Source organism: Armigeres subalbatus, chromosome 1 (genome assembly GCF_024139115.2).
Source record: "Armigeres subalbatus isolate Guangzhou_Male chromosome 1, GZ_Asu_2, whole genome shotgun sequence".
Classification (NCBI taxonomy): domain Eukaryota; kingdom Metazoa; phylum Arthropoda; class Insecta; order Diptera; family Culicidae; genus Armigeres; species Armigeres subalbatus.
Genome location: NC_085139.1, coordinates 122,856,549 through 123,144,906, shown reverse-complemented (window position 1 = coordinate 123,144,906; position 288,358 = coordinate 122,856,549). Strand labels below are relative to the sequence as shown.

General features: G+C 40.6%; 4 protein-coding genes, 4 long non-coding RNA genes and 1 pseudogene across 12 annotated transcripts; 8 read left to right on the top strand and 1 right to left on the bottom strand.

Moving 5' to 3' along the window:
* The first annotated feature begins 118 nt into the window (after nt 1-118).
* LOC134206025 (putative odorant receptor 71a) lies at nt 119-1,472 on the top strand. Its single transcript, XM_062681712.1, has 2 exons — nt 119-1,296; nt 1,363-1,472. Exons 1-2 carry the CDS (start codon nt 211-213, stop codon nt 1,420-1,422), a joined length of 1,146 nt encoding a protein of 381 aa, XP_062537696.1. The 5' UTR covers nt 119-210; the 3' UTR covers nt 1,423-1,472.
* A 29,808-nt stretch (nt 1,473-31,280) lies between these two features.
* On the top strand, nt 31,281-34,168 carry LOC134206496 (ornithine aminotransferase, mitochondrial-like; annotated as a pseudogene).
* An 18,038-nt stretch (nt 34,169-52,206) lies between these two features.
* On the top strand, nt 52,207-53,470 carry LOC134206019 (uncharacterized). The gene is made up of 3 exons (XR_009978237.1): nt 52,207-52,320; nt 52,653-53,119; nt 53,195-53,470. It is a non-coding gene; the product is annotated as an uncharacterized LOC134206019 (long non-coding RNA).
* An 8,245-nt stretch (nt 53,471-61,715) lies between these two features.
* On the top strand, nt 61,716-72,453 carry LOC134205084 (small glutamine-rich tetratricopeptide repeat-containing protein beta). The gene is made up of 4 exons (XM_062679993.1): nt 61,716-61,866; nt 61,948-62,317; nt 71,402-71,836; nt 71,906-72,453. The coding sequence occupies exons 2-4, from the start codon at nt 61,989-61,991 to the stop codon at nt 72,123-72,125; spliced, it is 984 nt and encodes a 327-aa protein (XP_062535977.1). The 5' UTR covers nt 61,716-61,866; nt 61,948-61,988; the 3' UTR covers nt 72,126-72,453.
* Nucleotides 72,454-86,449: 13,996 nt separating this feature from the next.
* Nucleotides 86,450-179,503, top strand: LOC134205083 (acyl-CoA Delta-9 desaturase). 4 transcript variants are annotated; one of them, XM_062679992.1, is made up of 8 exons: nt 86,450-86,966; nt 167,195-167,276; nt 167,328-167,576; nt 167,635-167,765; nt 167,827-168,032; nt 178,713-178,898; nt 178,967-179,142; nt 179,210-179,503. In XM_062679992.1, the coding sequence occupies exons 2-8, from the start codon at nt 167,252-167,254 to the stop codon at nt 179,371-179,373; spliced, it is 1,137 nt and encodes a 378-aa protein (XP_062535976.1). In that variant the 5' UTR covers nt 86,450-86,966; nt 167,195-167,251; the 3' UTR covers nt 179,374-179,503. The 4 variants fall into 4 exon arrangements, with proteins under 4 accessions (XP_062535976.1, XP_062535975.1, XP_062535974.1 ...); XM_062679990.1 differs by lacking the exon at nt 86,450-86,966 and adding an exon at nt 166,241-166,364; XM_062679991.1 differs by having other exon boundaries at nt 167,195-167,576.
* Nucleotides 104,888-105,724, bottom strand: LOC134206009 (uncharacterized). 2 transcript variants are annotated; one of them, XR_009978236.1, is made up of 3 exons: nt 105,643-105,724; nt 105,253-105,373; nt 104,888-105,194 (listed from the first exon to the last, which is right to left on the bottom strand). It is a non-coding gene; the product is annotated as an uncharacterized LOC134206009 (long non-coding RNA). The 2 variants fall into 2 exon arrangements; XR_009978235.1 differs by lacking the exon at nt 105,643-105,724 and having other exon boundaries at nt 105,253-105,636.
* On the top strand, nt 107,667-108,450 carry LOC134206001 (uncharacterized). Its single transcript, XR_009978234.1, has 3 exons — nt 107,667-107,770; nt 108,040-108,160; nt 108,219-108,450. It is a non-coding gene; the product is annotated as an uncharacterized LOC134206001 (long non-coding RNA).
* On the top strand, nt 148,024-148,976 carry LOC134205993 (uncharacterized). Its single transcript, XR_009978233.1, has 3 exons — nt 148,024-148,084; nt 148,142-148,238; nt 148,307-148,976. It is a non-coding gene; the product is annotated as an uncharacterized LOC134205993 (long non-coding RNA).
* Nucleotides 179,504-219,541: 40,038 nt separating the features above from the next.
* Nucleotides 219,542-282,992, top strand: LOC134205082 (acyl-CoA Delta-9 desaturase). The gene is made up of 5 exons (XM_062679987.1): nt 219,542-219,945; nt 264,665-264,944; nt 265,005-265,135; nt 282,088-282,583; nt 282,643-282,992. The coding sequence occupies exons 2-5, from the start codon at nt 264,689-264,691 to the stop codon at nt 282,852-282,854; spliced, it is 1,095 nt and encodes a 364-aa protein (XP_062535971.1). The 5' UTR covers nt 219,542-219,945; nt 264,665-264,688; the 3' UTR covers nt 282,855-282,992.
* Nucleotides 282,993-288,358: the final 5,366 nt, after the last annotated feature.

Here is a 288,358-nt window from a genome sequence, read left to right as displayed (position 1 = left end):
TAGAAGAATACATAATCAATTAGCAATAACGCAATGCCTTTGAATCGTAGAATAAAGTTCTTAAGAAATCAATCAACATACGTTACAGTTCCAAGACCGAACATTTGCCCATCACAAAACGTAACAAAAGTAAAATGCACGATTATCAACCCTTACTATCGTTGTGGTTCTTCATTCCGACATCAACCGTACCGAACATTCACCCGAACCATGGAGGATGCAAAATTCTATCTGATATACAATTTTATCCGCCGTGCGCTCAAGATTTCGGGTTGTGACATATTCAATGAAAATTGGCAACCAAATTTGTGGACCGTTTTTACCATCTTGTTGCCTAGTTTGTATCCTTGTTTTGCGATAATTTTCCTGGCTAATCATCATGAGCGTATGTCCTATGACCAAATTGCTGACAGCATGGCCATTCTTATCACCTGCATAGACGCTGTTTTCGGAATAATGGAAATCGTTGTCAATCGGAACGGGTGGAACCGTGTGATGAGAGAGATTCATAATCGTCGTTTCCTGTATAGATCGAAAACGATTTCGGACCTGTTTGATCGGTACTACGACAGAAACTACCAGTTCTGTAAGGCCCTGTACTCGGTGTACATATCAGCTGCAGTATCCCGCTCAATTGCGCCGTTTGTGTTTCCTGATCCAGTTCAGTACAACCTTCCGACAGCATGTACCCTACCGTTCATTGATCCTTCGGAGCCGTACTTTTACCCGGTGAACTTTACTTATCAGGTCGTGGTCATCTTCATCGCGCAACACGGTCTGATTGCGCAATGCATGTCACTTGTGACTGGAATCATGTCGGCTTGCTGTCAACTTCGAGCTCTCAAAATCAAACTTGAAGAACTTAATGAAAAAGTCGGTAACAAAAATGTCGAATCAAGTGCAATTCACGAATCACTCGGCGAGATAATACACTTGCACAACCATACTAAGGAGTTCATCCTTCTGATTCAACGCAAGTACGGAGTGGTGTATCTCTCCATGTACATGGTTTGCGGTGGAATTGTTTGCATGAGTTTGAATGTGATCGCCGGAAATATATTCACATCCGCAACCTTACTGACCCTGGCAGGGGTATTTTCGGTATTTGTCCATTGCTTTTTCGGCAATCTCCTGCTGATAGAGAACGACACTCTACCGGACAAGATCTACGCCATCGATTGGCACAATTTGGCCATACCAGAACAAAAGTCCCTGAAAATGTTGCTGCAAAATGCTCAACCGGATGCCTTGTTGCATGGCATTCTGATGCCATTGAATATGAGTACATTTATTGCGGTGAGCTGGTTTTCCTAAGGCCGATATATTGAATATGGTTGATCTTCAATTTTCTTCCTATTTTAGATTATGAAAATGGCATTTTCGTACTACTCCATACTGAGCAGCGAACAGGATCTTGAGTAAACGAAGTACAGTGCTTCAATTATCAAACTATAAACTCAATAGTGAAAATAGATTGTAGTAAATTGAAGTGAATAATTATTTGAGTTTCGCGACAGTAATCATTTTAGCATAATAGGGAGGCTAAGCAAGCTGTCGTTGCGAGCAGACGTAAAAAATCACCTTGCTGTTCTGTCATCTTTCTAAAAAAAATTGGAGTAAAAGTAAAAGTGTGGCTTTGTAGTCTGTTTAAATCACTTAAAAAAAGCGTCGAATAAAGGAAAGGCGAAGAAAAAGGAAGCGTGAAAATTTTCTTTTAAGTGTCCCGAGCATATATATGTACCAGCTATACCCCTGAAATCCCTTGAAAGGCCGGCATTACGGTACGGAAGTAAAGTCCATGCAGTGTTTGAAAACGTATCAGAACACTGGAGCTATGAGTTGGGAGGACAACGATGGTAAAAGAGCCGTAAGGAAAAGGTGGTAGTTTGTATGTATATATATAACTACTTCGGTAAGTTTGCCCCTTTTTCCATCCAAGCACTTAATACATTACGAATACTTAATCGTATCTAGAGACAATATTAACATCATATGTAATTATATGTAATTTATGAGCTGATACATTTAGTACTTCTAGTTAAGAACGGAAGTTCATGGAGTACGTGAGTAAAATGCAAGAATTAATACACCGGATAATCACCGCAACAATGACGTTTTCGATTCATCATCAAACAATCTTAGTGCCGTGACCCTAATGCAAACACCTTCATCGGTTTATAAGTAGTTCGACACCAAAAGTAGTAATCAGAAAGATTTTGTTCACACCTACCAATGCTCGTAAACCCTCTAAACTCTTAAAACGCCTTCCATCGTTCGCTTCTATTATCTTGCTTAAAAACGCTATTCGACTCATCTTAGCTTAGATTTTAAAGTCTCGCTCAATATCAAACGCATTCAAACTTGTGCAGTGAGGCCACGTTGAACTTTCTTTCGCAGCTAACATCGCATGATAATCGTTCAATCAGATCGTTTGTTTAGAATATTCACGTGAAAATTAATGAGCATAACGCTCCTTTTGGGGGCAGCAGGGACTTTGTCCAAGGGCTTGACGATCCCTCCCCAGGCCATCTGCGAGTTGTGGCGCCTGCCTAGGATGTGGTGGGGTTTGACAGTGGGCCCTGTTAAACCTCTATAAAAAGCTGCATGTATCCGCAAGTAGGCTCCGCCAAAGCGACCGTGTGCCGCTCAAAGCGCAAGCCCAAGTCCTGGTGTTAGGTGGGACGCTAAACAGCCCTGACACGACGGCCCTCCGGCGAGACAGGAGGTTTGCGCAGGCCCAATAAGCCGCCTGGAAAACCAAGAATTACGAACAATATAAGAGATAATGCGACTCGATATAATCGGCAAAGACCTAGGCGACGAATAAAGGATCACGATTGGAAGCTTGGAACATGGAACTGCAAGTCGCTAGGTTTCGCAGGTTGCGACAGGATGATCTACGATGAATTACATCCCCGCAACTTCGACGTCGTGGCGCTGCAGGAGATTTGCTGGACAGGACAGAAGGTGTGGAAAAGCGGGCATCGGGCGGCTACCTTCTACCAAAGCTGTGGCACCACCAACGAGCTGGGAACCGGCTTCATAGTGCTGGGAAAGATGCGCCAACGCGTGATTGGGTGGCAGCCAATCAACGCAAGGATGTGCAAGCTGAGGATTAAAGGCCGTTTCTTCAACTATAGCATCATCAACGTGCACTGCCCACACGAAGGGAGACCCGACGACGAGAAAGAAGCGTTCTACGCACAGCTGGAGCAGACATACGATGGATGCCCACTGCGGGACGTCAAAATCGTCATCGGTGACATGAACGCGCAGGTAGGAAGGGAGGAAATGTATAGACCGGTCATCGGACCGGATAGTCTGCACACCGTATCGAATGACAACGGCCAACGATGCATAAACTTCGCAGCCTCCCGCGGAATGGTAGTCCGAAGCACCTTCTTTCCCCGCAAAAATATCCACAAGGCCACATGGAGATCACCTAACCAAGAAACGGAAAACCAAATCGACCACGTTCTAATCGACGGTAAATTCTTCTCCGACATCACGAACGTCCGCACTTACCGCAGTGCGAATATTGAATCCGACCACTACCTCGTTGCAGTTTGCCTGCGCTCAAAACTTTCGACGGTGTACAACACGCGTCGAAGTCGGACGCCGCGGCTTAATATTGGGCGGCTACAAGACGGTAGACTAGCCCAAGAATACGCGCAGCAGCTGGAAGTGGCACTCCCCACGGAAGAGCAGCTAGGCGCAGCGTCTCTTGAAGATGGCTGGAGAGATATTCGATCCGCCATTGGTAGCACCGCAACCGCTGCACTTGGCACGGTGCCCCCGGATCGGAGAAACGACTGGTATGACGGCGAATGTGAGCAGTTAGTAGAAGAGAAGAATGCAGCATGGGCGAGATTGCTGCAACACCGCACGAGAGCGAATGAGGCACGATATAAACAGGCGCGGAACAGACATAACTCGATTTTCCGGAGGAAAAAGCGCCAGCAGGAAGATCGAGACCGTGAAGAGACGGAGCAACTGTACCGCACTAATAACACACGAAAGTTCTATGAGAAGTTGAACCGTTCACGTAAGGGCCACGTGCCACAGCCCGATATGTGTAAGGACATAAACGGGAACCTTCTTACGAACGAGCGTGAGGTGATCCAAAGGTGGCGGCAGCACTACGAAGAGCACCTGAATGGCGATGTGGCAGACGAAGATGGCGGTATGGTGATGGGCCTAGGGGAACGCGCGCAGGACATAATTCTACCGGCCCCGGATCTCCAGGAAATCCAGGAGGAGATTGGTCGGCTGAAGAACAACAAAGCCCCTGGGGTTGACCAACTACCAGGAGAGCTATTTAAACACGGTGGTGAGGCACTGGCTAGAGCGCTGCACTGGGTCATTACCAAGATTTGGGAGGAGGAAGTTTTGCCGCAGGAGTGGATGCAAGGTGTCGTGTGTCCCATCTACAAAAGGGCGATAAGCTGGATTGTAGCAACAACCGCGCAATCACATTGCTGAACGCCGCCTACAAGGTACTCTCCCAAATTTTATGCCGTCGACTAGCACCAATTGCAAGGGAGTTCGTGGGCCAGTACCAGGCGGGTTTTATAGGCGAACGCTCCACCACGGACCAGGTGTTTGCCATTCGCCAAGTACTGCAGAAATGCCGCGAATACAACGTGCCCACACATCATCTATTCATCGACTTCAAAGCCGCATATGATACAATCGATCGGGACCAGCTATGGCAGCTAATGCACGAAAACGGATTTCCGGATAAACTGACACGGTTGATCAAAGCGACGATGGATCGGGTGATGTGCGTAGTTCGAGTTTCAGGGCATTCTCGAGTCCCTTCGAAACCCGCAGAGGGTTACGGCAAGGTGATGGTCTTTCGTGTCTGCTATTCAACATCGCTTTGGAAGGGGTAATACGAAGAGCAGGGATTAACACGAGTGGCACAATTTTCAATAAGTCCGTCCAGCTATTTGGCTTCGCCGACGACATAGATATTATGGCACGTAACTTTGAGAAGATGGAGGAAGCCTACATCAGACTGAAGAGGGAAGCCAAGCGGATTGGACTAGTCATCAACACGTCGAAGACGAAGTACATGATAGGAAGAGGTTCAAGAGAAGACAATGTGAGCCACCCACCGCGAGTTGGCATCGGTGGTGATGAAATCGAGGTGGTAGAAGAATTTGTGTACTTGGGCTCACTGGTGACTGCCGAAAATGATACCAGCAGAGAACTCCGCAAGACGCTTCGATCGAATAGAGTTCGCCGCCGTACCAAACTGACCATCTACAAAACGCTCATTAGACCGGTAGTCCTCTACGGACACGAGACCTGGACGATGCTCGTGGAGGACCAACGCGCACTCGGAGTTTTCGAAAGGAAAGTGCTGCGTACCATCTATGGTGGGGTGCAGATGGCGGACGGTACATGGAGGAGGCAAATGAACCACGAGTTGCATCAGCTGTTGGGAGAACCATCCATCGTTCACACCGCGAAAATCGGACGACTGCGGTGGGCCAGGCACGTAGCCAGAATGTCGGACAATAACCTGGTGAAAATGGTTCTCGACAACGATCCGACGGGCACAAGAAGGCGAGGTGCGCAGCGGGCAAGGTGGATCGATCAGGTGGAAGATGACTTGCGGACCCTCCGTAGACTGCGTGGCTGGCGACGTGCTGCCATGGACCGAGCCGAATGGAGAAGACTCTTACATACCGCACAGGCCACTTCGGCCTTAGTCTGAATAAATAAATGATAACGCTCCTGAACCAATAATGTCATTTTTTTAGTACGACTTTAAAAGTTTCACGCATAAAAAAAAGCAGCGCGAAAAATAAACCGCGTTATGAAGGGTGATGTTCATGGTGAGAGCTATTAGTTCTATTTCAACCATTCTTGTTTGGTTTGGTGTTTTCAGTTTTATAAGTGTTTTTTTTAAGTTTAGTAATAATACGAGATCAAGGTTTGTAAATTTTGTTATATAAATTTCTTTTATTTTATTTTATTTTTGACCCTTCCTTCGGAAGTGTCTATAATTTCACTTTGTATGCGTTACGCAGGCGTGTTATGCATTAATCTATCAATAAACCTCTTGAATTATGAAATAAAATGTATGCCAGTTGAAACAAATTCACTTTAATATTGAAAATATGCTTATTTTTCGGATTTGTTTCAAAGAAACAATTGATTTTAATTGAGGAACAGATAGAAGCATGTACCACAAAACCTTCTCAGAAAAGCAAAAACGTAAAAATTTGAAGGGATTTCAAAAATTTATTTAGTGGAAGCTAGATAACAAATGTGAGCATGTTTTGAGATACTAATAGACCACTTATATGCATGTATGTGTGCAAATTCTAAAATTTACTACCATATAAATCTCACTCATTTTAAGTTATTAAACATCATTAGTTTTACAAAATTAGGCACCCATAAGGCAAAATATATGTTATTATTGAACGCTATTGAGTTTCGTTCAGATCAATGACTGATTAAGTTAGTTCTGGATTAATTAATATCAAGGTCTCTGGAAATTACGAGTATACATGCTGCCAGCGTTACGATAGTTTCTAACCAACCATGTTACCACATGTTACAATATTCAATCCGACGAGCGCCTGATAGATAGGCAACCTGACGTACAGTGCGGAATCATTCGTTTTGTTGGCACTCAACCCATGGAATCCGCCTTTTGGTAGGCAATTAATTTGTCATTTACACTTTCAATCGCCGTGGGAGGTTGAGTAGTTTTATCTCGTTTTAAATACTGGAGTCTGAAAATCTTTCCTTTTAATTAAGGAAGGGTCAAAATCTCACTGTAGGTGGATTAATCTGGGTTTTTCTGTTTTATCTCGTTTCAGAGAGCAAGTATTGGCGCTTTAGCCATGGCATTAAAAGCCAAGACATGTGGAAGAAATACCTGTGTCCCATCCCTGAATGTTGTTTCACCAAGGAGTGACACTAATCTTCTTAGCAATGTCACTTCCAACGACACTTTTTCATATATCCCCTGAATGTGAAACGGTTGGTACGGCTGTCCCCGTTTCTTCCTTTCGCGAATTCAGAACACTTCGTTGATCATGTTATTCATCTCTGAATAATCTGATTGCCGGTGAGTAATGAATTATCTCCCAATTCAAGCCTGCACGGTGGGCCTGGCCGTTTTAATATTTGTGTCTTATTTATGATATGCTACAAATATTGATACTGACAAGAAAATGCTCGGAAATACAACCGACATTTCCAGGATGCTTTTCAATACTGGCTGTGCATGTGCTAAGACAAGACAAGACAAGTAATCATTTTAGCATAATAGAGAAAAAGCAGATGAGCAGTAAAATTATTTGTATGTGTAACGTAACGTGCTAAGCATTTTGTCCTCAAAATAATGTGATAATGATAATTTGCTATATAAGGCCAAAAACGACGAACAATTAGCCTGCAGAAACCTCTCATTTTAATTATAACAATTCTGTATTTTCCTTCAAATAATATTTTTTTTGGTTATTCTTTTTTTTTAATTTTTGAGTTGTAGGAACTTTCTTCAAATAAGCTTAATTGTATCTAATCTTGAAATTTTAAACGGCTGATACAGTTATTTAAACGGCTCTATTAAGCATTGGAATCCATTCTTTCTGCAAGACACATTAGTTGTCAAAAATAGTTTGAATATAGCGTACAATCGCTGTTCTAAAATCCAAGTTCAAAATCAATTAGGCCATTTGAAAAAAATCCAAAAAATTTAAAAACCTAAAAACTAAAAATCCAAATCTTAAAATCTGAAAATGATATTTAGATTTTTAGATTTTAAAATTTTTGAATTATTAGATTTTTGAATTTTTAGATTTTTTGATTTTTTGATTTTTTGATTTTTAGATTAATTAATATCAAGGTCTCTGGAAATTACGAGTATACATGCTGCCAGCGTTACGATAGTTTCTAACCAACCATGTTACCACATGTTACAATATTCAATCCGACGAGCGCCTGATAGATAGGCAACCTGACGTACAGTGCGGAATCATTCGTTTTGTTGGCACTCAACCCATGGAATCCGCCTTTTGGTAGGCAATTAATTTGTCATTTACACTTTCAATCGCCGTGGGAGGTTGAGTAGTTTTATCTCGTTTTAAATACTGGAGTCTGAAAATCTTTCCTTTTAATTAAGGAAGGGTCAAAATCTCACTGTAGGTGGATTAATCTGGGTTTTTCTGTTTTATCTCGTTTCAGAGAGCAAGTATTGGCGCTTTAGCCATGGCATTAAAAGCCAAGACATGTGGAAGAAATACCTGTGTCCCATCCCTGAATGTTGTTTCACCAAGGAGTGACACTAATCTTCTTAGCAATGTCACTTCAACGATACTTTTTCATATACCCCCTGAATGTGAAACGGTTGGTACGGCTGTCCCCGTTTCTTCCTTTCGCGAATTCAGAACACTTCGTTGATCATGTTATTCATCTCTGAATAATCTGATTGCCGGTGAGTAATGAATTATCTCCCAATTCAAGCCTGCACGGTGGGCCTGGCCGTTTTAATATTTGTGTCTTATTTATGATATGCTACAAATATTGATACTGACAAGAAAATGCTCGGAAATACAACCGACATTTCCAGGATGCTTTTCAATACTGGCTGTGCATGTGCTAAGACAAGACAAGACAAGTAATCATTTTAGCATAATAGAGAAAAAGCAGATGAGCAGTAAAATTATTTGTATGTGTAACGTAACGTGCTAAGCATTTTGTCCTCAAAATAATGTGATAATGATAATTTGCTATATAAGGCCAAAACGACGAACAATTAGCCTGCAGAAACCTCTCATTTTAATTATAACAATTCTGTATTTTCCTTCAAATAATATTTTTTTTGGTTATTCTTTTTTTTTTAATTTTTGAGTTGTAGGAACTTTCTTCAAATAAGCTTAATTGTATCTAATCTTGAAATTTTAAACGGCTGATACAGTTATTTAAACGGCTCTATTAAGCATTGGAATCCTTTCTTTCTGCAGGACACATTAGTTAACAAAAATTGTTTGAATGAAGCGTACAATCGCTGTTCCGAAATCCAAGGTCAAAATCCATTAGGCCATTTGAAAAAAAATCCAAAAAATTTAAAAACCTAAAAACTAAAAATCCAAATCTTAAAATCTGAAAATGATATTTAGATTTTTAGATTTTAAAATTTTTGAATTATTAGATTTTTGAATTTTTAGATTTTTTGATTTTTTGATTTTTTGATTTTTAGATTTTTAAATTTTTAAATTTTTAGATTTTTAGATCTTTAGATTTTTAAATTTTTAGATTTTTAGATTTTTAGATGTTTAGATGTTTAGATTTTTAGATTTTTGGATTTTTAGATTTTTAGATTTTTAGATTTTTAGATTTTTAGATTTTTAGATTTTTAGATTTTTAGATTTTTAGATTTTTAGATTTTTAGATTTTTAGATTTTTAGATTTTAAGATTTTTAAATTTTTAGATTTTTAGATTTTTTAATTTTAGATTTTTAGATTTTTAGATTTTTAGATTTTAGATTTTTAGATTTTAGATTTTTAGATTTTTAGATTTTTAGATTTTTAGATTTTTAGATTTTTAGATTTTAGATTTTAGATTTTAGATTTTTTTGAATTTTTGATTTTAGATTTTTAGATTTTGAATTTTTAGATCTTTAGATCTTTAGACTTTTAGACTTTAGACTCCTTTAGACTTAGACTTTAGACTTTTGAATTTTAGACTTTTAGACTTTTGATCTTTCAGATCTCAGACCTCTTTTAGATCTTTAGACTCTTTAGACTTTTGACTTTAGATTTTTGACTTTTAGATTTTTAGATTTCCTAGATCTTTTAGATTTTTAGACTCCTTTTAGACTTTTAGATTTTAGATCTTTGATTTAGACTCCATATTTTTAGATTTTAGACTTTTTTAGATTTTTAGACTTTTAGACTCCTTTAGATTTTTCAGGATCTTTTTTAGATTTTTAGATTTTAGATTTTTAGATTTTTAGATTTTTAGATTTTTAGATTTTCAGATTTTTGAATTTTCAGGTTTTTGAATTTTCAGATTTTTAAATTCCAGATTTTTGAATTTTCAGATTTTTGAATTTTCAGATTTTTGAATTTTTAGATTTTTAGATTTTTTAGATTTTAGATTTTTAGATTTTTGAATTTTTGAATTTTAGATTTTAGATTTTTTGAATTTTAGATTTTTAGATTTTGATTTTTAGATTTTAGATTTTGAATTTTAGATTTTAGATTTTTTAGATTTTTTAGATTTTTTAGATTTTTAGATTTTTAGATTTTAGATTTTAGATTTTAGATTTTTAGATTTTTAGATTTTAGATTTTAGATTTTTAGATTTTAGATTTTAGATTTTTAGATTTTTAGATTTTAGATTTTTAGATTTTTAGATTTTTAGATTTTTAGATTTTTAGATTTTTAGATTTTCAGATTTTAGATTTTAAGATTTTAGATTTTTAAATTTTTAAATTTTTGGATTTTAGATTTTTAGATTTTTAGATGTTTAGATTTTTAGATTTTTAGACTTTTAGATTTTGGATTTTTAGATTCTTTTAGATTTTTAGATTTTTAGATTTTTAGATTTTTAGATTTTTAGATTTTTAGATTTTTAGATTTTTAGATTTTTAAGTTTTTACATTCTTAGATTTTTAGATTTTTAGATTTTTAGATTTTTAGATTTTTAGATTTTTAGATTTTTAGATTTTTTGGTTTTTAGATTCTTAGATTTTTAGATTTTTAGATTTTTAGATTTTTAGATTTTTAGATTTTTAGATTTTTAGATTTTAGATTTTTAGATTTTTAGATTTACAGATTTGTTTTTATGAGGTTGAATCCGTCTTGTTGTATTATGTGTTCGACTTATTTTGATGCAAATGATGAGTTTAGATTAAATTGAATATTGCGTTCATATGCATGTTCTAAATAAAAACAATTAGGGGAACAGGTGGTAAAATGAACACGTTCAGGACTTGCGTTGAATTCAATCATAAAACGAGGATAATATACTAGTTTTACCACTTGGTTCAGCAATTTGACTCATATTCTTTTTGCACTGAACAGTTAATAAACATTGTTTTACATAGTGTTTCATCGAAATAAAAAACATCGAAATTTCCTTTGTACAGAAATAGTGCGGGTAAAATGAACACTACCTGGTGGTAAAATGAACATCGCTTCTAAACCCCTTTTGAAACATTTAATTTTCTTTATTTTAACTATAGCACTGTATATATAACTAGTTAAGATTATAAGAGCCTTTTGAAAAATCTGATATAACTTTTGAAAAGCTCTTAATTATTTATAGATTTTTTTTCTAATATCAGAATTTTTGTTAATTAAATTTACATATTCAAAGTTTTATCTTGGTTATTTGATATGGTTTGTTTCTTTTATCATTTTCTTTTTATCATAAATTTGTGAAAGTTTGATACAAGTGTTCATTTTATAACGTGCATTGTGATAAAGAACTCTTCCTCTAACTATGCAAACCAATAATTTTACTATTTACCCCTGCAACATCTTTGTGAAGGTTGTCCCATTTGCCGCTGTGGTTAGAACAGGTTTAAACCAATGTTATTATGGATTTATTAAGAATTAAAACTTGCGGAAAAATGGTTATAAATTACATCAGACCCTATTTTTACGTTTGATATTGACGTAGGACTTACGTCTCTCTTCACTACACCGGGTGTCATTTCAAAATATTCAAATCGACCGCGTTACGCTGTGTTGAAAGATTTTAAACGTTAATAGCGTTCATCTCAGTGGACGAATTTCTGCGGTAAACCCCTCAATCGACAGATTTCAAGTATGCCTTCCATGTCCATGCTTGATAAGACCCGAAAAACTTGTTTCAATAGGCATGAAACTGTTTTCAATGAAAGACATTGAGATCAAGGGAACCTATAAATATGGATACCGCATAATTCTTGCATCATTCCATTACCACGTTCTGATTGGTGCAGACACCAGCGAATGAGCAGCCGCTGGGTCTGCCGAGAAGCCATAAAATAGCGCAATGCGATTTTTTCCTTTCATTCTGACTGGGACAAGCGAAGCAACCACAACATCGATTGAACAGCACTCACACTTTTTAGCAGGGAATGAAGTCTGCACCGAACGCTTTTTCGGCTCGACACCATCAAAGTGACCATCATCAGCCGAAACCTAGCCAGTACATCAGCAGTCCACCCTACAGACCCGACAAAGCAGCAATGCTGAGCAGATACCGGCAGCAGCAGCAGAGTCGAGCCGAGACCGGCCGGCATCGGTGCTGAGCCGAGACAGGCTGAAGAAAAGCCACATGATGCATCATGTATGTCCAAAAAACAAACGGTTCTTCAGAGAGCCAATAATAGAGATCAGTATCAATGCTTTCAATTCCCCTCGGTATAGAAATTGTACTTGGGTGCCAAATCCAATATTCTAGAGATAAAATTGTATTCGTGATTTTCATAAATAGCGTCAAAACTAACAGTGGATAATTTTTCTGATTTAACCGCGAAGTGGACGAAGGACTTCGCTTGACCATGCCTAAAAAAAACATAAGATGTCCAAATCTCTCACATAATATTTGGATATTTGGATTAAAAAAACACCGATAACAGCTCAAACATTAATAAACTATCAATCGATTTTTCATAAAATGTTGGATGTTTTGGCATTGATTAAAAAATATGTAGATAAACATTGTTTGATACTGACCGCACACAAAGCGAACGTGACTGAATGATCGTCCCATGTTACCAATTCTAAATCTTATCACCCGAGATCCCATGTCAGAAAAGAACACGTACTTCCCACCTGAACTGCAATTCTAAGCTCGCTTGCCCGGCTTATTGGCCTGTATCTAGCGAAATGTCCCGTTAGGAAATAGACGCCAGCAGCGAGCAACAAGCGTAAAAAAGAAGAAGCCCGTCTCGAACGCGTTGATGATGATGACGCTTTGGCTGACAAAGAAGCGGGATACAAGACACTAGCTGATTGGCCCACCAATTGGGAAGCAGAGAAGATTTAAAATAAGGTATCAAAGAAAAGTGCATTCGCTCGCAGAGCATTCAGTCTTTTTTATACCATCACTAGAAATTCGCGGTTATTTGAAAAGATCGTTTTCTTACTTTTTGCACTTAGCCGAAGCAAACAGCCTTTTTCAAGGCTCTAAGAGTTAACAATAATGTTCTCCTTCAGTCGCTATCGCACGGATTAGAAGGGTCTTCAGTGGAAGGGCTGAGATACAGTCTACATCCCCTGCTGGGCCAACTTGTGGTTTATTTCAGGCAGTCCTTCAGTGGGAAGGTATAATATTTCGTAATATTTCGTGACCGGACAGATACTTCCTGAATTTTTTTTTATGATTCTTGATCGAGGTAGATTTGATTTCTGTGTCGGTTTGATGAGAAGATTTTGCCAAGGAATGGTATGCAACGCCGATTATTTATCAAAAATAGTTGATGTGAGAAATTTGGACATATTATGTATCTTAAAGGCATGGTCAAGTCAAGTCCTACGTCCACTTAGCGGTTATGTCACAGACATTACCCACTGTTCGTTTTTTGAAAAGTAATAGCTATTCGTTAGGTCTCAAAAACAAAATATTAGCCCAGGTATCTTATTTTATTTCGAGGAAAACGTGTGCATGATTAACATACGCCTAAATAGTTGGGCTGAAAGTCTCCTTAATAAAGATATAAAAAAAAATATGTAGCAATATTTTATTACCAACGGGGGATGGACGCATGACATATCCATCTAGTCACATCATTCCTCCACATTACTCGTGAAGAATGTCCTGAACGACCATCTCAATTTTTACAACATGAAAGGAATTTTTAATTACGTATCGTCGCGCGGAGACGGATAAACCACGTATTTTTCCACTGAACCGCTGAAATGTTTTGACATTAATCAAATTAAATTGATCCTTTTTAGAACGACTAAACATAAACGAATGGAAAAAGAAGCACTCCACCCAGACTCTCATTAACCACGGACGATAAAATTCGAATATACTTTTTTTTTATTTTGCACCACTGTCGGCTGCTCATCGCTACCCTGTGGCTCGGTCGTCCTGCCATACCAGCAAGTACCCAGTAATTAAATCAATCTCATTTGAATTCCTCGTGGGTGAAGGCGCTTTCAATCTGCTGAATTTTTTGTCTTGCTCTCGGTCCTCCACCATCACTGGGTATTTGTCCGTCGTAAAATCTTATTTATGTCTAGGAGCTCCAATTTCAAAAGCGCCGGAAAAGCGTAATTCACAATCTTGTTAATCGGAATTATCCTGATCACTCTCGCAGGCACAGTTTTATTTTTTTGTTTAATTTTGTGTCCCTAACATTAAACGGTGTAAGAACAGAAGCATTTCTATGCCATCTAGAAAATAAATCGCATTATTATGTGCGTTTAATTACAGGCCAAGAATTGACGGCATACGCGCGGTTTGCCTGGCGTCCATTTGAATGCTAGAAAATTAAGATTTCTTTAAGATTTGCAGCGTGTGCATGCATGAACGGAATCTCATTTCTGTTACATCCATAATGTAAAAAATGGGCACAGAGTTGTTGTACTGTGGGTTAACTGTAGCTGCTTTGTTTATGAGAAATTATTTAATGTGGGATCTTCGAGTCTTTGTATATAGTGTCTTTACCTACGATGGATGAATGAAGGAGACCATTCGAGGTGAGATTCCTGTAGAGATCAAGGCTCCATCCCTCCGTCATTAGATCCAGCATTATTCCAAAAACATTTCTATTGTTACATGATTTCATCCTTTAAAAAATGTAATTACGACGCTCTATAAAATCAGCTCCAACATTTCACTTGTAAACAATTGTTTCTCACTGGAAGCAGTGAATTCTCTTCTTTCATTAAATGGCGCTGGATTGTGTTAGCCCACCAGCGACAAGAGAAGCTTTTGTTCATAAAAGCAGTTTGGCCCTTTTGAAATGTAGGTGCTGATGTTGCCGTGATAATAGAGGCGTGATCAACACAATTATTTGCTACATTTGACAAACAGACAAACAGTTTTTAAAAATAATTTTAATACTAAAAAATAGAAGTTAAAAATTGTTGTTTTTAGCCACCCTATCTAAATTTAGTAATTTTGTTATAAATTATTACACTGCCAAAAAATATCTATATAAGATATATGTGTCGCCGTTAAAAACTTTTGCAACAGCTGCACCCTAATATAATCGATATAGAACCACACATAAATTAAATAATTGCTAATTCGAGACCACACATAAAGTTGATTTGGATATATATTTTATTAGTAGTTCGCGTGGAGAATGGTTATGTGTGCGCTGATATACATCATAATTTAAATCTATGGATTTTTGCCAATAAATATGTGTGTATTTTTAGTAGTGTAATAATATTTTTAAAGCAAAAATGCTAAATTCTCTTCAACTTTGAAGAATAGTACGATCCTCTAACTTGAAAGATTAATAAAATACATTTTACAAAATTTGTCACAAAATCTCTCTAATGACAACTTACATCAACAACAGATCTTTTCTCGTAGATCATTTCTTCTGAAAACGTCAAAGCTCTAGCGTTGATGGTTTTTTAATCATCGAATTATGTCGTGAAATTCGACGAATCCGACCATTGTGCGATGCCGTGTTGATTCAAGATCTAAGGGACTTCATACATTAAAAATAAATTTTATTCTTTCGAAATGTTCTCTTAAGGACAAGCCTGCCGGAAACCAAAACTAAATTCACTCGTGTTATCAATGGCATACCACTCAGTGCGGAAGCAACGCACGGCAACGTCATTTTTATTATTTCAGCTTTGCTGTGTCGCAGCATGCGTAAAACAAATAAAATGACAGTTTCGTGATGCTTTCGTTATGAATGGTGTGCCCTTGAAAACGCGAATGCACTTAGTTTTGGATTCCGGGTGGCTTGTCCTCAAGTGATTTTGATGTAAATTTTCTGAACGTGTTTTAGAGCGTATTTTAGTGTTACTCATTACATCTTTACTTTTACAAGATCAGGACGCGAAGTTGTTTATTCTCATATTCCGAATTCAACTCAAATCATTTCAGAATTTTTAACTGCTTACCATGATGTTTACAGCCCTTTATTCGAATTGGCACCACATTTATGGGACACTTGCTTTCACTGGCACCGGAAAATTTCTCGGAAACGTGACGCGTCTTTGTCCTACAATCTCAGTTTTATATTGTGAATCATCAACATCAAGCGACGAACTAGCAAGATTCAAGGTAGCAACATAAACACACCATAATAAAGCAACATCGAGTTGAATCGACATCGTTGTATACCTCATGATATCGTTCTGATGGGAAAACCATTGATACATAAGATTGATCCACCCTTCTTTCTCGTGCTTAACCAACGCCCGAACTGTGACTCAAAACACGATAGCAAGTTGTCCAATGAGTTTGTCAAAATTGATACGGACACGAGAAAAACTGCACAAGTATGAATTAAATTGAACAAACGCCTTCCTTCAAATAGCAAATAGCAAGACTTCCTTTTCCCCTTTTCAAATATTTTAAATAAAATTCCACATTTTTATGGCCCATCTACATTAATTCCGCCAGTTTCCAACAAGCGCGGGGTGTGATAACTTTTAATTGCAATTCCATCCACCCGTGTGAATGCCCGCTTGCTGCAGCAAGTTCTTAATGCTGTAAAAGTGGTTAAATTTACCGCCGACTGCCACCGGATGGCCCATTCCGAAGGCGCAAAGAACTCGTAAACCAAGATCAGATTACCCCGCGAAAGGCGTTCTGACCGACGACGACACCGCGATAGAGATGGAAGCGTTTGGTTGATTCTGACAGCCCTTGTTCTCCGTGTGCGATCCACGCTTCACGATACCGTGGAGATGGGGTCGGTTGACATTTCCGCCTACAAGGCGTTGGCATTGCGGAAACGGCTCTTAATTAAAAATGTCTCTTTTTGAAGCGTCCTATGCCTTAGGTGGAGGGCTCGAACTGTAGGAACACTTAGCGGATGACGTTTCATCAAATCTGAGCGCTCGAATTTATAATGAGCAGACCAATATTTGGTTAACCAATTTGTGTCACTTTCGTGAAGTCACATTGTAACCCTTTTTCTTCCGAACAAGGGTGGTGGCGCACAAATGTGCTTGCCGTAAAATTTGAGAGGGGTAGAAGAGCTATTGAAGTGAAAGTGCAAACAAAACCATTCAGCTGAGTTGAAATATGACGCCACTTTTTGCCTTTCTCGTATACTAAGTATACGGAAAGGCTATAGAACTGCTCCAAAACCGAACTTTTTATAGAAGGCTCGGAGACCCATAGTGTTATATACCAATCGACTCAGCTCGACGAATTGAGGTGATGTCTGTATGTGTGTATGTATGTGTGTGTGTGTGTGTGTGTGTATGTGTACAAAAATGTGAGACACGTTTTTGGGCATTTATCATCATCCGATTTGCTCGCAACAAGTTGCATTCGACGCGGAATGCAGTCCCATTGGTTCCTATTTAAAATTAGATCGATTGAACTTTGCGTTTCGGAGTTATGGCCAAAAAACTGTTTTTACGTGCAAAAAAAAAGCAAAATGCTCTAATCTGGATTCGAACTCGTGACCTCTCGATCGGGAAGCGGCTACTACACCACAGCACCATCAATACACATAGCGTGTGACAAGATACATACAAATATAAATCATCGAATTGGGCATATATTCATTACTTCTATAAGCATCAGAGTTTATCCTGATAGGGTACCATTTTCTATACTGGAAGTATTAATGGATAAGAAAATATTAGCTTTTACCGTTGGTTATTAAAATATACAGTTTCAATACATTAACTTAGAGCAAGATTGCCGGTGGTGAGTATAAGCCGTTTAGCAGCGCAGTATCATTACTTGACACTTTACCGGTCGCTACTAAATACGCTGCTAAAACAGTAGCGCAGCGGACAGGTGATAAAATTTGGTACCGCGATAACAGCGCTGCTATTTGATAACTATTAAACGTCACCTGTACGGAATGCAGCCACCAAAATGATAACCGAAAATAGTGACCAGTGCGAAAAAGAGTGACTAAACTAAAATGACAGCGCTGCGAGGATGATCAAAACACTCGCGCCCAGTAATGATGCTCTAATAGATAAACTATTGAAATCGCTTGGATACGCTGTTACTTTAATTGTGATAAAAGTAGATTCACTATTGATTCGAGGATGTTAATGCAAAATTATATTGGTATAATTGCCTAATTACATCCAAACTAGTAGACACATATGTGTGTAATAATGGGAAGTATCAATAAGAACCTCCTCAGTCCTATGCAAATTACTAAATAGTAATTTGGGGTGACTTTTTTACAATAGGATATCCTTTCAATAATTAAAAATCCTCTTCTCTGCTAAACGTTAGACATAACTTTTCTCATGTCTTATTACTATCAAGCGCTAAGAAAAGCACAAATACCCTATATAACAGCCTGTAAATACTCCTCAGTCCTCATATAGCAATTTCAAAAAGCATCGTGCTTTGTTTAACACGTTCAACGCTCTCCCGTTCGAATAAAAGATATTTTAGTTACTAGATAAAGATTGTCGCTTCGGTTCCCTTTGTTCTGCTGTCCGAAACATGTGTGGTACATACCTGTCAAATCGTATGGATTTTCCTTCTTTGACATTTAGCTCCCCTATCCTCGCCAGCAAAAGATGTTCCGGACAGCGACGACAGCGACAATCTTTATCTAGTAACTAAAATATCTTTTGTTCGAATGCGCCTGAAAGAATGAATGGCAATGTGCCGTCGCGCAGTGGTGGTCCCCATACAAATGCTCGACTAAACCTACGATTGCGCTTAAAATTTAGCAGTAATTTTGTAACGCTGAATTCATTTTGAAATTTAAATAGTTATCCGACATATGCTATGCTATCCAAATACTTCCGGAAGCCCATGACTTAGGATCACAGCAAAAATTAAATTTACCAACTACAATTAACAAATTGAGGAATTATCATTGACTAAATGTGCAAAATTAAAATAATATCAGCTTCACGAAAGAACGATTTGTTTTGGGTTTTGTCTGGGTCTCCGCCACTGTGGATCGGTCGGCTTAACCATCGTAGCATCAGCATCTGTTCTATTTTTACGCATATGCATGCATCATTCTTTGTGGCGTTCAATCAGCATATGGGAGCGCAGCTGGTGTGCGGGGAGACGCGGGACGCATGCGCATTCGCTTCAGTCTCTTGCCGTCGGATGAATATTGCCGAAGGAAGCATCACCAACACACATCGCATTGCGTGCGGCAATGTTCTATTTTTAGCTCAACTGGGTTGAATGTTGATCCGAGCAAATGAGATTTGGGGAAACTGGTTCATGAGTATGTATTACGGAAAGAAAGAAAATTTTGGATAGCTCCGCGGAAATAACGCGCAGAGGGAAATCCGGTCTCAATTCCTTGGATATAGCGTCTGCTGCACCATAAACTCGCAAGCTTCTAATTTTATTGAATAATTATGTCTTTTCTATTCAGTAAAGCATATTTTCTTTTGTGCATTGAAGCAATAGAATATAATTTCCTACTTATGTTTACTGTCTATTGAAACTCGGTGGGCAAGTTTGATTACTACCAAGATAAATCAAAAGCTATTTTGTTTCTGCTAACAATCATTAAAGAAAACTGTTGAGTACATATCGATTCTCAACTTATATATTTATGTTTCATTTCCTACCTCCATCATCCAAAGTTCAGACCTGAATTCTTTCAAATATTCCAAATAATCAGATGGATTTAATTATAGAAATGTCATGAATATATAAACAATACACAGCAATAGGTTCCATTGATTATTAGCATGGAAAATATTAAATACAATTTTTTTTTAAAGGTGCTTGAATTTTCTAGTATTCAAAATTTTTCTTGCAATGCGTATTATACTACACAACTAGAAAATATGAATTTTGAAAAAAAAAGATGGCTTACACGAGGATCGAACATAAATCCTCTGAATGAGAGCCTATCACGTTACCACTGAGCTAACTTTGCTTTTTGAGATATTGGTATTCGAAGAACAAGAGGCTACGCGATTTGCAATAAATAACTATTTCACTAAATCCAAGACATAGGTTGCTTGTGCATACGTGTGGTCACGCACCGGGGGCTGTGCTTTGGTACGGTGGCATATAATCTGAACCGATAAAAAGTTTAGTTATATCGGAATATAAGTCATGTTCGGGATTTGAGTCAAAACGGTACGATTGAGTTTACGTCAGGTGCTTTTGTGTCATATCATTCAAATAAGTCACATGTAATATTCTTATTGTTTTGGTGCGCAGGGAAGCAACTTCATAATCAATTTCAACATTTTATTTTGAATCCTCTGTAAATGCATTCTTCCTGGCATTGCAGCAAATAACCCATATTGGCACAGTATATGTAAAATATGCAACACCGCACGAGGGCGAACGAGGCACGATATAAACAGGCGCGGAACAGACAAAACTCGATTTTCCGGAGGAAAAAGCGCCAGCAGGAAGATCGAGACCGTGAAGAAACGGAGCAACTGTACCGCGCTAATAACACACGAAAGTTCAATGAGAAGTTAAACCGTTCACGTAAGGGCCACGTGCCACAGCCTGATATGTGTAAGGACATAAACGGGAACCTTCTTACGAACGAGCGTGAGGTGATCCAAAGGTGGCGGCAGCACTACGAAGAACACCTGAATGGCGATGTGGCAGACGAAGATGGCGGTATGGTGATGGACCTAGGAGAACGCGCGCAGGACATAATTCTACCGGCTCCGGATCTCCAGGAAATCCAGGAGGAGATTGGCCGGCTGAAGAACAACAAAGCCCCTGGGGTTGACCAACTACCAGGAGAGCTATTTAAACACGGTGGTGAGGCACTGGCTAGAGTGCTGCACTGGGTCATTACCAAGATTTGGGAGGAAGAAGTTTTGCCGCAGGAGTGGATGGAAGGTGTCGTGTGCCATCTACAAAAGGGCGATAAGCTGGATTGTAGCAACTACCGCGCAATCACATTGCTGAACGCCGCCTACAAGGTACTCTCCCAAATTTTATGCCGTCGACTAGCACCAACTGCAAGGGAGTTCGTGGGGCAGTACCAGGCGGGTTTTATGGGCGAACGCTCCACCACGGACCAGGTGTTCGCCATTCGCCAAGTACTGCAGAAGTGCCGCGAATACAACGTGCCCACACATCATCTATTCATCGACTTCAAAGCCGCATATGATACAATCGATCGGGACCAGCTATGGCAGCTAATGCACGAACACGGTTTTCCGGATAAACTGACACGGTTGATCAAAGCGACGATGGATCGGGTGATGTGCGTAGTTCGAGTTTCAGGGCATTCTCGAGTCCCTTCGAAACCCGCAGAGGGTTACGGCAAGGTGATGGTCTTTCGTGTTTGCTATTCAACATCGCTTTGGAAGGGTAATACGAAGAGCAGGGATTAACACGAGTGGTACAATTTTCAATAAGTCCGTCCAGCTATTTGGTTTCGCCGACGACATAGATATTATGGCACGAAACTTTGAGAAGATGGAGGAAGCCTACATCAGACTGAAGAGGGAAGCTAAGCGGATCGGACTAGTCATCAACACGTCGAAGACGAAGTACATGATAGGAAGAGGTTCAAGAGAAGACAATGTGAGCCACCCACCGCGAGTTTGCATCGGTGGTGACGAAATCGAGGTGGTAGAAGAATTTGTGTACTTGGGCTCACTGGTGACTGCCGAAAATGACACCAGCAGAGAAATTCGGAGACGCATAGTGGCTGGAAATCGTACGTACTTTGGACTCCGCAAGACGCTCCGATCGAATAGAGTTCGCCGCCGTACCAAACTGACAATCTACAAAACGCTCATTAGACCGGTAGTCCTCTACGGACACGAGACCTGGACGATGCTCGTGGAGGACCAACGCGCACTTGGAGTTTTCGAAAGGAAAGTGCTGCGTACCATCTATGGTGGGGTGCAGATGGCGGACGGCAGGTACGTGGAGGAGGCGAATGAACCACGAATTGCATCAGCTGTTGGGAGAACCATCCATCGTTCACACCGCGAAAATCGGACGACTGCGATGGGCCGGGCACGTAGCCAGAATGTCGGACAGTAACCCGGTGAAAATGGTTCTCGACAACGATCCGACGGGCACAAGAAGGCGAGGTGCGCAGCGGGCAAGGTGGATCGATCAGGTGGAAGATGACTTGCGGACCCTCCGTAGACTGCGTGGTTGGCGACGTGTAGCCATGGACCGAGCCGAATGGAGAAGACTCTTATATACCGCACAGGCCACTTCGGCCTTAGTCTGATTAAATAAATAATAAATGTAAAATATGGCTGGCCTAACAATTAGTTTGTAAATCAAAAAATATTTTAAGATTTTAATTTTCTATCACTTACTTACTATATTTGTACCTTTTTGCTTGCATAATTCTGTGTGGTTTTTGATAGTTAATTCATTCATGCTACACATAAGTCCTAAATCTTGGACTTCGCTAGACCAAATAATTGGAACCCCGTTCATAGCGACAGCATGTCTGTTAGAAGAATTCAAATAAAAAGCACTCGGATTATGTAGGAGAAAATGAGTTTTGGTAGGCTTCGGAGAAAATTTTCTATTTTTGGAAGTCAGTAGAAAAAGTATTCAAACTTTTCTATAATCCAAGTATGTTTAAGATAATTTAATAGTCTTAGTTCGATCATTGACAAACTACAATGACTCATTCCAGAGGTTAAATGTCAAAACGTGTTACAGCAGAGTTCTAGTGCGATTATTTTTCTACAGCTCTGCCTAATAGTTTGTTGTTTCAATTCAACTAATAACAGAGTTAAAGGACTAGTTACTAATACTAAATGATAACAAAATTTCGATCAGCCTGTATAATAAGTTACTGCAACTAGCGCAATAACTCTGTTATTAGTGCAATAGAAACAACAATTAGGCAGAGTTGTAAAAACCTTCGCTCTAGAAGTCCTCCACATATCACTTTTGAAATTTAACCTCTGGAATGAGTTATTGGCAAACTACTAAACTATCGAAACTATATTACTAAATGATCAAAAACAGTCTTGCTATAATCCATAACAAATTACACGAAGGTAAGCAACGATTTTCGATTTTCCGATATATGTTATCAATACGATATAAAGTATTGCACAATAAGAGCTCAAAAATGCTGTCACGCTCTGTCACGCGTTATCTATCAGATTTTGTGCTTGAATCGTTTACCTGTAAAGAGTGATCTGATAAATAATTTTGGATCAGTTTAGAAATTAAAATATTCCATTTTAACCATACATTCATACCAATTACTGCGAAATGCTTTCTATATAAATAAAAGCAACCTCAGTAGAATTCTCTTCAGATTTTTTTAAGTCCGATCAAATTTATAAATCTTGCTGAAAAGTGTTTGAATGAATTGAATGCTTGCAACAAATTGCATCCGGCAGCAATTATAAAAAATATGAATTTTCAATTCATTATATCTTTATTTACGAGATCTTCGACCCTAGGCCGGTTCATCTGGTATAAATAAATGTGAAAAATAACTCTTATTCACCAATTGTTATTTTAGACTTTTCATATATGTTTATCATCTATTTTGAACGAGCGAGAAAGGCATCATCACCGCTAGGTGGATTAATCAGGGTTTTTCCTTTTGCTTTAATTGTAAATTAGAAAAGGTGGTAAAAGGGCTTGTGCTGTCAAAGTCAGAGATATCCATCTGAAGGCTAAATATTTACAACAAATGTATGTTTAAAAGAGCTTATGATTACTTTGGTTCAATGGCTGCATCTGTAATAAATCAGGCAATTAAAAATCGCATGGGAAGATCAAACCTTCTTTTACGAATAAAACCTATTTGCATTTAAAAAATGATGTTCTTGAACTTTTCTGCATATTAAATTAGCGGTGATGATGCCTATCTCGTTCGTTCAAAAGGGTTGAGAAGCATATAAGAAAAGCCTAAAATAACACTGATATGTGGATATATCTCATTTTGCTAGTCTCAACTTGTTGCAAGCGAAACGAAACATAAGTGCCAAAGAAGTTATTTTTCCTATACAGGTTTTGAAATGCCATAGTTTGATTTGGCCGATTTTCAATGGGAAATAATGGGACAGTGTTCTCGGTCGAATGCAAACTTAATTCGGTTTAGGTCAAGTGCCCAAAAAAATGAGTGAGTTTATTGCACGGATTGGCGAGAAAAATAAATTAACCGTAGCTTTTGAGCCCATAGTGCGATCGGCCAGATTTTTAATAGGAAACAATGTTTGCCTGTCGAATGCAACTTGTCGCAAGATTAAGCGCCCTTCCAAGTTTTTTTTCTTGTATCTGTCTTATTGTTCCGTGTACCATGAAGCTCTGGCCATCCGGAAGATGCTCCCTGACGAACCACAACTCGAGCACGACGATACGCTACAACGTTTTTGACGTCAAATACCCGGATGAGCAGCTGAAATACCTCAAACCAAAATCCCAACCCTGTCCATCCTGAAATTACGCAATCTAACCTTGAGTCGCCACGAGTATCTTGGTCAATGTCCCTTTCCCCTTACTAACTGTTAATAATAATGATATAGTTTGTAAATATCATAAAGAGTCTCGGCTCCGTTAAGTGTTATACACGCCTGAGCCTGTCAAATAAATGAAACAAATGCAATAGATTAAAAAAAAAGATTAAGTGCCCGATAAATGGGTGAGCTATTTCCATTGGTTTAGCACGTTGAATGCAACCTGTTGGAAGCAGATCAATTAGTGCTTAGTGTAAAAATTTATTGATAAAATTTAAAGCGCTTTTTAGTTAAGAAAAAACAATATTTTGATCATAACTTCCTATAACCGAGCAGCACATGTCAGAAAAAATGATTGCAGCAACTTTATAGTGACTAGATCTGGTCACATATGAGTTGTCATAACCCATGTATAGTCTCCTCGTTTGTCGGGTGAAGATCACTGCGTCCAGATTTTAGGACTATTGTGATATACCCTTTTACTGTGAAATACGCAAGTTATCTCAGTAACATGTTTGTCACTGAGATACCTTGGTATCGACTGAACTCAAGACCATCTATTATTGATGAATAGAGATCCTGAGTTACAGTATGTGACCCCCCCATTCTGGCGAGACTAGCTGTATGAAGCCAACCACGGCCTGGGAGGATAAGATCCATATGTCAGCAGGCCCTAAAAGGGCTTGCTGAGAACTTTGAACCTACGTTGGGTGAGTGCACTGCAATAGCAGAGGATGTGTTCTGATGTTTCTCTCTCCTCGTCACAGAAGCGGCAATTTGAGGTTTGGATTGCTCCGATCTTTGTAGATGGTATCTGCAGGGCAGTATCCAGTTATTAGACCGGTGTAGATGTTGAGATCCCTTTTGTTGAGACCTAATAGTTGTTGGGTTTTCTTGGGGTTAATCGTTACGAGCCTTTTGGATTGGCTCGTATGGGGAAGTGCATTCCAGTTTAATGTGATTTGACTGACCATATATTTGTTCAGTTCCATTTTTACAGAGCAGTCTGAGATCCCGCAGAAGGGCTCAGGGCCAATGAACCTTTCATTAGATCCATTCCTGGCTAGCTCATCAGCAATCTCGTTTCCCTCTAGACCCGTATGTCCTGGGATCCAATATAGGTAGACTCGATTGCGTATGGATAAGTTTTTCAAAGCCAGAATGCATTCCCACACTAGCTTTGAGTTACAAGTGTAGTTATTAAGCGATTTAAGTGCCGCTTGGCTGTCAGAGAAAATACATATTTTTGCAAATCTATACTTTCTCCTCAGGCATAATAACACGCATTCTAATATTGCATATATTTCCGCCTGAAATACTGTGGGCCACTGTCCTAAGTGGACAGAAATTTTTGTTGTAGGGCCATAGATTCCGGATCCTGTCAGATTATTCATTTCGAACCATCTGTGAAGAAATTTATAGAGCCTGTTGGAACGCTGGGTCCACCTCCTTCCCACTCCTGGCGGGAAGGAATGAACACATCGTAAGGTAAGTCATAATTGACTACCGTTTCCATCCAGTCACTACAAATTCCTATTGCGGGATTTATGGCAAATTCATTTAATATGCTGAGGTGACCCGTAAGGTCTCCCGACAGCAGTGTTTTGTTCTCTTTAACCTTAGAGCACTTTTTCCGCTTCCAGCTTTATGAATTGATCTAACTGGGGCAGGTGAAGCATTGCGTCTAGGGCCAAAGTGGGTGTACTACGAACTGACCAGTGATGGCTATGCAAGCGGTGCGTTGGATTTTGTTGAGCTTAGCCCTTGCAGCAGCCTCATTAGTTTTAGGCCACCAGACAAGGGAAGCGTAAGTTGTCCTGGGACGGACAATGGTTTTATATATCCACATGATCATACTTGGTTTTAGGCCCCATCTTTTACCAAGGGTTTTGAACAAACCCAAAGTGTATTGAGACCTTTCTGCACAACTGATTGGAGATGAGAATTCCAATTAAGCTTTGCGTCGAGTATGACACCTAGATATTTTACTTCACTTGAATAAACTAATAGTGTTTGATTCAAGAAAAGGGTTTCAGTTGTACCTTTCTCCGTTTGGTGAAAGGGATAATGGAAGTTTTTGTAGGATTTATGCCTAGTTGATACTTTTGACACCAGGAAAAGTGTGATTTAGGGCAGATTGCATTCTTTCCACGATAACACTTTCGAATTTGCCTCGTACAATAATGACAACGTCATCAGCATATCCAACCACTTCGAAGCCTCTTCTCTCTAAGCTGTCTAGAAGCTCATCCACCACCAGTGACCACAACAAAGGAGAAAGCACTCCGCCTTGCGGACACCCCCTTGTTGCTTTAACAGTGATATATGAACCGCTAAGCTCAGAGGAGATTTTCCGATTAGCTAGCATAGCATGTACCCAGGTAACAATGCATGGGTCGAATTTTCTCCTCAACATTGCTGACCCTATAGACGAGTAAGAAGCGTTATCGAATGCGCCCTCAATATCAAGAAATGCTACAAGAGCAATTTCTTTTGCATTAAGTGTTTTTTCGATTTTTTGAACTACCGTATGTAGTGCCGAGATCGTAGATTTTTCACTTTGATAAGCGAATTGGTTTTTTGACAAAGGCATTGCTTTCATAAATTTGTGATTTATGTACTCGCATAGTACCTTTTCCATAATTTTGAGCATTACAGAGGATAAACTTATCGGCCTGAATGCTTTGGGGTTGGTTTTATCTCTCTTGCCTGCCTTCGGAATGAAGACAGCCCGGATTTGACGCCAATCGTTAGGTATGTGCCCCAAAATCAGACTCGCCTTAAAAATCTCAACCAAGGGTGGAACCAGTGTTTTCTCCTCTTTTTGGATCAACGCTGGAAATATTCCATCCATGCCAGGAGACTTAAATGGCTCGAAAGATCTCACAGCCCTCTCAACCCTGGCCCGAGTGAAAGCTTCCTTTGCAACTTTTATTGCGTCTTTTTTAGACCCAGAAACCCATGATTGGATCTCTTGTGGATCTGAGACAGCAATTCCAGTGCCTTGGTCGCCGATGCTCGACTCAGGGATTGAATCAGGGAAGTGGATCTTTAACAATTCGCTCAGTGTATCGCTAGGCTCTACAGTGAGCGAACCATCCATCTTTCGGAGGCTACCCACACCATTGGAGTGGTCTTTTGAAAGAGATATTTGGAGTCTGGCCACTACGGGTGTATTCTCTATGCTTTCACACATTAGAATCCACGATTTCCGTTTGGCTGACCTTATTTCTTTGTTGTAGTTCGTCAGGGCCTTTCTGTATAGGCTCCAATCGCCGGTTCGCTTAGCACGATTGAACTCCCTACGCGCAGTTTTCCTAAGCTTCTCAAGAGTTTTATTCCACCATGGAACGTCTCTACTCGAACTAGTTGATTTAGTTGGACAGCTCTCTTGGTAGGCGTTAAGGATTTTGTTTTTAATGGATTTGGACGCATCTTCCAATTGTGTTATGGACTTGATATGACTTTCTATGATGTACTCTTCGGATCGTAGGATAGCTGAGTAGGATTCCCAATCAGTTTTCTTAGGATCTTTAAACGTTTTTTCCATCGTTAGACCCCCTTCCCATTCGAAGATGATGTGTTTATGGTCTGACATTGATATTTCTTCAGAAACATGCCAGTTTTTTATTTTATCAGAGATAGACCGACTACATAGAGTCAAGTCCAAAACTTCCTGACGAATGACCCATGTATAGTACGCGTGCAACTAGGGTAGTGCGATCCGGATAATTTTCAGAAAAAAAAACTATGGAATAGGATTCTGCGTCTGCAACTCGGTTGAAGACAAGTGCCAAAAAATGAGTGAGACGTTTTAATGCAAACCCCTTTTTGTATACAAAAAATATATATATGTATATAAATAATAATAATAATAATATGTATATAATATGTATATAAGACAATATTTTGACCATAACTTCCGAGACCAAAATCCAATTTTCAATAGGAAACACTGGAACAGGATTCCGCGTCGAATGCAAGCAAATCGGTTAAAGATATGTGCCTAAAAAATTAGTGAAATTTACAGAAATACACAGAAAATACACAGACGCACAGACACCACCTCAAATCGTCGAACTGAGTCGATCTCGATGGGTATATAACACCACTGGTGGAGCTAAGCTAGGGAACGATGGGGCACGTGACCCACCAAATCGAATATTTTCCCTGAAATTTAAATGTTCCTAGAATTTGTTTGTTTTTGGATAAATTTTGGAATTTCGTTGGAAATTCTGATAGGTATTTCTTCGTTAATTCCTATAAGAGTTCCTTCAAAAGTAATTTTAGCAATTCCTTAAGATATTTGAAGGCTAAATATTGCTTTTGCTTAAGAAATTTGTTTGAGAATTCATTTTAAAATTTCTCCTGACATTTTTTCAATAATTTCTCTGGAAAATCCTTCAGAAATTCTTTCCACTCCAGGAATTCCATCCAGAAATAATTTAGAAAATTGCGCCACTAACTCCTTTTGTCTTCCTCCAGGGATTCCTTCGAAAAATCCTCTAAAGAGGCCTTTGTAAGTTCTTCTGGATATTACTTCGGATTCTCTTGTTTTTGTTAAGCCATACAAACTTCCTTATCTTCCTTATTCAAATTTTTTTTTTTTTTAATTTTGGATTCCAAGAATTTCTTACTAGAGCTTAGGAAGGGATTTTATAAGGAATTAAAAAGAACAATTTCCGTACGTACATATTCTTATAGGAATTTCTGAAAAGGTTCCATAGAAATTCCAAACAAATTTCCAATGGAATTTACAAATTTCTAAAAGAATTACCGAAGGAATTTCTAAAAGAATTTTGGAAAAAATTGCGAGAAAGCAGGGTCGCTACATGAGGTATTCTAGTACCTCAAAAGCTTCCACACTTCATGGCTGTCTGTCTCGCTCGATCCTTTCGTTACTGTCGCATTCTAATTTGCGATGGTTTGGTAGTGTGCATACGTTGTTTTCCAGAGATGAAAAAGTGGAAAAATATGAGCGGTAAACATGTAAACGGTAAACAAGTCACTCAGGGATAGCAATTAACAACTTGTTGAACAACAAGCGTCAACGATCTCTAGGGTTAAACTGCCGGAGATCCAGCTTCCATCAGTCAGCGGAAACATTCGAGAGTGGGTTACCTTTCGCGACACTTTCCGGAGCATGATTCACAACAGTTCACAGCTCTCGGATATAGATAAGTTCACGTACTTAAGGTCTTCACTTTCCGCAGATGCCCTGCAGGAAGTTATCTCCGTTGATCCAACCACTGCGAACTACTAAGTTGCCTGGCAAGTACTTGAGAAGAGATATGAGAACAAGAAACTCATCGTCTAGGCCCATTTGAACGCAATTTTTGCTGTCAACCCATTGAAACGAGAGTCGTATGAAGGTCTGAATTTTCTGTTTGGCGAATTCGATAAAAACTTGCAAATGTTGGAAAATATCGGATAAGAAACCGTTAAATGGAGTACTATTCTGGCATACATGTTATGTGCCAGACTAGATTCAACAACCCGTGTGGTTCCACACCACACGCTCAGACCCAACCTTCGACGCCAACCTCATCACCGATTCTCTCATTGTGACAGTCACAATTTCAGCCAAACCATCCAAACCAACAAACACTTGCACAGACAGCTAACACACCTAACTCGCATTGCACAACAGTACAATCTGAAGTGGGCCACACTTCGACTAGCGACAACTACGTAACACTTTTCACAAAACCAATACACAGTATACTATTATCGACTGCACTCGTTCGAGTAACGGACCGTCTCGAAAAATCGATGCTAGCAAGAGCTCTGCGAGACTCTTGTTCACAACACTGTCTGATGAGCAGAGAGTTTTCAACTAAACTTGATTTCCATGAATTCCCAGCCTATCTGACTATCAAGGGCATCGGATCATCACGAAGCGTGTCAACAAGACGGATAACTGCCGGTGTTAAACTTCCTTTGATTTCACCATTTGAAGAAGAAATTACCTGTTCCATTGCCGACCGCAAGCTTTAGCCCAACTGAGTGGACTCTTCTCGAAGTTAAGTTGCTGGCAGATCCACGGTTCTTTGAAACCAATCTACGTGATCATTGGAGCGGAGTACTACATCGATCTACTAACTGATGGTCGGATGAAAGCAAAGGAGGATGTACCAACTCTTCAGAACACCGTGTTTGGTTGGATTGTATCCGAACGGGTTTTTTCTAATACTACTAGTGTGGACAGCACTGTTTTCCACGTATCTCGTACATCAGACATTCAGGAGCAGCTCACCAGGTTTTGGGAGCTCGAGACTTGTCGGACAACATGCACGTTCTCCATCGAAGAATCAGCTTGTGAAGAAATCTGCAACCATCCGCGATGAGACAGGCAGATTTGTGGCCACCCTACCTAAAATGGAACATATCATTAACCAACTTGGTGAATCTCGAGCTACAACGATGCAGCGCTTTGCTGGCATAGAAAACCGTTTGGCTGCTCATTCAAAGCTGAAATCCATGTACGTGGAGTTAATTAACGAAAATCGAGCTCTGGGACACATGAAAGAGGCTGCAGCGGATTTTTAGGAGAACAGTGCCAGTGGTGAACTCAAACTTGAACAAATTCGATTGCCCCGGCTAGGAAGTTATTTTTGGATTTTTTAAAAATTGGACGGATTGCTGAGGCAGATCAGCCGGCTGCTGTTGGCGTGCGACGTCCCTGGAGCAGCTCAGCCGGCGGTGCATGTGCCAGCAAGCTGCAGGGTAGAAACGACTTTCTTCGTCGCTCGTGAATGGCGACGTGAATGATGTTGGCTCTAACCTACAGAGCCTTCGTCCTCGGTGAATACGAATAATACATAACCGCCCTGTTCGGCTTCGACAAAATGCTTCCAATGAACACCGGTGTTGAGGGCGGGTAGGTGGCATGCAAATTGGCACGCAAGTGGGCGTACAAAGTGAAGAAAGTTCCACAAAACAAGGCTAAAGGTAACTTCTGGGGTCGCACGTTGGCTGCCGTATCCTCTTCGAACGATCCGTACAGGTATGAAGGCCTCAGACCATTCATGCCTGGACTTGAACTTGTCCCGTATAATGATACCGGTGCGCTTGAAAGAGCCTTGCAGGATCCCAACGTGTGTGCTTTCATGGTGGAACCAATACAGGGAGAAGCTGGCGTAATTGTTCCAGACTCAATCCAGACGAGGGTTATCTTAGGAAGGTTCGTGAATTATGCTCAAAGTACAACGTCCTCTTCATTGCCAATGAAGTACAAACGGGTCTTGCCCGAACGGGACGCATGCTAACGGTCGATCACGAGGATGTCAAGCCTGATATACTGATCTTGGGAAAAGCTCTCTCCGGTGTATTGTGCCCAGTGTCAACCCCGGCGAGCACGAATCCGACGTTGACTTCGAGAATCTCGAGCAGAACTCACGACGGACTTGGTTTCGATTGTATGAGGAAAGGTCTGCTGAATGCTATCGTGATTTACTACAAGCATGATGTGTTGGAAGTTTGTCTGCGATTAAAGGAAAATGGATTGATTGCGAAGCCAGCCCATGGGAATATTATCCGGCTCGAAGGACCAAAATGTTCACGCGTGCGATTACTAACTGGACACTTTTTTTATTTCTTGGATAAAACGGTTTATCTGCAGCTTTGCGACCATACAACAAAAAACGTTTATTACAATTTTAAAAAAATGCGACCATCGGCTACGAATCCAAGTTTATTGTTAACTGAAAACCTTCCTTACTTACATAATGCATACAATCCAGCTGACCGGCAAACAACAAGACATGGAAAACAACGTATGCACACTACTAAACCATCGCAAGATTAGAATGCGACAGTAACGAAAGGATCGAGCAAGACAGACAACCATGAAGTGCGGAACCTGTTGAGGTACTAGATTACGTCATGCAGCGACCCTCAGACAAACTCTTAAAAGAATTTGCACAGGAATTCTCGAAGGAATCTCTAGAAGCAATTTCGCAAGGTATTTCCGAAAATAATGTGTACTTTCCAAGAATTTTCTGATGAAATTTCTGGAGAATTTCACCTAAAACAATTTCCAAAGATATTCCTACAAGAAATTTCCGTGTGTATGGCTGATAGAATTTCCGAAGGATTTTCCAAAAGATTTCTTAAGGGAATTTCCAAAGGGATTTCTAAAACTTATTTCAAAAGGAATTTCTAAACGGAATTTCCAAATTAAGTTCTGTAGAAGTTTTCGACATTCTTAAATTTCTGCAATAATTTCTTTGAACATTCTTTTTTTTGAAAATCGGAGATAAATGCGGTTTTTTTTCCTTCGTAATTTCCTTTGCGTATTATTTCGGGAGTCTCTTCAGAAATCCAATCCTTTTGGAACTACGTAAACGAGCAGCGTAAGAAAGTAGGTCTTCCATCGTCCATAGTCTACAATGGAGTCATGGCGTTAACTCAAAAAGAGATTTAGAACTTATCCTCGGCCATATTTGCTAGCGTGTTTGTCGATGAGCGCCTCTCCAATGACTCCATAACCAGCGCAGCGGGTAATGTACCCTTAACGAATCAAACGCTTATCGCTGTCGATGTAAGTACAGATGCCATAGCGAGTGCAACCACGCGGCTAAAAACGTCGTACAAATCGGGACCTGACGGTGTTCCGTCGGTTTTCCTAAAAACGAACATTTCCTGGCTTCTGGATCCACTTCATCGAATCTTCCAGCTCTCCCTTTCTAATGGTGTATTTCCGTCCTGCTGGAAGACAGCTGAAATGTTTCCTGTGAACAAAACGGGAAGCAAGCGTGATATAAGTAATTATCGAGGAATCACGTCGCTATGCGCTGTATCGAAGTTGTTCGAGCTGCTCGTCATGGATTCTCTAAATGGTCACTGTAAACATTATATCAGTACCGATCAACATGCCTTTATGAAAAAACACTCCTCAGATATGAACCTACTGTGTCTTACATCATACGTTACAGACAATATGCTTGCTTGTGATCAAACAGATGTAATTTATACGAATCTAACTGCAGCATTTGATAAGTTGAACCACAGCATTGCGATCGCCAAGCTTGATAGATTGGGAATTGGGGGCATCCTGCTTGCTTGGTTTGGTTCGTACCTTACTGAGTGCCAGCTGACTGTTGGTCTAGGCGATTGTCGTTCGAAAAGCTTCTCTGCGATGTTTGGCATACCGCAGGGTTGCCATCTATGGGACCGTTGATATTCCTTCTCTACTTCAACGACGTACATCTAGTTCTAAAAGGACATTTGCAGATGATTTTAAAATGTTTTTGCGCATCTGCTCAATAGCCGATTGTCACTTACTAAAAGACCAGATCGATGCTTTCGCTCATTGGTGAATCGACTTGTAGTTAACCCGAAAAAATGACATATTCGGATCATATTTCATATGTTGTTGATAAAGCGTCCAGGTCTCTTGGATTTTTGATCAAAGTGACAAAGACTTTCACAGACATCTACTGCTTGAAAACACTGTATTGCTCTCTCGTGCGATCTAGAATACTGCTCTGCGGTCTGGAGTCCGTACTATAATAATGATGTCGAACGCATCGAATCCGTTCAACGTCGGTTTATACGGTACGCACTCCGCAACCTTCCCTGGAGAGATCCGCTACGACTTCCTCGCTACGAGAGCCGTTGCCAGCTGATCAGCCTAGAATCTCTGTGTATCCTGTAGATATTGGATGAGATACATGAATAAAATAAACAAAACTGAACAATTCAAAATTTAATCTAATGAAAACCCCGTTAAAAGAGAAAACCATTCGCACTTTTGGTTGGCTTTTCCACACACGGTAGCGGCAATAGGTCGGACGGACCTTCCTCTTCTGCTTCCCCTTACAGAGGAAACGGTATAAAAGCGGAGGTGCTTCGCAGCCGCCAGCTGTGCGCCATCGAAGAGGCAATCTCGGTGGCCCGGGAGCAGCATGTCCCGAAGGCTCGGCAGGTAAGCAACTCCTTAAACATCGATACACACACCAAAGATTTGATTCGATTGCGGAATGTCACTCGCAGGCAGTTCCAGCGTACAGGACTGCCTGAGCTTAAGGCACGCTGCAATCGAATCACAAAAATTATCAAGGCCAGAATGGTGGACCTCAAAAATAACGACTTCTCGAATAAGATCCGCACTCTCCCAGATTATGCTAAGCCGTTCTGGAAAATGACCAAAATACTAAAATCCAAGCCTTGGCCCATTCCACCTTTGATCCCACTAGACAATAATGGCTCTAAGGATCGCTTGATAACTCCTGCAGAGAAGGTCGCTGAAATAGGTCGTCACTTCGTCAGCTCACACAATCTTGGGCAGAACATCGTCAGTCCACACGAAGCAGCCGTCAACGAGCATGCTAACAACATCCATTTGATTCCCAACGACTTCTCGGAGGAGTTGGAGATCTCAGCTGGCGAATTGACGGCCTATATCAAATCATCGAAGAATATGAAGGCCCCAGGCTTCGACAGCATCCTGAATCTCGAGCTCAAACACATGAGTGCTCCGTTCTTTGAGCACCTCTCGCTTATCTTTAATCAGTGTCTCCGGCTCAGCTACTTCCCATCGTCCTGGAAGTCAGCGAAAGTCATCCCCATCCGGAAGCCTGGGAAGGATCCTTCCTCCCCCAAAAGTTATCGACCCATCAGCCTTCTCTCAGGGTTATCTAAGCTATTCGAAAAAGCTATTCATCATCGGTTACTTGAGTCTGCCGAAAATCTCAACATCTTGCTCGAGGAACAGTTTGGTTTCCGACGTGGTCGGTCAACTGTACACCAACTGACCCGAGCTACCAACATCCTCAGACGGAACAAGTTTGTCTCGAAAACATCCGCCATGGCCTTACTCGATGTCGAGAAGGCATTTGACAATGTATGGCATGATGGCCTGGTGTACAAACTACAACGCTACAATCTTCCCAGCTACCTGGTGAAAATCATCAACAATTACCTGTCGGCAAGGACATTCCGGGTCTCAATCAGCGGAGCGAGTTCCAATGCGCACAACATCGTCGCAGGCGTCCCCCAGGGCAGTATCCTCGGGCCCCAGCTTTTCAATCTGTTCACCTCCGACATGCCAGAACCTCCAGAAGGCGGCATTCTGTCTCTGTTCGCAGATGACACATCCATCGTCTACAACGGTAGAGTGATCAGAGCGCTAGTGGCAACACTCCAACGAGGCCTGGATGCCCTGACAGAGTACCTCACCAGCTGGAAAATCTGTATTAACGCGGCGAAGACCCAGGTCATCATTTTCCCCCACTCCAAATCCCCTAAACTTGTTCCGCCTGGGGACTGTAAAATCATCCTCAATGGCACGACTGTGGAATGGGCCGCTGAGGCCGGCTACCTTGGCTTGACCCTCGACAGCAAGCTTATTTTCAGGCAACAGGTTGACAAAACGGTGACAAAGTGTAACGTTTTGTTGAAACTACTGTACCCTTTGATCAACCGCCGGTCGTCATTGTCCCTGAAAAATAAGCTTGCTGTCTACAAGCAAATCATCCTCCCTGTGATCGAATATGGCATGCCGGTCTGGGAGAGCTGCGCTAAAACCCACCACCTCAAACTTCAACGGGTCCAAAACAAATTCCTGAGGATGATCCTCAACACTCCTCAAAGGACAAGAACAGCCGAGGTCCACCGTCTAGCCGGGATAAAAACCTTACATGAACGCTTTGGTGAGTGTAAAGAAAAGTTTAGGGTCCGTTGCTTGCATTCGGATCAGGCTCCAATTAGGGCGCTAGTTCCAATCTAGGTTATCAAATTTTTATTGTAAATATTAGTGTACATAGTAGTTAGGTTATCAAATTTTTCAAAATGAACTAATGCCTGCAATAGGCTTCCATGACATACTAGAGAATTTTCAAATTACTTCCTTTTCAAAATAATAATAATAATAAAAAACTGATAACAAAGATGTAGGGCCGTGTGGCCAAACACTTACAATGTACACTAGATGTAAAATCAAAGCAAATAAATAAACATACTTTTATTGAAAAAAAAAAACACCGCAGATCATTCACTGATCGGAAGCCGTGACGGACGGTCGCACTTTTGGTTGGCTTTTCCACACACGGTAGCGGCAATAGGTCGGACGGACCTTCCTCTTCTGCTTCCCCTTACAGAGGAAACGGTATGAAAGCGGAGGTGCTTCGCACCGCAGATCATTCACTGATTGGAAGCCGTGACGGACGGTCGCTCGTTTGGTTGGCTTTCCCACACACGGTAGCGGCAATAGGTCGGACGGACCTTCCTCTCCTGCTTCCCCTTACAGAGGAAACGGTATAAAAGCGAAGGTGCTTCGCACCGCAGATCATTCACTGATCGGAAGCCGTGACGGACGGTCACACTTTTGGTTGGCTTTCCAACACACGGTAGCGGCAATAGGTCGGACGGAACCCTTTCGGAGGAAAAGGTATTAAAGCCAGGTGCTTCGCACTACGGCTCATTCTGTGATCGGACGTCGTGACGGACGGTCACACTCTTGGGTTGGCTTCCCCGCAGACGATAGTGGCAGAAGGTCGGACGGACCTTTCCCCTTTCGGAGGAAGAGGAATAAAAGCAGTGGTGCTTCGCACCACGGCTCTGTTTGGAGGAAGAAGGTACGGGTGAATCTTTAATTGGAGCACGGTTCCCTTTCAGAGGAAAAGAGGAAAAGGTAATTGCACCACGGCTCCCCGTTTGGAGGAATAGTTCGGCTGGTTCTTACGCTGAACATCGTGACGGACGGTCATACTTTTGGTTGACAGTAGGTCGGACGGGCCTACCCTCTCACCAGTAGGTCGGACGGGCCTTGTTTCTTCCTAGTGGGTCGGGCGGGCCTTCTATTCCTAATAGGTCGGACGGGCCTACTCTCTTCCCAATAGGTCGGACGGGCCTACTCCCTTCCCAATAGGTCGGACGGGCCTACTCTCTTCCCAATAGGTCGGACGGGCCTACCCTCTCCACAGTAGGTCGGACGGGCCTACTCTTTATATTATCATGGAAGACAGGTCACAGCGGAATGCTTTACCGCCGCGACCACCAATGGCAACAGAAGATTTCGACATATCCGAAGGGATGTATGCAGAGCATTGACCGTCGCCGATATTTTGCAAGGAAGAATAGACTGTGACACTCTTCTGCGACAAATAAACATCAATGCACAACCCCGACAACTGCGGAGTAACCTAATGCTAAGACTACCTTTCCGTCGCACAAACTATGGACTGCGTAGTGCTCTCCATGGTTTGCAGCGTGTTTTCAATAGAGTGGCGTCGGTGTTTGATTTCCACTTGACGCGAGATGTCCTCCGCCAGTTCTTCACATCATTTTTCACCTTTTTCACCGACCAGAACAATCGACGCACATAGACTATAGTTAATGTATTTGGGATTGTATTGTATTGATTGATATTGTATTTATAGATTTTTTTAACCATCATTGGGGCTGTATCAAGTCTGTTGATGTAATAAATAAATAATAAATAATAAATAATTCAAAATTATGTACTATCAGTTCAAAATTTAGTTCATGTATACAAATCATTTTTCTTTGGAATCAGTCTACTTGACCTTCGTGGAGTTCTAGATTCCGTTCTAATCAGCTGTTACACCGGCCGTTGAAAAGGTTGTAATGAGATTGGGTGTAGTTCGCGACTGGCGGGCATGGGTTGTTCTGGTTCGAAACCGAGGAATTCATCTGCGCTATCGTCGGCCTCCGAGAACGTTTGTTTGGTTCCTCGTGCATGGATTCCGCTCTCTCTGGTATAGTACGTGTTCCACCATTTCCGCGTTCGCTGTCAGAGAAGCGAAGCGTACAATGACGCTTTTGTCCACTCTGACTATTCTGAATCTTCACCTGCCCCTTGTGGGCCGAGACGAGGGTTGACCCGATGGCGATCTGGATTCTTCCACCACCGTGATGCCGAGATGGTCTAATTTGCTTCCGCTTCTCAAAGCTTTTTTCCGGTTTACGTTCAATTGCAATTGGTTCCGCTCTGCTACCGCTTGATGGATCCCGGTAGCTTGCTGGACCACCGTCCACCGATTCGTTTTATTGTACGTTCTTTTGCCGCACAACAATGGTTGTTTCCAATATCAGCGTCACTATTCGACCGGCTGATGGCGAAGAAATACACAAAAGAACAAAGCAATATAACACTCCTTACTGCACCATTTCGTTGACCATAAGTACTAATCGCCCACCAAGATCTCATCTTGTGCGACTTCCAAATTTTTTCACTTCACCTTATACCATAATACCGTCACTGCTAGCTATTGACTTCACCGCACCTAATCACGAAAGTAGTTTTTGTTTTTTTATCTCGTCGCCACTGAAATAAACTAACACTTGTTGTTATCTGTCATAAAACTCAACACAACACTCGGTTCATTTCACTTGCTCTGCATTTACCGAAAACATTATATCCAACAGCATTATTGTTGAATTATTGATTAATTTGCATGATGAGCCAACGTTGCATCCAGGCCTAACATTACATCCTGCTACCTTAGATGCCGCAAAAAAATCCGGGTGATATGCCACACCTTCCTTCTATCAGCACTTTAACCCGTTTCGGTCTGACCTAGAAATCAAAATTGAAATAACCCGTGTAGGCTCATTTTTCGTCCGATTGCCATGAAATTTTCAGGGAAGAAGCGTCATCATGTCTATTTTTTTATTTGACCATGGTGCCAATCCGGCCGGATTTATTAAGGGGGGGTCCTGGGTCAGATGCAGTCAAAAACGGGTCATTTTTTTAAAACCATTGATAAATGAACGAAAGTGACCAGAATGCTGATGCAAACGTGGTCAATCATCATTGACCAGCATCAGAAGTTAGTTTTGATACATTTGAATCACCAGGACATGGTTCCAGATGTTCCAAGAACCTGGTTCCCTGGGGTATCCCTGGGGCGGTGGACACTTTTCAAGGGGACACAACCCAGTCTTGCGACATATCAAACTTCATGGTTTTGGAAGAGAATCCTAATAGATGAGTTTTTGTGAGGTTTTGGACACATTGGCCACATCCAGAAGTGTTCCCGGGATCCTGGTTCCCTCAAGGAAGTGGACAAATTTCGATTAGCACCGAAACCATCTTACGACATATCAAACTCCATGATTTTGAAAGACAAGCTCAATAGATGAGTTTATGAGAGGTTTTGGACACATTGGTCACGTTCGGAAGTATTCCCGAGAACCAGGTTCCCTCAAGAAAGTGAACGCATCTCGATTAGCACCGAAACCCATCTTGCGACATATCAAACTCCATGCTTTTGAAATACAGGTTTTGGACACATTGGCCTCGTCCGTAAGTGTTATTTTTAAGTGAGGATTGTGAGGATTGTACATGCTATGAAATAAAAGAGCAGATACGCAGCGAAAGCAAACCAGGAATGGAAGAACATTGCTTCAAAAAATATAAGGCCATCTTTTAATGTTAGACAAGTTGTAAAACGTTTTGTATATAGAAAAAGGCAATATGAGCAATTTTTGACGATTTATGGTATTAATTGTGGGAAAAAACAATAAAATAAAAGCCTAATTATGACTAATATCCTCGACTATGTATTGTTACACAGTAAAAAAATTGTTGGTATTGTTTAAGGGATGAATTTGTTTGTTTTTTGGTTGAAATACAAATATAAATGATTATGTTTTTCTGAAAAATATCATTTATCGCAAAAGAAAATCATTATCCCATTTCTCCAACATTTCCCAAGTGCGCCCAACAAACAACGACAAGCTACAAATAAGCATCTAAGTCGAATTATTGTTTATTTGTAATCTTCATAGCTGAATAAAATGGATTCTGAATAATTCGCTTGACAGATTTCATCTCAGCATTTGATCCAACTAATATTTGACTTGGCCTATTTATTTGTTTACCACCTTTATTTGAGGTCGAACTAACGTTTTAGTTTTATCATATTTCAGCACATTGGGGAAGTTCATCAATGTGCTGAACTAATGATTTTCAAAATTCTCTGTTCGACTATGATGTGATGCTCTAAAAGGGTGGTCGAATTGAGTTTGAATAGTAGATTAATAAGCAAGCATTAGACATCCTTCTTAACCGTTGTCCTTCTTAACCATTGGATTTAACCTTTACCGGATCTATCGCACAGTGGGAGAAAACATGATAATAGTTTATGCTTTTTCCGTTTGAAAGAAAATCGTGATGGCTTGAATTGATGACATGATAATTTATTTTCAAGACATTGTTGGATTCATTGTCAAGAACACTCAGGCTTTTTATATTCGTGGGGCAATGCATAATTGTTTCGTGATACATAATTAATTAATACATAATAAAGCTGTTGGAGATTATAACGAACAAAATTGTTGGTGCAATGAAGAAAATTCATGCAGTTGTTGTAAAGTTGAAAAGGAAACAAACTCATAAAAAACATCGACCATATTGCATGTCTGTTACAGATTTTCTATATACTAGTTGTTTTTTTATATGTAAATAAATGTCGATATGTGTAGTTATTTACTCGCTGCATGTGTTGTATTGATGGCAGAATAATATCGCAACCGGTTATTCAGAGTATCCGAGAAAGGTCGAACATAAATTCATCAAATTTTCATAAACCCCATCATTGGACACGAATTTTATTTTATCGTTTTGACATTATTTTCTTATATTTTTTACCAGTGTTGAATGGTTATGACTGGCTGAACAATGGTTGAAATAAAAATCTTGTACAGTTATTAACAAACCGTAGTTCGACAGATTGACTTGTTGATCCAGAGTCCAATTATGATTCACATTCAGCCATACGATTATATATGTTTTGCATTGAGTAAGCCATAACTTACAAAACAAAGATGGCGCGGATGGCAACGTTACCGGCGGATGATCAAATGTCAGCAGTTGGAGACCCGATTTAGGAAAATTTTAAAATGATTATATGAAAATAGCAATTTGAATACTGTTAATGGAGATCTTGATCATGTTACTCTCAATGCGTTATTATTTTCGAAGAATTTACATGTAGCTGAATTTGGCTAAGTAAAATGCTTATTAAAGGTTAAACGAATCATGTAATAAAGTTGTTTTTCAAAATGAGATGTTGTAGCTGTATAACTTCTCCAAAATTGTGTGAACAAAGCCTGAACAGAAGTTGCGATAAGAAATAGTACAGACATAATTCAACACAGTGCTGAACTGAATCATCACATTGATGTTAGTTAAACTAGTGAATGTTTGTTGAGGTGTGGCATCCCGGATTTGACATTTAGTTTGTTATGTAAATAGTACAATCCATTTTTTTTTTAATTTGAAAATAACTTCTACACTATGTAGTTGGATCCATGCACTATCAAAAAGAATGATTAGAGTTTCAATTTAACGTTTTTTTTTTGCAGAAATGTCGATTTTTAAAAAGGTGTGGAATCTGGAGGAGTTCCCGAAAGAATTTTTGGAGGATTTCCTGGGGAAATTTTAGAAGAAACTCCTGGAGGCATTTCCAAATGTATTTCAGAAGAACAACCAGAATTTCTAAACAACGTGAATTTCTTCTCTCACCTGGAAGAATTTCTTCAAAAATCCTTCACAAATAAATTTAGAATACCTTCGAAAATTCCTGAGGGATTCTTTCGCAAATTCTTTTGAAAATTTGTCTAAGAATAATATTAGAAACGGAAAAGGAAAAGGAATTTCCTTCAGGATTTCTTTTAGCAATACTTTCAGAGATTCTTCCATGTATTCCATCAGTTATTCAATATCATCGGCTCAATTCCGCTGAAATTGCTTTCAGGAATTTTCGAACGAATTCCTAAACGAATTTCTGAAGGAGGTCCTGAAATAATTTTTGAAAGTCTGAATAAGAAAAAAATCACATTGGTCGGCTTTATCATAAGCCAAATGGACAATGAGACAGAATTATAACCACTTTCTTTTCTATCTGTACAATCATTACAGCTTCAATTTTATGCAAAAGACATTATATTATGCTGAAACTAAATGGATCATAAAAAGGATTCAAATCATTATCCGTAACTCATTTTTCATGATTTATAAATTTCGAATTGATAAAGCATCCACATGAAAAATGCTGGAAAGCATTTCCATAATGATAAAGCCCAATAAACAAGTTGTAGACGTAATCTGCCATTTATTTCACCACCAACACCCACTTTATTTTGGAAAGTCTATAAAATTATCATAAAACTGTAGTTAAAAATCCTATCATCGATGGGCGCTCTGCTCATCTTAGTGTACTTACCTTAGCTGTAAATAACCTGGGTGAAAGATCCAAAACCAACAAAAGGGGATTGTGCTTAATACGCACTACATATCAAAAATACTTGGACGATTATATTGATTATAATCAAATACGAATCAGTTTGACATATAAAATCATGTACTAATATCAAAAACAATCTTACTTTTGTGATTTTTAGCAAAAAATCCTTCCTTATATGAATGCATGTTCGAATGATAAAACAAATACCCTATTATTAGTTTTTGCAAAGAAAAATACTGCTGAGCTGAATTGGAAGGAAAAGGGTGGAAAAGAAAAGTCTTTTTAAGTGACGAACTAGTTACATAGAATTGAGATGTTTTTTTTAAATAACTTGGAAAAAATATTAGTGATACCTAATTTACTAATAAAATTATGATTGACGATGATCTTCGCTACAGGAGCTGGAGACATATTATACCTTCTTTCCCGAATATTCCAAATCGGATTGTATCGGGAAGGGAAAACGAGAGGTACCTAATTTAATGCCATCTGCTTAACAGGAGCAATAAGCGTTGAATACGAAGGAGCAACTTTTCCTCCTCTTGTTGTCCAGTCGAAATCATCACAATCCCCTTCGACTTTAATATTTCAAATGTTGCGCTGCAGATTGACATTTGGTAGCTTGCCGCACTGTGTTGAGAACGTGCGGTTTTAAAATTTCGTTTTGGCAAAATGTAGCAGGGGTACTTTGAGATTTTTATCTTGACATGGAGAAAACAATTTGGGATTCAACGGAACGAAACGGATAGCATCTCCGTAAAATCTGTAATTGATATGTATTAAGTTTTGATATCGAGTTTTTTGTCTGTAATAAATATGTGCTTTTGTATTTGTTAGAATGATTGATTAAACTATGAAAATTATAGGATTTTATTTTAGAAATTTCATGTCCGCTGTCACACTGCGCTGCTGCGGCTAATTCTAGAGTGCTTTGAGAATAGGTCGTATGTGCAAAAGAGAGTCTCTCTTTGTCTCCATTCTCTTTAGATTATTACAGATCTATAATAAAGTTTACTTCAGATTTCTTGGCAGATATCAGAAGATTTTAGCTTTCTCTAGCGTTCTGAAGTGGAAATGTGGCAAAATATGCAAAACTAGCTTATGTACAAGCGAAAGAGAGCGTGAACAAAGAGAGCCTCTCTTTTGCACATACGACCTATTCTCAAAGCAATCTAGAATTGTATGTGAGAGAGATATTAATGCTGTCCAATGAGCAGCTCGAAGTAGCTAGAAGTTGTTCCCGTCCTGCTCGTTCTTTTTTGTCAACAAACGGGCATGAGCGTGACAGGAACAACTTCGAGCTACTTCGAGCTGCTCATTGGACAGCACTATTATATTCTATGCATTATCAAACAATAAATCATGATCGGTTTAACACGGGGTGTTAAAACGCTTAATATGTCGAAGACAAGCTCATTTTTGAAGATGTTTATACATTTAAGGCGATATTGAAAAACGAACTCTTCCGGCTATGAATTCATTAGGATATCGCGAATAAAAATCTAGATTGCTTTGAGAATAGGTCGTATGTGCAAAAGAGAGATTCTCTTTGTTCACGCTCTCTTTCGCTAATAGTTCGGCAAGTTTAGCATTTTCTGCTACATTTTCACTTTAGCACGCTAGACAAAGTTATTGTCTTTAGATATCTGCCAAAAAATCCAACATAAATTTGTGTATAGCTTTGTAATAATCGAAAGAGAATGTAACCGAAGAGAGGCTCTCTTTTGCACATACGACCTATTCTCAAAGCACTATAGAAATATGTTCTGTCGTACACCGAAATTAGAATTCCTCGAAGGCATCTGGGCAAAATAAGACATATTGCTGTCACCCCTCTTATTGGATAATGGTCGCGTTGATTGTTCGCTTTAGCGAAGAATATAAGAAACGGGCATAAATCAAACCGATTGGAGTGAGTCTTCTATGATTCAAGAAGAACCGAAGAAAATTTATTTGCGCTTGATTCGGTGGAATAGTAGTTTTCTCGGTTCACGAAATGAACAAATAATCGAATAAATAAAAGTCAAAGCAGCGGAAGATTTGTGCTCCACATTGAGATGCCAAATCCTTTGTTCGTTACTTCGAAGCAAAATTCCAATAATTCCAGTCGCTAACTATAAGAGCAAGCACTGCCAAAATCTTAACGGCACGCTTTCGCGGTAACGAAGATTTATATCTATTCAGTAGGCGTTGGATGGTAGGTACCGGAAATTCAATCAAGTGGCCCTTGACTTGCATCACTTGCATCCGCTTGCCATGAAGTAAGTTTCGTTTTAGTAACGGAGGAGAGATTTACTTTGTTTGGTGAGGCAAACCAACTTTTTTTTGCCTTACCCACAGTTCTGGACCAACATTTGAAAATGCTGGCCTTAAATTGATCTTCATAAGCACAGGGATCTCCAGAAAAATTCGTTGGTGTTTGAGGAAATGTATTGAAGATTCTCTGTACTTCTGAGGATTCCTGGATCACAAAATTACACAGAATTTGTTCGTTTTTTAGTAATTTGAATTCCTGAATTTGAAACTTTTTGAAAATTCTAGTTACCACTGAAGATTTTTATGAAATTTTTCAGAGTTTCCTGGAATATCTGGATATTTTAGATAATTTCTTGATACCCCCGAGTTTTTTTTAGCAATTTCTACGAAGCTCTGCAGATTTTTTTAAAAATCTATATATATAAAACTCAATGTTAGTATGTTTGTATGTATGTTTGTATGTATGTTCCAGCATAACTTCTGAACGCATTGACCGATCTCAACCAAATTTGGAACACACATTCTTTATCTTAAGGAAACGACGATAGGGGGGTTATGGATGCTGTTTGGAAAAGGGGGAGGGTGTGGGGGGAGGTGTATTGCTTAGTCATCGATCAACTCAGTGTACCTTTTGAACCCCTTGGCCGATCTCAACCAAATTTGTAACACACATTCTTTATCTTAAGGAGGAGGCGATAGGGAGGTTAAACATGCTCTTTGAAAAAGGGGGAGGGTGTGGGGGGAGGGGTTTTGCTTAGTTATCGATGAACTCAGTGTAACTTCTGAACCCTTTGGCCGATTTCAACCAAATTTGGAACACAAATTCTTTATCTTACAGAGGGGACGATAGGGGGTTAAGGATGCTCTTTGGAAAAGGGAGAGGGTGTGGGGGGAGAGGCATTGCTTATTTATTGATCAACTCAGTGTAACTTCTGAACCATTTGGCCGATTTCAACCAAATTTGGAACACAAATTCTTTATCTTAAGGAGGGCGATAGGGGGGTAGATCATGCTCTTTGGAAAAGGGGAGGGTGTGGGGGGAGGGGTACTGCTTAGTTATCGATCAACTCAGTGTAACTTCTGAATCCCTAGGCCGATTTCAACCAAATTTGGAACGCAAATTCTTTATCTTAAGGAGGGGACGATATGGGGTTAAGCATGCTCTTTGGAAAAGAGAGAGGGTGTTGGTAGGAGGAGTATTGCTTACTTATTGAGCAACTCAGTGTAACTTCTGAACCCCTTGGCCGATTTCAAACAAATTCGGAACACAAATTCATTATCATAAGGAGACGAAGATAGGAGGTTAGGGATGATCTTTACAAAAGAAAGAGGGTATGAGGGGAGAGGTATTGTTTAGCAATCGATCAACTCAATGTAAATCTTGAGCCTCATGACCGATTTGAACCAAATTTGTATCAAATATTTTCTGTCCTAAGGAAGCGATTTTAGTGGATATGAGTAAGTCATTTTAAAAAGGGGAGGGTGTGGGAGAGGGGTATTGCTTAGTTATCGATGAATTCAGCATGACTTCTGAACCCATTTATCGATGTCCACCAAATTTGGAACCCATATTATCTGTCTAAGGAAGACTATATTAGACTGGGTAGAAGCACAGAGAACAGACGTTCATCTTCATTCGCGTGCTTGTGTAAAAGTTTGTACTGGTCATTTTAAAGTATGTCGTTATGCCCCCGTTGCGCGGTGCTAGTGTGCTGATAAATATGGTTAAAATTTGCCGTGTTTGACTTTTTAGCGCTAGTGTTCATTCCGAATTGCTCCTATGCTCGCTCCTAGGTGGCAGTACTACATTGTTTATGACGTGTATGCCAACGCCATCACTTAGTGGAATTGAGTTTTTATGTCGGGCAGCCTGCGTTGGCGGCGCTAAGGTGCGATTTAAATCTTTACACACGTTTTTAACGAAATTTTGTTCCAGCATCCATGTCTGTTCTCTGTGGTAGAAGTGTCATAGCTGACTGAGAGGGATTGTATATTTATTGAACGAACAGTTAAGTATACCTTTTTATCGCATGGGTCAATTCAAACCAAACACGTAAACACGTTATCTCTACCCAAAAGAAACTATTATATAGAGGCTGGAAGGAACTTTTGGAATGGGAGAGGGGGTTATTGGGGTTGGATATTGTTTAGAAAACGACTTAATTTAAAATCCCTCTTATTTAGTACATCCGAGGTTCTTTGACATTGTACAATGCTCCGAAAACAAATTGCCCAAATTCCTTAAAAATAGAAAATCCTCGACAATAACATTTTCCCGGTAATAACATTTCCCACAAAATGACTCTAACGAAAATGATATTTGCCAAAAATGATACTTCCCGATACACATATCCCAGAATATGACATTTCCCTGAATATGACATATCCCTGAATGTAGCAGGTCATTAACATAACACTTTTTGGCCTAAGGTCATTCGACATGAAGGACATTTGGGATAATTAAGAACAGCATCAGAAAAATCTTGCATAGGAAGAAGCATTTGCTGGGTATAAAACAATCATAATTGTTACCCTTCATCGGAATAATGGTATGCCCAGTGAAAGGCAATGATTAATGTGTTTCCTTCTGAATGGTGGATGTGTTGCTTCTTTAAAAGTAGGCATTTGCCCGGAATAAGGCAATGGTTGGTGTGATCCCTTCTTTAAAAATATGCGTTTGCCCGGAATATGGCATCGATGGATGTTTTTCCTTCTTTAGAAAAAGACGTTTGCCTGGAATAAGACTTTTCAAACCCACGATCCCTTCTTCAAAATCAGTCAGTGTTTCCAAAAGCCTTCTTTTAATCAAATGATAAAATATGAATAAGTAAACACAATTACCCTGTTGACTGTTGGTTTTATCATTTTCCGATTTTAAAATAAAACTGCAAACCAAACTGGCAATTCCGAGCAAGGCCGGGTACATAAAGCTAGTGTTTCATATTTCCGATAATTCCTAAAAAAATCAGAAATTAACAAAAATTTCCAGAAATGTATCGAATTAAAACGCATGAATTGAAATGTATTAGATTTGATCTAGAAACAGCTTCAAAAAACATCAATACATTCCCCAATAAAGTAGCAACAAGAAACTAACGTGTTTGCACTCTGTGGGTGACTAGGTTATTGAATGCAAAAGGTTTAGAAGTGAACGCTCCCGTGAAGTCACTTGAAGGGTTGAACAAAAGTGAAAGTTGGCAACAGAATTAAGAGCATCATTCAGAATAACTGTAAGAAGATCTTCTTTGCGTAACTCTATATAATAGACTCTGCTAGTGGTGTATTCATCTTGATCCTACTCTATTAGCAATATCGTGCATCCGGAATAAATTTATACCGCTTTTGATACCGAAGTTGGATTTTTCTCCAGATACTGGCAACTTTCCCAACTTCGGAAGTAGTGCGCTGGATTCGCCTAAAGATGCGCTAAACAACGCAGCAATTAGTTTGACAAATAAAACTTCGGAAGAAAGTTCGGTTCGGAAGTCTCGACACATATGTGTATTTGCAGTTATACCATCATGTGTAGTAGGCCTCAGCAGAATTTTTACTAGAATGCAACTGACGACGTTCTATAGTGACAGTCTTATGAGACATTCAATGACCTCAAAGACTTTTTTACTCAAGTCAAATATCGGTAGCGAACCAACATGTATTCCTCAAATAACTTAACCTGCATTCAACAAAATGATTTCCGCTCATTTTTTGAGGCGGAACAGGACAATTTTTGTGAGGCAGCCTTCACAAAACCAAAAATCCATTTGGTTTGTAAGAACAGATAAGAACCATTATTATGGAAGTAAATTTAGTCTGCAATTCAATAATTTAACCGCGCTAGTGTATATGCACTGATGGAGCTAGGGCGTGATGGGGCACGTGACCCACCAAATTCAATATTTATTCTGAAATTTGATTATATACGCAATTTTGCAAGAGAGACAGCACATTCACACCATCTTGCGTCACAAAAGGTAACTAACGCCTGAAAACGATAGTCAAGCCACAAACAATGTGTGCGAATACCACCAGTGTGTCATTAGTATAACCCGCAGGCAAGCTATAAACAATAAACTCTGTACACGGAAGAAACAAACTACCCAATAGTGAGTTTAATTCACCCAACCTCGAACATCCGTACGGGAAGCCAAAATTGAGTAAGTAGAGTCGAAGTAGTTTGCCTTTACTCCCATGTTAAAAAAGTACCCAACGGAAAATTTATTGACCCAAATTTAAGTTTAATTCACTCAATTTCGACCTCAGGTAATAAAACTCAAAATTGGCTTCCCGTATTGAACTGGCGTCGTTGGATTGTTTGGCTCTTTTGTTTTTGACAACAAAAGAAAGAGTGGATGAAAGCGAAGAGAAAAAATAACTCAAAAGTAAGTTTAAAAGTACTCAATTTTGGGTACTTTTTTTCTTCCGTGTAGGAGAAATACATTTTGTTGTCAATTTATTGTAAATACAATAGACTGCACTCAGAAATAAATTTATACTAAATAGGTTACACTCAGAAATAAATTTATACTAAATAGGTTAGAAGTCATACTAACTGACTATTCGCCTGGTTGACCCCAAACTCGTATATGATCAAACAATACCGCGATAGTATAACTTTCAGTTAATTGTGAATTAGTATAAGTTAGCTTTATTATTATTTAGATTATCTTTCCAAGCAGATTATTATCCAGGATTTTTAGGTTATGTATGCATTTTCTTAGTTTTATTTTCAAATGGTACCAATCAAATTCAAAACAATCTAGTGTTTTCATCTTTATTTATTCATAAATTACCGAAAAATACATCACCACACTACATCCAGACGGATGGTAAGGAACAGGGCGTAAATTGTACGGCCAAATCAATGGAGTAGAGCAATTATGTTTTGAATAAAGTTCTGTATCTTAGCCGAGATCTTAGCATCAAAAATCGGTCAAAAAATATGCAGCGGCGAGTGAGGGATTTGACACACGTCTTTTCCTCTCATCAACTGATCCACAAAAGTGTCACGGCATTACGATTTTTCCGACTAGTTTCCTGCAAGAGTTTCATCGGAACGGCATAAATTACTACCAAGGTCTTCGATGTCACCCGCCTGGGCCCCTAGCTGCACAAGGGTGACCGCCACAATCCGCTGGCGTTGCAGTTCCAAGGCATGTTTGCCCCTCTTCTGTTTGGCTGCTCGTTCATGCCTTTACGCCTATTCATTCCTCAGTTTTTGATGAAGATGTGCAGAACTTCCTCCTCCTCCGGTAAAGAGTCCGTTGATCCAGAATTGATGACGCGCAAAAAATTCTTCTATTCCGGATGCCGTTGCTGCTACAAGGGAAAATAATTTACATTGAACATCCACAAACATATTTTAAACTGAACTCAGTATCTTACAGTTTTTGTCTAGGAATTTCAGATGCTGTTCATTACAAAATATATTTAAACACTTGTAGATGAAGAATAAAAGGAATGGCGATGACTCGATACGAATTAAATTAACTACGCGCGAGAAGAAAATAACTAATTCTGCTAGAGACAGATTTATACAAACCAAATATATATTCGCGTTATACCGGCTTAGTTTAAATTATAATGTAGATAGTATACATTTTTAAACTAAGCCAGGTATAATATTCAGAAATAACAAAAACGTTTAATTTCAAATCTTTCCAGGCTTACTTCTATTTCTGAGTGTGGTTTAAAAGTATAAAAAATCGTAACAATACAATAACCGAGACAATAAAAATATTTTTAATCGTCTTCCATAAATTATATTGTTTTTCTACAGTTTTACACCGTTTAATCTAAGGTTATTTTCTTTTCGGGTATCCTTATAAATACAGTATCCCTCCGCTTATCCGGACCTCGCTAATCCGGCGACTCGTTAGTCCGGATCTTGCTAGCTAGGAATTTTCCGGATTAAAAAGTATCAACACCCATTTAAACACATTATGCTGCCAGTTTTCAAATTTTTGCTGTGATTTTGTTTTGGTTCATTTGTATGGATTTGACAGTCGGATTAACGAGAGTAACCTCGATAGTCCAGTCAAAAGATATTTTAGTTACCAGATAAAGATTGTCGCTGTCGTCGCTGTCCGGAACATCTTTTGCTGGCGAGGATAGGGGAGCTAAATGTCAAAGAAGGAAAATCCATACGATTTGACAGCTTGGTACCCAACATGTTCCGGACAGTAGAACAAAGGGAACCGAAGCAACAATCATTATCTAGTATTTAACTAAAATATCTTTTGTCCAGCCATACATTTGTCGGATCAGAGGAGGTATACTGTACATATGAACCGGTTTCTGTTTGCTCATCTCTTTGCTGTTTTGTTTTGATTCTGTGTTCCGTTCCACGATGTTCCATATTTCTTTTCTCCAAACCATGTGCTAAATGACGTTTTTGAACGATGTTCAAATTTAAAAGTGTTCACATTAAAAGCGGTCATAATACCGGAGGTCTACACGTAAAAAAAATAAATTTATAAGTTATGGCAAAAACTCATTCGAAATACTTATACAATACGAAATACTCTTCATTATGCCACCTAATTAATGATCCAAAGCAACCAAAAGTTCAGATTGTACTTAAATTTGTTCCTATCCGAACCAATCGGTTCACTTTTGGTTCACATTGAGTTCCAAGCACATTAACGGAACTTCAAAGTTCGCTTTTGCGCTCCCACCATACAAAAAAATACTTAAAATGCGAGCTGATTAATCCAAAATATCCCCTTTTAAGGCTACCTTACACCTCGGGAAAATTTTCCGCTGGATTTTGGTCCCCGTGCCTTTTAAGGCTACCTTACACCTCGGGAAAATTTTCCGCCGGATTTTGGTCCCCGTGCATTTTAAATGGGGCCGGGATTTTGATTTTCCGTGCCCAAATCCCGAAAACATCGCATATGCAAAAATACATGGGGAAAAAATCCGCGGATCAAATTCCCGAGGTGTGAGGCTACCTTTAAATGGGGCCGGGATTTTGATTTTCCGTGTCCAAATCTCAAAAACATCGCATATGTAAAAACACGTCACGCTTAGATTGGTTTACCTATTTATGGGTACTACATTCACTCATATATGGGTAAATGCAATTCTACCAATATTAATAGTAAAACTCACTCAAGAAATCGGTGAAAGTTACTGATATTCTGAAGAAATCGACTTTACCTATATTTGAGTAATCTCATTCACCCATATTTGGTTGAAAAAATTAACATAAACAAATCCGAACTGATGGCGGCCATGTCACGGTCGTCGCCGTCATCGCAGTAGTTTTTAAAGTTCCCTTTTCTATTATTTATGCGCGCCGTAAAATCGATATCCGTTGATGTGAGTGCTATTTTGTGAGGTAACTATTTTGTTGTATTTAATTAGCATTACAGTCGGGATTCGCTGGTTGGGATCTTAATACTTGGGTCACTTTTTAGTTGGGCCTCCGCTGGTTGGGCCATGGCCCAACTAAAAAGCCACCGTACGTCAAAATTCAATGTAAACACGGAAAACTGGATTGGGCGTCACTGGACATCATTTGTGATGTTCAAGTCGAAATACACGTGTTCAAATGGCTGTCAGTTGGCCCAACTAAAAAACCGAATTCGTTAGTTGGGCCGAGGTCGTGGCCCAACCAGCGAATCGCGACTGTACTATGTTTTTATAATATTGAATTTCGATAACTTTCAGGTTGCAACTCGCAGTTCTCGACGAGCTTCTCCAGCTCCGATCAGCAGCACCATATCAACCTCCTCACTGGCGACGAAAAACGGATACAAGTTCCCGAACCATGAATTGGTCACAGCCGGCAAGCAGTTTTGTACATTCATGTGTGGTACCAGTGCTTCGGAATCCTCCAGCGACCGTCTCAGTTTGGGACCAATGGACAACTCCAACAAAAACTGTTGGTTCCAACATGCATTCTGCTCCGTCTTATTGTTCCCGATCGTCTTCTCGGGAGTAACCATAATAGCAAAGCAACAAGATGAACCGACAGAATTAACTGGAAAGGATTATCCAGACGGCAGGGTAATTCAAGAGTGAGACGAGAGTTAGAAAGAGGATGCTGCTATGTATGTTTGTGCCAAAGACCTCGCCAAAGACTATGTTATTTTGCTACCATCCGATACTGCTGCTAAACCGGATTGCCAAGATTGGTATGTTATTTAGTTTAAATTTTATAGTTGATTCAAAATATTTTAGGATTTAATAGTTATTTTCAATGTTTTCAGATCTTGTGTGGTGAAGGACAATTGTTTAATGGATCGATGCAGCAATTTATCGGTTGGACCGGCACAGCTAATATCCGCCAAGCTGTCACAAGTTCCGGAATGGCCTTAAACTTCCACCACATTATTAGTGCTTCTGTGGCCAGCTATCTTGTGTTCCCGAGATTGATGTTTATACCACCATACTGACGTGAAGCTGTTGCTGAGGGATGTTCCGATTAGTCCGCGATCACTGCCATCAATTCCTGCTGTTGATTATAAATCAGTAGTCTAGCATCCGGTAACCTCGCCGGCAACGAGAAGGTTTAATAAATTATCGAACTAGGTATATAATGTAAAATGTATGTCTGCAAGCCAATAAACGTTTTGCTTTATATTCATTAACTTATAAAATATTTTGCTTAATTAATAATCTTATCCAATACGATTTTTGAAACCAAAACAAAAAAATATCACCCATATTAAGGTAAATTTTACCTATAATAAAGTACCCATAAATAGGTAAACATTATCAATATTTCCATGAACCACTTCTACTCAAATATGGGTGAATGGTACTTCACCCATAAATAGGTATGTGCACTTTTTTGAGATTATGGGTACTGTTCACCCATATTTGGGTGAACTGAACTAAGCGTGTGGGGAAAAAATCCGCGGACAAATTCCCGAGGTGTGAGGCTACCTTTAAGGTAGTTCTATTTTGGACCCCTAGAGGAAGTGCATCCGAATATATGCTTATATCTATTGAAATACAGGTTCGATATGGGCGGAAATGACACTATTTCAAAGATGAAAGTCTTATTTATGAAACAGAAATTCGAAATGAGCTTCGGTTATTGATAAATCAGTGAAATTCGCCATTTTCGGAAACGGAAAATTTGACAGTTAGCCCATATATTTTCTGTCAAATATGCCGTTTCCGTCGCCGTTCCGTTGTATTGCGTTTGGGGCTTTATCTTTCAATTGGCATGCATCAATGGGAAGATTCCTGCGTTTTAAATTCCCAATTTCGACAAAAACTTATTGTGTACGTTCTGAGATTTTCAGTGATGTATACTTTTAAGCGTAACGCATTGTAACGCTCGCCTTCTTAAACAAACTAATTTCCTCGAAATTTCATGTAAATATCGCTTTTTCGCACGGGAAACCAGTGAAATAGATTTCCTGGAGCCAATAGGGGAATTAGCAGCGGCAATATTTTTAGTTCAGAAATCAGACAAATGTCGCCAAATCAAGTTGTCCAAATCAAGTTGGTTACCCTAATCCGCGGACCAAATTCCCGAGGTGTGAGGCTATTTTTATCCGAACTTTCGGTTGCTTGGGATCCCACATCAAAAAGCTAATAACATTCATAAGGCTCAAATTATCGTAATCCAGTCATTGACGAGAAAGACAGCTTTAGGTTTCAAAACAACTGCCTTTTATGCAACATTTTTTCCCAAGAGGGGAAATCGACGATTTACTCTCACGCTCTCTTATAAATATATTAGAGAAACTAAAGCGAAATACAACCAAATGAAGCATCCACCGGATATAATTATGTCTTCGCTATTGCCCGCTTGGAAACGTCTTCTAGAAATCTCCCGTGATATCTCTGAGACAAAAAAATGAGTCTCCTACACTCAGAAATATTTATATACCAAATAGTTTAATAGTCATTCTAAATGGCTATTCGCCTGGTTGACCCCAAACTCGTATTCGAAGCAACAATACTGGGATAGTATAACTTGAAGATAATCGTTCGCTAGTATAACTAAGCTTTATGACTGTTTTTACTTTCGATTTGTTTATATTTTTTGGGTTATGTTCTTTTGCTTTTCTGTTTTTCTTATTGGAAAAGTGAAAATAAAAATGAGAGTTAAGATTTCGCACAGTGAAAGTTATTAGTTTTATTAAAACCATGCGATCAGATACATTAATAAGATGTGAATGCTCGGGAGCTCTGGAGCTTCGAAGCCGCAACCTGTCATTTATTCGATGAACTAGAAAATGATGCGTCAACCGCACTGTGCTAAGTTGTCTTTCAACAAAACCTCAGGTCGCAGGGATTAACAGAAGTAATACAAATGCAGGTTCAAACGTTTATAGACGATGGGTGATCTTGCCATCGCCGCACAATCATCAAATACTACAAAGCCTTACGCTTCACCAGGGAAATAATCGGATTCGTTTTCGGATGTCGGCCGTGTCCATGAATAGAAGTGACGGTCCAGAAAAACCATTACATTGGCCGATTTGAATACCATGGATCGAGCCTTTCGGTGTTGGTCCATTTCACCAGGCATGAGAACTCGATGAACACCTTCCTGGTGTTAGCCGGAAAGTTAAATTTTGATTTTGCGCGCTAACCTGAAAATATTTTTTCCAAAATTTCATTCAAGTTTGTATTGCATTATATGAATATGATTTCAACAAAATGGTTTCACTAACCAAACCAAATTTTGTATATTACTTACAATTCCGCCGGTACTGTACGTCCTCTGAATTATGGAACCGATTAGCGTTGTAACCGTAATCAAATTTGGCCGCTGCTCCATGCCATACCCTGCTGGTATGAAGCCGGAAATGGCAGCTCCTGCTTGTTCCAGTGACATCTTCTAGTTCAGAGGCCTACTTATCTCCCAATGCAAGCTAGTTGTCCGCCACCGCACTAGTTGTCCGCACTTCGCCTTTCTGGCAAAAAAATCGCGGCAACATTAAACGAAATATAAATTTTCACAGAAGACAAAATACTAACAAACATTTTTTCGCGTTGTTTCGGCTTAGTATAAATAATGATGTTGAATAGTATACTTTTTATACTATGCAATGTTTAACAGTAAAAAATAACTGAACAGATTAATTTCAAAGCCTTTACGGGTTTATTTAATTTCTGAGTGTAGATATTTTTGGTCGATTTCTAGAACCTGTCAGACCTCAAATCCGCCTCAAATGCAACAACCGTTTAAACCGGTGTCTACCTCAAATTTTAGACGAGCAGACCGTTTGAACCGGAAGGGATTTGACATATCGATTCTCTTAGATAACGTAGAGATATCTAATAGACAAGGGTACCACAGTTCTTCTAGATTTTTGCTAGATGTGGTAGAGACATGGGTACCTAGTGATTCTTCTTCTTTTTGTTCTTGTTTGTTTTCGGTTTGTTTCCTTTGAAAACTATTTAATCATTTTGTTATAAATTTTATTATGAATATCTATTTTATTAATATTTTTTTACATTATTGCGAGAGCTTTTCACACAGGACTTTAGTTGGAATCCCCGCAGTATCACCCCGCAGAAATCTCTACAGGGTTTTCGTAGGACTCCCCACATGATTCCCGTAGGAATCCCCACAGGATTGCCGAAGGAATCCCCAAAGTATTCCCGAAGGAATCCCCAAAGTATTCACGAAGGAATCCCCACAGGATTCCTCAAAAGATTTTCTAAGGAATCTTTACAGGATTCCCGTAGGAATCCCCACAGGATTCCCGAATGAATCCGAGTCCCCACAGCATTCCCTTTCTTCTCAGACAGAATGTGTGTTTTAATGTGCCGGTCGAAGTGTTAGCCTTGAAGTTCACATGAACTTCTTCTCCAAATTTTGACATTGCCTCTCCATATGGCGCAATACAAGCTGTGCCTGGAGCCCTCGTGAGCATTGTCGACAGGCAAACAGTTCTCCCAGTTTGTAATGATCTCTAGCATGATCCATTATTGGTTTTCTCCGGAAAAAATGTGGCTACACAGTCAACATGTGTTCTCCGTGTTCACGTGCATGTTGGGCCTGATGGTTCTCCTAGAAGTCCTCAGCATACGGTTTGGTGTGGACGTTAACGTCGGCATGAGTTTGGTTTCGCGTGGGTTCGAAGATGGCTCCGCAGCTCGGCAATTCTAATGCCGCATCGCAAATGCTACAATTGCCTCCGTCTTGCGCCGCTCGGCAAGCATATCTGCGTTTGAACCAGTTCCAGATCGGTCAATCCTCGTTCTGTTATTTGATACTTCCTGCGCCATTGGAAAATAATAAAATTCATATAATTTAATATACATTTAACATTAAATCCTCAATCCAAAACTATTTTAGCTACCTAGGGTGTTTATGTCCTGTTATTCTTAATTACACGGCAATGCACATAATTAAATTTTACCAAATTTTTAAAAAATCATTCACCGGCGGAAAACGAACTAAATAAAATGGCGATGCAAGAACATGCACGGACGCCGCGGGGCGCGGACTACGGACTGACTGAATGAGAAATTTTTTGACAGAACCGCTTCGATTTACAAGAGTGTGGGTAAACACACACACATAAAAAGCTTAAAAGGGAGTTGGACGAGCCTAAGACGAAAATGAATCTTGACTAATGTGGTTTGCATCTTATCCAGGTAGATTCCTGTTCTCTTTTAGACATCCTTCCAAGTGGGTGGGTGATGTAGTTTTGAAACAAAAATAATTCCCCCACACGCTAACTTTCACCTACACTGAAACTAAGAACGAAGTAATTTTAACCATGATCGTGTAGTAAAAATAACATTTCTGTGTATTGTTAAAATAAATTGATAGATCTTATCAATAACAACATTGTTGTTAAATTCACTATGTTGTCATGACATATTTTACTATGCCCATAGTGAAAAAACTGCTACTCCTGTTAACTTGATATTTTTTTTCAAAAGCACGCAATTTTATTCACTCTGTGCTAGCAAATTTTAGTTCTTTAATTATTTATATCATATAATGATAAAATGTGTGCACCAAAAGGCAATCAAGTTGTAGTAATGGATGCACAGCAAATTGATGGTTTGTATAGCCATGTTTCAGACAAAATTTATCCTCAAACTTTGTTTTTTTTTCAGCCCGTGACAAAAAACCGGAGCTCTGGGAAATTTATTATATTTTTACCTGTATGATTTTTGTTGTTGCATTGAATTGTATTAAATTCATATGTACTTTTCTATAGAACATGGCGTAATGATGGATTTTGTGACCATCTCAGCGACCATTGACGATGCAGCCGTGAAGGAATTTTGTAGCAACGAGATCCGAGGATCGGTAATTCCCCCGTGTTTGCATCCAAACAATATCTCTCGTAAACACCTTCTCATATTCTGACTACACAAGTTACTTTGACTTTTTGAACAACAATCTCGGATGGAACGCAAACGGAAAATTGGGACCCAGTTTCATAAAACGCACCTGCGTTAAAACAACCAACATAGCGAACACCAGGTTTACCGTGGTTGGCCAAGTGGTCAAATATTACAATGTGAATGGCAACGTCAGGTATTTTACGATTTTACTAAAGTATCACGTAGAAAACCTTACCATTTCTACTATTAATTAATCTCGTTATGTAATAATTGCAATTCGTAAAGAAAAAATAAAACATTATTTTTAATTTAATCATTGTGTATATTTATTGTACTTCCAGTTGAAAACCGAAGTGAGCTCTCGCGACAATCGAGTTTTCTCCCGTTTCCTTTTGTCGCAACTACGTCGCGACTAGTGCGCATCATGGCGCACGGTGGTGGCATAGATGCGCACTAGTCGCGATGCAGTTGCGACATCAGGAAATAAGGAAAAACTCAATCGTCGCGAGAGCTCACTTCGGTTTTCAACTGGAAGCACAATATAATACCAAAAATAGAGACAAACGAAAAATTTCCATTACAAAAAACTACTGCGTAGTGCAGTTGAATTTACCGCACAATTATTATTTTAAATGCAACAAATTGTTATTTTTTTAACCTTTTAATTCAGTTTAAATAACCATGTTTCATGGTAATTTTGACATTTGTTTGTACATTTGTTGCCATGGTAAAATTTACTACAGATTATGTTTGAAATGAACGCGGTATGTAGTCTGCACAAATCAATTGGTGCTGTGCATTTAAATTGAACTATCAATATGGTAATTTTTACCAGAATCCTGTTTTCAGTGTACTCAGTGACTGAGTAAAATTGAATTGCTCTCTCTTTCTATCCCACGGAAATTTTACTCAATTTCCGTCAAAAGGCTGCCTTAAGGCTGCCTCACACCTCGGGAAAATTTTCCGCCGGAATTTGGTCCCCGTGTATTTTAAAGGGGCCGGGATTTTTATTTTCCGTGCCCAAATTCCGAAAACATCGCATATGCAAAAATACATGGGGAAAAAATCCGCGGACCAAATTCCCGAGGTGTGAGGCTACTTAAAAGCAGGACAACTCAAAACTATGAGTAATCCTGCTTTTGACGGAAAATGAGTAAAATTTCCGTGGGAAGAAAAGAGATGGCAATACAATTTTACTCAGTCACTGAGTACACGTAAAAAAATAACCTTATATGTTATGGCAAAAAACCATTCGAAAATACTTATACTCTTCATTATGCCACCTAATGAATGATCCCATATCAAAAAGCTAATAACATTCATAAGTTAATGAAAAGTATAAGTTTCCGAATGTACGTGACTAATGTGATGTATAAGTTTTTTCTTATACATGTCATTAAGCGCCTGCTTTGGCAAAAAAGTATTAGAAATATTAATAATAAACAACATTAATTTTTTTTACGTGTAGGTGAAAGTTAGAGTGCATCCAGCTGGAGACTGCTTTTTCTTCTCGGTGGGTGGTTTTGTTACTGGGGGTGGTACGAGCACGTGGCTGTCTTTCGCATCAATGACTGGATGACGGTATTGCTTTTTGCATTGAAACTTTTCGTTTCGTCACTGAAACCATTGACACTTGTCTTCAGCGACTGCTTACGCGATAGAGCATTTGAACATTTTATTCACTCATACATCTATGTTGCTGTCAAAATGGGCATTTGACAAATAAATTTTCAGCTGAAAGCTCTATTTTTGACACCGGTACACTCACACAACCAAATCAAAAAATCAGGAGTACCAACTTGACCACTATCTCCTTGTCGCCGAGTCTGGCGCTGAGTGCTCGGCGCGGAAACCCATGCAAAGGTGGGAATATTGTAGATCCAGTTGAAAACCGAACTGAGCTCTCGCGACAATCGCATTTTCTCCCATTTCCGTATGTCGCAACTGCATCGCGAGTGGTGCGCATCTATGCCATAGTCGTGCGCCATCATGCGCACCACTCGCGATGCAGTCGCGACATTCGGAAATGGGAGAAAATGCGATTGTCGCGAGAGCTCAGTTCGGTTTTAACTGGATCTACAATACAATTTTGGGGCTTATGCGCAATAATTTGAGCCATAAGTTAATGAAAAGTATAAGAAGTTTTGGAATGTATGTGACTAATGCGATGTATAAGTTTTTTCGTATAGGGCACTGCATGGAAACATCCCTTTCTCTTTCCTTCTTCATAAATTTTGATATTTACTGGCCTTGTTGTTTTCTAATTTCTTTGCAGTGAGAAAGAGACAAAGCAGCTTGTGCAGTGCCCTATACATATTATCATAAAGCGCCTGCTGTGGCAAAAAAGTATTAGAAATCTTAATAATATATATCATTATTTTCTACATGCACGGTATATGGTGCAAATGGTTAATGAGACGTTCACTAAAAATAGCAATAAATCAATAAATGTGTTTCTTAAGAGATATCAAGAACAGACTTTTACGACTTTTACCTATTATGAAGAATAATTTATTTATTATCCAAGTTCAGATCGTGATCATCTCGATAAGCCTCCGTTGAATTCCGCCGGAGTGCGCCCATTTACTTTACATACGGCTATATGTTACGCAAACGCGAAAAAGAATCGATTGAGCGAATAAAACTTTTTGACGGGAAAGCTCAATTGGACAGGGCTATTTTTGCATTTTGGATTGAACTTGTAAGCAACTTTCCATAAAACTTGCAATAAAGTTCAGCCATAAAACGAAATGTCAAAATGACGTCAGAATGAATCATCTGATACAGCTGTCATCTTGACTGTCTCATCCAGGGCCTTGCATATTGACGTTTTATTACGCATTTTGACATCTTATTTGTCCTTTTATCCCACAATAATTAGTAAATCTGGGAAAACTGTTTGAATATCTTTTTTTATATGTATATCTTATGGTATAGTAATGATTAGAATAATTTTGAATACCAGAAATTTCTTTAAAAATGTTCTGATTACAATTTAAAAAAAAATCTTTCGGATAAATTAGAAGCTGGGACGGGACTTGCAAAGAGGAAAAAATGTAACTTCATCTGCAACCAGCAAGCGCTGTCACGAATTGTCAGATGCAACCAGCACCTTTTTGTGTGAAAGTATTGGTATCCCTCGAAAAGCATTCCGAATGATTTTATTTTACGAGTACTTTTTCACTTTGAAAAGTATTCTACAATAGCCGGACAGATTATTATTGAACAGTTCTAAATACATGTTTTAGTTCCGACAGGAAAATCTTTATAAAAATAAGTTTACAAATTCGTAAATTGCAAACACGTTTATTGTGCTCAGAAGATTCTATCCGGGATTTAGGTAAAACACTCAAGGAAACAGTTGAGAATTGATGATCAACTGTGATGAAAAGAAGAACAAGTGTCAAAACAAGGAAAAAGAAAGCCGTCTTTGCAGGTCTCGTCTCAGATTAGAAGCATCTATCTAACTGTCAGAGAACGTATGCTAACGCCTTTCGTGCAATGCACACTGACAAGATTGTTTTAGCTTTGTCAAATTGTCCGATTACCACCTGAAGTTCGCGATTGAAAAGTTCTCGATAGTCGGTATTTGACTTGGCCTCAGGTAAATATTTTTCTGATATATTCCTTCGTGTCATCGTGTTTTGTTTAGGATCCGGATATACTTGTAACCATCCGGTTATAGTTTTGCAGCCAGTGAGCGAAAAATCAAAATCGGCCTACGCAATGAGTGATATCGAGGCAAAATTCTTCGTGCGGTCGTTCTTACGCTTCCTGAACGGGCAGCTGGAGCAGCCAAATTTTAGTTCCGATTCCCGGGAGAGCTTAGAGGTGGCCATACAATGTCTGGAGAATGTTTACGAGATCGGACAGGAAGCGGAAGGCGACAACGTTCAGGAAAACCCGCTGAACCACATCGACCTGTTCGAGGTGTATCGGGGTGCGTTCACGAATGTCTCACCGGAACGGAAACAGGAAGCAGAAAATCTCAAAAACGATGGAAACAGGTTGATGAAGGAGGAGAAGTACCAAGAAGCACTGAACACGTATAGCAAGTAAGTTTCTACGTTTGTAAATTTAATTACACAGCTGTATATAATTTTATTCACATACAAGAGCACAGGTGTTGAAGACACTCGCACAGATTTTTTTTCTGAGAATTGTTGGGAGACAAGATTGTAGGGTGATTTTTTTTCCCTTTACAATAGAGTTTTCTAATCTAAGAAAACTGGAATATTTTCCTAGAAAACACGTAACCATAAGAGATCGCTAAGGATGATCTTTTCTTTGACGCAATTCACTTTGGTCTTTATTATGGATTTAACTCCATCTTACTTGATACTCGATGGGCTACAGCTCTTCGATGAACCTACGCCGAATGGAGTATCCTTCTCCACTGGACTCGATCCTGGGCCAATCGCTTCCAGTCGCCCTGAACATTGAGCGCCCTCAGGTCCTTTTCAACTGCAAAAAGCCATCGTGTACGCGGCCTTCCACGAAGCCTGCGGCCTCTTCCGGGTTCTCTACTAAATATTATCTTCGCTTGACGTTCTTCCGGCATACAAACAACGTGACCAGCCCATCCGTAGTCTGCCGTGTTGTATAAGCTTAATAATATCCAGCCCTTTATACACCTGGTACAATTCGTGATTCATGCGACGCCGCCAGATACCGTTCTCCTGTTTACCGCCGAGTATTGTCCGCAGCACCTTACGCTTAACTCCATCTCTTCACATTTTATTTATTTATTTATTTATTTATCATCAGACTAAGGCCGGAGTGGCCTGTGCTGCACATAAAAGACTTCTTCATTCAGCTCGGTTCATGGCTGCACTTCGCCAACCACGCAGTCTGCGGAGGGTCCGCAAGTCGTCCTCCACCTGATCGATCCACCTTGCCCGGTGTGCACCTCGCCTTCTTGTTCCCGTCGGATCGTTGTCGAGAACCATTTTCACCGGATTACTGTCCGACATTCTGGCTACGTGCCCGGCCCACCGCAGTCTTCCGATTTTCGCGGTGTGAACGATGGATGGTTCTCCCAACAGCTGATGCAACTCGTGGTTCATTCGCCTCCTCCACGTACCGTCCGCCATCTGCAACCCACCATAGATGGTACGCAATACTTTCCTTTCGAAAACTCCCAGTGCGCGTTGGTCCTCCACGAGCATCGTCCAGGTCTCGTGTCCGTAGAGAACTACCGGTCTTATAAGCGTTTTGTAGATAGTCAGTTTGGTACGGCGGCGAACTCTATTCGATCGGAGCGTCTTGCGGAGTCCAAAGTACGTACGATTTCCAGCCACTATGCGTCTCCGAATTTCTCTGCTGGTATCGTTATCAGCGGTCACCAGTGAGCCCAAGTACACGAATTCTTCAACCACCTCGATTTCGTCACCACCGATAGAAACTCGTGGTGGGTGGCTTACATTGACCTCTCTTGAGCCTCTTCCTATCATGTACTTCGTCTTCGACGTGTTGATGACTAGTCCAATCCGTTTAGCTTCGCTTTTCAGTCTGATGTAGGCTTCCTCCATCCTCTCAAAGTTACGTGCCATGATATCAATGTCGTCGGCAAAACCAAATAACTGGTCGGACTTCGTGAAAATCGTACCACTCGTGTCAATCCCTGCCCTTCGTATTACTCCCTCCAAAGCGATGTTGAATAGCAGACACGAAAGACCATCACCTTGCCGTAACCCTCTACGGGTTTCGAAGGGACTCGAGAATGCCCCTGAAACTCGAACTACGCACATCACCCGATCCATCGTCGCCTTGATCAACCGTATCAGTTTATTCGGAAATCCGTTTTCGTGCATTAGTCGCCATAGCTGGTCCCGATCGATTGTATCATATGCGGCTTTGAAGTCGATAAATAGATGATGTGTGGGCACGTTGTATTCGCGGCATTTCTGTAATACCTAACGTATGGCGAACACCTGGTCTGTGGTAGAGCGTTCACCCATAAATCCCGCCTGGTACTGCCCCTCGAACTCTCTTGCAATTGGTGTTAGTCGACGGCATAAAATTTGGGAGAGTACCTTGTAGGCGGCGTTCAGCAATGTGATTGCGCGGTAGTTGCTACAATTCAGCTTATCGCCCTTTTTGTAGATGGGACACACGACACCTTCGATCCACTCCTGCGGCAGAACCTCATCCTCCCAAACCTTGGTAATCACCCAGTGCAGCGCTCTAGCCAGTGCTTCACCACCGTGTTTAAACAGCTCTCCTGGTAGTTGGTCAACTCCAGGGGCTTTGTTGTTTTTCAGCCGGCCGATCTCCTCCTGGATTTCCTGGAGATTCGGAGCCGGAAGTCGCATGTCCTGCGCGCGTGCTCCTAGGTTCATTACCATACCGCCACCGTTGTCTGCCATATCGCCATTCAGGTGCTCTTCGTAGTGCTGCCGCCACCTTTGGATCACCTCACGCTCGTTCGTAAGAAGGTTCCCGTTTATGTCCTTACACATATCGGGCTGTGGCACGTGGCCCTTACGTGAACGGTTCAACTTCTCATAGAACTTTCGTGCGTTATTAGCGCGGTACAGTTTCTCCGTCTCTTCACGGTCTCGATCTTCCTGCTGGCGCTTTTTCCTCCGGAAAATCGAGTTTTGTCTGTTCCGCCTAGTGCAGCGGTTGCGGTGCTTCCAATGGCGGATCGAATATCTCTCCAGCCATCTTCAAGAGATGCTGCGCCTAGCTGCTCTTCCGTTGGGAGTGCCACTTCCAGCTGCTGCGCGTAGTCTTGGGCTAGTCTACCGTCTTGTAGCCGCCCAATGTTAAGCCGCGGCGGACGACTCCGACGCGTGTTGATCACCGTCGAGAGTTTTGAGCGCAGACATATTGCGACGAGGTAGTGGTCGGATTCAATATTCGCACTGCGGTGAGTGCGTACGTTCGTGATATCGGAGAAGAATTTACCGTCGATTAGAACGTGGTCGATTTGGTTTTCCGTTACTTGATTAGGTGATTTCCATGTGGCCTTGTGGATATTCTTACGGGGGAAGAAAGTGCTTCGGACTACCATTCCGCGGAAGGCTGCAAAGTTTATGCATCGTTGGCCGTTGTCGTTCGATACGGTATGCAGACTATCCGGTCCGATGACCGGTCTATACATTTCCTCCCTTCCTACCTGAGCGTTCATGTCACCGATGACGATTTTGACGTCCCGCAGTGGGCATCCATCGTATGTCTGCTCCAGCTGCGCATAGAACGCTTCTTTCTCGTCGTCGGATCTCCCTTCGTGTGGGCAGTGCACGTTGATGATGCTATAGTTGAAGAAACGGCCTTTTATCCTCAGCTTGCACATCCTTGCGTTGATTGGCTGCCACCCAATCACGCGTTGGCGCATCTTTCTTAGCACTATGAAGCCGGTTCTCAGCTCGTTGGTGGTGCCACAGCTTTGGTAGAAGGTAGCCGCTCGATGCCCGCTTTTCCACACTTTCTGTCCTGTCCAGCAGATTTCCTGCAGCGCTACGACATCGAAGTTGCGGGGATGTAATTCATCGTAGATTATCCTGTCGCAACCTGCGAAGCCTAGCGACTTGCAGTTCCATGTTCCAAGCTTCCAATCGTGATCCTTTATTCGTCGCCTAGGTCGTTGCCGATTGTATCGAGTCGTATTATCTTCTATGTCGTTCCTAATGGTTGTTTTTAAAGGCGGCTTATTGGGCCTGCGCAAATCTCCTGTCTCGTCGGAGGGCCGTCGTGTCAGGGCTGTTTAACGTCCCACCTAACACCAGGACTTGGGCTTGTGCGCTTTGAGCGGCACACGGTCGCTTTGGCGGAGCCTACTTGCGGATACATGCAGCTTTTTATAGAGGTTTAACAGGGCCCACTGTCAAACCCCACCACATCCTAGGCAGGCGCCACAACTCGCAGATGGCCTGGGGAGGGATCGTCAAGCCCTTGGACATAGTCCCTGCTGCCCCCTCCGAGTAAAAAATGTGGCCTGTATTTTTCCCGCGTTAATCTTTATCTTCCACCTTCTTTGGTAATTTTCAATGGCATTTTGGGCTGCTGACACAATAAAACCGGTATCATCGGCGAAAAGAAAATATTCAACTCCGTCAAGCATCCCCAGGTCCGCGGTGAAGATGTTGTAGAGAGTAGGGCTTAAGACAGCACCTTGCGGAACGCCAAAAGAAATATAGTGTCAATATGAATTTTGTGCATTGACAGTTACATGGTAGGTACGGTTTGTTAGGAAAGAGCGAATAATTTTAAGAATATATAAAGGAAAGTTCCCAAGCAACATCTTATGCAGAATTGCATCTTGCCACACGGAATCGTAGGCTTTCTCAGCATCAAGAAGCACCATACCTGAAGATCGACCCAGCGCAAAATTGCTACGTACTTCCTTCACAAGATGAACGAGCTGATGGTTGGTTGAGTGTCCTTTTCTGAATCCAAATTGTTCATCAGGAATAAGCCGTGTATTTTCCAATTGCTGTTCGATGCGCTTCAGTATTAGTCGTCCAAGCAGTTTGCTAAAGGTAGGCAAAAGACTTATAGGTCTGTAGTTGGACGCTTCAGTAAAGTCTTTGTTTGGTTTCGGAATGGCTGTTACTATGGCATGTTTCCAATTGGTCGGGAAGTATCCAAGACGGATGCAAGCGGAAAATATTTTTGGAAGGAAAATGTGCGCCTTTCGAGGTAGTTTCTTTAATACACAGTTCCGGAGCGTGTCTAGTCCTGTTGATTTTTTGGATTTGAGTCACCGAATAAGCTGAGCTACCTCCTTCGGACAAATCATCCAAGAAGGTTTCTCTGTGAGGAAGAATTGGTCGATGTTTGTAACTAAGTCGTTTACCGTTGCCACGGTTTCGGGACCGTCTGCCATTTGGTTGGTGTGGGACTGTGAAAAACTCAAAGCTAGCAGTTGAGCTTTCTCCAATGAGGAAGCAATAATGTTATTTCCTTGTCGTAAGGGTGGACTGTACTTAGTCGATTTCCGCAAAGCCTTCGATATTTTCCAGAGAGTGACGTGTTTGTCGTTAGATGTTTGGATCGCAAAATCGCTTGAAGCTGGTCGCATTCTTATCTAATTCTTCGGTTTAGAGACAGCAATATATCCTTGTAAATTGGGTCTCCTTGCCGGTACCACTGTCGTCGCCGTTTGTTCCGCAATGCGATTAACCTTCTGGTACTCTCCGGAATTGTTGCAGAAGAGCACGATCGTTGCTGAACTTTCGGTACCTAAATCGATTCTGCCTCCAGAAGAGTCGTCGTTAGAAAGTCTATAGCAGCATCAACTTCGGCTTCACTGTTGAGGTTTATTAATGCTGGGTTTAGTAGGTCCGCCTTTACGTTGATTTCGTATTGAAAACGGAGCCAGTCAGCACGCGCGTAGCATCTGTGCTTCGGCATTATTTGAACTACAGTGGATGTGAGCCTGACGTCAAACCTGACCGGGAGGTGATCCGATAACAATTCGTTCAGCGTGGTTGGCTTTGTCATGTCCAGTAGGTTGTTTGTCAAAGTAAGATCTAGGGTCGAAGGACGACCGCGCCCCGTAAGATGAAATGTGAATGTGTCAGGAGAATGGATAAAAAATTATGACTGGCTGCCTCCTGAGACAATGGGTCGTATGAATAAAAAAATAGTAAAACTCAGCGCTTGTAATATCTACTCAAAAATAAAGTCCACAGAGAAAACTACATGTTTGATATGAATAAAAACATTTTCGAACTTATGGCATATGCTACATTCGAACTTAGCCTTTACTACAGTTTACTACCATTTACTACACGGAGAAACGTCAAAACAAAATAGACCCCATGATGACAATGATGATTTCATATTTTTTGCGGCTAATCAACAAAAGACATGTCTGTTTTGTTTGTTTTCCCTAAATTGGACTTCTATTTTCAAGAACAAAGCCGATTCGCTTCGATTCTGATGAATAATCTGCATTTGAAACATGAGTAGCAACGTCTTGAGCAGACTATAAGAATTCAGTAGTAAACTCTTGTTTTATTCATACCGAATCAGTTGTTTGTAGTATGTTCGAAATATGTGGTGTAGTAAAGTCTCTTTTATTCATACGAACATGTTCCACAAGTGACGTTTACTACTGAAAATGTAGTAAAGTTGAACTTACTACTTTTTATTCATACGACCCAATATTGTGCCAACTTTGTTGGCCTTTGAACAGTTCCATTGACGGTGTCGTGAGTTTAGATCGCCCACGACGAAGAATGGTTCAGTCCACCTTCTTCTTCTTCTTCTTATTGGCATTACATCCCAACACTGGAACAGAGCCGCCTCGCAGCTTAGTGTTCATTAAGCACTTCCACAGTTATTAACTGCGAGGTTTCTAAGCCAGGTTACCATTTTTGCATTCGTATATCATGAAGCTAACACGATGGCATGTTTATGCCCAGGGAAGTCGAGACAATTTCCAATCCGAAAATTGCCTAGACCGGCACCGGGAATCGAACCCAGCCACCCTCAGCATGGTCTTGCTTCGTAGCCGCGCGTCCTACCGCACGGCTAAGGAGGGCCTCCACTCAGTAAGTGTGGAGATGTCTCGCCGAAATTGAGTCCAGATGGATTGTGTTGTGCCCCCCGGGAAGTATGCGGCAATAACGTGTACAGGGTGTTCAATAAGTTCGAATACAAATGTTTGATCATTGTGTTTGTAAGCCCAATGTACATATTCTGTATAAGTATTGGTGTCAGCGTTAGCGGTATATATACGCTAACGGATGTGTGTAGTGTTGACATTCTGTCACTTGTTGTTTGTTTATTACGCGCGGTGAAAATGGATTGGGGCATTGTAAACAGCATTTTTTGAAGGTCAAAATCATTGCGATGTACTACAAAACTGAGATTTTGGGGAAGATTGATACCCCCAGTGGCCCGGTGATAAGACGGAGATCAGCCCTGCATGTTCCAATAGGACGATAACCCTTTATACACGAATAATGCGATTTAAGCCTTATATGGGGACAATTTCATCGACTTTTTGGACAAAACTTTGCGACCTCCCAGCTTCCCGGATTTGAACCCTCTTAACTTTCTTGTTTGGTCCTTTATTATGTTAAAGCTGTACGAATACAAGGTCAGTAACTTGGACCAGTTCAAGACGTAATTCTCAATCTGGAACGAAATGCCCATGCAGACCTTGCGTGCCGCTTGGGATGGATTTCACAAACGTTTGAAGCTCGTGAAGAAGTACAAAATAAAGGTCATTCCTGAAGAAATGTTACAAACGTTCCTTATAAACCTTATAAACAATACTTTCAATGAAATGTAACCGGGAAAAGAAATAATTTAATTACAATTTTTAAACATTTTTTGAAAGTGTATTCGAACTTATTGAACACCCTGTACAATACCGTTCGTTGTGTTTATCGAAACGCCTCCCCCTCTTTCGGCATCGTTGGAATTACGGTCGGAACGAACGCAGCAGAAATCAGGATGGAAGAAAGCGTGTTTTAGCTGCAGCCATGTCTCAGTTACTACTGCAACGTTTACGCGGTGTAGTTGTAGGAATCAAATGTCTCCCTCGCTATAGCAAGAAATTCCGATACCGAGAAGAGGTTGTTATTACCACCCTGCTGTAGGACTTGTGCATAGGAGCCGGACGATGGCGCGGCTGTGGAACTGGAGAGACCACCTTGAGAGGGTCGTGGCGGAGGTGGAAGAGATGCGGGGTACCGCCGTTCCGATGCGTTGCTAATTTTTCAATATAGTTTTTGCGGCTGGGACAGCCACGATAGTCGGCGATGTGCTGCCCACTACAGTTTGCACACTTTATTGATCCTCGTGTCTTGTTTCTGTCGTAGTTTGTTAGCTCTGCTTTTTTGGATAGTTTGCATTCGACGGACGGATGCTTCTCACCACATTTAACGCAAAGTGGAACAAGATTGCAATTCCTCATGCCGTGGCCGAATCGTTGGCAACGGTGACATTGAGCAGCATCGGTAGGCCTTTGTTCGTAGTATCGCCATTTCACTATGATATTAAAGATTGCTTTTACCTTTTGTAGATCCGCAAGTTTAACCGACCCCTTTATGAACTGAAGCAAATCTAACGCACTTTCCTCCAGACCGATGACCTTGCGAAGAAAACATTTTCACCTCGGTTGTGATCAGTGGCTAGCTCCGATTCCGATGTTAACCACTGGTACCCCCGATAGAACAATTTTCACCGATTGCTCAGAGGCGGGGGTACACCCAATATTTTTTTTACACGGTATTCTTTAATTTCCCGGGTAACCTGATTTTTCACAGCTTTTTAAATACCACCTGAATTTTCTTTGATTTTTTGTGAATTTTTTCATGGGGTTAACTCATAGTTTCATCAACGCTAAAGGTCGTAATCAACTAAAATCCACCCGTGTAAAAAAAGAACCGGGTGTATAGGCACCTCTGGAGAGGAGCAATCCCCCCCTTCTCTGTCAGCATACGACCACCGGGGATGGTTAACCGATCTTTCCTAAAGTTGCTCGTATCCCGGATAGGAGTTGCTGGGTAAGAGGCTAAGGACCGCAAAATGGGGTCTATTTTATTCCTTCAGGTACGTCTCTCTCTTGAAAGGCACAAAAGCCTCTTCCACGGCACGTCGATCAATCCCGATAATATCGATATCGTCCGCAAATCCCAGGAGCAAATGCGATCTTGTGATAATGGTACCCTCTCAATTAAAAAAAAACTGCTCTTCTACGCTGTCATCTTCCGGAACATCCGAAGAGTTCCAAGTTCTTCAATCACTGCACAGCTGAATCTTCTAGTTGCGGCCTGTTGTTCAATCCGAGTCTCTTCTCCTGCCGTTAAAACCAACAATACGTATTTGTATCCGATGTTTCGCATGTTCAAGACATCAGGCTGGCTACATCTCCATTTTCGGCTGATGCAAATGTGGTCTATTCGATTCTTAATTTGTCTATCACGAGAGACTTCCATGCCAAGGTCACGAGTGCTGACGGCACTGAAGTATAGGAAAAACGTACTCATCTGTGTATCAAATTACATTTGGGGCACTTCAGCACAACTCTAACAATTCACATTGAATCAGTTGCTTGGGTTGCACCTGACTTTTCTGCATAAGAACAATCCTTTGAAATACGTCGATCTTTTATCTAATCTTCGAAAATTTAGTTTGCCAAACTGACGCATACCAATCAATTCTTCTTTCTCCAGAGCCATCAGCCTAGATGCTACCAACCCCGTGTTTTACTGCAACCGAGCCGCAGCATATAGTCGTTTGGGAAACTACCAAGCCGCTTCGGATGATTGTCGCATGTCCCTGCGGTACGATCCAAATTACAGCAAAGCATACGGTCGCCTTGGTCTGGCCTACTCGAAGATGAATAAGCACGAGCAGGCACTGAATGCTTACCAGAATGCACTCCGGATCGAACCGGAAAACCAGGATTACAAGAACAACATGAGCGTCACGCAGCAGCGATTGGATGAAGCTCGCTCGGCACCGGCTAATGGTGCTGCCGGTGTCGGAGGATTGCCAAATATGGGACCCGCCGGAATGGGTGGAATCGATTTTGCTGCTGCTCTGAACAATCCAGCTCTGGTCAACATGGCCACCAGAATGATGAGCGATCCATCAATTCAAAGCATGTAAGATTTTAAATCCTTTCTAACGTTTGATCATCTTTAGTAATAAAAATATTCCCTTTTTGTAAACAGGCTCGGTCAGCTCAGTGGCATGAACAATATGGATGCACTTATGGAAACAGGGCGTCAGTTGGCGGTCCAGATGAGTAACCAAAATCCAGATGTCTTCGCCAATGTGCTCCGACAGATGGAACAGACTGGAGTTGCTCCACCCGGCAGTAATCCTGGTGCCAATCAGAACGGTGGTGAGGGAAACAACGACCAACAGCAACCACCACCGGCCGATTCCTAAATTGATATTTGTTCTTTTCGATATGAATAGACGATTGCATGGTAAATATAGCAGAAAAAACGAGAAGATGATAGCTAGAGCTAACCCTCTTCCAAATAAAACAAATTCTTTTGCAATTAGGCACTACATTTCCTGAGTGTGTTTTATGTGTTGTAGGAGCCAATCTACTAGACATTTATTGAACATTGGTACTTTTGATACATTCGACTGCACATCGGTTAAATTCCGTTTTTGTTTTATTCTTACAATATTTGTTTACCTAGTTTACCACAGCGACAATACCTTGTTTTAACTTGAACTAGAAAATATAATACATTTAATCCATGAATGATTTTTTTTATTACCCACACTACCGTATTCGTATTGCTTCACAAATTACGTGATGTAACAAATCAAAAGTTTAGGACCATTCACCGTTTTATGAATTGAAAGCTTATGCAAACTTGTTTTCCTATTTCATTTTTGAACGGGGAAATCGAAAGAAAGTAAAATATCATTAGATTATTAGCTACGTACATATTGCTGACCAAACACTTTTGCGTCGGTGTTTCCACTAAGTGGCATCATTGTTCAGCTCTTATAGCTTATTAATACTACATAGGTACAAGCTTGTATGACACGATAAACAGTGTCTTGATGACAAGGTTCACATATCTTTTTGACCCTTCCTTCGGAAGTGTCTATAATTTCACTTTGTATGCGTTACGCAGGTGTGTTACGTATTGATCTATCAAGAAATCTCGTGAATTATTAAATAAAATGTATGATATTTTAAACAAATACACTTTGACATTGAAAATATAATTATAACAAATAATATGACATGGAATTATGCCTATTTTTCTGATTTGTTTCAAAGAAACAAATGATTTTTATTTAGGAACATATAGAAGCATGTACAAAAAAATCTTCTCAGAAAAGCAATAAACGTAAAAATTGAAAGGGATTTCAAAAATTTCTTCAGTGGAAGCTAGATAGCAAATGTGAGCATGTTTTGAGACACTAATAGATCACTTGTATGCATGTATGTGTGCGTATGTGTGCAAATTCTGAAATTTACTACCATACAAATCTCGCTCATTTTTAAGGTATTGAACAAGTTTACTGCCGTTCTACGCATAATTGTCCCATGTTACCTTTGATGAAAAAACGCAAACTCGAGTCAATTTGTCCCACTGAAAAAATGCAGTTGTTGTTTGATGATAATGAGAATGAAAACCGTTTAAATAAGTTGTGATTCGTTTTATGTCCTGGAAAAGTGTTGCCTACGCACATAACATCCCAAAAATATTTGTTAAATTTCGAGATCCAACCGATTCTGAAATTAGTGGGACAAATTCACTCGGGTTTAGATTTTTTCATTAAAGGTAACATGGGACAATTATGCGTAGAACGGCAGTTTAGTTTTACCAAATTAGGCATCCATAAGGCGAAATATATGTTATTATTGAACGCTATTGAGTTTCGCTCAGATCAATGAATGATTTAGTTAGTTCTGGATTAATTAATATCGAGGTCTCTGGAAATTACGAGTACAATATATTAAACCACCGTTACGATAGTTACTAACCATGTCACAATAGTTATTCAATCCGACGAGCGCCTTCAAGATAGGCAGCATGAAGCACAGTACGTTATCATTCGTTAAGTTGTCATTCAACCCATGACATCCGCCTTTGGGTAGGCAATTATTTTGTCAGCTTCACGGTAAATCACCGTGGGAAGCTGAGTAGTTTTATCTCGGTTTAAATACTGGAGTCTGGAAAAAATTCCTTATAACTAAAGCCCCAAACGCAATATAACGGAACGGCAACGGATACGGAAAATTTGACAGTTAGCTCATATATTTTCTGTCAAATTTGCCGTTTCCGTCGCCGTTCCGTTGTATTGCGTTTGGGACTTAAGGAAGGGTCAAAATCTCACTGTAGGTGGATTAATCTGGGTTTTTTATTCAATATGATCTCAAATATGACTTCGTAACCAGCTTAAGTCCCGTAGTCTGCAAACGAAAACAAAACTCGCGCTGTATACTAATCTGATTTTTCCGGTGGCTTTATACGGCCATGAAACATGGACGTTAAAGGAGGCTGATCGGAGAGCTTTTGGAGTGTTTGAGCGTAAGGTGCTGCAGACAATACTCGGCGATAAACAGGAGAACGTTTCGAGAGCTTCTCTCAGGTACTGTCGATGCCGACCCTAGTGGTTTGTGTGTAAATTGGCACTCACCAAACCTTCACACCTATAAACCATAGAATGAAAACTTTCTAAAATGTGCCTAATATTGTGTCCCGGTGTGCCTCCCTCTCCCCTATACGCATCTTATTGAAAAATAGTGTATTTTTCTAAAGAAAACTCCATACTTTTGAATTACGCCAATTCTTCGTTTATGAAATGGCACTCACGAAACTTTCACTACTTTATAGTATGAAGTCTTTTTTTTTTTTTTTTTTTCTTCCTAAACAATGGAGGGGGAATCTGCTCAACAGACATCCTGGGTTGACCAGGAAGTGCTGGGTTAGGGGCCACCTCCAATGAGGGAGGCAGGGCTGCATCCCCGACCAGCTAAACCGTTTCCATTGCCGCCAAGCCCATCGTCCCTTCGGTACAACCAGAAAGTAATGCTTCAAAGGGGGGCCAGTGCATGACGCACCCTCGAGGTTAGCTGCGTGTCCTTACAGCATCGAACATCGTGACTCGCTTTTTTAGAAGAACACCATGGTATCGTGCCAGCGCATTGCCGGCTTTCCAGGTGGCCTTACCACGCCCTATGTCCTCGGAAGGTGGGCAGGGTCGACTTCGCGCCTGCTTCCCTCTGCACGACTGGTATCAAGAATGATGATGCCGCGTGCACCCCAAATTGACCTTTCTGCGATAGGGCCTATTCGCCAGCACACAGAGGGACTTGCCGACGCGAGGCCTACGCCTGCCCCAGCCTTGACGAGGACCCCTTTCCGTCCTCGGGCTCGGAACCCGCCTGGTTGACCGACGCCGCGAAAGCGACGATACCATGTTGTTCTTCGCGCGGCCACTTGTTCGATAAAAGGATCGAGTTCGACCACAGAGCATGACCACCGGTATGACCCATGAAGCCGACTCCGATCCCTTGGACCACCTCTTATTTGCGCCTGAACTAGCCATCCTTGAGTCCACGCGCCACCTTCTGTGTAGCTCCGAGACGATTTGGGCGATAGCCGATAAAACGGCGTTCCAGCCAACTTCGTCTTTACACATCCTCCGAACTAGGTTGTCCGGGGTAGTGTCCAGACCACATGTGGCAAGCATGTGGTCACGCATTGCGCGAAAACGTGAGCACACGAACAACACGTGTTCCGCCGTTTCCTCTAAACCTGCGCACACCAAACACTCAGGCGAAGCCGAGCAAGCCAGCTGTTTTACCTGCACTTTGATTTGGCAGCACGCTTAAACGCCGGGCACATCAGCCCCCCATGGGGTACTTGCTGTTCACAGCTTTGCTGGAACAAATCAAACAATTGGGAGGGTTCGTGCAGCATTGTGCCTTATGTCCCTCCAATCCGCAGCGTCGGCAGAGATTGCTTCTGTCAGGGCCTTTGCAGTCCCATTGCTTGTGCCCCGGTTCCAGGCACTTGAAGCAAACTTCGGGTTGCTCGTATATGCGCACAGGGCATACCGACCATCCCACCTTGACGCTCCCTAACTTGACTACCTTGGAGGCGTCCGCTGCAGATAGCCGAACCAATGCTACCTGCGTTTCTGCCGGACCTTTCCGTAGCCGAACGGCTGCGGTGGGCGTCTCCACTTCACACTGTCGCCGCAGTGCCGTGACGAGCTCTTCGACTTCAGTGATCTCGTCCAGGTCTTTAACCCTTAGATTCACCTCCGTCGTGAGTGCCCTCACCTTGACCGTCTCGCCTAGGACCTCCTCAGCCAACTTCTTGTAGGCGGCGCCCTTTTGCGAGACGCCCCGCTTCAGCTCGAGTATCATCTCGCCCATCCGGGTACGTCTTATTCGACGTACGTCGGCGCCGAGTTCACCGAGCTTGACGTCACTCCTCATCGCCTTCAAAACATCCGAGTACTTAGCCTCGTCCGCCGTGATGACTAGGGCATCGCCACTGGAGCGATTGGCGCCTACCCTAGACTTCTTGCTACCCTCATTCGCCTGGGCCTTCTTTTCGGCCCTTGACGTCTTCGGTTTCCTCTTGTTCTTGACCAGGGTCCAGGAGGCGTCATTCCCCTCTATTTCCCTGGTCTGGTGAGGCTGAGAACTTTCAGCCTGCCGTAACCCCTTACCACCGTCTTGCCTGAGTGGACGGACCTTTCCAGGTCCTTCCTCCCCCGGTTTTGGAGGTACCTGACCGGGGTTCAGCTTCCCAGCCCCACTACCCTTGTTCGGGGTAGTAACCCTCCGCGTTTTGGAGCGGCCCCAGGAGCTCATCCCCTGGAGACTGTCTCCCCGTTTTTGTGTCTGCTCCGTTGGAGTAGTCACCCCGACGTACCCGCAAATACTTGAGCCTCAGTCTGGGTAGACTTTGGCACCACCGTCTTAGCTGGCACGCCTTCGGTCGACTCGACCTTGCCCGAGTCCGCGAATCCTTGGGCCTCAGTCTGGGTAGACCTCGACTCCACCGATTTCACGGGTTTACACTTGGCCGTCCTGACCGCCCTCTCCAGCTTGGCGTCCAGCATCGACTTTCGAAGTTTCTGCAAGCTCCTCTTGAGGTCCTTGCTGATATTATGCTTCGATGACGCAAAGTCGATGATGGCGTCCAGCTGTTCCGTCGCCACCTCGAAGGCCGAAAGCCCATCGCGTTTGCGGTTCATCGCCTTCACAAGCCATGGGCCGTCAATAACCCCTTCCGGCGTTTTTATAGCCGATAGGAAGGTTGAGTGACCCACGCTGGCGCTGCGCACTGAGCTGCCGACTATTGCCTCTGGCCTCCTAGGCGGAGACCTGAACAACCCACCTCTTGCGAAGGGGTTGTCGCCTACACTACTACCACTAATTGAAGAATTGACTTGGTTTTCCATTTTGGTCCCACGAGTTGCTCGGGAAAAGAGGTCCACCACGCCAGAGCCCAGCATAACGCGGTAAGGGACAATTACTGTGGAGGGTGCCCAGGTACCCCACAGGCTCCGTTAAAGGCCTAGCTTATTATTTCACCCCCCTGGCCATGCATCCCCTCGGCACGGGTCGCTTGACGCCTTGGGATTAGGGGTTAGGGACGATGGTCCCGGTCTAACTCGCAGTGGCCATGGGGAGGGGTCGTCAAGCCCTTGGACAAAGTCCCTGCTGCCCCCTATAGTATGAAGTCTGAACTTTCAGAAGAGTACTTGACATTGTGATTCGGTTTGCCACCTTCTCCCCTATACGCAATTGAAATCAGTGTGAAATTGACTATAAAAGTTTCATAACTTTTGATATAGTTGTCGTAGCAAAGTTTTATATTTATCAAAACGCGTATTTTTTTAGTGCTCACATTTTTGTAGAACATCACAAATCTGAGTTTTGTTTAGAAAAAAAGTTATACCAAAAATACTAAATTTAAGGGAGTTTCCATAAAAACGCTCATATCTCCAAAAGTATTCATCGTAGGAAAAAAGTTTCTATAGCAAAATGTCATATTTTTGCTAGATCTACAACTTTGCCGAAGAAACTTTTTTTTATCACGTTCGTGAAAAAAGTTAGATTTTCAACTTTTTCAATAGTAGGTACTATTGAAAAATAAAATCCACTCAAATATGGGCAATATTTTTGTGATTTTTTTCTCTGAAGACACTATTTAGATCACATCAGCCGTTTGGGCACAAACCAATTAAGTTCATCAAATCACGGGTTCCGACCATTGTGGAACGGTATCTGGCGGCGCCGCATGAATCACGAATTGTGCCAGGTGTATAAAGGGCTGGATATCATTAAGCTTATTCAACACGGCAGACTACGATGGGCTGGTCACGTTGTTCGTATGCTGGAAGAACGTCAAGCGAAGATAATATTTAGTAGAGAACCCGAAAGAGGCCGCAGGCTTCGTGGAAGGCCGCAGGCTTCGTGGAAGGCCGCGTACACGATGGCTTTTTCCAGTTGAAGAGGACCTGAGGGCGCTCAATGTTCAGGGCGACTGGAAGCGATTGGCCCAGGATCGAGTCCAGTGGAGAAGGATACTCCATTCGGCGTAGGTTCATCGAAGAGCTGTAGCCCATTAACAACAACTTATGATCTCAAGTAGCTCACACCCAACCTATTACCTAACTGAAGGGGTAAAATCGATTCCTGTATTATTTTTGCAACGCATCTTGTATACCCCAGGAAAGCAATGAGGAGCCATTGTTGATATGGACATGGATGGTTCTTCTGACAGCTGCAGCAATACTTGGTTCAAACGCCTTCTCCATGTACCATCTCCTATCTGCACCACACAATAGATGATCTGCAGCACATTTCATTCGAACCTCCGTTTGCACGTTTGTCTTCTTTGAGCATTGTCTAGGTCTCGTGTCCGTTGAGATCGATCGAACTAATGTGCGTTTTGTACATAGTCGGTATGGCACGGCGACGGGTTTTATTCGATAGAAGTGTCTTGCGGAGTCCAAAGTATACTTTATATATACATATGTAGGATTGTAGGATAGGATGGGTTGCCTAAAGCGAACCTTCAATGCCTCAAAACAAAACCATTTTGATTTTACTTCCCAACATGGGTCTATACTGCCGTGAATCGCATATTTGTCCCATATGAATAGGAAACCCAGGCAAAATGGGACAGATACGCGATTCACGGCAGTATAATAAAAGCACAGATAAAATAAAAGTTCATAATCTATATGCCAACGAAAATTCCACTCTTTATTGCAATTTTAGTCATTAGGGTAACATTACCAATAGTGGAGGTATTAGTAGATTCACAAAAGAAAATATTTTTTTAAAAATTGTTGATTATGGGCAATTTAAAGCTTTAATATCTTATCCAATAGATAAACTAATAAATTTGCTAACAAAAATGAGATAGATGTCATTTAACATCAACAATTACCAAATTTTGCTTACACTGTTCCTTTAGTGGCGGTAAAAATTAATTTTTGTTCCCATAGTGGTGCTATCCATTGGTTTATTATGAGACTCGCCACTATTGGTACAGTTCAGTGGCGTAGCCAGAATGGTCTGGTGCTATCTCCACTAAGGGTACGGTTACCCTAATGCAAAAGTTTATTTTTCTGTCAATTAAAAAATGCCGGGGTCTTACTCTTCTTTTTCTTGTTGGCATTACATCCCTCACTTGGACATTGCTTCCTCGCCTTAGACGATCCCATCAGTGCATAAATAAAGCCGAAACAGCAATCTCTATCATGACGCGAACTCGCACCGGTCATTGGTATACGGGTTGGGGAAATGAAAACCATTGGTGAACAGTGAGTTGGCAAATTTGGCGACCTGCTCCAACCGTTACCAACCCAATATACAAATTTAAATAAAGTAACTCATTAATTGAAAAATCTCCCGTCTTCTATAAAAATATGCGGCTAGTCAACATCAAAACCATTGTAACAGACATTGGAATGAACTTCAGTTTAGTTCTGATTTCAACCCCCGCTCCTCAATGAAAATTGCCGTGGCGGGTAGCCGGTAGCCAATCAAAATGGCAGTGGCGGGTAGCCAGACAACAATGAAAAAGACCGTCCCAGCAAACACAAGATCTATTATCATAGCGAAAAAATGTACAAAGTGGAGGCCATATACGTGCATTTTGCACGCAGTCAAATGGAGGAATGCGCCTATATCGCCTCCATCTTGTACACTTATTCGCAAACATATGCGATTTTGTGTTGGCTAGGGTGACAGGTAGCCGGTCGAAAATTAAGAAGACTGTCAATTATTGTAAAAAAAAAGTTTTGACCGTGGCCATTTTTTTTTCGGTCCACTATATACTACCGTCCGATGACAAAAGACCGCCAGCTAAGGGCTGTGTACTTAGCTGGTAGTGCAGCATGGGCACTCTTGTCCTTCTGACATCAGCTAGAGTGAGAAGGTACGCTTCGAGCGTCTGTTTACCAGGAGGTGCGGCTCAACCAGCGTCTGACTGGTACCCAGCGGCTGGTTAACGAAATGCTGTATCGCGTCAGCTATACCTAATGTGTGATTGCGTGTATGTTACCCATTGGACTAGTCATACGGGAAGACGAGGAGAGTTTCGACATGCGCGGAACCAGAGGAGCCCGTAAAGCCATTAGAGTCACTTCGACTATCAAGTGGCAACGGGACTGGGATAACTCTTCTAAGGGTAGATGGACCCATCGGCTGATACCTCTGCCGAGACTGCCCGGACTGCCCAGGGGTCGACGAAACTGCCGAGCACGTACTATTCGTATGTCCTCGTTTCGTCGATGTTAGGAGCGGAATGCTAGAGGTGTGCGGGAGGGACACTACTCCGGATAATCTTATCCAGAGGATGTGTCAAGAGGTTGAAAAGTGGAACGCGGTCTCGGCCGCTACCACTCAGATTGCCAGCATCTTGCAGCGCAATTGGCGCGCCGAGCAGCAGTCGGATAGCGCCGACTAGTGGGTAGCTAGTCTCGAGAGTGAGGTACCAGCGGGTAGTTGGTTAAGTAGTAGTGGAACTAGTGGGTAGCTAGTTATGAGGTAGAGGAACTAGTGGGTAGCTAGTTGTGATTTGAAGCTAGTAGCGTAGAAGCGTAGTAGCACGGACCCCTCCCAGAAGTAATGCCGAAAAGACTGTTCCGGGGAGACTCAGGGTCTGTGAACAGGGTGGTTTTAGCGGGTCGGCAATAGCTAAACCCCAGCGCAATGTAGGTAACGCGACCCCGTAAGGTAGCTTACTGAAGTCTCTCAAATACCACGAAAAATGTAGATAGAAGAAAAATAAAAACGTTATTTTTGGCAAACGACCCGGCAACGAAATAAGGACTATGATTGGAAACTCGGTACCTGGAATGTCAGGACCCTAAATGAACATGGACGAGTGAGCCTTCTGGCTCGCGAACTGCAGATGGTTGGAGTGAACGTGGCCGCTATTCAAGAAGTCCGCTGGCCCAGATCCGGAGAACGTGAATTCCGAGCCGTGGACCCCACGACCGACACTGCATTAAAGTTGGTTTCGTAGTTGGTTTCGTAGTGATGAGCAAGCAGATGAAGGGAGTGATTTATTTATTTAGTAGTAATTGTCATCTGACATCTGATGTCTCAATGACTACAAGGGTAAAACATATCACTGAATCTAACAAGCATACACATAATACATAATCATAATAGACAAGAATTAATCACTACAGTAAAACAGAACTTAACAAACTACGTTTGTGTCAAACGGTGTCTCGAAAGTGTGTTGTGAAAACTCGCTGTAGATTTGCTGGCGATAGATTAAAATCAAAGAGGTGGAACACTGCGTTGAAATTGGATGACATATATCGAACTGGATCATGCTGACCATATCGACTGTTTCGAGCACCAAGCTGAATGAAGTCCCTTCTCTCCTCAGCGGACGCATAGGAGCGTAAAAATTCATCTTACTAAGTATTGCTGGAGAGTCAAAAGCACCATTGAGGATTTTCGCTACGAACATGGCCTGTGCCACACGGCGTCGAACATTTAAAGTATCCAGCCCAAGCAGCCGACAGCGGTTTTCATATGGAGTGAAATGTTGGCCATCACGCCAAGGAAGATTGCGCAAAGCAAAGCGCACGAACTTTTTCTGCACAGATTCGATCCTCGAGATCCAGGTGGCTTGATAAGGGCACCACACAGTGACAGCAAACTCCAGTGTTGATCGTACAAGCGCACAATAGAGCGATCGCAGGCAGTATGGGTCACGAAATCCTTTGGCGATTTTCATTATGAAGCCAAGTTGTCGGTTTGCCTTAGAAATCACGTAATCGTAGTGGAAACGGAAGGTTAGTGCGTCGTCAAGTATAACTCCAAGATCCCTGATTTGTTGCACTCGCTCAAGAGCTGTCCCAGCCAGCATGTAATTGTAAATAATAGGTTTTCGTTTTCTGCTGAACGTTATTGTCTGACATTTATGGATACTGAGTGACAAATGGTTTCGCTCGCACCACCCCTCTAAACGGGTTAAAAGCATTTGTAGTTTAATGCAGTCCTCAAGACTATTGACGACAATGTATATCTTTGCATCGTCAGCATAGAGTAGCCTCACTCCAGGTGGTAGCACCAGTGTCACATCGTTGACAAATATTGAAAACAATAATGGTCCCAGATTACTCCCTTGTGGTACCCCAGATGGAGTAACGAAAGGATCCGAAAAAGATGATCCGACTTTCACACGCAATTTTCTATCCGTCAGGTAGGATCTAAACCAACCCACGCACGCAGAGGAAACGCCCAACTTCTCCAGTTTACTAAGAAGAATACCATGATCAACACGGTCAAAAGCAGCTTTGAGATCTATATATACAGCATCCACTTGCCGCCCGTTATCAAGAGCCTCAATGCAAGTTGTTGTGAATTCTGTCAAGTTGGTCGCGACCGATCTCTTAGGGAAAAATCCATGCTGGTCCGTTGAGATGTACTGCTTGCAGCAAGCGAAGAGCGTGTCGTTCACTATGATTTCGAAAACTTTCGAACAAGCGGAGAGAGTGGTTATTCCACGATAGTTGCTCACATCGCATTTGTTCCCTTTCTTGTGTACTGGGAAAAGGTATGACGATTTCCAGCGCATGGGAAACTTTCTGGTTCGAAGCGAGAGATTGAAGATTTTTGCTAACGGTTTGATGAAAGCACTTGAACACCGGCGCAGCAAAGCAGCGGGTATCCCGTCCGGCCCAGCACGGAAAGAAAATTTCAGTTTCCGAATCGCCCGGCACACATTTTCATCACTGATGGGAAAGATGTCTAAATCCAGTACATCACGAGGAGCGTCGCGAGAAGCCTCAACGGCATGAGAGAGCGGAGCTGCGAAATCGTTGAAGGAGGTCTTGAACTGTGTAGCAAAGAGCTCGCATTTGTCAGCGGGAGTGTCAGCAGAGACACCATTCAGTTGCATTGACGTAGGAAGACCATCTTCGTTCCGTTTGGACCTAACAAATTTCCAGAATTGGTTGGGATTTAGACGCAGATTTCGTTGTGTGCGGCTGATGTATCGGGAATACAAAAACTGATTATAACTTCTGTATACACTGCTGGCACTATTGAACTGCTGCTTGTTGTACGTGGAACGATAATTGCAGTATCTACGAAGTGCAGAAGAACGGCGACGTTTAAGTATTCGTAATCTGTGGTTGGACCACGCAGGCGGAAACCCATTAGCGAACGAATCTGGTTGTTGAGGATACGGGGCAAATTCTTCAATTACAGCCTAATTAACGTTTACGCACCGGCAAACGATAAATCCGACGACGTGAAAAAAACGTGTTATGAATGTCTTGATAATGCCTATGGAGAGTGCCCAAAGCATGACGTGAAAATTGTTATCGGAGACGCTAACGCTCAGGTCGGTAGAGAGGACTTTCTCCGTCCCATAATTGGTAGGGAGAGCCTTCACTCCGCTACCAATGACAACGGCCTACGGCTAGTAAATTTCGCTGCCAGAGGGATGGCCACCAGTAGCACCTACTTTGTACGAAAGAATATCCGAAAGCACACCTGGAGACACCCAAATGGTGAAACTTGCAACCAGATAGACTATGTCCTGGTTGATGGGCTCTTGGATGTTATCGCTGTGCGGACATTCAGAGGTCCGAACATTGACTCTGATCACTACCTCGTTGTTCGGTTCGATCACGGTTGTCAACTATATCGAACGAAAGATCACAGCGAACGATGCGTTACAATATCCAGCGATTGTCGGCGGAAGGAGTATCGGCTGAGTACCGTCAGAAGCTCTACGAACGGATAAGTGCAATCAATGTTAGCGACAACATCAATGATCTATGGGAGTCGATCCATGGAGCGGTGAGCACAACAGCACGAGAAATGGTAGACACTACACAGAGGCGACCCAGGACGGGTTGGTTCGATGTGGAGTGTCAGAGAGTGACAGACGAGAAGAACGTTGCCAGAAGCCGGATGTTGGTGTCGGGTACCCGATCGAATAGAGATCGAATAGAGGAAGCATGTGGGGCCTCCTTAGCCGTGCGGTCTAGGCAATTTTCGGATTGGAAATTGCCTCGACTTCCCTGGGCATAAAAGTATCATCGTGCTAGCCTCATGATATACGAATGCAAAAAATGGTAACCTGGCAGTATGGGGATGTAATGCCAATAAGAAGAAGATAAGAAGAGGATAAGAAGATAGCGATAGGGTTTTTTGAGCGAACGCTCCACCATGGACCAGGTGTTCGCCATTCGCCAAGTACTGCAGAAATGCCGCGAATACAACGTTCCCACACATCATCTATTCATCGACTACAAAGCCGCATATGATACAATCGATCGGGACCAGCTATGGCAGCTAACGGGCAAACACGGATTTCCGGATAAACTGACACGGTTGATCACAGCGACGATGGATCGGGTGATGTGCGTAGTTCGAGTTTCAGGGGCATTCTCGAGTCCCTTCGAAACGCGCAGAGGGTTACGGCAAGGTGATGGTCTTACGTGTCTGCTATTCAACATTGCTTTGAAAGGGGTAATACGAAGAGCAGGGATTACCACGAGTGGTACAATTTTCAACTTCGTAACTTCGAGAAGATGGAGAAAGCCTACATCAGACTGAAGAGGGAAGCTAAGCGGATCGGACTAGTCATTAACACGTTGAAGACGAAGTACATGATAGGAAGGGGTTCAAGAGAAGACAATGTGAGCCACTCACTGTGAGTTTGCATCGGTGGTGACGAAATCGAGGTGGTAGAAGAATTTGTGTACTTGGGCTCACTGGTGACTGCCGAAAATGATACCAGCAGAGAAAATCGGAGACGCATAGTGGCTGGAAATCGTACGTACTTTGGACTCCGCAAGACGCTCCGTTCGAATAGAGTTTGCCGCCGTACCAAACTGTCAGTATACAAAACGGTGTTGAACTTAATCTAGAATTAAAAAAACACCTAAATAAAGATTAAAAAAAAAAAAATCAGTATACAAAACGCTCATTAGTCCGGTAGTCCTCTACGGACACGAGATCTGGACGATGCTCGTGGAGGACCAACGCGCACTTGGAGTTTTCGAAAGAAAAGTGCAGCTTACCAGCTATGGTGGGGTGCAGATAGGGGACGGTACGTGGAGGAGGCGAATGAACCACGAGTTGCATGAGCTGCTGGGAGAACCATCCATCGTTCACACCGCGAAAACCGGACGACTGCGGTGGGCCGGGCACGTAGCACGAATATCGAACAGTAACCGGGTGAAAATGGTTCTCGACAACGATCCGACGGGCACAAGAAGGCGAGGTGCGCAGCGGGCAAGGTGGATCGATCAAGTGGAAGATGACTTGCGGACCCTCCGTAGACTGCGTGGTTGGCGACGTGTAGCCATGGACCGAGCCGAATGGAGAAGACTCTTATATACCGCACAGGCCATTTCGGCCTTAGTCTGAATAAATAATAATAATAATAATTCATGCTTTTGAATTAGTAGTAAGCCTTCTGGTAGATTATTTTGTACTCGCGGTTGTTCCGAAACTTTTGTTATCGACGGAGCGGTTACACAGGTTTGGTTGTCGAACCTAATGATATTCGGATACATGTGAGTGCGTTTTAGAGTGCGATCTTGGTTTGTGAATTGAACGCGATGTTTGGCGGAACTTTTGAAACCTGTGCGAGAGGTTTCACAAGTTTAGTTTTTGATGAGCTCCGTGTATCACTACTGTTGATTACGAAAATTCTAGGTGTAGTTCTCTAGTTCATTTTACCAATTTAATTTTTTGCTGTACAGTATGGAATTTTATTTTGGATTTTATATCTGTGTATACCATCGGATCGTTTGTTTGCAAAACCGATTACATTGATCTTATTTAATTATCTTAAAGATAACTCGTCCAGCTCAAACCATTGTAGGGGTATGTGGCGGGACCATCATCATCGTCTCTTTTGAATACAATGGAGCTCGGTTGACTTAAAATACTTTAACAGATTTCGAAACATTTTCACGTTCAAAATTGTCCACCGTGTACTTTTCCCCCTTATTTTTTTAGTGACCACCCGTTATAGGACAAACTTGACAAAGAGTGTACATATGATTAACTAAGATAACTTTAAACTTTCAAACCGATGGTAGCTAAATTAATTGAAGTAATGTTAAAGAAACACCTTCAGATTCTATTGCATACCGTCCTGAGCGCTTCGAGAGAGAGTTTTCCACGTGCTTTCTGGCGCTCTCAACTAGCGTAGTCCCAAACCGGCATTTATGTACGTATACTCAACGTGTGTGACTCCATCCATCCACCAGTTCGCCGCTGCCAGTCAGTGACATCAATGAATGGTACACATTCGTGCAGCTTTTTTGTCGCCTGGTTTAGTTTTCCCACAAGCAGAAGCCACATCCAACTCTGCTGCCGGTCAGCCGTAGCCAGTCACCCACGTTAGTCGATCATCGGCGGTTGGTCAGACCAGACTCGAAGTTCATTATCCATAATTTGGGGCACTTTTATCGCGAATCGCTCAAACAATCAACGGCATTATATTGTAAACGAGATGTTATCAGCCTGTATCCGTTTGTATGTTTAATCGGCTGTGTGAGTTCGTGGCGGTGACTAATTGCAGCGGTTCGCGGGAATAATAAATCGAAAAAGTGAGTGTGATTTTAGTGATTTTCATTTAGTGGAAACGAGAAATTGCAACGGGTACCTATCTGCTGGAACCAGTGATTTGCTTTATATTAAAAAATACATTTGAACAATGGAGATCTGGTGAAGAAATTCCGGATACAAAGTGACCTTATCATCGAGTTCAAACTAAACAGGTAGGTAGGATCAAAAATTGATCTTCAACCATTGCAGTGCGATATGACTGCAAAACAAATTCAAATCCTACAAAACAAGTGATCAATCAGTAAATGATCAGAGCATCGAATTCACTTAATGATGAGTAATTTACCAATTAAATAGATTTCGATAGATTGCGTCAATTGAGAAAAGTTCACTTGAATTCTTTCAGAACAAGCTCAATTTTCTAAATGTTCTCTCGGATATTATTATTTTTCAAGAATCCATTAGCACTGGGAAGTGTCTTAAATACTTTTAATTGTATGTGATTACTTTCTACTAGCAGGAATATAGTTTATAAGCATTGATTGTTGTTCGGTGGGTTATAGTGGTAAAGGCGTGGCTGTAAAAGCACACCATGCTGAAGGATTGGACTGATTTTCGGTCAGTTCTAAAATATTTTCGGATGGGGAATTTTCTGCATTTCCTTGGATAATTATACAAATAGGTAATTGTGTTATATGATCTACGAATACAGTAATGGCATCTTGGCCTAAGAACTTCGCAGTTAGTAACCATGGTAGTGCTTAAGGAACATAACATTCGATCATAGCAGAAATCTTGAATAATCCACATAGCGGTATTGGTGCCATTCTCGCGCATTAAATCGGATAACCTTCGTACAGTGTTCGGGTCAATATGACCCGAATCGCACTTTCAAATTGCAATCACTTTTTAACGCACTATTGTGGAGGTTTGAAACTTCTTGATTTATCCTACTTAATTTGTAGGACGTTCTTGAAGGGCTACAAAAAAACTCACACTAACAGTGTTCGTGGGTCATACTGAACCGGATTTGACTAAGCAATATCTCCGGCATTCCTCGGCCAAATTTACATGTTTATTTATATTCTCAAAATAATCGCCAACTCATAAAATTACTGAAACTGACTGAGATTGATGATTGGTCACACCCAAATTCTGTAATCGTCAGTGGAAGGATTGACAGTTGACCACTTTTGTATGGTTGGAAATTTCATAATAATACCGCGCAACATCGATTTTATTATTGTTTTTATGCGAAAATGTGCCAAAAATTATATCAAAGATATGGAATGTGATACTGTCAATATTCCTGCAGATGTTCTAGATTCTCCAAATCATCTTGGAGCTAAGACCTAAAGGATCTATCACGTCAAATATGCACAGTACGATACCAATAGCACCCCATCGACTCCATATAGGTCCTTAGATTAGACCTGTGCGCCGCCGCGCCACGCCGCCGCCGCCGGTGGTTTTACTCGCGCCGCCGCCGACGATTTTGGGTCGGCGCGCCGCCGATCATAATTTTGCCACGCCGATGACTAATCGCAATAAAAAAAAATCAATTAACTTAAGTCGAGTCGAGTCAAGCACGAGACACTGAAAACACTTATCTAGTATACTAATACATAAATTGTTAAACTGATTTTTGGAATGCGTTAAGCCAAGGCTTCATTCAGTCGGGTACCTAAACTTGTAGGTGACTCGCAAAATAGATGTGTTGTGGTTAAGCTTTTGTGGGGCCTGGATACATGACCAAAGCGTCCCCAGGATCTGGCATCGTACAGAAAAATTATTGCAGTTTAGAAATTTCAAGTTAAGTTGCACATTAGTTATTTTGACAATATTTATTTTTTATTTTGTTTTTTAGTTTTTTATAGTTTTCTTTGTTTTCAAATTTGTGCCATTAAGACAGTTGGCTTATAAGGCAAACTGATTTAGCAAACTAATTAAATCCCAACTGTAAAAGCTTTACCGATTATTTTGTTCCGACTCCCGAGTAGGTAATTTATATTTTAAAATCAATTTCTTAATATAATTGACAAAACCACTTGCTAAGCATCAGCAAAGCAAATATTGCTGAGCAAATATTACGAACATCAGTTAAAAACGCTGCTTATTTTCTTATTCACAGCCATTATAACCCAGAACTGGGGCCTGTCGCCTCACTGCATAGTATTTAGTCAAATTATTTAGTTCAAACGTCAGGTATTTTCAAACATTACGAAAATTTAATTTTTATTTCTTGTAATTATTTGATACTGTATTGTAAAAGCCTTTTTGTAAAATTCCCGGAATTTCTGAGAATATTCGAAGAAGTATCGTTTAAACCTTTATTTATGAATTTCTTTGAAAAATACTCCAGAAATTAGTTCGGAGATAAATCAAAAAATGTATTTAATAATTCCTCCAGATATTCCTCCGAACAGTTTCTTTTAAAAAACCTTAGAAGATTATTTCAGGAATTCTTCCTAAAATTTTTTTGGTTATTCCTTTGGATATTCCTTACAAAATTTCTCCGAAAATTCCTTAAGAATTTTCATTACGGATTTCTCCAGAAAATCCTTTACGATTTTTTTTCGGAAATTGATTAAGGAATGCTTGAATTTGCCTAAGGAATTTCCTCAGAACTTCTTCCAGGAAGTCCTTCAAAACATTCTCCGGGAATTTTTCGAAAATGCCTGCGGGAATTTCTTCGAAAATACCTTTATCTTCCCGAAAGTCTTTTAGTGTTTGTGTTCTATTTTTGGATTTTTTTTTCGAAAAATCTATAAGTAACTACATCGCAAACAACTTCATTTTTAATAAATTTCAAAGGATTTCCTGGAAGATCTCCCGAAAAAAAATCTGGAGAAATCTCCGAAGGAAATCTCGGAGGTTTTTCGAATAATCTTTTGAAGAAGTCCCTGGAGGAATATCCGAAGGAATTCCGGGCGGTATTTTCTTGATTATTTAAGAAATAAAATTCTAGAGGATTTTCCAAATAAATTTTTGGAGGCATTATTTTAGAAATTTGTGTTGGGTTAATGCAGGAATTTCCAAATAAATTTTTGAAGCATTCCAAAAGAGAACCTGAATGGATTTTTGAAAATAATTCCTAAAAGAACTTTTGAGTTTTTGAAGGTAAAATACTTCCATGAAAAATCCCTAGAAGAATTTCTAGAGGGATTGATAAAGGTATTTTTGAAGGTTTTTATGATGCAATTTCCGAAGGAGTTCTCAAAGGGAATTACGAAGAAATTCCTAATAGAATTTCAGAGAAAATGCCAACTGGTATTTCTGATGTAATTCCTTAGTTTCTTAAAGAATTCCTTTGGATTTTTTCCAGTAATTTATTCGCAATTTCCTCCATATATTGCTTTGAAGATTCGTCCAAGATTCTTTAGGTAATCGCCGCAAAAAGTTCTACAAAAACTCCTCCTGAAAAGAATTCCAGAAAGTTCTTCGGAAATTCTTTCAGATATTCCTTAAAATTTACCTCAGGAATTCAGGAACGTCAGAATTTGCTTCACGTATTCCTTTGTTTAAAAGAACCTTAGGAAATTCGTTAAGTTTCGTTCTTTTGGAAATTCCTTTGAAAATTTCGTAGGAAATTGCTTCATAAAATCCTTCAGGAATTCTTTCGTAATTCCCTTAGAAATTCTTTCGGATATACCTTCCGAAAATCATTCGCAAAATTTCGACAGAAAATATTTTAGAATTTTTCTAAAAATTCCTTCAGAATTTCATTCACAGATTCCATCGGAAATATGTTTAGTCTTTGAAAGTTTGCTTTGGAATTTCTTCGGAAATTAATAAGGAGGATTATTTTAAGAATTCCTTCGGATTTTTTTGACCCTTCCTTCAGAAGTGTCTATAATTTCACTTTGTATGCGTTACGCAGGCGTGTTACGCATTAATCTCTCAATAAATCTCTTAAATTATGAAATAAAATGCATGGTATTTGAAACAAATTTACTTTAGTATTGAAAATATAATTATAACAAATAATTAGAGCGCCTGATAGATATGCAGCAGGACGTACAGCGCATTATCAATTCGTTTTGTTGTCACTCAAACCATAGCATCCGCCTTTGGGTAGGCAATTATTTTGTAACTTAACACGGTCAATCGCAGTGGGAATCTGAGCAGTTTTATCTCGTTTTAAATACTGGAGTCTGAAAATATTTCCTAATGAAAAAGGAAGGGTTAAAATTTCACTGTAGGTGGATTAATCTGGGTTTTTTAGAAAAAAAAACGGATAAAAATTCCCCTAGGGGTTCCTTAGCAGGTTTTTTGACAACTTATCCTCAAATTCCCATAGGAATTCTTTCAGAGCTACCTTAAACAATTCCTTGGGAATTTCTACGGGTAATCCTTTAAAAATTCTTTGGTAACTTTAGGAAGTAGTTCTTGGACAATTTCCTCAAGGTTTCTTTCTAAAATTACATAACGCTAAATTTGGTAATTTTGGACCCCCACCCTCCCCCTTGTAACACTTTTTGTATGGAAGGTTTATTTTTTTGTATGGATCGTAACGCTCGGCTTGACCCCCTCCCTCTCTATTCAAAGTTACGTAATTTGTGAAAGGTAATTCCCGATAATTCCGTCACAACATTCTCCATTTCTTTTGATTTTTTCGGGAAACTCTTCAGAAATTAATTTAAAAAAATTTCTTCGGAAATTGCTTTTGGGAACCATTCAAAAATTCTTCTAGGAATTTCCTAGACCATTTTATCGAAATTTAGAGTAGAGTAGGGCAAGAGTGCACGTGGGGTAAGAGTACGTTTTCGATTTTTTTCAAGTTACAAAAAAAGATTAACTAGCAACACTGCATCGGTTTGATAGGTATTCTGACCAACTATTGTTGGTCATAGGTTTCGAGGTTATTGGTTTTGCTGATGACGTTGTCATAATAGTTCGAGGAAAATTTGATTCGATAATCTCTGAAAGAATGCAAGCTGCATTGAACTGCACTTTGCAATGGTGCTTTAACGAAGGCTTAAATATAAATCCTGCAAAAACTGTTTTAGTTCCATTCACTAGTAGAAAAAAGTTTACGCTAAAAAGCTTGACAATTGCCACAACAACACTAAAATATTCTTCAAATGTTAAATACCTGGGTGTCATCTTAGATGATAAACTCAATTGAAACTTACACATAGAACACGTAGTTAACAGAGCTACAAACGCTCTATGGATAAGTAATAAAACGTATGGAAAGAAATGGGGACTTAAACCTAAAATGATTCATTGGATATATATGGGTATTGTACGACCCAGAATAGTATACGCATCATTAGTTTGGTGGCCGAAGATAAACCAAAAAACGACACAATACAAATTGGACAAAATACAACGTTTGGCTTGTACGGCCATAACAGGTGCAATGCATAGTACACCATCGAGAGCATTAGAAGCAGCTCTTTATAAGCTACCATTGCATCAATACGTGAGAAAGGAAGCTGAAAAATGTGCACTAAGATTACGAAGATGTAACGAGTTTTTAGATGGCAATCTTTTAGGACATCTTAGTATACTGGGAGATTTTCCTATTAATCCAATCGTAGTAATGAACGAAGACTGGATGGAAAAGAGGCTGAACCTAGATATACCATACAAAGTAGTTCAAACAGACCGCCAAATATGGGAATTAGGGGAACCAAATATTCCACCAGGATCGATTAAGCTCTACACAGATGGATCATGAATGACAGTACTGGAGCAGGAATCACAGGCCCAGGACTAAACTTATCAATACCAATGGGAAAGTGGACTACTGTTTTCCTTGCAGAAATATATGCAATCTTAGAATGCACATTCGTATGCTTGCAAAGAAAATACAGACATGCCCGGATTTGTATATTTTCAGATAGCCAGGCCGCTCTAAATGCATTAAAATCATTCAAATGCCAGTCTAAATTGGTTTGGGAATGCATAAAATTGTTGAAACAACTAGCTATTTCAAACCAAGTGCATCTGTACTGGGTGCCGGGACATTGTGGCATCGAAGGAAATGAAAAAGCGGATTTACTCGCAAGACAAGGTTCAAATGTCCAGTTCATAGGACCCGAACCTTTCTGCGGAGTCTCTACATGTGTTATACAAATGGAGATTAAAAACTGGGAGATAATACTATACAGTTGAGCTGGATTGCTTCGAAAGCCTTAAGACAGGCTAAACAGTTCATCACTCCAAACAAGAAAATGTCGAATAAATTGTTGAGCCTGAAAAAAAGTTCTCTGAGAATAATTATTGGTTTGCTTACAGGTCATTGTCCGGCAAGATATCATTTGCAAAAGATAAACAGAAGTCAAACTGATATCTGTCGCTTCTGTGATTGTGAGATTGAGACCTCTCAACATCTGCTGTGTGATTGTTCAGCACTATTCGTGCGAAGAAAGAAGTACTTTGAGAAGGGCATATTAAGTCCTATCGATATCTGGACAGCAAACCCCAATGTGGTAGTGAAGTTTATAGAAACGGTTGTACCAGATTGGGGTTCTTCGCATCGACAGACATTGGCGGTAACCCTAAATGGTAACTAGCTATTCTGAGTAGATGCAACACTAAAAAGGGGTATACCACAATAGATCAACGTAATGGTCGCAGTGGTTAAAATCCCAAAAAAAAAAAACTATTGTCATGTGTAATTGTGAACGATTTGAATAAACAATAAGGGAGATATGAGTAAGCATATGCGGTATTTCGAAAAAATTCGTTTCAGGTGGTTCGAAACGAAATTCCGCGGAATTTGAGCATAGCGAAATCAGATTTCTTGATTTCGTTTCGTTTCGTAAAATTCCAAAAATTTCGCTAGCAAAAACTAGCTTATAACGAAATTTAACGGAATTCCGCGGAATTTCGAAACAAATTTCGACTTAAGCCATACTGTCTCGTACGGTCGAGTATTATAAAAAATTTTGGCTGCGCCGCTGAGCAAAGTCATAAAACTATTTTCAAACCTTAATGCTTTACAAATTTTTCTATTCACGCCTATTTATCTAATACGTATTTAGTTGACTTCTATAAAACGTCTTCGGTGCTTTGCTAGAAATGTCCAACAGAAAACGAAAAATATCTTTAACATTCTATCCCATTTTTTCAAAAGTGATACGACTCATTATTTAAGAATCAGAGCAGTACAAATTTGTCAAAGAGGCAAAGTCGTGGCGTGAATTCCTAATGCCCTTGTGAAGTATTTTTAGAGAGCCTTTTTTTTATTAAAGGCCAACTTCTTCACCGCTTATGCCTCAAACCAGGTTTAAGCGCATGACTAAGCACCGCTTAAGAGTTAAGAAGGCCTTAAGGAAAACATTAAACGAAGTATATGATTTTGCGTTGGATTGATTTGAAACACGGTTGTCGTCTTCGAGTTTTCAAAATAACTTCGTTTACAATACATATTTAGTCGTTTCACATAAATTACCTTTTCAACAAATCAAAGATTCCTTTCACATGGTGCTCACGGAGATGCAGAGACTTCCTCTTATAATCTTATAATAATGAGTATCAAACTAATTTTCTTCTCCTTACCCTAAATTCTGTAAGGGCGTGGCCAGCTCATACTGTCCATAGCAGCTGTTTCTTACACTGGCTCAAGACTCCATCACAATGTTTTGAAAATTAATGACTGCATCGCTTGCTTGTAATAGTGATGCAGTTGGTAAGAAAAAGACAGTAGTGTAAATAAATTTTGTTTACAACTGGGGTGGGTGGAAATGGGGTGTTAAAAATATGCCAGCTGATGCATAATGTTGCCAGACTTGACGAAGTGTTCATTTTATATCATAACACATGTTCACGGTGTATCAAATATATGGCTATTTACCTATTACTTTCGTGTAAATTTCAATAACTTTTTCTATCTGTGTATCTAAGGTGATGGCGAATAGCTCGTGCTGCAGCAAGCGCAGGCTTCTGGCAAGTGGTTTGAACACGGACAGATAAATCAACCCAAACTTTGAGTTCAATATACGCACTATTGAGAATATCGCAGAAAAAAATTACCCAAATTTGGGTAGTTTTCCCTTTCTTTCCCATGATTGCTATCAAAACTAGAGCAAGATGCAAACACCTCACCGAAGTTGCTCAGCCCAATAACCCAAATTTGAGTAAATTCAATATTCTCTATTTTGGGTTGATCAAGGTCCGCTTTGGATAAATTAAACTCAGCTTTGAGTAAATTGTTTACATGGGATTAAAGGCAAACTACCTAGTGCCAGAAAAGTCATTTTACTCAAATATGGGTTATTGGCCCAAACCACGGTTTTGAGTGCAAACAACCCACTTTTGGGTAGTTTTGGTTTTCAGTGAAGGTTCTGGTTTGGGTGTCGACGTTAAGCGCAATCGGCAGCGTCCGAAAACTGGAGAGTGCGGTCGCAAGAATCACAATCAGGGTAGCCACCATAGAGGAAAGCAGGCCATCGGCGTCGCAGCGCATCGTCGCGGAAGGTTGACGTCGATAATAAACGGGTACGCAAGAGACACCTACCAACGTCACACTTGTTGCTGGCGCGTATACGCAGAGTGTAGTGTCACTGTCAGTTGCGGAAGAACTCCCGCTGTCGGGGGAACTTCTTGTCAGAAAAGGATAAATCGGACGACGGGGAAAATGCGCGAGTCTTTAGCAATCGAGAAATGAGCTAAGTGACCCAACGCTCAAGCAGGGAGCTCAATGGCACTGGCAACTGGTGCATTATTAAACCGGAAGCTATCTCTACCCGGAATCTTTGGATCGAACTCCGAACCTGACCGGCTACTCGTTGAATGGCTCAACGAGGAAGAGAATCCCAAAAGGGGCGAGAAAAGAGCCAAAGAGGATTTCAATCAGGATTTCAGGTATTTCCTGGCAGTAGTTTTCTTTGACGACGAGAACCAAAGCACAAAACTGTTGGGGAGGTGGCAACCTCCTAAACATAAGCACTCAGTCAATACGTTAAGGCATGCCACCCTATAAAACATGACACCTGGCAGGGGCTAGTTTGGTCAACCTACGGCACGGCATAATTGATAGGAGATCTTAGACTAGTAGTGTACAAATAATGCATGCCACTTTCGTAATCAACAAAATGGACCACTTAGGTCAGAGTTAGACTCCATTACTTCTTCATCACGGTGAAGTACAAGGGTGAAAAAGCTATGTAAATTAATGTAAGCAATGTAAAAAATGTAAGTAATTTATACATTATGCATCTAAAAATGGTATTATGTATTATTTTTCCAATATGAGCTTTGCGTTTTCAAATAAACGAAAAAGGCACACAAACTCAGTTCACTTCTTAAGAGCACTTGTTTAGTTTAGTTCTTGCAAGTCTTGTATTTGGAAAAGCCAAAACATGTCGTTTCGTTATCATCTGAACACGTAGCACCGTCTAGCCGCATCAAGTTTAGCATCAACAAGATGCTTTTTTATCTTTCCAAATTCACTGCACTCTAAGAAAATCACGTAAAGAGGGGTTGTGGTCAGTTATGTCGTATATGGATATAGAATTCAAACTTTAAATCGCAAATCATGGTTATTATCAGTGAATCATTCCTCCGTATCTTCTCGCAAATGTCAGCACTTGCCGTAATGCACCGATTCACTCTTATTTAGCATCAAGGGTGCTACTGGTCAACCGAAACTCAGTGAATACATTCTAATGATATGAAAAATGGGTTTGCATTACCTACGTTTATATATTTGGTTATAACGATAAGAACCCAAAAGATTCCGAAAATTGTTTTCATGCTGAATTCGCTTTCTTGCGTTCAGGGAGAAAAATTGAAGATCAATTCGAATTATTTTTATCATACGATTCAATCTTATGCTGCGGAGTTATCTCTTATATATAAAAATGAAATGGTCTGTGTTCGTATCCGCATAACTCGAAAACGGCTCGATGGATTTTTTTCATTTCTTCAGCAGAAACATTCGTTATAGTTTCCGACGGGTTTATATGATATTTCCTAATGCGAAAATTACGAGTAAAGTTGACTAAACAATGAAAAACTAAAATTAAGTATCGTATGGAAATTTTGCATGGGCACTTTACAGCACGCATTTTCGCCTACTATGCAGGACAACGTCTGCCGGGTCGACTAGTTTACAATATAAACGCCTTATTACAATAATTGGATAATAGATAAGATCTTCATATTGACTCTTTTTTATTTCGAACTAAATAAAACAAAATTTAAGTGTTTAACGAAAAAGTAGATATTTTCAAATTGATTCGATCATCATTTACGCTTTTTTCATTGCCATTTTATATATTCTTATATGGGTGTAGAGGTTGACAGGTCAGAAGAAAGACGACACATCAGAATTCGGGTATTATGTCATAAGAACGGCAGCTCATGGAATTCGTTAAGAAATTCAGTGCCGTTGTCGCACCCGTAATTATTTTCACATTCAATTAGCCAACCCGTGTCAATGTTGACCATTCGAAGGCAAAGAACAATTATTCCTGGGTAACGTTCTATCCCGCTGTGGAAATTTCTCAATCTGTTCCGTATATCGTAACTTTTTCACATTACGGTTCATCGGAAGTATAATATTTTCCAAGTCTTATCATTGTATGAATATTGACGGGCCGACTGTAGGGTTGCTGATAGTCGAAATCTCTGTCGCTCATTTAGCCTCCCGCACCTGTGTTTGAACAATGATACCGCTTCTATTCGCATTCATTCGCTTTTGTGGAGTAATGTTCATGGATTGCATTGCATACGTTTCAACATTTTTAAAACAAATAATTATTACTTTGTAGCATTTGTTTTTTTTTAAGGTTGTTATTTAGTGCACTTCAGGCTTACTTGTTGATTTAAAGACCAATAAATACATGGTGCAATGGTTTAAAATTTCTTAGCAAACAACTTATTTAGCTATTACGATCTACCCTTGAAATATAATTAAAAAAAAAAATCATGGAAAATCAATGATAGTTGCATAATACTTTAATTCCAACCTAATGCTGTAGATATTTTCCTCGTGCATTTTAGAAAATAAAATAATGTAAGAAAAGTCAACATTAGCACGTATAGACGGATAGGTTCAATCATTCATGTTCATTGCACATATTTTGCACACACATAAACATACATTATGTAAGTAAGTTAATTTGAGTCCGAAAGCGTGGTTTTAGAATGACCCTTATAAGCTCGACTCACACTTATGGCGGTAAGCACCAACAAGGATAATACTCGATTTAATACGGATTTGAAATAGTCCGGTATTAAAGTTAATACCTCGAACGGTAAGCATCAAACCGGTATTAAGTACGCAGCCACTCTTCGCTCATCACGATAGTGAGAGTGTATTTGTGTGAGAAGATAAAATCATAAATAGTAAACGATGACGTTTGCTGTTTTGTTTTGTTATCATTTCCATAATATTGGGAAACATTTTGCGTTGATCCTGATATCACGTAAAGTATTTTAAAGTCCATTTAAATTTGTGAAAGAACCTTCCTGTGTTTTGTTTCGATAACACATTGTGTTCCGCAACTGGTGGGATGACCACTGGTATACTCCGTTGTGCCAATCCCGGATTCTGGACCAGCCAATCCGAAGCGGAATCACCTCTACCAGCTGATGGGCTGAATATTTCAGATGCATGAAGTACGCAGGCGCAAGTATATGGCGCAATGTTTGGATCGCCACTCCACAAGACATCCGATCGACGGAAAGTTCGGACAAGGATCAGTTACAAATAAACCTAAAAGTTCCGCAGTTCAAACCGAACGAAGTCTCGGTGAAAATTTCGGAAAACAACATTATCATCAAAGAAAATAAGAGCAGGACGACCACGGATACTTCTCGCGGCACTTCATCGGGCGGCAAAATGTCCCTCCGGGGTATCCAATCAAATGAAGTCGACGATTTTGTCAGACGGAATTTTACCATTTCGGCACCGAAGAAGTAAAGATGTGTTGTAATGGGATACTGATCCTCCAGACCGGCAAAAGTGATGAAGAAGATTACTCATTAGCTGATAAAGTTGAGTGGAGTGTTAACAGTTTTATTATATGTTAGTTACGTTTAAATAAAACATCACAATGTAAGAAAAAAAAATGGAAGCTTTACGTATTTTGTAAAAAATGGATTCCACCAGGAGTTTTAAGAGAATTTTCCGAGGAAGCTCAAAACACATCAGAATATTTCATTTTCCGAATTTTCGATTGAATTTCCCCTTGTAGAAATTCTTCAGAAGTTTAGAGCTCTTCATGAAATCCAAAAAGAGACTTCTATGAATTGAGTCTGGTGAGATTCCTCCGGGAATTTTGAATGAATTGCTCCACAAACTCCGTATAGATAAGTCGGGGAATTTCGAAACAAACCCTCCAGGAGACCCGAAGAAAGCACTCCAGGAATTTCGAAAAAGTTCCTCCATGAATTCCGTCACGAGTTCCACTAGGAATCCTTCTAAAAGTTTCACCAGGAATGCATCAAAGAGTTCCACCTGTAGCTCCTTCCCGAATTCCTCTTGAAATTCTACCAGAAATTTCTCTATAGGATTTCCAAAAGAAATCACCCAGGAAATCGTAAAATGTTCCACCAGAAATTCTCCAAAAGGAATTCCTTCATGAGTGCCACCAGGAGTGCTCAAAAATATTTACCAGGAATTCCTCCTTAAATGGCAACATAAATTTTCCAGGAATTCCAAGATAAGTTACAAGCACAAGCACTAAGGATTCCTTCAAGAGTTCCAATAATTTCTACAGAAAACTTCGGGGATACCTAAAAGAATACGAAGAATTCTTCCAAATATTTGTAAATAATCCTAATTTCTATAGTTCTGAATATTTCTCCAGGAGTTCCAAGATAGCCTGCAGGAGTTCGAAGAATTCCTCCAGTGATTCCAAGTAATCCCACAATAGTCCCAAGAATTTTTCCTGAAGTTCCTATAGAATTCCTACAGGAGTTTCAAGAATTTCCCCTGAAGTTCCGAGAACTCTACCAGGAACTCAAAGAATACTCCTAGGAGCTCCGAGAATTCCTACAGAAGTACCAGGAATTCTTCCAAGTATTCCCAGCCTTTCCCCAAGAGTTCCAAGATTTTAGTGTGTGTCTTTATTAAAGAGGCTAGGCTGGCTCACCTCAGAGAGTTCCAAGAATTCCTTGAGGAGTTTCAAAAATTCCTCCAGGAGTTCCAAGTATATACTCCCAGGAGTTCCAAGAATTTCTCCCAGGAGTTCCAAGAGTTCCAAGAATTAAAAATTCCTCTAGGAGTTTGAAGTATTTCTGAAAGAGTTCCAAGTACCTTTGGAATTCCTCCGAAGTTCCTCTGGGAATTCTTTCAGAAGTTCCTCTAGAATTCCTCCGGAAGTTCCTCTGGAAGTCTTCCGAAGTCCCTCTGGGAATTCCTCCGAAGTCCCTCTGGGAATTCCTCCGAAGTCCCTCTGGGAATTACTCCGGAAGTTCCTCTGGGAATTACTCCGAAGTTCCTCTGGGAATTACTCCGAAGTTCCTCTGGGAATTCCTCCGAAGTTCCTCTGGGAATTCCTCCGGAAGTTCCTCTGGGAATTCCTCCGGAAGTTCCTCTGGGAATTCCTCCGAAGTTCCTCTGGGAATTCCTCCGAAGTCCCTCTGGGAATTCCTCCGAAGTCCTCTGGGAGTTCCTCCGAAGTCCCTCTGGGAGTTCCTCCGGAAGTCCCTCTGGGAGTTCCTCCTGAAGTCCCTCTGGGAGTTCCTCCGGAAGTCCCTCTGGGAGTTCCTCCGGAAGTCCTCTGGGAGTTCCTCCGAAGTCCCTCTGGGAGTTCCTCCGGAAGTCCCTCTGGGAGTTCCTCCGAGTCCCTCTGGGAGTTCCTCCGAAGTCCCTCTGGGAGTTCCTCCGAAGTCCCTCTGGGAGTTCCTCCGGAAGTCCCTCTGGGAGTTCCTCCGAAGTCCTTCTGGGAGTTCCTCCGAAGTCCCTCTGGGAGTTCCTCCGGAAGTCCCTCTGGGAGTTCCTCCGAAGTCCTCTGGGAGTTCCTCCGGAAGTCCCTCTGGGAGTTCCTCCTGAAGTCCCTCCGGGAGTTCCTCCGGAAGTCCCTCCGGGAGTTCCTCCGGAAGTCCCTCCGGGAGTTCCTCCGGAAGTCCCTCCGGGAGTTCCTCCGGAAGTCCCTCCGGGAGGTCCTCCGGAAGTCCCTCCGGGAGTTCCTCCGGAAGTCCCTCCGGGAGTTCCTCCGGAAGTCCCTCTGGGAGTTCCTCCGAAGTCCTCTGGGAGTTCCTCCGAAGTCCCTCTGGGGGTTCCTCCGGAAGTCCCTCTGGGGGTTCCTCCGGAAGTCCCTCTGGGGGTTCCTCCGGAAGTCCCTCTGGGGGTTCCTCCGGAAGTCCCTCTGGGGGTTCCTCCGGAAGTCCCTCTGGGGGTTCCTCCGGAAGTCCCTCTGGGGGTTCCTCCGGAAGTCCCTCTGGGGGTTCCTCCGGAAGTCCCTCTGGGGGTTCCTCCGGAAGTCCCTCTGGGAATTCCTCCGGAAGTTCCTCTGGGAGTTCCACCGGAAGTTCCTCTGGGAGTTCCTCCGGAAGTCCCTCCGGGAGTTCCTCCGGAAGTCCCTCCGGGAGTTCCTCCGGAAGTCCCTCCGGGAGTTCCTCCGGAAGTCCTCTGTGAGTTCCTCCGGAAGTCCCTCTGGGAGTTCCTCCGAAGTCCCTCTGGGAGTTCCTCCGAAGTCCCTCTGGGAGTTCCTCCGGAAGTCCCTCTGGGAATTCCTCCGGAAGTCCTCTGGGAATTCCTCCGGAAGTCCCTCTGGGAATTCCTCCGGAAGTCCCTCTGGGAATTCCTCCGGAAGTCCCTCTGGGAATTCCTCCGGAAGTCCCTCTGGGAATTCCTCCGGAAGTTCCTCTGGAAATTTCTCTGGAAGTTCCTATGGGAATTCCTCTGGAAGTTGGGGAGGAATTTTTGGAGGAATTCCAGGAGGAACCCCTGACGGATCTCCTGGATCAATCGCAGGAGGAATTCCAAGAGGAACTCCTGGAGGAATTCCATGAGGTACTTCTTGAGAAATTTCGAGACGAACTTCTGGAAAAATTCCAGGAGGAATTCAAGGAGGAACTCCTGGAGGATTTCCAGGAAGAACTTCTGAAGGTTTTCCAGGAGGAATTTCAAAAGCGAACTCCTGGAGGAATTCCAAGGGAAACTCCTGGAGGAATTCCAAGAGGAACTTGGAGGAATTCCAAGAGGAACTTTTGGAGGAATTCCATTAGGTACTCCTTGAGGAATTTCGGGAGGAACTTTTGGAGGAATTCCAGGAGGAACCCCTGACGGATCTCCTGGATGAATTGTAGGAGGAATATCAAGAGGAACTACTGGAGGAATTTCAGATGGAACTGCTGGAGGAATTCCAGGAGGAAATGCTTTAGGAATTCCAGAAGGAACTCGTGGAAGGAATTCCAGGAGGAACTGCTGGAGAAATTCCAGGAGGAACTGCTGGAGAAATTCCAGGAGGCACTTTTGGAGGAATTGCAGGAGGAACTTTTGAAGGAATTCCAGGAGGAGTTCCAAGAGGAAATGCAGGAATTCCATGAGGTATTCATTGAGAAATTCTAGGAGGAACTTCTGGAGGATTTCCAGAAGGAACTGCTGGAGGAATTCCAGGAGGAAATGCTTTAGGAATTCCAGAAGGAACTCGTCGAAAAATTCTAGGGAAGCTCCTGGAGTACTTCCAAGAGGAACTCCAGGAGGATTTTTAAGAGGAACTTCTGGCGGATTTCCGGGAGGAACTCCTTGAGGAATTTCAGGAGGTACTCCTGGAGGAATTCCAGAAGGAATTCCTAGAGGAACTTCCAAGAGGAACTACTGGAAGAATTCCATGAAGAACTGCTGGAGGAATTCTAGGAGGAACTGCTGGAGGAATTCCACGAGGAACTGCTTGAAGAATTCCTGGAGGATTTCCAGGAGGAATTTCTGGAGGATTTTCAGGGGGAATTCCTGAAGGACTTCCAGGAGGAACTCCAGGAGGACTTTTAGGAGGAACTCCAGGAGGACTTCCAGGAGGAACTACAGGAGGACTTTCAGGAAGAACTCCAGAAGGACTTCCAGGAGGAACTCCAGGAGGACTGTCATGAGGAACTCCTGGAGGACTGTCATGAGGAACTCCAGGAGGACTTCCAGGAGGAACTCCAGGAGGACTTCCAGGAGGAACTCCAGGAGGACTTCCAAGAGGACTTCGAGGAGGAACTCCAGGAGGACTTCCAGGAGGAACTCCAGGAGGCCTTCCAGGAGGAACTCCAAGGAGGACTTCCAGGAGGAACTCCAGGAGGAACTCCAGGAGGAACTCCAGGAGGACTTCCAGGAGGAACTCAAGGAGGACTTCCAGGAGGAACTCCAGGAGGACTTCCAGGAGGAACTCCTGGAAAAATTCTAGGAGGAACTCCTGGCGGAATTCCAGGAGGAACCCCTGGCGGAACTCCTGGATAAATTGTAGGAGGAATTTCAAGAGGAACTACTGGAGGAACTTCAGATGGAACTGCTGGAGGAATTCCAGGAGGAAATGCTTAGGAATTCCAGAAGGAACTCGTGGAAGGAATTCCAGGAGGAACTGCTGGAGAAATTCTACTAGGAACTGCTGGAGGAATTCCAGGAGGCACTTTTGGAGGAATTGCAGGAGGAACTTTTGAAGGAATTCCAGGAGGAGCTCCTGGAGGAGTTCCAAGAGGAACTCCTGGAAGAATTCCAGGAGGAACTCCTGGCGGAATTCCAGGAGGAACCCCTGGCGGAACTCCTGGATGAATTGTAGGAGGAATTTCAAGAGGAACTACTGGAGGAATTTCAGATGGAACTCCTGAAGGGATTTCAAGAGGAAGTCCTGGAGAAGTTCCAGAAGGAACTGCTGGAGGAATTCCAGGAGGAAATGCTTTAGGAATTCCAGAAAGAACTCGTGGAAGGAGTTCCAGGAGGAACTGCTGGAGAAATTCCACTAAGAACTGCTGGAGGAATTTCAAGAGGAACTGCTGGAGGAATTACAGGAGGAACTTCTGGAGGATTTCTAGAAGGAACTCCTGAAGGAATTCCAGGAGGAACTCTTGGAGAAATTGCAGGAGGAACTCCTGGAGGAATTCCAGGTGGAACTCCTGGAGGAATTGCAGGAGGAACTCCTGTAGGAATTGCAGGAGGAATTCCAAGAAGAACTCCTGGAGGAATTCAAAGAGGAACTCCTGGAGGAATTCCAAGAGGAACTCCTGGAGGAATTCCATGAGGAACTGCTGGAGGAATTCCAGGAGGAACTGCTAGAAGAATTCCAGAAGGAACTGCTGGAGGAATTCTTGTGCTATTCCTCTTGGAATTTCTCCAGCAATCCTAGATGGTATGCAAACATTTAGTCTTCCCGAAATTCCTCTTCTATTACTCCTGGATTGAAATTAGAATTTTCTACTAGAATTCTTTTTTAAAGTCCTAGAATCTTTTCTGAAACTTCCGAAGGACTTTATGGATGAATTTCAGAATGAGTTCCTGAAGTAATTCCAGGGAACTCCTGACGGCATTCTAGGAGAATGTCCTGGAGGATTTCCAGAAGGAATTCCAGGAAGAACTCCTGGGAGAATCGCAGGAGAAACTCATGGCAGAATCCCAAAAGAAACTCCTGGAAGAATCCCAAGAGAATCTCCTGGAAGGATCCCAGGAGGAACTTCTTGTCTTGTTTTGTCTTAGCACATGCACAGCCAGTTTTGAAAAGCATCCCTGGAAACTCTTGGAAAAATTCCTAGTAGAATTTGCATAGGAACCCCTGGAAAAATACCAGGAGGAAAACCCAAAGGAATTCCAGGAGGAACTTAAGAGGGAATTTCAGGAGAAACTCCTTGAGGAACTCCATAATCAGTTAGAGGAGAAATTCCTGGTGAAGCTTCTGTAGGAATATCTTGGGGTAGTTTCTGACAAAATTCTCGTTTCAATCCTCTGAGAAATTTCTTATGGAATCCTTTTAGGTATTTTTGAAGGAAACGCCTGGGAGTTCCTTATTGTAGAATATCTAAAATTTCCTGAGGAATCGTCAAACGAAAACTTTCTAAATTGTCAATAAAGATACCTAAAATTCTCAGGAATGTCTTATGCAATTATTCTAGGAATGTCTTATGCAATTACTCTTGGAATTGCAAGCAAATACCTCCTTATTTTCCACTTATTATTGGAAGGAATTACGATAAAGTTTCAAGTTTAAACATATGGAAAAATTGACTTTTGAAAAGCGAAATTCCGTTAAGACTATTTTCTTGAAAAACATTTTTATTTTAAATATAGTTGTCTTTAATTAAACCTAAGCTAAGTTCTCGTTTAAGTTGACCAGGTTGACTGCCCAGCTTGTTTCAATATTTTAATAACGTTCTGATCCATCTTTTCTGAAATCTTCCGAGCTCCGGGTTATCGAATGCAGTTGTTGCCTCTCTTGGATGCCGTGCAATTGAGAAGCATAATTTTAACTTCAGCTTACTTTTTGCAGCTGGGTGCACCTAAAGGAAATTGGGCTACGTTTCGGTTCTATCAACAAATCACGCCCGTGAATAAGACTGATTCTCTGAAAATAAACGCATGGCATAAAGTTCTCCATCACCTGTATAATAAAGAAAACATACCTTCATGTGCAAATGCTCTCTTCCGGTAGTCGGCAACATTGTTCCTTCTTGCGAGCTGCGATATCCAACCGAAGACTCCAGGGTAAAATTCCGATGGCCGTGAACGATTTCGCCCAGCCAGCTACGAGCCACAAAAGAAAACAAAATATCGTTCGCGGTGATGTCAGCTGTTTTTGTTATTATGATTTGGCATCTCTCTACACGCATTAGTATGTGTGTGATCTTTTTATAAGCACGCAACCATCATAAGTAAATCTCCGATTATCTTTAATACGCCGAAATCGGCGTATTAAAGTTAATACCAGTATTAAAATCAAAGATAATACTAGTTGGTGCTTATGAAAATCGAGGATAATACGAGATTGGCGTATTATCCTCGTTGGAGCTTACCGCCATAAAACTGAGACAACGTTGAAACGAAACTGCATCGATGAAAGCAGTAGATCGGCAAAAAGTGAACACGACGTTAAATCATAAGGTACACTGGGGGAAGTGGAAAAGGAAAAATCGATAGTGCATGTTTGAATTAGTGTAAAACCAGTTTAAATGATTTAAATGCGTTCAATCAAAATGGACCTTCAAAAACAGTCAGTTTTGCACCAACTGTGCGGTAATTAATCCCATTTTCATCGCTTGAAATTTATGGAAATAGATTTAAAAATTAGGAGTTGTTCTTCCACTTTCCCTTGCGGGATGGGGTAAGTGGAAAACCCATGTTACCTTGATCTTCAACAGTGATGAGTAGTTACATATAACTAAAATCAGTACGGTAATTGCTCTGAGTATCTTTTGTGGAATAATTTCATTACCTTAAAGGAATAGATCCTCAAGGAATTCTCGTAATAGCTAGGGGAGGGCTGCTTTTGCCTTCTCGAACACTAAGTGTACGTAAAGTCTATATGTGAGCCCCAAAGATGAACTTTTTAAAGGAAAAATGGGACTTACAGGGTTATAAACTAATCAACTTAGTTTAACGAAATTAGATGATGTCTGTATGTGCGTATTTGTATGTATATGTGTGCGCAAAGCACGTACAAAATTATCAGCTATTCTTAAGCACTTGTCCTTAACCAATTTGTTCGCAAAAAAATTGCATTCAACAGCGAAACTTGTTATGAATTAAAATTAATGTGAATTATACAATATATTTACCTATCAGTGCTATTTTTAACTTTCTTATACATTTTTTTCATATGTAAAACATGTGAAAGGAATCAATACCGATAGGTGGATTAATCAGGCATTTTCTCATTTATATGAGTCCAATCACCACTGGAATCACAATGATAACAAAGAAGGAATATATTAAGACTCACAGCAATCGAAATAAACCCTGGAGAGAAGAAAAGAATTGCGTGATTAGAACATTACCCACTTCCCCCTCAGTGTTTGATACCTGGGGTAAGTGTAAAATCTTTGAATTATTTACTTTCTTGGTACAAACCACTACCAATTGAATGGGATTAGTTTATTTGTATTATAATGGTCACCTGTGATATAAATGCACTTTAAAATGGGACAATTGATGCAAATAAGAATTGATTTTATGAATGCAAAAATCAACTTTTCGCGAAACCTAAAATTACAGTTCAAGCGATAACCGTGTTAGTGTATGTATTATACAAATTTCAACATAGTATTAGTATATTCTTGCATAATGTTATGATGTGGAAAAACTGTAAAGTATGTACATTTCCAATTTTTTGAGTCGATTTTTACACTTACCCCCTTTTTCCACTTCCCCCAGTGTACCTTATGAATTATTTCTGCTCTCTTATTAATACACATCTTTAATCTTTCCGTTGTGTTGCTTTCGTACGTGCTCATTGTATTGAATCTCAAATATGTAAATGGGTTTTTCTCACAGTACGATTTGATTCATGAAAAACACCAAACCAATCAAAACAAAAAAATGAGAAGAAAATTTATTCGTTTGTGATTTTTGTGATTGTATTTAACAGTGCTCACGCATGTTAACGAGAAGATTTGACAAAATTGGAGAATATTTTTTGGAAGTGAGAAGAAAAATGGAATAGTGAAAAATAAACAAAATAGAAGCATTGCACACGAAAGACAGAAATAAGGCGGTCTGAATTTAAGTTGAGACAACATTCGAGATCGTTTACGCATCAAGTGAACATCATCAATGACCATAATGCTATCGACGACTCCAAGACAGCGAGAATCAACGGCAACAACTCAAAAACTACATTATTGTTCGTCATCGGTGATGCAATCTTCCAACCAACCGAACCACTGTCAAGTTCATCGGAAGGTAGTTCCCTCTACGCTACGTCGTCGGATCAAGCTGGATGCTTCTCGTTCTTGAAAAAGTGAGAAACGAATGTAATTAGTGCTCGCGAATGTATACGAACGGTGCTATTGACGAGACGCTGGAACCGGATGACTAATGTGTGTACAGATGTGGGAGGCATGTTGTGATGACGGTTGGCTGCTTATGGAGAATCAATGGGCATGAGGCGCTAATATGTTTTGCCTTTCTCATACGCTAATGGCGGTAAGCTCCAACGAGGATAATACGCCAATCTCGTATTATCCTCGATTTTCATAAGCACCAACTAGTATTATCTTTGATTTTAATACTGGTATTAACTTTAATACGCCGATTTCGGCGTATTAAAGATAATCGGAGATTTACTTATGATGGTTGCGTGCTTATAAAAAGATCACACACATACTAATGCGTGTAGAGAGATGCCAAATCATAATAACAAAAACAGCTGACATCACCGCGAACGATATTTTGTTTTCTTTTGTGGCTCGTAGCTGGCTGGGCGAAATCGTTCACGGCCATCGGAATTTTACCCTGGAGTCTTCGGTTGGATATCGCAGCTCGCAAGAAGGAACAATGTTGCCGACTACCGGAAGAGAGCATTTGCACATGAAGGTATGTTTTCTTTATTATACAGGTGATGGAGAACTTTATGCCATGCGTTTATTTTCAGAGAATCAGTCTTATTCACGGGCGTGATTTGTTGATAGAACCGAAACGTAGCCCAATTTCCTTTAGGTGCACCCAGCTGCAAAAAGTAAGCTGAAGTTAAAATTATGCTTCTCAATTGCACGGCATCCAAGAGAGGCAACAACTGCATTCGATAACCCGGAGCTCGGAAGATTTCAGAAAAGATGGATCAGAACGTTATTAAAATATTGAAACAAGCTGGGCAGTCAACCTGGTCAACTTAGCTTAGGTTTAATTAAAGACAACTATATTTAAAATAAAAATGTTTTTCAAGAAAATAGTCTTAACGGAATTTCGCTTTTCAAAAGTCAATTTTTCCATATGTTTAAACTTGAAACTTTATCGTAATTCCTTCCAATAATAAGTGGAAAATAAGGAGGTATTTGCTTGCAATTCCAAGAGTAATTGCATAAGACATTCCTAGAATAATTGCATAAGACATTCCTGAGAATTTTAGGTATCTTTATTGACAATTTAGAAAGTTTTCGTTTGACGATTCCTCAGGAAATTTTAGATATTCTACAATAAGGAACTCCCAGGCGTTTCCTTCAAAAATACCTAAAAGGATTCCATAAGAAATTTCTCAGAGAATTGAAACGAGAATTTTGTCAGAAACTACCCCAAGATATTCCTACAGAAGCTTCACCAGGAATTTCTCCTCTAACTGATTATGGAGTTCCTCAAGGAGTTTCTCCTGAAATTCCCTCTTAAGTTCCTCCAGATGTTCCTCCTGGAATTCCTTTGGGTTTTCCTCCTGGTATTTTTCCAGGGGTTCCTATGCAAATTCTACTAGGAATTTTTCCAAGAGTTTCCAGGGATGCTTTTCAAAACTGGCTGTGCATGTGCTAAGACAAAACAAGACAAGAAGTTCCTCCTGGGATCCTTCCAGGAGATTCTCTTGGGATTCTTCCAGGAGTTTCTTTTGGGATTCTGCCATGAGTTTCTCCTGCGATTCTCCCAGGAGTTCTTCCTGGAATTCCTTCTGGAAATCCTCCAGGACATTCTCCTAGAATGCCGTCAGGAGTTCCCTGGAATTACTTCAGGAGCTCATTCTGAAATTCATCCATAAAGTCCTCCGGAAGTTTCAGAAAAGATTCTAGGACTTTAAAAAAGAATTCTAGTAGAAAATTCTAATTTCAATCCAGGAGTAATAGAAGAGGAATTTCGGGAAGACTAAATGTTTGCATACCATCTAGGATTGCTGGAGAAATTCCAAGAGGAATAGCACAAGAATTCCTCCAGCAGTTCCTCCTGGAATTCTTCTAGCAGTTCCTCCTGGAATTCCTCCAGCAGTTCCTCATGGAATTCCTCCAGGAGTTCCTCTTGGAATTCCTCCAGGAGTTCCTCTTTGAATTCCTCCAGGAGTTCTTCTTGGAATTCCTCCTGCAATTCCTACAGGAGTTCCTCCTGCAATTCCTACAGGAGTTCCACCTGGAATTCCTCCAGGAGTTCCTCCTGCAATTTCTCCAAGAGTTCCTCCTGGAATTCCTTCAGGAGTTCCTTCTAGAAATCCTCCAGAAGTTCCTCCTGTAATTCCTCCAGCAGTTCCTCTTGAAATTCCTCCAGCAGTTCTTAGTGGAATTTCTCCAGCAGTTCCTCCTGGAACTCCTTCCACGAGTTCTTTCTGGAATTCCTAAAGCATTTGCTCCTGGAATTCCTCCAGCAGTTCCTTCTGGAACTTCTCCAGGACTTCCTCTTGAAATCCCTTCAGGAGTTCCATCTGAAATTCCTCCAGTAGTTCCTCTTGAAATTCCTCCTACAATTCATCCAGGAGTTCCGCCAGGGGTTCCTCCTGGAATTCCGCCAGGAGTTCCTCCTGGAATTCTTCCAGGAGTTCCTCTTGGAACTCCTCCAGGAGCTCCTCCTGGAATTCCTTCAAAAGTTCCTCCTGCAATTCCTCCAAAAGTGCCTCCTGGAATTCCTCCAGCAGTTCCTAGTAGAATTTCTCCAGCAGTTCCTCCTGGAATTCCTTCCACGAGTTCCTTCTGGAATTCCTAAAGCATTTCCTCCTGGAATTCCTCCAGCAGTTCCATCTGAAGTTCCTCCAGTAGTTCCTCTTGAAATTCCTCCTACAATTTATCCAGGAGTTCCGCCAGGGGTTCCTCCTGGAATTCCGCCAGGAGTTCCTCCTAGAATTTTTCCAGGAGTTCCTCCTGGAAGTCCTCCTGGAGTTCCTCCTGGAAGTCCTCCTGGAGTTCCTCCTGGAAGTCCTCCTGGAGTTCCTCCTGGAAGTCCTCCTGGAGTTCCTCCTGGAAGTCCTCCTGGAGTTCCTCCTGGAAGGCCTCCTGGAGTTCCTCCTGGAAGTCCTCCTGGAGTTCCTCCTCGAAGTCCTCTTGGAAGTCCTCCTGGAGTTCCTCCTGGAAGTCCTCCTGGAGTTCCTCCTGGAAGTCCTCCTGGAGTTCCTCATGACAGTCCTCCTGGAGTTCCTCATGACAGTCCTCCTGGAGTTCCTCCTGGAAGTCCTTCTGGAGTTCTTCCTGAAAGTCCTCCTGTAGTTCCTCCTGGAAGTCCTCCTGGAGTTCCTCCTGAAAGTCCTCCTGGAGTTCCTCCTGGAAGTCCTCCAGGAATTCCCCCTGAAAATCCTCCAGAAATTCCTCCTGGAAATCCTCCAGGAATTCTTCAAGCAGTTCCTCGTGGAATTCCTCCAGCAGTTCCTCCTAGAATTCCTCCAGCAGTTCTTCATGGAATTCTTCCAGTAGTTCCTCTTGGAAGTTCCTCTAGGAATTCCTTCTGGAATTCCTCCAGGAGTACCTCCTGAAATTCCTCAAGGAGTTCCTCCGGAAATCCGCCAGAAGTTCCTCTTAAAAATCCTCCTGGAGTTCCTCTTGGAAGTACTCCAGGAGCTTCCCTAGAATTTTTCGACGAGTTCCTTCTGGAATTCCTAAAGCATTTCCTCCTGGAATTCCTCCAGCAGTTCCTTCTGGAAATCCTCCAGAAGTTCCTCCTAGAATTTCTCAATGAATACCTCATGGAATTCCTGCATTTCCTCTTGGAACTCCTCCTGGAATTCCTTCAAAAGTTCCTCCTGCAATTCCTCCAAAAGTGCCTCCTGGAATTTCTCCAGCAGTTCCTCCTGGAATTTCTCCAGCAGTTCCTCCTGGAATTCCTTCCACGAGTTCCTTCTGGAATTCCTAAAGCATTTCCTCCTGGAATTCCTCCAGCAGTTCCATCTGAAATTCCTCCAGTAGTTCCTCTTGATATTCCTCCTACAATTCATCCAGGAGATCCGTCAGGGGTTCCTCCTGGAATTCCTCCACAAGTTCCTCCCGAAATTCCTCAAGGAGTACCTAATGGAATTCCTCCAAGAGTTCCTCTTGGAATTCCTCCAGAAGTTCCTCTTGGAATTCCTCCAGGAGTTTCCCTTGGAATTCCTCCAGGAGTTCGCTTTTGAAATTCCTCCTGGAAAACCTTCAGAAGTTCTTCCTGAAAATCCTCCAGGAGTTCCTCCTTGAATTCCTCCTGGAACTTTTCCAGAAGTTCGTCTAGAAATTACTCAAGAAGTACCTCATGGAATTCCTCCAGAAGTTCCTCTTGGAATTCCTCCTGCGATTGATCCAGGAGTTCCGTCAGGGGTTCCTCCTGGAATTCACCAAAAATTCCTCCCCAACTTCCGGAGGAATTCCCATAGGAACTTCTAGAGAAATTTCCAGAGGAACTTCCGGAGGAATTCCCAGAGGGACTTCCGGAGGAACTCCCAGAGGGACTTCCGGAGGAACTCCCAGAGGGACTTCCGGAGGAACTCCCAGAGGGACTTCCGGAGGAACTCCCAGAGGGACTTCCGGAGGAACTCCCAGAGGGACTTCCGGAGGAACTCCCAGAGGGACTTCCGGAGGAACTCCCAGAGGGACTTCCGGAGGAACTCCCAGAGGGACTTCCGGAGGAACTCCCAGAGGGACTTCCGGAGGAACTCACAGAGGGACTTCCGGAGGAACTCCCAGAGGGACTTCCGGAGGAACTCCCAGAGGGACTTCCGGAGGAACTCCCAGAGGGACTTCCGGAGGAACTCCCAGAGGGACTTCCGGAGGAACTCCCAGAGGGACTTCCGGAGGAATTCCCAGAGGGACTTCCGGAGGAATTCCCAGAGGGACTTCCGGAGGAACTCCCAGAGGGACTTCCGGAGGAACTCCCAGAGGGACTTCCGGAGGAACTCCCAGAGGGACTTCCGGAGGAACTCCAGAGGGACTTCCGGAGGAACTCCAGAGGGACTTCGGAGGAATTCCCAGAGGACTTCCGGAGGAATTCCCCGAGGGACTTCCGGAGGAATTCCCCGAGGGACTTCCGGAGGAATTCCCCGAGGGACTTCCGGAGGAATTCCCCGAGGGACTTCCGGAGGAATTCCCCGAGGGACTTCCGGAGGAATTCCCCGAGGGACTTCCGGAGGAACTCCCAGAGGGACTTCCGGAGGAACTCCCAGAGGGACTTCCGGAGGAACTCCCAGAGGGACTTCCGGAGGAACTCCCAGAGGGACTTCCGGAGGAACTCCCAGAGGGACTTCCGGAGGAACTCCCAGAGGGACTTCCGGAGGAACTCCCAGAGGGACTTCCGGAGGAACTCCCAGAGGGACTTCCGGAGGAACTCCCAGAGGGACTTCCGGAGGAACTCCCAGAGGGACTTCCGGAGGAACTCCCAGAGGGACTTCCGGAGGAACTCCCAGAGGGACTTCCGGAGGAACTCCCAGAGGGACTTCCGGAGGAACTCCCAGAGGGACTTCCGGAGGAACTCCCAGAGGGACTTCCGGAGGAACTCCCAGAGGGACTTCCGGAGGAACTCCCAGAGGGACTTCCGGAGGAACTCCCAGAGGGACTTCGGAGGAACTCCCAGAGGGACTTCCGGAGGAACTCCCAGAGGACTTCCGGAGGAACTCCCAGAGGGACTTCCGAGGAACTCCCAGAGGGACTTCCGGAGGAACTCCAGAGGACTTCCGGAGGAACTCCCAGAGGACTTCCGGAGGAACTCCCAGAGGGGCTTCCGGAGGAACTCCCAGAGGGACTTCCGGAGGAACTCCCAGAGGGACTTCCGGAGGAACTCCCAGAGGGACTTCCGGAGGAACTCCCAGAGGGACTTCCGGAGGAATTCCCAGAGGGACTTCCGGAGGAATTCCCAGAGGGACTTCCGGAGGAATTCCCAGAGGGACTTCCGGAGGAATTCCCAGAGGGACTTCCGGTAGTAATTCCCAGAGGGACTTCCGGTAGTAATTCCCAGAGGGACTTCCGGTAGTAATTCCCAGAGGGACTTCCGGTAGTAATTCCCAGAGGGACTTCCGGTAGTAATTCCCAGAGGGACTTCCGGAAGACTTCCCAGAGGAACTTCCGGAGGAATTCCCAGAGGAACTTCTGAAAGAATTCCCAGAGGAACTTCCGGAGGAATTCCCAAAGGTACTTGGAACTCTTTCAGAAATACTTCAAACTCCTAGAGGAATTTTTAATTCTTGGAACTCTTGGAACTCCTGGGAGAAATTCTTGGAACTCCTGGGAGTATATACTTGGAACTCCTGGAGGAATTTTTGAAACTCCTCAAGGAATTCTTGGAACTCTCTGAGGTGAGCCAGCCTAGCCTCTTTAATAAAGACACACACTAAAATCTTGGAACTCTTGGGGAAAGGCTGGGAATACTTGGAAGAATTCCTGGTACTTCTGTAGGAATTCTTGGAGCTCCTGGAAGTATTCTTTGAGTTCATGATAGAGTTCTTGGAACTTCAGGAGAAATTCTTGAAACTCCTGTAGGAATTTTAGGAACTTCAGGAAAAATTCTCGGAGCTATTGTGGGATTACTTGAATCACTGGAGGAATTCTTCGAACTCCTGCAGGCTATCTTGGAACTCCTGGAGAAATATTCAGAACTATAGAAATTAGGATTATTTACAAATATTTGGAAGAATTCTTCGTATTCTTTTAGGTATCCCCGAAGTTTTCTGTACAAATTATTGGAACTCTTGAAGGAATCCTTAGTGCTTGTGCTTGTAACTTATCTTGGAATTCCTGGAAAATTTATGTTGCAATTTAAGGAGGAATTCCTGGTAAATATTTTTGAGCACTCCTGGTGGCACTCATGAAGGAATTCCTTTTTGGAGAATTTCTGGTGGAACATTTTTACGATTTCCTGGGGTGATTTCTTTTGGAAATCCTATAGAGAAATTTCTGGTAGAATTTCAAGAGGAATTCGGGAAGGAGCTACAGGTGGAACTCTTTGATGCATTCCTGGTGAAACTTTTAGAAGGATTCCTAGTGGAACTCGTGACGGAATTCATGGAGGAACTTTTTCGAAATTCCTGGAGTGCTTTCTTCGGGTCTCCTGGAGGGTTTGTTTCGAAATTCCCCGACTTATCTATACGGAGTTTGTGGAGCAATTCATTCAAAATTCGGAGGAATCTCACCAGACTCAATTCATAGAAGTCTCTTTTTGGATTTCATGAAGAGCTCTAAACTTCTGAAGAATTTCTACAAGGAAATTCAGACGAAAATTCGGAAAATGAAATATTATGATGAGTTCTGAGCTTCCTCGGAAAATTCTCTTAAAACTCCTGGTGGAATCCATTTTTTACAAAATACGTAAAGCTTCCATTTTTTTCTTACATTGTGATGTTTTATTTAAATAAACGTAACTAACATATAATAAAACTGTTAACACTCCACTCAACTTTATCAGCTAATGAGTAATCTTCTTCATCACTTTGCCGGTCTGGAGGATCAGTATCCCCATTACAACACATCTTTACTTCTTCGGTGCCGAAATGGTAAAATTCCGTCTGACAAAATCGTCGACTTCATTTGATTGGATACCCCGGAGGGACATTTTGCCGCCCGATGAAGTGCCGCGAGAAGTATCCGTGGTCGTCCTTGATGATAATGTTGTTTTCCGACAGTTTCACCGAGACTTCGTTCGGTTTGAACTGCGGAACTTTTAGGTTTATTTGTAACTGATCCTTGTCCGAACTTTCCGTCGATCGGATGTCTTGTGGAGTGGCGATCCAAACATTGCGCCATATACTTGCGCCTGCGTACTTCATGCATCTGAAATATTCAGCCCATCAGCTGGTAGAGGTGATTCCGCTTCGGATTGGCTGGTCCAGAATCCGGGATTGGCACAACGGAGTATACCAGTGGTCATCCCACCAGTTGCGGAACACAATGTGTTATCGAAACAAAACACAGGAAGGTTCTTTCACAAATTTAAATGGACTTTAAAATACTTTACGTGATATCAGGATCAACGCAAAATGTTTCCCAATATTATGGAAATGATAACAAAACAAAACAGCAAACGTCATCGTTTACTATTTATGATTTTATCTTCTCACACAAATACACTCTCACTATCGTGATGAGCGAAGAGTGGCTGCGTACTTAATACCGGTTTGATGCTTACCGTTCGAGGTATTAACTTTAATACCGGACTATTTCAAATCCGTATTAAATCGAGTATTATCCTTGTTGGTGCTTACCGCCATTAATGTTTTTTTTATTTCAAACATTTATTTAAAATAAATAATTGAGCTGCTCTACTTTTCAGGTGCTATCTTCTTCTTCTTAGATAGTTCCATTCCAACTGGAACTTGGGTTGTTTATAAATTCAGTGTTTAATCATTTCTACAGTTAATAATTTAAAGCTTTTCTAACTATTTGCACAATGGAAACACAAAGGCGTCGAGAATGTTTCCCGCTCGAAAACATCATAAACTGGAGTGACAATCGAACACGTCATCTCCGGATTGGCAATTCTACAATAAAAAGCTATGCTATCAGCATCGTCAATACTTGAAATACACAAGAGTCCTGGCTTCCCAAGTAATTGCTTAAGCAACTGCAGTCGAAGCCCTCTTGCACGCATAGTCGACATGGCTGGAGAAGGTCAGCTTGTCGTCTATTACGACCCTATTACCCTATTACCGATAGTACCTGTCCACTGAAGGCGGCTGGAGTTTGCTCACTGGGCATACTGACCAGCCGATCTTCAACTTTCCTCGCTCCATTACCTTTTTGGCTTCCGCAACCTAAGGTAGTCTACATGCGTCTACATGCTCATGGGCATAGCCAGGATTTCAAGAAGGGAGGGAGGGGCAACTTTTTTGGTCTTCTAAATCGTAGTTTTATAAAAACACATGAATATTAACACATGAAACCAAATCGAAGTTTAAGAAAACTAGAACCATACATTTGAATTTCTAAACAAATCCTCTCTGAAATAATATTTATTATAAAATAGGCAGAAAAATCAATATGCAAGCTTCCTCTAGGAATTCCTTCGACATTTGCTCCTGGCATTCTATTCTATCTATCCTGGGATTCTTTAGGAATGCCTCCAGCAACTTCTTCGGCAATGTCTTCAGGAATTCCATCATAAATTTTGCCGGGAATTGATCCGAAAATTCCACCATTATTTACTCCAAGGAAATCTTCACGAACTTCTTTATAAGTTCTGCAGAATTCCCTGCAATAATTCAAATAATTTCGTGCTGTTTCCCATATTTTTTTTTTGAAAAACTGCCTCGTGGAATTCCTAAGAATATTCCGTAGAAATTCCGCAGAATTGCCAGTAAACATTTCTGAGAATTTCACGAAAAATCTTCGAATTTCTTGTGTAATTTCCATAAAATTTTTCGTGAATTGTTTCGAATAATTTCTTGTGAAAATTTCAAAGAATTTCTCCAGGAATTCCACCGGAATTTTTTAAAGAAATTATACCGAAAATGAAATCCAAAATGGAATTTTCGGAGGTATTCCTAGATTAATTCGCAATGAAATCCTGAAAGAATTCCGGTGGAAACTTCAAGATTTCCACTGGGAGATCCTCCAGGAGTTTCTCCGAAAATTCCTCCGGGAATTCTTCCAGGAATTCCACCGGCATTTCCACCAAGAATTTCTCTAGGATTTCCTTCGAGAATTATTCCGGTAGTTCTATCGGCAGTTCCTCTGAAAATTCTTCCGGGAATTTTGGCAGAATTGGAATTTATTTAGGCTTCTTCAGGAATTTATGTAATTTTCCACCAGAAGCTCCTCCGAGAATTTCTCTGCGAGCTCCTCAGGGAATTCTCCGGGAGGTCCTCTGATGATGATGATGGTCCAGCTACAAACCCCAACAAAGGTTGCAGCTAGACAAGATTTGTCTATAAGATGAATTCTCTTGTTTCCGAGAATGCTTCTGGTAGTTTCCCCGGGGTTCCTTTGAAAATTCTCCCGGGAGTTTCTTCAGAAATTCTTCCAGAAAATTCCTTCGAGAGTTCCTCCGGGAATTCCACCAGCAATTCATCCGGGAGTTACTCAGGAAATTCCTCCGGGAGTTCCACCAGAAGCTATTCCAGGAAATTATTCAGGCTTTTTTCAGGAAATCATTTAGGCTTTCTTCAGAAATTAAGCTTGAAATTCCTCCCGAAGTTCTTCCGATAGTTTCTCTGGTAGTTCATCCGGGAGGTCCTCTAGGAATTCTTCTAGGAGTTTCTCCTGAAATTCCTCCGGGAGTTCTTACGGGAGATCTTACGGGAGCTCCTCCGGCAGTTCCTTCGGGAATTCCTCCGGGAGATCCACCAGCAGTTTCTACGAGATTCCCTCGGGGAGTTTCACCGGGTGTTTCTCTGAAAAGGAACTCCCGGAGGAACTCCCAGAGTAATTTCCGGAGGAACTCCCGGGGGATTTTCTCGAGGGGCGATCAACTCTATAAATCAGTTAAATTGTTAATACGTGCTTCTAAAAATACATGAAAAAATACCTGAAAAATACAAAAATACTTTTTGGTACTTCAATTCGGAATAATTCATCAATACGCCGACAATCCGTCTATACGACATAAATTACAATTTCAATACCTGAATAATACGCCGATTCACTAAAAATACGTTAATACCTGTCAATACCAATCTGTTTATTTTGACAGATATGGAAATGGAATTATTGTTTTTAAAAAGAAAATCCGAGGCACAACTTGCTCAGGCATGTAATCTCCATTACACTAAATATTACCGACTCGATGATCGGGATGAAAAAATCTCTTTTGGAATATTGTGGAGGAAATCCTTGTGGAACCAATTCCCATGCGGGATTTGCTCGCATCAAAACGTATTTGAAACAATTTCGGATGTGTTCAAAGCGAGTTTCAAGGAAGAGCTGGAATGTTTTGTTCGTCAATACACAGATAGAAAAATCCACTGAAATTTACGCTAAACATCATGCACATAAATGGAACGCCATTATTAGTGTAATTCAGCGCGTGATATAGCCTAAATGTATACAATATTTGACGTAAATCGGCAATGTTGCTTGCAAGTTGTAAGCAAGCTTGTTAGGAAGAGGACCATTTCCGCGTCGAATAGTGTAAACTTTCGCATCTCAAGTTTTACGCGCTGTTTACTTTTCATTATTTTTTTCTGTGTAGTTAACGATACATATTTGAAAAATCATCCGAAAACTTTCACAGCTTTCGCAATCCACATGATTTCCGAATTATCCCAGGACTTTGGAACCTACACTGGCCGGCAGAGCTCAGATTTACCTTGAATTTTACATTTTATGATTTATATAAATATAATATTGCGTTAAAACCAAAATGACTTTTTCGGCAAGAAATCGATTTTTGAACATCTTTCCTATCATTCAGTGCCAGTTTTTCTCTGAAAGTTTTCGTGCATTGATCTCAATGGTAAAATAAGCACTCGAATATGCTGTGAAATCATCAATAATTTTAATTTCGGACTGTCTAGATTTCAAATCGAAACAATTTGCAATGAGTTGCCGAATGGTACGAACGTAATCCATTGATCCTTTCACTCATTTTTACGAGCTTTCTAAATATTAATCTCGATGTTAACGTAGCAAAAATAGTCCGCAGCATAAATACACCATATCGTAAATGGAGGAATTCCCGTAGGAACTTCCAGAGAAATTCTCCGAGGAACTTCTGGAGGAATTTGTTTATAAATGCCTAAAGAAATACTAAATGAATTCCTGAAAGAAAGCCTGATTGAATTCCCGAAGGAACTACTGGTGGAACTTCAGAGGAACATCCGGTGGAATAGAGGAAGAGAAAAAATATTTCTAGAGGAACTTCCGAAATCCCATTTCCCGTGAAATTCCTGCCAAATATCCTCAGGAATTCCCTGTGAAGTTCCTGGATGTATTACTGGAGAATTTGTTGGAAAAACTTCTGGAAGAACTCCCGGAGGAACTCCCACAAGCACTTCCGGAGGAATTCCCACAGGGATTAATGCAGAAATTCCCAGATGAAATCCTGAAAGTGTTCCCAGATGAATTGCTGAAGAAAATCCCTGCGGATTGTTCCGAAGAAATTTCTGGAAGAACTCTTGGCAGACATCCGAGTAAATTCCGAGTGAAGTCCGGAAAAAATTCTAGTACACTTCCGCGGAAAATCTCCCGGAGAAATTCCTGGAGAAGTACCTGAAGAAACTCCCGAAAAAATACCTGTAAGAATTTCTGGGGAAATACTTGGACGAATTCAAGGAGAAATTCATGAAGATATTTCTAGAGGATTTCTTGAAGGATATTCTGAAGTAATTGCGAAAAGAATTCCAGATTGGAATGCTAGAGGATTTCGCTATTGAATGTTTGGAGGTATTCCCGGAAAATTTCCAGGAAGAAATCCCGGAGGAATTAAAGGAAGAGTTCCGAGAGGAATGCCCGGAGAAGTTCCTAGAAGAATTTCCGAAGGAAATTCTTATAGATTTACAAGTGAAATTATGAAGCTAAATCGGAGGATTTCCGTCATAAATTTTTGAAGAAACTTCTGGTAGAATTTTGGGAAGAAATTCCGTATGTATTCTTGACGGAACTCTCGAATGCATTCCTGAAGGAAATGCCGGATTCTTCCTGAAGAGAGAATAGCCGAAGAAATATCTAGAAGTAAATCTTGGAGAGACTAAAAGAAATCTCCAAGGAATTTCCTCGTGAATTTCCTAAAAAAAAATTAGTGGGGGGTTTCTAGATAAGGAGGAATTACAATTACATGAGAAGGATTTTCGAACGATTTTCAGAGGAATTTGTGGATAACTTTCCGGAGGAATTCAGAGGTTCCCAGGGGAGCTTCTAGAAGGATTTCAAGGAGAATTTTTTAGCCCGAAATGTTTCGAGTTGTTTTGTGGTCACCCTTTTGTCTTTGATCCATTACTTCGGCCCTAGTTGATCTTATGTCGACATTTGTATACCAATGGAAAGCTATACTAATAACCTTACTACTAGCGAAAAAATAGTTTGATTTCATCGGGTTGAAAAAATTATTTACTGTTTTGAAAATTTGACATTTTTGGACATTTCAATTTTGTGGTTCGGTTGTGGGCACCCTTGAAAACTCAGCTAAAAATAAAGAAACATGAATAGAAATTACCCAGATTCAAAGAAAAGGAATAATTTATTCATTCTACTAGCCAGGAGGCACTGTAAAAATCAGATCAATCTACCTAGCAGTGAAATTGAAAAAAATCACATTAGAAAAGTCTAAAATGGCACTTGAAGTAAATGGGTTCCGATTTTTCATTGATTTACGTTTCATTGATATACCTCACAGTAAAAAAATCCTTATTAATCACCCTAGCGGTAATAGTGCCTTTCTCGTTCATAACAAAAATTAATATTTTGGCCATAAATTTTGATCCCATAGTCCGGTTTGACCACTTTTCAATAGGAAACAATGGGACAGGATACCCCGTCGAATGCAACTTATTGTGAGCAAATCAGTCAACGATTTGTTCCAAAAAGTGTGGATTAATAACTAGACATATCCAAAGAACAACAATATGAATTTAACTCATTATTTCAATCAATTATGTCTAAATAATTGTAAAAACTGCATTAAAACGTCATTTGAAATAAGTTAGGGGACAACTGAAACGATATTGAATGATTTGTCATTGAAATAAGGGTGCCCATAACCGAACAAATAAAGGTGCCCACAACCGAATTTCGCAGCTAATTTAGAAAATGAAGAAAACATATTTCGCGCTAAAATTTTAATGGCAATCGCCATTGAGCCTCAAAATAGTTTAAATGTACTACAAATACGCATTGGAACTCACTTTTTGAATTAAATCACTTCAATTTATAACACTTTAAAAAAGGCCAAAAAAAAAAACTTTCGCGTTTTTTTTTTAAATCATTTGTTCCAAGTAGAGATCTCCATCCGGTTTAATATTGAGCACAAAACATCATGTTACAATAGCAAACTAATAACGGTTGTCAGAATGACAGCATCTGTTATCTGTGAAAAGATACGTAGGTGTGCCCATAATCAAACGGTGCCCACAACCGAACCTCCTCCCCTATGGATCCTGGATGCCCTAATAAGTTTTGGGAATCTTTTGAATTTTAACCACCTATTTCTGTATATTATTGGATCGTAAAGTGCACATGTTTGAGGGAATTAATTTCAGTACCCGTTCAGTCTTTCCACATGACCCCCCCCCTGCCCCCCTCTGGCTTCACCCTTCGGACCGCCTCTTAGGCGTACAAAGGTCTTGTCGATCTCTGTACCGCACTGGTCTCTGACGGCAGAGACGACGTCGTCCGCGTTCGTGACCTCGTCCAGTTGCGTGCACTGGTGGGTCACTTCCACCCCAAATGACCTCATCTCGGCGTCGGCACCCAAGACCTCTTGGGCCAGCTTCCTGTAGTCAGTCCCACTAGCCTGCGCTTCGCGGTTTAGAACCAAGATCATTTCACCGGGCCGATGGCACAGACCGGTTGATCCCCTTTTGTGGCCCGGCGACTTGCGCCTGGTTTGTGCCTTTCGTCTTTTTGGACCGAGAAGTATCCTTCTCGTGTCGACACACTTCGGGTTTCTCTGCACCCCGATCTGTTGATGGTCGTACGTCATTTGGCTTTGCTCTGAGCGCCGTCACCGGATTGCTGCCTGAGCCGTTTCGGGTTAGGCACAGTATTTTCTTCATTGGCCGTCAGGGCGAAATCAATCGCTTTTTGGGCCATGGTCGCTCCTCCAAGGAAGGAGAAGGCATCGGTTTAGACACCTTTGTCGGCCTTCTCTCTTCCCACCACCCGCCAGATAAACGCATCCTGTTCTTGTCTAGCGACTCTAATAGCCTGGCGGAGCATCCGAAGGTTCTGTTGCCGTTCCTTACTGATGTTCTGGTTTGCGTTCGCGAACTCGATGATATCATCGAGTTGCTTGGCGACCACACGCATCCCGGGTTGTGCCCCGCCGAGCATGCTGATAGGGCTATTCCTCGTCACTGTTGGAAGACTCCGTCACTCTGCTATCCGCCTTCATGGGAGGACCCAAGAAGCACAACTTGTTTCACTACAGAACATTTCACTGTGTTGCAACTATTCGGAAAGAAACAATCCTTGCGTATGTGCCATCAAATATAACTCTCTTGCAATATAAAAAGCGCAAGAGGTGGAGCCTATGGAAACATCCTTCGATTGCAGTAAAATTGCAATAATGTTGCAAAATACTACAGCGAAAAAAAATAAAAATCGTGTTCTCTTCACTCTACCACAGCACCATAACACGCGGCCAGAATGCCGTAATCAGGATCCCGCTGGCATTGATCCTGATGTGCCAATTGGCACTACTTGAGCTCCTGTGTGCTTTGAGCGGCACACGGTCGATTTGATAGGACTTGCTTGCGGACCCATGGGGCTTTTTCTAGAGGTTTAACAGAGCCCGCAGCCAAGCCCCACCACGTGGTAGGCTGCCCCCATGACTCGCAGAGGCCGTGGAGAGGGATAGTTAAGATCTGGGGGGGGGGGGGGGGGGGGGGTGGGTTAGTCCCTGCTGCCCGTTGTGTGAGTGTGTGTTTTTTGGAGGGGGGGGTAGTTTGTGGATGTGTGTATGTATGTGTGTGTTCACTATAGTGAGCTTTATAAAGCTAAGAAAACTTTGATTGTTGCTTTCGACTGTGATTGATTATTGACAAAGGTATTTTTCGGCTCTTTCACTGTTTATAGTAAACTAAAACGGGTTTTGCGTCAACTATCCGACGTTTCGGTGTGTATTACACCTTCTTTAGGAATTTATAGGCTGCGTTTTGTTGTACTTATGCAGGGTTGTTACGACTACGCGGATTTCGCGATTTTCGCGGATTTGGCGTGGATTTACATAACGATTTTAGGACTTCGCGCGGATTCAGTTTTAGGATTGAAAGTTGAACAAATAAAATTCTAGATCTTAGGACGTTTATTTGAAATTAGTTTTATGTCTATCTCGTTATCAAATGTTTTCGAGATGAAAATAAACGTTAACTACAAACCTAATTACTCACATTATTTTTCGCCCTTAACAAGCCCTGTTTGAATTCCATGATTACACTCTTTAAATGTTATAAAGAGGAGCCCGTCTCTTTATTATACTTGTTGTCATTTTTAACCCATTCTGAAACATGACGCATACAAAACATGTCTGTTGAAGGACATGCACACCCGTTTTTCATCCCGGCAACTTCGTCGTAATTCCGAGATATTTTCAGTTTCTGACTATTCCTGTTACGATGAACCACAAGCATGATATATCATATCATTTTTTGAAACTTTTTTTCATTTTTTAGCATTCATCTAGAATGAATAAGGGTTACAACAATAGAAAACACAAAAATGGTTTTTGATTTTATGCAGACGCCTCATTTAACTACTAAAATGAGCTTCCGCAGAAATTCGTTCAAACATTTAATTTAAAAGGTGTTTCTTAAAAAAGCCTTATTTATTTCAGGAGCATTTTTTGCGAAAGTTTTTAGAAATATTTCCACGGGAATTCTTGGAGCGCTGACCAAAGGAATTTCTGTAAAAAAATCCGCAGGAATGCCGCCTTGAATTTACGAAAGAATTTCCGAAAGATTATCCACAAGAATTCACCACAGAATGTCTGCAGATATTTCCAAAATTATTTCCACAGGAATTTAAGGAGGAAATTCCTAATGTATTACCGGAAGAGTTTTTGCAAAGATTCCCAGTGAAATTCCTCCACGAATTCCAGTTGCGATTTCCTTCGAAGCTTCTGTAGCAATGATCACAAGAATTTCTATAAAAAATCCTGAAAAACTGTGCCTTGAATTTAACGAAAGATTTTCCGGAAGTTTTTCCACAGGAAGTCAGATCTCATGCTTCGTTATTATGCCCTCTTTTTTACGAAGACTAGTACTATAAAAAATAATCACTTCTGAAGCAAGGAAGGTTTCTTCAGAAGTGTAGGGAATGGGATGTACTAGTTGATCATAACAGGTACAGCAAGACTTCACAAGGACGCTCTTATTCGTACTAACTACTCAGGGAGTAGAAGGTCGAGAAGAGCCACCGTTGCTAACTAGAGCTTGAACCGGATACCTGGGACTCCCACAATATCCGCGGCAATAGCAGCGAACGATGCCCTGTACGTATTTAGTGTTTATTTTTTTTATTCATATATTGGTGAAGCGATCAGAGAAGAAAAAGTAAAGAATTGGAACGTGATCACCAGTTCATCCATAGTTCATCCATCTTTGCTTCCTTTAAGTCTTTGTCCCAGCTGAGGCTGATTTGGGTGCTGCGAAAGTTCTCGTAGGGTTACTGCCTTTTGAAGTTCTGGTTCGTTCCGAAGAAACACTCCTACAAAATCTTCACCCTACGAATTATGTAATCGTGATTTCATGCATCTTTTTCTGCATTCTACAGGTCAGCAGCCATGATAATATCCAGCAAATCATCCGCCACATTGGCCAGCTTGATTTGTGGCCGCTTGAAGCCTTCGTTCTCTTTCATAGCCAGGAAGTTTGGAGGGACTTGTACCTTGTTCCGGTTTCGATGCCACTGCCACCGTCGCAATTATTTCTTCTATTGATGGTGGCAGAAATAGTATCCTCTTCTCTGCTACAGACGGCATGCCTAGAGCTGGTTCACTGTACTGTGTCCAGTGCTTGTATCGTTGATGAAGAGGTCCAGGGTTACCGCTGGGGTGGGAGTCGAGCCGGATCAGGTGAAATTTCTGCTGCAGATAGGTCCAGATAGGTATGAGGTGGTTGACTCAATATCAAGTTCGCAGAATATTAAAATTTTCACAAACTTCGAAAATTCGAAAAGAACGAAAAAAATGACAGAGGAAAAAATGAACCGTCTTGCTTAGCCGAAGCCTACTTCTCCTCATTCCTTAAGCACGTTTTTTTCTGACTAAAAATACAAACTTTCGAAAAACGTTCACAAACCCTGGCTCTGATCGGCCAGATTTAGTGTTTGCGTTTTATGTTGGTTGACCAAATATTTAAACGTTATTGAAAGTGATTGCCAGTAGCAATATTGTGACAATGAAATGAAATTTTGAATTGGTAATAAATTCCGGATAAAAATAATCGTTTCTATTGAGTACTAGCGAAAAATACCCAGCTTTGCCTAGGTGTTTGTGTTGCAAAAAAAATCAAAACTCCCAAAGAAATTTCGGCTGAAATTTCCGAAAATAATCCTCTGAAATTTCGAATGAACTTACACTTCAAACTCAGTATTCTGAGTCTGAGCAAATCAACGGAGCTTCAGCAACTACGTTTGATTTTGTATTATTTGTTTCTTGATACGAATTCAAATAATTGACATGCATAAGTTTTGTTGATAAAACGATGTTGTATGGTCTAATCTCTTATCTAAACGCAAGTTTGTCTTATGATTCATAATTACAACAAAGTTGCATAATTTATGACAATGTGTCAAATGGGGGTGAAAATGGGTCACTATTTGAACTACTTAGAACGCTTGTAGATTAGATTGAATGTATCTCAGGGCAAGAAAACTAAATTATAAGAGACCTTTTTGAACGATCTTTTGTTCCAATCACCAGAGTGTCATGTCGGCGAGAGCGATGACCCATGACCCAAAAAAAGACGCTCGGTAAAATGTGGTAACCAAAATTGATATTTAACGTGAATTTAGTTTTGGGTCGCGAGGACTTGGCGCGGAATGAATTTTCATGTCGCGCGGCAATGGCGCGGATTTGATTTCAGTCGGCGCGGAAAATATTTCTGGATCTCCGTAACAACCCTGCTTATGTGTCTCATGTCCGACATATTGCTGTCGTTTTAAACTGGTGAGCTTATGAACTTTTTAACGACTACTTGAAGTGCGCGGACGATAAAATATTGCCACAGCTTTTACCGCAAGCGTAGGTGCGAAAGCAACAAAGCTTTTCGTAGAAATATTTCAATCGAACAGTGGAGTGCACAAAAATTGAAACACATGCACCGTAGTTGGACGCCATTACTAAAACTCTTAGACAGCAATATGTCGGACATGACACACATAAGTACAACAAAACGCAGCCTCTACATCCCTGAAGAAGGTGTAATAAACACCGAACGTCGGATAGTTGACGCCTGGGAGGGAGAAACAGATACGAAAAATGTGTGTGTCAAGCCGAGCCGAAATCTAGCTATCAGTGTGAGCCGAAAACGAAACTCTCGGCAAGCAAATTTTTGAAGGCAATATAACAACAATAACACGCAAAATAGAATTTAGTAATTTCATGTGGCGCCTACGTTGATTGTTTTGACGTAAAACTACGTCTGTCTTTTCTATATTGGGGTACACTTTACGATTGCAAAAAACTGAAAAACGTCACGAAAATATGATAGACTTTGATCGTTAATAGCTTAGCCGTTTCTCGATGGATTTTCAATTTTCTTGGACCATTCGATCAAGGAAGAGTCAATGCTTCATACCCAATGTACACTGAAGTCGTTTTTACGCGGTTATTTTTACAGGAATTGTTTTTTATGCGATTTTTTTCACTCGACTGTCTAGACTTCCGCTGTTCATCCAGACATATTTTGGAATTAACGCGGTTTTTTACGTTGTTTTCATCTACGCAGCCCATATCCCCTGCGTAAAAAAACGAATCTAGTGTGTTGCAATATCAACCCGGGTAGAAGAAAACAGCAAAATAATATCAAATTTTACTATTAATATATAAATAACTGAATAGCAAAATATGATATTAGTTTGTTTGATATAGTTGCTAAAATAGCAAAAATAATAACAGACATTGCTCTAGCAAATAACTAATAAATAACTCATTTTGCTATTATAATAACAAACCAATAGCAAAATATTTGAAGAAAAGAAAATATCAAAATCAGTTATTATTGGTATGTTGAAAATGCAAATGATAAATGAATAACAAACTTTGCTATGATTGCAAAATGTGTTCTTCATTTGTTGTTCTGCTCCTTCTTACAATAACATATAAATAACTAATTTTACTTTTATAACAAAACTTGTTGTTGGGATGTTATTTTATGTTATTTATGAATAACATAAGAATAACTAAATCTGATATCATAGCAAATTTTGTTATTATTATGTTATTTGTTTGTTATTCACCTCTACCCGGGAATGTATGATTATATTTTCTATTAAAAACTTGCTAACAGCTTAGCACTCGGTTTCGGTGATTCAGTCAATCTCGTAAGTGCATCGCAAGCTTCTTCTTCCATAGCACTACATTCCAACTGGAACTTTGCCCGCTTTTCAACTTAGTAATCTATTGGCATTTTTTTAGTTATTAATTAAAAGCTTTTTATGTCCACCATTGCAGGGCTTTTAGCTGGTGCAGTTCGTTTCTGCTAACATAAACGTGCGTTTTCTCTTGAAAGCTTGGGGGCGTTTGACGACAGCTTCTTGCTTACGTCTATTGATGCCAGTAGAGGGGCTCGAAATTTTCTTCGCTGCTGCAATGATTGCGTTCTGGTAAACTTTCTTCGGCTCGTTTTTGCTGATTCGTAGGTGTCTGCCAGAGAAAACGCTAGGTCCGACGCAACTCACGTAAAGGAATAATAATTATTATTAATAAACTGCCAAACTTCTATGTCGCGTCTACTTTGACTGACTCCATATGATGACCACCAAATGCCGTTGACAGCCCAGCTTTCGCAATGGGTTTTTCTAGGGCTTAGACTGATTTAGTGACGGGTGCTTAGTCTCTGTTCCAGTTTGCGTCGTACACTATCAGCCAGGGTTGTGCTTTTCAAATTTTGAAATCGATTATCATTTAAATCAGGGCTGCCCAACGTACGGCCCGCGGGCCGGATGCGGCCCTCGGCTCCATTTTTGTGGCCCGCGGCATGTACGAAAAATAACCTCATAATTGGCTCGCCAGCTTTTCTACCAGGCTCGAAAAGTTTTTTTTTTGTTATTCGTTATTCAATATGTAAGTTTTCAATCACAGCTCGCGCTGCAAAACTATTATTTTTAATTTGAAACGAAAAATGATATTTTACATAATTTAAAATGATTGCATAAGCGACACAAAAGGTAGATGTGGAACATCGCGTTTTCAATAAAGATTGGTCAAAGTACATAGTTTATGTTCACGTTGAAAAAATGGAAAGGAAAGCCGGTTTGCGTAATTACCGTGCGGGACCGAAATCCGTACAGCACCGAAATCCGTCCACCTCATGAGATATCAATAAATTAAAGGGGGTTAAAGGTAATTAATGTAGAAATAATTAATCTTATCCTGTTCAGATACTTGGCAGTAAGCTGTTAGGGCATAGAATTGGAAAGAAGGCTTTGAAATTAAAACAACAAAAATCAAAAACAAATCTCCACCCACCAAACGCGCAGTTTGTGCCGCCATTTTGTTTTCGGGTAGAGCATAATTGCACCAAAAGTGACTGTGTTTTAATTGCTAATTACGAATCATTACATAAGATAAGTAAAATACAAATCGAAGGGATTGCTTCTCAAGGTGCGCATCGAACTATTTACAATGGTAGTTTAGTCAATCAGACTGTTTCAATTTAAATATTTAGTTAAAAAAATAGCTGTACGGATTTTGATCCTTTGATTCAAAATCCGTCCACGGTGGACGGATTTCGAGTCAGGAGTAGTTGATTTAAATCATTATTTTATAATGTTTTTCGTAGTTTTTAATGAGTAAATGTGAAACACTTCAAAAGTAGAAACCTTCACGCTCCTGTACCAATAACAAACGTTTTATTTCCATTCGATTCCTATTTTCTAATGACTTTTTCATATACTAAGGTGCTTAAGTGTACGGATTTCGATGCCGCACGGTAGTTCGGAAAGTTTTACTATATAATAAGGAATAAAATCTGAATCCAAGCATTCTATGAAGTATGATATTTGAAAGGGCCCAGGTAGGAAACAAAAGTTGATAGAATTTCAAAGGTTTCATTTAAAATTTCCATTTATTGATTCAAATTATCGGTACAATGAATTAAAGAAGCAACAAACTCTTTTCACTTGAGCTAATACGAAGTCAGAAAATGCTGTACGGGCCAGTTATGCTGTTCGTCAGATTTTGGCAAAACGGATTATTTTTCCAAGATGGAGAACTTGTTAAGGAATGGATTTCGGTTGTTGTTGACATCGTGTCCTAAGGAAACAGCCTCTGTAGAAACTGCTGCGCGGAACACGGTGAAGAGTAAAGGTTTTTTGGGGCTGTTAAGACCTGTGTAAAGGAACTTTTTTTCTCCTTCGAAAACTTAAGTGACCTTACGATTGATAGAACACCAGAAATGACAGGAAACATTGTTCTGTGCGTTGTGACAATTCTAAGCAGGGAAAAGCATTCACACAAGTATAGCGATATTTTCCTGCCATTCCACATTCACCAAAAGAATCGATATGCGAAACTGATCAATATTCCTCAAGTATCAACTTTATCAACGTTAGGGAACTCAACCCCCCGATCATAAATGATGTTGACGGAAATGAAAGCCGAATACGGAGACTTCCTGTATTATTGCGAATATCATTGACTTAGCCTTGGTACCATCCTTGAGATATTTTATTCTTTTCGAAAAGAAAATGGTACTATTTCTACAAGATAAAGGAAAACCACTGCTCGAGCTGAATGATGCTGAATAGATGAGTGACTTGGCCTTTCTAGCAGATATCGCCAAACATCTCAATGTGTTGATATATGGTACATTTCTCTCATCCTGTTGAAAACAGTTCATGCAAATCTGTTAAATATGATGGTAAAGTATCGAAATTTCCATTTTTCAACATCCGGTAAGCGGTGTGAATAGATTAATTTAATGTTTCTAATTAAATGGATCTCTAATGCAACGACGAAAACAAAATAATCAAAAAAGATTGTTTTAACGCAAAGTTTTTCTAGAAAAATGAAAAAAAAAAATATTTTTTGAAAATATTTAAAAAGCTATGTTCAAAATATTTTGTGGCCCGCAAGCAAGTGTGAATTCTAAACATTGGCCCGTGGCTTGAAATGGTTGGGCAGGCCTGATTTAAATGTAAACCTAACTAATCTCAATTTAATGTCAATAATGAAGTTCCATCAGATGTTTGGCATTGTGTTTCGGTGTTATGTAAGAAAATAAGTTCAAAAGTAGCATTTACCAATGCTTTAAATCGAGATACAATTATCGAACGATTCTCTCTAGCGAGTTTTTATCAATTGATAATTTGGATATGTAAACGCTTGAGAGCGTTGTTCATCCTCGATTATTTGAAATTTTATTTTTATCTTCTTTTTCAAATCAATCTCAGGAGCATAGGATAAACACGTAGTTCAACGTAACCTTTGCGTACAACCAAATTGGGCTGCACCTTTTTTCTTGTTGAAAATTTACTTGTTGCATGACGACAGTATATACTTAATTTGATGTGTAGTATCGAGAGCTCCCTCCCAGGTTGACGCAAAGCCCGTTTTAGCTTATCATAAAGACTTAAAGAGCCGAAAAATACCGTCGTCGCTAAGAAAAACATTAGACAACTTTTCATATAGGAATCTTTAACCGATTTTCCTCCAACAAGTTGCAGTCGGCAGAGGGCAAATCCTAGTCGATCACTATTTAATTTCGACCGTTGCGTTTTGAAGTTATCAACAAAATGGTACATCAGATTTTATTAGCTCCATATAAGGTTGGTGTCTTGGCTAACTGCGAGAAAGGCAGTATCACTACTCGATGAATTAAGTTGGGATTTTCTAATCACTGTACACTCGGGCGAACAGACATTTGCTCACTGTTGAACTGTATCGTTTGTAGTTTGTTAGCCTCCTATGAAAAATGTTTTTTTATGTGGTTGTTCGCTAGAAATCAACAGAAAAATTAACATATTTTATTCATCAATGGAACTCAGTTAGCACATTTCTGCGACGATGATACGATACCGGTCCATGCAGGTTTAGATCGATTTGTCCCACATAAAAAAATGCAATTGCTTGCAATGAATAAAAATTATGCTATATGTTTTTCTGTGAGTAGCAGCATATAGATATAGGGAAAGGTGGGGAGACTTGATCACCCCCTGTTTTATCGAGAACTAAAGTAATTTTGTTCTAGTGTATTTTTAGTATAGATCCTCTAGACAAATGACCTTTATGGGGTGAGTTATTCAAAAAAATATAAATCTGTTTTCAGGCTTCTATTTTTTTTTTGTAGATTTGACAGATTTTATGAAGGGTTGGCAGGAAAAAATATTTATTGCGTAGAAACCATAGAAAGGGGATCAAGTCTCCCCAAATTTATAAATTGCATGTTCTGTCGAATTCAATAACAAAAATCGTGCAGGTATACGCACAGCAATTCGAAAATTCCGCGTATTTTGAAGCCAAAATATTTAAAATAATCTGAGGGCACCTTTCTAATTTTACAAAGCAATTTTTCGGAGAGGGATCAATTTCCCCCAAATATTTTGAAAGTCGATTTTTGACAGCACTCCAAGAAATCAAATGTGTATCAATAACAACAATAATTTAAGGACTGTCATACATCAGTAAAGTTAAATGCTATATTTCTTAGAGAGTCTGTGTGGAAATTGCGTATGTTTATTTATTTTTGACTGTGAATCATCGGAAATCAGAAAAGGGGATCAAGGGTAGGGTCACCATATGAAATTTCCCCGAAGGAGGACAGGTTCTTCAAAACGTGTCGAAAAGGAGGACATTTGGTTGGAAAAGGAGGACATGAGAAAGAAAATACCAAACACAAAACTTCCTGTATTTGATATTCAATTGACTGATTTTTGGGATATCGAGTCAAATACGACATACAAGCTTGTTCTCGAACTTATTAAAACGAAAAAAATGAGAGAACGAACTCACCATCTTTATAGTATATTTCAATTTAACAAGCTTCAACCTATTTTAATAATGGTGGACAAATGCATTTCACAGAATTTTAGCAAGAAAAAATCAGAAGGGTTATGTACAAGACACAACCGCCCAACGTAAACTACGTAAAGCAGTTTTGTTCATTGAGGATTGTAGTGCCATAATGAATGAATATTTGTAGAAAATTCATTTGATTACTTATGTCACTGGTTTTGCACAACACTAGCGTATCTTAAGATATGAAAATTGTTGGATACGACAATTGTTTAAAAAAATTACTATGAAAACCCAAATTTAGTCCTCAGTGGTAATGGTGCCTTTCTTGGATCCGAATTGCCTACATCTGGGTTTTGAAGCATTCGATGAAATATTTCAATAGAAGAAGCCCTAGGGAAGCATTCTCTTTTCCGTTTGCAACATTTATTATTCAGAAACATTCCAATCATAGGCATATTTTGTTTTTCGTGCATCACTAGAAATCATAAAATGTCAATCATGTACCAAAACCCAATTAATTTGGTTGTGGTGCGCGCGAGTAGTAATTACTACTTTGCGGACGGGAAAAGATAGTGTGTGTGTTATTACATTCTAACTCCTACTGTCTGGCAGTGTCACCAGTGTTGGTAAAATCTCAAAATCTCAAATCTCATCGGCGATTCAAACCATGCGTGAGGCAAATCCCATCAGAATTATGGCCGAGAGATTTGCTCATGATTTGAATCGCAATTTGCATCATTGCATGATATTTACGTGTTCTTTATTGTTGAATGCATTGAATTAACTATTTTTCGTCTAAAACAATGCTAATAATTATATATAAACAAAACATACGTCTCGATTGCGTTTTGACGCTTTTTAGAACGAAATCATTTTCCGGTGAGTGAGCGAAGCGATGGGATTCTGGCCGAGAAACTCAAGCGCGATGCTTCCCCTACAGAATCGCAGGCGAGTTAGCTCGTGCATGAAACCTCGATGATTCAGATTTGAGTATGATTCTACCAACACTGAGTGTTATTATGGATAAAATATTCGTGCAAACATTTTATTAATATCATTGCAAGACTTTTGAATCAGGGATCAAGAAGGTGATAGCTCTATTGTATCTCATATAGCCCGTTTCAAGAACGTATGCGTTCCGAAGCTTTTGTCGTGTACAATAAGTACCGCATTATTGCACCCACGTATTATAAAAATATCTTAAGTGCATTCACACTTCCTGAATCAAAGTTAAATCCTTCTGATTCAGGCGCGCATTTAATTGGACAAAATATTATGAGGCCGATATTAATATTTTTTTAAATATGTCTCACCAACCCCCCCCCCTTCGAATTGTTTTGCTCAAAAATAACAACTTGAGGGGCAACAAAAAAAATTCCGGTAAATTTTGAGAACTTTCAAAACATTCTTTAACAAATCCGAGGAGTTTTTTTTTCATTTTAATATTTATTTTTTACTAGCAGACCCGCCTAAAATTGATTTATTCTCTGATTAATTCTCGAGTTATGCAGACATTTTTGGTTCATTTGTATGGGAGCCCACCTTTCCAGAAGGAGGAGGCGTTGCAAACCACCACAGAAACATATCTTCTCTTCCAAAACCTCCACACGCCAGATTTGTTTCCATTTGCTTGATCTCGAGTTATGATGAAATTGGTGTTTCATTTGTATAGGAGTCAGGTTTCAACGATGAGAGGGGTCTCTAACCATCTTAAGAACCTTCCCCGGCCCCAAAAACCTCTGCATTCAAATTTTCATGCCGCTCGATTCAGTAGAAGAAGAAAAAGATTACCTCCTCCCCCTTGATTTCGCGGAGACCATAATTTTTAATAAATATGTGTTACGGCCTTATTAGTTTTCACTTTGCAAAAAAATGCATTTTCCAAAGTCGTTTTTTAATATAAATTGATTGCATTACTAGCAAGGGCATTGGTATTGATTACAATTGATCGTATCATGCCTGCAAAAACATGCCCTTTTCTGGATCACTTTCTATACACCGTGCACTACACTCAGAAATAGAAAAAACCTATAATAGTATAAAAATTAATCTTTTTTTATATTTGCAAAGTTTATTCTAGGCTTAGTTTAAAAAGTAATCTATTCAAAAATATAATATAATCTACCACCGACTAAGGCAACACTATTTTACTAATGCATTGATCGCCTTGTGATATTTATTGAAAGAGATTGAAAGCACATTTTTTCCATCTACGGCAAACAATTGTTCATGTTCCTTCATCATAAGTGGCGTTGGCTGGACCCGGATCTGTTCCCACATTATCAACTGCCACCGAATCAACGATAGTCCACCATCTTTTGATATGTTTGATATACGATGTTTTAGAAGACGCAAAATAAAGGTAAGCTCAAAAATGGTTTTCGACGAAATTATCGCTTATAGTGCTTATTTTTAGAAAACGACGCTTCCGGCACGTTGTTCGTTCCAATACGTGTCCGGCGACTCCGTAAGAACTAACTATGAAAAAGTTACGCTGAGTCACCAACGGAAAGCCAGGGAACTTACGCCAACCAGAAATGATCGTGGAGCCATCGGGTGCGATGCCAGCAGTCAGAAAATGGATCTGCGGCACTTTGACCAGAAAAATATAAATTGATCTTTTGTTTTGTTGCGTTGCCCACTCGGTTGCTCATATTGCCTCGAAACGTTTTTTGTTTGAATATTTTAAGTATATAGTACATATTTTTGTATACCCCTGAATAATAAAATGTTTGCTGAAATGTTTCAAAGCTGTTTGTTATTTTTGTAAACAGTAAAAAGTTCAAAACAAAAATAAAATTAGGCCGGCAAATACTATTTTTAATATACTCGCTTTATACTATTGTCTTATAAATGAAAGTTATACTAACCAAGTATAGCCTGCACTTAAACGAAGACGGGGTCAACCAGGTGAATAGCGATTTAGAATGACTTTGAATCTATTTAGTATAGATTTTTCTCAGAGTGTACATTACGCATTTTTGTTACATTTGTTTCGACCGCGGGCACTGGTCCGGCTCCATAGTTCTACTTTTTGTGCGAAACACCGCACAAAAAGGAGAGTCCAAAAGCCAACCGCACTGAACGGCGACGACCGAAACGAGACTCTTGCGGACAAGAAAAGAGGGTGCTGCCAAAATGATCCGATACCCTATTTTAACATTCATAACCCAGTTTCAATATAATTGACAAATTGGTATAGAACTTCCGAATCGATTGATATATAAATCTCAAAAATCCATCGGAAGATAAAGGCGCTATTAGAGTTCAAAATCTTACATGATTTCGTGACGGTCTCGAATTTGGAAATTTTCATTTGTCACCCTGTATCCGAGTCTTCCCCTTAGACGTAGTTTACGTCAAAACTGACACGTGATTAATTTTGTATGACTTAGCCGAAACGATAAGCAATAGACAAATTTATTTTTTTTTTATTTATTTAACTTTTATTGCTACTGAAGAAGTTAATGAAAACTGTGTACAGTCGCCTTAAAGTGTAATTCAGACAGTGTATATGTGTGTACCTACTAATTATTTCAATGATTGTGATTTGTAATGTTTAATGTAATGTACCTATTCTAATGTTGTTGGTTCAAAGTTTGTAGCAAAAAAACATATGGTACAAATGATGGAATATTATTTAAGACACCTTGTAGACCTGCGGAGATTATTTCTTGAATTCAAATAAGTTCATGGTATACGAATGGATTTAGACACGGCTTACAAAGTTAACTGTATGTCCACAAGGCTTTCAACAGTTGTTTGTAGAAATTCAACAATGTTTTCAGAGTGGTTACAACTACGGAGACTTTCATGGCGACTTTTAAGCTTGGTGGGTGTTTTACTTACACAATAAGCTTCCGAATACATTTCACCTTGAAAGGAGAATGGGCATTTAACTTTGATTCACTTTTAAATTACATTGTCATTTTTATTCCAGGCACATTACTCACAATTTTGGGAAAATAACCTTCAAGTGTTAACATTATTTTGACATATTCTAATTCATTCATCTAATGTTTGATATTTTCATTGATTTAATCAAAAACTAGATGGAAATGTTCCAAGGTGGAAAGCAATTAAACGCAAAGCAATAACAAGAAAAAACTCTTCGGAAATTAATGTCTAGCATTAATAATTGTTTCCTCAAAACATAAAAAAGGAGGACATTTCAGGGCAAAAGGAGGACATCCGATTTTTATCGAATACCACCATATGGTCACCCTAATCAAGGGGATCAATGCACATTGAAATTCAATTGATGCGAGATGGCACCATTTACGATGTAGAATCATGATACTCATTCACTGCCGCTAACCGCAAGTCGAGCACATCTGTATATGGGCCTCCATATACAGATGTGCTCGACTTGCGGTTAGCGGCAGTTCAGTTCTCGGAAAAATAAATACAAAATGTTATGCTGAAAGTAACGAGAAGATTAGAGTTTACCCGGTAAAGTAAAAACAGTTTTGAAAAGTGTTTTGAGCCACCTTAATAGATGTTTGAAAACCTCTGAACCCCCAAAACCTCTAACCAAATGCTTGGAACTATTCCTGGTTACTGCTGCGTGGCTATTTTTCAGGCAAATGTAGTAAAATGTTTCCATGTTCGGGATCGTTATCGGCATTAATCTGTGTAAATATTTGACCTTCTTTGGCACATACGGATATTACAAACTAAGTACAATTCGGCTCCAATAGTGCTTTACACATAGGTGTTAAAAAAAACGTTTAAATGTAGTGTTACTCTACGGCGATCAGTGTGAGTCATTTCCCGTGGCCAGGTAGGTGGTTGAATTGTGTCGATGCATTCAGGTGTAGTTTTTGGCCGTATCAAGTATTATTGATACCTTATGGTAGATAAGAACTATCTACCGTGAACTGAGCAAACAGTGAGTGGTTTCCTTCACTTTTATGGCACGTGATTCGTTAGATTTGATGGAATTTTTTATCATTATCGATTAGTTTGGCGGGCACTGTCTAGTCATAAGGTTTATCACTATATGAATAATATATAGATAAGACTCATAACTCCCTACCAATAATTCGGAACTGCTCCATTTTTTCAAACCAATGTTTCGGAAGTGGATGAGGCTATGTACCCTTTATTATTTTTTGTATCAAACTTCATTCCTACGTTAACAGCCAACAGTAAACTGTTGTCAAATGTTCAGATTGAGAATATAGTTTTCTGAAGTCAATATTGTAGATGAACGTCAAACTAACAATCCGTTATCAATTGACTAACGCTGCCTGTGTTGAGCACGAATCACGCAGCATATCAGTTAACATCAATTAGCATCAATTGAACTCACCATCCACCACAGTATGTCGTATGCTATGCAACGATCGATGCCTATCGTCACCTACAATAAAAACTTGATCTTGAATAAATCTAACCTCAAATATCAATGGAGTGAGTTCCACATTGTTTATTGTGATCTCACTCAACCGTTTCATTATAATTGTATACATATATGTATCTGCCGGCTGCATCCAGTTAGCATCAATGTATTAATTTTGCAAAACATCTGTTTGATGTTGGTACTGCTCCAAAATCCGTGCAATCAATTTCTCCAGCCTAGTGAATTGGTTAAAAATAGTTTCTTCCAAGCCGGCAACTCAGATACCTACATCAAAAATTGTTGATTGCAATTAGACATGCTCGCATCGTACATGCAGACACGTGCAACGCATCGGAAGGCAACAACGGGTGGAAGGTCATTCCGGTGGGGCGATCATAAATGTATGCATCAAACGACACTGTCCATTAAATATTAAATTCGGCGTGGTTACAAAATTACTGTTTCGATTCCGAATCGGAAAAGAAGGGCCGTTGCGGGTGACATCGGGGGCAGTAAATAAATGTGTGATTGGTGTCGAAAGATTTCGATCATGAGGCGGTACTTAGTTCATATTGTGGCTAGGGTATGTTGCTGTACAGTTGATCGTATCGCCTTGCTTGTCAGTTAAAGTATTGCTTGTCTTTTGCCGAGCAGGCAGAATACGTAGCCTTAAGGATCACTATGACAGCGCAATAAGGGCTTGAACCCCGTTTCAACTCACAATCTCTCTGGCACATAACAGAAGGAGCTTGATCATGTAGACGTTTTAATTCAACCGAATACTAATCCGTGCTTACTTCTTCTTATTGGTATTACATCCCCCAATGGGACATTGCCGTCTCGCAGCTTAGTGTTCATTCAGCACTTCCACAGTTATTACATGCGAGGTTTTTAAGCCATGGTACCATTTTCGCATTCGTAAATCATGAGGCTAGCACGATGATAGTGAAATCGAGACAATTTCCAATCTGAAATTTTCCTAGACTGGCACCGTAGGAATCGAACCCAGCAACCCTCAGCATGATTTTGCTTTGTAGCCGCGAGTCCTACCGCTAGGCTAAGGAGGGTCCGTGCTTACTACATCTGAACAAGAGCTAAGACCTCGAATCTTCTTTTTCACCAATCGCCAGTCAAATCAGGTCACATTTTTTGAAATATGGCAAATGTTGTACGCTACAACATGTTTTCCAGAATACCTAGTTATGATAATCAGCGCAAAATGTAAAACGAATTACAAAGGGGGGGTTGAAGAGCATCTACATTTCACAGTAACCCGTGCTTTAATTTCAATTAATCTGGTCTCGCATTACGCCAAAATGGAGAATTTCAGGAAATACCAGAAGAACGAGTAGACTGAAAACATATTATTGTCATGTTGTGGAGGCGCCGTAAAATGTGGCGGCCCGGGATCTACAGACCTACACCGATCACAGAAAAAATGATAGATATTTTTTTTCGTAAAGGGTCCTCCTACCTTATCACACACATGATACACAAGTGGGGGAGACATTTGCTAAGTTACCCTAATGTGCGGTGCCCTACAAATGAAACTGCCACTCTTATTCGCTCGCCCCATCTTCTGCACCGGTGTGGATCAGTAATGTCAGCAGTATTGCACGGTACCCGGTCGCCGAACGTGCTTCTACTTATTGATTAGGTTGCCCCCGAGTTAGCCGAAACAAGTGACCATCATGGGGCGACCACTGGTGAAAACCGAGGTGTTTGCCGGTGTTTTGAAATGTATGGACATTAGGCGCTTTACGGAATAGCAAGGGGGTGACTTTGTTTTGGTGGTTTCCAATAAATTTTGGAGCAGTTGATGGCTCATACATGCTTTATGTGCAAAGAATGGTAATCGATTAATCACCGGTTCTCGCTGGTTTCACAGTAATGGTCTATTGATGTTGTCACTTTTTCTTGGCAAGGTTATGATTTGTTTATAATGATAATGATCTTTATTTCATGGTATTAAGCCTGATTCAAGTTAACAGGGTATTCAGCCTGCGAACTATATCACGCGATATAGAATAAAATGATGTCATAGTTCACACTTATAATTTTCACTGGATATAATGATTAAATACATTAACAAGTACAAATACAAGAGTGAACTTTGACATTATGTGAGGATAATAAGAAAGGCAGGTATTGACATGCGTGGTACGATTTCCAGATAAGTTAAAATACTTAGTTATAACGATAATCTAAGTTATTACGATATTTGAATGTCTGCATGAGTGTTTTCAGGCAAAAATGTGCCTGCCAGGGGATACAAGTTGTAGGAACATGCTGGGTTGGTTCTGATTGGATACCAGGCGTAGTTGACCTTGTAGACCAATTGATATAAATTCGAGAACAATGTTGAGACCCTAGAACATCTGCAATGCAAAATCAAACTAATTTAGACTGCTTATAATACGCAAGGGCTCTGGGGACTTGTATGGACATAATGGGTTGATTCCCATTGGATACCAGGCGTAGTTCATCTGCTAGACCGAAAGATCTGAACTCCAGAACAGGTTGGAGAGCCTAGAACATCTCCATCAAACTAATTTGGACTGCACATGATACGCAAAGGCTTTAGAGCCATCAGGGACATGCTGGGTTGATTTTCGTTATGAAGTTCTTCTGAATCCATAAAATTAACTCATATTGAATTTTGTAAATCGAAAATATCTACATTATGGGGCAAGGCCGTTTTGCCGAATTCCGTTCCTATTCAGTCAAATGTCTTAAAGCTTTATTTATGTGTTTTTTTAACGTTACATTAAGTTCAACTCGGAGCTCGGCTAAATGACATGTTCGGTCAAATGACCTATTCAGCTAAATTAGGCTGCCCAACGTACGGCCCGCGGGCTGGATGCGGCCTTCGGCACAATTATTTGTGGCCCGCACCCCACGGTAGAAAATACTTAATAACCGGCCCACAAGTTTCTCTATGTGGCTCGAGAAGCTTCTTTTTTAAATTTTATTACTAAATACCGATTTAAAAAGAAATTGAGTATGTTAATCGAGTCCATCACTTTCATTGTGTTCCAATAACTCCATTTATTTGAAATTGAAACAAGAAATAATAGTTTCCATACATGTTTTGAAATGGCTGCATTGAGTGACCCGAATTTGTTTGTCTGCTTAATTTGTTTGGAAAGTGTTTCTGTGTTGAAAGAACATGATCGATTTAAAAAAATTAAAAGTTGATTTGCAAAAAAAACAACCCTTTTGATTTGGACGAAATTTTATCTCAATATACAGTCACTCTCAAAATTGAGCGTACAGCATGGATTAGATGAATATATTCGAAAATTCCAAAGGAAATTTAATTGTTGGCTCGGTTGTGTTTAATGCATTTCAATATTCATCCCTTCCTTCAATGTATGCGTTCATAAAATGGTTGAATTTTTTTCTCTAAAGTTTATTTTTTTGAAAATAATCTCAAAAAACGCCTATTAGATGTGACAAAATTGAGCGTACAGCGAATGTTTTTCTATAAAATTTCTTATTATAAAAGCGATTAATGTAATTTAATGTTATTTTTTTATGGTTATATTTATAATAATAAATATCCGCTACTTAAACATTCAATGTTTTGAAATTAAACCATGTTTTGGTCAAAATGACGAACAAGTAAGATGTATAAACAATGCTATTTAACAATTCAGTGCTGCTGGGCAGAATAGATTCTTTAAGATATGAATTTCACCGGCATCGTGTCTTATACCTATATGATAGATAATCGAAATCGAGCGAGACATACGATTAATTTGGGAAAATTCAGTCGGTAAATGATGAAAACAGCTGTAAAGATACAGATAAAACGACAAATGTTGGGAATGGCATATTTCAAATAAGGTATAACTTTATTTAAAAGTCGATGTATAGGTAGCTTATAAGCTCAGGACACTCATTAATAATAATATTAATAAAAGAGCAGCACACGGATACATTATAAGATGTTATTTCATATTTGAAGACTCAGTTACTGTAGGAACAAATTTGGTTGAATCATTTAAATTCACCAAGATATCATTAAATAAGCTGCCGAACTCTTAAAAAAAAAAATTTTTTCTCGCCACATGGAAATCATCCAATTGTATCCCTTATGGTAACAGATCGTGGAGTTTAATCCAAATTTAATTATGAAATTACGATTTTAGGCTATCTTTTCAATATTCAATCAGAAGTGCTCTACGTGGTTGAAAAGCTGTTTTTATGTTCGGCACCTTAAGATGCACCTTGTACTTTTATAATTTGACTGTGAATGATTGGATTCAATAATATTGCTCTTAATTATAGCCCTGAGACAATAATCGAGCTTTAAAATAAATTTAAGTTAAAGACATACTAAATTTGAATTATGTCATTCATAACATTTGTCGTTTTCTCTGTATGTTTACATCTGTTTTCATCATTTACCGACTGAGTTTTCCCAAATTTATCGTATGTCTCGCTCGATTTCGATTATCTATCATTTATAAGACACGATGTCGGTTTTTTTTATTCTTTAGTTGAGTGATTTTTAAGATTTACAAAGTTCATCACTTAACACGATGTCGGTGAAATCCAAATTTTAAAGCATCTATTTTGCGCAGCAGCATTGAATAGTTAAATATCAATGTTCTTACCTCTCACTTGTTCGCCATTTTTACCAAAACATGGTTTAATTTCAAAACATTGAATGTTGAAGTAGCGGATGTTTATTATTATAAATATAAATAATAATGAAAAAACAAATTTTAAAATACATTAATCGTGTTTATAATAAGAAATTTTATAGAAAAAAAAAATTGCTGTACGCTCAATTTTGTCACATCTAATAGGCGTATTTTGAGATTATTTTCAAATAAATGAACTTTAGAGAAAAAAAATCAACCATTTTATGTACGCATACATTGAAGGAAGGGATGAATATTGTAATGCATTAAAAACAACCGAGTCAACAAATAAATTTCCTTTGGAATTTTCGAATATATACATCTAATCCATGCTGTACGCTCAATTTTGAGAGTGACTGTAGGTAAATATATTTCCTACCAACCGTCCAAAAAAGTTCTTCTAGCAGAAACTTTTTCTTGTTCAAATTGATTTTTTTTCAGTGTTTTTTCTTCCGAAATTAAACCAGCCTTGGTTATTTAAGGAGCTCCTCCAAAAAATCTTTCGAGAATTCTTCCTAACAATCCTTCGTGCGTTCTTTCGGGATTTCCTTCGGGAATTCTGCCAGAAATTCTTTCTTGAATTCTTATATGCATTCCTTGACGATATCTTCTTGTAATTCCTCAATAAAGTGTTTCAGCCATTCCACCATCATTTTTGCCTTTCTCGTACAACAAAGTTGTACCAAAAGGCTATCATTTCACTCCAAAATCGAACTTTTTATAGAACTCTCGGAGACCCATGATGTTATATACCAATCTCAGCTCGTCAAAATGAACAAATATCTGTCTGTCCGTGTGTATGTGTGTGTGTGTGTGTGTGTGTGTGTGTGTGTGTGTGTGTGTGTGTGTGTGTGTGTGTGTGTGTGTGTGTGTGTGTGTGTGTGTGTGTGTGTGTGTGTGTGTGTGTGTGTGTGTGTGTGTGTGTGTGTGTGTGTGTGTGTGTGTGTGTGTGTGTGTGTGTGTGTGTGGATGTGTGTGTGTGTGTGCACACGAAAACCGAAAAACATTAGCCACTTTTTCATCTAGTAATTCTTAACCGGTTTTCTCGCAACAAGTAGCATTCGACGGAGGACAAACCCTAGTTGATTACTATTGAATTTCATAGCAATTGCGCATTCCAAAAAAAATCTAAATATTAAAATAGTTAAGAAACATAGTGATTAAGTTAGAGCATGCCATTAAATGCCTTGAAGTATCAACAAAGCAAGCTCTTCTATTCGATTTTGTACACGACTTTAGTACAACAATTGCAACGCAAGCTTTGATTGCATACAAGTTACGACGAATAACGCCATATAACGTTGCTGCAGCTTTCTGGTATAATAAAAAAGTCGCATAAAACGCGCACGCTAATAATACTTTACTTAGTTATTTTAAAATCAATATAACAAATTATTCAGCATTTCAACGAATTTCCCAATAATGCATTAGATAGGGTAAAGTGCCCAATAGTGGACCCCCAACCAATAGTGGACCCTCCAGCCATTTTTGCATTATTACAGCGCAATGTCAACATGTTGCTATGAAATTCTATCGGGAGAACCTACCTTGCAGTCCTATGATTTGATTACATGCATTGGAAATGCTATGGAACGTAAAATTAGATGATTTTTTACAATTCTATAAAAAATAAACACCAGAGTGTCCATTATAGGAATATTTTGCGGGGTCCATAATAGGGAAGAAGAACGTCCCGAAACGGGACATGAAAATCAAATGAAGTGTCGACTATAGGGAAGCAATTTCCTATTATGGACCCCCAGGGGGTCTACTATAGGGCGAATTTAGTTAGACTTTAAAATGTTAATTTCAACGAATAACGTCGTGTATTTGGGTGTTTTATGTATGTATCGTGAAGAGGGGATGCAGAGCTTGTTGTTAGATATCAGGAAGAATTAATATGTTGAACATTTCTATTCCTTATGACAGGAAGAGCAAAATTTCGCTACTAGGGGGTCCACTATTGGGCACTTTACCCTAGTATGATTGAGTTGTTTAATAATGCACGAGAAAGGCACAATCACTGCTAGGTAGATCAATCTGTTTTTTTTTCAAGGAATTCCTTCGTGATGAGTTCCTTTGGTAATTCTTATAGGAATATTTTTGAGCACTCTTCTAGAAATTTATCTGGAAATTGCTCAAGGAATTTTTCTGGCAGTCCCTGCAAGATTTTTTCCCAGAAAATCACTCTGGAATACTTTCTGAGGCTTTGGGGCAGAAAGTCGAAAGACAAAAGGTCGACGGACAAAAGGTCGACGGACAAAAGGTCGAAGGGGCAAAAGATCGACGGGACAAAAGGTCGACGGGACAAAAGGCCGGCAGCCCAAAATTTAAAAATCTTCAATTATTTTGCTTTGTTTTTTTTTATACTTTATTAACGAGACTTTCAGCCCGAGGCTGGCTTGTCTCGAAAATCTTAAATTCTGTTCATATGAAAAAGACAAAATATACGACAACAAGTTTGAAAACATGTTCCTGAAGAAAAATTTAGCTTATTATGTTTCCCAAAGATTTCTCCTTCTTTATTTCATGGGCAGTTCTTTAACCAATTTACAGTGAAATATACATACATACGAATCATTTTTACTAACACTCAAACACGCATGATGTTGTATTTTATACAAAATTAATGAAAAAACCCAGATTAATCCACCTAGCGGTGATGGCGCCTTTCTCGCGCAAAAAGATAATAAATGTAGCCTTTACGCTTACACCTCGATGATGTACAAGAAAGGCAAAACAGTTACACCGTCTAATGTTATGATAGAAAATTCACACTAGTAGACGACAGATGGCGCTGCCAAAAGTTTCTCGAATCTCCTGTGTTCGAATTTTGACTTTCGGACAATTTCATAGTACTATGAAACTGAACGAAGAGCATACTTACGCCTAAATGCGTGCAACACGAGCATCTTTAAAGTACGATGAAACTCTTAATGGGAGCAAGCCACGGATAAACTTCAAAAATATTCATAGATGCAAGGCATTTTTCATAACACATTATTGTTCTATGTGACTATGTCTCATCACTATTTTAATATTATCTTTTTTATGCGGTTCGCAATTATTATGAAATTCAATAGTGATCAACAGCGTTTTAGTCTCTGTCGGATGCAACTTGTTGCGAGAAAATCGGTTAAGAGTTACTATGTAAAAAATTGGCTAATGTTTTTTATAGCATTTTGTGCACACACATACACACACACATACACACACACGGACAGACAGACATTTGTTCAGCTCGTCGAGCTGAATCGATTGGTATATAATACTATGGGTCTCCGGAACTCTTATCAAAAGTTCGTTTTCGGAGTGAAATGATAGCCTTTCGGTACAACTTTGTTGTACGAGAAAGGCAAAAACATCTCTCATGGTATACATGAACGAGCCTTGAGCATTCCAGGACCGCGCGCGTCCCGAACGGATTATAATTATGATTGTATATAGGCATATTGCATATTACTGGTTGCATTTTGTGTAGAAATAAGAGTTTGTAGGCTCAAGTTAAGATTAGGGCATCGTTCTCACGAACAGTCTATGGGTCGGCTATCTAAATCGCTCAAAATGGTATCTTATATTACAATTTCCCTGTGCCCAGATACATTAATTCCATTATAAAGACATTCTAAGTTGTTGAAACATGGCCCAATATGACCCCTATTTGACCAATTGTCACCTCCGATGACGGTACCTAAATCATAGTTTTGCTTTGTGTTGTTCTCAATACTATGGCTTTTCAATTCTAATCGTTTTTTTAATTTCGACCTCTTATCCCTTCGACCTTTTCTCCTTTGGACCTTTTACCCTTTCAACCTTTTGTCCATTCGACCTTTTGTCCTTCGACCATTTGTCATTCGACCTTTTGTCATAGATTCCTTTCTGATGCTCCTTCAGGAATTCCTCCGACAGTTCATCCAAGCATTCTTTTGGAATTCCATGAGGAATCCCTCCGGGAGCTCTTCTAGAAATCGCTCTGGAAGTTCCTCGAGGAATTCCTGGAGAAAGTTCCTTCAGGAATTCGCTTCCTTGATTTTTTTAAATTATATGTTCAGTTCAGTTGCTAATATAAGCAAAATCCCATTACAAATTAAGTCTTAATTGTACTGAAATGATCACTGGTTTAATTTCAGATAAAACACACTGAAAAAATTATCAATTCGTACAAGAAAAAGTTTTTGTTTGAAAAGCTTTTTTTTTCCTTAAAAGTGCCCAGCTTGCTATGTATGGACCGTTGGTGGTAGGGAACATATTTACCTATATTGAGATAAAATTTCTTCCAAAGCAGAAAGGGCAAACGCCCTTTGCAAATCGATTTTTAATTTTTTTTAAGGTCACTCCTGACGGAATCCAAGTTCCAAAGTGCTCGCGTTTTCGGGGACACACCACTCGATTTACAGGCGTCGCACAACTGTTATTTTTGTTGATTTAGCTTTACTGCAGCATGCGTGAAATAATAAAAATGACAGTTGTGCGTTTCTTCCGTATCGAGTGGTGTGCCCCCGAAAACGCGAGCACTTTTAAACTTGGATTCCGTCAGGAGTGACCTTAAATCGATTTTTTTAGTGAATGACTCAATTTGGAATTTTTCCAATATTTTTATTCAAAAACTTAACTGATTTTGCGATAGTCATAGTAGGATATGTCGTTTTACGATTATATTCATTTGAAAAAAAAAATGGTAAAAAAAGTTTAAAAGTTTTCAAAAGATAGTCTAGGTCAATTTTGGAAAAACTATATATGCAAAGCGGCTTTTTGTAACAAAGTTCACATGTCCAGAAAGATTCATTCAAATCAGAAAGGGTGCTGCATGCCCCATATACGAGTTGGCGCGAAATCCCTCTAATGTGCTAATTTAATTTAAATCTCAAGCCCATCACAACAATTTTCAAGACTATTTGTTGATTTTAAAGAAGGATGTTTAATTATGTGATCGACCTCCAATACAACGATGAGCTCAAATGTTAATTTAAGAAAAAAAACATGAGAGGTGAGAGCTCAGCACTTTTCAAGAATTAAAGCAGTAAAATACTTGGAATCCTGTTTGTGGACTTTGGTCACCGATTGCGAAAACAATATGCGTCGATTATTGGAGAGTATTCTCTCATTAAATTTCCGACCAAAAGACCTATTACGTAAAAAACTGAATTTTTAACGCAATTCAATCGTGTTTAGTTTTTCTCTGAAGACTTTTTTGGCTATTCTGGAAAAATGATAATATATTTTATAAAAAATAGCAGATGGTTAATCTTAAAATTCGCTCTTTGGCTTGAAAAGGTTGGGTAGGCCTGAGCTAAATATCCTATTCGGCCAAATGTCATATTCGGCGAAATGTCCTATTCGGTCAAATGACCAATTCGGCCAAATGTCCTGTTCGGCCGGATAATCCGTTTGGTCAGATGGGTTTCGGCCTAGTGGCATTCGGCCGAATGAGTTTCGGCCAAATGACCCTTCTCTGAACTAGCAAACTACAGAAAACTAGATGAGGTGGATAAGGCAACCTGGAAGGGATTGAGAAAACCGCTTAGAAGACGCCCGGCCACCTGCTGTTTGGAATCATGATTCTGATGATTTCTTGATCGCAGTTTTCGACATGTTAGTTAAGAACATGTACTTCCCAACATGCAATTAGGTACAGGTTTCCCATAATACAAGTTCCATACAAATGCTTGCACACTCCTTCATTTATTTGATAAAGCTTAGTATGCAGTTCTTAAGGAAAATGCTCAAGGAAAATTTGATCAAATTACCAAAGTAATTTTGATGTAAATGAAATCATAAAAGTAGGCGAATGAATAATATTTGCATTCATTCGTCAGTCGATTTGGCAAAAATGTCATCATGCAGGTAAGTAATTTAAAATACTAGCACTTTTATTTGTTTTAAATACCTATTCTATTGTAGGAATATTAGATCAAAATCAACATAAGGTTTTGTAGCCTGGCCTGGCGAGGCTTTTTAATAGTTATGTGTGCCAATGAACCATCTCCGTGGAGGAACGGTGGGTTTGTTTTCAGTGTTATGAAAGCTCAGGGGAATTTTAGTTAATCTGTTTTGGTTCTACTGTAGATACCAAATATTTTCCAGGTACACCAGCTGGCCAATTAAATATGGACTTGGAAATCTGGCTCTACTGATAGCACGTGGACGACCAATATCATCACATGTCAAGTTCTTGCCAACCGAAAATCCCGACACACTTCAGGACAGTAATGGACGGAGATTCCCAAGTAGTTCGACTTGGAGTAACAAGCCATGCAACGAAACTACAGGGAAAATATCGAATGAAACTTGAAAACCCTCACACAACTCATTTACGGCACTTACCTGTCTTCTGGAGTGCGGTAAGATGACGGCTTTTAGGAGCCCTTTGAAGCTGGCACGTGGGGTCAGGAGCGTGGCAAAGACGGAATGGGCACCGACACACCATGCGGAAACAAAAAAAAACTGCCAAATAAAAAGCCGGCTTATAGAATTGTGTGAGTTTGATATGGGGTAGCGATCTAAATTATTATATTTTTTTTAAATTTCGTATCACACACCGCGCAGGACTGCAAAGACGGCTAATTAGTTACAATTTCCCCAGCTGCCTATCAGGAGGGAAAATTCTGAAAACTAGTACTGTAACTCTGATTCTAAACAATTCCCACATATTTATATCTCGCCAAACACACAGCGAAACTAACCGTAAATGCCAACGCATGATTTGTAATAAAAATACCGAACCGTAAAGTACCAAGGTTTGACCATCCACATCTCAGCCATTTTTTTCAACAGAAGAATCTGTGGTTATATATCAAAAATCGGCTACTGAAGGCAAATCCATTGCATAATTTTCGCAGTCTTTTTGTGGTCATCCAGCATGTGGCATTCCAGTCGTACCACACTGCATGTATGCAACATGATATGGAGTAGAAGAAATTTTTGGATGAGTATCATACATTTTAGTCATGCAAATCTAATGATTATTTTGTGATTTTAAAGAATATTGGAGAAATTCGGAATTCGGTATGTCAATTTTCGAAGTTCAATGTGAAGATCGTGATGAAGAGAGGCGATGCGATGGTTTGAATATCGCACATTTTCGCGTGAATTACTCTATGATTTCTCTTTTAGCTGAACAGAACAATTATTGAAAAATAAACAAAATAATAGCAAACATCCGCCAAAAAAGTATAAAACAAACTTTTATGGTGTTTGATATTGTGGAACAGTAATATAAAAGTGGTCATCATATTGTTGGTTACAGAATCAGTAATCTTATAAATATTTAAAAATATTAGTCTATTACGTTGAAAAATCTAAAGCAATTTTCAAATACTGAGGATAACCAATCAGGTTCCAGGAGCCATGATAGCCTCAGTTGATCCAGGAGTTTATCCTAAAGATGTTCCTCTTGTAATTGCTCCGGGTAATCGTCCTAAAGTTCTTCCAAGAATTTCTCTTGGAATTAGGCCATAAATCTCTCAAGAAATTCCACCAGAAGTTCCTCCTGAAACTTCCACAGGACTTCCTCCAGGGACTAGACCTGAACTCCTCTGGGATTTTTTTCGTCAGGAATTCCTCTTGAAGTTTCTCCAGGAATTACTCGATAAATTTCTCCTGTAGTTCCTCCAAATGTTTCTCTTGGGGTTCCTCCCCAGGATTTTCTTCTGGATATTCTCCAAAAATTTCACCTAGAATTAGCCCAGAAGATTCTACCGAAGCACCTCCAAAAAATTTCCTTATATGTTATAGAGATGTTCAGCCCTATGCTGACTCATCTTTCATGTATGTATGTATGTAGTTATCCACCATCCTGGCTTGAGTCTTGCTCTGCATACGGTTCCACTCAATAGTACAGTGTAATTCAATGATCATTCTGCTATCAATGCACTGCTGTATGAAGGGCCAAAAATAGATAGTCCGCCAGCAGAGACACTTACGCGAAACCCGCGGGATAGAGAGAATCTCCTTCCAACAGTGAAATCCAACCGACTAATAACAAGATTTGCAATACTTTTTGAGCTTTCCGAGGGATGGATTCTTTGAAAAAGGGCTGACTCATCTTTCATCTACAAAAATTCTTCCTGAAGTTTATCCTGGAGTTTTTCCAGAAATACATGCTGGAGTTTCTCCAGGAATTCCTTTTAGAGTTTCTCTAGGCATTGTTTCTCCAGAAATTCATCGCGAAGTTTCTTCTGAAATCTCACTGAGTTCCTCCAGGAACTCCTCCTGGAATTCCTCCAATAATTCATCCTGGGGTTCCTTCTGAAATCCCTTTTATAGTTATTTCGGAAATTTATTCTGGAGTTCCTGCAAATATTTCTCTTATGATTCCTTCATGCGTTTCTATTGGAGTGTTCCAGCAGGAATCCTTTCGGAGTTCCTCTTGGAGATCCTACGAATATTTTTTTTAGAATTCCTTCAGCAGTTTCTCCAGAAATTAGTGAAGTTGCTCCAGGAATTTATCTTGAACTTCTTCCAAAAAATCTCCCAGAAGTAAGTCCACATATTCCTCGTGAAATTCCTCCAGGTATTGCTCTTGGAGTTCCTGGAATTCCTTCAGCATTTTTTTTCTGGAATTCCTCCAGGAATTTAATCCGAAATTCCTTGAGGACTTCCTCCTGAAGATCCTCTAGGTATTCCACCATGAATTCCTCCTAGAACTCCTGTAACTCTACCAGGAATTTCTCCAGGCGTTCCTTAGGAAAATCCTTCTATACTTCTTCCAGAAATTCATCCGGGAATTCCTGCAGTAACACTTCTTAGAGTTCGTCCAGGAGCTCGTTCAGAAATTTCTCTTGGAGTTCCTTCAAATATTTCTAATTGTTAAGAAAATTATTTTGAGCTTTTTAGTAGAATGTCTTCACTTGTCATAAGACGAGTTTGTACAATCCCATTGAATTCCACCACTTATTTCTAATGTTCTTCTTTCAGGAGTTCCTCTGGTAATTCCTCCTAGAGATTCTCCTGCAAATTATCGTGGAGTTCCTCCAGAAATATCTCCTGAAACTCATCTTAAAGTAAGTCCAGGAATTCCTCCTGAAGTTCCTTCATGAATTCTTCCTGGAGATTCTCCAGAAATACCTAGTGGAAATCATCTTGAAGTTTCTCCAGAAATGTATCCTTAAGTTAGTTTAGGAATTCCTTCCGTAGTTCCTCCAGGAAGTCCTCCTTGAGCTCATTCTGAAGTACACCTAGATTTTTTCTGAAGTTCCTATAAATATGTCTCTTAGGATTCCGTCAACAGTTCCTCCAGGAATTCATCCTCGACTTCTTTCAAGAATTCAACCTGATGTAAGTCCACGAATCCCTCACTGAGTTCCTCCAGGAATTGCTCCTGGAGTTCCTGAATTTCCAGAATTTGTTCCTGAAAATCCTCAAGAGATTCATTCCAAAATTGCTTAAGGGCTTCCTTCTGAAGAATCTCTTGGAATTCCTCCTGAAGTTCCACCAGGAATGCATCCTGGACCTCCTCCTGGAACTCTATCAATAATTTCTTTTAGCGTTCCTTCTCCTGGAGATTGTCCAGGAATTCCTAATGGAGTTTTTCCAGGAATTTCTTCTGAAGTTCCTCTAGAAATTGCTCAAGGAATTCATTCTGGAGTACCTCCAGGACTTTTGCTTTTAGTTCCTCTAAATATTTCTCCTGTGATTTTTTTGGGATTTCCTACAGCAACTTATCCTGAAGTTCCTCCAGCAATATATCCCGGCGTTTCTCCAAGTGTTCCTTGTGAAATTCATCACGGAGTTCTTCTAGGAATTCACCATTGAAGTTTCTTCAGGAGCTCACCTTGGACATTCTCCAGGTACTCATACCAGAACTAGTTCAGGAGTTCTTCATGGAGTTGATTGAGGAATTTTTCTATGACTTCTCGACTTGCTCCAGGAATTTTTCTTGTGGTTCATCCAGGAGTTCCTCCAAGATGTTTTCTGGAGTTCTTCGAAACATTTATCTTTCGATTCTTTCAGGAATTCCTCATGGAGTTCCCCCAGTAATACATCTCCAGGAATCCAGGAATTACTTCTGGATCTCGCTCTGCAGTTCCTTAAGAAATTTATCCTGGAGTTCATCCCGGAGTTCCACCTACAATCATTCCCAAAGTTCCTCCTAGATTTCTTCCAGTTGCGCTCTTGAAGTTACTCCAGGAGGAATTTCTTCAGGAACTCCGTGAGGAATCCTATTCATGACAAATTCTTGGAGGAATTCCAAGGTAACTCCCTGAAAGAACTCCAGAAGGAACAACTGGACAAACTCCAGGAGTAATTTCTGAAAAAATCCTGGAAATTAGTTAGAAAAAAATGCAGGTGGAATGCCCAGTGGAACTCAAAAATTCCTGGAGGAAATCTAGGGAAAATTTCTGAAGGAACTCCAGGAAGACTTCCTAGATGAACTCGGCCTTACTCCAGGAGGTGTTCCTGAAGACACTCCAGGATGAATTCCTGGAGGATTTATAGGATGACATTATGGAGGAATTTTTATGGAGAAAAATTACATAGGATTTTTTATGTCGCTAAACTTAATCAAGTTCCAGAAAAATGTCGAGTAGGAATTTCTGAAGGTCTTTTAAGATTTCGAATAAACTTAGGGTGGATTTCCCAAATAGCATCCAGGAGAGCTTTTCCAAAGAAAGATCCGTTACAAATTTCTCCTAAAGATCCTTTAGGAATTCCTCCAAAAGTTCTTTAAGGAATTCCTCAGCAAGTTCCCTTAGAAATTTCTCCGGTAGTTCCTTTAGGAATTCCTCCGGGAGTTCGTTTGTGAATTCCTCCGGAAGTTCCTTTGGGAATTCCTCCGGAAGTTCATTTGGGAATTTCTCCGGAAGTTCCTTTTGAAATTCCTAAGGAAATTCCTTTTAAAATTCCTCCGGAAGTTCCTTACAAATTCCTTCGGAAGTTCCTTTAGAAATTCCTCTGGAAGTTTTTTTAGGAGTTTCTCCGGAAGTTGCTATAGGAACTTCAACGGAAGTTCCTTTACGAATTGCTCCCGAAGTTCTTCAGAAAGTCCTCTAGGAATTCCACCAGGAGCTTTTTGAGGGATTCTCCGAAAATTCCTTTAGGAATTCCTTCCGAAGTTCCTTCATAAATTCCTCTAGAAGTTCCTTTAGGAATTCCTCCGGAAGTTTCTCTAGGATTTTTTTCGGAAGTTCCTTTACGAATTCGTCTGGAAGTACCGTTACGAATTTCTCCAGAAGTTCCTCCGAAAGTTTCCCTTAGTATTCCTCCGGAAGTTCCTCTAGCAATTCCTCCAAAAGTTCCTCCAGGAATTTCTTCGGAAGTTACTCTATGAATTGCTCTGGAAGTTCCGTTAGGAGTTCCTCCGAACGTTTCTTTAGGGATTCCTCTGAAAGATCTTTTATGAATTCTTACGGAAGTTCCACAGAAATTCCTCTTGAAGGTTTTGAAAGGATTCCCCCGGAAATTCCTTTAGAAATTCCTCTGGAGGTTCCTTTAAGAATTTCTCCGGAAGTTCCTCTAGGAATTCCTCCGGAAGTTCCGTTAGGAATCTTTACGAATTCCTCTGAAAGTTTCTCTTAGTATTTTTCCGGAAGTTCCTTCAGGAATTCCTCCGGAAGTTTCTTTAGAGATTCCTTCAGACGTTTCTTCGCGAATTTCTGAGGATGTTTCTTCAGAAATTTATCCGGGTAATTGTTCGAAAGTTGCTTCAGGAATTCCTCGAAGAGTTTCATCCGGAAGATTTTTGAGGATTTCCTCTGGAAGTTGCTTGAGGAAGTCCTCCGGAAGATCCATCGGAGATTCTTCTGGAAATCCTTTTAGGAATTCCTTCGGAAGTTCCTATAAGAATTCTTCCGGAAGTTCCTCCAGAATGTCTTTCGGTGGATCCTCTTGGGAATTCCTGGAAAATATTCGATCTCCCAAGTTCCTTTATGAATTCCTTCGGAAGTTCCTTTAGGAATTCCTCTGGAAGTTTCTTTAAAAATTCCTATGGAAATTCCTCAAGAAATTCCTCCGAAAGTTCCTTTAGGAATTCCTCGGGAAGTTCTTTAAGGAATTCCTCCAGAAGTTCCTTTAGGATTTCCTCCGAAAGTTCCGTTAGCAATTCCTCCGGAAGTTTCTTTAGGAATTCCTCCGGAAGTTCCTTTAGGAATTCCTCCGGAAGTTCCGTTAGGAATTCCTCCGGAAGTTCCTTCAGGAATTCTTCCGGAAGTTCCTTTAAAAATTCCTTTGGAAGTTCCTTTAGGAATTTCTCCGGAAGCTCCTTCAGGAATTCCTCCGGAAGTTCCTTTGGGAATTCCTCCGGAAGTTCCTTTAGGAATTCCTCCGGAAGTTCCTTTAGGAATTCCTCCGGAAGTTCCTTTAGGAATTCCTCCGGAAGTTCCTTTAGGAATTCGTCCGGAAGTTCATTTAGGAATTCCTCCGGAAGTTCATTTAGGAATTCCTCCGGAAGTTTTTTTTAAGAATTCGTCCGAAAGATCCTTTAGCAAATCCTCCGGAAGTTCCTTTAGAAATTCCTCCGGAAGTTCCTTTAAGAAATCCTCCGGAAGTTTCTCCAGGCATTCGTTTGGAAGTTTTACCTAGATTTCCTCCCAAAGTTTCACCTAGAATTCCTCAAGAAGTTCCTCCAGGAATTCCGATGTAATTCTTAGAGGAACTTTCGAAAGAAATCTTGGAATTGCTGGAGGAACTTCCGGAGGAATTCCCGGAGGAACTTCCGGAGGAATTCCCGGAGGAATTCCCGGAGGAACTTCCGGAGGAACTTCCGGAGGAATTCCCGGAGGAACTTCCGGAGGAATTCCCGGAGGAACTTCCGGAGGAATTCCCGGAGGAACTTCCGGAGGAATTCCCGGAGGAACTTCCGGAGGAATTCCCGGAATTTCCTCTTTCGGAGGAACTTCCTCCGGGAATTCTTCCGGAAGTTCCCGCTGAAGTTCCTCCGGGAAATCCACCACAAGTTCCATAGGGAATACCTCTGAAAATTCCGGGAATACCTCTGAATTTTTTCCGGAAGCTCCTCAGGGAATTCCTCCGGAAGTTTCTCCAAGAATTCCTCCAGATGTTCCTTATTTGTATTTTTGTCTTATTTGTCTTACTTGTCTTATTTGTCTCATATTTCTTATTTGTCTCATTTGTTCTATTTGTCTTATTTGTCTTTTTTGTCTTATTTGTTTTATTTATCTTATTTGTCTTATTTGTCTTATTTGGCTTATTTGTCTTATTTGCTTATTTGTCTTTTTATTCTTATTTTTCTTTTTTGTCTTATTTGTCTTATTCGTCTTATTTGTCTTATTGATCAAATTTGTCTTGTTTGTCGTTTCTGTCTTATTTGTCTTATTTATTTTATTTGTATTATTTGTCGTTTTTGTCTTATTCGACTTGGTTGGTTGAAGTAAAAAGTCTTGCCTTCAATATTTAAAGCGGTCACATATTTTATTACAGCAAAATGATCGTTGGGAAATTTCAAAACTTCTGTCAGTTGAGTTTTGCGAAATTCGGTTCCTATATGCCTCAAATCATCGGAGAGAAGTACTGAAAAGCGAAAATCCCCGTTGTACAATAGTTCAGTATTTATAGCTTAATTCAAATTTGGGAAATAGTAGTTCCACGAAATTTCCTAGGAGCATTCCTTGATAAATTTCAAAGAGATTGTCAGTTGGTATAAGCGAAATTCGTTCCCAGTTCCGAGTTATAGACATTTTTGTACGAAAATAGCGCTCTACTGCGAGAGTGCTTTCCTCAGACCTTAAGAGTTTCTCCAAGAGTTCCTATTATAGTTTGTCCAGTCATTCGAAAGAGCTCATGGAAGAGCAACTCCCTGCAAAATTTTCGGAGAAATTCCGTGACGAACTTCCAGAAGAGGTACCTGAAAGATCCGGAGGAATTTCTTGAAATGAAGAAACTACTCTGGGGGAGTTCTTGGAGCAACTTCCAGAGAAACTCCTATACAAACGTACGTATAACTGGTGTAACAAAAGCTTACTACAACTTAATGTCAAGAAATGTAATTTGATCACTTTCAGTAGAAAACGGAGCACACCATCGATAACTGTAACTCTAGGAAATCAACCAGTACAAAAATGTGAAAGGGTTAGAGATTTGGGTGTAATCTTAGATGCTAAGCTAACCTTTACTGACCACTACAACACTATTATCCATAGAGCAACAAATATGCTCAGTTTTATTAAAAGATTTAGTTATAACTTTCAAGATCCTTATACAATTAAAACTTTGTACGTTGCGTATGTCAGATCAATTATAGAATATTGTAGCATTGTATGGTCTCCGTATATGAAATCACATGATGATCGAATAGAATCAATTCAAAAGCAATTCCTTTTATATGCCTTACGCAAATTAGGGTGGACAACATTCCCACTTCCGTCGTACGAGGCGCGATGTATGCTTATAGATATCCAATCATTAAAAAGCGTCGTGAATTTGCCATGATCTCATTTGTGAATGATATTGTTTCGCACCGCATTGATTCCACCAAACTATTGTCTTGTTTAAATTTTTACACTCCTACTCGGCAATTGAGAAATCGAAACTTGTTTGCCACCTGTCATCATCGAACAAATTATGCAAAATTTAGTCCAATGAATCAAATGATGTCTGTTTACAATCAGTATTGTGAAGCAATTGATTTAGCCATGCCTCGTATGAGCCTAAGAAAATATTTTAGGAACATTAGTTACAATAGAACATAGTTATAAGTTTTTTAATGTAGTCTACATTATGTTTGACGAAATAAATAAACTATATCGGAGAAATTTCTCGAGGAATTTGAGGAGGAACTTTTGAAGAATTTCTTGGAGAAAGTTAAGGAGGAATTTCTGGAAGAACTGATCCAAAAAGTCGAACTGCTCGATAAAATTCCGGAGAAATTTCTTTAAGGTGAAGCGTTGTGACACTCAAATTTCTATGTGATTGTGTCATAAAAATCATCAACCATGAATTTGTAGTGGTGGAAACTTCCAATACCAATTCAGTAAGCATACACGTGGGATTCATTTTTTGTTAACATCCGACAAAAGTAAACATTGCACTTATTCGGAAGAATTCAGCCCAATTTAGACGCAGTATTAATCAATACAATCTAAGGATGGGATTAACTGATGGAATTTGTCAGAAAAGCATCAGTTCTTCTTTGGTTTAGATGAATATTTATAAATTTTGTTTTCACGATGCTGGCTGTTTATGTTTACATCTTAAACCGTTGTTGCCAGCTGCTCAAACACACCAATAACAAGATCATTTTTCGCTCCGATTTTTCAGTTTTTACAATGCACTTCAAAACAGATTCAATAAGATATTATTACTGCATCAATACATAATGCGTTAGGAAAAGATTGATTAATTTTATAGATATTTTACATGTTTTCGCTATGATTCCACAATAGTTCATATCGACATCACTGTCTGTTGCTGATCAATGATTGCTTGCATACGACGCTACCGACGACGTGCAGAGTGTTGAAACCGGCGACGTCGTTGGCATGGTGCGTTACTGGGGGGAATTTTTTCACTTTGTTCACTTGCTTATATATATTCCCCAAATTAGCGCTATGTGATGATATCATCATACTGCCGCGTAGATTGAACTTCGAACTAAGTCCAGATTTACTTTTTTAGTGAGAAGATGGTCAGGTATGTAGTCAGTATATGAATTAAAATTATCGGTGCATATCCGAGTGGGTGGGGTGGGTGATTGTTTGACTGTGTTGGTAAGCCGCAAGGCAGCCATTCTGAATGACATGTCATGAAGCCTTAAGGAACTGACGAAATAACTTCTGAAGGAATTCATGTAGAAACTTCTTTTTTTGAGAAGTCGATACACAATTGCGGGAAATTCCTGGATGAAATTTCTTCGGAATATTCTAAAGAAATATCCCTGAAAAATTCTTCCAGAAACTCTCCCGCTTTTCTTCAATGAGAAATTACATGTTACAATATTTCTCGGAAATTCGTTTTGAAATTTACCCGAAAATCTCTTATGGTATGGTTATTCCTACTTGAACTTTTCCAGTTGGTTCCTTATTTGAACAGTACTAGCTTGCTAATACAAGAACAATCGTTTCTTTAGAGATTCCTTCAGACGTTTCTTCGCGAATTTCTGAGGATGTTTCTTCAGAAATTCATCCGGGTAATTGTCCGAAAGTTGCTTCAGGAATTCCTCGAAGAGTTCCATCCCGAAGATTTTTGAGGATTTCCTCTGGAAGTTGCTTGAGGAAGTCCTCCGGAAGATCCTTCGGAGATTCTTCTGGAAATCCTTTTAGGATTTCCTTCGGAAGTTCCTTTAAGAATTCTTCCGAAAGTTCCTCCAGAAAGTCTTTCGGTGGATCCTCTTGGGAATTTCTGGAAAATATTCGATCTCCCAAGTTCCTTTAGGAATTCCTCGGGAAGTTCTTTAAGGAATTCCTCCGGAAGTTTCTTTAAAAATTCCTATGGAAATTCCTCAAGAAATTCCTCCGAAAGTTCCTTTAGGAATTCCTCGGGAAGTTCTTTAAGGAATTCCTCCAGAAGTTCCTTTAGGATTTCCTCCGAAAGTTCCGTTAGCAATTCCTCCGGAAGTTTCTTTAGGAATTCCTCCGGAAGTTCCTTTAGGAATTCCTCCGGAAGTTCCGTTAGGAATTCCTCCGGAAGTTCCTTCAGGAATTCTTCCGGAAGTTCCTTTAAAAATTCCTTTGGAAGTTCCTTTAGGAATTTCTCCGGAAGCTCCTTCAGGAATTCCTCCGGAAGTTCCTTTGGGAATTCCTCCGGAAGTTCCTTAAGGAATTTTTTCGGAAGTTCATTTGAGAATTCTTCCGGAAGTTCCATTAGTAATTCCTCCGGAACTTCCTTTAGGAATTCCTCCGGAAGCTCCTTTAGGAATTCCTCCGGAAGTTCATTTAGAAATTCCTCCGGAAGTTTTTTTTTAAGAATTCGTCCGAAAGATCCTTTAGCAAATCCTCCGGAAGTTCCTTTAGAAATTCCTCCGGAAGTTCCTTTAAGAAATCCTCCGGAAGTTTCTCCAGGAATTCGTTTGGAAGTTTCACCTAGATTTCCTCCCAAAGTTTCACCTAGAATTCCTCCAGAAGTTCCTCCAGGAATTCCGATGTAATTCTTAGAGGAACTTTCGAAAGAAATCTTGGAATTGCTGGAGGAACTTCCGGAGGAATTCCCGGAGGAACTTCCGGAGGAATTCCCGGAGGAACTTCCGGAGGAATTCCCGGAGGAATTCCCGGAGGAACTTCCGGAGGAACTTCCGGAGGAATTCCCGGAGGAACTTCCGGAGGAATTCCCGGAGGAACTTCCGGAGGAATTCCTGAGGAACTTCCGGAGGAATTCGGAGGAACTTCCGGAGGAATTCCCGGAGGAACTTCCGGAGGAATTCCGGAGGAACTTCCGGAGGAATTCCGGAGGAACTTCCGGAGGAATTCGGAGGAACTTCCGGAGGAATTCCCGGAGGAACTTCCGGAGGAATTCCCGGAGGAACTTCGGAGGAATTCCCGAGGAACTTCCGGAGGAATTCCGGAGGAACTTCCGGAGGAATTCCCGGAAGAACTTCCGGAGGAATTCGAAGGAACTTCGGAGGAATTCGAAGGAACTTCCGGAGGAATTCCCGAAAGAACTTCCGGAGGAATTCCGAAGGAACTTCGGAGGAATTCGAAGGAACTTCCGGAGGAATTCGGAGGAACTTCCGGAGGAACTTCGGAGGAACTTCCGGAGGAACTTCGGAGGAATTCCCGGAGGAACTTCCGGAGGAATTCCCGGAGGAACTTCCGGAGGAATTCCCGGAGGAACTTCCGGAGGAATTCCCGGAGGAACTTCCGGAGGAATTCCCGGAGGAACTTCCGGAGGAATTCCCGGAGGAACTTCCGGAGGAATTCCCGGAGGAACTTCCGGAGGAATTCCCGGAGGAACTTCCGGAGGAATTCCCGGAGGAACTTCCGGAGGAATTCCCGGAATTTCCTCTTTCGGAGGAACTTCCTCCGGGAATTCTTCCGGAAGTTCCCGCTGAAGTTCCTCCGGGAAATCCACCACAAGTTCCATAGGGAATACCTCTGAAAATTCCGGGAATACCTCTGAATTTTTTCCGGAAGCTCCTCCAGGGATTCCTCCGGAAATTTCTCCACGAATTCCTCCAGATGTTCCTCATTTGTATTTTTTGTCTTATTTGTCTTATTTGTCTTATTTGTCTTATTTGTCTTATTTGTCTTATTTGTCTCATTTGTTCAATTTGTCTTATTTGTCTTTTTTGTCTTATTTGTTTTATTTATCTTATTTGTCTTATTTGTCATATTTGGCTTATTTCTCTTATTTGCTTATTTGTCTTTTTATTCTTATTTTTCTTTTTGTCTTATTTGTCTTATTCGTCTTATTTGTCTTATTGATCAAATTTGTCTTGTTTGTCGTTTCTGTCTTATTTGTCTTATTTATTTTATTTGTATTATTTGTCGTTTTGTCTTATTCGACTTGGTTGGTTGAAGTAAAAAAAATTTCCTTCAATATAAAGCGGTCACATATTTTATTACAGCAAAATGATCGTTGGGAAATTTCAAAACTTCTGTCAGTTGAGTTTTGCGAAATTCGGTTCCTATATGCCTCAAATCATCGGAGAGAAGTACTGAAAAGCGAAAATCCCCGTTGTACAATAGTTCAGTATTTATAGCTTAATTCAAATTTGGGAAATAGTAGTTCCACGAAATTTCCTAGGAGCATTCCTTGATAAATTTCAAAGAGATTGTCAGTTGGGATAAGCGAAATTCGTTCCCAGTTCCGAGTTATAGACATTTTTGTACAAAAATAGCGCTCTACCGCGAGAGAGCTTTCCTCAGACCTTAAGAGTTTCTCCAAGAGTTCCTATTATAGTTCGTCCAGTCATTCGAAACGTTTGTTCATGGAAGAGCAACCCCCTGCAAAGTTTTCGGTGGAATTCCGTGACGAACTTCCGGAAGAGGTACCTGAAAGATCCGGAGGAATTTCTTGAAATGAAGAAACTACTCTGGGGGAGTTCTTGGAGCAACTTCCAGAGAAACTCCTATACAAACGTACGGAGAAATTTCTCGAGGAATTTGAGGAGGAACTTTTGAAGAATTTCTTGGAGAAAGTTAAGGAGGAATTTCTGGAAGAACTGATCCAAAAAGTCGAACTGCTCGATAAAATTCCGGAGAAATTTCTTTAAGGAACTGACGAAATAACTTCTGAAGGAATTCATGTAGAAACTTCTTTTTTTGAGAAGTCGATACACAATTGCGGGAAATTCCTGGATGAAATTTCTTCGGAATATTCTAAAGAAATATCCCTGAAAAATTCTTCCAGAAACTCTCCCGCTTTTCTTCAATGAGAAATTACATGTTACAATATTTCTCGGAAATTCGTTTTGAAATTTACCCGAAAATCTCTTATGGTATGGTTATTCCTACTTGAACTTTTCCAGTTGGTTCCTTATTTGAACAGTACTAGCTTGCTAATACAAGAACAATCGGGATATCGGGATGGACATTCTTGTGAGACCCCATTTAACTTAGTGTTAGCCAAATGAAAAAAATATGGAGCGTAAAGATACTATTATTGCTGTAGTTTTGGATCTTAAACGTATTTGAGACAATTTCTAAGCCCTTATTGTTGAAAAAATCAAGCGCTTCCTTTTTCAGATAGAATTAACGATGGAATTTTTGTGGGAATGTCTGAGGGAGTTCCTGAAAGATTTCATGAAGCGATTCCTGGAAGAACTTTTGAACAAATTTCACAAGAAACTCGAGAAGGAATTCCTGGATGATTTTTTGAATAAATTCTTGACAGTTTCTATGAAATTTAGGGTGAATTTCCTAATGAACATCCTCCTGACGGAATTCTAGAAATATTTCCTAAAAGAGTTTCTGAAGAAATTCCAGGAGACATTCAAGAAGTTGAAGCGGATGAAGGAAGTTCATAAGAAATTTTCAAACTAATTTCAAATGAAGTTTTCATATAATTTCAGATCGAAATACCAAAAGTGTTATAGTAGAAATTTCCTGGTGTTCTTGGAGCAATTCCTAAAATTCCTGAAGAACAATCCTTACAATTTCTGAAATATGGAATTTCAGCTGGATTTATAAAACAAATGTTTTCCAAAGCATGCGTTGTGGTACAGATTGTGGTTGTCGAGCAAGAAATCTCTTGAAAATAAAACTAATGAAACCTTTTAACTTTCTACTTCAACGATCCTTCAATAGGCATCGGCGTGGTATAAAAGTATCGGCGACATGGTCAGTTTTATTACGGTGTCGCGTCGATTGCATTTTTGCAGTTGGCAGCGGCGTGGTACGGCATCAGATTGGATCTTATTTTATGGTGGTAATAATTGGCGTTTTTGGCAGGCTAAATGCTGAGCGAGCATGGCATACCATTCATACTTTGTGTACTAAAAATAATCAAATATACCTTATTGAATGCAACTCAGATAATCAACCCTGCTGGGAAATTTGGAACTTTCCGGAGGTGCAAATCTGATCGATCGCCTGCTCATTCGCCTTGTTAAAGTCAGCATAAAAACCTTCCAAGTTTCTTGGAGGGACCCTAGACAAATCTGTTAATTTTGATCCTTTGGAAATTTAGGAGAAGGTGTTAAAGCCCTGCTATCAAGCCTTTTAAGAAAAACTAAGCGAAAAATATTCAACTAGCAAATACGAACCGGAACAATCGCAAAAAAAAACAGCTACGATAACAATGGAAACAGCACATCTTTTCTTCGAAAGCATACGCATAATTCCCATATGTACTAAAGGACCGCCGATTCGATACAGCTACTATATATAGCTACTAAAAACATTGCAGGAGGTGTGTTGGAAGTGGTTAATAATGCGAACGTTTAGAGGTAGCCTTACATCTACCAGATCTGCAACAAAAAACACGATTTGGGAATAGCTATCATAGTGATGATAAAAAAAATGCACTGACGCATACACAGTCCGGAAACACTGATGATTACATGCCAATATATGTACACGCATACAGATGCTCAAGCTACCCCATGAAAAGCACCACACGATCAAAGGTTGACCAGAAGGAAGGGATTGGAAAGTTCAGCGCCACCGACTGACAAACGCAAACGGCCTCTTCCAGGAACACGGCCATGTGCAACGCTTCCTTCCACCTGTATCGGTACATCTAGAGATCACAACAATCTGAAAACAGGAGATCTGTAATAATTATTGAACAAAAACAAAAAAATCTATGAACAAAACAAAACGTCACTTTACTTGCGGAATAATGTATCAGTGCATTATTTCGCAAGGAACGATGACGGTTTGTGTTTTCTTCACAGCAAGCCGCCTGCTATTGCCAAATTATTCATTTTCCTTGCCAGCTCCGTACTGTTCAAGGAATGTCAGCAGAAAAATCTTTCCTTGACTGCTACTTGTCCTATCTATTTGCACAGTACTTAAGAAGTCCATACCACCCTTAAAAAGCGATGTGATGAAATTTGCATAAACAGTTTAGTCACAAGATAAATAATCGTACACTTGTACCATGCGTCTCCATATGCTTTCATGCTTATATAACAGACAAACAGACATATCACATTGAATATTTACTCATCAAATTCATCGTTGTAAAATCTCTAACGACATCTGCTGTTTTCACTTGGTTGGGAAAATCACGAACCAGATGGCGTTTGCGAGCAAACGTCAAACTAGAGCAAATCCGATGCGCGCGCCACTTGTGACGGATTGGTCAACTAATGATTATTTAATTTAACCAGTAAATCAGTGAACGATGAGAATTTCATGAATGTTATGTCTGTTTGTCTGTTCTTATATGCTACAGAACAGTTTTCAAAATCTCTACATATCGTTTGCGTTTCCCCTTTTTCTTTATTACCAGACTAAGGCCGGAGTGGCCTGTGCAATACATAAAAGTCTTCTCCATTCAGCTCGGTCCATGGCTGCACTTCGCCAACCACGCAGTCTGCGGAGGGTCCGCAAATCGTCCTCCACCTGATCGATCCACCTTGCCCGTTGTGCACCTCGCCTTCTTGTTCCCGTCGGATCGTTGTCGAGAACCATTTTCACCGGATTACTGTCCGACATTCTGGCTACGTGCCCGGCCCACCGCAGTCTTTCGATTTTCGCGGTGTGAACGATGGATGGTTCTCCCAACAGCTGATGCAACTCGTGGTTCATTCGCCTCCTCCACGTACCGTCTGCTCTCTGCACCCCACCATTGATGGTACGCAGCACTTTCCTTTCGAAAACTCCCAGTGCGCGTTGGTCCTCCACGTGCATCGTCCAGGTCTCGTGTCCGTAGAGAACATCCGGTCTAATAAACGTTTTGTGGATAGTCAGTTTGGTACGGCGGCGAACTCTATTCGATCGGAGCGTCTTGCTGGAGATTCGGAGCCGGAAGTCGCATGTCCTGCGCGCGTCCTCCTAGGTTCATTACCATACCGCCACCGTCGTCTGCCATATCGCCATTCAGGTGCTCTTCGTAGTGCTGCCGCCAACTTTGCATCACCTCACGCTCGTTCGTAAGAAGGTTCCCGTTTATGTCCTTACACATATCGGGCTGTGGCACGTGGCCCTTACGTGAACGGTTCAACTTCTCATAGAACTTTCGTGCGTTATTAGCGCGGTACAGTTCCTCCGTCAGTAGCTGAAGATCGTCGTCAATAATAATGGAGTTGAAATTAATTTCACATTTAGGAATGGCAATGCCTCTGGCTTCATCAATTAAATATGTCAAAGATACGAGAGCATTACCATCCAATATAACTTTTGGTATCGAGGGGAATATCAACATTAAAATTCCTATCGATATACGTTTTATATAAATCCCAATCAGCTCTATGATAATTCAAAGTAGAATTATTAATGGCGTCAAAATCAGCATGAGTTGCCAATTGGCCACACAGCTGACTTGAATCCGTTAAAACTAAATCAATTGTAGAAGGATTTCGACCGGAAGAAAAACAAGTTGGTCCATTGGGATATTGGATAGTATAGTATCCCGCAGAACAATCTTCAAATAAAATTTTACGATTGGAATTGCTTTGAGCATTATTCCATGAACGGTGTTTGGCATTGAATTCATCAATTATAAAAAAAAATTGGATTGGTTGCGAGTTAGAATTTGAAGATCAGCTCTCAACAAATTCCTTTGCTGCCCATTTTATTGGAAAGGCAAGTAGGTAGCAATAAAAGAGAATTGTCCAAAATTAGTTTCAACAGAAACTCGCAAGGTTTCCAAAACTTTGGTTTCAAACGAAGAATATAATTTATGTTTGATACGTCTATTAATGACAATGGCGACCCCACCACAGGCGCTGCCAAGACGATCATTTCGATAAATAAAATAATTTGGATCTCTTTTGATGGAGAGTCCAGGTTTTAAATATGTTTCAGTTATAATGGCTATGTGAACATTATGAACTGATAGGAAGTTGAATAATTCATCTTTCTTATCCTTTAAAGAGCGGGCAAAATGAAATCCAAAAACATTTTTTTAAGTAAATTTGATCCAATCTGAACAGCTTCAGCTTTAATATTTGATTTGACCATCAAGTTTCTTTAGAATTCACGTCGCATCATTAGAATCATATCGAAACCGACTGCCCTAACTAAGCCTGAATCCTATATAGTTCTTTTCTACCTACGAAGTTTTGTTTACTTTTCTTTTAACTGCAGAAATGTTATCATACTTTCAATAAAGAGTCATCGTCTGGCTGGAGTGACTATATACGAAGGAAAGCCAAATCATCCGCACAACTTTGCTGATAACAATTGATAACGGTAGTGAGGGAACTCCCCTCTCCGCAAGCCAAGCACCCAATCTCGCACAAACAGTTTTCCACAGGATGTGGATACTTAACAAAGATATACAAGATGTTCATTACTGGAACGAGTGGAGTCCCATATCGGACAACGACGAGACGCACAGGTGTCTTTTTATATTTTACCAAATGTTGATTAGTCATTGGCAGCCTTAGAGTGACACGCTCGACGTCGGTTGTTTCATAATAACGATTGATGATAAAAGAAGGGGATGTTCTATTTAGGCAGGGTGTTTTTGTTTGGTGCCAATACTTGCCACCTGGTATTTGCTGATAAGAGAAATAACTTGGCTGAGTTGTGATTTATCAGTATCAGTTCGATTTGTGCATTTCACCAAGAAGGCAAGATAAAAAACAAGTGTTGTTGGGCAGATGCAAAGGTTATTTTTCGATGTAAGTCAGTTTAATCTGGTTATGACTCAGATTATTTTTTTATAACACTCATATCTTATTCAAAGATTGATATTGGCAATATCTTCAACTGTACGTTGTACGTTATTTTATTGCCCCGAGTAAACATTGAGTAAATTTCAAAACATTAATAAAATATGACGAAATATTTTTTACTTAATTTGCACTTTTCAAATATTCAAATATTTCAACGCATCCGTATTGTAACCTCTGTTTGGAAATTTTTTTAGTGTTTCTGAAATACATTTTCTGTTGGATTTTAGATAAACACTAATAAGAAGTTTCTGATTTTCGATTCTTGTAAAAACGCGGTTGTCAATCTTGTGATATTTGAGCAGAGGAATCGAAAGAGGTATCGCGGGCATGTAAGGTAGGATTGAACTAAACGATATTCCGAGGAATTACGATAGTAATCGCTGTATGTGGATAAAGAATGTGTCAGTAAGTCGCTGTATTGAAAGTAAATTGCTTTGCGTGATTTTAATGATGATATTATAACTCTGATGATGTTATCATAATCTTAATTTAAAATATGAATATCGCCCTGCACATAATTATCTATTTTTGTCACCAATGCAATGCGGTTATAATCTAACCAGCACAGCTAATATTCTACTGAAACGATTCCGCAGTTGACTGCCATCCTTTGGTTGCCGTTTTTTCACCCTCCTTTAGATGAAATCGACCACTCCTGAGTGGAAACGCGATAGCAATTTAAACAAATATGTTTACACTGTGTCCCCGTTCTGTCGGGCTCTGCTGTTAAACAAGTATCTAACAGTTAATTATATCGATCATTCTATCTTTCACAGACCATAAATTATCGAACGAAACCAACTGAAGTGCCTTCGTTGTACACACTCAGAACAATGGCCCCAAACATCACAAATCCTACGGTGGATCCAACTAGTCATGAATGTAGCGGCAATACATCAACCGCGTCTAACTCAACCACATCGTCAATGGTTCAGCAACGGATAGTTAGTTGCAGCGCCAAACCCAGTCTAGTCAGTAGCAAGGATGACAACAACAACAACAACCAAGTGGAACCAAAGAAAAACGCATCCAGTGATGATTTCCGACCCGAAATTCGGTGGCCGGATTTTTTCGCACAACTATTCTTACACACAGGATTTCTAATAGGCTTGTGGTACATACTGACACTGCAGACCAAGTTGTACACTGTTATGTGGAGTAAGTGGTATTTAATGCGCTTATTGACATATTTTTACTAAAGTTCTATAAATTTCAGCAATATTCTTGGTTTGGGCATCCGGTTTGGGTATAACAGCAGGTGCCCATCGTCTGTGGTCGCACAAATCATATAAGGCCAAATGGCCGTTACGTTTACTCTTGATGTTTCTGTTCACCATATGTGGTCAGGTAAATATCGTTATTTGATTCGTGTTTCTCCAGAATTTATCATGAACCCTTTTTTTTCTAGCGAGATGCATACACGTGGGCACACGATCATCGAGTGCATCATAAATACTCGGAAACGGATGCGGATCCGCACAATGCGAAGCGAGGATTCTTCTTTGCCCATGTGGGCTGGGTCTTCCTGACGCCACATCCAGAAGTTGTGGCTAAGCGGAAGATTATCGACATGAGTGATCTGGAAGCGGACGCAATAGTAATGTGGCAAAAACGGTAAGTAAAGAAAACGAGTTATTTAATAGTTGTTCAATTTAAGGCAAATGTTGACTACGTACAATTGTTTACAAATTTTTAGTTCACACAAGTTGTTTAAACAAGCTAAGTTAAATTCAAAACCGAATTTCAGTAAAACATATTTCGTTTTTGCCTCATTAACCGAAACGTAACTTTTTCTTAAATTTATAAAATGCCTATGATCGCATATTTGTAACATTTTGGTTGATTTTGTATATCGTATGTCAATCCTCCCCACAAACTCAATCATTTCAAGCTTACCATAGATAAGCAAAATAGTAAAGCCTATTTTACTGTTGTGGGATTAGATATAGTAAATTGAGCTTTTTGAACAAAATGCACAAAAAAAGCGAGTGTTACAAATATGCGATCATGGGCAGTAAACATAGTACCGATATCGCGTCTGGAAATATGTACGCCTACGTATAGCGCGAATTTGTCGGCAGGAGGTGAGTGATGGATGACGGTTTAACACACGCCGACTGGGAGTCTTTCAAAAATGACGTCACAGGTTTCAGGGACGAGGGGGTCTAAGATTTTGTAACAGTACATATAATAGGTATACAGAAAAGCGTGACAGAAGGGGGAGGGGAGTTCTAGAAATCTCAAAAAGTAGTGGACGTTGTGAAAATGCCTGACACTGTGTGCCTCGGTGAAAATATCTTGCATTGAGAAAATTATGAATCATGCTGCAGATATGCTGGAATCTGGGAGGGTAAAATACCAATGGATTGCCATCAAGAATGCTTTCATCGCTACTCATATGAAAAAAATGTATCATTGATGCATATTCAGATACAGACTATACAAATATCAGAAGAGGCACATTTGCAGCCCGTCATCGATACTCAATTCGGGAGAGAGTGGTGAAGTACTCGTATCGGTGAACCAAGCGTGTGTGAGCGGAATCTCACATCGATTAAGAAGAGGATGCCGTAATAACCGGGATATTTGTCTCCATTACGATACCACCTTCCTTAGCCGTGCGGTAAGATGCTCGGCTACAAAGCAAGATCATGCTGAACATAGCTGGGTTCTATAATTGGTCCGGTCTAGAAAATTTTCTCGACATCTCTGGGCAAAAAAGTATCATCGTGTTAGCCTCATGATATCTTCTTCTTCGATGGCTCTATAGTCCAACTGGAACTTGACCTGCTTTTCAACTTAGTATGAGTATGTATCTTGTGCGGCAAGTACAATGGATACACTATGCCCAGGGTGTCGAGAAAGTTTCCAACCCGAAAACATCCTAGACCGGACCGAGAATCGAACTCGCCATCTCCGGATTGGCAATCCTACTCCTTTGCTCGCAAGGCTACTGGAGACCCCAGCCTCATGATATACGGTAACTTAATGAAAATGGTAACTTAGCTCCTCGCAGTTAATAACTGTGGAAAAGCTGAATGAATACTAAGCAGCGAGGCGGCAATGTCCCAGTTAGTAGGGGATGTAATGTCAATAATAAGAAGAAGACGATATCTCCAGTTGAAATGTAGAGCCATAGAAGAAGAAGATGATACCTTATGATGCCTGAGCGAAATAAAGATGAATCGGACGATGCTTGTAAAAGACGTGACTTGTCAGCTGTTGACCAACCAAACTGACAAGCTTAAAGTTGGTTCAAGTATTTCGAAAATTTCGACGCCTTCCCCGCCGTAAAAGCTAAGGTAAGCAACCTCGTTGAAAACTCTACTCCCCCTGCTTTCTCTTGGGGATATGAACGCCCACCATCCCATGTGGTGAGGATCCATGTCCGACCATCAAGGATCCGTCTTAGCCGAAGCATTCCTGAAAGGTGACCTCGTCACACTCAACGACGGGTCCCCCACCTTCTTCAACGGGCACTCCGCCACGGCTATCGATGTTTCTGCGGTAAGTAGGTCCATTCGGCCGCGCTTCTCCTGGAAAGCGGGCACCGATCTACTAACTAACTACTACCCGGTGCAGATTTCTACCAACGCTCTCTCTCTTCCGAGGACATCAAATAGCGCCGATGGAAATATAGTGAAGCGGATTGGGAGGAGCATGAGCGCGCTATGTCGACTATCGGCGCGGACCAACCTCAGGCCCAGCAGCGACCACCCCCTTAGACCTGACCCCCTGGAGTCTTACAAGGGGAATCATCGACAATGTAAGATAATCATCAGGAGGCGGATAAATGCCATTGGTGGTAAATCGAGGGCAGCACCCATCCACCTCGATCAGGGCAACCACACAATTTCTGACCCTGTACAAGTTGCCAATGCTCTCGGTGACTACTTCGCTCCCTGGTAGCAGTCTCCCAGTACCCAGCCGAGTTCCAGAGGACCATCACTACTTGTAGTCTACAACTCAGCAACACCCTTATTCCCGTGGACCCCCCGGCTTAATGCTGAACTAGCCATTTTTAGCAGGCAAGCAGGCCTATGCGCTTGCCAAGTGCAACAGGAACTCATCCGGACCGGATAAGTTGAGGTTTCCCACGGCATCCTCCGGCCGCGAAAGCCCTTTATCTTAAGCTCGTCAACGACATTTGGGAAAACGGCACGTTCCACAAAAGTTTCGTTGTGCCCATCCCGAAGAGCGGCTAGCCGGGATGCATCTAATTCCAGGAAAATCTCTCTGACTTCGTATGCGTCCAAAACCGTCTAGGGGATGGTCAATCGGCAATTGTGTCACTAGATATCGCCAAGGCTTTAAGCCGAACCAGAATCCCTTTGATGCTTAGAATACTATAAGACTGGGGTATCTCAGGCAAAATGATTGCTTTCGTAAAAAACTGCCTCACCCGATGAACCTTCCAAGTGCTCATTGGCGGCACAGAATCATCGGACGAGTTCCCTGAAAAAAACTGGCGTACCCCAAGGCTCGGTCATAACGGTGACACTTTTCCTTATCGCTATGGACGGGGTCTTCAGTGTTCTACCCGCGAATGTATATCTATTTGTATACGCCAACGCCAGTAAGTGTGTCCGGGGACACGTCTGCAGTGGCCGGCAAAAGCTAGCAGGACCCTTCATAAAGCTCGGCACGGATGCCATCTCCAACAGGAAAATCGTCCGGGTGCTTGGTGTCGACATCAACCGAAAACAAACAATTTTACCGCACTTCCGGGAGGTGAAGGTAGCATGTAAACCCAGCGTTAGTCTCATTCAAACCCTCTCGAAAAAACACCGTACCAATAATAGGAGTATGAAAGCCCTGAGCTTCCCCTCATACAATTCACCCCGGCCGGGCGGCCTTGAGCAGAGTACCTCCACTTACTTCCGGATTTCGGTGGGCAAATGAGAAAAATGTAAAAATATTTCAAATTAAAAACCTTATATTCTATTCTGACCTCTTGCTTCCCCTCGCTACGGCACTGGTCGACTCACTGCTCTCGTTGGGGGCCCCTTCGTCGACAGCAATACAGCAGCAGCAGGCAAACTGGTCTCCACTTTCCTCTTCTTCTTTCTCCTTCCTTTCCGCTTTCTACTTCTTCTTCTTCACCTTCTCTTCCTTCTTCACTTGGCTTCTCTTCTTATTACTTTCGGGCTTTATGGACTGCCTCCGGCAGCCGTCCTTTACTTTTAGCTAGGGGGAAGAGCAAGCTCCTTTGTTGGATCACCCCTAGCGACGCTGGTGTAAAATCATCGAACCTGCCTACTCGCCGTAGACGGTCCAAGTCAGTGACGGGAAATGTCTTATCGATGTCATGGGACTAACTTGCTAATAACTTTTCTCACAAGTCATTTACAATTATGGTTTCCATATAAACATGTAGCCCTCAAATGACCCGAAAACTTTTTCTAATAGGTAATTTCTCTAAATATGATATTGGCGGCCTGAGAGCCGAATTAGTGTCAGATGACATTAATGTCATGACATTCCGTGACATTTTTTTAATCTCGCTCTCATGGCTCACACTTTGTATTTAGAACAATGATCTGTTCGACAAAGTTCTAGGACCCTTTAAGTACTACATGTTAATCAAAAAATTCGAACTGTAAATGACTTTTGGAAAAAGTTATTACGAAATTAGTAATAGCAATGCCATGACATTTTTTGACATTTCCCATCACTGGTCCAAGTAGTGACCGGAGTTCTCTACTACAGGTGGCATGCCCCTTTGTACGCACCTGTCTTCACTCTATTTGGCTGTTAACTATGGGGGCGAGGAACTCTATTGACTGATCCCCCACAGTGAGAACGGCGGGTGTTTTGGGGATCTTTGACTTTACCGCTGGGAAGCGAAACACTCCTATACGATGAGCTTCCCAGTATAGCGGCGATTCTACACCCTAATGCACTGCACTAACACAGCACTTTTCTTCATTCCCGAACCGACACTTCTCGGGGGAACCACTTTTCCACTCCCGACGATGCTGGGACTTAGCTAGCTAGTTAGCTAGCTGAACGCGCACCACGGATGGATATCCGGCACCAAAACTCCGAGTCGAAACTAGCGGGTTGTGAAAACGCGTGCGATTCTCTTCGCGGTTCGTAACTCTCCCCTCTTCTCCTGCACGTCATCGACCAGACCAAAACAAACCATCGCTCCTGCCACCGTGCTCGGCTGTTATGCTGCTTATGTAGGGGAACTGTTCCGATCTCCATCTCACTTTACATATATCCATCTCATTGCTAAACCAAGAAATACGGCACTAAATTCATCGCTTCTTTTTGTCAACATGCGTGCTCACTGCTGAAAAAAATCACAAAAATAATAAACAAACCAAATTCCTTTCCATTGCTTTGTTTTGGAAATAGGAGCTATGAGATGAAGTGGCGAACCGTTCCCCTATGTAGCGTCGCTTTTAGGCCTACGGGAGGAGCTCTGGCGCTAACTTTATTGTAAACCTTATTTATACAAGCACTATAATTTACATTCAACAAAACAAAACAATGTGAACAAAGTTTAATTCAAAAGCAAACAAATTAACAGTCACAAATTTATTTATTAATTTATTTATTTATTAATTTTCGTCAACCGTCGTAGACTAGTACATATAAATATACATATTTTTTTCATTTCTTAATGCTAATATACATACATTGTGAAGTATTTATCATATATTTATAATAAAAATGAACTAGAGATTAAATAGTACAGATAAAAAATGTTTGCGATTTCGAATTCTATTAAAATATGTTTTAAGATTCTGCCGAGACATTGTAAAGTCGATAGCTTCGCAGTGTTGATTGTAAATGTTCATTATTCGATTCAAAGGTCCAAATTTGGCATAATTTGTTCGATGATAGTTTGTTATAAATAAGGTGCGATTACGAAGTTGCCTTGAAGGAATATAAAAGTTTAATTTTGATAAGATTTCAGGTGAATCAACACGTTGCGAAACGATATCATTTACGAAGGAAACCATTGCTATTTCACGCCGCTCTTTCAAAGTCTGTATGTCAATAAGCATGCAGCGTGCTTTGTATGATGGGAGTGGAAATGATGTCCAGCCTAATTTACGAAGAGCAAATAGTAAAAATTGCGTTTTGTACAGATTCTAATCTCTCTTCGTGCGTGATTGAGAAAGGAGACCATACAATACTGCAATATTCCATTATTGATCTAACATAAGCTACATAAAGTGTTTTAATTGTATATGGGTCATGAAAGTTATAGCAGAAACGCTTTATGAACCCTAGCATGTTATTAGCCCTGTGAATGATTGTGTTGTAGTGGTCTACGAAAGAAAGTTTAGAGTCTAAGATTACTCCTAAGTCCCTTACTCTTTCACATTTTTCCACATTCTGATTTCCTAATGCGATTGAAATGTTTGGTATTGTTCTTTTTTTGCTAAATGATATTAAGTTGCATTTCTTTACATTCAGTTCTAATAGGCTTTTCTTGCACCATATGTAGAATTTGTCTATTTCATTGCGGAATACATTGATGTCGACTTCATTTCTTATTTCCATAAAGAGCTTAATATCATCGGCATAAATTAACACTTTAATGTTTTTCAGAATGAAGGAAATGTCGTTTACGTACAAGATAAAAAGAAGAGGGCCCAAATGAGAGCCTTGAGGGACTCCCGAAGTGACTTGAATTGGTTTTGATTTGTGTCCATTAAATTTGATAATTTGTTGGCGGTCAGTTAGGTATGATTCAAGCCATTTCAGGAGTCGTGGTTCAATTCCAATTTTGTGTAGTTTAAAAAGCAGCATCGGTATATCAATGCGATCGAATGCCTTGCTAAAGTCCGTATATAGAGCTTCTACATGATTGCCGTTATCCATTGCATTCAATGAAAAATCTACGAATTGAAGTAGATTTGTTGAGGTCGAGCGACCTTTAAAAAAGCCGTGTTGTGTGTCAGTTACTCTGGTTTTGATTTGCAAAATAGCTTAATAAAAGCAAACAAATTTACAATCCACAGTGGTGGTGTATGTTGCCATATCAAAATAAAATAAAAACATAATAGGTAGCCAGTTAAAGCGGTACCAAACTACCCAAAATACACTCGGCGACAAGACTTAACAAAACGGGTTAATTGTAACTCGCAGGCTAGACTAAAGGTCTGGCAAGCTATCGTCGACAGCCGCTTGCTTTACGGCCTTGAGCTAACGTGTCCTGTCTATCGGAACCTCATCGGCACACTTTCGCCTGTCTTCTACTTCCGCTGAAGCTGCCAGCGTTGATGCCGGCATTCTTCCTTTCCGGCATCGGACTTTGATAGCCATCTGTCGCAAAGCCGTTTCTTTCGCTACTACCGCCTCAGGAGATACCAGAATCCCTTTCCTCGATGAGGTTGACCGGATCCTAAACAGTGTAGCCGGTACCAGTCTCTCCGCAGTGGCGCGAGTCTACCGGCAAGGAGCAAAGGGCTGACTGATGCCTACTGTTAACATCGACCGCACCATCGCCTCTCGGTTCGAAAGAGGTGATAACACAGATGAACTCCGAACATCCGTACTGGAACTCATTGCAACACGTTTCCGAAACAGTGAGATTCGGTATAATGGAGGATCCGTTTCCTGCCGAGGCGTTTGGAGTCTTTGGAGTCTGTGGACCTAATCTGGCCAAATCGGAGAACCTACCTCGCCAGTGCAATATTTTATCCACCGAAGATGCCGCCGATTTTTTCGCGGCCACCTTCCTGGCGAACAAGCCAATCGTGGTCTTCACGGACTCCCGAAGTAAAATTTCCGCCGTTCAAAGTGAGACTCCGAAACACCCCTGGATCCAACGAATCCTTTTAGGTATGATCCCCGGTACTACCTCCGCCCGGGTTCCCGGCCACTGTGACATTAGGAGAAATACCGAAGCCGATGCCCTGGCCAGTGTCGGACACGAGGTACTACCCTACACCGGCTTCGTCTCGCTGGCCGACGTTAAGAAATGGACAAAGAGCGTCGTCGACCAGGACTGGGCTCGTACTTGGAGCAATAGTAGAGGATTCTTTTTGAGAAAAATCAAAGAATCCGGAATGATCCAGCTACTCAAAAAAACGGCAGGTTATGTCCATTCTCCGGACTGACCACACAAGTTTCTCCCACAACTTCGGTGGAGGTCCCTTCCGGTCCTGTTGTGATCTCTGGGAAACCGAAAACAGCATGGAACACTTTACCTGCAGATGTCCCGGAAATCTTTACGGGATACCGTTTAGTATTCGGGACGCACTGGCACATAACGGAGCTGCAATGGCAGCCATTTTTGCTTCTTGAAGGATGCCATATTGTTCTGCGAAGTTTAGTACCCCTATCAACCCCCCGAACACCATAAATCAGGGATAAGGCCCCCCTAATAGCACAGTTCGGATCGATTTAGCTGCAGCAACTCCAATGTGACTGGATTTGGTCACATATTAATCACAGTGACTGGTATGTGACAAGTGTGCTACTCAGGCCTTTATCGAAGGCGAACAGGAATTTTTCTAATGTTAGTACCAGTAGTGATCATCTTTCTTCGATTCAATTGGGGAGGCTTCTGTCTACACTATCCCAACATTATCCCATGCCAAACTAATAGCAAGACCTGCCATCACGCTATCGATTTTTTTTCATTCCTTTATAAGAAGGATTGATCAAAAGCCAAAGCCAACATCGCCTTAAACTGAATGTGGCGTTCTGGTCTTTTCCAAAATAGAAAGGTCGAATATCAAAGGATTTTCTGTTTTTTTTGCCAAACATTCTGGCAAAGATTTTAAGGATAACAAAATGGGGTTTTGTCGGTCACACCTTCTTACATGAAAGCGGAAACAAAATGAAAACGAGCGTTAGACTGAAACCCAACAGGATATCTTAACAGAGGCAGACTCAGTGGCCCATGGCAGCGTGGCCTCAATAAAGGAAAATATAAATTCGAACAAAATATAACCTTGAATATTTCACTGTGTGGACGGTTTTAACCACAAAGTTTTATTGTTGTGCGAGACGAAATATTGCGCGGCCAGCGATCATCAATTTTTCTGTCGATAGGAATAGTGTTCTTTCTGCTGACAATTTTCGTACTCTAGCCTTAAGGGAATTGGTATGCTTGATGCAATACGCAACTATACGATGAAGTCTGGTAAACGTTGAATAGAATAACTGATCTGCGAACGGGATTTCTTCTCTATATATCGCTGCCAACGAAACGTTTCGTGCTTGGAAATAACCAATGATGGGATGGCTTGGAAAACCACGATGATACGTCCTATCAATGGCATTGATTTGGTTCAACTGGAGTCAGACCTTGAGGGATTTCATCACCCGGGAATTCGGTTCAGGGAACGTGGTTCCAGGAATATCTTAGGGTGTCAGAATGGATGGAATATTTCTCAACGATTCGACGCACGATCGAGCAACTGCAGGACGGTGGTTGAATCTGTCTAGGAGAAGAATTCGATTGACGTTCGTTTTGATTGTTTTAGCTTCTGGAACAATCTGGTAGACAAGACAGTAGCGTTCAGTTCCAGACTAGCTAGGTGCGAATTTGGCGAATCTGAAAATCGCTATTGGCGAGTTAGAAGTCAGCAGCTGTACGTGAATGCGACTGTCTTTCTTAGAATGCGTTAGAAATCTAAATGCTCTTAGAAATCGTGCAGCGCTAAGCCTTCGGATTATACTTCGGTCAATGCTTCTTTCATATTGTGAGCACACATCCTCATAGAAAACTCAGCGGACGTAAGCATATCAGTGACTCGACGGCGCTTCTCGTTGACATCCTCCAGATTTGTTGCTACGGAAAGATATCGAACAATGATATTGGCGAAAAGCTGCTGTATAACAGGACCAACGAGAAGTGTGCTGGGAACGTGGGAAAGTGTGGGAAAGCAACATCAACCACATTAAGCGTACGCAAGTGAACGACGTGGTGGTATTCGCCGATGAGCTCGTAGAAAGTTTGCTTTAAGGCGGCATTTTTTTAAAGCATCTCCCTAGGCTATGGCAACTCCTCGATAGTCACCAAGGGTGTCTTGTGAATCTTTGGACCGAGAAAGGCGTATGACGTACCTTCCAGAGTGAGTTCGGGTGGTGGTGTTGGCATAAATTTCTTCGCATCGTTTTCCTTTATTAGAATATATTAGGGATAGCGGGTCTCGTAGCGTAATTGGCTACAGGTTCGCCTTAAAAGCGGATGTTCGATTCCCAGCCAGCCCCTTCTCCAAACCATCGTTATTCACGGCGGCGTTTGAAAGACGCGCCTTATCGTCACGATTGTCTGATGGCGACTGACAAATTGTTCTTCTCGGAGACATTCCTCCAACGTACCCAGATAAATGCCAACCAAACAATGCAACGATCATTGAATGCACGACATGGACAAATGGACACAATAGACACACGATGAGGTGGACTGGCAACGACAACAATAATGAGTAATAGAAATCTATAGACATAGATTCTGTGTGGATTCTGTACAGCAGAACATCACAGTAGATCTCGGCACAGTAGCGGTTAAGTTAAGTAACACAGAGTGCCTACCAAGTTAAGAAAAGAATAATAATAAGACCTTAGGCTATGATTCTCCGATTGCTGAAACTGCGACACCAACGGTTTATCAGGTCGGCAAAGCGGCTCGACAAGTTGGCAAGGCGTGGGTTTTGAAGATATACCTTGGTTTGTAGCGTGTGGTGCTTACCTTGGTTCATTCTGCACGAACACTTCGATTTACAAGTCTTGATGGTTTTGATGGAAGCAATTCCAATATAAATATCGCTGCGTTATCAACTCACGATGTGTTTTCTCCTTGCCCTTTCAATCCGCACTACCATATGATGATCAAAATTCTACTGTTCATCAAGTTTTTTCAACTAACTGCACATGCAGGAACTCCTCGTTTGTTCTGTTCAGCATTTCCAGCCGCACTGAGATCTTTCTGACATCCCGCTCATGGTTGTATTTTCTTACGAACCTTTCCACCACATATCGAGATGCCAAAACCCCTTTGAGAATACGCTGGCCTGAGAATTATGAACCTTGCAACTCGTGTTAGTTGATGGACTGTGTTTAATATTTCGCAGATTACATCTTTGGTGAGAGTTTTGATTGTTAGACCCCTGCTTATTATAGGCGAGACACTGGAGCATATTGCTCGCAAGATCATATCTTAGATGAACGTCTTTATAAAACATATAATTGAAGTTCAAATTTGATGCTTAACTCGAACGTAAATAGATATTTTAATCGATCCTTAGCCAATCCGTAATAGTGCAGGAAGAATAACTCAAAAAACCAACTCAAACATTGTTTTTGTTTCTTTCACAGGTACTACCTCCCGCTGTTTGCCCTGCTGGTGATTGGCCTTCCGGTTCTTGTCCCGTACTACTACTGGTCCGAAAATCTGTTCATTGCCTTCTGGGTGTGCTTCACACTAAGATTCACAACCACCCTCAACATTGCTTTTTTCGTCAACAGTGTGGCGCACATGTTTGGAAATCGGCCGTACGATAAGTATGGCTATATCAATTCGTATCGTTGAAAGTTGATCATTAACATTTTCTGTTTTTTTCTTAATTCAGAAATATTAGTCCGGTGGAGAACCTCTCGGTTGCAATAGCTGCCTTAGGAGAAGGTTGGCATAATTATCACCACGTGTTCCCGTGGGACTACAAAACGGGTGAATTGGGTAGCTACATGTTCAATGTAACGACCGGCTTCATCGATGCCTTCGCTCGGCTTGGCTGGGCCTATGAACGTTAGTTGAAAATGCCTTACAGGTTATGTGAACGAAATAAAGACGAATTGCTTATTTTTATTTGTAGGAAAATCGGTTTCTCCACATATCATCGAGCGAAGAGCGGCAAAATACGGCGATGGCACCCGCTTTCTGACAGATGAATATGCACATAAAGACCCTGTTTGGGGATATGGAGACGAGGATATTTCCAAAGATGATTTGGACGATATTGAGCGGTTACAGAACTAGATGATGCTACCTTTGAATTTAAAAGTTTAGGCATGTTCGTCCTACTTGTTATAGGTTCGTATGCTATTGTGTACGAAGTACAGTATTTTTGACTCAATAAAAAATCTGAAATAAAATTTTATGATCACGATGACTGCGTGTGGTTTATTTTATTCAACTGAAGATGGCCTTACTGTTTTATTTTATTCCTTTCTTTATTTGATACGCACTCTGCGTTTCTTCTGCTACTATGCCGAGATGTACTGTGGTATTCTGCTGTGCAGAATCCACACAGAATCTATATTTAGATATCCATTATTCGTTATTATTATCATTGCCCTACCTAAGCAAAGACTGCTCTAATGTCTTTGCCCTATACGATTTTGATGAGTATTTTACCTCATGCAACAGTTAAACAATGTCTAGCCGATACCATATTAAATATTTAAAAAATATTAATTATATTGGTAATATTCACATTTCAAAAAAGTCGTGGTATTCCGTTGCCGGTAAACTCATGAGACAAAACGCCTTTTAGCTGGCAACTTATAGGGAACAACGCACCACGCAGGGGCCCTCCTTAGGCGTGCGGTAAGATGCGCGGCTACAAAGCAAGACCATGCTGAGGGTGGCTGGGTTCGATTCCCGGTGCCGGTCTAGACAATTTTCGGATTGGAAATTGTCTCGACTTCCCTGGGCATAAAAGTATCATCGTGTTAGCCTCATGATATACGAATGCAAAAATGGTACCATGGCTCAGAAACCTCGCAGTTAATAACTGTGGAAGTGCTAAATGAACACTAAGCTGCGAGGCAGTAATGTCCCACTGGGGGATGTAATGCCAATGAAGAAGAAGAAGAAGAAGCACCACGCACTTATGTATTGGATTGGACGCAATTATGTATAATTGGAGTTCGTTTTAATGGATCCAAATATTTTTTTGAGAATTTTAAATTGGAATGCCCACTCTTTAACGGGTAAAGAAGATGAATTATTCAGCTTCCTATCAGTTTATAATGTGCACATTTCCATTATAACTGATACTTATTTAAAACCTGGACTCTTCATCAAAAGAGATCCAAATTATTTTATTTACCGAAATGATCGTCTTGACAGCGCCTGTGGTGGGGTCGCCATTGTCTTTAATAGACGTATCAAACATAAATTATATTCTTAGTTTGGAACCAAAGTTTTTGAAACCTTGGGAGTTTCTGTTGAAACAAACTTTGAACAATTATCTTTTATTGCCTTTCCAGTGCAATGGGCAGCAAAGGAATTTGTTGAGAGCTGATCTTTAAATTCAAACTCGTAACAAATCCAATTTTTTCATAATTGGTGACTTCAATGCCAAACACATGAACGGAATAATGCTCAAAGCATTTCCAATGGTAAAATTTTATTTGAAGATTGTTCTGCGGGATATTATACTACTCAATATCCCAATGGACCAACTTGTTCTTCTTCCAGTCGAAATCCTTCTACAATTGATTTAGTTTTAACGGATTCAAGTCAGCTGTGTCGCCAAATGGTAACTCAAGCTGACTTTGACTCTGATTACCTTCCTGTGACATTTGAAATCTCACTAGAACCCATTTCCCAATCCAATCAGTTCTACTTTTAATTATCATAGAGCTGATTGGGATTTATATAAAACGTATTTCGATAGGAATTTTGATGTTGATATTCCTCTCGATACCAAAAGTGATATTGATAATGCTCTCGTATCTTTGACAAATTGTCGAAGCTAGAGGCATTGCAATTCCTAAATGTTAAATTAAATTCAACTCCATTATTATTGACGAAGATCTTCAGCTTCTGATCCGTCTTGAAAATGTGAGGCAAAGGTAATACCAAAGAACTCGCGATCCCGCGTTGAAAGTTATTTGGCTCGATCTAGCTTTTTTTGTTTAATTTTTTGACTGTGCATATGCATAGCACATGTTTCGAAATGGACAAATTGATATGAAATATGCGAAAAAGAATCCACGTGTCTTGGACAAGAAACGAAGATTGGACAAATCAAGCATTTGAAAGATATTCAATTTGCAATAAAGAGCTAACCGCGGTGGAGGTTGTCACTCGGATTCTGATGGCTTTTCCGCAAACGTGATCTTTAAGTGGTCTTGTTGTGTAGCGGTTATCACGCCTATCTAGAGAGTAGGAGGTTGAGGGTTCGAGTCCCTCCAAAACACGTGGATTCTTTTTCGCAAATTTCATATCAATTTGTCCATTTCGAAATATGTGCTGTGCGTATGCGCTGCCAAGATAATTAACAAAAAAATGATTTCCGTACGACCGAGTTGCCTTATAATATGCAATTAATTGTGATTTGCAAAATGATAAATTAACGTTTCGCTATTCTGAGAAATTCCAACTTTGAAAATAATGTTTCAAAGTTGGATCCCAGTTCAAAACCCTTCAGGAAATTAACGAAAATTCTTTTAAAAAAAATTCAAAAGCCAATTCCAGCGCTTAAAGAGGAAAATAAAATTTTATTAACAAATGGCGAAAAGGCTCAAAAACTTGCTCAGCATTTGGAGAGTGCTAGTAAAGGTCTCACTAGTCCAATTGAAGATCAGGTTACAAGAAGCTTCGAAGACATTATCAATCAAGAGAATGTTTTTGACTTTTCGTTATAAACTAATTTGGAAGAAGAGAGATCTATTACTAGAAAATTTAAAAATATGATAGACCCGGGTGAAATTCAAATCATCATAACTTTGCGTATAATAATCCGATTTTGATAAAATTAGGACCATCAGAACCGGATGCTTTTCTAGTAAAGAATGTGCACAGCAAAGAGTGGTCATCGAAAACATAGTGTTACAGGAAACAAATTTAAGAAAAATCAACAACATAACGTTTATTTCATAGAAAATCAAAGTACAATTGTAATACCTAATTAATTCAGTGAATTTGATGCTTTGTTTGCAAATGCCCGTACCTTTTTCTTGACACCATTTATGAGGTTTTGCACAGCATCATTCGTCAATAATTTGGCCGCCTTTTGTCAGTTATGTCTGAACCTTTACTCATCATTTGCTGAATTATTCGTTTCTAGAAGATTCCCTTCAACTAGGGCGCAGTACTTTGCGATCGGATGAAGCTCCGACGAATTTGGGGGGTTGGACTCCTTCGGGACAATATTAAAGCTATTAGCAGCGTACCAGTTTTTAGCCAGTTTTCCGAAGTGTCAAGATGCTAGACCTGGCCAGAACGGAAGTGTATCATAATGTTTCCGAGTAAATCTCAAGAGTCGTTCATTCAGACATTCGTCAACGTAATTATGCGAATTTATAGTACCGCTTGTGACGAAAATGTCGCTTCTGATACCGCAGCCACATGTTGCTTGCCATACGAGACATTTATTTGAGAACTTCGACAGTTTTTTCTGTCTAAAATATTCCACAACACCTCCCCTTTGCATCGAGGTATAAAGCAGTAATGTGCAGTAATCCTTGATTTAGCGATATTCAACGACTTTGCAATGTCATCGTGCGACATTTACGGATTATCCACCTTTTGTGCAAAATGAGTTCACGCACGCGTTATTGATTCGACGCCATTTGTGTTAACAACTGAGGCATGTTAGAAATGGCATTTTTACCATTTCACCCATACATTTATCTTTATATGGTGATGTTAGCATTAACTATGTGTGCACTGAGAAAACTGTGTTGAGCCTTTTTCGGTGACTACTTTTTGCTGTGCACATTCTTTATACTGCCCTTCTGCAAAACCTAAGATTGGTCCTTGGCCACCGTAGATGTTCCGGGTTTTCCGAAGGTATGTTCAAAATGCATTTTTTCCACTGCTTGTCATTTTATGTGACGTTTACTTTCATCATGTTTTATGCTTTCTCCAAAAACTAGAACTAATATGCCGGCCAATGGTGGCTGTAGATCGAAAATCCATCAAAACTACGCAGAGATATGGCCATTTCCGTAAAAACGGTTCCGGGAACATGATGAAATGATAACAGATCGGAATATTGCATAGATGGGTATCTATCTTCATGGCTTTGCGAGACGATGATTACAGAAATATTTCCAGAATGATAGTAGAGGCCGGTTTTGGCACCATCTGGAACTATGCATATATGGGTGTCAAAATTCATGTTTTCTCAAGACGATGAATATAGGATCTTTATTAAAGATACAATATGATGACTGTAAGACTCTCTGGCCAATTTGTAACAGATTCCGGGTGTTCTGCGAAAGTGACATTTGTTCAGGGTGTATGGCCAATCCCGTACCGATTTTACGAAAATGACCATATCTTTGCGTATAACAAACGAATTTTCGATCCGCAGCCAGCATTGGTCAGCTTATTAGTTCTAGTTTCCAGGGAGAGTATAAAACATGATGGCAGTAAACGTCAGATAAAACGACAAGCAGAAGAAAAAATGCATTTTTAACATATCCTCGGAAAACCCGGAACATCTCCGGTGGCCAAGGGCCAATCTGAGATTTTGCATGGGGACAGTATACTAGAAGAGTTTCTGCGTCCGAAGGTCCCGGTTTCATCGAAATCGGATCATTCTACGCAAAGTTAGGCTGATTTGAACTTCGACAAAATTTTGCCTATCTTAACCTTTTTGTCTAACCCCTGTATATACCAAATCAAATGAAGATTTCTTGCGTCAAGACTGATAAACTTCGTTGGAAATTTAAAGAATATAACTTAACTACGTTACAGAACCATCTTACGATTAAATCCCGGAACGGATTTTCCGGAAACAGGTTCCCGTCGGGCCTAAAGTGACCACAAGCTCATTTTGAAGAAACCCTGGCAATATGGGTATCAAAATTCATGAAATTGTATCGGAAGCAGATCTTTTGGGTTATCAGGCCATAAGATGGTTTGAAAATAGACCGGTCATTCTCAAACAGGTTCCTGTGGGGCCTAAAGTGTCCACAAACCCATTTAGAAGAAACTCTTGCTATCTTCTTTTTCTGTTATTTCTTGTCAAAAAAACTTAAAAATTCTTGACAGGTACTCAGAAATGATTTATAATGAACCACCACAGGCGTAAGTATCATTGGTGTTTGCTGAATAATTTACAAAAATAAAATAAACGACTGAAATTTTCAAATTTTTTTGTAATGACAAAATGGGTCAAAAAACGTGACTAAAGCGGGACGTGATAAAATCGGGTCGAAAATGTGATAAAGTCGGAGGTAGATAAAATCGGGGAATGACAAAATCGGGTCAACACTGTGTCACTTTTCACTTCTCGCTACTCACTTCTCATTTCTTTCATTTCACTTCTCACTGCTCACTTCTATTCACTCCTCACTTGTCATTTGACCCAATAACCATTCGGCCTAACAGCCATTCAGCCTGATGACCCAACATCAGTCCCATCTTCTTGGAAAAACATATTTCCGAAAATATTCCAAGAATGTTGATGCCAGGGTGTCTTTTAAATGAGTTTGTGGCCACTAAAGGCCTTTCGGAAACTTGTTCTAGGATGACTGTTCCGGTTGATATCCGTTCTATGGTTTCAACTTTATGGATAACATATTTCCGAAACAATTCCAAGAGTTTTGATACCCATATTGCCAGGGTTTATTCTATTCTAAATGATGTTTTGGCCCCTGCGAGCCCTCCGGGAACCTGTTCCAGAATGACCGTTCTGGTTCATATCCATCCTATGGTCTCAACTACATGAATAACATGTTTCAGGAACAATTCCAAGAATTTTGATACCCTTATTGCCAGGGCTTATTATAAATGAGTTTTTGGCCCCTACGGGCCCTCCTGGAACCTATTCCAGAATGACTGTTCCGGGTCATATCCATCCTATGGTCTCAACTACATGGAAAACATGTTTCCGAAATAATTCCAAGAATGTTGATACCCATATTGCTAGGGTTTATTCTAAATGACTGTTTGGCCCCTACTGACCCTCCGGGGACCTATTCCAGGATGACCGTTCCGGTTCATATCCATCATATGGTCTCAACTATATGAATAACATGTTTCCGAATCAATTTCAAGAATTTTGATACCCATATTGCCAGGGTTTCTTCAGAATGAATTTGTAGCCACTATAGGGCCCACGGGAACCTATTCCGGGATGTCCGTTCCGAGTCCATATGATCAAGTGGTCCTAATACGTTGGGAAGTCATAATCCTACAATTTTCTGCGAAACTCAGGATAAAAGAAATCATCATTTGGATTCTATAAGATCAACTGCTCCATTTTTGAGACATGGTCTAGCAAATCCAGAACTCCGGTAACCAGGTAATCCGGATCGGTCCTATGTCCTTCTTCCTTCTCCTTTCTTCTTTTTTCCTTCTTACTTCTTCCTTCTTCCTCCTTCCTTATTCCTTCTTCCTTCTTCTTTCTTCTTTCTTCCTTGTTCCTTGTTCCTTCTTCTTTCTTTTTTTTTCCTTCGTCCTTCTTCCTTTTTCTTTCTTCTTTCTTTCTTCTTCCTTCTTACTTCTTTCTTCTTCCTTCTTGCTTCTCCCTTCTTCCTTCTTGCTTCTTGCTTCTTCCTTCATCCTTCATCCTTCTTCCGCCTTCCTTCTTCCTTCTTCCCTCTTCCTTCTTCCTTTTTCCTTTTTTCTTCTTCCTTCTTCCTTCTTCCTGCACCCTTCTTCCTTCTCCCTTCTTACTTCTTCCTCTTTCTTCCTTTCTACTTCTTCCTCATTGCGCACTACTCACTTCCCACTCCCCAGTTCTCATTCGGCCTAATGGCCATTCGGCCTAATGACCGTTCGGCCTAATGACCATTCGCCCTTATGACCTTCGGCCTAATGACGGAAGTACGATGAAATAAAATTCCCAAACAGTAAGCCGATGGCCGAGAGGCGGCTCCAATGCCTTGAACGCCGTCTATCCAAGTCTCCAGATCTCTACGCTAAAATGCGGCAGCAGATGGTGGAATACCAGATAAAAGGATACGCTCATAAAGCCTCAATGAGCGAGTTACAAGAATCGAACCCTGAAAGCATCTGGTATCTACCATTAGGCGTGGTCGTTAACCCCCGTAAACCTGGGAAGTTGCGCGTTGTTTGGGATGCAGCTGCCGTTGTACAAGGAATCTCGTTCAACTCGGTCCTTCTTAAAGGACCTGATCTTTTGGTGTCCCTCCAAACAGTACTATGCCGCTATCGTCAAAAATAAATTGCTATTAGTGCTGATATTATGGAAATGTTCCATCAAGTGCAAATTAGACCCGAAGATTGCCAAGCCCAAAGGTTTCTATGGCGTGATAACCCAGCAAAACCAATGGACACCTTCATCATGGATGTAGCTTTTGGGTCGACATGCTCGCCGTGTTCCACGCAGTATGTCAGTCAAGAATGTTAATGCAGAAGTGCATTCGAAGCAGTTTCCGAAAGCAGCCCGTGCTATAAAAGAAAACCACTCCGTCGACGACTATCTTGACAGCGTTGACAGCGTCGACGAAGCGATTCAACTGGCAGAAGACGTTAAGATTGTCTACGGAAAAGCAGGTTTCTTAATACGACATTGGATGTCCAATTCTTCCAAAGTATTGGAGCGTATCGGTGAACAAATTACACAAACTGTGAAGAGTTTCGCGATGGATAAAGACAACCAACAGGAACGCATCTTAGGGATGGTATGGAATCCAAACGAGGACATGTTTTCGTTCACTTCTTCGTTCAGAAGCGATTTACAGCGATTGTTGGACATATCAGTGACTCCCACTAAACGGGAGGTTCTTAGATTGGTAATGAGTCTCTTCGACCCATTGGGACTCGTCGCTTCCTTTGTAATCGAGGGAAAAGTAATCATTCAGGAAATTTGGAGGACAAATATAGGATGGGACGAGCGCATTCCTAGTGCGCTGCAACCACGGTGGCAGCGCCAGACGTGCTCCGGTCGATGGATGCAGTGAAGATTCCATGGTGCTACTTTCCGGGATACAGCAAGGAGGCTTATGAGTCAATCGAACTGCATGTCTTCGTTAACGCAAATGAAGCTGCTTACGCCACCGTCGCCTATTTCAGGATTATCGACAACGGGAGAATACGATGCTGCTTAGTAGGAGCGAAAACAAAAGTAGCTCCATTAAAGCCGCTTTCTATACCTCGGCTTGAACTTCAAGCGGCTACGATCGGAGCACGCCTGATGCGGACTGTCATCGAAAATCACTCTATTCCCATAAAACGAAACATTATGTGGAGTGATTCCAGAACGGTACTGGCTTGGCTCCGTTCCGATCAGCGAAGATACCGGCAGTTCGTTGCGTTTCCGAGTTACGGAGATACTAGAGCAAACAAAAGTTACGGATTGGATTGGGTACGGATTGGGTACCGACGAAACAGAACGTGGCAGATGAGGCTACAAAATAGGGTAAAGGGCCCAACTATGTCGAGAGCTGTCGGTGGTTCAAGGGTCCTACATTCCTATACAAGGATGAGAGTCGGAGGCCTAAAGAAGAACTTTCGACGACAGAGTACACAACCGAGGAGCTACGTTACGTTCACGTTCATGCACAGCACTTAGCTGAACCTGCGATACTCTTTCAACGATTTTCAAAATGGGAGAAGCTTATTAGAACAGCGGCTCATATACGTCGTTTCTACAACAGCTGTCAGCGTAAAAGAATTGGTTCCGCATTTTTTTCGGAAACTCATCTGTGCGAAGAGATTAATTCTGCAAAACATTTGATCTGGAGATTAGTACAAAAGGAAGTGTTTGCAGAGAAATATTCAATAATTGAAAGGAACCTTGGATTTCCTTTTCATCAGCAAAAAAGTTTGGAGAATAGCAGCCGAATCTACAAATTGTCTCCGTTTCTTGGTGAAGGAAACATTTTGAGAAAGAACAGCCGAATTGTTGCGTCATCTTATGTGCCATACTTCACGAAGTATTCAGTTGTAATACCCAAAGATCATTATGTAACATATCTTCTGATCGACTGGTACCACCGGAAATATGGTCACGCGAATGGAGAAACCGTGGTCAATGAAATCCGACAAAGGTACCACGTACCGGAACTAAGAACTGCTGTACGGAAAATGACAAAGCGCTGCATCTGGTGCTCGGTGTACAGAGCAGTACCTCGGGTTCCGAAAATGGGTCCACTGCCGTTAGCGCGTATGTTAGAGCATTTACGTTCGTAGGTTTGGATTACTTCGGACAACTGGTTGTTCGTATCAGAAGGGCAAACGTGAAGCGATGGGTAGCTTTGTTTACATGCTTAAGGTGGTTATACAACAAAGCCACAAATCGGCCATCTTGGAAACCACGTGCTTTTTCTAGTGATTTTTCAAGAGCACGAATTGAGAGAACCACAACGCACATGGGGATGAAACATCCGTAGATCGTTTGTTTACTCATGCTAAACAATCGACTTTAATTTCAGCATTGTACGAAAATTATTACGCTAGATTTGAACTTTTGATAATTGGAGTAGAAAACCGTGTGGTGAATTTGAAATTCACCACATGGCTTGATTGTATAATCACCTTAACAACTAGGGCAATACATCTGGAAGTAGCAGCAACGATGTCAACTGATTCCTGCAAACAGGCCATCCGAAGATTCATCGCAAGAAGAGGTGCTCCCCAGGAGGTGTATTTCGATCAGGGGACTAATTTCCAGGGTGTAAACAGCGAATTGTCCAAGCAAATACGGGAAATCAACGGAACACTTGCGCCGCTTATCACCAACTATAAAACGCAGTGGAAGTTCAACCCATCGTATGCTCCTCACATTAGAGGCGCATGGGAGAGACTTGTACGGTCCGTAAAAACTGCTCTCAACTGTCTGCTGACAGAAAGACGACCTGACGACGAAGCTCTGGGTACAGTACTTGCTGAAGTAGAATCGCTGGTGAACTCACGACCGTCAAACTATTTACCTTTGGACAGCGAGAAGCATGAAGCATTAACGCCTAATCATTTTTTGCTTCTAAGCTCCAGTGGAGTAGTTCAGCCAGCCACGAAGCCAGTGAATGAAGTAGCCGCTCTCCGCTCGAATTGGGGTATAATCTAGGTGATGCTCGACAAGTTTTGGAGGCGATGGCTTAAAGAATACCTGCCAGTCATATCACTCCAGTCAAAATGGTTTGGAGAACAACGCAATGCCCAAGTAGGAGATCTGGTAATGATAGCCAACGAAAAGGAAAGAAACAGCTGGACAAGAGGAAGAATTTTGCGAGTTTTTCCCGGAAAAGACGGACGAGTTAGGAGAGTTGAGGTACAAACGTCTACGGGCATTCATCAACGACCAGTGTCAAAGCTGGCTATGCTGAACGTCGCTTTAAATTCGGGTATAGCTGAAGGTTCCACTAGCAATACGGTCGGGGGTATGTCCGCGACACACCCTAATGCAATCTGCAATACCCAGCCGGCTCTACAATAGATCGCTTCTCGACAACCGAGAGTACGTAGCAAAAAATATTACCACCTTTGCGTTGACAAATTCTCTGACTAAAATATCTACATCACACAAAAACAATACCAAGTGAACACGTTAAAACCTATTTCTTAAAATTAAACTGTTTCTCAATCGAATTAGTCCTGAAAATGTAAAATGAATTAAAAACTATTGAATTTATGATTAATTAAAACTTATATCTTCAACAGAAATCCAAACATTGAAGAAACAATTGTTACAATAGACGCAAAACAGACGAAGGAAGTTAAAATTGTAAGCTAACCTTAAATTATACTATAAAACATGCAATTGAAATATACATTTCTAGCTTGAAGCTAACTCCATCAAAAACGAGTTGGTCTATAGAGAAGTTTCTGCCGAGAAGTTTCATCCGTCCCGTAACACAAGCCGAGCGTCAATTCGATTGCATCTTACCAGAAGGTGATCACTCATTCCGTGCCGATAGTTCGAACGAGCCAGACGTGTGTGCTGTGTCTCATCGCGATTTTTGTTCGGTAGTGCGAGTTTATTGTGTGGTGCCTACCTACGGATCCAAGGCGATCACTGTCGGCGAGCGAAGTAGCTGCTTCTGGCGACGTCAGTGAAGCAGGCTATTGTTTCTGCTGCTACCTACAGCAGCAGCGCAGATAAGTGGAAGGCATTGTTTTATTGTTCTCCCATCTCTCTGATACAGAGTGGGATTAATTGTAATAAATTGAATTAGTTTATTTTTTATTTTTTTTTCTAATTGGCTATTATGTAGTTCTAATTTAGCATAAGAAATAATTGTCCTTCCACCTTGCGAGGTGAGAATGGAGGCAGAGACTATGGGGAGCGATAGTACTCCAAACAATGTCCGCACACGATTGTACCATGCGGCTTCGCCTGGGCCTTGGGTTGTTTACTTTCGGCAGAAAGTGAAAAGTCTAGACTTTCTCGGCATTAAGCGAGATTTGACGCGTCGTTTTACGAAGCTTGATTTTAATCAGATCAACAGGAACAAGCTACGAATCACCGCACCTACATATCAGGTGGCGAACGAAATTGCTAAAGACAAGGCCTACAATGTAGAATATTTAGTTTATGTCCTCGCGGGAGGTCGAAATCGAAGGTGTGATCAACGCAGCGAGCCTGACTTGCAAGGATGTAATTGCGGGAAAAGGCCGCTTAAAGCACGCAATGGAGTCTACCGTGGATATTCTGGATTGCAAGGAATTGCATTCAGCAACCATGGTAGATGGCAAAAAAGTATATTCTAAGTCAGGCTCGCTTCGGGTGACGTTTGCCGGTTCGATTCTCCCAAAATATGTCGATTTAGAGAATATGTTGTTTCCGGTGCGTCTTTTTGTACCAAGGGTATTTAACTGTACAAATTGCAAACAACTTGGTCACACTGCCGAGTTTTGTGACAACAAACCACGTTGTGGTAAATGTTTCGAAAGACATCGGGAGGAATCCTGCCAGCAACAAGCCACAAAATGTGCTTATTGCGGTATGGCTCCTGCCCATGGTTTGCAAGATTGCCCGGTGTACAGAAAGCGCACCCAAAAGTGAAGCGCTCGTTGGTACAGCGCTCCAAGCAGACTTATGCGGAAATGGTTAAAGCACAAGACACATCCGCCGATACCACTGCAAAGGCTGCTATTTCAGCTACCGTTCAAGTAAGTGATTATTATGATTCCATATGCATTGACGAATTGGACTCTGACGCAGCTGATATGGATGATTCTACGGAGGTACACGTGCCCGAAAAGAGGAAGCAACCGTCTTCCCGGGATTGCGCCGTAAGAAATCAAAAAGTCATCCATAAAAGCTTGCCCAAATCTGAAGGCAATGGGGGTTTATTTAAAATCCCGAAGCAACCTGTCTTCACTGCTCCTTTGGATCCATCTTGCAGCAAGACATTCCCGCCATTGCCCAAAACCGATGTTTCCAAGAAACATCCGGCTAGGAGAATCAATGAAAGAAAAACTGCAATTCGTTCTTCCCAAAAAAGTACTCCGTCCAAGCGAGGATTGATCTCCTTTAAGGACCTTGTGGACCGTTTTTTGAATTTATTCAATATTCCGAATTCATTGAGGCCAATCATTGACCTCTTTATTCCAACAGTTGAAAGTTATCTGAAGCAATTGACTGTTTCATGGCCCCTTCTTGCAGGAATTGTATCTTTCGATGGATAATACGGCCAATACCCAAGATACAATCACTATGCTGCAGTGGAACTGTCATAGTCTTAAAAATAAATTAGACGTGTTCAAGTTTTTGATTCGCAATTCCGATTGCGACATATTTGCACTTTGTGAAACATGGCTTTCTTCCGAAGACGAAATCAACTTCCACGATTTTAATATTATTCGCCAAGATCGGAATGATCATTATGGTGGCGTTCTTTTGGGGATCAAAAAATGCTACTCCTTCTACAGAATTCCCATTCCGACTGTTAATGGCTTAGAAATCGTCGCATGCCAAGTAAATGTGAAGAATAGAGATCTTTGCATAGCTTCAGTGTACATTCCTCCAAATGCCTCTATTAATCGTCGACATCTTTGGAGCGCAGTCTCCCTTTATCATCCCCAGTGTTGATATTGGGAGATATGAACGCACATGGTATTGGATGGGGCGAAACGTATGACGATTATAGAGCGCCTATTTTTATGATTTGTGTGACGATTTCAATTTGAATATTTTGAACACTGGTGAAGTAACTCGAATAGGACCAAATGGTCAACAAAGCCGTATTGATCTGTCTTTATGTTCAAATTCACTATCGTTAGATTGCACGTGGAAGGTTATCCAAGATCCCCACGGTAGTGACCATATGCCGATAGTTACTACAATTAAAAGTAGCTATCAACAATCTGAGCCAGTTAATGTTCCTTTCGACCTCACGAAGAACATTGACTGGCAAAAATTTGCATCGGCGGTAAATATTGGTATTGAATCAACTGATGTTCTTCCACCGCTGGATGAATATCGATTCCTTACCGAATTAATTAAAAAAAGCGCACTAGAAGCCCAGAAACGACGCGTTCCAAGTACATCTGTCATAAGAAGACCAGCCACTCCTGGATGGGATGATGAATGTACTAAGTTGTATTCTGAGAAATCTGATGCCTTTAAGGCTTTCCGTAAATACGGAAGGTCTGAGCTTTTCGAAGAGTATTTGAGGCTTGAAAGAAAGCTCAAACAACCTCTCAAGGGCAAAAAACGTAGCTACTGGCGACGTTTTGTCGAGGACTATCACGAGAAACCTCAATGACAACACTTTGGAAAACGGCCCGCAACATGCGGAACCGCACTTCCACCAACGAGAGTGAAGAATACTCCAATCGATGGATATTCAACTTCGCAAAAAGGTCTGCCCAGATTCCGTACCAGCAGAACCGCTATTTCGAGAATCAGTCAATGATCCCGGTTCTTTGGGTGGACCATTCTCAATGCTGGAACTTTCTATGTCTCTTCTTTCATCGAATAACTCTGCTCCGGGATGCGATAACATCAAATTCAATCTTCTGAAAAACCTCCCAGATATCGCAAAAAGACGATTACTTGACCTGTACAACTGTTTCATGGAGTACAACATTGTGCCACCTGAATGGCGACAGGTCAAAGTAATAGCTATTCTGGGAAACCAGTGTCTAATCACAATTCATACCGACCGATTGCCATGCTATCATGCATGAGAAAATTATTGGAGAAAATGATCCTTTCAAGAGTCGACCATTGGGTTGAACAAAATGCATTACTCTCAAATACTCAGTTTTGATTTCGAAAAGGCAAAGGAACAAACGATTGTCTAGCGTTGCTCTCTTCAGATATACAGCTGGCCTTTGCGCACAAGGAGCAATTGGCTTCAGTATTCTTGGATATTAAGGGCGCTTTTGATTCAGTTTCCATTGAAGTACTGTCAGACAATCTGCACAGTAATGGACTACCCGTATTTTTAAATAATTTCTTGTACAATTTGTTGTCAGAAAAACAAATGAACTTCACACTCGGCACTCTGACAACTTCCAGAAATAGCTACATGGGCCTTCCCCAAGGTTCGTGTTTAAGTCCCTTGCTTTATAATTTCTATGTTAAAGATATTGACAATTGTTTGGAAGGACAATGCACGCTCAGACAACTTGCAGATGATGCCGTGGTCTCTCTAAGAGGTCCATGTGCAACTGTCTTGCAAGGACCATTGCAAAGTACCCTGGATAATCTGACTGTTTGGGCCAGACATTTAGGGATCGAGTTTTCACCGCAAAAAACTCAGTTGGTTGTGTTTACTAAGAAGCGGTATCCTGCTCAACTGAAACTCAAGCTGTTGAATGATGACATCAACCAATCTTTATCTTCTAAATACCTTGGGGTCGTGTTTGATTCCAAATGTACCTGGAAACTCCACATTGAGTATTTGATACAAAAATGCCGGAAAAGGATCAATTTTCTACGTTCTATCTCCGGAACATGGTGGGGTGCTCACCCGGAAGACCTCATCAAACTCTATAGAACGACTATTCTCTCTGTTTTAGAGTATGGCTCCTTCTGCTTCCTCTCAGCAGCTGATTGCCACCTGATCAAATTGGAACGTATTCAGTATCGTTGTTTGCGTATTGCCCTTGGTTGTATGCATTCAGCGCATAACATGAGCCTAGAGGTGCTTGCTGGAGTCACTCCTTTAAAGCACCGTTACTGGGAGCTCTCACTAAGAATACTCATCAAATGTGGAACAAGTAACACACTTGTTCTAGATAACTTCGATAATATGCTTGAACTGACTTGTCGTTCAAAATTCCTGAGAGTTTATCTCAACTACATATCGTCAGATCTTTGTCTTCCGTGTTATAATCCCCCTCGAGTTCACTTCACCAACGACAGTTCCTCAATTGTATACGATCTGTCCATGAAACATGCTATTCAAGGAATACCAGATCATCTTCGACAAATATCTATTCCCTCACTTTTTTCTGAAAAATATGAACATGTCAATTGCAACAACAGATATTTCACTGATGGTTCTCGCATCAACGGATCCACTGGCTTCGGTGTTTTCAATGTAACTTCAACCACCTTCCGAAAACTTCAGGAACCGTGTTCGGTTTATGTTGCTGAGCTGGCAGCAATTAACTTCGCTTTGGGGATAATTTCAAATCAGCCCGTAGACCATTATTTCATCTTCTCGGATAGTCTTAGTTCTATCGAGGCACTCCGGTCGATGAAACCTGTGCGTGTTTTGGTCGAAAGATCATTCAAGATTACCTTTGTTTGGGTCCCTTCTCACTGCTCAATCTACGGCAATGAGAAGGCAGACTCGCTGGCAAAGGAGGGTGCACAGGAAGGTGAGGTTTATGATAGACAATTCTCGAGCAACGAGTTTTTCCCATTAGTCCGTCAGAGTACTCTTCAAAGTTGGCAAAGAAATTGGACACACAACGAACTTGGACGGTGGCTATTTTCTATAGTTCCAAAAGTTTCTGGGCGAGCGTGGTTCAGAGGTGAGGACTTAAGTCGAGGCTTCATTCGCGTGATGTCGAGACTTATGTCTAATCACTATTCACTAAACGCACATCTGTACAGAATAAACCTTGTCGATAGCAACTTATGTAGGTGCGGAGCCGGTTATGATGACATCGATCACGTAGTTTGGTCCTGCTCGGAAAACGATGCCTCCAGAGAGCAATTATTGGATACCCTAGTGGCCCGAGGTAAACAACCCTTCAGGGAAGTTCGAGATGTTTTGGGAGATCGTGATGTGGTCTATATGCAGGCCATTTATAGTTTTCTTTGTGCTTCTGATATCAAAATCTAATAGTTTATTTTTTTTCTTTCTTCAAAGTTTTTTTTTGTGATTAGTCTCTGCTTTCTGTTCCGTAGAGCACCATTGCTCTTGCCATCCGGAAGATGCTCCCAGTCGAACCATTCCTCGAGCACGACGACACGCCACATCGTCCCTGACGCCAAATACCCGGATGAGAAGCTGAAATTCCATGATCCCAAATCCTTAGCCCCGTCCATCCTTAAACATTGTAAACTAACCTCGAGTCACCACGAGTACGCTGGCTTCTACCCCTCTCTTACTAACTGAAAAATTAAATGATATTGATTGTATATATCATAAAGAACCATGGCTCCGTAAAGTGTTATACACGCCTGAGCCTACCAAATAAACGAACTTGGAAAAAAAAAAAAAGGTGATCACTCGAAAGGTGCTGAATAATGATCAACAATCAAAACCATACGTATTATTGTTTCAAGCATTTCAAAACGCAAACGTGATCCGACTCTGTCAGAAAACACAACGAAGCTTTATTCACCATCGAAAGCTTATGAGCTACAACTTGCGTTATGAAAGTGCTTTTTGTTTGCTCATCCATGACTGACACCACGCGGTTCACATCGTCATTTTCATTTTGGTGAGAGAGATAGAGAGAGAGGGTGATCATATGGTAAAGGCCGGCAGCGAAACGATCATCTCAATTTTATTCGTTTTCTCACTGGAAGATGCATTTTAGAGCAATGAGTTATTTTTATCAAATTATCAGTATCAGATAATGATATGTTTTTTTATTGCTTTCATTCGTGAGTATGAATGAATCAGCGTGTTTAATCTCAGCTTACTTCTGTTCAGCGGATAATTCTCTGATCAAACAGTGCAGTAGATATTAGGGCAAATCAACAATTAAAACTGTATATCATTTGATTAGGGGTACCGTTGTTATCAGCATTAAATTTTCTATTTACCGATTTATACAACACATCTTCAAAAAAGAAATCTTATTTGTGTTAAGCAGCCTGTATGTTAAGTTCGCTTATTGTTTCAAAAATTAAGCCAAGAACCACCATAATATGAATACTACTATTTCAGTATCACTTCAAAATTCAAATAGTTAATGATTTAGCAATGCATTATTATTTCACGTAAGAATAGTAATGAACTGTCTTGGTATTCCTATTCTATTCTAAAGCGTAAGTTCTCACATCCGTATCATTCAAATGGCGAAGGTACTGTCGATATGCGTACATATATTGCTTTTACGTAACTGGATCACGGTTGTTCGGCCCTATTCCTACATTTGAAATGCGTTCAAAGTCAGCGGCAGAAAACGAATGAGAATGTGCCCAGGTTAATTGCTGATTCCTACTTATACTTTTAGCCTCGAAATTAAGCGTCACTGTGTATAGGAACACATTCGTCGATACATATTCAAATCCACGAAGAAGCGCAGAACTTGGACTTGCAGCGAAGAAATAATTTCAACTTTGGAAACGTAAAACGGGTCAGTCTGGGGTCAGCTTGATCGAAACGGTTGACGCCGTGTTCCGCACTGGCGGACGGGTGCTGCGCCGTTGGATTAAATTACTTTTTTTGTTTTTCAGTACTGCGGTTTCCCGAATGTGCACATTCACGGTGAAACATTGAACTTAAGTATTGAATCAAAATGAATAAGTTACTAAAAAACCTATGCATTTCGGCATCATGTTTATGGCTAGTAGATTTGTGTCTCGATCTGATCAAATCTGATTATTTTTTTACCAAAAAGCCCTGGTCGATAAATGTATTGGTAACGGAAGTAGAGGATGATTTTTTTCAATTCAACTTCAGAAAATACTAGGTATATTGTATTGAGCTTATATAATAGAAACTTCGATACCTGCAATGATCTCTAGGGAATGAAATCTAAAGTAAATTAATTAGTGGAGGTGATTAACAACTGTAACGTATTTGGTACAGTGTTTATCGCACAGCACAGTCTGAAGATCAGTTTAGCTATATTAACTCTGATCCGAAGTATCGGTACCTTTATTAATCCTTATTTAAATAACTGAAATGGTTTAAAAAGTTATGAAAAATGTGTGATAAAAATACTGGTCAAGTTGTCGTTTGAGAATATCAGTCGGTTCAATAATTTGTCAATAATACAAACGAATAGCTCCGAGGTTGCCACTAATCAGTACAACCCCTACCATATCACAACTCTTGTCTTGTACCATTGGAACATGTGATCTGAAACGTGAATTCTGTCAAGCCTCTTTCCATTCGCACCCTCATCATTAACAGCTTCTCAATCTTAAGATATAAAGCTAAACAGGTCAGTGTACTCCGCATCTTTGTCACAAAATTCCCAATTTATTGATACCTACGCAGTCGCTTACGCATCTCCACTGGACGACCTGTTTGATTTGTGACACCATTTTAATCAGATTTGGCGGATAGGGGTTTGGCATTGAAAGTGGCGATTAGATTTTCTGATTCCAAATTGCATGCGATATAGAATAAAATGCCAAGGAAAAGTTTTGAACTCTCCCAGCAATAAAATCAAACATTTGCTTGAAGGTCGGGAGATCCATGGTGTTATATGGTCGAGGTTCTGACAAACCGCCCAAGCATACCCCTGTGATTGCTTTTCCTTTCTTAGAATTTCTAGTTAGTTAGAAGTGTCACAACGTCTGTGTTATTTCCTGTGATTGCATGTGCCTCATTTGTTGTAAGGACACTTAAGATTTTGAAGGAGAGTCCAAGCTCTTTCATAGGTCATAGCTTCCCTCAGGTCTTTTCGGGTAGTCGTTCCCTTCATTGGGATCAAAGCTGCCAATTGCTTTGTGATTTGAAGATGCTTATGAAGGCCAATTTTTTTGCAACATTCTCTTTTTAATGATTATTAACCCAAAAAGTCCAACAAAATTGTAGACAACAGTTTGTGTAGCTTGTTTAATGGAATGTCATAAGAAGGCTTAGTATCATTCAATCCAGAAAAACAAATTTTGAATAGAAACTTCGATACCTGCAATGATTTTATAGGGAATGAAATCTAAAGTGTCTTGTTTTTCGCACCAGTATTTATATCAATTACGAGAGAGCAGAATCTGAAACAGGTGGCTTTTGAACGAAACGTAGTTTTCACATCTTCGGTAAGAACGTTTACTTTTTACCGTGTTTCACGACAAACTATTGATACTGAGGGAGCCACCAATAATTAGAATCAATAAGGGCGGAGCAAATATTATTTTCCTCTGTCACTGCCTCCACGATTTTTTTGTGGCTTTTTTTTATTATTTGAGGGGGGAAAATCAAAATTTGATTGGAAAAATAAATAAAATATTGAGCTTTACCAGAATTTTTGTTCAAAGAAAACTGATGAGTTTTACGATTTTATCAAATTAATCCATTTAATTTTCATTTACCACCCCCTTCGTTATCCAAAGACCAACATGACAAAAGAATAAATTCATATTTCTCGCGTGATTTTTGAAAACGTCGTAAGTCCAAAAGAGAGGCTGTTTATTTTCTCTTTCGATTATTACAAAGCCATACTAACATTTACATTGAATTTTCCAGTACCGATCTGAAGAAAATAACTTTGTCTAGTGTGCTGAGGTGAAAATATTGCAACAAATTTTAAACTAGCCTAGATATTAGAAAAAGAGAGCGTAATGAAAAAAAGTCTCTCATTTGGGCTTACGACGTTTTCAAAAATCACGCGAGATTTGTTCCTGCCTAATGGAAATATACAAAAAATGAGCGCTTTACCTTCAATGTAGTGTAAATACCTTTTTTTTAAACTAATTTTATTTGCTAATTATCTAATATATGCATTCATCTCTTAGACTAGGTGTTCCGTGTTTTCTTAACACTATCATCCTTATTTGCTATGTTACTTTTTTGATATTATTAATACATTTCAATTGCCTCTGGCAGTTAGAATTTTTCCTCTGGTTGAATTGAACCATGTAGGAATTACAATGTTGACCTAATTGACTTAATTTATACTAAGGGTACAAGGAGTAAATCGTTGCAATAGAAGATTGAAACGATTTTTGTCTAAAATTGGAAATTATTTTGTTGGACATGTGTCAATATAAGAAATTCTATGGAGTTCATTGGTCCTATACCACAGAGGCAACTTCAGAATCATTTTCAAAATTTTAATTTTAATTGTCTGAAGTGCCTTCTTTCTGGTATTGCAGCAACTAGTCCATATTGGCACAGAATACAACATTGCAGGTCTAAAAATTTGTTTGAAAATCAAGTTCTTAAGACAAAGTTTTGATTTTCTGTTTATAAGTGGATAGAGAGGCCCAGCCTAGTATGGGGAGAAAAAAAAGTCGTCGGATTCTACGGGGCACCCTCCAGGATTTTGCTTTTAGGTACAAAAATCATTCTCTGAAAATTTCAGCCTGATCGGTTATTGCATAACCCGATCATAAATGCATAACAAAATTATAACTCAATTCTATCAATTGTTGTTATTTAAAACAACGTGTGTTATAATTAGATAATTCGATAAAAATGTATCTTCGGCCAGTTTTATTTCATATCTAAATTATAACAACATTAGTTATGAACAGGAAATTGGATTGAAGAGTCCGATTGAGCCCAGATTTGCAGGAAATGAAGTTAACATGCCCATGAATAATTTGACATAAAATTCTACTATTACTTAATAAACTTTAAATCAGTTTTTGGCTGATTTATTTGAAGTTGGGTTGAGCACTTTGAAATTCATTAAATGCCATGAAAACATACGCATGCAATCAAAGGTGCCGGCGATGCGTGATTTCGCGCGCACTGAAACATAAGTAACTGCACGCGCGCCACAACACATATCGCAGCTACCTTCGATTGGGGTATCTATTCCTATATCAATAACAATAAGGCGATGCGCATATGAAATGCATTGATTTCTCACCCAATAATCAAGAAACATGAGAATAATTATGCTCACCACACGTAATTTTTAATTGAGAACAATTTGGCAACTTCAAAAATTAAATTATTATCACATTCTAGAAGTATTTAGCTAAAAAACATCATCACCGCCATGCCCGAATAAAACAAAACCACAAGTTCTTTTGTACAAACTGTATATAAACAATACAATTTATTGGTAACAATTGAAAATATTGTACTTTTATTGTGCGATTTATGATACAAATAAAACATTCTATTGTATTCACAATAAAATTACAATAATTGATATTGCTCCGACAGTAAACAAAAACATGGTAACAAAAATGGCGATTCCGATAGTTTCCGTAAGGTTTTTGATTTCGATATCTATCTGCAGCAGTTATTAATATTCGTTTTCGGTAAGTACCAACTAAATTAAAATATTTACAAAATCTTCGATCATAATAGATTTTTCTCTTTTCTTTATTTTCGTGCAGGTATGATGCTGGTTGGTTAGAATTTAAGATGATTTCTGTGCGTCAAAATTTTAACCAATGGTTCAGGCGCGACAGAGCGGAAAGATTGGAACCAATCTCAATCTGAGATTACCGGGATCACGGATCACGGATTCACTTACATCGCCATTATCGACTCGCCGGACTTCATCGACTTCATGCTCAAGCAAACGCTTTCGAAACCTCCTCCGAAACCAAAGGACCACCAACAGTGGCACCGAAGAAAGGTGGAAGTCGATTGAATTAATCGCTTACCACTTTCACCGGACCAATAACGCAACCGACGGAACTCGAGACACGGAGGATGAGCAGTGGCTTAAAAAGCTGCATATTTTTTCCTTTGTTGTATGCGATTTATCCTTTGATGATCTGCTGGGGAACTTGATTATAACGCCGACGACCAACGACGTGTGCGAAAAAATCTGGAATATTTCGACACCTCCCAGCTGGAGTTCGTACTGCTGGTCCGTGGGCACCAATACAAACTGTTAAAATTTACGGATTTACGGTATCTCGTATGGCACATTTTTAACCTGGTAATTCTACTGCATGGGGTGAGTATTGCATTTGCAATTGTCCTACCAATCGATTGCTTGATAGGGTAAGACGGTATAATGCGTCGATCATCTGACCAAAACACCCCTGTTTGACTTCTAGAAAACCGAGAAAACCAAAACTAACTAAGGTTTAAGACATTGGTACCTATAAATGTTTGCGAGATCATCATACTATGTGACATTCCCTTTTTCGAAAATATGTTTCACTGGTCGCTCCCATGTAGGCAGGCCGATATGCCCTTACCACCTGAACACAAGCACAGCATACTCAGCACCAGGTGCTTCCAAATTATATGAAAACTAAGGAAATGTAATTCAAACCTTCCTACATGAGCTTATGCTGTTTTTTTGATAACAAGAACACAGCAGCTTGTAATCTTTTTAATATGTGGTACATAAAATACCAATAAAGGGATTTAAAACGTATTTATAGTGCTGCTATGTGTGCACTTTATTAATGTGGGTCGTTTTGCCCAGGTACTTGTTAACACTATTTTTTCATGACATTTTAAAAAGCTTAATAATGTGTTCTCTGTAATATTTTCATATGTCTACTCTACTCACAGGCAATGCATTCAAGATTTTTAAGACTATCAAATAACACAAAGTGTGCATAAATAACGAAGAGCAATTAGTTTTTGAGTGTATTGCTTCAGAAGAACATATTATACCGTCTCACCCGTGATAACATTCTTGTTTTTTCGCACGTTAGCTGCTTTTTTAAGGATATTATAGCATGTACTAAACATTGATTATAAATAATATTACATGTTGAATTGAGGAAATAAATAAAAAAAATACCTGCATAAATTATAGCGCTGTTTCATTGTAATGGTATTGATTGACATAAAGCTCTATTGTTTTGCAGCAAGAAATTACCAATTTAAAGGTTAATTCAACCAAATTTCTAAAAAAAATCAAATAAAATACAATAACGTAACAATGATTAATTTGAATTGGAAAAACAGTTGTTTAACAATCCATTTTATTGTTTAGTTAAAAAGTATTGACAATAAAATAACAACAGAAATTATTGTTTTGCGTTCTAAAATATATGAGAAAAAAAGTATCTTTTTATTGTTACGGTAACTAACAACCCCTATTTTCTATTGTAAAAGTTCCAAGAACAATAAATTTTATGGTTCATGACAATATATTGTATTGTATTTTAAATGTTCAACCTACAATCCTTTCTATTGTAGTTCTAATGTATTCTTTCTTAATGTAACAGAAAAAGTTACTGTTTTTTTATGGTACTTTTTATTCGGGTGTACCTATTTCAATAACATTCAAAAACAGTTAATCCTATGCTTGTACCTATATCAATAATACTGTTTCCAACATAAAATACGCACACTATTACTTGTGTGTATACGTAACGATATGATTGCAGTGATGCCGAATTCGTCGATGTTTTGTATTTGAGTTGAAATATAATTACAAAATTGCAGTTTTTGTTGTAGTTTTTTAACTTATCAGTTAAATTTTATGTTTGTAATAGATAATTTTTTCGATATACCTTATTTTTCAAACATAAGAGTTGAATTTCACAGTGAAAGTTCATTCAACCATTTTTGAAATAAAAATCTAAGTCGGCAACCCTTGAGAGTACTGCAAGCCATGTAAACAGTTTGGAATACGGACAAGGATAATTTAGGCGTTGATCGAAATAAACCTATATCAAACTATAGGAGATCGCGCTGGTTTTTCAAGTATAATTATATTTATAGTGAAAATGTGATGTGCTTTATGTGTTGTGAAGTGAATTTTGTAAGGATACATCAGTGTTTGCTTGAAATTGAGTGGAAAACAACGGCGTGAAAACAGATGAATCTTCTAGTAGCAATCGAGCAGTGCATCAAATCATCAGTTCAGAGGTAGGAAAATGAAAAAAAAAGTGCTTTATAATTTTATCTTTTAAAAATTTGATTCTTGTGAACTAGAACATTACATAAACAAAATCTTGAATAATTCAAGAATGTGTTCCATCCATTATTGTGTACATACGATGTGAGAAATTCCAAACATTCAAGAATGTGTTCCATCCATTATTGTGTACATACGATGTGAGAAATTGTGATTAAATTGATTTTTTATTTGGTTTATCGACGGTTGAGATTAATATACGGGCTGTTATTAATATGGGATCAGATACTCTACATGCGCTTGTTTGCAAGGCAATTAATGAATTTCAAAGTGCTCAACCAAACTCCAAATAAATCAGCTAAAAACTAATTCAAAGTTTATTTAATCATAGTAGAATTTTAAATCGAATTGTTCATTGGCAAGTTAACTTCATTTCCTGCAAATCTGGGGTCAATCGGGCTTTTCCATCCAATTTCCTGTACGAAATAGTAACAGAGGTGTATTTTCCCATATATTTCGGCTGAAACTCCCATATTAACTTCAAGTCAAGGCGCCAGCTTATACAATAACCGATCAGGCTGAAATTTTCAGAGAACGATTTTCTTCCCAAAGGCAAAATCCTTGGGGGTGCCCCGTAGAATCGGACGACTTTTTGTATCCTGGGCCAGTCTAGTGGATATAGACACTTAATATATTTGTTTCATTTGGCTTGAAGGCCTTCAATGTGATTTTTAAAAGTTAATATATTGTCTAGTAGAAGTCCTAAATATTTGGCTTCACTAGACCAATTAATTGGAACCCCATTCATAGTGACAATATGTCTGCTAGAAGGTTTCAAATAATAAGCTCTCGACTTATGTGGGAATTTTAAGCTGAGTTTTGGAAGCATTCGGGGAAATTTTCCATTTTCGCAAGTAAGTGGAGAAAATATCCAAACTTTTTTGCAATCTACTACAAATGAAACGAAGGCTTCACCCTTTGACTGAAAGGCCCGTGTCATCTACAAAGATTTTTGACACCCTAGTGGTAAATCAGTATGCTGCCTTGCGGGACACCAGCCCCAGATTTGGAATTCTGATAGTTTACCTACAGTGAGCGATCTGATAAATAATTTTGGATCAGTTTAATGATGTACATAGGAAAATTAAAATTCATCAATTTTACAATCAAATCTTCATGCCAAACACTGTCAAATCTATTCTCTATATCAAGAAGAGCAACTCCAGTCGAATATCCTTCAGATTTGTTGAGCCGAATTAAATTCGTAACTCTTAATAACTGATGAGTGGTTTAATGCCCATGGCGGAAACCAAATAACTCATCAGCAAAAATAGAATTGTCATTAATATGAACCGTCATTCTATTTAAAATAATCGTTTCAAACAGTTTGCTTATTGAAGAAAGCAAACTGATTGGCCGATAACTAGAAGTCTTAGGGCCAATTTCTTCACCTCAGCTTAGTGCTTAAACCAGGTTTAATCGTATGGGTAAGCACTTCAAAATTGGAACAACTTTGGCATTTTTCCATTTATCAGGGTAGTATGCCAATTGAAAACATTTGTTAAATAAATTAACCAAAAAGCATGAGGAGCTCTCAGGAAGTTTTTTGATAAGTATGTAGAAAATACCATCATCACCCGGTGCTTTCATATTTTTAAATTTTCTAGTTATAGATCTCACTTCGTCCAAATTAGTTTCCAACGAAGGGTCAAAAACAAAAACATTGAGAATGTCTTCGAAGCTCCGTGTAACCTGATCCTCAATTGGACTAGTGAGACCTAGACTAAAATTATGGGCACTCTCGAACTGCTGAGCAAGTTTTTGAGCCTTTTCGCCATTTGTTAATAAAATTTTATATCCCTCTAGAAGCACTGGAATTGGTTTTTGAGGTTTTTTAAGAATTTTCTTTAATTTCCAAAAGGGTTTCGAACTGGGATCCAATTTCGAAACATTATTCCCAAAGTTTCGTTCTCAAAGCGAAACGTTTTTTAATTTCATTTTGCAAATCTCGCCAAATATCTTTCAACGCGGGATCGCGAATTCTTCGGATTGTGAGTTCTTCGCCTCACATTTTTTAGACGGATCAGTAGCTGAAGATCATCGTCAATAATAATGGAGTTGAATTTAATTTCACATTTAGGAATTGCAATGCCTCTAGCTTCGACAATTAAATTTGTCAAATATACGATACATTATCAATATCACGTTTGGTATCGAGAGGATTATCTATTAATATCAAAATTCCTATCGATATACGTTTTATATAAATCCCAATCAGCTCTATGATAATTAAAAGTAGAGCTGATTGTATTGTTAATGGCTCTTGTGAAATTTCAAACGTCACAGGAAGGTGATCAGCGTCAAAGTCAGCATGAGTTACAAATTGGCCACACAGCTGACTTGAATCTGTTAAAACTAAATCAATTGTAGAAGGATTTCGACTGGAAGAAAAACAAGTTGGTTCATTGGGATATTGAATAGTATAATATCCCGCAGAACAATCTTCAAATAAAATTTTACCATTGGAATTGCTTTGAGCATTATTCCATGAACGGTGTGAACTGCACTGGAAATGCAAGTAGGCAGCAATAAAAGAGAATTGTCCAAAATTTGTTTCAACAGAAATTCCTAAGGTTTCGAAAACTTTGATTTCAAACGAAGAATATAATTTATGTTTGATACGTCTATGAATGACAATGGCGACCCCACCACAGGCGCTGTCAAGACGATCTTTTCGGTAAATAAAATAATTTGGATCTCTTTTGATGAAAAGATCAGGTTTTAAATATGTTTCAGTTATAATAGCAATGTGCACATTATGAACTGATAGGAAGTTGAATAATTCATCTTCCTTACCCTTTAAAGAGCGGCCATTCCAATTTAAAATTTTCAAAGAATTATTTGGATCTATTAAAACGAAGTCCAATAACAATTCTTTGAGTAAATTTGATACCAACTTGAACAGCTTCAAGTCAGCCAGGGCAGCAGGGACTATGTCCAAGGGCTTGACGATCCCTCCCCAGGCCATCTGCGAGTTGTGGGGCTTGCCTAGGATGTGGTGGGGTTTGACAGTGGGCCCTGTTAAACCTCTATAAAAAGCTGCATGTATCCGCAAGTAGGCTCCACCAAAGCGACCGTGTGCCGCTCAAAGCGCACAAGCCCAAGTCCTGGTGTTAGGTGGAACGCTAAACAGCCCTGACACGACGGCCCTCCGACGAGACAGGAGGTTTGCGCAGGCCCAATAAGCCGCCTAGAAAACCAATCATTACGAACAATATAAGAGATAATGCGACTCGATATAATCGGCAAAGACCTAGGCGACGAATACAGGATCACGATTGGAAGCTTGGAACATGGAATTGCAAGTCGCTAGGTTTCGCAGGTTGCGACAGGATGATCTACGATGAATTACATCCCCGCAACTTCGACGTCGTGGCGCTGCAGGAGATTTGCTGGACAGGACAGAAAGTGTGGAAAAGCGGGCATCGAGCGGCTACCTTCTACCAAAGCTGTGGCACCACCAACGAGCTGGGAACCGGCTTCATAGTGCTGGGTAAGATGCGCCAACGCGTGATTGAGTGGCAGCCAATCAACGCAAGGATGTGCAAGCTGAGGATTAAAGGCCGTTTCTTCAACTATAGCATCATCAACGTGCACTGCCCACACGAAGAGAGACGCGACGACGAGAAAGAAGCGTTCTACGCACAGCTGGAGCAGACATACGATGGATGCCCACTGCGAGACGTTAAAATCGTCATCGGTGACATGAACGCACAGGTAGGAAAGGAAATGTATAGACCGGTCATCGGACCAGATAGTCTGCACACCGTATCGAATGACAACGGCCAACGATGCATAAACTTCGCAGCCTCCCGCGGAATGGTAGTCCGAAGCACCTTCTTTCCCCGCAAAAATATCCACAAGGCCACATGGAGATCACCTAACCAAGAAACGGAAAACCAAATCGACCACGTTCTAATCGACGGTAAATTCTTCTCCGACATCACGAACGTCCGCACTTACCGCAGTGCGAATATTGAATCCGACCACTACCTCGTTGCAGTATGCCTGCGCTCAAAACTCTCGACGGTGTACAACACGCGTCGAAGTCGGACGCCGCGGCTTAACATTGGGCGGCTACAAGACGGTAGACTAGCCCAAGAATACGCGCAGCAGCTGGAAGTGGCACTTCCAACGGAAGAGCAGCTAGGCGCAGCGTCTCTTGAAGATGGCTGGAGAGATATTCGATCCGCCATTGGTAGCACCGCAACCGCTGCACTCTTGGCACGGTGCCCCCGGATCAGAGAAACGACTGGTATGACGGCGAATGTGAGCAGTTAGTGGAAGAGAAGAATGCAGCATGGGCGAGATTGCTGCAACACCGCACGAGGGCGAACGAGGCACGATATAAACAGGCGCGGAACAGACAAAACTCGATTTTCCGGAGGAAAAAGCGCCAGCAGGAAGATCGAGACCGTGAAGAAACGGAGCAACTGTACCGCGCTAATAACACACGAAAGTTCTATGAGAAGTTAAACTGTTCACGTAAGGGCCACGTGCCACAGCCCGATATGTGTAAGGACATAAACGGGAACCTTCTTACGAACGAGCGTGAGGTGATCCAAAGGTGGCGGCAGCACTACGAAGAACACCTGAATGGCGATGTGGCAGACGAAGATGGCGGTATGGTGATGGACCTGGGAGAACGCGCGCAGGACATAATTCTACCGGCTCCGGATCTCCAGGAAATCCAGGAGGAGATTGGCCGGCTGAAGAACAACAAAGCCCCTGGGGTTGACCAACTACCAGGAGAGCTATTTAAACACGGTGGTGAGGCACTGGCTAGAGCGCTGCACTGGGTCATTACCAAGATTTGGGAGGAGGAAGTTTTGCCGCAGGAGTGGATGGAAGGTGTCGTGTCCCATCTACAAAAGGGCGATAAGCTGGATTGTAGCAACTACCGCGCAATCACATTGCTGAACGCCGCCTACAAGGTACTCTCCCAAATTTTATGCCGTCGACTAGCACCAACTGCAAGGGAGTTCGTGGGGCAGTACCAGGCGGGTTTTATGGGTGAACGCTCCACCACGGACCAGGTGTTTGCCATTCGCCAAGTACTGCAGAAATGCCGCGAATACAACGTGCCCACACATCATCTTTTCATCGACTTCAAAGCCGCATATGATACAATCGATCGGGACCAGCTATGGCAGCTAATGCACGAACACGGTTTTCCGGATAAACTGACACGGTTGATCAAAGCGACGATGGATCGGGTGATGTGCGCAGTTCGAGTTTCAGGGCATTCTCGAGTCCCTTCGAAACCCGCAGAGGGTTACGGCAAGGTGATGGTTATTCGTGTTTGCTATTCAACATCGCTTTGGAAGGTGTAATACGAAGAGCAGGGATTAACACGAGTGGTACAATTTTCAATAAGTCCGTCCAGCTATTTGGTTTCGCCGACGACATAGATATTATGGCACGTAACTTTGAGAAGATGGAGGAAGCCTACATCAGACTGAAGAGGGAAGCTAAGCGGATCGGACTAGTCATCAACACGTCGAAGACGAAGTACATGATAGGAAGAGGTTCAAGAGAAGACAATGTGAGCCACCCACCGCGAGTTTGCATCGGTGGTGACGAAGTCGAGGTGGTAGAAGAATTTGTGTACTTGGGCTCACTGGTGACTGCCGAAAATGACACCAGCAGAGAAATTCGGAGACGCATAGTGGCTGGAAACCGTACGTACTTTGGACTCCGCAAGACGCTCCGATCGAATAGAGTTCGCCGCCGTACCAAACTGACAATCTACAAAACGCTAATTAGACCGGTAGTCCTCTACGGACACGAGACCTGGACGATGCTCGTGGAGGACCAACGCGCACTTGGAGTTTTCGAAAGGAAAGTGCTGCGTACCATCTATGGTGGGTGCAGATGGCGGACGGTACGTGGAGGAGGCGAATGAACCACGAATTGCATCAGCTGTTGGGAGAACCATCCATCGTTCACACCGCGAAAATCGGACGACTGCGATGGGCCGGGCACGTAGCCAGAATGTCGGACAGTAACCCGGTGAAAATGGTTCTCGACAACGATCCGACGGGCACAAGAAGGCGAGGTGCGCAGCGGGCAAGGTGGATCGATCAGGTGGAAGATGACTTGCGGACCCTCCGTAGACTGCGTGGTTGGCGACGTGTAGCCATGGACCGAGCCGAATGGAGAAGACTCTTATATACCGCACAGGCCACTTCGGCCTTAGTCTGAATAAATAATAATAATAATAATTGAACAGCTTCAGTTTTGGTATTTGCTTTGAACATTGCATCAATCATGTGATGCAATTGTTCATTTAGAAAATCAAAGTCGGAAGCAGACATGCTACCTGAGTCGTCAGAACAAACGTTATTTCCAGTTGAAAAATGCGTATGAAAGTCGTTCATCGTCGGAAAATTTTCAGAAATGAAATTTTGCCAGCCTGCAGCAATGCTTGCATAGAAGGACGTGTTTGAAAAATTAGAATTCGACGAACTGCTCGTTACCCGATGAGAGGTAGGAGCAAAATTTGTTCGTTGATTGTGGTGGGTATGAATTGCTCGACCGGCAAATGATTGCGGATTTTGAGCGTTTGAAATATGTTTACCCGGTGAATCTGGGATCCCGTTGGAATTTCCCGTCATCAATTCTGCACGGGAAGTCAAAACTTGTTTGCGTGAAGGGCTTTCCCAGAAATTGGATTCATGATTGCCCCCACAATTAGCAAATTTAAATTTATTGGAATCTTTTCTCACAGGACAGGCGTCCTTGGCGTGAGAGGTTCCACCACCAATCATGCATTTAGCATCCATGTTTAGTTCCATGACCCCACTTTTGGCACTTACGGCACTGAGTGGGGTTTTGGATATTTCTCCCAGGCCTGCGGAAATGTTCCCATGTAACTCGGACATGGGACATAATACAGGCCTTTTCCAAACTTTTCATATTATTTAGTTCACTTTTGTTAAAATGAACTAAATAAAATTCTTGAGAAATGCCCCTCTGGAAGTACCAGAGTGGGATTTCTTTTTCATCTTAATTACTTGGACTGGTGAAAATTCAAGTAATTGAGAAATTTCAATTTTAATCTCATCCAGTGATTTATCATCACTGGGAAGACCTTTCAAGACGACTTTGGACAATCGCTCAGTTTTGTCGTCGTATGTGAAGAATTTATGGCGCTTCTCAGTTAAATACTGAAGAAGACGTTTGCGATCGTCAAAGGATCCCGGCAAAACGCGGCAGTCACCCTTCCTAGCAATCTGAAATGAAACCTTGATCCCCTGAAGGTTACTCAAGATTTCATGCCGAAAGCCAGAAAACTCGGCAACAGATAGCAAAATTGGCGGAATCCTTTGCTTTTTCGCATGAATCGAATCACCTGGGCTAGAGGTAGATTCGATTTTCTCAAATTCGTCATTAATCAAATCGAACTGATTGCTCAGTTCGATAGGAGAAGAAATAATGTCAACGTTAGAGTTAGAAGGAATATCTGAAGTCTCCAGCTTCCTTCTATTTTTTCCGTCCGGGCAGGACGGTCATGAAACCTTGTTTCTTTGAAGGAAGTAGAGAATTCAGAGACTCCCCCTTCCTCTTGTTTTTATTAATGCTCATGGCTGAGCGTGGAGACGTGACCTTCTAAGAGGTTTTTTCCCAGAACGGTGTCCCTGCAGGATTACCACCGCTTGTCGGAATTTTACTTCCGCAAACGGGTCCAACGTAAAACGAAGGCACGGGTCCTTGCAAAGATCGTAACGGGAGCAGTGGGTACAAATAGCGCTAAGAAGCACTGTTGAAATTGAAATAGCTTCGGGTAGTATAAAAAACTTCCTTCCGCAAAGAGAGAAAAGAACCGCACAGCACGAAAGCACGATGCGGTCTGATGACTATTTCCATAATTGACTGCTCGGTACAGTGTACTACGAAACACCGAACATTTTTAATTCCCCACCACTTTGTAACATTTTTGTATGGAAACTCATTTTTTGTAGTATGGACAGTTACCAAATGACATACCCCGTTAAACCCCCAATTTTGATACAAGCCCCAATGTATCAAAAAGGAAGTTTATCTCAATGTATGAGCCATTGTGATACCGTAACAATCAAACGAAATCCTTTTATATAACTCTCCAAAAATGTGTCGAGTCCCATAATAAATGTAGAAAAAGACTAGGCTTATTTAAAATACAGTAGCCGTTCGATAACTGCAAAATGTTTACTTTTCAGTTAACGAATGCCGTTCGATAACTGCAACGCATTCTAGACGTCAAACGGTTGTCAATCGACGTCAGATGCAATAAAAGTGCATCTAAATGTGCAGCGCAATGCAGCTGTCATTGCGTTTGACATCAGTTTGAAGTTTAGCGGTCCGATAACTGCAAAACTGTTGCAACTATCGAATTGCAGTTAAAAAGCATTGCAGTTAAATGACTTGCAGTTATCGAACGTCTACTGTACACAGATTTCAATGAAATAAAACACAATACATACCAGAGACATCATGCAAACACTTTTTTTTTAATCAACCAGTTACTATATTTTCGTCTTTTTGACAACATCAAAATGATTTAAAAAATTCGAAAAATATACTTATTATACACTGCCAAAAATATCTATATAAGATATATGTGTCGCCGTTATAAATTTTTGCAATAGCTCCACCCTAATATAATCGATATAGAACCACAGATGAATTGAATAAATTCTAATTCGAGACCACACATAAAGTTTATTTGGATATATGGTTATGTGTGCGTGGCAAATGGCTATGTGTACGCTGATATACATCATAAGTTAAATCTATGGATTTTTGCCAATAAATATGTGTGGATTTTTAGTTGTGTAGTATGAGAGAGAATGCATTTACGCACGAGCCAGCAGACGTGCTAAGTAGTTGCCAAGCTACCACATGGAAGTGTACTGGAGTGTCGGACTCGACCAGTGAAGGTAATATCAACTAAACTCCCTTGGGCTCCGCACTTAATTTCTCACAGAACTTTTGAACCCATTGTTCGATCTGGCCAATTTCCAATAGGAAACAGTGGGAATTCCCCGTCGAATGCAACTTGTTTGCAAACAAATTGAATCAAGATAAGTGCCTAAAAGATAAGTTTGTTTTATTTAGCTCACATACATACACACACGCACACACACATACAGACATACAGATGATGACTATCATATCAATTCGTCGAGCTGAGTCGATTGGTATATAACACTATGGATCTTCGGGCCTTCTATCTTAAAATCGTCTTGGAAGTGAATATATAACCTTTTCGTTGCACCTTGGTGTACGAGAAAGGCAAAACTGAAGGATTTGAACAAGAATCAAACATAAGCTCACTGAATGAGAGTCCAACATGTTACCACTCAGCTCTCTCACTCACCACTCAGTTTCTTGAAAGAGGGGTGATCGAAGTAGAACAGGTTCCACGATTTGACATCCGGGAAGGGGCGCCTAACATAGCTCTGGTCCTCACAAGTTCCAATACTCACGTTTCCACGGGTCTTCCGATGACAATTGACCGCCAGCTAAGGGTTGCGTACTTAACTGGTAGTGCAGCCTGGGCACTGTTGCCCTTCTGACATCAGCTAGAGTGAGAGGGTGCGTCCTGTGGGATTTTCCTAGGATGTGGTGGGGTTCGACAGTGGGCTCCGTTGAACTTCTATAAAAAGCTGCATGTGTCCCCAAGCAGGCCCTATCAAAGCGACCGCTCAAAGCGCACTAGCCTAGTCCTGGTGTTGGGTGGGACTTTAAACGAATTTGACCCGACTGATCGAGCGTCTGTCCACGAAGGAGGTGTGGCTCCAACAGCGTCTGTTCTGGCATCCAGCGGCTGAGTGTAACCCGTTAAAATGGTTACATTTGCTTTGCTGTAAATATTGTAAATACACCTTAGGTAATGTGAAATAATAAACAAAAAAAATTGATTGAATTGGAATGAAAAAAAGATTCGAAAAATTTCCTTTTCTTCTCCTTGCACATCCCTAATCCTCACTCGCCGGCCACAGTATACCACTGACGTGACAAGTCGGTGAGTTGCGTTCGACGGCCGACGCCGGACCCGATAAAAAGCTGTTGTCATCGTTGGATCGCTCTCTATTGGCCCTGACGAAAGCGAGAAAACAAAATGGGGGCCGGCTGATGCTTTTTTATTTCACCCAGCAAGGACGTCAATTTTAAAATGCTTATTAAAGCGTTAAAACACATTTTTGCCTAAAATTGTTCACTTTTTTGGGTTAGAAATTTAATTTACTTTTATATAGGAAACACGAAAGTTGAATTATTTCGATTAAAAAATCATGTGTAGATAAGGAGCCTAACATGTAGTTTTTCAAAATTCTAACCGTACGTATTTAAAAGTTTTCAGCATATCACTGTTAATAACATTTTAAAAGCATTTTAAAATATACTTCCTATACTTCACCATGTTGAAAAACAGTGATTTCACGCACACGTCCGTCGCCGCTAGTTGGCAACAGCGCGGCTGCGTCAAAGCGAATTAAGTGAACCACCATCATAACCGGAGGGTAGTCCGCGTTTTTCACCTAAACATTTCTCTCGTTCTTTTCTATCCGTATAGAAACCGTCGAAAAAAAAAGTGCTTGATCAGCCCGCCGCGAAAAGAACTACATTCGGGTCTAAAAGTGAAAATACCATCAGCGTAAGAAAAGTATGCCGATTATCAGCGAGTGAACCTTTTGCGTCCAGTTTCTACCGGAGTGCTATTGCCCTGTGGCCCGGTTCGGCGATCACTGTTGTCGTTTAGTGCAGTCTTGACTCGGAACGAGGCAATTTTGCTGGGGTGCCCGTTTACGGAGAACCGGAGAACTTTGTTTCGGCAGCGGGTGGAAGCCATTTTATGAATGTGAATTCGCTAGAAGAGTGACCCGATCAAAAGGGAGGTGTGATTAGAGCGTGGATCCGACCAGAAGTTCCTACTATTCGGACCGACGAACGAATCCGGGTATCCGAGACCATCCGTTGGAGAACGAGTACGCCGAATCCAAACAGCCGAAGGATGAAGAGGCCAATCCCCGTCGGCCTTGTGTGTCAACATGCCGAGATCGCACTGACCAACGTAAACCAAGGTGCTGATATGGTATGTGAGCAAATTCCTATTTTCAATTCCTCATCATAAGACTTCCATTTTCCATTCCAAAGAGAATGTTAATAACATCATGAGAATAACTTGAATATAACTATAAAATGTAAAATCAGATTACCTTTGTTGTAGCCTATTATTTGATAGTTCTTTCTCCGAGTACAATTGTTTATTTTAGATAATTTCACCTTGACATATTTTCCTAAGGGAAGTATTTCCGCCTGAAAACCACCCAATTTCTCCCAAAGAGCTACCAAAAAACGACCCTGAGGTCACGATAAGGGCAGACAAAAGTCACCAGAAAAAGAATCTCTAACATGAGTATGAAATACTATTCCCCGGAAGCTATACCTAAGATGGCAGCAGAATACGGACTGATTTTACGGCAACGACTCTTAGCGCGAAACAACGGACACGAATAGGAACATGGAACGTTTTAACCCTAGCCCAGCAGGGTAAATTTGCACAACTTGCCAATGAGGCACGCCGCATGAAGCTTGAGATCCTGGGACTGAGTGAAATCCATTAGCCAAATCTTGGAGAACACAGAACGCCGTCGGGACAAGTTCTACTATACTCTGATATACGAGGTGAACACGCTCCTCGGCATCGCAGAGTTGGCTTGTAACTAAGCGCTCAGGCACACTCTGCGGTTATGAAGTGGGAACCTATAAGTGAAAGGATAATCGTTGGCAGATTTAGAAAACGGGTCCGAAACCTTACTATAATCTAATGTTATGCGCCAACCGAAGCTGCCGATCTGCAAGACAAAGAGAACTTCTACAGTCAACTCAATGCCGTCGTAGATAGAATTCCGAAGGGTGATATCAAGATCTGTTTGGGCGACTTCAATGCGAAGATCGGATCCGACAACTCGAACCATGAGCGCATTATGGGACGCCATGGTCTCGGAGAAATGAGTGAAAACGGAGAGCTGTTCGCAGAATTTTGTGGTGATAACGACATGGTGATCGGGGGATCGCTCTTCCCTCATCGACCGGTTCACAAGGTCACGTGGGTCTCCCGTGACGGCTTTACAGAAAATCAAATCGACCGCATCTGCATCAGCCGAAAATGGAAACGGAGCCTTCTTGATGTACGGAATAAACGTAGTGCCGATATCGCGTCTGATCATCACCTCCTCATCGGCGAAATACGCCCGCGCATTGCGCGGATTCGTCGGCAGGAGGAAAGAGTTGGACGACGATTCAACACACGCCGACTGGAAGATGCCACGGTGAAACGGTCATTCGTTGAAGTACTGGAGACGCGTGCTGCAGATATTCCGGAAGGTGGCAGCGTGGAAGACCAATGGACCGTCATCAAGAATGCCTTCATCGCCACCAGCGAAAACAATCTGGGCGAACTGCGCTCCCAGAGAAAACAATGGATCACCGACGAGACCTGGAGGAAGATAGAGGAGTGAAGAGCAGCCAAAGCCGTGATAGAGCGATCGAAAACCAGAGGAGCCAAAGTCTTAGCCCGCCAACAATATGCGGCTCTTAAGAAAGAAGTAAAACGCTCTTGTCGAAGGGACAAGCGAGCGTGGGCAGACTCTCTGGTCGACGAAGGAGAGAGAGCTGCCGCAACCGGGGACATTTGCCTCCTCTACGATATTTCACGACGCTTAAGCGGGGCGAAGATGAATGCAACGATGCCTGTGAAAGACGCGAATGATCAGTTATTGACCGACCCAACTGATCAGCTGAAACGCTGGTTCGAGTACTTCGAAAAACTTTTTCAAGTGCCAGCCAGGCCATCACCACCTCGGCATGATCTGCCTAGGATCCGACGTATAACACGCGTCAATACCGAAGCTCCATCACTGCTAGATATTCAAACAGCCATCCAAAACATTAAATCGAATAAAGCCCCAGGGTCGACCGCATATCAGCCGAGATGCTCAAAGCTGACCCCATGACATCCGCTCAACTACTGCATCGTTTATTTCATAATATCTGGGACACCGAAACTTTCCCGGTCGACTGGATGCAAGGTATCTTAGTGAAGGTGCCCAAAAAGGGTGACCTGACTGTATGCGATAACTGGCGAGGCATTATGTTGCTGTGTACCGTTCTCAAAGTTCTGTGCAAAATTATCCTAGCCACGATTCAGGAGAAGATCGATGCGACTCTCCGGCGGCAGCAGACCATATTGTCACGCTCCGCATAATTCTGGAGCAGGTCAACAAATTCCAAGAGTCCCTTTACTTGGTATTCATTGACTACGAAAAAGCTTTCGACCGTCTCAATCACGAGAATATGTGGGGCGCCATGAGACGCAAGGGGGTTCCTGAGAAAATCATCGGGCTCATCGAAGCACAGTACGAGGCCTTTTCGTAGTGCTGCACAATGGGGTCCTGTCCGACCCTATCCGGGTCGTAGCTGGTGTGAGGCAAGGATGTATTCTATCACCGTTACTGTTTCTCATAGTAATCGATGAGATTCTGGTAGATGCGATTGACCGTGAACCAAACCGCGGGCTGTTATGGCAGCCTATAACCATGGAGCACCTAAACGACTTCGAATTTGCTGATGAAGTTGCACTCCTCGCGCAACGGCTTTCTGATATGCCGAGTAAGCTTAACGACCTTGCCGACCTTCCGCCGAAAATCGCTGTATATTGTAACGCATCGTTCGCGGTGATCATTCGTCGGCGACAATCAAACGGTGGAACCACCCACGCATGAGGTAAAAAAGGCTCTGTACGAGCTGCAAAACAGTAATGCTGCCAGCCTGCCAGGAAGAGTTCCCGATTGAGCATCTCAAACATGGAACTGAGCAGCTGCATCAATCGGTCCACCACATTATCCAAAAAATATGTGACGATGAAGAACTGCCTACCGGCTGGTTGGATGGTTCCATGTGCCCAATCTATATGAAAAGATCCAATCTATAAGAAACAGTGGCGTAGCCAGAAAATTGGTCTGGGGGGTGTTTTCTGAACATTTTTTTATTTGAGAGGGTTCGAAAACAAATTCTTCTAAAAATTTTGTCTCTGGGGGGGGGGGGGGGGTTATGTCCAAAACCACCCCCGTGGCTACGCCACTGATAAGAAAACATCCTTCTGAACTCAGCGTACAGAATTATGTCACGTATTCTGTTTGACAGACTAAGGCCGCTTGAAGAGTCCTTCGTCGGCAAATACTAGACAAGTTTGAGTGAGGGCCGATCAACGACGAATCTGATGTTTAGTCTGCGGATCTTCTTCTTATTATTATTATTATTATTAGCATTACATCCCCCGCTGGGACATTGCCGCCTGGCTGCTTAGTGTTCATTCAGTACTTCAGCACCGCGAGGTTTCGAAGCCAAGTTACCATTTTTGCATTCGTATATCATGAGGCTAACACAATGATACTTTATGCCCAGGGAAGTCGAGACAATTTCCAAACCGAAAATTTCTAGACCGGCACCGGGAATCGAACCCAGCCACTCTCAGCATGGTCTTGCTTCATAGCCGCGCATCTTACCGTTAGGACCAGTCTGCGGATGATCCTTGATAAATTCCAGGAGTAAAAAATGCAGCCTCCCTATCTGTTCATTGATTTCAAAGCAGCGTACGATTCAGTGGAAAGAAATAAGCTGTAGCAGAAAGTGAAGGAACATGGTTTTCTTGAGATTTAGGGGAGATTTGATTCCAAAAATGTTTTGGGGGAATTTACTATGTTTAGTTGTATGCGATGTTCCTTTTTCTGTATTTTTCGACAATCAAAAGCTTTTTCTTTCTAGAACAATTTCGCAGCTTGTTGATTTCACTGTTAAGTGTTTATATTATTTTTAGTTCGTTTATTTGGTAGGCGTGTATAACACTTTACGAAGCGACGATTCTTAAGTTAGTAAGAGAGGGACATAAGCCAACGTACTCGAGACTTGAGATAAGGTTTACAATGTTTAAGGGTGTTTGAGATTATTAGAAAATTTCAATTTCCCATCCCATTTGGCATCGGGGACGATGTGTCTTGTCGTCGTGCACGAGAAATGGTTTGACTTGGAGCATTTTTTGGATGACCAGAGCTACGGAGTTCCTCGGAACAGAAAGACAGAGACAAAATTGGATAAAAATTACGCCCAACTGTTTGTAAGGTATGTGTTCAGTCTATCTTATTTTTCGTACATATCAGATTTACATAATCGATTGATTGGGTATAGGAACATTTATTTTGAAAACTACAGCACAAAAGGCACAATACTGCGAAGGTGTTATGTACTTGAACACTTTGCTAAGGGAGGCAGTTAAAAAAAAAGAAATGTTTCGGCCAATTCATTATGATAAAATGAATTGAATTATAAACATGTTCCAAAAGTTTTATACAAATGGAACTTTTTATTAGTAAATCAATATAACAAGATAAAAAGCAAGAAGTATCAAGTTATTAAATAAAATTTAATAAATAAATAAATAAATAAAAACATGCAAGTTACTAGAGCTTTGATTGTACACCCAAAAAACAAATCTGTCAATTATTGTATAAAGTCTTGGCATATACATTTCTGTAAGCTTTTTATACAAATATTTTATTAAAATCATACAAATCTGTAAGATTTCTATCCAACAATTGTATTAAAATCTTTCGAAATTGCATATGCCAAATTTTTATACAATTTCTGTAAGGTTCTTATGCAGAACTGTATTAAAATCTGCCATCCGCTGGTTGGGTATATGAATCATTGAGGATAGCTTTCATATTGGGTGGATTCTAAATATGTTATTTTTTGTGAACACTTAAATAGTTTGAAACATTTAAAATCCACTGCTTAAGAAAAAAATATTTATATACATGATATCTTTCAAAGAAGATCCAACTGAAGTGTCGATATGAAGAAATATAATCATAATTAATACACTCACCCTAGGGAGATCAAATTTAAGATTTCGAGCAAAACATATGGTCCATAAATAGCCATGTGACACGATAGTTCTGTTCTGCAAAATTAACAGGTTCGGGATCTGAAAAGTTGGCGTTATCACCTTCTACCTTACTTGCCACAGAAACGCGTAGAACCGCGCCACTTACAGCCAGAGTGGCAACGCCAACAACAATGGGAAGCGGCGACGCCGTCGCATCAATCGCCCTCGCGGACGGTTTCGCTTATCGGTCGATTATTCGCACTAGAACACTCGCGCCGAACGGACGACACTCTCCCGCTCATCGCGGGCAAACAACCGACCGAGCACCTGACGACAGTGTAGAAAGGGGCAGCCAACGAGCCTGGAAAATTCGAAGAAAACTCGAATCGAAGCTGGAATTAAGTGGCTAGCGCGAATGGACATCGTGGAGTATCATTTTGTGATTGTGATTTGCCTTTGAGGACAGTGCGTGCGTGTGCTTGTTGGGTTCGGAAAATTAGTGAACGATAGCTTGGAGCTTCATTGGAGATCGGCATCGCGGAGAGTGTGAAGTTCTGTGCAAAAAGTTAGTCAGTTCTCGAGAGCGGTTTTCGGTTCAATCAGCATTCCGAGTCTGACTGAGGAGATTCGATCCAATTGGAAAGGTAAGAGCAAGATCATTTATTGTTCATTTATTTAAAACGCAAAACCAATCACAATGTGGCCCAATATCTGTAGAAGTGCTCCGAAGAACATTTCGAAACTGGTCAGTCATTAAAAATGTAAATTCATAAAGATCATTTCAAACATTGATATTACCCTCTATTCTAGAAGGTTGCTGGTTAGTAAGGTATGAAATGTGTTTTCGTTTACTATTATCATGGCGGTGTCCTACATTTTTGTTTACGTATCTCGGTAACCTTTCTCGATCTATATGTTGGCCCCTTCTTGCTCAATTTGTTGATGTATTCAAACACCTAATTAGCGGATGTTAGATTTTCTTACAATTATGATAAGAACCGTATAAAATCTGTATAAGAACTGGACATATAAGAAGTTGATAGATTCTTATACAAAAAATATGAATCTCCTAGCGGTGATGGTGCATAATAAAAATAAATAAAAGTGTATAAGATAGGTTAAACTAGCACTTCAGGGAGATAGATCCCATTAGAGATAGATCCATCAAATCCTACTTGTCATAAGACGAGTTTGTACTATTCCATTTGATTCCACTAATTTATTGTACCTTTGACAGATACGTATTTCGATAATTCGAGACACTAAAGACGGCCTTACTGTTGAGGTCGAGATACGTATCTGTCAAAGGTACAATAAAGTAGTGGAAATAAATGGAATAGTATAAACCCGTCTTATGACAAGTAAATACATTCTACAAAAAGCTTAAAATAATTTTCGTATCATCAAATCCTATTTATTGGCTTTCATTTCTCTACTTTTACGCTCCAATTTTGATTATTTTTTTCCAAGTGGTGGCCTTTGAAAAAAAAAATGATTTGGAAATAACTTTGGAACGCAAAGACCTGATTTCGTTAGTGATTTTTTGGGTTGAACATTTTATTAGACTAAGCAAAATGATAACTTCATTGTTTTCAAGATCTTGCATCGTCGCTTACCAGAAAATTTGCATTACAATCATTGTATTAAAATCTTATAGTTTTGCATTAATTTAATTTGGTTTGTAGAAAAGGCTTGCATTTTTTATAGTTTTACCTGATTGTAGATTTAATACAGATTTTTTTTTGGTTGTATACTTGTTGATCTGTAAAAGTTGAATTTAAATAGTTTCAATTGCCGACTCAGTACCACTGTGCACTATTTTATTATTCAATGTAAACTGGAATTTGCGAATTATCCGGAATTTGGACGATTTACATATTTCCTTAGCCCCAGGGTATTGAAATGCATGCTACCGCGGTGGGAATCCGGTCTTCAAATTGATTTTAGTTAGGACAGCGGGTCAACATTATTCGATTTTCCGATTAGGTATCTCGCATCAAGTCAACCTTATTATTCCGAGCGTGAAGCTGTGGAGCATAATATGGTCTCCTATAGACACGCGCGTGCTTCAAGCAAGTGGGTTTCCTCGAAACCGGCACTCTCAGGTAGCGTTGATATTTATTTGCTTGTCGGTGATATGGTTGTGTTCTATTCTGTTAGTAAACAATCCGTTCTATCATTTCAATAAATTTGAATTATAATAATAGGCGTTCAAGGCCAGCTAATTTATTATTATTAAAATAAATATGTAATAGAAATAGGATACCTCTTAAAATATTTATAATTTTGAATTGTAGAATTATATTTTCTTGAGCTGTTGAAATCGAATGCTTGAGAAATTGCTTCCTAACCAACGCGTCGCGTGTGCTTCGGGGAATCTTTACTTTTTGAAGGAAAGGAGGAAAATATGAAACTAATTCAAAAACTTTTGCTGTCCGACGCATAATGGACCGATCCATTTTATTCGAGTCAACGACACTACATAAAATACCAATACCCATAATACCATTACCCGAATGCCATTACTCTGAATTGGCTTCAACTCCAAACAGGACAGTCTACTCTAAATGAGAGAAATCACGAACGTTACAAGAATTAAATTTGCATACGTAGAGATAAGCAATATGTTGTAGGATATAGTATAAGAGCTCGCAGTAAATAATTTTACATATCACCCTCAGATGATATTTAATGATTGCAATTTTCATTTGAGATTTTTTCAGGTGAGAAAAGTAGGTGAGCTGTCGCCGACAATAACTGCTCAAATGTTGGAATCAATCGATTAGGAACACAGAATTATTCGTCAAATATAATAAATATAAATAATAAAGGCATTTCTTGAGAGCCGATCGCTTAGTCGCTTTCAAACGTTTGAGGTGTCGATTAGACCATGGAGGGTATATCGGGGTTCGATGTACTCTCTTGGGAGTGAACTGATCGATTTAGATTAGCAGAGGACCATATGGGAGAACAAGCCAAAGTGAGCATCTGCTTGATCTTGTTACTGGTTGAATCATTTGTTTGGGAAACTGCATATATCCATTCTACACAATTCTGAGAAAAGCACAAAAACCTGTTTTTAATAAATTGGCAGATCAATAGTTTTAGACAAAACTCAACACCCTGGGGCACTTACAGTTCGGAATTATGGAGTACTCCATAATTGCTCATCAAAGTCCGTGTACGTGCTTGTTCACAAATTACGTAACGCAAAAATCGGAGTTTTTACCCCTGCTAAACCAAACATTTTCTGGGAAATCCTGGAATGCATTTGGAAAAATAGCATAGGGTATAAAAAGTTTATTGTGTGGTCCAGAATTTCCCATTACTGGCATTCAACAGACAGACTAATTTGGAAAATTGCCTCTTTTTTGTTAAAGTCATTCTAAATAAAACTAAACTATTCTAGTTCTGCTTAGAAATACAATATTCGTTTGGTTTTTTTTTTACACAAATCAGTTCTACTATGTGCTTGATTTGGTTAATGTGTCATCAACATTTTTCGAAAAACTAGGAGATGAAAAGTCAAAATCTAAATCAAAAAGGTAGTGAAGAGGTGGATTCGGATTCATCGTCTTGACCAACACATGTCAACAACTGGTTCAACCAGTCATTAAAAAATCTGTTACGCGTAACACTTGATAGTACCAACCCCTCCCCATCTAGTGTGACAAAGTATAACGCAAGGTGGACCACCCCCTCCTACCAAACGCTTTACGTAATTTGTAAACAGATTCTAAGTAGTTTCTCAAACAAACGAAAAAAAAATGGCATACTTCTCCAAACAATTTTTTTTGTATTTTTTACCAGAAGACGAGGACTCAGAATATATAAAAATCTAATTTTTGCCAAAAAATGTCACAAATGCAGTTTCTTAAACAAACGGTTCATTTGTTTGGTTCATTCGGTGAATATCAAGAGAACCTCCAATACGAATTTTGATAAAATTCGCACAATTCATTCCAAAAATTTGAATTTTTATCCAATTGTCACCAAATTTAAAGGGAGTAAAAATAAACAACTAAAGCTAGCTGTGGCACAATTCATTTAATTTATTTCGTCTTTATACCCGAATGCGTGACCTTAGCATTAACTCCAGCCATAAGGATCTGCACGACCTTAAATTCGATAGTTTACTTATTAATCCATGCTTTCTTAATGTCGCTGTCTTAATGTCATCCATCACCACTTTAGGTCATTTTAAAAGGGGACAGTTAGTAAACTGTGCATTTAAGTACAGTAAACTGTGCATTTAATGGATTGCCATAAAAAACATATGCTTTGGGGACTTCTGAACCTTAAACGTACGTAGTCCAGCTTGAGGTTAGGTATTCTGCACGAAAGTTTTGCTGTCATGCAACTTTTTAGTGACTTCTCCAACTGGTGATTTCGGAACCTCCGATAGACGGGGGACGTGATGACTCACATATGTTATAAACAATGTCATAGCTCTCCACAGTTATCCAGCCTCCATAAAAAGCTTACATTTCTTGTATTAGAACCTTATTTATTTATTACCAGACTAAGGCCGGAGTGGCCTGTGCTGCACATAAAAGTCTTCTCCATTCACCTGCACTTCGCCAACCACGCAGTCTGCGGAGGGACCGCAAATCGTCCACCACCTGATCGATCCACCTTGCCCGATGTGCATCTCGCCTTCTTGTTCCCGTCGGATCGTTGTCGACATTTTCACCGGATTACTGTTCGACATTCTGGCTACGTGCCCGGCCCACCGCAGTCTTCCGATTTTCGCGGTGTGAACGATGGATGGTTCTCCCAACAGCCCGACCACCGTCCGCCATCTGCACCCCACCATAGATGGTACGCAACACTTTCCTTTCGAAAACTTCCAGTGCGCGTTGGTCCTCCACGAGCATCGTCCAGGTCTCGTGTCCGTAGAGAACTACCGATCTAATAAGCGTTTTGTAGATAGTCAGTTTGGTACGGCGGCGAACTCTATTCGATCGGAGCGTCTTGCGGAGTCCAAAGTACGTACGATTTCCAGCCACTTTGCGTCTTCGAATTTCTCTGCTGGTATCGTTAATGACGGTCACCAGTGAGCCCAAGTACACGAATTCTTCAACCACCTCTATTTCGTCACCACCGATAGAAACTCGTGGTGGGTGGCTTACATTGACCTCTCTTGAGCCTCTTCCTATCATGTACTTCGTCTTCGACGTGTTGATGACTAGTCCAATCCGTTTAGATTCGCTTTTCAGTCTGATGTAGGCTTCATCCATCCTCTCAAAGCTACGTGCCATGATATCAATGTCGTCGGCGAAACCAAATAACTGGACGTATTTCGTGAAAATCTTACCACTCGTGTCAATCTCTGCCCTTCGTATTACTCCCTCCAAAGCGATGCTGAATAGCAGACACGAAAGACCATCACCTTGCCGTAACCCTCTACGCGTTTCGAAGGGACTCGAGGATGCCACTGAAACTCGAACTACGCACATCATCCGATCCATCGTCGCCTTGATCAACCGTATCAGTGTATCCGGAAATCCGTTTTCGTGCATTAGCTGCCATAGCTGGTCCCGATCGATTGTATCATATGCGGCTTTGAAGTCGATAAATAGATTATGTGTGGGCACGTTGTATTCGCGGCATTTCTGCAATACCTGACGTATGGCGAACACCTGGTCTGTGGTAAAGCGTTCACCCATAAATCCCGCCTGGTACTGCCCCACGAACTCTCTTGCAATTGGTGTTAGTCGGCGGCATAAAATTTGGAAGAGTACATTGTAGGCGACCATGCTCCAAGCTTCCAATCGTGATCCTTCATTCGTCGCCTAGGTCGTTGCCGATTGTATCGAGTCGTATTATCTTCTATGTCGTTCGTAATGGTTGTTTTTAAAGGCGGCTTTTTGGGCCTGTGCAACCCTCCTGCCTCGTCGGAGGGCTGTCGTTTAGGGCTGTTTAGCGTCCCACCTAACACCAGGACTTGGGCTTGCGCGCTTTGAGCGGCACACGATCGCTTTGGTGGAGCCTACTTGCGGATATATGCAGCTTTTTATAGAGGTTTAACAGGGCCCACTGTCAAACCCCACCACATCCTAGGCAGGCGCCACAACTCGCAGATGGCCTGGGGAGGGATCATCAAGCCCTTGGACATAGTCCCTGCTGTCCGTATTAGAACCTATACAATGATTGTAAGATTTGTGTTTGGGTGTATGTGATTACATTACACTTGCATTCTTGTTAATTCAATGAAAAGCTGTGAATAATTTAAATAATATTTATTTCAGCTAAACTCGGGACAACAAAATAAGTATTTCTATCTTACTAATGTGTGATAAGCTGGTATTGATTGAATTTTAAAGGACACTTTGCCCAAAATAATTCGATTTTGTAATAATTGCAACCATTAGACGCAACATTTTTTTCCGGCATTCATCAATTTAGCTTTCATCAAAACAATTAGCACTAGATTAACCATTTGGTGCCACAATACACGGTTCGAGGACACATCTCTCCATCCTTAGTTGCGCCTCATGTTCGTCGAAGTCCGATTACCTCGTTTGCTGGGCTTGTTCCGGCCGGTTGTAAAACGAACACCATCTTCAGGGTTGCTTTCCGACATTTTTGCTACATGCCCTGATTTTGCCTCCTTCTGGAAACAGGGTGGTTCATCCTTCGCCTGCACGGCAAAGATAGCCCTAACCACTCATTTCACAAATATCCCGAGTGGTTGCAAGTCCTTCTCGAGCATGGTCATTATCAGCCATTAGCAAGGATCCAAGATAGATCACGTTTCTGGCAGGTGCAGGAGATCTGCCGCCTTTTCAATTATTGTCCGGTCGCCAATGTCCATCCTTATTAACCGTGAAGCAAACAAATTGACTGGATTGAACAGCAAACATGAAAAACTATCACATGACATAGGCGGGACTCAACTCGATTCGGCAAACGCGGCTGCTCGTGTTGCGTCCTTCTTCTCCAAAATCTGCCTACACTCTTCGTCCAATAAATCGTTCCGTCCCGTATATTCGACGTTGTTCTCCGCTGCATCTTTGATGGCTGTTTTAACTGTATTCCAACAGTCCTAAAAAGAGCCCAACGAGCTCACCCTCTTTCAGCAACGTTGCCACGAGATGCTGCGCATATGCAATGGTGACATCGGGTAGCTTCAGTCGTTTTTGGTTATACCGAGATGGCCGTCGACGGATTGTTTTAGAGCAATTCAAACATCACCAGATAGTGGTCAGAGTTCATGTTAGCGCCACGATATGTCCTGACGTCGATAATGTCGGAAACGTGCCGCATCAATCAGATGTGGTCGATTTGTGGATGACATGGGCAATAGCTACATGTGTCATGGGCGCTGCAACGTGAACCATAAATCTGGATATAATTAGTACACAGCTTATGGAAAGACCATAAAACTGGATAATGTTGAGTGAAATTTCAACTGGTAACGTTTCATGCGGCACGAATTGAACACAACATCTAAAGTGTCAACAGTGTCAGAATTGGAACAAGATTCATCTGTCATTCCCACACAAAATCGTGTCCCAAGCGGCACATGTCGTTACTCTTACGTACATGACTCTGACAACATCCAATGAGGACAAACTGCTCCCGTTTTCCTATACAGGGTAGTAACAAGTATCAACGTATATTTTCGTGAAATCAATTTTCACAACAAATGGCTCGCTATAAACGTTTATGATAACAGAAGCACAATATGTCAACACATATTTGCCGTCTCAATACTTCAAGTACAGTGCAGGGCCATATAACATGCATTTCTCAGTTGTGTCCATTGGGTCGCATCTTCTGTTACTGATTCAGTGTGCACCACAAGTTGTTTGGTCATCCGCATAGGGTTATCATCGAAATTTCACTGGTTGAAATTGGTTTTTGTTCCAACATTAGCTCTATGCATTGTAAAGGCAATGAAATGGTGTGCTGAAACAGAAATTTTTTTAATACAAATCTCCGTAAACCATAATAGAGGCTATTGAGGGCTCTATAATAGACAAGAACATGTTAATCAATGTTGGATTGCGATCTTGTTGAAAACTGTGCTATGTTTGCACCAGGGGCTTCAGTATCAAATGAATAATTTCAATATATTTATGCATAAAAAATATGACATATGAATATTGCACGTCCTTATAAATATGTTTTGAATTCTCATAACCTATATATTGAATCACACCAGAATTTGATTGACTAATAAAATTTTTATGCAGATTTTTTGCGTAGCGGATAATCATATGCGCACGCATATGTTAGATTTTACATTCTCTCTTTTTGCCAATATAAAAGTTCGAACTTTTATTACGGCTTACCAATTTTTCGCACGCATTGACACTCAGCAAAGCCGAGAAAATGTTCAACTAGTTGGACCGGAACAGAATCCGAACCAAACCACCTTCAGCACGATCTTGAATTGTTGTAGCTTCTGCACATCAAATTCTCAAAGCAGATAAGCGTCTTCGACATTATCAATTCAGTAGAGTTTATAATCCCGAACAACCTAAATCATCGGTCGAGGCAGTATCAAATTGTAATTAGTGACAAAATATTCAGAGTATGCTCGCGGCATTGACCTCGCCAGATGCCGCATACGACTATTGGCGATACCTATTGCCAGTGAACCATCCTGTTTGAGTATCTCACAGTTTGTCAATATTTACTGGATACATTCGATGTTTATTTTCGAATAATTGTGATCTTGCTGATTCACTTCTCCCCGATGTGGGTAACCTCATGGCGGATGCGCCAAGCCAAACCAAACTGCGGCGTATGTTAAACATTAGCACCTGTTTCCAAATTGAATCCACCTTTAAAGGCCACCACACAGCCCCAATCGAAGGTCGGGGAGTTCCAAGTCCATGCTGCTCCCACAGTTTCTATTTGACGATGGTTGTGCTGCTGGTTCGATTGTCAACAGCTAATTGCGTCCCTCAACTGAAACCATTGCGATGCTGGGTTTAATTACCGATTTTGGATGTTTTATTGTTTTCGGGGCGAATCTGGCGGTTTGGATTGGAAATTGCTGAATTCTAATTGACTCGTTTTATGAGATCAGTAGAATTAGTTAGAATAGTGTGTGACCTTGTTTTTTGCAAGGTCAAGCAATAAACAGAGTTACAACATTCAGGAAACGATAGAAATTTACTGAGCGTCAGATCGGTTTGGTAATTTATAGCCTCATTGGTATCCATGCTTCGCTTGATATTTTGCACAAACCTAGTTTCTCCCGATGAAATCGAATAGTTCAATTAAACCTCATGAACCATGAATTTTTGCAGCAGTATTGCATTAGATAATATTTTTGCCACCACCCTGAAGCTATTCAATAAATCGTTTAACGTTTGACCGATTCAATTTTCTCATTACACTTCAAAACAATATACTGCACTCCAATAGTAAACAGATGATGTAGAGCCATGGTCAGTGATCAAGTTGTTTGCATCACTAACTGGTAACGATTCAGTGATTTATACGCCCGCGCAAGTGAGAAACCCCCGACTAGTCGTGTGACGACTCAGCTTCCGCGAGGCGGATTCCAGTCCAGATGCATTCATCGGAAAATTTAGCAGCTACCGTCGAATGGTGTAATTTTTTGATACGTTCCATCTTCAATGCATCAATTCGAAACAAAATAATTTAAGTTTTCGAGTAGAAAATGATATTATTATACTTTCAATTACATATAGGGGAACGGTTCGGTACTTCATCTCATAGCTCCCATGGGATGGAACATCAAAAACAAAGTAATGAAAAGGAATTTGATTTGTTTTATTTCTGTGACAATTAATTGCATATTATTCGGCAACTCGGCCGTACGAAAACCATTTTTTTGTTAAATATCTTGGCTGTGCATATGCACAGCATATGTTTCGAAATGGACAAATTGATATGAAATTTGCGAAAAAGAATCCACGTGTCTTGGAGGGACTCGAACCCTCAACCTCCTACTCTCTAGATAGGCGTGATAACCCCTACACAACAAGACCACTTAAAGGTCACGTTTGCGGAAAAGCCATCAGAATCCGAGTACCAACCTCCACCGCGGTTAGCTCTCTTTTTGCAAATTGAATATCTTTCGGATGCTTGATTTGTCCAATCTCCACATGTGCTTTACTATTGTATACCCACAGCCAAGCGAGTGCACATTGTTTATTAAACGAGAGGATCGCACTCCATGCCCCCCAGGAACTGTCTGGGCGGGACGGTATAGAATGCGAATTCAATCGCACTCTGCTGTGCCAAAGGCTTGCTTGGCTAAAGCATTTGATGATTATTTCTGTGATTTTTTTCATCAGTTAACACGCATGTTAGCAAAAAGAATGAAAATTACATACTGCGGCACATTTATTATGTATGGATGATTGTCAGGCAAGAAATTATTATCATTTTTTCCGCAAACCACAGGGAACACGAAAAAGACGACCCAAATATGTTAAAAGGTGAATCCAAACAAAAATAGTCGAGCGCGATTCACACTCGTTTACCATAAATATTCCATTAAAACCCATCTATATAATTTATAACATAGTTGACAGCCTTGGTTAGTGCGTCGAAACGCCGGATTATCTCATTTTCGGAAGCGGAGTCAATGTACGTCAAACATGTTTGACGTACATTGTGAACGAAAGGTGAAACACCTCGAAAGGATTACGAGTCCGAACTTCCCGGTTGCGAAGGAAATTCTTTTCGTTCACGATATTAAAAATGTGAATTGATGGAATATTCATGATGAACAAAGACGAATCACGTGCGAGCTATTTACATTATAACTTATCGACATTAAATATTCGATACCTCTGACTGTTTCTTAGAGTAGTGATAGCATGTTCAATGTTAATTGAGCATCGAAAAGAGCTGCTCCAAACTTAAATTTAACCTTATAATTGAATGAGTAACTTATAACTTTATATTTTTAGTTGTTAAATTAAAGTGTTCTCTTTTTATTGGCATTACATCCCCCACTGGGACATTGCCTTCGTATATAATGAGGCTAACACGAAGATACTTTATGCACAGGGAGGTCGAGAGAATTTCCAACCCGAAAAATTGCTAGACCGGACCGGAAACCGAAGCAAGGTCTTGCTTTGTAGCCGCACATCTTACCGTTAGGCTAAATAAGGCCCCCCGTGTATTCATTTAAAATTTGAATAATTTCGACATTCACAAAACAAAGTAAACAGAAATATGTATAGGTTGTATTTAAATATCTGACGAAAATTAATTTACATCTTTCAAATATAATTTGAATTCATAGTAAATTAAAATAAGATTAATCCTATGTACAATTTCGCACAATTCCAAATTGGGCATTCCCTTGCCGTGCGGTAAGATGTAATTTGGCTTAGAAAACTCGCAGGTAATAACTGTGAATGAACACAAATCTTTGTAGCGGCAATGTTCCAGTGGGGGATGTAATGCCAACAAGAAGAAGACAACTCGAAATATTTATCTTCCCGTTTTACAAATAATTTATCATAATATGTATTCATAATAATTCACATTTGCTAAGAATTTTTTCGATTTTCCACAGGAGTTTTATAGAAGTTTCATATTTGCACTGAAAATTGTTCGGAAATTATTCGAAATTTCTACAGATAAGTCTTTTGAGAATCCACCATAAATTTTCCAGCATTTCCATAAGAAAGTTTTAAAAATATGTACGGGAAGTACTTCGGAATTTTCAGGAGATGGAATTTTCACGGTTCTCAAGAATTTCTACTGAAAATCCTGTTGAGTTTCCTTTTGAGCGTTTTTATGCAATTTCGGCGTTTTATGCAATGCTTATTAAAATTAGATAGGGAGAATGACGGCTTTGGCAGGTTTTGTTCTATTATTGTCAGGGAGTTTTCTATAACTTATTATGCTCAAATTTGGCCTAAACATTCTTTGCATATCAAAGAATATTGTTGCCAAATTTCATAAAATTTGGTCGACAAAAACCCCCCTGACAATAATAGAACAAAACTTGCCAAAGCCGTCATTTCTCCTAAATAAATATTTCCTTAATATTAATAGCTGTATAAAAAAATGACTAAAATAAAGAATAGAATTTACACTAATCTTGCTATGTATTGGCATATTTCACAAATCATTTTTGGATGGCGCATGTAAGCCAGCGCCGTTCATTTCAAATGGAAATACACCATTTTGGAATAAAATAGTGTTCTTGAAATATTTTTCATCTCCCATGATTTTTTGTGCCTTTCTCGTATACAAAGTATACGTTAAGGCTATATGTTTGCTTCAAAAATGAACTTTTTATAGGAGGCCCGGAGACTCATAGTGTTATATATTAATCGACTCAGTTAGACGAATTGAGGTGATGTATGTGTGTGTGCTTTTTTTCTTTCTTCCTAAGCAATGGAGGGGGAATCTGCTCAACAGACATCCTGGGTAGTCCAGGAAGTCCGGGGTTAGGGGCCACCTCCAACAGCAAATGAGGGAGGCAGGACTGCATCCCCGACTCGCTAAACCGTTTCCATTGCCGCCAAGCCCATCGTCCCTTCAGTACAACCAGAAAGTAATGCTTCAAAGGGGGGCCAGTGCACAACGCACCCTCGAGGTTAGCTGCGTGTTCTTGCAGCATCGAACATCGTGACTCGCTTTTTTAGAAGAACACCATGGTATCGTGCCAGCGCATTGCCGGCTTTCCAGGTGGCCTAACCACGCCCTATGTTCTCGGAAGGTGGGAAGGGTCGACTTCGCGCCTGCTTCCCTTTGCACGGCTGGTATCAAGAATGATGATGCGGCGTACACCCCAAATTGACCTCTCTGCGATAGGGTCTGTTCGCCAACACACAGAGGGACTTGCCGACGCGGTGCCTACGCCTGCCCCAGCCTTGACGAGGACCCCTTTCCGTCCTCGAGCTCGGAACCCGCTCGGTTGACCGACGCCGCGAAAGCGACGATACCATGTTGTTCTTCGCGCGGTCACTTGTTCGATAAAAGGATCGAGTTCGACCACAGGGCACCGGTATGACCCATGAAGCCGACTCCGAACCTTTGGACCACCTCTTATTTACGCCTGAACTAGCCATTCCTCGAGTCCACGCGCCACCTTCTGTGTAGCTCCGAGCCGATTTGGACGATGGCCGATAAAACGGCGTTCCAGCCAACTTCATCTTTACACATCCTCCGGACTAGGTTGTCCGGGGTAGTGTCCAGACCACATGTGGCAAACGCGGGCACACGAACAACACGTGTTTCGCCGTTTCCTCTAAACCTGCGCACACCGGACACTCTGGCGAGGCCAAGTGTCCGAACCGGTGTAGATACTGTCTGAAGCAACCATGGCCCGTAAGGACCTGGGTAAGGTGGAAAGTGATTTCCCCATGGCGCCTCTTGACCCACGTACCTATCTCCGGTATCAACCTATGTGTCCATCTACCCTTAGTAGAACTGTCCCACACACGCTGCCATTTGACCATTGAGGCCATCCTGACAGTCCTTCGGATGCCTCTCGTGCCGCGCATTTCGAAGCACTCTATGTCTTCACCGATAACGATGTCAATAGGCATCATACCGGTGATGACGCAAAGTGCATCGTGCGCCACGATACGGTACGCGCTCGCAACTCTTAGGCACATGAGCCTATACGTACTTTCTAACTTCGTTCTGTAGTAGTTAATTCGCAGGGCCGTGTCCCAAGCTGGCCCCCATACCTCAGTATGGACAGAGCGACGCTAGCCAGAAGCTTGCGCTTGCTGGCATAAACCGCAGAGCTATTGGACATCATCCGTGACAATGCCACTATAGCTGTGGAGGCACGCTTGCAGGCGTAATTGACGTGGCTACCAAAGGTGAGCTTATCGTCGATCATAACCCCCAAGAGTTTGATGGAGCGTTCAAATGTGACCGCGCAGTTGCCTGTCCTTATCACCGCTTGTTGCTCCGACTTTCGGTTATTAACAACAACCACCTCAGTCTTGTGGTGAGCCAGTACTAACTTCCTGGAACTCATCCACTCCTCCACAATTGCGATCGAGTGGGCTGCAGTCAACTCCACCTCTTCAATCGATTCCGCGTAGACCTCCAGCGTAATATCGTCAGCGAAGCCGACGATTACCATAACACCGGACCCAGTATGGAACCTTGCGGAACCCCTGAGGTTATGTCAACGCACTTCAGCCCCGTCTCCGTGTCGTATACCAGTACTCGATTCTGGAAGTAGCTTCCGAGAATTTTGTACAGTTACCCGTCGCATCTGCAATAGCTGCCCAAATGGCACTATTGAAAGCATTCCTCACGTCGAGAGTCACCACTGCACAATAGCGAACTCCCCTCCTCTTACGCTGGATAGCTATCTCCGCGGATTTGGTAACCGAAAAAATAGCGTCTACGATCGACTTACCCTTTCGGAAGCCAAACTGGTTAATCGATAGACCATCCGCACCCCCGTGCGTATCAACAACTTGTTGAGGATGATCTTCTCGAGCACCTTTCCCGCCGGTTTTCCCGCCTTTGGCAATAGGACCAAGCTCTGCCTTTTCCATGCTTCAGGGAAGACTCCCTCGTCCAGGCATCTCTGCATGACAGATCTGAACATCTGGGGAGCTTCAGCAATGGCCCCTTTGATGGCCAGGTTCGGAATACCATCCGGTCCTGGCGCCTTACCTACACTGAGGGACTGTGCAATCTCCGCAAGTTCCGCCACAGTTACTCTTCCCTCGTCGGCCACCCTGGCCCCTGAAAGCTCCACAAAGGGCGGCCAGATACTTGGGTCATGACGTGGGAAGAGCCCCGCGATGATCCTCTCCAGCATCTCTAGAGACCGCTCTGTAGGGGCCATCGCCGCACGTGCCTTGGCCATTACGACCCTATAGGCGTTACCCCATGGATTCGCGTTGGCACTTTGACACAGGCCCTCGAAGCAGGATTTTTTGCTTGATCTAATCTCAGTCTTCAGAGCGGCTCTAGCAGCCACGAACGCCACCCGTCGTTCAACATGCTCCTCTTCTGTGTGTGCTCGCTGCATCCGCCTCCTTGCCCGTAGTCAGGCGCGGCACAGGTTCGCAATTGCTTGAGTCCACCAGTAAGCCGGTGGCCTCCCATTCCTAGGGTGGACTTTCCTAGGCATGGTGGCATCGCATGCACGCGAGAGTACTGTTACCAGCTGCTCGTCGCTCAGACCGAGAGTATTGTGCTCGCGGCGGAGCGCTTCCTTAAACACATCGTCGTCGAAGTATGATGTCTTCCACATACGAGGGCTAGGCCTCGCCCCTTCTTCCTTCCGCTGAATGCTGGTCGTATAGTCGATACTGCAGCGAACCGCCAGGTGGTCGCTGTGAGTGTAGCCTTCATCTAACCTCCAGTTCGAACTACTCGTTTGTCCAGGGCTCCAGAACGTAGCGTCGATAATAGACTCGGCCCCGTTCCAGCTGTAGGTACTTTTGGTACCGACATTAGCCAAGTCCACATCCAACATGGCCAGTGATTCCAGCAGGATCTGCACCCGTTGATTCGTGGATCGGCTTCCTCATTCCACGGCCCAAGCGTTGAAGTCCCCCGCTATCACCACCGGCCTACGCCCCATCAAGTTAGCCGTCAAACAATCTAGCATTCGACCGAACTGCTCGATCGACCATCGAGGAGGCGCATAGCAGCTGCAGAAGAAGACCCCGTTGACGTTGGCAATGACGAAGCCCTCGTGTGTCGAAGACACCAACTCTTGGACTGGGTATTTCACCGTTGTCCATATCGCCGCCATTTTAGACCCATCGGTGACCCAATTACCATTCCTGGCGGGTACCCGGTAAGAATCTGCTATGATGGCGATATCCGTCCCCCATTCAGCAACTGTCTGACACTGCAGTTGCTGGGCTGCATCACAGTCGTTTAGGTTTAGCTGCGTTACCTGCACTGTGATTTTGCAGCACGCTTAAACGCCGGGCACTTCGAACCCCCCATAGGGTGCTTGCTGTTCGCAGCTTTGCTGGAACAGATCAAACATTGTGCCTTATGCCCCTCCAATCCGCAGCGTCGACAGAGCTTGCTTCTGTCATGGCCTTTGCAGTCCCATTGCTTGTGCCCCGGTTCCAGGCACTTGAAGCAAACTTCGGGTTGTTCATATATGCCCACAACTTGACTACCTTGGAGGCGTCCGCTGCAGATAGCCGAACCAATGCTACCTGTGTCCCTGCCGGACCTTTCCGTAGCCGAACGGCTGCACCTCCGTCGTGAGTGCCCTCACCTTGACCTTGACTGTTTTATCGTTGGCCATGCCAAACTAGCCGTCTTAATTATTCTAGACTGAGGAAATCAACGTTAAAACAACCATTCTACCAGTCGCACTCTCCTGCAATTATGAAGATTTTTGTGCAACTTTCGAAGAATGCTCAATAGAAACTTTTCGTGGATTTCGGCAGAATTTCTATAGAAGTTAACCCTTATGCGGCCAACAAAAAAAACACCCGTGGATGGCCGACAGGGTACCCGTGTTCCCATAAATTGATATTCTCATAACTACAACAATTTTCAACCGATTTTGATAATTTTGACAGTTTTAGAAACAGAAACTCATATACTTTTTGCCCTTTGTCAAGGTTTATAGCTTATGCCCATGGTTATACAAGAAGTCTTTGGTGTAAGGCTTAAGAGACTACACGCGTAACCAAAGGCCATTCAACCAGTTTCAAATATGCTACAAGCTCTTTGCGCTTCTTAGAATTGAAGGTGTTCACAGTATATGCTTCGGGTGATGCAAAAATCCCTGAAATGAGGTCTTAGTCATCCGAGAAATCTCTGGAGTAAAGCCTAAAGATCTACTCGCGTAACCAAAGGCCTATTATGCAAATTCAAATACGGTACAAGCTATTTGTGGTACTTAGCATACAATGCGTTCACAGTATATGTTCCAAGTCATCCAAGAATTCTCTGGAGTAAGGCTTTAAGGTCTACACTCGTAACCATGGGTCTATGGACTTGTCTCAAAAGTGGTACATGCCCTTTGTGGTACATAGAATAGAACGCCTTTATTGCATGTGTTCATGGTCATCCAAGAAAACCCTGGAAAAGGCCTTAAGATCTACACGCGTAACCAAAGATCTTTCAGATTTTTTCAAAAGTGTTACATGCCCTTTGTGGTACATAGAATAGATTGCGTCCGTTGCATAGGTTCATGGTAATCCAAGAAAACCCTGGAATAGGCCTTTAAATCTACATGGGTACCCAGAGATCTTTTGGCTTGTTTCAAAAGTGGTACATGCCCTTTGTGGTACATAGAATAGAATACGTCCATTGCATATGTTTATGGTCTTCAAAGAAAATGCTAGAATAGGCCTCAGGATCTTCACACGTAACCAGATACCTTTCGGATTGTTTCAAAAGTGGCATACGCCCTTTGTGGTACATAGAATATACCGCTTTCATTGCATATGTTCATGGGTATCCAAGAGAACACTTCAACAATCCTCAAGAAGCGTAACCAGAGTTCTTTCGGCCTATTTGAATAGTTATACATGCCCTTTATGGTATGTAGAATAGAATGCACCCATTTCAAATGTTCATGGTCATCCAAGAAAACCCTGAAGTAAGGCATTAGGATCTACACCAGAGATATATCAGCCTATTTTAAATTTGGTACATGCCTTTGGGGTCCATGAGTAAAATGCGTTCATGGAATATGCTAATGGTCATCCTAGAAATTTATGGAGTAAGACTTCTAGGCTTACACGAATATATAGAGGGTCTTTAAGGTCACTCCTTGCGCCGCCTCCGTATCAATTGGTGTGCCCCCGAAAACGCGAGCACTTTGAAACTTGGATTCCGTGAGGAGTGTCCTTAATCTCATTTTAATATGGTACATGATATTTGCGATATTAGCCCGTTTTCTCCCTCACGTTCTCGGCGTGAAATTGTATCGTTCCAATTTATTTACATTTTGCATTTCCAAAGAATAGACAACTTCATATTAGTGATATGAATGAAGTTTGTATACTACCTGGAACCAACAACAACAAAACAACAATAAGGTTTCACATATTGTTTATTCTTCAATAACTGCCCAGAGCTAATGACAACAACTTGAACTACTTGAAATGCAAACATATACCAATAGCCTTCCGTTCGTGGGTTGATCTGCAGATCATTCCTATATGGAGCTCAGAGACTACCTAGTACCATGGCAAAAACAAAAACTACAGCAGACGTTCGATAACTGCAAGTCATTTAACTGCAATGCTTTTTAACTGCAATTCGATAGTTGCAACAGTTTTACAGTTATCGGACCGCTAAACTTCAAACCGACTCAATGACAGCTGCATTGCGCGGTTTGATCCCACGAAACCAGTACGCTAGACAGGTGTTTTCCCTACTAAGCTACGAAGGACTTCCGTCATCGATGAAACCAAATTCACAGCACCGGGCATGCAGCCGAACTCTCGCAATACATTCTCAGAACTAACTCTCTCATATATGTTTTTGTACAATGCCAACCACGTAGGATGAGTATTTAGTATTATCTGGCTCCTACACACTTGCTTTATCACCAACGGCGCTCGATGAAGTAGGGTTGTGTGAGATTGTGCCAGTGTGTCGTCAGATCCCAACCCGACCACATAAGCGAAGAGAGATCGCCTTTCGAGTTCAGTACATTCAAAGTTAATTACATATGTTCCGGGTATTGAGCCACCCGCAGTGGAAATTAATTACTATGTCTGAAACTCGATTATGCATATGCACAACATGTGATAGATTAAGTTCGGAAAAGGTATTGGAGGAAAACCGCTACCTTCCGTCCCTCCCAGTTGTTCTTCAATAACTGCATCCGTTACGGAGGTTGATCCACCGACCTTGACTCTATTGAGTTCGTAGACTACCTGGAGCCCACGACAACAACAAGAACTACATGGAATACAAACATATACCAAGAAGGGGTCACACAACTTGTTTATCATTCAATAACTGCCTCCATTACGGAGGTTGATCCACAGACCTTGAATCTATGGAGTTCGTAGACTATCTGGAGCCCACGACAACAAGAACTACTTGGAATCCAAACATATATCAAGAAGGGGTCACAAAACTTGTTTATTCTTCAATAACTGCCTTCATTACGAAGATTGATTCACAGACCTTGCCTCTATGGAGTTCATAGACTACCTGGAACCAATGACAACAAAAACTACTTAGAATACAAACAAATATCATGAAGGCGTTACACAACTTGTTTATTCTTCAATAACTGCCTCCGTTACCAAGGTCGAACCCTATACCTTGACTCTATGAAGTTCGTAGACTACCTGGAGTCCTCGACAACAACAAGAACTACTTGAAATACACACATATACCAAGAAGGGGTCACGCAACTTGTTTATTCTTCGATAACTGCCTCCATTACGGAGAAATTTGATTTGGTGGGTCACAATCCCCAGTTGTCCATTATATTGTCTATCACCTATCTAGAATCCAGACAGATTTGGTTGCATATGGGTCACAGAATTTTATATGCAACATGTGTGCTGCTCGGGTAAAGTTATCGGTACTATTTTTTTCTTCGCCTTCTTCAATGGCAGCGGTTCTTAACCTGGGGTACATGTACCCTGGAGTACCTTCGCTGGCCTCAGGGGGTACCTCGAGCAACAATGGGTTATGGCGGATGCATTACAATTCCAAAACAAATCTTATTGATAAAGTTTTAATGTTTTTTTGGTATCTAAAACTTTGTATTGTACATAATATGCATGGCGATCAGTCAAATCAAAGTCAGTCAAAGACTTTTGAATCCTGTCCACCCCAAGCAGTACAATGTACGAAGGGCTGTGGGACAAAAGATTAAAAGGACAAAACGTAGAATGAACAAATTTAAAAAATCTTCAATGCAATATACCTGATCGAAACATAATGTTGAATAATATGCTTCTAATCTAAAATCTAGAGTATAAATGTTCAGAAATCTCCAGTTGAGAAATATGAAAGCCTTTTTCCGAAAAGCTCAGTAGCTTCGTTGCAAGAAGCCTCCTTTCAGGAGGCTCTTTCCGAAGAAGCTCGTAATCCTCTTGCCAGAAGCCTCCTACCAATAGGCTCGGAAACCTTTTGACAGGAGGATCGGAAGACATTTTTCTCGGAAGCCTCCAAAAGTCCTCGAAGTCTTGTGGGAAGCTAGATGTATCAAATTAGTTTTAATCTAAAAATTAAACGGAATAGCGAAAATTTCAGACATTTTTTTATAGAGCCATATATTCCGTTAGTTTCAGGAGAGATCGCAGCAAGCCATGCGCGCGGACGGTTGCTTTTAAATTTGCTGCCACGGTTGTTGTTCGTTTTTGCAAGAAATGGATTCGGCTGATGTATATATTTTGCATATGCACTAGAAGAAAAAAGTTATCTGAAGTTTGAGATTTACGAGTTTGGTGACTTTTACTCAAGTGTATTCTTATTTGAGCGTGCAAAATCCTTTGTGTAGTTTGAATACGCGAATGTATTTGGTGAAAATGTGTATGAATGTGTGATAATACCAGGAAAATATGGATCAATAAAGAATGACTCGGAATAGCGCTGGAAGAGTCGTGATTTTTTCGTGGACACTAGTTGTGGTCTTCTCAATTCTGGTGAGATTGTTTCAATATGTTTTCTTTTGATTCCAAAACTAAATACGCGCTGGATTTAAAAATCCAGAAGTTTGTTTATGGATCCATTATCCAATTGATAATGGTAGCATAAACAGGCGGGGCTTATTGCAAGTGAAAGTGACCTCGGGCTGGACGTGAGTTACCAGGCAGGCTGAAATGGATCACTGGAGTTTTAGTAAAGCTAACACCTTCTAATTCCCGGACTAAAGCTGACTTTATTAAAGACAGCTTTCTTCCATAATACCACAGACACAGGACAGTGGGAGTTAGATTGAAGATTCACACATATATTCCGTTAGTTTTTAAGTCCGTTTTTAATATACTATCATATGCAATACCGCCCTCGGGGGTGACAATGATTCAAATGGGGGTGAGGATGGGTCACTGTTTCAACTACTTATACTGCTTGTAGAATAAATTGAATGTATCTGAGGAGAAGGAAATAATATCTGTGCGGCCCCTAAGAGCGCTGACTAATTCTTAACCCACCGCCCCCCCCCCCCTCCCGATTCATTGTCACCCCCGATGACGGTACGCTTATTTTCATTCACAGTGAAAAAATAGGGGATACCTCAATGAAGCCATAAGTTCGAAGGGGTGTCTCTCAAGAAAAAGGTTGAGAACCGCTGTTCTATGGCTCTACATTCTCACTAAAACTTGGCCTGCTTTCCAACTCATCAATACACTACAATGTGTCTGAGAATCGAACTCGCCATCTCCAGATTGCTCGCAAGGCTACTGGAGACCCCTCACTCTTTGTCATGATGGCTAATATTTGTCTAGGTTGCTTGAAATCTATGTAGATGTCGAACCAGTCTGTTAGCTGCCTGGATGAACTATTCAAATATTAGACAAAGAGTGGACTACGGGCTTAAGTTGTTATCGAACGTTGCTAAACAGTTGCGAGTGTAATATATAGTGTAGTCGTCACTAATACGCTCATCGCTGAACACTCTAAAGAATGGTGGATAGAGATTTCTAAAAGTTCGTAAATACCGTGCATTCGTTAATTCGTCAATTCTTTGTCAACTTCCAAATTTTTAAATTAATCCATTTACTGGAACGATTCTGATTTTCATCAAAGTTTAATAAATTCATCCTTTCTCGAGTAAAAGGTTAAAGTACCAATTTCGTCAGTTCTTTTTATAACCATGCATACTCTCTACTGAAAAAGAGAAACAGATAAAACTACTTTTCTAGCATCTATTTTCTGATAGGACGAACGCGAGAGCTATGAGAAAAGAACCAAAACAGTAGCCATATAAAATTTTGTGCATCTACACACCGCATGAATGATTAAATAGTTGATGATACTGAGAGATTTTCTGGCTAAACTACGAAGAACATCTATCATCGGTTGCGACCCAACCGATGATCACATTCTAAGCTTCTACAATAAATTTTCGCATGCTGTCTTCTATACCGGTGCCATTGTGCATATTTAAATTAAGATAGAACGAGATGGTTAGCATTGAACGAGCCGAAGAACACAAAATGTGAAATGCTCCAGGTGCTTAACCTGTTTTAGACGCGAATTGGTAAAAAAAAGAGTGGAGCCAAAGTTTGGTGGACTTTTGGCCTCATATTTGAGGGATCTTTTGGAATATATGAGTGTATCCCACAGCTTGGTTTCATCGGCGGAATTTTAAAGGATTACAAAGTATTGACGAAGAAAAACCACTACCACCGTTTCACTGCGAAACTAGTTTTTTCTTCGGTTTTAGTAGGCTGCTAATACAGACACTGCGCTGCTTAATTTATCCACATAGCCAGTGATGTTTCCGTTGCTATTCCGTGCTGATTTGCGCCCTGGCGTCAATAGAAGCGATTTTATGACAATAATTTGGCAAATTTATTATTCTTTGGCACAAATGCGGATGCAGCATTCGATCTGTGATCAAACAGATGATATTATAATTTGTGGATTTTGTTATTGTGTTTGATTCGTGTTTAGAAAAGGTTAAAGGGAGGCATGAATGCTAACTAACGTATGTTGGAAGAATAAAAAAAATAACCTCAGATGCAACAGTTTTGAGCGTGGAATAGTAATCAACAAAAGAGATACATATCGATTAATTGAATGTGAATGCGATATCCAGATTATTTTAAGATGTGCATTGTGTTTGGAGCAGGTCTAGGAAGGTAAATTAGTACATACCTACTATCAGTCTTCATCATGTTAATGCCATTTCCAAACGACTTTATATTATAGCCCTATCCTATAAGACCTAGAAATAAAATGCTTTTGGGATCAACACGTTTATAATAACATAATAAGATAAAACTCACGATAATAATGTTTAATAATAATAATAATGATAAGTTAGATTTAAATTACTGAAAATAATTCAAATAAGTAAGACTACTTATTTAAAATATTGCAAGCTGCTCCGTTCAACGGCACAAGTTCAGGGAGAAAATGCTGCAAAGTTGAGTAAACCCATAGTGCAATATTGCAAAGAACCACGCTGACAGCAAGGTCAAGTTCACGGAGGAAATGCTTGCGTAGCTCCAGACAGGCGGGTGAAGCGACAGTGCAACGCTCTTTGGAAGAATGAGTCCCTTTCACTTTACGGGTGAAGGTAATTCTTGTTGGGTTGATGGAACATCGCCACTATAGTGGATGTCCTTCACTACTGGGAAGGACCGTTCTTTTTCCCAACAATAAGGGATTCTTTGTTTTACCGTTCTGCTATGGGTGGGTTATAAACTATCATTATGTTGAGCAGTGAGCTTAATCTGTCAAGAGGTTGCCCATCTGTAGATTGCTTCAGTCAGGGTCATTTACCTGTTGGAAAACTGTCTTCTCTATCTCAATCAGACAATTAAAGAACTACTTTATTATCTAATTCGTTATGCTTCTAATTATATTTACCCTTAACCTGTCGGTATGAAAGGACCATAAGCCGCATGCAAGGGAAATAATGGCATTAGAGGCTGGAGGGACGAAATCGTCACTATGGTCTAAGGCCCTTCCCTTTTTGCGTTTTCAAGTACCGTAATCTATATTTTAATAATATTTCCTGTTTTCACAATTACTTATTGTGAGTAAGGTATCTTAATCTTGTCTAAATTTGCTACTGAAGGATATAATCTTCGGAAGAATTTGTATTTATTTTTCATCAAAATTTGGAAAATAAAATCAACATTAATTTTTTACTTGGCGAGACGAGCCAGCCTTGGGCTGAAAGTCCTCTTCATAAATATATAAAAAAAATTAACTCACAGGTTAACCTGCCAAAAAAGAACTCAAAACAAATATAAAAACCCAATTTAATTCACCGAGTGGTGATACTGCCTTTCTCGCATTTAGCCAAGACACCAACCTTATATGGGGCTTATATAGTTTGATTCCATTTTCTTAATTACTTTTAAACGCAATGGTCGATTGTTATCAAATTCAATAGTGATCAACAAGGCTTTGTCGCCTGTCGAATGCAACTTGTTGCGAGAAAATCGGTTAAGAATTACTATATGAAAAAGTGGCTAATGTTTTTCGGTTTTCGTGTGCACACACACACACACATACACACAGACAGACAGACATTTGTTCAGCTCGACGAGCTGAGTTGATTGGTATATAATATCATGGATCTCCGAGACTTCTATAAAAAGTTTGATTTTGGAGTGAAATGATAGCCTTTCGGTACAACTTTGATGTACGAGAAAGGCAAACCAAAAAAAAATAGCTTGTACCTATAATTGTGTGATAAGTTATCTTATTGTCTTGGTTGAACCATATTTTTTGTTTCGAAATTTTGATTTTTATTGTGAAAGTGAAGGAAATAGTTTGTATGACACCTAAAACATCAACTGTCTCAGACGAGTTTAGTACTATCCATTTAATTCCACTACGTTTTGTTATCTTTACAGATACGTATTTCGACCTCAACTGTGAGGCCGTCTTCAGCGTCTTGTACTTGACTCGACTCGAGTATTTCATAAAAACTGCATTATTACATGCCGAAGATTATTTTTCAGAATAAAGTGAATTAAGCTAATATTGAACATTTATACAACCCCCAAAAGCACCTATATTATGTTTATCGTTTTTGGGAAATTTTTTCAGATAAATTACTAAAAAGTCATAGAATAAGCCTTCTTAACATCCTAGTATCAATGACAAAGTGGTAGATAATAATCTAAAGAAGCTATTAACGACTAATGCTTCTATAATGTGGAGTAAAATTGATGCATTCAGACGACATTTCCATGAAAAAGTCTGAAAAATCCCAAATCTCGTTTGATGCACCTCTAAATCTTCATGGATTTGATTGAAAATTGGTCAGGAGACTCCAATCAAGATATTCATCGAAATAGAGAGGTGGCACTTTGAATCTGGAGTTCTTTTGAAAATGGTTAACAGATCTAATCCGCATTGCCACTTCTGATCAGAGTGAATGATTATTATATATTCATGAGTTCACAGTATAGCTAAATATACAATATAAAGTGAAATTCTGCTAAGGCGTATACAACACCCACCAAATCGGTTTCTGCAATAAGGCAAACAAGTGCATACCTACATAATAAACGAAACAGATCTGTGCCAGAAATCTCTGGAGAAAGTGAAAAAACTACAATGAAGCCGTCCAAATTCTTTCTGACCTCATGGAATTCGATAGCTCACCCTCGGATACAAGCCCAGATTGGACATCATCTTGGTCGTCTACAAAAGACCAACACGATGATACCCAAGGTTCTATTTTCACAGGAAAATGTACCCAAACCAAACCCAAAAAATCAACGGCTCAAGAAAACATCTCAACCACAAGCAACCCTTTCCAAACGGTACCTGTTCGGTGGATCTGCCTTAAGTATAGAGCAGAAAAAGCCGTAGAAAAAACTAGTCGCTAGGCAAGATTGTTGTTGTTTGGCTTCTGGGGATTCTCCGTAGCCAAATTCTGCAGCAACCAGTGGGATATTGGATTGTATTCAGCATGGCTTAAGTTGCACGGTCCGGTCTGACCTCCCGTACTACAATCCACCAAATACCATCGAAAACTCCAAGAATCCTGTATTCAGAAGGAACATTGCTAATAAGTTGAAGAATAAACTCAAATTTCTGCTAGCCGTTTTTCGCTGGCCTGCTTGTCCCTATTTTCCAGCAAAACAATACTTTCTAGTGTAGTATAGTCTATACATACACATCAGCCGTTATTTATTATTATTGTCATTATACGGACTTCATCTGACCGAAGTTTTAATGAAGGTGGCGTCCTAAAGTTGACCAACATAGAAATTGCTAGTTTCTAAAAGGCGTAAAAACCCCGCATCTTTTGAAAAAAGTACATTACATTCATAAAATAAGCATGAGCATGATTGACCGCCCACGGTTGCTGCTCCGTTATTGCCAGGTCAGCTGTAAGGTCTCTGTAACACAGAGAACCAACAGATGAAGTTTGGGACTAACATCATATTTAATGTGTAAGAACTGGTGATGATCCAAAAATAAGCAATACCAGCGCCGGCCGTGTCAGAATTGGGGTAAACTGTGGTAAAATCAAAGATTTTAAAGTACAAGATAGTCCACTCTAAATTGTCCATTACAAGCCGTTAGCGAACAACTTTTCTGTAGTGCAGCGCCAACTGATGATTAGAAATCTAACTATTTTAGTAAAAACGATCAAGATATCTTTGACTTTTCACTGTATCATAGGACATAAATAACAAAATCAACAAGAATTATGTTGACAGATTCAATCAGCACTCTAGCTACATAGCTATTTTGGATTAATTTATTCAAATGCAAAGTACGTTTCAGCTGAGGGTGGACTATTCGTGACAAATAGACGACGGAGTGGCGGGAGGTAAGAATACTTAAAAGTTGAGAGTTAAAATGAAGAAAGGTTTTATTTCAGATGCTGATTGATGCTGACAGAATCGTGGTTCATGTACTACCTCAGGCAGGTTCCGCTACAGATTCCAGGATCTTAGGGGCAATTGGACTGCGTTGGTTCCCAAGCATCAGCTCTGACGATCCCGAAGGGAATGATGGGAAGGCGTCCCCAGATAAATGTGGACCCCTTGAAAATGTTCGAATTTTGCCCCATTTCTTTGTCTCTTAGATCCCGAAAGGTTACGTGCGTTTAAAATTCTTGGAATGAACGGATAAATAAATATATAATCTTATTCGGTGTTCATAATATATAATTTAATTTCTAATTGTCTTGTGTTGGTCCTATTATTTTTGGAGTTGTTTATTCCGTAGTCCTTGCCAGCAGCTGATCTTTGAGTAGTCGCTCCATGAGTTTACCAATTTTCAATTGCATGTTCCGTAGAACAAAATTTTCGTTCATGAACTTGCTTAGGTAGTAAAACTTTTCGATGAAGACTGCCGGATGATAACGGATCCATATTGTTTGTTGGAGTACACGTAGTGGCTCAAGGTCATTGAAAGGCAATATGTTAAAATTAAAACAGTTTCCAACCACAAAAGAAAAAATGAAACACTTTAAGTTTTACAGAAGCTATCATTTGGTGTTTTAGGAAACAAGGCAACAGGGTTGGTAGCATTTTGATGTATTCTAATGAATGGAAAAAAATGACGTTTAGCATTTCATTTTGTTTTGTTTGTTTTGGAAGCAACGGTGCGCTTCAACGCGTTGATATAAAGGCAGGCAACGATGCGCTGCAACGCGTTGCTGTGATAAAATAGTTCGACCTACATCCGTTGTAGCGCTTTAGTCGTGTTCGCCTGTTTTTCGCAAGAGTGGACTATATTGTTAATATATAATATTTGGTAAAATGTACCCCCGGGGCAAAACGACCTTTTGGTATTCTTGGCGGTGTTTCAGACCTATTTTCAAAAATGTTTACTGTCGGATTGGTAGTTCAAGATCCAAACTACATGCGCTGTAATAATTACATTAAAAAACTGCCGGACATGTCCTCAAAACCGGGAAAAGGGTCATTTTGCCCCGGGGGTGCATATTACCATAATTTCCCCGAATATTAATTATGACGTAGAGGGCTGAACGTTTTTCAATCGTTACGCAGTGGAAAAAACTCGGACGCATGGTCGAAGCATTCACAATCCATATTTCCCAAACCAGCAACGCTTCCACGTGTGTATTCACAATGCACCAACACATAAAAAAATCGTTGGTAAAATCAAAAGAAACGTTGGTAAAATTAAGAAAACCAATAAGAGATTTTCAGTAGAAAGTATAAAATTGTTGAATCTACTAATGCAAAAATTGGCATATTTGTCATATTGTCGTATTTTATTGTTCTTGTTGTGGGCCTTAAACCTTGAACATTCTCAACCTGGGGTGGCATTGCGCATCTCGACTTGAAACGAGCAAACTTTGCAAACTGTCGAATGGAAAACCGAAAAAACTGTCGATTGGAGATGCGCAATGAGAGCCCTGGTTTTCGGTGTCATCTGATGGCGCTCGAATTGCGGTCCCAGTTGTTCATCATTCCGTCATCGGCTTGGTTTGAGAAGGCTAAATTGTTTAGTGTACATACTTTGCTCAGAATACCAAGCACTTGTTAAAAAATCTAACAAAGGTTGGCCTCTTCGGATCGTCCATAGTGCGTACTGTGATGATGGGACCTATCGAAGCCGAGCGGGAGTGATTTGGTCTTCCCTTCCAGTTTGTCTTGGGCTTTCTGACGTAACAAATCAGCAGCAAGAAACACATTCCGCTACCCTACTATACACCAGATTCTGTTTTTACACGGATTCTTTTTACAAGGCCGGGTAAAAAAAAATCCAATACAAAATGTTTGCAAAGTTGCTCCATTTTGCATGATTCGTCGAGTAATCTTACTTGATACTTGATGGGCTACAGCTCTTCGATGAACCTACGCCGAATGGAGAATCCTTCTCCACTGGCCTCGATCCTGGGCCAATCGCTTCCAGTCGCCCTGAACATTGAGCGCCCTCAGGGCCTCTTCAACTGCAAAAAGCCATCGTGTACGCGGCTTTCCACGAAGCATGCGGCCTCTTCCGGGTTCTCTACTAAATATTATCTTCGCTTGACGTTCTTCCGGCATACGAACAACGTGACCAGCCCACCGTAGTCTGCCGTGTTGTATAAGCTTAATAATATCCAGCCAGCACATTCAAAGTTAATTGCCTATATGCCGGGTATTAAGCCACCCGGTGTGGAAATTAATTACTATGTCTGAAACTTGATTATGCATATGTACAACATGTGATAGATTTAGTTCGGAAAAGGTATTGGAGGGTAATCGCCCCTTCGGTGTGGTCGTGGGATCAAACCCCACCGAAGGGGCGGTTACCCTCCAATACCTTTTCCGAACTAAATCTATCACATGTTGTACATATGCATAATCAAGTTTCAGACATAGTAAATATCCAGCCCTTTATACACCTGGTACAATTCGTGATTCATGCGACGCCGTTAGATACCGTTCTCCTGTTTACCGCCGAGTATTGTCCGCAGCACCTTACGCTCAAATACTCCGAGAGCTCTCCGATCAGCCTCCTTTAACGTCCATGTCTCATGGCCGTATAAAGCCACCGAAAGCATCAGAGTAGTATACAGCGCGAGTTTTGTTTACGTCTGCAGACTACGGGACTTAAGCTGGTTACGAAGTCTGTAATAAGCCCTATTTGCAGCTGCAATACGCCTTTTCACCTCGCGGGTAACATCAATATCGCACGTCACTAATGTTCCAAGATACACAAATTCTTCTACCACTTCAAATTTTTCACCATCCAGCACCATTTCGCTACCACCACCACTAATGAACCCACGTTGATTGCCAGCGACCATGTACTTCGTTTTGCTGGTACAAAAGGCACAAAAGCCTCTTCCACAGCACGGCGATCAATTCCGATAATATCGATATCGTCCGCAAATCCCAGGAGCATATACGATTTTGTGATAATGGTACCGCTTCTTTGCACACCAGCTCTCCTAATCGCTCCTTCGAGCGCTATATTGAACAGTAGATTCGAGAGTGCATCACCCTGCTTTAATCCATCAAAGGAAACAAATCACGTTGATATTTCATCCGCAACCCTTACGCTTGATTTCAATCCGTCCAACGTTATACGAATCATCCGTATCAGTTTCGCCGGAAAACCATGTTCAAGCATAATTTGCCATAATTCATTCCGTTTCACTGAATCGTACGCCGCCTTGAAATCAATAAACAGATGATGTGTCTGCAAGTTGTACTCCCGGAATTTATCAAGGATTTGTCTCAGGGTAAACATTTGATCCGTCGTTGATCGGCCCTCACGAAAACCTGCTTGGTATTCGCCAACGGAGGACTCTTCAAGCGGTCTCAATCTGTTGAACAGAATACGGGACATAATTTTGTACGCCGAATTAAGGAGGGTTATTCCTCGGTAAATGGCGCACTCCAGTCTGTTCCCTTTCTTAAAGAGAGGGCAAATGAGACCGTCCAACCAGCTAGCAGGGATTTCCTCGTTTTCCCATATTTTCGACATAATATGGTGCAGAACTTCATAAAGCTGCTCACTGCCATGTTTGAGAAGTTCAGCCGGGAGCTGGTCCTTCCCCGCAGCCTTATTGTTTTTCAGCTCTTTGACAGCTTTTTTAACCTCATCTAGTGTAGGTGACTCCACAGCTTGTCCATCGTCGCTAATATTTATTCTGTTCACCGATGCACCGTCATTTTCTCCATTCAACAAAGTCTCGAAGTGTTGCTTCCACCTGGCAGCCACTTCAGTTTTATCTGTCAGCAAATTCCCTTGTTGGTCGTTGCATATGACGGAAGATGGCGCTGTCTTTCTCCGCACGCCATTGACAGACTCATAAAACCTCCGCATATCGTTCTGCTCCATTTTTTCCTGCGCCTCACTAGTCACTTGTTCTTCGTACTCTTTTTTCTTCCTGCGGTGGGTTCGTTTTTCGGCTGCTCTTGCTTCCTTGTACCGATCTCTATTCGATCGGGTACCCAACACCAACATCCGGCTTCTGGCAACGTTCTTCTCGTCTGTCACTCTCTGACACTCCACATCGAACCAACCTGTCCTGGGTCGCCTCTGTGCAGTGCCTACCACTTCTCGTGCTGTTGTGCTCACCGTTCCATGGATCGACTCCGATAGATCGTTGATGTTGTCGCAAACGTTGATTATACTTATCCGTTCGTCGAGATTCTGGCGGTATTTAGCTGATACCCCTTCCACCAACAATCGCTGAATATTGGAAGGAACGCATCTTTCGCTGTGATCTTTCATTCGATACAGTTGACAACCGTGATCGAATTTTACTGACAACGAGGTAGTGATCAGAGTCAATGTTCGGACCTCTGAATGTCCGCACATCGATAACATCCGAGAAATGCCGCCCATCCACCAGAACATGGTCTATCTGGTCGCAAATTTCCCCATTTGGGTGTCTCCAGGTGTGCTTTCGGATGTTCTTTCGTGCAAAGTAGGTGCTACTGTATGCCATCCCTCTGGCAGCATCAAAATTTACTAGTCTTAGGCCGTTGTCATTGGTAGCGGAGTGAAGGCTTATTATTATTAAAATCTTTATTAAAGAGGTTTTTAGCCCAAGGCTAGTTCACCTCCGAAGCGGAGTGAAGGCTCTCCCTACCGATTATGGGACGGAAAAAGTCCTCTCTACCGACCTGAGCGTTGACGTCTCCGATAACAATTTTCACGTCATGCTTTGGGCACTCTCCATAGGCTTTATCAAGACATTCACAAAACGTGTCCTTCACGTCGTCGGATTTATCGTTTGTCGGTGCGTAAACGTTGATTAGGCTGTAATCGAAGAATTTGACCTGTATCCTAAATACACAGATTCGTTCGCCAATGGGTTTCCACAGCATCACTCGCTTCATCTGCTTGCCCATCTCTACGAAACCAAGTCCATGCTCTGCTTTTTCACCGCCGCTGTGATAGATGTTATACTTGAATGCAGTGTTGGTCGTGGGGTCCACGGCTCGGAATTCACGTTCTCCGGATCTAGGCCATCGGACTTCTTGAATAGCAGCCACGTTCACTCCAACCTTCTGCAGTTCACGAGCCAGAAGGCTCACTCGTCCAGGTTTATTTAGGATCCTGACATTCCAGGTACCGAGTTTCCAATCATAGTCCTTATTTCGTTGCCGGGTCGGTTGCCAAAAATAACGTTCTCTTTTTCTTCTATCTCCATTTTTCGTGGTATTTGAGAGGCTTCAGTAAGTTATATTACCTGGGTCGCGTTACCTACATCGCGATGATGGGGCTGCCACCTTAGGTATAGCTGACGCGATACAGCATTTCGTTAATCAGCCGCTGGGTACCAGGCAGACGCTGTTTGAGCCGCACCTCCTGGTGAACAGACGCTCGAACAGAGGCGCCTCGTCCATACGTTCTACCTGTTCATGGAACAGGTAGCCATTTTTATTTCAGAAGTAGGAAATCAATTTCTTGGCATTAAATTAATATTAGAGCAAATAATTTACCCAGTAAATGTTTTTAAACAAAGTTTCACGTAATATTTCCAATGATGGTTTAACATATAACGAAACAAAATATTGCGGAGGCAGATCAAGTCAACGCCACATGCTTTGCGTACAGTCAAAATGTAGCTAAAAATGTGTTTCTCCTCCACACCACACCAGATCACATAGAAAGCTTTTGCCAGTTGTACCACAGAGAACAGACGTTCATCTTCATTCGCGTGCTTGTGTAAAAGTTTGAACTGAGCATTTTGAAGTATGTCGTTATGCCCCCGTTGCGCGGTGCTAGTGTGTTGATAAATATGGTTAAAATTTGCCGTATTTTACTTTTTAGCGCTAGTGTTCATTCCGAATCACTCCTAGGTGGCAGCACTACATTGTTTATTTAGCGTATGCCAACGCCATCACTTAGTGAGATTGAGTTTTTATGTCGGGCAGCCTGCGTTGGCGGCGCTGAGGTGCGATTTAAATCTTTACACACGTTTTTAACGAAATTTTGTTCGAGCATCCATGTCTGTTCTCTGTGGTTGTACGATTCATAATAAAGAACCCACAGCAGGGCTGCCAGAAGTCAAATTTAAAGTTTTGCGCCACGACAAATGTTTTGAAATAATTTCCTCACTGTTCACTCGTTCTTCGCGCGCAGAGAACCATCGTGAGCGCTGCCAGCTTTCTCCGTTTCTTCACATCATCCTCTTTCGCATGCGAAGCAAGTACCTTTAGGGTCGATGCCCACTGTGATATCGGATTATTTAAATGAAAACACTGCACACGATACTTTATGAACCGCACCGGCCACCAAGGGACTATCTTTATTCAATCACGACTCTGATTCAACTGAACTCAATACGCTCTCTGTTACACACACTCTACACTGTTTGTCCACTCTCCACAGTAGGGTACGAACCCCAATAGTTCGTCGATGCCACACTCCCCCTTTACTTATTCTTAGATTCTATAGTTTCAATATAGTCTCGGAGGTACAATGGCGCTTTCGAAATTCGGCGAGGTCGTCGAACTGGTGACTTCTGCGATGAGTCGATTTCCTCAGCATTCACTGACTCTGGTTGGTCACAATTCCTAGTGATTTCTTTGAGATGTGAAGCGTTGCGATGAAATATCTTCTGAGTGTCCAATGATCGTAGTTCAACATCCGATCCTTCACGTCCAATGACTTCGAATTGTTCTGGTCCGAAATTACTTGATAATTTATGGTCTTTTGACATTCTTTTAGCTACCACTCTATCTCCAACCTCCAGCGTGCTAGGTGTGGCTTTCCTTTTCTTGTCATTAATTTCCGCTTGGCGAAGCTTTCTCTCCCAATCTTTATCCTGGACACTTTCTGTCAGCTTACCCGTTGACTGTTGAACCGACGGCAGCTTATCTCTCATCACCCTTCCAAACATGAGAGCTGACGGTGCTATTCCTGTAGTACTGTGCGGAGTGGAGTTGTACATCAGCAGAAAACTCCTAAGATCCCACTTCCACCCATCTTTATTTGTCTCCTGGCTTATACGAAGTCGCTTCAGTATTGTATTGTTCATTCGCTCTACTTCTCCATTGGCCTGTGGCCAATACGGAGTAGTCTTCTGTTGCGTGATGCCAAACTCCTTGCAAAATGACTTGAAACATTCGCTTATAAATTGAGGTCCATTATCGGATCGCAATACTTCCGGAACTCCGAAACGAGTGAATGTTTCATATAAAGCTTCTGTTGTTAACTCAGCAGTTGTCTTTCGCATAATCATGACCTCTACGAATCGGCTGTAGTAGTCGATAATAACCAAAAGGTAGTGTCCGCTAGGCAGAGGTCCAAGGAAATCCACTGCCACATCTGTCCACGCTTTATCCGGCATTTTTGTTCTCAGCATCGGTTCCGGTGGCCCAACGGAAGATACTAAGGTGCAAGCATTACATTGTTTCACATATTTTTCACACTGGTCGTCCATTTTAGGCCACCAAGTCTTTTGCCTAAGCCTACGCTTCATAGTACTCATTCCAGGATGACCCTCGTGTGCACAATTCAGAACCTGTTTTCGAAGCGTTTCCGGGATTACCAACCTATCACCTCTCATCACGACACCTTCAGCTCCATGCAGTTCCGATTTGAAAGGCTTATAGACTTTAATATTTTCGGTCCATAAGTCGGTGTTCATTGCATTTACCAACTCTTGCAGAATCAAATCCTTTTGCGTTTCTTCGATTACTTTCTGGAGGGTCACAGCTTCAGGAACAGTACCTTCCACCACTTGATGAATGTAGATTTCAGTTGGATCATCAAAAGGTTCCACATCCGTAATAGACAAACGTGACAAAGCATCAGCCAGATTCATAACTCCTGGAACATGAATTACTTCATAATCGTACGACTGAAGACGCAGCACCCAGCGTTCTATTCTCGGGCACGGCTTAGAACGGGAACTGAACAAAAACTTGAGAGCCTTGCAATCTGTGATCAGTTGGAATCTAGTACCCAGCAAATACAATTGAAACTTTTCGACCGCCCATACCAATGCCAGCGCTTCTCGTTCAGTCTGGAAATATTTCTTTTCCAGATCTGTTAAAGCTTTGCTTGCAAATGAAATAATTCTTGTGACTCCAGCCCTATTCTCTTGGAGTAATACAGCACCGAGACCTTCCGGGCTAGCATCGGCAATGAGTTTTGTCTTGTCCTCTCTGCTGAAAAATCCCAAATAACCTACGTTGCAACCGGCTTCCTTGATATCGTCAAAAGCCTTCTGATGAACTTTATTCCACTGGAAACTGCTTCCCTTGTCTCAAGAGTTGCCTGAGTGAATCCGTTTTAGAGGCTAGGTTTGGAATAAAACGACCAATATAGGTAATCAAACCTAAGAAACTCCTTAGCTCCGGAACATTTCTCGGTTCTCTAAAGTTCTTAATCGCCATTAACCTATGCTCTGTAGGACGAATTCCATTTCGGTCCAGCACATGCCCTAAGAAATCCAACTGCTCAACACCGTAAATGCACTTTTGCTCATTAAGAAGTACATTGTATTCATTCAGACGTTCTTGTAGAAGCGACAATCTCTTATCGTGTTCAGCTCGATTTGCTCCATAGACCATCACATCGTCAAGGTAAACCACTACACCGTCGAGACCAGCTAGTAATGATTCCATGGTTTTCTGGAATATCTCAGGTGCACAGCTAACGCCGAACATAAGTCTTTTAAATCTATTCAATGGCAGGAATTAACAAAGAAAAGAAGTGAAACATCATAATGGTTTTATTATTTTTATTTCAATTCAAAATCAAATTATGCCTTTATGTGTTCAATGCTGCAATAAATATCCAAATTAAATAAAGAAATTACCTGAACATTCCGTTCTTCGTGATAAATGTTGTGATTGTTCGAGATTTCTCCGAGATTTCCAGTTGATGATAAGCGTCCTTAACATCCAATTTGGAAAAGATCGTTGCTCCGCTCACTGAACCGAACAATTCTTCTATGGTAGGCAAAGGGTGTGTCTCACGAACAATCGCCTGATTTGCACGACGCATGTCAATGCACAACCTGATCTCGCCAGAATCCTTCAGCACCGGTACCATAGGTGAAACCCACCGTGATGATCCGCGTACTCGTTCAATTATTCCCTGTGCCAACATTGCTCGTATTTTCTCCTCTACTTTCTCCTCGAGAGCAAACGGCACCCGCCGGTAGGGCTGCTGGACAGGCTGCACGTTGTCGTCAATAGGTATTTCGACAACTACCCCCTTGAACTTTGTGAACTCCTGTTGCTCGATATTACAGATGTTGAAACCAACCTTTAATACGTTCAACTCTTTAGCTGTTCGGTCCCCTAACAGACATTGTCGACCTTCCTTCGCTACGTAGAACACTGCTTCGGTTTTCCTTTCTCCTCCTTCAATCACTGCTGTGAAACTTCCAACCATTTCCATTGGCTTACTAGAAGCGTAAGCAGTGAAGTCTTTTTCCACCTCAGTGGTCATATTTGCAGTCTTGACACCCAACCGCTTCATGTCGTTCCAAATCTGCAAACTGATTATATTTGCAGCTGCCCCCGAGTCAATGACCATCGGTAACTCTACGCCACCGATCTTGAACAAGAACGTGTTTTGTCCCATAGCGTAAAAAATATAGCCATCGTTGTCATTTCCACGTTCCTCCACTTCGTGTACCGCTCTGACCCGTTTCACTGGAAGCGGTCCACGTTGATCACTGTTGGGTCTCTTCAGACACTGTCGAGCAAAATGTCCGAATCCTAGGCATTTCATGCATTGTGCTTTAGCAGCCGGACAGACTTCAGCCCCTTTAACATGTCCCTTTTTCCCACAAGCGAAACAGACGGGCTCTGAGCGAGGATAACTTCTACCGACATTTGAGGACGGAAAACGATTCCTCGACCATTGATACGATTTCTTGAAATCATCTGGTATTTTGGTAACTGCTGACTTTTGACTCTGATACGCTAATCTATTAATCGAACCAACCGGCGTTCTATTGAATTCACATAAATGCCTGTCGCTTTCTTCCAGGCTTGTTCCAAGCGCCTCTACCTCCTCTAAACACATATCCCTTTTCAAAAGCTTCTGTCGTAGTTTATTCGATGTACACTTCTCCACAACCTGATCGACAATCATTTCGTCCGGTTGGCTGTACTCACAACGTTTAATCTGTGTACGTAATCGTAGAATAAAATCGGAGAACCGCTCTGACGGTTTCTGAGAAATTTGTCGAAAATTATGACGCTCATATATGCGTCGTCGGAACGGCTCGAAATGGGCATCAAGCTTTGCAATTGCTGCGTCATAATACGGAGGATTCACGAGTACATGAGACACTTTGTCAATGTCTGGCAGATTATCAAAACATCTCTCAGATCAGGGCCACCCAAGTATAGCAACTTGGCCCTTTTCTCGTATTGAGAAACAATATTCTCCGCATCAAAATAGGATTCTAAATCCCTTTTCCACTTGCTCCATGCTACTGGTAGCTGAGATGACTCAATAGACGTTTGAAACGCTCTCACACGACAATCGTTACCAGCCCTGTTGGAATAATTTGATTGAAAAATACATTTTTTCCTTTCACTTTACATAAGTTGATGCTAAATTTAATCATTCGGCACATCATTCATTCCCATTATCTTACAATCTATTACGAATATAGAAATTTGTTGAAGAAAATATATATGCTGATTTCGTTTAGTTTTGCGAACCCGCTAAGCTTTATTTATTAATTTATTTATTTTTGTTAAATCGGTAATAATTTTGTTTGCGATTCCGCACCTCAATGAAATAGAAGCGAATCCGCTCATTTTATTCGAAGCGATCCCGCTTGTTTCATTCGAAGCGATCCCGCTCGTTTTTATCAATAAAGCGAACCCGCTTATTCGAAATTCACATATTTCGCATGGATATCCATTCTCATAGCGATTCCGCTTTCCTGCTTAAATATTATATATTTAATATTATTTAGTTTATAGCGAACCCGCTAACTCTCCATGGTGTAGCGAACCCGCTAATTCTCCACGGCAAAGCGATTCCGATTAATTACACTATCAAAATATACTATATATAGTGAAAACATCGGTAATGGGATTTTTTCTCAATGTAAAATCAATTCGATTCAAGCTCCAAAAAATATTAAACACTAATCACTTACCTTTTCATGTTGAATCGTATTTTGCTTTTATGTTCGTCTTCCTTTACCTTGGTGGTGTCCAATGTTTCTGATTTGGCCACAAATCCCAAAAAAACATCAATGAGATCCATTTGAGCCACTGTGAACTGTTTCTTCTACGAAATCCCTTTTTTTAGCTCTCTCTCTCTTTCTCTTATCACAATGTAAACAAACCAACAAACAAACCAAAAAAATCCAAGCAATGCTTCATTACGCTTTTTTCCCGCTAACGAAACGTCCAATTCTCATCTTCTTCCTCACAATTCGCCTTCTCAAACATTGAAATCAAAACGCACACATGTAAAGAAAAACAGATGAAATATTTGCTCGAGAGCATTTAACACCATGTGAAGAGTATTCCTTTATACCTCCCTGTCACTTTATTTTCTTCTCTGTTGCTCTCAGATACTGTAACACAACCACCACTTTAGGACTTGCAGCATGTTTTCTTCCAAACGCCGCCATTTTTCTTCACCCATGAATGATGTGCCGAATTCAATTTTACACAAGCCGAAATGTAAGCTTTTCTTTTTTTTTTTTCACAAAATACAATCGATTACTTACATAATTCACCGTCGTCGCCAAATGTGATATCGGATTATTTAAATGAAAACACTGCACACGATACTTTATGAACCGCACCGGCCACCAAGGGACTATCTTTATTCAATCACGACTCTGATTCAACTGAACTCAATACGCTCTCTGTTACACACACTCTACACTGTTTGTCCACTCTCCACAGTAGGGTACGAACCCCAATAGTTCGTCGATGCCACACCCACGTAGCGTTTTTTCAACGCTGCGTGCACGTGGCGTTGAAAAAACGCAGGTGTGCATCGGTGCGGCGACGCTGCGTTACCGCTTTTTCCCGATGCACACATGCGTCTTTTTGACGCCACGTGCACTCTGCGTGGAAAAGACGCTACGTGGGCATCGAGCCTTAGATGCAAGTTCTGCTATGCTGCGCAGAAGTCCAACCCGTTCGACGCGCTGCGAGAACAATCAACGACGCAACGTACTTTCGGTTGAACTCGGTCGGAGTGTCGGGCTGTGCTTTGCCGAAAGGCGCACCGCGCACGCTTTCGTTCATATCATACCCCGATGATTGAGAACCGTTTGTTTTTCGTTTTTCTCCTGATGAATAGGTATGCATCAAGAACAATAAAATTTATGTTTGTTAGATTCATGTAATGTTTGAGTTTTCAAAAGAGACATCAAATATGGGCTATGGCCCAGTTAAAAAGCGCCCAGCTAGCGAACTGTTGCTGTATATAAATGATGAAACAATTGAGAATAGAAAAACAAAAACAAGAATCTTACATTAGGGGAGAACGGTCCAAAATGCACCCCTTAAGCTTTTTTAATGTTTTCGCCCATATAAACAAGAATACCCAACCATTTCAACGTATAGGTGCAAAATTTACAAACCCAGCTACATTTCACAATGATCTCCTATTCAAAACAATAAGGTTTTCACGACTTTCTGACGCATTTAAAAAATGTTTTAAAAACAGGCCTGGGGCAAAACACCCGAATGGTGGTCTAAAATGACTCAATTGCATGTAAAATGATGGTGAACGCATGGTTGTTTGTATTTTCTTAATGGATTGAACTACAATCTTACGAATGTGGTTGATGAATAGCAAATCGCTAACTTTGAGTGAAAATGAAGGAATTTTGCTAGATTTTTCCAATGGAGCTCAATGATGGATAACTAATTATGAGTTGTAATGGTAATATTCGTTCATAAATGTACTACAACAGATTATATGAGTGATTTTATGAGAGAGGCCATTTTGCCCCAGGGGTGCATTTTGGACCGTTCTCCCCTACTTACTTGTGAATCGGTTGGTATGAAGAGAACTGATAATACGTTTATCTATGAATCCCTATGGGGGTAAAGCACTAAAGGTCCAGGGTCCGTACAACATACGCAGATCTGAATTGCGCATGTCTGATGACCGTATTTCTGGCTGTCGAATAACTTTTACGGGCCCACCGACAACTGCAATGATGTTATAATTCCTTCCAAGGTATGAAACAAAGTTTCCACTAAAATATTAGCAATATTTTATGAAAAAATTCAATTACCATGGTGGTATGGTAGGAGGTTGGTTGAGGCTGCCACTGACAGTTAGCCGTGGGCTGCCAATTATATTTTCTGTCAGTGTTGCCAAAAATGTGAAGTGTTGTAGTTTGTTTGATTATTTTACCAATTATATTCTGAGTGATTTGACTGTAAAAATAAAAATTTTAAACTGAAGAAAAACTTTCAAATCAATCAATAAATCATTTTTAACTGTTTTAGCTCTTAAAAATACCAATTTTTGCATATTTTTAAAATAAAATTAGAAAATGTTGGAATCCCAACTTTATTTTGCTCTGCGTACATATACACATCGGAGTGTATTTTAGTTACAAGATAAAGATTGTCGCTTCGGTTGGGTACCGAACTGTCAAATTGTATGTATTTTTCCTTCATTGATATTTAGCACCCCATCCTCCCCAGCAAAAAAATGTTCCGGACAGCGACGACAGCGACAATTATCTTGTAACTAAAATATCTTTTGTTTCAGTTTCAGAACATTTTAATTATTAATGTCCATGTTGGGTAGCCAGTACCCGAAAAATAGACAATTATCTTTGATTGAATTGAACTTGAGTTGCGTGCTCTTTCCTACGCAATGCGGTCGGGTCTGAGCTTGACGACCAACTGGCAGTAGCACATACAACCTCTACTTGATCAGTGCATTTGCTAATGAACAATGTGTGTACCGTAATCCGGAGTGATCGCCGGAGTACCATTTATTCATGGATCAATTTAACCAAGCAAGAAATAAATATGTTATAAGTTTCAGTTAATACAATTACTTATTGTGAGTCAAGTATTTCAGGATTTGTTTTCTTTAATTATGTGAATTTTTATAATTCAATCAGTTCTTCACTCGTCGCAAGGACCAAGAACAAGGGCATTTGCAAGGGGGAGAGAGTTCAAAATGCCCACCCTTAGGTCCAACCTTGGGACCTTCCATAGGAAAAGGTTAATGAATGAAAATTAAGACTAACATTGTTTAAACTTAAAACTAATACTTAAAAATTTTAATGAATTTTGGTTTGAAATTAAAAACTAGTCGACAATGCGCTGTTCTCCGGAGATGCTAAAATAGGCTCAAGGCGAGGACCATACCCTAAAAGTCACCAATCTAACCGGTCGAAAGATAGGCCTTGTACGGAGATACTTCCGAAAACTTGTGTTAAATTGACCGCAGGATTACCCGACAGTCAACTAGACAAATCAGAACGCCTGGTATCCGACGAACACAATGTAAAATCAGAACGCTGTTATTCAGCTGGAGAACTTAATTCATGTTTTCGATGGCATTATTTTCAAACTTGCAGTGCTGCAAGAACGACCAGGAGGTATACGAAGCGGATTAGGTGAAGATGTTGGAATTGGGGAGGTGTCCCTATTGAAATCAATAGCTGAGGTCGAGGTTCCCGGGTAACCCGGTCACTGGTAGGTGGGGACTAACAACCTTGGGAGAATCCAAGGAAAGCCCGAACATCTCGAATTGTGGGTCCGGGATTGCCCTCGGGATGCCCATGGAACCATTTGGATTAGATGTTCCTGAATGAGCCTAATCTTTGAGGAAACAGATGAAGGCAGTGATGCTGGCTGGATCATCCGAAGGCGCGTCCTTGATACTGGCAGGTGTCCATCACACCAGGAATTTGGGGCATTGACATACGTAATGTCGCAAATTATCCGGAAGGGGCTGCCGCCTATGTTGTTTTAAAACCCACACGCTAAAAATGAACTACTCAAAATTGAGTCGAATCCGACTCATTTTCATTAAAAACGGGACAACTCAAAATTTGAGTAAAAGATACTACTTCAATAAAATGATGATTGCACTTAAACTAGGAGTCTGTTTGTCGTAAAATGCACTTAGATAGATAGATAAACTTGATTCGCATCTGTCGTATTAAAAATTGATGGAAGGCCAAGCTTAACTTTCGCGAAATCATCATTTTATTGAAGTAGTATCTTTTACTCAAATTTTGAGTTGTCCCGTTTTTAATGAAAATGAGTCGGATTCGACTCAATTTTGAGTAGTTCATTTTTAGCGTGCACTTGTGTCCGGTCCGGAGTCGAGAGAGGATTTGCTAGGTCCTTTAGATTGGTCCGTCCTAGCCATCGTGGCTAGCCATTGCCGCAGTTGTCCAGTAGTGGAAGCTCTCGAAGATATTTCCCAGTTGTCTCGCACTGTCTTTCCAAATTTGTACGTCTCCCTTCTCTGCGATGAAAGCTGCAGCTGTTTCGGCCGAGAAGATGGTACAGATGTTTAGGAGAATGTTCGAGGTAGTCATGTTGATCCCGGTGACCCCGATGCCAACCGTCCGTACACATGTGTTCGTAATTGTTGAATTCTCTGTTTAATAGCTCGGCTACCGACCTTCTGAGAGCCAATAAATTGTCACCAGGGTTTGCAGAAATTGCTCTCAATAGATAACGAACAACGATAAAAGAGAGGTAAAAACTTTTCCGAATCATAACAAGCCATGATAACAAATTTATCAAACTTGTATACAAGTGCGAAAAAACAGAATCGGATAGGCAGCCCCCACAGAAAAATGGTGATTCTTGCTTTGTTTTCGCTCATTTCGTGTTGATTATTGCACATCTGTGTAGAACAAGTTGAAACGCACCATCAGAGCCAGTGCTCCCCGCATTTGGAGCTTTCTAGGAGAAATTTATCATGCACGCTTAAAATGACTTACATATTTTTGTGTTCCGTTCACACAAAACGGGCCTCTCCTGGAACAACTCATATTATGAGTAACTACGATGTTACTCATTTTTGTGTAACCGATGGCCGATGATTTTCGGTGAGTTCATTTTACACAGCGAGAGAGCAGTCGGAAATCGAACCTAACCTCAATTGTATGTTTTCAAATTAATGTTTAAGTAAGCCAACTTTGCCACACTTATTCGGAGGCTTCTCCAATCGTTTTGATCAACAAAACAAAGTGCGATGATTGTATTTGCACTTTTTTTTTTTGTTTCGCCATCAAAACAAAAGGAAAAACCTCCGAAAAAGTAGGATTCCTTGCAGCACATTCCGACAACGTTCCCCATCATAGCGACCCGAAGGGACTTTGACAGTTCGAGGCAAACTCACTTACACATATCATGCACATGTGAGACAGTACACAGCGACTGCTTATGTTTCACACAAAATTTTCACTCATAGTGAGAGTTGGCCAAGGCGTCGCCGGGATGTGTGAAAGCTATTCATGCGATGTGTACTTGACTTTAAGCGTGTGGGGTATAGCCTCCCGAATCAGTTCTCTATCATGACAACTTGCGAAAAAAGTCTCTCGCTATATGCTACATACCGTATATGTATACAGAGATGATAAGTGAGAAACTTGTTCATTCTCTTTAGGATTCAATCCCTGATTGTCACGTCACCTCTCCTATGAGTTTGGAGCTGTTAGTGTTGGCATTTGGGAGTACCAGCGCCTCGCTCCATGCAGAAGGCGTTAGCTTTTTGAGCATAGGATACTCCATATCGTCGGGACAGGAGGATTTCCCATTACTGCTGGAAAGAATGTAATGGTAGAATGTGAATAACTTGAGTCATTCCTTGACATATCTGGTCATTCCTTGACATATCTGGGACATTTCTCAAACTGGTCGTTGATCCAAATCCTACCGGAGAACCGGTGTATATTTTGCAATTTTAAATGTTATTGCATGCACATATCAGGCACATGCACATTTTATGCGATATCGATGAAATTTTGATTCATCGATAAGAACCTACTAAGTGTCATTCAAAATCTACAAAAATCATGCTTCTGGTACATGCATTGTAACAACAGCTTGCAAAATACAATATTTGTATACAAAACAAGTGATTTCGTATAGGTTTAGTTTTCATACAAAACTGTAAAATCGTTTGGTACACGCTGGTTGGGAGTGCTGTATGATGGGTGGGTTATTGTAGTAAAAATAGTAAACATTTCTTATTATAAACTTCTATCTCAGCATCAATAAAATCTTAAATTTTGCAAGGAAAGCTATTTTAATAATTGTTACAAATTTCACCACCACGGCTATAAATAGAGTAATTTCTAACCATAAATCAAGTGATGGAAAAATTTCCATAATTATGGGGCTTCGACTCACACAATGTTTTTGCGAAAAATCGGTGATGCCTGTGATGGGAGCATCGAAATCAACTCAATTCGAGGTGTTCAAATGAATACAATTTTGTAAACGCACGTTTTGACGCTTATCAACAACAAGCTATCGACGGAGAATTGAGTTCCATTTCTTGTTATTAGAAATGGAATCAGTTATTGCATTCGGATGATAAACCGAATAAACGGTTTTCATGCATAGATATACGTAGGCTAGGTGTACCAGTTGTGGCTATAGCACCAGTTGTCGCACTAGTGCTTTATATGCCAAATGACCAATCAAATCACCTCAACCAAAGTTCATATCAATAAAGTATATTCATATGACACGATAACACCTTTGATTTCCTCTAAAACAAGCGAAGCATAATTGTAAAAATTGATTTTGCTTAATTTTTGACGTCCCTTGCACAAGTTGTCGCACTAGTGGTCCCTATTTGGCCAGTCCCATAAGAAAACAATGGGATTTGCCAAATAAGGAACCAAAATTAAGAATAGTGCCACAACTGGTGCATGCGTTCCTATTATGGATTAATCAATTTTGAGGATAATAACAAATTTTATTGTGGTTTTCACAGCTGTTCTAAGGAGCAGAATATAAAACCTTTCGCTTGATATATAAAGTCCACCCACAAGCCTTTTACTTATTTTTTTTAAAAATAGTTGTTCTTATGTATGGCGACAATTGGTACACCGACCCTACATGCAAAGGTTGATCTATTCGAAATTGCGTTGAATTCACCTTATTTTCGTTTTCTATGGAATTCAAAGTTAAGAGGTGACAAATATGTGATCAAATTTCATTAAATTTCTGAAGTTGTCATCAACTTACTTCCTTTAAAATCCTGTTTGCGTTGGTCTGAGAGTTAACGCACAAAATATTTGTGTGACCTGGTCTGGTAACCAAACCAAGTTGCATAACAGGATATCAACAAAATGCATACACAAATAAAACTGTTAGTATTAATAAGCAGTGTCAAAGTAATAATTAGCTTTGATCGTGAAATTCAATGCCAATGCTAACCAAAGTTGCGGACTCACAGCCCAGAGTAGGAAAACTTAAAGCGTCATCCACCGGTGGGGTGGCTGCTTGAAACGATGTACTAAATTGAAGCGTAGATACGCGATTCCGATAAATAGTTAGTGCAACTTACTATCTGCGTAGGGGCATTGTTATAATCGCGCAGATAGGCGTACATGATTGTATTCTCTCAACTGAGAGTTTCTCTTCTATGTTTGCTCGAATGTATTGTTCTAGATCTAGGCTGATTCTTTACAAATGTAAGAATGTAAGTTGTAGGTGGTCTGGTCAATATTATATGCATTTTGGTGGTGTCGTCGCTGCGCTCCATCGAACCGGTTCATCATGACAACGAAAGCAAAACGGCAAGCCGGCCGTAGTCACTTTACACCCGGACTGGATGCTAAAGTCATGAGCAGTAACCAAGGTCGGCTGCGGGCAAAACCAGTTCTTCGCATGAGCTCATAATATCCCGAATATTTATGCATTTTTCGTATTTTCTTTTTCGCAGTTATCGCCGCGACCCCGACCAAGAATGTCACCCGGCGAAACGACAACCAGTTCATCTGAGAACAGCGAAAAGTTCTCCAATTCAGATGTCAGCTCCGCAGCAGATGCGTCCAAAGAAGCTACCACCCCCAGTGAAGGCTCTCGGGATGAGAGTAGTTCCCGGGACAACAAGCGGGAGGCCAGCTGGCCCTCGGTTCTGTTCTACATCCATCTTAACATTCTAGGAGTATATGGAATATTTGTATTATTCTCTCATACTTCAGCGATCACGTTCATATTCAGTGAGTACGATGACGTCATGACAAAGAAGAGCTTCGATTTGAAACAGTTTTCATTTTCAGCATCTTTTTTAACGCTATGTGGTATATTGGGTGCTACTGCCGGGGCACATAGACTATGGGCTCACAAATGCTATCAGGCTTCCACTTTCCTACGATTCTCATTGATGCTGTGCCAAACTCTGGCAGGACAGGTTAGTATATAACAATAAGAACATATTAATCCATTCTACTCTCTGCAAGATTTGTAAATTAAATAGACATATGATTGAATTATTTGTACCGCAATGTAAAGCAGAACGCGAGAATTTTTTTTTCGAAAAAAAAATTCTTCAAAAATTGTTGTCTCATGGTTGGGTGGGGGGTTGGGTCTTTTATGTCCAAAACCAGCCCAGTGGCTACGCAACTGACTGCTACATTCTGTACTACTTCTTCCTATAATAGTAGTCATAGGACATGAGGTTCGGCTGTGGGCACCCTTTTGAATTTTGTCCATAACTTTGGTTCTAGTTGGTACTATGTCTACATTTTTATACCAATGGACGTTACTGCTAGAGAAGAAATTTGTTTGATTTCATCGATTTGAAACATTTTGTTGTTAATTTTTTCAAATTTGGAATTTTTGGACATTTCAGTTTTGTGGTTCGGTTGTGGGCACCCTTGAAAATCTGGCTAATAATGAAAAATAACAAATGAATTTAGCAGCGTGATGTGATGAAAAAAATTGAAAGTGATGGAAAAAATTTTCGAGTTGAAATTTTGATGGCAATCGTTATTCAACCACAAAACAGACTAAATTTACCGTATGAATACGCATTAGAACTCACTTTTTCAATTCAATCACACCATTTTATGACACATAATTTTCGTGTTGATTTTTATGTTATTGTTCATAGTTTAAAGTAGAGATGTCTATCTAGTTCGGTATTCTGCACAAAACATAGTGTTTCGATAGCAAATGAACGACAGATGTCAGAATAGCAGTATCTGGTTTCTGTCGAAAAATACGTGGGGGTGCCAACAACCGAACCATCTCTCCTACACCTTGTTCAGATAGAAGCAGAACCGATTGTGTAGATGCTTCTCAGTGACCACTTTTTTCATAGTTGCGCACAACCGGTAAGCGCAGGGACTATTCCCAAGAACTGTCCAAAATTTACATTAATAAAGCATGAATTGAAAGATGTCATTTCTAATTTGCTAATAACTTTTTGCTAAAGTTTCTAACAATACAGGATTGATGATGATTTTGTAACGCTTGAAGAATCCCATCCTTGGTTTAGGATTTACTGTTTTAGGACGACTACACCATGCATCACCATGAAATCTTTTACTAGAAAATTTAAAAAGTATGAAAGCCACGGGTGATGATGGTATTTTCTACAAACTTATTAAAAAATCCAAATCAGTTTGCTTTCTTCAAGCAAACTGTTTGAAAAAAATATTTAAACTAAAATTATGAGAAAAAATATATAAAGCTCTTTTAGTGGAATGTATTCAACCGTCTAAGACGTGTTAGATACTCTCCATTTAATTCCACCAATTATTTTCGATATCTTTGCAGATACGTATTTCGACCACAACTGTGTGGTCGTCTTCAGAGTCTCGTACTTGACTCGACTTGCGACTTGTTGAGCACAATTAACTTTATCGGCGATAACGATAAATTAACGATTAACATCAGGATTAGGAAGCGATCTGTTCAAGATTAGGAAGAGCTGCAGATCTTGGCAAAAGTATCAATTAGTAGCCTGTCATGGGTTGGAGGATACTCTAGTATTGTGTTTTCTTTGTGAGAGGGGTTTCATATTCCCAACAGGTTATGGGCCCAGTACGATTCTACTGCGCATCTTCCATCTTTCGTCACTAGGGTATTAATTGTAATCCCAGCAACTGTCTAAACATATGCATGCATATTCAAAACTATGCAAACAGTCAAGCCGACTTCAACCGCCAGCGAACCCTTCTTCTCGGACTCGGCGATCATATATTCCAAAAGGGTACTCTACCTTCCGAGGAAAACGTAAATATTATTTTTATTTTTCGAAAGAATCGATTAAAATCAGAATTGAATTGAGTTCCAATTTGACATCTGTATTATCTTTCCTTTCAAAAATATGAACTTTACCTCTGAACATTGAATAAAATCGTTTTTTAATCAAAAAATAAGTTTTCTAAGGAAACATCGAAAAATCCCGGGATCCCGGGATTTCCCGGGATATACGAACAAATTCAACCCGAATCCCGGGACAACGAAAATAGCCGGGAAATGGAAACTCTAGTTTGGACGAATGGGTCATAGTTGATTGAAAAGTGAGAAATTAGGAATTAGAAGAGAGACGTCTCACTTATCACTCCTCATTGATCACTTCTCGCTGTATAAAGTGAGAAGCGCAAAGTGAGTAGTGAGACGTCTCACTACTCACTTCGCGCTTCTCACTTTTGACAGTCTGTTTACTTTTTCAACTTACTTGTTACAATGATAAATTTTCCTGAATGCTTCCAAAACTCAGCTTAAAATGTTCCCATATAAGCCGAGAGCTTCTTAAGTATTTGAAACAATCTGGCAGACATATTGTCACTATGAATGGGGTTTCAACTAATTGGTCTAGCGAAGTCGAGGAGGATGAAAACACTTTTGTATGTGAGTTCACATGAAAAACTCGGCTCGAATGAGATGCGGAAAGCCACCCCTGGTCCCTTGCTTTCTTTTTGTTGAGCCTATCACGCAGCTACCGTGAATTAAAGAATAGGGAATTAAAAAGACAGACAATTTATCTGAGCTAGAATTGTGGCTAATAAAAGCTACTAAGAGTTCATTCATAAATTACATATTGCTAAATTTGACCATTTTCAACACACACCCTTCCCCCCCCCCTAAAGTCTTTTGTATGGAACGGTTCGAAAATTGTTGTAATATCCGTAACGCTCTGCGAAAGCAACCCTCCCACTCAATAAACCGCTATGTTATTTATGAATGGGCCCTGAAGTAAAAAAAGATCGGAAAATGATTCAACTCTAGGTGCTGCTTGATAGGCGCACGCTACCCGAGCAGACAAAAATAGCAAATTGTGATATGGTAATAAAAATAAGAATTGTACATGATGAATGACATCGAAAATAAAAGATCAAATGAAAATATCAATATTTTGCAATAAAATATCATGTGGGTATTAAGTTATGATATTTGTAGAAAATGATCAATACCTCGTGCTATTAGTTTGTTCTTATCCATGAATATCAAACTATTGCAATGTAGCTTGTTGAAACTTGACAGGTAAAATTTCGAGAGATGTAGGGGAAGGTGGTCGATTGTCGGCACCCTTGAGTTCTTGGTTCAAACCTTTTGCTCAATTGAACAAAGTGGTGATATTTACATACCAATGCAATGGCAGCCTTTAGGCATAAGCAAATAACTGGTGAAATTTGTTTTATTTTATCTTGCTCTTGATTTTATGCCATTTATAAAAAGATGGTCGGTTGTCGGCACCCCATAAAAAATATTAAAAACGGAAAAATATGAACTGTTGGCGTTATGGCTGAAAATATCAAAATTTATTATGTAAATGGCAATGACATTAATTACGTAAGTTCCAAAGGGGGAAGGGGGAGTGGGCCGAAGTGTGACAATCCATATACAAAAAAAAGAATGATTCATACTGAAAGTGTGACATAGAGGGGAGGAGGGTTGAAAATTGCCAATTTTTGCGTTACGTAATTATTTTTTCTTTTTTCTTTATTATAGAGACTTGCAGCCTTAGGCTGGCTCATCTCTGAAAGATTATTATTATAGTAATTCATATAAAAACAGTACAATTCAAATTATTTTTTCTTAGATCTAGTATTGTAGACTTTCCACTCTGATTTGGAAAAGGTTCCGTCGCTATACTCTAGCTCATCTGAGCACCTCTGATCTTCACATGTTCTTTTACATTCTTGTTCTATGGCGTCCGCTCCATTCGTTTCGTTTGTTCCAGTTGACAATCTTCTTTTTGTTGTTGCGGTGCCGTATTCAAGCTCGTTGGTGTTATAGCCTATTCAGATTACGCCATTAATGACATAATAATTGGCGTTTCAGGGTAAATACGCTTTATGATGTCATTATTTACGTAATATTCCATACATTTTGCGCTGTCAAAAGATACCCGCTAAAAAGAGTCATGAAGAATTTATTACGAACAATTATTACGAGAGAGCTTTCGTTCTAACTGGGATGCAGGGAGAAATTCAACAAAACAAAACTGACAAGCGTCACGCTCTCTTTGCCAGAGAGAAAATTCTCTCTGTTTTTATTTCGTTTCGTAGTTGACAGTCATGCTCTTTCTGTCGCAGCAGGGTCGAATGCATGTTAGATGGAAATCTTCTGAGCGCTGAAGAGTAACTCGGATTGTGATGGTTTTGTGGAAAGCATTTTATATGATGAAAAATAATGATGATAATTATTTATTCTCCACTTATTCAACATGAATTGTTTAAAAAACAGATGCTCTCTAGAATTAACATGAAGTATTTAACTTAAACCTAGATTTAATAGAACAAATCGAATAAATTTTCAAAGTTCAAGGGCCAATTCGGAAGACAATTTAAAACGTAGGAATGGTTGTAAAACGTTTAAACAGTTAAATTATATCACATTCACACGATTCGATTTTGTTAGAAGCTGTATCATTGATTGTCGAGTAGAACGCAATGGTTCAGTTTCCATTTTTGAAAAAAAATTAAATTGCTGAGTTGCCCTTTATACATGGAGATACTGGTGGAAATACATTTTAGTTCGATAATATTTCTTGAAATTTGGTCCAATCGTCCTTTTTTTATTTATTTGTGAGAATTCCCAAAAGAATCTAAATTTTTCTATCAAATCTCAAATCGAAATTTTAAAACTCTCCTTGAATTCAACCCTGTATTAGCGTGCAAATGAGGAAACATTGAAACGTCAAGATATATTATCTTGCTGCAGTCTGAACACCTCGTAATAATTGGATACCCTCTCACTTAACAAAGTCATAAATAGCCCAATCTGAATAGGCTATTAGGGTCCTTATTTCCGTTCTCGCTATTGCCGTCACCGTCGTCGTTGTCGCCTTCACTTGGATCGGCTCCTGCCGATGGGTTATCTGTCTTGTTTTGCTCATCGTCGTTGTTCTGTCTATTGGTTGAGTCTGATGCTTCTCGGTTTTGATTTGAATTTTCTTCGCTTGACACTGTTGATGCACCAGAGACATTTGAATGAGGTTCGGCTGGCTTGTCTCGGAAAGTAACGAGTGTAGACTCGTTTTCAATTACAATACGAGATGGTATTTGCTTCTCTTGCCTCAGTCGTATCACTCGAACGCCGTTCGGGATGTACGGGAAGAAGTTTTTCCATACCTCGTTGTGTATGGATATAATTTTGCCATACTGTTTCATGTGTCGCAAGATTGTAGTTTTGGACATTTGAGGCGGCAGATCATGCAACCTCACGATAGCGGTAGGGCCATCCACGTACACGGGGATGTAGTAGTGCACATCGAGATGCACGAATGAATGTCGAAGGTGGTGTTGCTTCTGCAGCCGAAGTGCTTCGCTTTCATCGATCAGTTCAACAAACACGCAGTTTTTTATGTTATGGAGTTGAATGTTTTTTACATCATCCATGTTTAATTTGAGTTTAGTATCAAAAAACCTTTTCACTATCTCGAGACTAGGTCGCGTTGGTAGGCCACTGAAGTCCACAACAAGAGTGTTTCTCCTGTATGACATATTGCGTCGAGTGCAAATGTTCTTCAAAGGTTCGAATGCAAAGGTACTGGCTATCGGAATAGACGTCTACCGCGCGCGAGAAGCGATTGTCAACTGTTACGTAATTAATGGATCTTCCCTTATACATATATAATTAAGCTTTCAAAAAATGTTATTTTTGCTCACACACGCTAAAAATGAACTACTCAAAATTGAGTCGAATCCGACTCATTTTCATTAAAAACGGGACAACTCAAAATTTGAGTAACAGATACTACTTCAATAAAATGATGATTGCACTTAAACTAGGAGTCTGTTTGTCGTAAAATGCACTTAGATAGATAGATAAACTTGATTCGCGTCTGTCGTATTAAAAATTGATGGAAGGCCAAGCTTAACTTTCGCGAAATCATCATTTTATTGAAGTAGTATCTTTTACTCAAATTTTGAGTTGTCCCGTTTTTAATGAAAATGAGTCGGATTCGACTCAATTTTGAGTAGTTCATTTTTAGCGTGCAACGTGGCTAATAGCCTGAAACTATGCAAACTTTGATTTGTCTTGATATCTGCCTTGGAGACTGGGGTTCCGACAACCGACCATGTTTGGGTTAGTTTTAGTTCATTTTGTAACACTAAGCAAATGACTTGACAAAATGACTGACAAAAAACTTCTAGGTAGGTTTTTTTTGTTAAACGGAACATAGGCATCTGTTTGGATTGGTGGTTGGCACAAAAAGAACGTTCGTATATTGCTCATACATTACATATGTCAAAATATCCATATTTGCTATCTGTCTAACGTTACGTCGGGGTGCCGACACTTGACCAGTGCCGGCAACCGACCACCTAAGCAACACAACTAAGCACATATAGGAGGAGATCCCTCAGCGCCGGACACCTCCCAATACCGGACACTTCTAAAACAACACTTGCAGAGATCCCTCCACCATCTCATGTAGTACAAAAGAAAGCTATTGAAAAGCTCTTTACCTGCATGGAATATCAGATCAGATCAGAAAGATTAGAAAATTTGAAATTGAAAAAAAATGTAAAAAAAAATCATGTTTCGCCTTATTTTAGAAGGATTGAATCAACAATATTAAAATCAATCGAATGCATTCTGATTATGTCAAGATGGTCAATGTATTAGTCATATATCAGACAGCGATCATGATTTGTTAGATATGGTGCAAAATCAATTTCTGAATTTCGGTAGCTGTCCCCCGGGTTCGGACAGTGAGTTTTTTTCATGTGATCAAATAGCCATTATTTGCACCTGTTTTGTTAAACTTACTTCAATTCAATTGTTTTTTTACTAAAGTATCAGAAAGTCACAGAAATAAGCAGAAACAAAAATTGAAGATGTCATTGAAAATGGAGGGAAATTGAGCTGGATTAAATGAGCTCTACTAACAGGTGTTAGGTTAGGTTCTAGGTTATGCGACGTACACACCAGTCAAGCAGTTTGACGAACATTGACTCCGCCCCCAAGAAAACGCTTCGGTTGCTGCTTTGTTTGCAGTTTGCACGTGTGTGAAGTTGTTCGAACAACCATTTGACAGTTGGCGGCTCGGTTGGAAAAAATTAAAACGGTTTGATTTTGGTTTGAGTTGTCGGGGGTGGAGTCAAGGTTCGCCGAACATGTTTGAGCATTTGTAGTGAAGTTGCACAAACCTCCATATATTTTTTGATGGTTGGTGCTCAAGTTGGCGCTTCGGTCGTTCGTGTGTGATATTGTTGGTCGAATAAACTGATTGTTCGTGCCGCTGTTTGCAAAACTTGATGGATGTTTGAATAAACGGGAGGTGGAGTCAATGTTGGTTAAACTGCTTGACCGTGTGTACGTTCCATTACTCATGTAATAGGAACTTGATCGTATTTAAACATGATCCAATAGTGTCCGGTACTCGGGGACACTTTTCTGCACAGTGCAAATTTTCACCAAAATTCATCATCAAAATACATCGTCGAAAAACGAGTTCAAATGATCAAATATAGTTTGTATGAATCATTAGTGATCATATTTTGTGTGTATGGTATACAAGTAAACATAATCCGGATAATTGGAAAGTTTTTCGTTAAATGGCTTATGTGTCCGGCACTGGGGGATCTCCCCCTAGTACAGGCCTACCCAACCTTTTCAAGCCACGGGCCAATTTTTAGAATTCACATTTGCTGGCGGTACATAACTTTTTCACTATTTTCAAAAAATATATTGTTTTTTTCATCGTTGCATCGTTGCTATTTGAAACATTAAAGTAATCTATTCACACCGTTCACCGGATGTTAAAAATTGGAAATTTCGATACTTTACCAGCATATTGAACAGATTTACATGAACTGTTTTCAACAGGATGAGAGAGATTTCAAGTCATTTCGAAAAGGTTAAAATCTCTCAAGGGATACCAAGGCTAAGAGTGAAATCAGGAGTGATTCAGTTTCATTCCAAATTTTCGACCATTATTCTAGTTTGAATCTGGAGCAAAATAGAACAAACTGCTGGTTTCCCCAGCAGTGTTCTATTCATGTTTTTCAAATTTTCAATTTAATGAAATCATTATGTTGCTGCCAAGAAAGGCGCCGTAACTGCAAAGTGGATTGATCCGTAGATAAAATGACGCGTTCATACACCAAAACAATTGAAAAATATTTGAATCTCGTGATTCATTCGTGGTTCAAATCTGCAGAAAATAGAACGGAGCGTTATACCAGTTTTATTTTTTTGACAGTTGACTGGTATAAAAAATGAATCTAGAACAGCTGCTGGGAAAATGAATGTTTCAGATTCATATTCAAACTGACAGCCCCAAACGATTTGAATCACTGCTGATTTTACTCTAACTGAATGAAATTCGCAATAATACACCAAGTCTCCGTGTTCGGCTTCCATTTCTGTCAACATTATTTATAATTGGTGGGGGTTGAGTTCCCTAATGTTGATGAAGTTGATTGTCTAAAAAACGATCGTCAATACTTGAGGAATATTGATCGCCTTTCGCATATCGATTTTTTTGGTGAATATGGAATGGCAGGGACATATCGCCATACCTATGTTTTTATTTTTATTTTTTATTTTATTGTGTGACTCCATCAACAGACTACAATTGGCCCTAATGATGTATGTAAATACTAATTAATACTAAAAAACGCACATAGTTAAGAAAATATAACATAGTAGCATTGTCAAGATAAAAAAATAAAACAAATAAAATGCAGCCTTATCACATACAATCAACGAAAAAATTCAGAAAATCTACGACGAAGAACATTCCGCGTCAAGTTGAAGTCGAACATGGAAGAAACTCTATTAAACGTTCTCTGGAGGCCGTAGATTGCAGTTTCTGCACCGTAGTTAGTGCTACGAAGGGGGAGCCTCAGCATCGAACTGTTCCGTAGCGGACTTGGTTGAACGTTCATGTTGACTTGTAGTAAAATTCTTTCGCAATCTATTCTTCCTTGAAGTACACATAGGGCTCTGCCCACATCCCGGCGGATACGCAGTGGCTCTAAGGCAATCAAGCGACAGCGCTCTTCGTAACTAGGAAGATGCAGCGGGTCCCTCCAGTTTAGTCTTCGAAGCGCAAACCGCAGGAAACGCCGTTGAATAGATTCAATACGTTCTACGCCGTTGTTGTAATACGGGCTCCATACTGTCGAACAATACTCTAGTGTAGAGCGCACCAAAGAACATTACAGCGATTTCAGACAATAGACGTTCGTAAAATTTTTCGCTGTTTTCATGACAAAGTCCAGGGTTCTAGACGCTTTGTCGACAACTTATGAAAGATGGTGTGAAAATGTCAGTTTTGAGTCTAAAACCACACCCAAATCCTTCACGTGATTCACCCGTTCGAGTGTAGTTCCCAGCAAATGGTAATTGAAGATAATCGGTTCTTTTTTGCGTGAAAATGTGATAACGGAACATTTTGTCGGATTAACAATCCGGTTCGTAGTGCATCAATCAGCGAAAGCATTGATTTGACCTTGGAGAGTATGGCAATCAGTAACCGAGCAGATACGTAGGAATATCTTGAGATCATCGGCAAATGATAATTGTGGACCCTTAACAGCGTGATGGACATCATTGTAGTACATGATAAAAATCAGCGGTCCTAAATGACAAGGCAGCCAGGTATACCCGACGTTGCACGAAAGTACGTTGATCGGTTGTTGCCTAATGCGACCGTTAATTGGCGGTCAGTAAGATACGAGCGAAACCATTTCAAAAGATCCCCACCGATACCTAATCGGTCCAGTTTTGCGATGGCGATGTCATGATTCAGCTTATCGAACGCAGCAGAAAGGTCTGTGTAGATCACATCCGTTTGGGCCAGAGTGTTCATACTTTCCGTGATGTACGAGGTTAGACACAGTAAATTCGTAGTTGTGGATCGCCCAGTTACAAAGCCATGCTGGTCTGTGTTGATGTGTTGCTTGCAGTGTGCACTGACGTAATCAATGATAACAAGTTCAAATAGCTTCGATACGGCACATAACGAAGTAATTCCCCTCTAGTTATTAACATCGCGCTTGTTACCCTTTTTATATACAGGAAACATTTCGGCTATTTTCCAACAGGAAGGGAATACTCCGCTGGAGATTGAAAGCTGGAAAATCTTATGAACTGGAGCCAGTAGCCATTCGACACTTTTTTTAATAAAACAGGATGGCACCCCATCAGGACCGGGCTTATATGAACCCTTGAGTTGAGATGCGACTTTAGTAATAAGTTCAGCACTCACGTCAATGCTAACCAGCTGTTGGTTAGCCAAGCGGACGTTCTCGGCTGCGGAGGTGATGGAGTCGGCGGACAGTAGCTCTTCTTCGAACACACTGGAAAATTTAGCCGAAAAAAGGTTGCAAATGTCCTGTTGCGTGTCAGCAGTTTCGTCATTGAGAAACATGGATGAAGGCAATCCGCTTTCCTTGCGCTGTTCATTTATGTAATTCCAGAAAGATTTCGGGTGAGTTTTTAGGCGTTGTTGGATTCTTCTTTGATAGCGTCGGAAAAGGAACCGATTTAAGCGCTTGTACTGATAATTTATACTGACATAGTATCGTTTCAAAGAAAGTGAGCGGAATTTAGTGAACCTTTTTAGAGCAGCCTTTTTATTCCTTCTTAACGAGCGAAGTTCGTTAGTCATCCACGGAGTGCGACTGTCAGACTGGACAATTCTTTTCGGGACATGCCTATCGATGATGTATGCCAAGACATGAGAGAAAGTTTGTGCAGCTGTGTTGACATCGATCGGATCCAAAATTCGATCCCAATCCAGTTCTGAAAGAACTTCGACAACACTGCGATAGTCGGCCCTTCGAAAATCGTAGGTCACTGCAGCCACAGTGCTAGAAAAATCACGGCCAGCCGTTTCCTCGACGGTAATTACGAGAGCTGGGTGATGAGCGACAAATTTAACCAAAGGGACCGGTGCCTTGGAGATAACTGGAGCGGTTTCACGAGCGCTAGTAAAAAAGAATCAAGCGAACGACCGTTTTCGTTTACAACTCCATTGATTTGAGAAAAGGTAGCCATACTATAATTATTCAAAAGCTTCGTGGCACCAACGTGAAAAGATGATCTTTCAAGGTGGAAGCCGTAAAAACCGCTGTGAATTCGTGTCTATGCGATTCCCGCGAAGTTGAAGTCACCAAGTATCATCAATTCGTCGCACGGAGCGGCATCGTTCGACACAAATGAGAGAGACTGACAGTGTGTGTCGATAAACTCCAAATCACGATTGTCGATAAACTCCAAATCATGATTGCTTTTCCTTGTTTAGATTTGTCACAACGCCATTGTTCTTTACTGTCATTGCTGGTGCTCTATCAATCGCAAGTTCACTTAAGTTTTCGAAGGAGAAAAAAGTTCCTTTACACAGGTCTCAGGTTTTCCCCGTTAGTTGTTCCCTGCATTGGGAATAAAGTTGCCAATTTTTCAGTCATTCAAAAATGACTATGCAGACAGCCAACTTTGCCACGTTTTTCACGACGGTATTTTCATCGGTAGCGAGAGAGTAACATATGAAGCTGACGGCTTCTTCACGTTACGTAGCTTTTAAATCTTTTGCGAGAACTTTTACTCTTCACCGTGTTCCACGCAAACTATGTTACAGAAGGAGGCTACAGCCGACAACCGAAATGCATTCCGTAACAAGTTCTCCGTCCTGGAACAAATTCATCCGTATTGCCAAAATCTTGCTAACAGCAAAACTGGCTCGTACTGCATTTTCTGACTTCGTATTAACTCGAGTGAAAAGAGTTTGTTGCTTCTATAATTCATTGTACCAATAATTTGAACCAATAAATGGAAATTTCAAATGAAATCTTTGAAATTTTATCAACTTCCTACCTGGGCCCTTTCAAATACCATATTTCATAGAATGTTTGGATTCAGATTTTATTCCTTCAATATAGCAAAACTTTACGAACAACTAAAGCAAAGCGGCTATCCTTTTTTCAACGTGAACATAAACTACTTTTACCAATCTTTATTGAAAACGCGATGTTCCACATCAACCTTTTGTATCTTGGGGTCGTTTATGCAATCATTTTAAATTGTGTAAAATATTATTTTTCGTTTCAAATTAAAATTAATAGTTTTGCAGCGCGAGATTTAATTTAAAACTTACATATTGAATAATGAATAATAGAAAAAAAATCTGAAACCAGGTAGAAAAGCTGATGAGCCAATTATGAGGTTATTTTTCTAACATGCCGCGGGCCACAAAAAATGGAGCCGAGGGCCGCCTCCGGCCCGCGGTCCGTACGTTGGGCAGACCTGCCTAGTACATAGTATCATGTATTTCTTCATGAACACATTATCATTTTTCTTACGCTTATAAGCCCAAAAAGCGCAAAAATGGCGTTTCATAAAACACCGTTCTTGTTATAAAATATGTTTTTATTTCGTATGACATTCGGATGACTACGGACGCTACGGTTCGCAAGCAATCACAAAATAAAGTAAATTATTTTTGTAAATACGTAATACGTAATTTTCCTTTTCGATCGTTTCGTAACACTAAGAAAATAACCGTAATAAAAACTTCTGAGTTAGTTTTCACTTGATAAAAACATGTTTTCTTTGTTAAACGAAATAGATCGTGCTTATATTAGGTTGTGCAGCGTCTGTATCTAACCTCAAACTGATGACAGATTAGTAGTACTTCGCGTTGGACTCGGGGGCAGCCAACCAATCATGAACTCGAACTTTGTCGGAGTCCTCGTCGGAGTCAGTGGAAAGTACTACTGAACTGTCAAAAAAGTTCATTTGACGAGGACCGAATTCATTCGTGACGTCATGCTGCAGAACCTAATAGCGTATGCATGACATACGTGTCAAAATGTCCATATCTGACCAATGTCGGCAACCGACTACCTTCCCCTACTGAAGCCGAATATTGTGTCAATAATACACGAAGAAGAAGAAACACGACGGTGGAATTTCTCGCTGTTTCGTTTGTGCTCAATGTGAATAGCTTTATTTTTGCCCTGATACATTTTCAGACCGAAATACCTGTTCAGGTCCGAGTTTTTGCTAAAAATAAGTGTGAGTAGGGGTATTTTTTCCTGTAATACAAACATCACCTCAATGTTCTGGCTGTGTTCACGCCCGAAATTTATCAAATCTCAAAAATATATGTGTAAAGATTTCTAGTCGATTCCAATGGTTTCACTGTTTTAGTAGGGCAGGATTGACTGCATTCAGGGCCGAATTCAGGGGCCACAACGGTAGAGTATGCGGCTATGGGTTTTAAAAATTTCATTTTCAATTGACATTGACCATCTGAAATTCTCACCAGGGCCGGATTTACTAATCAAATGGGGGAAAGCAGGGGCCATAACACCAATTACAATGAAACTGGGCACGCGACAGCTCAAACTTGATTAAAACACCTACGGAGCTCAAAAATTCGGCCAGTACCAAATTCAGGGGTTAAAATGGGGAGAGCATGCAAAGTATAGCATAAGTATATTTCAAAAAATGTGAATTTGAAATTAGTGAAGTCGCAATAGAATATCAAGTGACATCGACTGATACAGATTGAAAATCTTCTCAAGCACGCTACTTTGGCACAGAAATATTCCATCCAGGAGAGGCGGAGCAACTTCAATGTTCATAGAAGTGAGCGTTTTTCAATTGCGTTTATTTGTCTTAAATTTAAAAAAAATGTAATGTTATTCATAACTCTTTCAATTCGATTTCCGTGGACATAATTTAAGCCTTGAAATATTATTTCAACAGCCAGTAATCGCAAATTAAAAAATCCAAAAATCGCTAGCTCCGATGGTGCAATTTTAAAACACTTTGTAGGACTAATTCATAGTAGACTTTCTAGGAACAAATTAGTATTTGAGTCTGCCTTAATCAGAACAATTCAAAGTATCAAGTGGCCCAGTTTCCGGCGTAACCCACTTCTATCTACCTAGCTTCTAATACGCAACCGTGAATAGGATTTGAGTTAATTGATCGTCAAACGAATACATTTCATCAGTAAAGAGCTTTTGTGGTTTTTAAGGAGAAGGTAATCAAATTTTCTACTCTTTTACTATTATCCGATGATGGCAACCCTTATAATAATTTAAATAGAATGTAGTTTCAATTAATTGCATATTATTCGGCAACTCGGCCGTACGAAAACCATTTTTGCCTTTCTCGTTCAACAAAGTTGTACCGAAAGGCTATCATTTCACTCCAAATTCGAACTTTTGATAGAAGTCCCGGAGACCCATAGTGTTATATACCATTCGACTCAGCTCGATGAGCTGAACAAATGTCTGTCTGTCCGTGTGTGCGTGTGTGTGTGTGTATGTGTGTGCGTGTGTGTGTGCACAAAATGCCATAAAAAACATTAGCCAAATTTTCACATAGAAACTCTTAACCGATTTTCTTGCAACAAGTTGCATCCGACAGAGACTAAAACGCTGTTGATCACTATTGAATTTCATAATAATTGAAAATTGCAAAAAATAGATAATATAAAAATAGTGATGAGACATAGTCACATGGAACAATAATGTGTTATGAAAAATGCCTTGCATCTATGAATATTTTATCCGTGGCTTCCCATTAAGAGTTTCATCGTACTATAAAGATGCTCGTGTTGCACGCATTTAGGCGTAAGTATGCTCTTCGTTCAGTTTCATAGTACTATGAAATTGTCCGAAAGTCAAAATTCGAACACAGGAAATTCGAGAAACTTTTGGCAGCGCCATCTATCGTCTACTAGTGTAAATTTTCTATCACAACATTAGACGGTGTAACTGTTTTGCCTTTCTTGTACATCATCGAGGTGTAAGCGTAAAGGCTACGTTTATTACCTTTTTGCGCGAGAAAGGCGCCATCACCGCTAGGTGGATTAATCTGGGTTTTTTGTTAAAAATCTTGGCTGTGCATATGCACAGCCAATGTTCCGAAATGGACAAATTGATATGAAATTTGCGAAAAAGAATCCACGTGTCTTGGAGGGACTCGAACCCTCAACCTTCTACTCTCTAGATAAGCGTGATAACCCCTATCCAGCTTTTTTACGTTAGCCATAAATTCGATAAGGGGTGATTCAGCTAGGACACATGCTGTGTACAGATTTTATAGATACAATCGAAGTAGCCTTTGTATATGTACTTGTTTTTACATCTGTCAATAATTTTCAAATGTTTATATTACTAATCAATGGTAAATTTGTAGTTTACAAGTTTTGCAAAACTAGTTTTCTACATTTTAGGGTTCCGTTAATACATGCAACATCTCACGTAGAAACACAACTTGTATGCGAGTTCCTCGGCTAGACTAAAATATGAACTATGAAATATTTGTTCCTATAGAAAGCATTCACGAGCAGCAGAAGACTACGATGATTTCCAAGCTGTAATCAGTATTCAGCGCACCGAATGGTGGAAACTGCATTGATGGTTCCTCGAAGGATCAAGAACGAACCCTGTCATTGATGTTCGCGATTCGCACCACCAATCAAAATTGGTTTTTATGAACATGGCATTACTTTTGGTATGTTCCGCAATGTCTGGTATCCCGATGAAGAATCTATTATCGTGGACACAGCATGTGTCAAAAGGGGTTATTCAAAGCATTATGGCATGTCGCGTAAAAAGCTGGATACAACAAGATCATTTAAAGGTCACGTTTGCGGAAAAGCCATCAGAATCCGAGTACCAACCTCCACCGCCGTTAGCTTCTTCTTCTTCTTCTTATTGGCATTACATCCCCACACTGGGACAGAGCCGCCTCGCAGGTTAGTGTTCATTAAGCACTTCCACAGTTATTAACTGCGAGGTTTCTAAGCCAAGTTACCATTTTTGCATTCGTATATCATGAGGCTAACACGATTATACTTTTATGCCCAGGGAAGTCGAGACAATTTCCAATCCGAAAATTGCCTAGACCGGCACCGGGAATCGAACCCAGCCACCCTCAGCATGGTCTTGCTTTGTAGCCGCGCATCTTACCGCACGGCTAAGGAGGGCCCCGCCATTAGCTCTTTTTATCAAATTGAATATCTTTCGGATGCTTGATTTGTCCAATCTTCACATGTGCTTTACTGTTGTATATCCAAACTGACTGTGGATATACAACAGTAAAGCACATGTGAAGATTGGACAAATCAAGCATCCGAAAGATATTCAATTTGATAAAAAGAGCTAACGGCGGTGGAGGTTGGTACTCGGATTCTGATGGCTTTTCCGCAAACGTGAGTAAATATGTACTACATACCCGATCAAGATGCATAACAAAATTATAACAAGGGGAGTTATTTATTTCAGAAAAATATTGAAACAAAATGTGTTATAAATTTTGCTGGTTAGTTGTTAAAATAACAAAAATTATATCAAAAATACCTCTAGCCGTAACATAAATAAAATAGAGGTTGATACCTTCATATCAACATTATAACAAACGTTGATATGATTTTTCTGTACAAAAATCTACTTTCAAGGTAATTGCCTACATCACGGATAGAAATCTGGTACGCTACCACGCCGGATTACCATCCATAATGTAGGCAATTAACTTTGTTCCAGCTATGTATTAATATCGAGCGGGTTCAAGTTATACTAAAGGTTATTACCTTCGATTTTTGTTTCCAATGCCTACAAAAAATGTAGGCAATTATTTTGTGAATATATTCATAACTAATGTTGTTATAATTTTGATATGAAATAAAACTGGCCTACACATTTTTATCGAATTATCTAATTATAACACACGTTGTTTTAAATAACAACAATTGATAGAATTGAGTTATAATTTTGTTATGCATTCATGATCGGGTATTTACATGTTTTAATAAAATTTTAAGTTTAATATACACAATGCTTTTGAACGTTCAATTTATTTCAAGATTTGCGTATTTTCATTGTTCTGTATGTGCACATTGAAAACTTTATTTCATTATGATTATCTCCGCAGGGCTCCATCTACGACTGGGTTCGAATGCATCGCTTGCATCACGAAAAGTTTCGTACTCCGGACGACCCGTACTACAGTGACAAAGACTTCCTGCACGCCCAAGTGTTTGCCAACATCCGCAAATTGAGCCCCCGGCAGGAGAAACTGCTGGAACAGATCGACATGCGCGATCTGGAGTCCGACAAAATTGTGATGTTCCAGAAGCGGTTCTACTGGCTGCTGTATCCGATCCTGTTCGTCCTACTACCAATCAATGCCCCCCTGGAGTACTGGGGCGATACCGTGCAAGCTGCAATTTTCGTAGCATTTTCGCTGCGTTATCTGCTGGTGCTGAACGTGGCGTGGTTGATCAATTCTGCCCACTTTATCTGGGGTCTTGACAAGAATCACAAACAAAGTGATTCCAATATGGTTTTCGTTGTAACGAAGAGTTACTGGCCGCAGTATCACTATTTACTACCATTTGACTATCAAAGTGGAGAGTTTGGAAATTATGGTAAGTCCCTTCATCACAAAATCTGTTCCAAAATCTGTCTAACCATTCATAAATTTTAGGATCTGGATGCACTACGGCCTTCATTCGAGTGTTTGCCGCCATGGGTATGGCAACGAAGCTGCAAACCATGACTACGGAAGCCGTGAAGAAGGGACTGACGATGGCCGTAGATAGCGGACGACCAATTGTGGACTGTTTGAAGCAGGCCGGTGCCGAGGACATGTGCAATTTGCAGCGGGAGCATTATCTAAAAAATGAGAGACTTCATTGAGTGGGGAGCACTGAGGGTTAGATTTAAGGCGATGATAGTTTTTTTTGTACACTGAAAAAGCATTAATTTATTGCAAACATTTTTTGTTCTAGAAAACCATTTAATTTTTTACGAGAAAAAAATATTCGTCTGCTCAAATCAAGTTTCAATTCATTTATCCCCATTAGAAAGCCGAGATTTAGTATCTTTAATCTGGTGGCAGCTTTTGCTCGGTCAAACACTTTCTTTTCGACGGTTAAGGAGTTATACACCCCTATTATTGTTTACGGACAAACGAGACTTTCGAACGAATGCAGTTCGTTTGAATCGTTTCCCCATTTGATTTTGCTGGCGTAAACGAGAATGCGCATTATCTTTCGTTCGAAAGCGCGTTCGTACGAAACAACATCAAAGAGAAGGCCAGCGACATTCAAGATCTTCGATCTCGATCCAGTATTTCCTAGGTCCTAACAGGGCAGAGTCCGTGCTGGAGTTATGAAAAATTGCTGTGATTTTTCTTTAACAAAATTATAGCATCATCAGTAATGTTTCAAAGTTGTGTTAGAAAATTTAATTATTTCAACAACATCCCGAACCAAGTTTAGAACAGCATATGTTAAAAAAAGACAGGAACACCGTCTTCGGCCAGAGGTCGTACAGACTGAACACTTAACACCTAGCATAAGACAACGGACGGGACACATAACACCCAGTGGACCAGTCGAGAATTTTTCGATCACGAAAAGTTTTCTCCTTACCGGGGCGGTAATCGAACCCACACTTCCTAGTACATGCGTCTAGACGATGGACGTCGCTAGCCGCACGGCCACGAAGCCCACGTTAGGAAAACTGTTGAATTCAGTAATACGACATGATATATTTTTGTTATTTTCTCCTGCTTGGGATATACCTTGGCCGATGTTGTAGTTATGTGCAGATTTAACATGAGCCTGGAATCCAGCTGGAAGCCAAGGTCCTTGACGGTGCTTACTCTTGTGATACTGGCGGCATGCATATAATATAATTATATTTCCCCATTCTAATTTCCGAACAAACTTGAAGTTGTGTTAAGTCAGTTTTTATCCAGATCGGAAGAGGAGCTCGAAGTAGGCCGTGTTTATGAACGGAAGAAGTTTTGATTTTTTGGCAAGATTTTTTCTGCTGACGTTTTTGCTGGCATTTTTACTAGTGCCATCCATCCGGGATATGTTTTTTTTTTTCCTGTTCGGGTGTGCCACTGCGACCAATTATTAGATCTATTGTAGCGTTACCCGTATCCTTAGTGTTAAGTGCATGTCGAATTACTCCAGTGCTATTGAGAAGCAATGCAGTATCGGTTTCGATACAGTAGTTGTTTTGTTTTCTCAAGACCACCATGACAAGGTCCCGCTATTTAGACCCTTCATAAAGAGCAATCCCATTGAAGGCGCGCCCCTTATCAATAGGAAATCAATCCTTTCTTGAAAAAACAGAACAGTAATACTGTTTTTGACCATGCATCGGAGCCCTAGCCACATCCTTGTCTTGCTTCTAGAATATCACCAGTGAAACTCTTAAAACCCAGGATTTAGCTCTGTCTACAAGACCATTTCAAGCAAGAGAATTTGTTCAGTAATAAGAACTTCCGTGTGTTCCTCTCACTACCATTGTTCACCAGTTCAAGAAGAGTTAGTACGTATTTAAACCCCTAACTCGATTTTTCAAGCAGTCAGTTCAGCCTAGGACCGGGTACTGAGGTTTTTTGAACTAATTGCTTGAAAAGTTGTTTCCGCTGCATACAGTTTAGCCTCAACCAAGAGGAATTCGAGTCTTTCAACTGTCTGCAAGGTAACATTAATTATGTTTTATTTCTGAGACTGCTGTTGGTAGCGGGGAGTAAATACGATGAATCCTTAATTACCACAACTTATTGCCCTAGCTAGAAAAATGGATTAGGCTAGGGCTCTGTTTGGTAGATCTTACACCGCAACACACTACGTCAAAGTGATCTACCGTGTTACGGGATATGGTTACGCGAGTGATACATAATTCAATTTGCCGCGCATATGAAAACGTTAAAAAAACGCGGACTTCACAGAAAAATGTAATGGTAATAATAAGTGTAATTGAACGGATGCCGTGTTGAATGCGCTTGTAATGCGCAAAAAATCAAATGCATTTTACTCGGCAGACTACAGACGGATCTACAATCAGCATTGCCCAGGATAAGCCGGTGAGGATGTTCCAATCTTCTTAAACTACACTACTTGCCTTGTTTATACACACATTAGTTTTTAGAATTTATGAGGTACACTGGGGCAAGTTACCCCCGTTAAGTGTATAAATTGACTTGATAAATTAAAGTTGTACATATTCCGCAGTTTTCACCACACAATTACGTTATGCAGAAATATAGGGTTAGGTGGGGCAAGATGGGTCAAGGGGTAAGATAGGTCAGTGTCGTTTTTGAGTAGTGATACAATTTAACGCAGAGATTGTCACTCGATTAGAGGATGAAATTTCATTTTGGTAGAGTATGGCAAAGTAAAATATTTTTCAGCTTGTGTTTGATAGTTTGATAGTTTAATTCTTTATTAAAGTGATTTTTTAATTATAATTAAGTTCATCACAAGTATTTGATAGTGTTTTGTGTGCGCTTTCGATCGTGTTTACACTTACACACAGTGTTGTCCTACACTCAAGGCAAAAAATTCTGCTCTTTGATTTTACTCCATCTAAACGATTTTATAATCTCAACTAAGTAAGTTCAACTAATAGAAGGATGTTTGGATCTTCTAGAAGTCATGGCAAACTGTAAAAAAATGCACTCCAGAGCCACAGGAGCGCGCGCGCTCAAAAGGGGCCATCCAGAAACCACGTGGTCATATTTTTGAAGATTTTCAAACCCACCACCCCCATCCCCCCATGTGGCTTATCGTAGTCATTTGGCAGACCCACCCCCTCCCTATGACCACGTGGTTTTTTTCAAGTACAAAAATTAAAAAAAAAAACTTATGTAACTAAAACCTAACATGGAAATTATAAATTTTCATGAATTCAAAAATTTTGATGTATCCGTGTATCGCTTAGCATACAAGCAGGTCTATTGAGCCGATGCGATTTCATTTATTACTTTCACAAGCTACAACAGACCTTCCATGAGTCGATGTTCTAAGATACGATATCGACTGAAGTAAAAAAGCAGCCTGAAAAATTTTAAAATTTAATCCAATAAAGAAATTATGGTATAAGCAATAAAAAAATATCAAATTTTCTACAAATAATGCAAAATTTCCATAAACAATTAAGAATTTTCCACAAAACAAAAATAAATTAACACTTTTTAAACCAAAAATTGCAAATATAAAAAAAGAATTTTTCATAAAGAAATCAAAATTTTCCACGGAAAAAATACAAACATTCCATAAATAAATCAATATTAGAAATAAATAATTACAAATTTTTTAAAAATTTACTAAAAATATTTTCTCGGTCACTCAGATGGTTCTTTCGAATAATTTTCCAAGGAACTTCTATTCCACATCTCGAATATGCTTTAGTCAATTGTCCTTTTTAAAGCGACTCATAGAGGAATGAATGTATTATAGACCAATTATTATTTTGGAGTTTGGATCATTTGATTTATCCAATTAACCAACTTATGAATGATGTATGATATAATAACCCAGTAGATTCATTGAGTTGATATAACTTATTATTTATACAAGCTACTACAGACCTTTTAGGTTATACAAAACGTCCTGAAAGTCGTAATGTTTGGAACTTGTCTCTTAGATCTCATGTTAATGGAAATTAGGATCATATGATTATTTCATCGATTGGGTATATACCGATGATGAGGACATTGCAAAATATCTACCAGTATCGTGGGCTTAACTTGAGAGCATTGTGGAGTACCTTGAACATCTCGTATTCCTGAATATTAATCACTAGCTTAACGTTCAGGATGACCCATCTTATCTGAGTGTTCAGAATGATTCAAACATTTCAACTTCATTTGTATGCTCTTAGAATCGAAATCTTCCCAAGGTTTCGGATATCTGAGTTTTCAGGGACAGTCAAATTTTAGCTCCCATATTTTTTCTGTAAAGCCAATATCTTGATGAACAATTTTATTGAAGAAAATGGTGGCCTAGCTCTCTTTTGTGATTTTATAGACAATCTAAAACGCTGGGCATATATGACCCATCCGTCCTGAATTTGTTTTGGAATTCAATTTCAATCGTTATTGTAACACAATTTTTTAACCTAGATTGTTTTAGGAATTGGAGGGTTTTTTTCTGGAACACTGCCGTTTTTTTTTCATATCGCAGGAATTTCCTTGGTTCTAAGACCCTTTTATGAATTTAAAAAGCATTTTATTTAGAATTTCATGTTGATTTTTTAGATGCAAGCTTCTCTATGTCATAACCTTTTTCATACGCACTACTAGAATTTTGTGCATTTAGAACATTTAGGTGCATTATTAAATTTTTCGATCAATTATCCTAATTATTCAGTATCATGAAAACTAGGCTTCTTAAGCCTAAATTATTGCCTATATTTATTGCTTAGATTAATTTTAAATTCCAAGATCTTCTTAATTATCAAGAATAATTATTCTGGAGTTGTAAGGAAAACCCTTCGGAATATTGACAAGAAATTCTTCGGAGTCTCCACGGAAAAATCTTTAGAATTTCAACGACATTCTTTTCCAAAATTCTGTGCAAGAGTTCCGAAAACGTTCGGTAGAAATTTTGAAGAACTATAAGAATCCGTAGAAGGATCCGAAATGCATATTTACGATGAAAATTCCAATAAACATCAAATTCCGAAGAATTTCCAATATAAATTAGAAAAAAAAATCCAACTTACTTTTTTTACATAATCTCTAAATATTTTCTTCAAAATCCTGGGCAACTTTAATGAATCTTCAAAAAAAATTCTTCTGAATTTCCAATGGAAATTTTTTTCGTTTTCCAAAAGAAATTCTTAGACGTTTTCAGCACTTTTTTAATTTCCAAAAGAAATTATTCGGTATATGCCAAAATATTTCCGATGGAAATTCCTAAGATTTTCCAGTAGAAAATCGAAAAAAATTCATCTGAAACACCAATAATGAATTTCCCGAGGAAATTCCGATGTTTTTACAAGTGGAAATAACGAAAAAATTGTACTTTTGTAGTACTTGTAAAGGTTGTACTTTTGAAGCATTTCCAGAAGGAATTCCTTAAAAAATAAAATCAAAATTTTAAAGATTTTCTGATGTGAAAATTCCCTAAAATTTCTAAATCATTTCCTGTGCTTCTTTGCATGGTAAAGATTTAAAGCAATGTTTAGCTGAACCTACAAAGAAATCAAAATGACTTCCCGAAGAATAATGAATTCCCGATGAAATTTTGGAAAAAATTATGGTGCAAATTAAAAAAACATTAACCTTGAGAATTCTAAAGATTTATTCTTTGAAAATCCAAAGAATTTTTTGAAGATAATCCATAGACTCTTCCGTGGAAATTCTAAATAATGCCTCAAATAAAAAAAATACT

Excerpts from the sequence above, each read along its gene's own strand:
- LOC134205083 (XM_062679989.1), top strand. The coding sequence starts at position 166,344 with ATGCAAAGGTTATTTTTCGAT. Across the intron at positions 166,365-167,194 it reads TGCAAAGGTTATTTTTCGAT|ACCATAAATTATCGAACGAA; the intron begins GTAAGTCAGTTT and ends TATCTTTCACAG. Across the intron at positions 179,143-179,209 it reads GCTTGGCTGGGCCTATGAAC|GAAAATCGGTTTCTCCACAT; the intron begins GTTAGTTGAAAA and ends TTTTATTTGTAG.
- LOC134205082 (XM_062679987.1), top strand. The coding sequence starts at position 264,689 with ATGTCACCCGGCGAAACGACAACCAGTTCATCTGAGAACAGCGAAAAG. Across the intron at positions 265,136-282,087 it reads GCCAAACTCTGGCAGGACAG|GGCTCCATCTACGACTGGGT; the intron begins GTTAGTATATAA and ends TTATCTCCGCAG. Across the intron at positions 282,584-282,642 it reads TGGAGAGTTTGGAAATTATG|GATCTGGATGCACTACGGCC; the intron begins GTAAGTCCCTTC and ends CATAAATTTTAG.
- LOC134205084 (XM_062679993.1), top strand. The coding sequence starts at position 61,989 with ATGAGTGATATCGAGGCAAAATTCTTCGTGCGGTCGTTCTTACGCTTC. Across the intron at positions 62,318-71,401 it reads GCACTGAACACGTATAGCAA|AGCCATCAGCCTAGATGCTA; the intron begins GTAAGTTTCTAC and ends TTCTTTCTCCAG. Across the intron at positions 71,837-71,905 it reads GATCCATCAATTCAAAGCAT|GCTCGGTCAGCTCAGTGGCA; the intron begins GTAAGATTTTAA and ends TTTTGTAAACAG.
- LOC134206025 (XM_062681712.1), top strand. The coding sequence starts at position 211 with ATGGAGGATGCAAAATTCTATCTGATATACAATTTTATCCGCCGTGCG. Across the intron at positions 1,297-1,362 it reads ATATGAGTACATTTATTGCG|ATTATGAAAATGGCATTTTC; the intron begins GTGAGCTGGTTT and ends TTCCTATTTTAG.